The sequence below is a fragment of the Halichoerus grypus genome, chromosome 14 (assembly GCF_964656455.1).
Source record: "Halichoerus grypus chromosome 14, mHalGry1.hap1.1, whole genome shotgun sequence".
Lineage (NCBI taxonomy): Eukaryota > Metazoa > Chordata > Mammalia > Carnivora > Phocidae > Halichoerus > Halichoerus grypus.
This window is the reverse complement of record NC_135725.1, coordinates 26,118,417-26,392,915: the sequence shown is the minus strand read 5'-3', so window position 1 is coordinate 26,392,915 and position 274,499 is coordinate 26,118,417. Positions and strand designations below refer to the sequence as shown.

The window sequence follows — 274,499 nt, the reverse complement described above, 5'->3', positions numbered from 1 at the left end:
AGTGATTCTATGTGAGTAAGAATTTTGTGCAAGAAGCCAAAAAAGAAATAGCAAATTAGAAGCATAATTCAAAAAGACAAGAAAAGGGGCGCCTGGGTGGCTCAGTCGGTGGAGTGTCAGACTCTTGGTTTCAGCTCAGGTCGTGAGATCTCAGGGTCGTGAGATTGAGTCCCACTTTGGGGTCCATGCTCAGCACAGAGTCTGCTTGAGATTCTCTCTCTCTCTCTCTCCCCCTTTGCCCCTCCCCCTGCTCTCGCTTGATCTCTCTCTCTCTAAAAATAAACAAATAAAATCTTTTTTAAAAAAAAGTAAAGAAAATGTAATTTTATTGAATTGGGAGCCCATTCAATTAGTTCGTTGTTAGAAAGCTATCTACTGAGCAGCTCCTATGGGACGGGCACTGTCCCATAAGCAGGGATGTAGACAATATCTCTATATTCTGGTGTGTGGACACAGCAATAAACATATAAACATGTACATAGACCCACATGTAAAGATTCCAGATGGTGCGGGGCACGAGTTAAGGGCATAAAGAGCAAGAGATGGGAACTGGGACCTGCTTTTGGTTGGGTGACCAGGGAGGTTCGCCCTGGGAAGACACATTTGAACTGAGCTCTGAATGACAGGATCCAGTTCTGCAAAAACTCAAGGGGAGAGCATTTTGGGCAGAGCAAACGGCCGGTGCAAAAGGCCCAGGGCAGACATGAGACGAGCAGGCTGGAGGAGCCAAGAGACTGTGCGCAGGTGCCGAGGTGAACCACGGTGAAGGGGAGACAGGCAGGCTAAATGAAGTAAGTCAGGAAACAGAGAAAGACAAATACCGTACGATCTCACTTACATGTGGAACTGAGAAATGAACAGAAAACGACAACAAAAACCAAGCTCAGATACAAAGAACAGCTTGGCGGTTGCCAGTGGTGGGGGTGGGGGAAACGGGTGCAGGGAGCCAAAGGGACAAGCTTCCAGTTATAAAATAAGTTCCGGGATGTAACGTACAGCACAGGGACTATGGTTAATAGTACTGTCTTCCAGGGGTGCCTGGTTCGCTCAGTCCATAGAGTATGTGACTCTGTAACTCTCGGTCTCAGGGTCATGAGTTCAAGCCCCACTTTGGCCATGGAGCCTACTTAAAAAAAAAACATAAATATTTGTTACTATAAGCCCTAGAGTTTGGGGGTGGGTTGTTATGCAACATTATTGCTTCTGTGAACCCTTCTAGGCCTCCCACCCATCCACACACATGAACACTCCCCTCTCTAAACCCCTTTCTCACCTCGCACACACGGACGAGCACACACACCAGCCACTGGATGGAGCAACCGTACACACATGCATCTGCTCTGCTAGCCAAGCACCTCTTACAAGCACAGTGCAAACTGTGGCTTAGTACACTTACCTCTTTTTTTTTTTAGAGTTTTACTTTTTTATTTTAGAGAGAGAGACAGAGAGAGAGAGAGCACCCACATGAGTGGGGAGGAGGGGCAAAGGAAGAGGGAGAGAGAATCTCAAGCAGACTAAACTTTTCTTGAACTAAGATGAATCTAAAAATGCTCCTTGAATTTTGCGTTACATTGCAGCATTCTCCTCTGCACTCTCTGCCCTCTCCCTTTCTGCCCAAAAGCAGGGCATAAAATTTCCCTTTGCAACAGGGTCCCGGCCACCCTCTGTTCTTCTGTACCAGCAAGAGGAGATGACTCTTGTCACTGGAGACGGCACTGACTTGAGTCTTCATAACAAATCTTACTAAATAGCCTTTCTCTTCCATTAGTTTTCCCCATATATTTACCCTGACACAATTTACCACTCCTAGAAGCCCAAACCTCTTTCTTTGTCTTGTCACTTCGGCACAATTTATTGACCTTCGTTAAAATGGTATAAAAGCCCCCAGGCCTCACCACCTTTGAGGATTTTCACTTTTTTTCTATGAGGCTCTCCATGTGTATACGAAATAAATCTTTTCTCCTATTAATCGAGTTTTGTCAGTTTATTTTGCAGGGCCCAGTCATTGAATCCAAGGGTAAAAGAAAAGAGTGTTTTTCCTTCCCTACAGAATCCAATACGCCTTTAAGGAAAATCTTCCAAAACTCACTGCTGAATCGTTACCACAATTGATACAATTTGGTGAGGATCACTAATTTCACACTATTGTTTTGTAATTTCTCTCACCAGTAATTCACAAGCACCTGAAATAACTAAATCATATCAGGAGTCATAAAGTGTGTGATAAAGCAAAACTCACAAGTTGATTAGCCGCAAGCGAACTCCGACTGAATAATAACTAAAAGGAAAAAACGTAAGTTCATTGAGGCTTTGTCTTTAGCCTTATATCTAGGTAGCAAGTGCTTTGCTACTTAGAGGAAGAAAAAAAACCTGTATTTGTTGGGGGGAGGGGAGCCTACATAAAATAAGGGCTTAAATTCTTTTCTTTCCCAGGTGTGAGCATCTGAGAAGGGGTAGAGAGAAAGCAGTAGGGCCAGAGAAGGGAGGGCCACCGCCTCCCCCCACGTGCAAGGAAATGCTATTTTTATTCACACCAGTGGTAAATGTAAAGAAGCTGTTCTCAAACTTCAGCATCAGGATCACCTGGAGAGCTTGTTAAAACGCGATTTGCTGGCCCACCCCCAGAGTTCCTGATCCAGTAGGTCCGGAGGGAGGTCTGAGCATTTGCACTTCTAAGTAGGCTCTGGTGCTTGCTGCTGACGCCATCCTGGGACCACACTTGGAGAACTGCTGGTGTAGAAGAAAGGATTCTGTGAGGATAAAGTCACCTCCCCAGGGAGCTCCATGGCCAGGTCACTGACAACCTCTTACGGGTCCTTCTGCTTCTCCCCTCATAGAAGCCTCTGGTCTTTTTAGTCCACCAATGGTTGGCGCCCTGGGCAGGGTGCAGAAAGGAAAACTACAAGCCAAATGCTCAGAAGCAAGGACCACCCCTTGTGCTCGTTCAAGTTCCCCTGAAAGCAAAGCCTGAAGCAAAGACTTGGGAGCAGTGGCTTATCTGGAGGTGATCCCAAGCTGCAGGAGTGAGGGCGCCCGGAGGGAGGACACTCCAACATAAAGGTGTGCTATTCAGGTCCCTCAGTTCTCCTGGGACCTCTAGGAAGCTGAACACCTTCCAGAATTGCCCACCAGAAAGATGGGAGACTGGGCGTTATCCACCTGCTAGACCCATTGGTTGAGGGTTGACTCCGGACCTTAACCCTCCTGCACTTCCAAGCCAAGGCAGCTCCTGTGGCTCATGAGAAGGGCCTGGGGCAGAAGGCAGGTGACTGAGCTCTGAGCACCTGTCCAGCACAGCCTCATAGGAAGTCAGAAGTGGACCTATAGGGCACGAAGCAGACGCCAGAGATATCTGCCCCCTGGCTGCAGGCTCAGGTGTGCATGTCGCTGGGAAGACCCGGATGCAGGCAGGTCCTGCAGGCTCTCCTGGTAAGCCATTAAAAAGAGCTCTAGTTGTGCCCCCACTTCATGGCAGCACTATTTATAATAGCCAAGGGTGGAAGCAAGCCATCCTAATTGCAGAGAACAAGCCAGTGGTTGCCAGAAGGAAAATGGGTGATGGGATGGGTGACATAGTTGAAGGGGATTAAGAGGTACAAACTTCTGGTTGTAAAATAAGTAAGTCATAGAAATGAAAAGTGCAAGATAGGAATATGGTCAATAATATAATAATGTCGCGTGGTGGCTACACTTGGTGTGATGAGCATTGCGTAATGTAAAGAATTAGTGAGTCCCTGTGTTGCACACCTGAAACTAATATAACATTGTATGCCAATTATACTTCAATTAAACACTGAAAATTATGAATTTAGAATATCACATAATTGCTAATTTTTTTTATTCCATATTAGCCACATGGGAAAGTCCCCGGATGGTCATGCCAACTATAATTTCTATAGTTTTAAAATATTTGAGCAGTTTTTCCATAATTTCTTTAATCCACTCTCCTTCATGGTTGACAAGAAACTCTGCCAGATGTATGTGTGATGCACAAATGTGGGAGAAGAATGCCCACAGGGAGAATATTTGAGCAGGGAGTGCAGAGCCGGGGTACCCGTGCTTCTCTCTGGATCTGCTGTCCCAAGCAGCCTTCCTGTGTGTGCATCTCAGGAGCCAGTCTGGTAAAAGGGAGCAACCAGGCACAGTGAACACTCCAGATGGGTCTCCCTCCAGCCCTGCGTACTCTGCTCCACTGTGGTTTCCTGGGATAAACCTGGGGTACATAAACCTTTGCCTTAGGCTTTGCTTTCTGGGAAATCCAAGCTATCATTTTCATCAAAGAAGATGGGCATTCTAAAAAGCAGTTCCATTTTACACTGCCGTTTACCCAGGAGCCTAAGTATGACCAAACCTTATCTCTGTCAATCGAATAAATGTTAAATAATCTCATTAACTTAATTGGCATTTCTTTTGTGATGAAAAAAATTGAGTACATTTTCATGTTTATTAGCTATGTTTGTATCTTTTCTGCTTTTTTTCTTTCAAATTTTTATTTAAATTCTAGTTAGTTAACATATAGTGTCATAATGATTTGGGGAGTAGAATTTAGTGATTCATCACTTACATATAACACCCAGTGCTCATCATAACAAGTGCCCTCCTTAATGCCCATCGCACATCTGGCCCATCCCCCACTCCCCTCCTTCCATCAACCCTCAGTTTGTTCTCTATCATTAAGAGTCTCCTGTGGTGGGGCGCCTGGGTGGCTCAGTTGGTTGAGCATCTGCCTTCGGCTCGGGTCATGATCTCAGGGTCCTGGGATCGAGCCCCACGTCGGGCTCCCTGCTCGGCAGGAGGCCTGCTTCTCCCTCTCCTACTCCCCCGCTTGTGTTCCCTCTCTTGCTCTCTTGCTGTCTCTCTCTCTGTCAAATAAATTAAAAAAAAAAAAAAAAAAAAGAGTCTCCTGTGGTTTGCCTCCCCCTCTCCCATTCTCTTTTTCCCTTCCCACGCATGCATCTGTTTTGTTTCCTCAGTTGCACATATGAGTGAAATCATATGGTATTTGCCTTTCTCTGACTGACTTACTTTGCTTAGCTTAATACTCTCTAGCTCCATCCACGTTGTTGCAAATGGCAAGATTTCATTCTTTTTGATGGCTGAGTAATATTCCAGTGTGTGTGTGTGTGTGTGTGTGTGTGTGTCTGTGTGTGTGTGTCTGTCTGTCTGTCTGTCTATATCCCCTCTTCTTTATCCCTTCAGCAATTGATGGACACCTGGGCTCTTTCCATAATTTGGCTATTGTTGATAATGCTGTTATAAACATCGGGGTGCATCTACCCCTTCAAATCTGTATTTTTGTATCCTTTGGATAAATACCTAGTAGTGCAATTGCTGGGTCATAGGGTAGTTCTATTTTTCACTTTTTGAGGAACATCCATACTCTTTTCCAGAGTGGCTACACCAGCTTGCATTCCCACCAACCCTTTTCTTTGCATCCTCACCAACATCTGTGGTTTCCTGTGTTGTTAGATTCAGCCATTCTGACAGGTGTGAAGTGGTATCTCATTGTGGTTTTGATTTGTATTTCCCTGATGAGTGATGTTGAGCATCTTTTCATGTGTCTTTTAGCCATCTGGATGTCTTCTTTGGAAAAATGTCTATTCATGTCTTCTGCCCATTTCTCATTTTTTAAAGATTTTATTTATTTGAGAGAGAGAGAAAGGGTACAAGTGTGGGGAGGGGCAGAGGGAGAGGGACAAGCAGGCTCCCCGCTGAGCAAGGATCCCAATGCGAGGCCCAATCCCAGGACCCTGAGATCATGACCTGAGCCGAAGTCAGATGCTTAACTGACTGAGCCACCCAGGCACCACCTGCCCATTTCTTAACTGGATTATTTGTTTTTTGGGTATTGAGTTTGATAAATTCTTTATATATGTTGGATACTAACCCCTTATCAGATATGTGATTTGCAAATATCTTCTCCCATTCCTTAAGTTGTCTTTTAGTTTTGTTGATTGTTTCCTTTGCTGTGCAGAAGCTTTTCATCTTGATGAAGTTCAATAGTTCATTTTTGCTTTTGTTTTCTTTGTCTCCGGAGATGTGTCTAGCAAGAAGTTGCTATAGCTGAGGACAAAGAGGTTGTTCCCTGTGTTCTCCTCTAGGATTTTGATGGTTTCCTGTCTCATATTTAGGTCTTTCATCCATTTTTGAATTTATTTTTGTGTATGGTGTAAGAAAGTGGTCCAGTTTCATTCTTCTTCGTGTTGTCCAGTTTTCCCAACACCATTTGTTGAAGAGACTGTCTTTTTTCCATTAGATATTCTTTCCGGCTTTGTCAAGGATTAGTTGACCATATAGTTTTAGGGTTCGTGTCTAGGTTCTCTATTCTGTTACCTATTAGTCTGTTTTTACGCCCGTACCATACTGCCTTGATGATTACAGGTTTGTGATATAGCTTGAAAGAATTGTGATGCCTCCAGTTTTGCGTTTCTTTTTCAGGATTGCTTTGGCTATTCAGGGTGTTTTGTGGTTCCATACAAATTTTAGGATTGTTTGTTCCAGTTCTGTGAAAAATGCTGGTGGTGTTTTGGTAGGGATTGCATTAAATATGTAGATTGCTTTGCGTAGTATAGACATTTTAACACTGTCTGTTCTTCCAATCCATGAGCGTGGAATTTTTTCCAATTTCCTGTGTCTTTTCTTCAATTTCATAAGTATTCTATAGTTTTCAGAGTGCAGATCTTTTAGCTCTTTGGTTAGGTTTATTCCTAGGTATCTTATTGTTTTGGGTGCAACTGTAAATGAGATCAATTCCTCGATTTCTTTTTCTGCTGCTTCATTATTGGTGTATAGAAATGCAACAGATTCTGTACATTGATTTTATATCCTTCAACTTTGCTGAATTCATGTAGTAGTTCTAGCAATTTTTTTGTGGAGTCTTGGGTTTTCTACATAGAGTATCATGTCATCTGCAAATAGTGAGTTTGACTTCTTCCTTGCTGATATGAATGTATTTTATTTCTTTTTGTCATCTGATTGTTGAGGCTAGGACTTCCAGTACTGTGTTAAATAACAGTGGTGAGAGTGGACATCCCTGTCTTGTTCCTGACTGTAGAGGAAAAGCTCTGTTTCTCCCCCATTGAGTATGATATTAACTGTGGGTCTTTTGTATATGGCTTTTATGATGTTGATGTATGTTCCTTCTCTCCCTACTTTGATGAGGGTTTTTATCAAGAATGGATGCTGTATTTTGTCAAATGCTTTTTCTGCATCTATTGGGAGGATCATATGGTTCTTATCCTTTCTTGTATTAATGTGGTTGATTTGAGGATACTGAACAACCCCTGCTTTTCTGGTCTTTTTGATGTGGGGTGGGCCAGGAGCAAATGGTCAAGAAACAATTCTTGAGATGTTTTCGGTGCAAAAAGATGTTTTTATTAAGGCATGGGAACAGGGCCTGTGGGCAGAAAATTCTACACTGGGATTTCGAGGAGCAATTGATCATATACTTTTAAGTTGGGGGAGTAGAGATAAAAGAATTTTCCAAAAGGATTTTCCTATGTTAAAGAACAGGAGGTCTGGCTATTGAGTGTCAAGCTAAGCTTGCTTTTTGCCTCTAGCAAAGCACTGACGTTAAGGCGGTTGTGAACTCCTTGAGGATTGTCAGTCTGCCTGTCTCAAGTATTTGTCAATGGGCTGCAAGTTGTAACGAGATTTAATTTTATCTGCATTTCTTTTGCCGTTGTTCTCCTCGTTTTGCCCATTTTCCTATGGGACTATTCAGCCTTTCTAATGATTTATGAGTACTCTGTACTAAGCACGTTAGGCTACCAACTGTTGCAAATATATTTTCTCAGCTTGCATTTGTCCTCAGCTCTGCAGAGGATTTTAGTTTTCATTTGTTAAACTTATCAGTTGGCTTATTTATTTGCCTCAGGCTTAATAACATCTTCCTGTTCAAGACTATAACCGTCTTTTTCTGTTTACTTTTATTCCTTTTTCTGGTTTTAGTTTTTACACTTGAATCATTGCTATATCTAGGTATTATTTAGATATGAGGCACTCTACAATTTCATCTAATGAGAGACATGAAGTCCAAAATCTGCCTCAAGATAACACGTAGTTCTGGGTATAAATGAATTTCTGGCCTATAGTAGCAGCAAAATTTAAAAGATCAGGGATCCTTTACCCAGAAATTTATTCTGTTTTTTTTTTTAAGATTTTATTTATTTATTTGACAGAGAGAGACACAGCAAGAGAGGGAACACAAGCAGGGGGAGAGGGAGAGGGAGAAGCAGGCTTCCCGCCGAGCAGGGAGCCCGATGCCGGGCTCGATCCCAGGACCTGGGATCATGACCTGAGCTGAAGGCAGAGGCTTAATGACTGAGCCACCCAGGCGCCCCCCAGAAATTTATTCTAAAGTAATATCTTTTTTAAAAAGTGAAAAACTACATGCATGCACACTTATATACATTTTGTTTATAAAATTTTTAAAAATGTATAATAATTGTGTTGGGGCACCTGGATGGCTCAGTCGGTTAAGTGTCCAACTCTTGATTTCAGCTTAAATCATGGTCTCAAGGTCGTGAGGCTCTGTGCTAGGAGACTGCTTAAGATTCTCTCTCCCTCTCCCTCCCCCGCTCGGTGCATGCATGCTTGCTCTCTAAAAAAGTAAATAAAAAATAAGTAATAATTGTGTTATTTTAATTGAAATATATTTCCTCTAAAATTATAACTGTTGGGGCACCTGGGTGGCTCAGTCCTTAAGCGTCTGCCTTCTGCTCAGGTCATGATCCCAGGGTCCTGGGATTGAGCGCTGTGTTCCTTGGGCTCCCTGCAGTGGGAAGTCTGCTTCTCCCTCTCCCACTCCCATGCTTGTGTTCCCTCTCTCGTTGTGTCTCTCTCTGTCAAATAAATAAATAAAATCTTTAAAAAATAAAATAAAATTATAACTGTCAAAACTACATAAACATGAAAATACATATAAATTATTGTAAGGAAGACATAGTGTTGTATTTCTGCAATGATTACAATATATAAAAAGTAAGATGGAAAAATGAAAATGGGCAGTTTTTTTCCCTGAGAGTCTGAGTTTTTTCTGGTTTTGATCTGCATTACTGTTACAATATTTGATACTTTTTTAAAAGTCCCATCATATGTACATTTACAATATTATAAATATCTGTAAACCATAATGGATAAACGGGGAAAAAATGGAGAAAAAATACGAAGCAGCCATAATGAGATCTTGGCTTAGAAAAAAAAAAAATGACAAATAAGATAGTAAGGCTATTTAAAGGCAAATGAAGACATGTTGATTTTTTTTAAAAAAAGGAAAAATACAAAATATTTTAAATCTCATGTAGCATCAAACAACAAATTAAGTTGTTGTCTTTAATATTCATTTTGAAAAAAGAATGGACCATAGAGATGGAGGAAGAATATTATGGAGTTTGTGTTGTCCTTAACTGGGAAACTTAGTAGCCAAGGCTTCTGATCATGTTAAAAGATCAAAAAAAAAAAGAAGAAGAAGAAGAAGAAGAAGATAGTAGGAAGGGAAAAATGAAGGGGGGGAATCGGAGGGGGAGACGAACCATGAGAGAGTATGGACTCTGAGAAACAAACTGAGGGTTCTAGAGGGGAGGAGGGTGGGGGGATGGGTTAGCCTAGTCATGGGTATTAAAGAGGGCATGTATTGAATGGAGCACTGAGTGTTACACGCAAATAATGAATCATGGATCACTACATCAAAAACTAATGATGTAATGTATGGTGATTAACATAACATAATAAAAAATAAAAAAAAATCATAGCTCTCAGGGCGCCTGGGTGGCTCAGTCAGTTAAGCATTGACTCTTGATTTCAGCTGAGATCATGATCTCAGGGTCCTGGGATTGAGCGCTTTGTGGGGCTCTGTGCTGGGCGTGGGGTCTGCTTGGGATTTTCTCTCTCCTACTCCCTCTACCTCTCCCCCCCCCTCCCGCCCCCGCTCGCATGCGCACACACACACACACACACACACACTCTCTTTCTCTCTTAAGAAGAAAATGTCATAGCTCTCTTTTTGCCCGATTCAAGCCAACACATTCCCTTACACTTTCTAAAAGAAGCTAAATGAGTGTTTGGTTTGATTTTTAATAGACTTTATTTTTTAAAGCAGTTTTTTTTGTTTATGGAAAAATTGAGTGGGAAGTACAGAGCATTCCCATAATCCTCCCCTCTCCCAGTCCCCTATTATTAGCATCTTGTACAGTGTGCTACATTTGTTACAACTGATGAACCACTACTGCTACCTTATTAACTAAAATCCATAGTTTAGATTTGGGTTCACTTGGTGGTGTATATTCTGTGGGTTTTATGTGATGACATCAATCCACCATTAAAGTATCATACAGAATATTTTCACTGCTCAAAAATCCTCCCTTCCTCCCTCCCTCCCTCCCTCCCAGCCCCTAGCAACCACTAATCCTTTACTGTCTCCATAGTTTCTTCTTTTCCAGAATGTCATATAGTTAGAATCACACAGTACGTAGCCCTTTCTGACTGGCTTCTTTCACTTAGCAACATGCATCTAAATTTCCTCCATGTCATTTCATGGCATGATAGCTCATTTCTTTTTATCTTTGAATAATATTCTATTCCATATATCTGGCTGTAACACAGCTTGTTTATCCATCCCCCTTACCGAAGGAAGGTTTTGGTTTTTAATTACAATTTCAGTTTTAATTGGCTTTTTAAAAAAGATTTATTTATTTTAAAGAGACAGAGGGAGAGCAGTGAGGAAGGGCAAGAGGGAGAGGAAGAGGGAGAATCTCAAGCACACTCCCTGCTGAGCACGGAGCCCGACTTGGGGCTCCATCTCACACCCCTGAGATCATGACCTGAGCCAAAAATCAAGAGTTGGTTGCTCAACTGACTGAGCCTTCCAGGTGTCCCAATTTTAATTAGCTTTAAGTGGCTAATGAAAAACTTCCAGATATGCTCATTCAATGAAAATCTGGATTGAGGGTAAAGGCAAGCAGCATCAAGATGGATTAAAGGTTGAATGTAGCCTACTAACCTTGAAATTCATACTTTGGCTTAAAAAAAAAAACCCTTCTCATTCCCTTATTTTTTCATGCTTTATTATATTTTGAAAATGATCAGGGGCACCTGGGTCGCTCATTCATTAAGAGTCTGCCTTTGGCTCAAGTCATGATCCCAGGGTCCTGGGATCAAGCCCCACATCAGGCTCCCTGTTCAGCTGGGAGTCTGCTTCTCCCTCTCCTCTCTCCCTGCTTGTGTGCTTGCTCTCTCTCCACTCTCTCTCTCAAATAAATAAAATCTTTAAAAAAAGAAAAGAAAATGATCAAAAACTTGAAGACGTTGAATATATTTTCTTTGTGAAGAAGCGCCAAATCCATTTTAATATTTATATTTCAAGTAATACATGATGAAAAAAATTAGAAAATGCAGGTTGGCAAAAATAAGAAAATGGCAATGACTGTAATTCTATTCATTATCCCGAGATAATCACCGTTTATGTCTGCATGATCTTTCAGATTTTTCTACACACTTATATATATTTCTATGTATCACATAAAATTCATTTAAATGGATATACAGTTGACTCTCCTTATTCACTGGAGTTATGTTCGTTAAAGTCCCCACAAACACCGCATTAGAGAATATTTAACCATTGCTCCTGGAAGCAATACAGGGTTAGATTCCTATGAACCTCTGATTGCAACATTTTCATCAACTGATCGATACATGATCTTGTTTTATATATGTTTGTGTGTAAAGACCACTTATTTAATATATATTGTTGATTTACTAACATTGAACTCATGGCCAACAGCCTACAGCTTTGCCGGAACAAAGCTTATCTAATACACATATTTTCTCCATAAGACACACCAGAGCCTTCTTGCACTTAGGAGCAACACTACTTCAACACTACATGCAGGGGCCGTTTAATCAGTGAAATCACCAACAAAGAACACAAATGTGAGACACATGGTACCAAATAGACTACAAAAAGGACTTGTTTACAGTATGAGCTGAAACAAGAAGGCAGAGTAATGCCTTGTCTGACCTCAGCTGGGGATGTGCACCATCAGGCACCTCCCATTTTTGGCCTCTCTGGGTGTGTCTGAAAATGCCTGAAATCACCATGAGGATTGACTTGGGGATTACAAGTAAATTTTAGCAAGTAGGCAGATTCACAATATGGAATCTGCAAGTAAGGAGGATTGACTGTACATATGTCAAGTCGATCATGCTGTTTTATAGCCGGCACTTTCTTCTTCTTTTTGAAGATTTAATTTATTTTAGAGAGAGAGCGAGAGCACACATGTGTGAGCAGGAACAGGGGGGTGAGGGAAAAAATCTCAAGCAGACTCCCCACTGAGCACAAAGCCCAATGTGGGGCTCGATCCTACAACCCTGAGATCATGACCTGAGCCAAAATCAAGAAGGGACACTTAACCGACTGAGCCACCCATGCGCCCCATAGCTGTCACTTTCTTCTTAATATATGAGTAACAGTCTTCCACATCACCAAGTGTACCTTTACACGATCATTTGTAATGGGTTAATAAATATTTTGCTGTATGAATACAAAACATTGATTTATACAATCTGATTCATTCCCTGCAGCTGCTGTAACAAATTACCATAAGCTCCGTAGCTTAAAACCACAGAAATTTATTGTCTCGTAGTTCTGGGGGCCAGAAGTCCAAAATCAGTATCACTGGGTTGGAATCACAGTGTTGGCAGGGCCATGCTCCCTCCTGGGACTCTAGGGGAAAATCCACTCCTTGTTTCTTCCAGCTTCTGGGGGTTACTGGCATTCCTTGACTTGTGGCCACATCCATCAAAGCTGCGATCTTCAAATCTCTCCCTGCTCCATCTTGACATGCCCTCCTTCTCTGTGTGTCTGATCTCCCTCTTCCCTTCCTCTGAGAGGGATACCAGTGATTGCCTGTAGGGCGCACCCTGATAATGCAGGACCCCAGCAGAACAGAGATAATATGCAAATCACATTTGCCTACATCAAGCCTAAAAACAGCTTTTAGCAAGAAGAGAGCTGTGGGCAAGGGTGGCTTCCAGGGTCTCCTCCTTGGAGGTAAGCTCAAGGTGGTGGTTGCAAGGGTCAGAAGATCTAGGGTAAGCTACCCCAAATCAAAAGAAGCCCCGGACCAGAGTGTTTTAAACCTCTTATATTTCCAGCAAACTTTGAAACTTAACACAATTAGTTTATATGGTTGCAAATATTCTCTTAAGGGAGCTATGCCACCTAGTTGTAACATCTACTTCTGGGTTCATATTCTTGCTATGCCAACAGGGCCATATTCCAGTATCAGTCATAGATTATATAATATACTACAACCACATAATGAGCTTATTGTCATTTTGTGCAAGCATTTATTTCTGTATACAAGGCCTGGGGTGGGGACCAGAGGGCAGCAAGCCTGGCCAAGGCCATGCACACTCCTGGCATTTCAGGGCTGGGGCTGGGGCTACAAAGACAAGGTCCTGCAATAGTAGGAATGGAATGTAGAAGAGGAGTAGCTGTGGGGCGGGATTAGAGATTATATTATATTATGCATATTATATAATCTATCAAATATATAATAAAATGTAACAAATATTATATAATTAATATTATAAAGATATAATTCATACACTGATGGGGTTCAGGATATGCTTCCCAAAAATATGACAAATATTCAAAGTGAAGGAATCTGAGAAACAGCAGGTACAGGAAGGGTTTTGTGATCTTCCCCTGAAGCAGATCATAAGACCCTTACGTGAGAAGTTCCTTCTCTATACCTGGAGGAAAGGAGCATCCTTCTCTCCAAGGACGAGGGAGAAGGAGAGGAATCTGAACAAGCATTTTTCCAAAGAAGACATATGAATGGCCAGGAGACACATGAAAAGATCCTCAACATCACTCATCATCAGGGAAATGCAAACCAAAATCATGGCGAGATATCATCTCACGCCAGTCAGAGTGGGGAGTATCAAAAAGAGAAGAAATAACAAGTGTTGGTAAAGACGTGGAAAAAAGAGAACCCTTGTGCGCTGTTGGTAGGAATGTAAATTGGTGCAATCATTGTGGAAAACAGTATGGAGCTTCCTCAAAAAATGAAAAATAGAAATGCCATATGTTCCAGTAATTCCACTACTGGGTATTTATCTGAAGAAAAGGAAAACGCTAATTCGAAAAGATATACGCACCCCTAAGTTTATTGTAGCATTATTAAAATGATTTTTTAAGAGTTTATTTTTTATTTTTTTATTGAGAGAGAGAATGCAAGCAGGGGAAGGGAGAGGGACAAGCAGATTGCTGAGCGCAGAGCCCGACGTGGGGCTTGATCTCACAACCTGAGCTGAAATTAAGAGTTGGATACTTAACTGACTGAGCCACCTGGGTGCCCCCGCAGCAGTATTTACAATAGCCAAGATACAGAAGCAGCTCAAGTGTCCATCAGTAGATGAATGAATAAAGAAGAGGTGATTCAAATATAGAATGGACTATTACTTAGCCATAAAAAAGAATGAAATCTTGCCACTTGGTACAACATGAATAGATCTAGAGGGTATTATGCTAAGTGAAGTAAGTCAGAGAAAGACAAATACCATATGATTTCACTTATATGTGCAATCTAAAAAAGCAAATGAACAAACAAACAGAAACAGACTCATAAATACAGAGAACAAACTAGTGGTTGTCAGAGGGGAGGTGAGTGGGAGGACAGGCAAAATAGTTGAAGGGGATTAAGAGGAACAAACTCCCAGTTCTAAAATAAGTAAATCATGGAAATGAAAAGTGCAGCATAGGGAATATATACTCAATAATATTGTAATAACATTGTGTGGTGATAGATGGTAACTACACATACAGAGGTGAGCACTGCATAATGTATAGAATTGTTTATGTTGTATACCTGGAACTAATATAATATTATCAACTATACTTCAACAATACATTTTTTTTAATTTACCTAATCTCTTCTTTTTCCATAAAACCCTGAGTCACTCCCTGTAATTGGGACACTATTTAGGTTTCTAACTAAATCTGTATGCCCCAAATTGCAATTCTTTGATCCCAAATTAACACTTTGCCTTTTGGACAGGTTTCTCATTTTTTTTATTAAGATTTTTTTTATTTTTATTTTGAGAGAGAGAGGGAGAGTGTGCATGAGTAGGGTGGAGGGGCAAAGGGAGGGAGAGAATCTTTTTTTTTTTTTTGAAAGATTTTTATTTATTTATTTGACAGAGAGAGAGACAGCGAGAGAGGGAACACAAGCAAGGGGAATGTGAGAGGGAGAAGCAGGCTTCCTGTGGAGCGAGGAGCCCGATGCGGGGCTCGATCCCAGGACCCTGGGATCATGACCTGAGCCGAAGGCAGACGCTTAACGACTGAGCCACCCAGGCGCCCAGGGAGGGAGAGAATCTTAACGAGGCTCCACGCTCAGTGTAGAGCCTGATGCAGAGCTTGATCTCATGACCCTGAGATCATGACCTGAGCTGAAATCAAGAGTTAGACGCTTAACTGACTGAGCCACCCAGGTGCTCCAAGATTTCATTTTTGTGTAATCTCTACACCCAATGTGGGGCTCCAACTTAACAACGAGATCAAGAGTCACATGCTTTACCAACTGAGCCAGCCAGGTGCTCCACATTTCTTGTTTTTAGAATGACGATATACGTATAAATATTAGATGAATATGTAGTATATGTCCTGTACTGGTATATAGATCTCACCCATAGCGCGTGTATACATGTGGGTCTCACCTTCTAGTTTCTTCACCAGTTCATAAAAGAATAACCTTTTAATACCAAAAAGTAGGAGGAGAATTATCTCAGAAAAAAAGAAGTGTCAGTTTAGCTCCATGAAAACCCAGCCCACATCCTTATTTGTCCCATTTTGCAGCTGACTGGTAACTGATCTGTCACGGATGGGCTCAGAACCTGCATGGTTCTTTGGGAATCTCTGCTTTTCATTATGGAGAACATAGGATCTGATTTCACCATAGGTGTGGGCCACATAACAAATAACAGAAAGGTCTATAATAAAACCTTTTTGGGAATTGGTGGAGAGAAAATCTTCCTGAAGGTAAGTCATTCATTCATCCATTTACTGAGCAACCATGAATGGAAGACCTACCTGGGTCAGCATCTACCTTCCTTGGTGGGATCACAGAGAAGAAAAAGGGAGACTTTTTTTACCCTCAAGGAGCTCACATTCTCCTGATATACAACACAGTATGATACATGGACACAGGTTTTAGTGTAGGATTTCAGTGGGGTCTGACTCAGCTTGGGGGACAGGGAGCTCTAAGAGGAGGTGACATTTGAATTCTAAAGATAGGTAGGCAACGTGGAAGTGGGGGTGAGGGGTAGGGGAACCATGAACGGCACAGGCAGCCAGAAGGAAGAGCACATGTCTTACAGGCAACAATACTGATCGCTACCGGCGACTCAGAAATGTCCTCTAACAGCTACACATGTTCATACTAAGAACATTTTGAACAATTTGTTCATGCCATAAAAGAAAAATGAAAGGGAGCTGTGGATGTTTTCCTTGCTGCTCTACCTTCCTATTTTTTATTAAATTGCAAACATCTGAATAAAATAAGCTTTCCAAAAACTAAGCATTGTCTCCCACAATCAAGGCATAATGTGCAAAATGATTTGTCTTTAGCATAAAACCAATTTTCTCCCAAACACAAGACATGCTAAACTGAATAAGCTCACACAAAAGGGTCTCAAGGAAATGGGGAATGTTTCTCAGTGTTTGTTTTACAGGTGGTGAAGGTTACTTCTGCAAGCCAAACACTTTAAATTAGCTTTTAGAAAAATCTTCTCCCAAGTCACGTAGTACATCTTCAAATAAAGGTTTCTTCTGGAAGAAACCACGTGCAACAAAATTGCATATTCATACTCCAGTGAGTCTTGCTGCACAGCCGGAAATCAGACAAATGTTCATCTAAATAATTCAGTGTGGACCTCTTACCAAGACAGAAGACGTCAGGGTTTCAAGGCAAACCTGATCAGCAATTTGTTTTTTAGTACCAATTTGTTTTTTACCCAATAAATGCAGGAAAGTCCTCAAGTGAGCATTTGTTTTTTTGAAAGCTCTTAGAGGCACCTGGGTGGCTCAGTTGGTTAAGCACCTGACTCTTGATTTTGGCTCAGGTCATGATCTCAGGATGGTGAGACTGAGCCCCAAATCGGGCTCCATGCTCAGCAGGGAGTCGGCTAGGGATTGTCTCTCTCCCTCCCTCTGTCCCTCCCCCTGCTGCTGTGCTCTCTCTCTCTCTAAAATCTTAAAAAAAATTTTTTGGAAACTTTATTTTCGGTAAAGGTTTGAGAATACCTGTTTGGACTCAGTCACGTCTCTCCTGTGTGAATATGTTTACCACATTCACAAGCCCACTCCAGATCTGGGAAGATGCATGCACTTGGTGCGTTTTTACCATGCCAAAGCCTGACCCATAGCCTTGACCACCCCAGGGGTGACATGCCCAACATGAGCCCAGGTGGTCTAGAACCGAGGCAGAATCAATGTGTTAATCAGAGATTGTTTGGGGATGAGTGATAGAAACCCATTTGAACTAGCTCAGATACAGAGAGGATTTATGGAAAGAATTCGTCACCAGTCTCTCGGACATCTGAGTGGAGGGACCTGATAGGGCTGGCGGCCCACGAATACAGCCTCTTCACAGGGACCACGTGCCCATTTACTTCTTTCCCCGAGGATCTGCTGCTTTCTCCTGCCGACTTTTTTAATGGCAGCTTTATTACATTTAATTCACATAGCATAGAATCCATCATCTTAAAAGAGACAGTAGGGGCGCCTGGGTGGCTCAGTTGTTAAGCGTCTGCCTTCAGCTCAGGTCATGGTCCCAGGGTCCTGGGATCGAGCCCCGCATCGGGCTCCCTGCTCAGTGGGAAGCCTGCTTCTCCCTTTCCCAGTCCCCCTGCTTGTGTTCCCTCTCTCACTGTGTCTCTCTCTGTCAAATAAATAAAATCTTTAAAAAATATAAAATAAAATAAAATAAAAGAGACAATACATTTGTTTTTAGTATGTTGGCAGAATCATGCAGCCACGACCACTGTCTGCTTTTAGAACATTTCATCACTCCAAAAATAATCCATATCCATTATCAATGACTCCTCATCACTCCTTGTCCCCTTGGCCCCTGGCAACCGTGAATTTAATTTCTGAATGTCTCTATAGATTTGCCTATTTTGGATACTTCATTTAAACGAAATCATACACGATGTGGTTTTTCTTATGGATGGTTTATTTCACTCAGCATGTTTTCTTTTCTTTTTTTAAGATTTCATTTTTTTTAAGTGATCTCTTCGCCCAGCATGGGGCTCAAACTCACAATACTGAGATCAAGAGTCACATGCTCTACCCACTGAGCCAGCCAGGTGCCCCTCACTTAGCATGTTTTCAAGGTTCATCCATGTTGTAGCATGTATCAGTACTTTGTTTCTTTTTGTGGCTGAATAATATTGCATTGTATGGATATGCCATATTTTGTTTATCCATTCATCAGTGATGGGCATTTGACTTGTTTCCACTTTTTGGCTATGACGAATAATGCTGCTATGAACATTTGTGTACAAGGTTCTGTGTAAACATGTCTTAATTTCTCTTGTATATATACCTAGGATATATTGCAGGATCATATGGTAACTCTATGTTTAACTTTTTGAGAAACTTCTAGACTGTTTTCCAAAATGGCTGCACCATGCGATATTCTCACCAACAGTGTATGAGGGTTTTTATTTCTCCATATCCTTGTTAATACTTGTTATTGTCTATCCTTTTTATTTTAGCCATTCATCCCATTGTAGTTTTGATTTGCATTTCCCTAAAGATTAGAGATTTTGGTCATCTTTTCATGTGCTTGTTAGCTATCTATACATGTTTCTTGGAGAAATATCTATTCAGATCTTTTGTCCAATTTTGTGTTATTTGACTTTTTATTATTGAGTTGCAAAATTTCTTTATATATCCTAGAGACAAGTCCATTACCATATGTGTATGATTTGTAAATATTTTCTTCTATTCCATAGTTTGTCTTTTTATTTTCTTGATGATATCCTTTGAAGCACAAAAAGATTTTTCAAATTTTTAGGAAATCCAGTCTATTTTTTCATTTACAATGTATTCTTTTGGTGTCATATCTAAGAAACCATTGCCTATTCCAAGGTCATGAAGACTTATTCCTGTTTTCTTCTGTCTGACAGTTTTAGCTCTTCCATGTAATTCTATGTATATAGTGTAAGGTAGGGATCCAACTTCATTCTTTTGCATGTGAAGATCCAGTTGTCTCAGTACCATTTGTTGAAAAAAACTATTCTTTCCCATTGAATTGTCTTGACACTCTTGTAGAAAATTAGCAATAGGCTTCTACTTTTTTTTTTTTCTTTTAAGATGAGCTCTCTCTGTCTCTCTGCCCCTTTATGATTTCAGCCCATGTCGCATACCATGGGACCGCCTGGGCCCTGAGTCTGCCTGACCTTTCAGTGGAAAGGTCCATTATTCTCTAATTCCCTGTTTCTCTTCAATTGTAGAAAGCAAAAATCTTATTGGCTCAGCCCACTCTAGGGGTTGGCTTCTTTTTGGTCAGGTACCTGCTATTGTCCAATTAGCTGTGGCTAGAGTGGAGGGCTGGGGCATGTAGCCCACATCTAGGGTGACCAACTCATCCAGGTTTGCCTAGAACTTTTCTGGTTTTAGCACCGAAAGTCTCATTTTCCCCAAACCTTCTCAGTCCTGGGCAAACCAAAATGGTTTTGGCCTCCTCCTCAGCAGCACTGTGTGTATGTAGGGTTGGGTGGGTTATTCATAAGAGGGACAATGTGCACATTCAGCACAATGTTTTGACTCTCAGAGTGAATCAAATTGGTAAGTGCATTCAAAAAATGCAGTCCTAGAAGCATTATCAATCCTTGTTGGGCACTGTGTGCTTAGGGCCTTGATATGAGACAACTTTTAGACATGGCCCTTGGGAAGACCCAACAAACAAAACAGAAAGAAAAGCTGTGTACAAAAGATCTAAATCTAGGGATGGAAATCTGGTGGCCCACAGGCCAAACTCAGTTGTCTTACTCAGCCAACAAGGCTGTTTAATAAAATTTGTGTTTGAATGCTTCTCAGGCTGCCAGGCTCCCTCCTCCCTGTTACTGTCCACGTGTCTCTCTACACGCAAACATCATCTGCCTGATCCTGGTGTTTGAGTTTATAAGCCCCGGCCTAAAGAACCCCATTTATACTATCCCTTGTCTGGTGGTGAGAGAAAGAAAAAGGTTAAGTGTTCAGGAGTTGAGAAATACTATTGCCCACTGCAGAAATGATCACTCGGGCATTGATCATTGGGATTGGGATAATTTAAGTGCATCACATGATTCATTAGTTAATAATACTTCATGGACATCACCAGTACTCCAAGAGGAGGGGCGCCTGGGTGGCTCGGTCGTTGGGCATCTGCCTTCAGCTCAGGTCATGATCCCAGGGTCCTGGGATGGAGCCCCGCATCGGGCTCCCTGCTCTGTGGGGAGCCTGCTTCTCCCTCTCCCACTCCCCCTGCTTGTGTTCCCTCTCTCGCTGTGTCTCTCTCTGTTAAATAAATAAATAAAATCTTTAAAAAAAAAAAAAGTACTCCAAGAGGAATCCTTAGGAAAGGTTCAAATTGGCATAGGGGAAGCAACCAGAAAATTCACAAGTCTGTGAAGATTTGGGCATCCCCAGAAGCAAACCCTGAGGTGAGGATCTGAGTGGGAACAGTTCACCGGGAGAAGATCCCAGGGAACCCTATAGAGAATGGGAACCTGACTGGGGGGCAGAAAGCCAATAAAAGGCACATCAGTGAGAAATCTGTGAAAGATAGAAGACCAGAGCCTCAGAGCTGTCCCTCAGGAGAAGCGAGGGGAGTAAGCTGGGGTATTTTTTCACCAATGTGTGTCAGCCATTGCTTGAGGGCTGCTCCCTGGGGGCATGAAATCCCTGACACTCCCAGCCTGCACCATAGAAAGCCCTGAAGTGAACAGGATAGACAAGGCCCCCGGCAGTTGAAATTCAGGCTACATCCACTGTCCTGGCACCTGCTGAGGGCATGGGAGCGGCAGCCTGTCTCTCTCTCTCTCTCTCTCTCACACACACACACACACACACACACACACACACACACACACACACTCTGTCACTGTAGTACCCATGTCTCACAGGAACATCATACGTCTGTCCTGAAAGGCAGGTGATTTGGAACATTAGATTTTGTCGGTCAGCATTCTCGGCTGTGAGCCCCAGAGTTGCCCCAGCTGAGAGAAGCAGACAAGAAACATATTACTGAGTATTGTATGGCTCATGGAATCTCTGGGAGGGCCAGGGAGTCGGCCATGATGCGGGATGTCCCACTGAGCACTCCACTGGTCTGCACAGAGCTGCCACAGGGCACTGTCCCTCACCTGTGTCCTGCGTAGAAATAAATGAAGACCACCGAAAGGAGAACGAGCGGAGGCCATTTTTTTCAGACTGCTGTGGCAAGGGTGTCCGCCATTTGCATTTGGCAGAGGCTCTAGGGTAGGTAGGGGAGCAGGGATGCTGTAAGGTGGGAAAAAGGAAAGGCTTCAGGTGCAGCGTATCCGATGCACCTGGGTATGTGGCTTTATCGGGTTGGTCTTGAGTTGGAAGCAGAGGCAAAAAAGTAGGGAAACTGGCAGTCATTGATCAAGTCCTGGCTGTGTGGGGCTGGGTTATGGCAATTTGGCTGCCCGGGCTCATGGCTGCAGAGATTTGGGTCAGCGTGCTTTTTTCACACGTGGTCTGACTGACCGTTGTCCAGTTGTATCTTCAGTCTGTCACCCCCCAAAGTCACAAGCCTCTGCTACAGTCCTCTGCAGTCAGAACCCATGTGGTACCTGCTTCCTAGGCTTGCTGTCTTCTGAATGGGGTAGAGTCCAGATCAGGGGCCTGAGCTGCAGAGGGGCACCTAGCTCTTCCCTGGGGTGGGCACCTGTGGGAGACATTCATCCACAAAAGGAAGGGGCTCAAAGACGCTGAGAAGACACACAACATGACCAGTGTCCACCATGTAAGTACAGCTAGTGACCAAAGAGTCACAAAACTTCGGAGGTTGGATCCAGAATATTTCGTGAATCAATGGATAAAAAGAGAAAGGATTTCTATGTACATGTTCCTCTAGGGGATGCAACTTAAACCTATTTTTCCAGAGAAAGTACAGAAAGTTCAAAAAAACACCAGGAAATCCTCATGTTCTCTCCACCAAAAAAATGACCACAGTTAACATTTAGACATAGTGTGTTTCTTTGGTCCTTTTTTTAAAAATAAGTGTTGAGATCACACTGTATACACAATCTCATATTATGCTTTTTGGTAACACGAGCATTTCACCACTTCACTAAAACTCTGTAAACATCATTTTATAACTTCATGGTGTTCCATTGTGTGGCTGTGTATGCATAGTTTGTGTAGCTATGCCCAGGATGGGCTATTCAGATTGTCTCTCATTTTCATTGCTCTCATGAGCATAAATCCTTGTCTTTGTTTCTAAGTGTGATGGAGTTTTAGAAGGCAATTACTAAGCAAGAAAAGCTTTTGCTTTTCTTGACCCATGGTCTACAGGACTATTTGCAAAGACAGGAGGGGGGGACTAGCTTTAATAATCTTTGTACTATCTGTTCTCTCTTTCTGAATGAAAGACTCTCACCAGCAGAGAGGGACAGGGTAAGTGAGGACAGTATATAGAAATAAACCTTCAGGAAGGAGAGGTTTTCTGAAAAACTGTCCTGAGATGCCTCCTGGCTTGGATTTCTTATGGAATGGTTTATCATCTGCGGAGACACCCTGCAAGTGTATGCGAGAGATTTTTTACTAGCTTGTGGTTTGTAAAGAGAGCAGGGAAGCTCATGCTGATTCTGCATAAATGATGACACATTTTGTGGTAAATACAGTGGCAGGCAACACGTGATACTCCATTTTTTGATTGGGGTGTAGAAATTGACTATCTTTTAAAAAATGCGTATCCTGGGGCACCTGGCTGGCTCAGTTGGGGGAGCATGTGACTCTTGATCTCGGGGTTGTGGGTTTGAGCCCCTCATCGGGTATAGAGATTACTTAAAAAAAATGCATATCCTAAATATCAACACATAGGGCGGAGCGTCACAAGTGTTAGTGGCCCATCAGAGGCCCATGAAGGGCTATGGAAGCACAGGATTTTGATTTATATTTCTAATTATTCGCTGATGCAGTTGGTTCTGGGAACACTTTGGGGTTTTGTTAAATCTGGTATGAACTATAAAGAGAGGAATCATACACACCTTCAAATAATATAATTTGAGAAAAGGAAATCTCTAGGCTCACTTCATGTTTGACCATGACCAATGGTTACTTGTGAGGCAAATGCTATGGCAAAGGGCCAGGGCTCCCCCAGGTCTCCTTTGACAAAATAAGATGGATAAAGCCAGGGGGCTAAGGAGGAGCAAGCCTGTGTTTGGGAGCTCTGGGCTCCACCAGGCTCCTTGCATGAGAAAACTCTTTTTTATTTTTCATTTTCTTTTTTAGTTATTTTTTATTGTGGTAAGAAATGCATAACATAAAACTTACCATCTTAACTATTTATCTTTTTTAAAAGATTTTATTTATCGGAGAGAGTGAGCACAAAAGCAGAGGGGAGAGGGCCAGGACAGAGGCAGAGAGAGAAGCAGACTCCCTGCTGAGCAGGGAACCCAAGTCGGGACTCTATCCCTGGACCCTGAGATCATTACCCAAGCCAAAGGCAGACCCTTAAACAACTGAGCCACCCAGGCAACCCCCATCCTAATCATTTCTAAGTGTACAGTCCAGTAAGTATTAAATATATTCACATTGTTGTATAACCAATCTCCTCATCTTGCAAAATGGAAACTCTGTACCCATTGAAAAACGGCTCCCTCCAGCCCCTGACAACCACCATTCCACTTTCTGTCTCTATGAATTTGCTTACTCTAATACCTCGTATAAGTGAAATCAGACACTATTTGTCTTCTGGTACCTTATTTCACTTAGCATTACGTCCTCAGGTTTCATCTGTATTGTAATATGTGACGTAACTTCCTTCCTTTTTAAGGATGAGGAATATTCCATTGTCTGTGTATGCTATATTTTGTTTATCCATCCATCAGTTGAGGGACACTTGGGTTGTTTCCTTTTTTTTTTTTTTTGTTATTGAAGTATAGTTGACATACAGTGTCATATTAGTTTCAAATGTACAACATAGTGATTCAACAATTCTATCCGTTTCTCAATGCTCACCACGATAAATATAGTCACCATCTGTCACCATATAATGTTATTACAATATTATTGGCTATATTCCCTATGCTGTACTTTTCAACGCTGTGATTTATTTATATTATAACTGGAAGTTTGTACCTCTTAACCCCCTTTCCCTATTTCATCCAACCCCTCTGCTGTCTCCCCTCTGGCAACCACCAGTTTGTTCTCTGTATTTATGAGTCTATTTCTGTTTTGTTTGTTCATTTGTTGTGTATTTTAGAGTCCACATATAAGTGAAATCATATGGTAGTTGTCTTTGTCCAACTTATTTCACTTAACAACCTCTAGGTCTATTTATTTTGTCACAAATAGCAAGATTTCATTCTTTTTTATGGTTAAGGAATATTCCATTATGTATTTATACCACCTCTTGTCTATCCATTCATCTATTGATGGACACTTGGGTTGCTTCCATATCTTGGCTATTTTTTTTTTTAAAGATTTTATTTATTTGAGAGAGAGAGGGCACGAGCAGAGGGGAGAGGCAGAGGGAGAGGGAGAAGCAGACTCTCTCTGAGCAGGGAGCCCAATGCGGGACTCGATCCCAGCACCCTGGACCTGAGCCGAAGGCAGCCGCTTAACCAACTGAGTCACCCAGGCACCCGTATCTTGGCTATTGTAAATAATGCTGCAATAAGCAGGAATGCATGTGTCTTTTCAAATTAGTGTTTTTGTTTTCTTTGGGTAAATAGCCAATGATGGAATTACTGGATCATATGGTATTTCATTTTTAATGTTTTGAGAACCCTCCATACTGTTTTCCACAGTGGCTGCACCGATTTACATTCCTACCAAGGGGGCAGGAGGGCTCCTTTTTCTCCACATCTTCACCAACAGTTGTCATTTCTTGTCTTTTTGATAAAAACCATTCTGTGGTTATAACCAGATGTGAAGTTAGTTCCCATTGTCATTTTGATTTGCATTCCCCTGATGATTAATGATGTTGTGAATTTTTTCATATGTCTCTTGGCCATTTGTATGTCTTCTTGGAAAAATGTCTATTCAGATCCTCTGCCCATTTTTAAACAGATTTTTGTTGTTGTTGTTGAGTTTTACAAGTTTATTACTAATTCAATTTCATTACTAGTAATCAGTCTGTTCAAATTTTCTATTTCTTCCTGATTCAGTTTTTTTTTTTTTTTCCCTGATTCAGTTTTGGAAGATTGTATGCTCCTAGGAAATTATCCATTGCTTCTAGGTTGTCCAGTTTAGTTTTTCATGGCATTCTCCTATAATTCTTTTTATTTCTGTGGTGTTGGTTTTTATTTCTCCACTGTCATTTCTGATTTTATTTATTTGGGTGCTCTCTCTTTTTTTCTCAATGAGTTTGGCTGAAAGTTTATCAATTTTATCTTTTTATAAAAACAAGATCTTAGTTTCATTGATCTTATGAGATTTTGTTTTGTTTTGTTTTGTCTCTATTTCACTTATTTCTGCTCTAATCTTTTTTTTTTTTTTAAGATTTTATTTATTTATTTGACACAGAGAGAGAAAGCACAAGTAGGCACAGAGGCAGGCAGAGAGAGAGGGAGAAGCAGGCTCTCCCCTGAGCAGGGACCCAGATGTGGGGCTCGATCCCAGGACCCTGGGATCATGACCTGAGCCGAAGGCAGCCGCTTAACCAACTGAGCCACCCAGGCGCCCCTAATCTTTACTATTTCTTTTGTTCTACTAACTTTGGGTTTTGTTTGTTCTTCTATTTCCTTTAGATGTAAGGTTAGATTGTTTATTTAGGATTTTTTTATTTCTTAGGTATCACCATAAACTTCCCTGTTATAACTGCTTTTGCTGCATCCCAAAGACTTAGGACTGTTTTATTTTGATTTGTCTCCATGTATTTGTTAATGTCCTCTTTGATTTCTTCATTGATCCATTGGTTGTCTAGTAGCATATTGTTCAGCACCCACGTGTTTGTAGGTATTTTTCAGGTTTTTTTCTTGTAATTGATCTATAGTTTCATATCATTGTGGTAAGAAAAGATGCTTGATATGATTTCAATCTTTTTAAAATTTATTGAGACTTGTTTTGTAGCCTAACCTGTTCTATTCTGGAGAATGTTTCATGTGCACTTGAAAAGCATGTGTATTCTGCTGTTTGGGGATGGAATGTTCTCTGTATCTCTTAGGTTCATCTGGTTTAATGTGTTGTTCAAAGGCGCTGTTTCCTTATTGATTTTCTTTCTGGATAATTATCTGTTTATGTAAGTGGGGTATTAAAGTCCCTTTTATTATTGTATTGCTATCCATTTCTCCCTTTGTGTCTGTTAATATTTGTTTTATTTATTTAGGTGCTCCTATGTTGGGTGCATAGATTTTACAATAGCTATATAGCCTTGTTGGATTTATTCCTTTATTGTTATTAGTGTCCTTCTTTGTCTCTTGCTATAGTCTTTGTTTTAAAGTCTATTTTGTCTGATATAAGTATTGCTACCCTGGCTCTTTTCTTCTTCTTCCCTTTGCATGGAATGTCTTTTGGCATCCCTTCACTCTCAGTCTTATGTGTCTTTAGGTCTGAAGTGAGTCTCTTGTAGGCAGCATATATATGGGTCTTGTTTTGTTATGAATGCAGTCATCCTATGTCTTTTGATTGGAGCATTTAGACCATTTATATTTAAAATAATTATTCATAGGTATATACTTATTGCCATTTTGTTAATCATTTTCTGGTTGTTTTTGTAGTTCTTCTCTGTTTCTTTCTTCTCTTGCTCTCTTCCTTTGTGGTTTGATGGCCTTCTTTAGTATTGTGCTTAAATTTCTCTTTATTTTTTTGTGTATCTATTATAGGATTTTGATGTGTGGTTACCTTTGAGTTAATATATAACATTCTATGTGTATAGCAGTTTCTATTGTTAATGGTCACTTAAGTTTGAACACATTCTAAAAGCACTACATTTTTACCTTCCCACTCCACGTTTATGTATATGATGTCATCTTTTACATTTTTAAAATGTGTATCCTTTGACTAATTTTTGTAGATAAAATTGATTTTACTACTTTTGTGTTTTAACCTCTACACTGGCTTTATAAGGGAGTAATTTACTACCTTTATTGTATGTTTGCTTTTACCTGTAAAAATTTTTTCCTTTCATAATTCTTACTTCTAGTTATGGTCTTTTTTTCCACTGAAAGTAATTCCCTTTAGGGGCATCTGGGTGGCTCAGTTGGTTAAGCATCTGCCTTCTGTTCAGGTCATGATCCCAGGGTCCCGGTATCGAGTTCTGCATTGGGCTCCTTGCTCAGTGGGGAGTCTGCTTCTCCCTCTCCCTCTGCCTCTCCCCACCTCTTGTGTGCTCTCTCTCTCTGTTCTCAAATAAATAAAATCTTTGTAAAAAGCATTATTTTAAAAAAATATTCCCTTTAACATTTCTTGTAAGGCCAGTTTAGTCACGATGAACTCCTTAACTTTTGTTTGTCTGGGAAACTCTATCTCTCCTTCAATTCTGGATGATAGCCTTGCTGAGTAGAGTATTCCTGATGGCAGGTTTTTCTCTTTCAACACTTTGAGTATATCATGCCACTCTCTTCTTGTCTGCAAAGTTTCTGCTGAAAAATAAGCTGGTAGTCTTATTGGGTTTTTCCTGTATATAACTGTTTTCTCTTCCCTTGCTGTTTTTAAATTTTCTTTTTAGCATTATTTGGCCATTTTAATTATTATGTGTCTTGATATGGACCTCCTTGGGTTGATCTTGTTAGGGGCTGTCTGTGCTTCCTTGACCTTAATGTCTATCTCCTTCCCAAGATTAGGGAAGTTTTCAGCTATTATTTCTTCAAATAAGTCTTATGCCCCCTTCCCTCTATCTTCTCCTTCTGGGATCCCTGTAATGCGATTATTATTATACTTGATGATGTTTCAGGTTTCCCTTAACTTATTCTCTTTTTTTTATTATTCTTATTTCTTTTTGCTATTCAGCTTGGTTGCTTTCCATTACCCTGCTTCCAGATCACTGATTTGTTCTTCCATATCCTCTAGTCTGCTCTTGATTCCCTCTAGCTTATTCTTTATTTCAGATATTATATTCCTTAGCTCTGAATGGTTCTTTTTTAAATTTTCTCTTTGTTGAAGTTGTCACTGAGTTCATCCACTCTTTTCTCAAATCCAGTGAGTATCTTTATGACCATGACTTTGAACTCTTCTTTATCCATTCCTATGTCTTTTGATTGGAGCATTTAGGCCATTTATATTTAAAGTAATTATTGATAGGTATGTACTTATTGACATTTGTTATTTGTTTTCTGGATGTTTTTGTAGTTCTTCTGTTCCTTTCTTCTTCTCTTGCTCTCTTTCTTTGTGATTGATGAGTTTCCACAGTGTTATGTTTGGCTTTCTTTCTCTTTATTTTTTTGTTTATCTATCATAGGTTTGGGGTTTGTGTTTACCATGAGGTACATATATAACATCCTAAGTAAATAACAGTTGACATTAATTTGATGATCATTTAAGTTCAAACACATTCTTTTTTAAAAAGCCAAGAAAACAAAAAGAAAAAAAAAACTTTCTTTTTTTTCCCCCTTCTATTCTTTTCTCTTTTACTCCCTTCTCCATGTTTCATGTATTAGTTCTCATATTTTACATCTTTTGTTAGTCTGGGAAACTCTTTATCTCTCCTTTAATTCTGAACAACTACAACTAGCTGTGGGAGGTCTGTTCTGTCAGTCTTCAGGTCATTTCTAGAGTTGGTTGCATAGATAGAGTTATTGTTCTGTGTGTCCATGGGACAAGGTGAGCTGAGGACCCTCACTCTACCATCTTCCCCTGTTTATATATTTCTTCTTCAGCATTCTTTAGAATGGTGATTCTCAGGGTGGAAGGAAAGAGATACAGTTGTAAAATAGAAGAGGTTAAGTAAAACTCTGTAGTCTTAAATTTGAATTGGAAACATCAGTTGAAACTATGATATAGTCTTTATAAAATAAAGTGAACCGCTTTTTTTTTTCTATGTCTTTCCACTGGAAAAGCTTTGGGAAAAAAAAACCCGACAATCTCAGTTTCAGTGAACACCCCTAGCATGTGAACTATTCTCCAAATCACTTGCCATTAAAAGGAACCAGAACTCCTTGGAAAAATCACTTATTCCAGGTTTGAGACTGGAAATGTACAAGGTAAGCCTGGATTTCCTATCATGTTAGAAAGCAAGGAAGTTATCAAAGCTACTGGAGTCCTAACAAAAGGGTGAGAAGTCAACTTGAAGGGCTCCCATTGACCAAAGATAGCTTAATTTGACCTCTAAGACAGGATCTTCTTTAGTCACAAACAGACCTTGAAAACTGAATTGTCTCTTAATCCCACTTCAGTAAAAACCTCCTATCACTCCTGCACTGTGTTGAATATGGTACTATCTGGAATACCAAGTTTGAATCTTCTTAAGGCTATATCTGGGGAAGGAGTAGCCAAAAAGATTTCAGATTTCCCCAAACCTATTTGATTTTTCTATTCCCCACCTTCTCAACCTCACCCTATTTTCTCCCACTCACACCTCTACACACAGACATACCATCCCCTCGCCCCTTCCCTCATCAAAAAGGCCTTCTTATTCTTGTGAGAACAGCTTTCACATGATATCCTCTCTGTACCCTTTCAATGGCTACAAACTCAGTGATCTGAATCAACCAATTTTTGGCTCTTGCTATGTCAACAGATGGTTTTTGAAGTTTAGAAAGACATTTTATGGGGTGCCTGGGTGGCTCAGTCAGTTAAGCCTCTGACTCTTGATCTCAGCTCAGGTCTCATAAAGATGTACTTTATGTCTTCAAACCTGATACCCTTCCCTGCCCTGGCCCTGGTGGTCAATCTCAGTATCACTAAAAGTGGACCAGCTAGACATTGTGTGTCCCTGAGGAATGCAATATAAAGTGTACAGCACCACCTAGGAAACAATTTTACCTAAAATGTTCAACCTGAATCTAATTGAGATTTTAAATATAACTACCAATTGAGATAAAATAAAAGGGTGGAGTAAAAGTTAGATAACACCATGAGAAAACAAACAGATAAATTATGGAACATTCTATAAGATAAAGCATGTGCAAAATAGGGAGGGGTAGGTGCTGTAGAAATAAAACCGAATATAACACGTGGACCTTATCTGAATCTTGACTCAGGCAAACTTATTATAGAATACATTTTTTATACATCCCTGATTTTTTTATGCAATCAGAAAATTTTGACTATAGAATAATCTGATTTTTTAAAAGATTTTTTAGAAAGATTTTATTTATTCATTTGAGAGAGAGAGAAAGTGTGAGTGAGAGAGAGAGAGCACAAGCAGGGGGGAGGGGTAGAGGGAGAAGCAGACTCCCCGCCAAGCAAGGAGCCCAATGCGGGACTCAATCCCAGGACCCTGAGATCATGACCTGAGCCGAAGGCAGCCGCTTAACCAACTGAGCCACCCAAGCACCCTTTTTAAAGATTTTTTTTAAAGTAGTCTCTACACCCAATGTGGGGCTCAAACTCACAACCCCAAGATCGAGTCACACATTTCACCAACTGAGCCAGCCAGGCACCCCTAGAATAGGGTTTCTTAAGAAATCAAGGATTCATCATTTCTTTTGTTAGAAGTAATAATGACATTGTGCTTTTAATAGAAAAATGTTCTTGTGTTTTAGAACTACATATTGAAGTACGTAGGAGTAAAATGACATGCTATCATGGACTTGCTTTAAAAGAGTTTTTCAAATTCAATCTAGAATAACCAACCTGACAAAATGTCCAGGATATATTAAGTTGCAAAATGCAAGTTGCAAATCAAAATGCGTAACATAATTGTATTTCATCAATATAAAGACTTGTGATCAGATGATTTGGAAATAGGTATAGACAGGACAATGTAGGGGGCGCCTGGCTGGCTCAGTCTATAGAGTATGCAACTCTTGATCTTAGGGTTGTGAGTTTGAGCCCCACGTTGGATGTAGAAATTATTTTTTAAAAAGTCTTTATTAAAAAAATGAAATGACAATGAACATGTGGGTAAAATTCAGGAATAAAATGCACAAAATGTAAATAACGGTTACCTTGGGGAAGATGTTACTTTGGAAAGAAATGGAACTTTGAAGTATATCTTTTTTTAATTGTTTTAAGTTTTGCTGTAATGAGAGATATTTACTTTTTTGTTGTTTTGGGGTTTTGTCAAATAAAAAATTAAAAAGCTTAAAATCACAAACTTCAAATTTAAACCTGTCATGCTAATTGCATACATAGAAAAATGCAGAGAGAATATCTGGAAGGGTCCAAATCAAGAGTTAGTGGTGATTACCTCTGAGAACTGACATTTGGGGGAGTGGACGAGACAACTAGAATTTCAACCTACAGACCTCAGTACTGATTGAAACTTTTATTTATTTTTTATTTTTTTAAGATCTTATTTATTTATTTGACAGAGAGAGAGCACAAGCAGGGGGAGTGGCAGGCAGAGGGAGAAGCAGACGCACTGCTGAGCAGGGAGCCCGATATGGGGCTCGATCCCAGGACCCTAGGACCATGACCTGAGCTGAAGGCACACTTAACCGACTGAGCCACCCAGGTGCCGTGATTGAACCTTTTTTAATAAGCATCAAGTGAATTCACCATTGAAATAAAAGGGATAAATTTGGGGCACCTGGGTGTCTCAGTCTGTTAAATGTCAGGTCATGATGCCACAGGGTCCTGGGATCGAGCCCCACAACGGGCTCCCCCTTCAGGGGGGAGTCTGTTTGTCTCTCTCCCTCTGCCCCTCTGCTCGTTCTCTCTCTCTCTTTCAAATAAATAAAATCTTTAAAAAGAAAAAAGGGAATAAAGTTAATGCAGAAACTCAGAGCCTGGAAAAAAACAACTAACCCCAAAATCTTTTTATATACAACTGATCAGCTTCTTAAGAAAGTATATTTCATCAAGTATCTGCTTTTAAAAAAAAAAAAAAGGAGAAGAAACACTACAATGCCAACAACTGAATAACACAAACACAAATATGATCATGATCAGCTTCAGGCTTAAAATCCTGAATTGAATCCCAGCTTTGTTACTACAGATCAAAGTGTTCATATATCTCAAAGAGAACTTGTGTGTGGCCAGATGCACTCTGCTGTGATATTTAATAAAGCTAGCAATTAAAGTGATAAGACCCTGATTGTGGTTTATTACAGCACAGATGGCACGCACCTTTGAGACAAATGTCCCCAGGACCTCTGCTTGCCTTTCTGCCTCAGTCACAATACTAGCCAGTGACTGTCTCCCTACATCTGAAGCCAGGCGCAGGGACCACGTGGCCATCTTGACAAACCATCTTGTGCACCTGCAGTGAGAGTGCTTGAAAAGGTGTCCTGGAGGCTTCAGCAGGAGCTGCATCAGGTGCCTCTCTCACAGCCGCTCGGTGTGGCCTCTTCCTCATCCCCCTTGTCCCCTCCATCCAACCGAGGGAGAGGTTTTCTGCTCAAGCCCTCCTTGCTGCAGGCGGGAAGCACTTGTGGCCATTGCAGTTTGCCCCCATCTCTGAGATTGCAGTCCTTTTGCCCAGATGTTCCTTCCGCAGTGCTCATGCACCTCCCCATCTTATTGTGATGGGTCTCACCAGTCATTGCTCTTAGCCGCTTTCTTCTGAATCCAAACACAAAACTGTTCGCTTTGTCTCTTGGTTCTCTCAGGGTGTTCAGCTTTCTGCCAGTCTTCTTTTTGGAGAGCCCCCACTGTCCCCAGTAACTGTAGAAGTGTGCTCTCACAGTGGACATCCATATATTTGAGGCTAGAAATTGTAACATACTATATTTGTAAACACTGATTGATGGAGGCTGGCATTTATTTTGAGGGGAAAATTTCCAATCATTCATGGATGGATCACATTCATGAGCCCCCCCCTTTTTTTTGTCATGCCCATATAAATAAGCTAAGTTCCTACCCAAAAGCAGATGCTTCAGACTGAGATATTAACCATTTAATGTAATTGATACTGCCTTTTTTTTTTTTTTTTTTTGAGAGAGAGAGAAAGAGAGCAAGTGGTAGGGGGGAGGGGAGAGGGAGAATCCCAAGCAAGTTCCTCATTCAGCATGGAGCCCCACACTGGGCTCCATCCCACAACCCTGAGATCATGACCTGAGCCAAAATCAAGAGTGTGGCATTTAAGCAACTGAGCCACCCAGGTGCCACCTGCCCCCCACTATTTAAGTAGGCTCCATGCCCACTGTGGAGCCCAACACAGGGCTTGAACCCATAACCCTGAGATCAAGACCTGAGCTGAGGGGCACCTGGGTGGCTCAGTCAATTAAACATCTGCCTTTGGCTCAGGTCATGATCTCAGATCCTGGGATGGAGCCCCACATCAGGCTCTCTGCTCAGTGGGGAGTCTGCTTCTCCCTCTTCTTCTGCCACTCCCCCTGCTTGTGCTCTCTCCCTCTCTCTCTGTCAGATAAATAAATAAAAATATTTTTTAAAAAAGACCTGAGCTGAGATCAAGAGTAGGGCACTAGCCGACTGAGCTGCCCAGGCACCCCTATATAGCTTTTTAAAGGCAGTCCTTGTTATGGGCAGAGTATGGCTCTGCAGAAGTTCTAAGAATGTTAAGTAATGTGGAGGGTGGCCCTGGAGGTAGGAGAAAGGAGAGGGCTTCCTTGGAGGAAGGCAAGAAGCCTACCCAACACGGCAGCAGCAGGAAGGGGTGGGGGTGGGGGTGAGAAGGGCTGACCCTTGTAAAGAGATGTGCCCAGTGGCTTTCCAGAGCTGAAATAGCTTCTGTCAAGTGTGAAGTTTTAATTTTCTGTATTTTTAGTTTGTGACTGGACAGTCTTGTATTCTCGGTGCCTTTTGGAAAAAAGAGAAATCAAGGCCTGTGCCCATACTTTGGGATGAAGTGAACTCACAGGATAAATAAGGATTAAATTCACTGGCAAGTGATAGAAATCTGAAAGTGAGAAAATTCAAGCAAGATAGACATTGTTTTCTCTCTCAAGTAAACCAAATCCAAAGATAACTAGTTCAGGACTGGGAAGTGGGGGTTCGATGACCAGCAGGAATTTGGGGTCCTCTTACTCTGTTGCTCCACCAACTTGTGGCATTGACCTATGATCTGAAGTGACTGCCTGAGTGCCACCAGGATCCCATGCCAGCTCACAGGGAGGGGGAAGGAGGGGAAGAAAGGCCCCCTCCATCCTCTAAAGACAACCCATCAAGTTCCACATGACGCTGCTACTCGTCTAATTGACCAGAACATACTCACGTGACCACATCGAAAGGGAGGCTGGGAGACGTAACTTTTGTTTTAGGTGCTCATGGATTCAGTTAGAAATCAGAAGTTCTGTTAGTGCGGAAGGAGGGCAGAGTGACATCAGCATGTGGTCGGCAGGACAGTTGGCCCCCCCAAAGATGTTCATGTCCTAATCCCCCGAACCTGGGAATGTCACCTTATATGGCAAGAAGGACTTCACAGATGTCCTGAAGGATCTTGAGACAAGGAGATTATCCTGGATTATCTGGGCGTCCCCAGTATCACCACTTGAATCCTTAAAAGAAGAGACTCTTCCTGGCTTTTGTCAGAGGTCGCTGTGACTACAGAAGCAGGACCAGAGAGACCAACACTGCTGGCTCTGAAGATAGAAGGGGCCACGAGCCAAGGAATGTGGGGGGGGGGGGGCTCTAGAAGCTGGAAAAGGCAAAGGAACAGATTTCCTAAAGAGCTTCCAGAAGGAATACAACCCTGCTGACACCTTGATTTTAGCCCAGTGAAACTCACATCACACTTCTGAAACCTCCAGAACTATAAGAAAAGAAATTCATCTTGTTTTAAGCTGCTGAATTCGTACTGATTTGTTACAGCACAATAGGAAACAAAAGGTATACAACCAAAAGTCTATGCTGCAACCATGCTGACATCAAAGTGGTCCAGACATGGACTAGAAGTGAGGAACACCCAGCAGGATATGGCAAGGGATTCATACATACTCACCCAGGATCCTTAGCCATAATCCCTGGAGACCGGGCTGGACTTCCTGCAGACATGCAGGATGAGGCCAACGCTGTTATTAAATATTAATGGAGAGGATGACTTCCCCTTCTTGGATGTTGCAAAGCAAGTTATATTATCCAATCTTGCCCCTCACAAATCTGTGTTCCTGGGAAGAGAACCATGACAGGGACTAGACTGCACTATCTAGAGACAGTAGTGTCGTGGAAAGTCAGGATCAAAAGGCCCAGATTTCATTCCTCCATTCATGCCGCATGCATTTGTTGAGTACCTACAGGTTGTCATGAAGTCTGGACACATAAATCATCGTTTGTGTTTTACAAATTGAAGATGTCCTCGGGGACATTGTGCGTGTTTGCCTGTATTCCCAGACTCTGGGGACACCTGCCTTGTGCTCTAGAAAGCAGTGAACCAGACGGACATGGGCGTGTTCCTGTGGAGGTTATGGTGGACAAGGAAAGCAAAGGACTCCACAGGGATGACTCTTGGGAGGGAGGGGCGCTGGGATGGGTCTGCACTCACTAGTTCACATTGTGGTCTGATCACTTACCTATCTGCCCCTGGGCAACTTCCCCTCCGTGTGTCTGGTTGCAGAAAACAACGTCTAGGGGGGTTGCTAGGATTAAATGAGTTCACACATATTCAAAGCACTTAGAACAATGCCGAGCACATAGTAAACGCCCAGTGCTTATTAGCTACTCCTGGAATTGTTGCTAGCCTTGTGACCTGGAGCCTGGACCTCATTTCCCTATTTAATAACCTTGTACACCTCACAGGGTCCATAGATTCAGACGAGAGAACAAATGCAAAAGACACTCATATGCTATTAAAACATATTACAAAATATATAGTGCTTTATGGGTTTAGTTACTTTTTTTAAGATTTTACTTATTTATTTGAGAGAGAGAGTGAGCATGAGTGAGGGGGCAGATGGAGAGGGAGAAGCTGACTCCCCGCTGAGCAGGGAGCCCAGCGCAGGGCTCAATCTGACAACCCTGAGATCATGACCTGAGCCGAAATCAAGAGTCGGACACTTGACTGAGCCACCCAGATGCTCCGGCATTTTGTTAAATCTTATGCGCCTACTGATCACCAGTGTGCAAATATGTCGGTTTTAGGTGAAGGGCAAATGCTGTGCGTAATTCACAATTCTCAGGGCCCTTCTCTCTCAAGTGGCCCTGTGCCTGGAGATATCAAGTAAAACAAGACTCCAGATACTAAGTAAGTCGTCCTTGTTCTTGCGACAGCTACTCAATGGGTAACAAAACAAATACACATAAAAGCTAGACAACATATAAATCTTACCACCAAGAAAATAAGTCCCAAACCAGACACAGCATGTTGCTCCCAGGCTAGATCTTACAGACACGCAGAGCATCAGTTTCAAAATAATTCCAGAAGAGACTTGGACAACCACCCTGCCTCACTCATCGGTTCGATTAGCTTCAGGGTCCCAATTCCAGCGGGAGCTGACCCAGGTAGGACACAGTGCTGCAGGGACTTGCGGGGCCACCGGCATGGTGGCAGCCAGACCAGGAGACCAAGGGCCACTCTGGTATCTCAGCAGAGTCAGGTTAACAGTGGTTGTTATGGAGACAGCTAGTGTTCTTCATGAATGAACAGCTGTCCCTTTGCTCTGCCTATAGTGTCTGGGGGACCCAGCTGGCTCCTTACAAAGACGCTCACTGCCAGAGAGGGGGCTCAGAGGCAGAAGTGACCTCGCCTTCTTTGTAGATGTCGATTGAGCTGTGCTATAGAAAACGCTTGACACAAGCCTGTCTTCTCCCCTCCCCACCCCTGGCCCAAACATGGCTCGATTGTGAAAACAACCATGAATGACCCCGACTGGCTTTTTGCCCTGTGGGTGACTGCACACACTGATTTTTCCCCAACTTTCAAAACCCTTTCTAAAGGGAGTGGTGAGAAAATTCCAGAAAAACACTCTGCCAGTGAATCCAAATACAGAGGGGGGTTACCCCAGACCTTAGAGCAGCCTTTCAAGCATGGAGAGATTTTCCCGAAGATGCCACCTTCTCTCTAGTTGCCAGTCTGCTTATGCTTGCTGAGCTCCTCCGGCTTACTCTGCAAAGTTGAAGCTGGCTGGGTGCAAACTTTGTGCTGTGCTCTCTCTTTGTATCTGCTGTCTGTAGAGCTGAACACCACTTCGCGGTAGGGGATGGAGCCTTGGAGACCAGAGTCCTTATCCTCAGTAAACTCCATAAATCTCTTGGGCTCACCAATGACAAATCAGATAAAGTGGAATGGAAGTGGATACACCCAGCTGATAGCGGGGCCGCCAGGGGTAAGCCAGTGTGATAAAAACCTTCAGAGCTGAGTCAACGGAGCATGAATTGTTTAAATGCATGGCTTTAAAGCGTGGAGGACAGGGCTACGCAGCTGTCAAAAGAAAAAGGCAGAGCCCCATGTGCTGAGAGGGGACCGTCTCGGGACCCTCTGGACACTGACCAAAGTCTGGAGCAGAACAGTATGTATGATGTGCTTCCACTGATGGAGACGGAAAGTGGCAAGGGGAGGAAGAGGATGTGAATTGCAGAGAATAAACCCAGAAGCATTTCCAAGAATCTGGCAACAGAGATTTCCCTCTAAGGACAGAAACTTTGAGACTGGGAGTTGGGGTGGGGTGGGACTTACTTTTCACTACATGTTGAATTTGTTACAGTATGAATATAATAGCTTTTGATAGCTTTTGAATTTAATTTAAAATAACTTCTAGGGTGCCTGGGTTGCTCCATTGGTTAAGCTACTGACTCTTGATTTCAGCTCATGTCGTGATCTCAGGGTCGTAAGATCAAGCCCCATGTCGAGCTCCATGCTTAGCATAGCTTCTGCTTGAGGATCCTCTCTCTCCCTCTTCCTCTGCCCCTCCCCCCCCACTCACTCTCTATAAATAGCATTCTTTATTTGAGGTAAAGAGAAGCAACACTGTGTGTGTGTATTCAATGCAATCCTGATCCAAATCTCAGCATGCTCTTTTGTAGAAATGGACAAACTGATTCTAAAATTCAAATGGAAATGCAAAAGACCTAGAAGATCCAAAACAAGTCTGGAAAAGAGCAAAGTTGAAAAGCTAACACCACTTGATTTCAAGAATTATTATAAAGCTATGCTGTTTAAAACACCGTGGTATTGGCATAATAGTAGACAAGAGTTCAATGAACAGAATAGAGGGCATGTACATAGAAAATCTGGAAGGATATACAAGAAACTAATGACAGTGACTATCTTCTTTCAGGTTGGGAGCTGGTTGGAGGAAGATCAGGAGGGGGCACTTTTTACTGTCCATATTTAATACGTGAATCATGTGAATGTATTATCTACTTAAAAAATGAAATTCTATAGCATTTATGCCACTTCTTAAAGTGCAGTTTATGCTAAATTTCCAGTTGGGAGAAAAATTATCAGGAAGTATTGCATACCTTCCATTTGGTAAGCCAAAAAAAAAAAAAGAGAGAGAGAAATCAAATTGTCCATCAGATCAATTCAAAACAACGTTTGGATCCTGGGACTCTTGGACTTTCCAAAGACAGTAAGTTATGTCTGAGAAGATCAGGAAATTTTGCACCTGGGAAAGACATTCAGCCTTTGCCTTGGTCACATCCAGTCCCAAAGTCAAGAAATTTTATCAAGAAAGAGGCTGGATTTCTGGTTCCCTCCCCCATATGAGGGCATAGTCAATAAGATTTTTTTTTGTCTTCCTTTCTTTTTTAAAGATTTTTTTCTTTTTCTTTTTCTTTTTCTTTTTTTTAAAGTAATCTCTATGTCCAACATGGGGCTTGAACTCATGACCCCTGATATGGAGTCATTTGCTCTACCCACTGAGCCAGCCAGGTGCTCCTGTCTTTTCTTTTCTTTTATTTCTTTTCTTTTCTTTTCAAAAGCAGCTTTATTGAGGATAAAACAGATTCATTGCAGATAATAAACTGTACAAATTTAAAGTGTATGGTTTGATCTTTGACATATGTATCGAGAACTGTGAAAGTCTTGGCACCAAATACTGTGCGTAATTCTCCTCCCCACACTAAGAGACTAGCATGGAGCCCAGCAGCCTAAGCATGTCCCTGGAATGACTGAGCCCCTGTGTGGGAAAGCTCAGACTGTCAGAAGAATTTACTGTTTGTTCCAGCCAAGACCTGATAAGCCCCTGACCTCCTTTCCTTAGAGCATTTATTTTAGAAAACTTGCAATTTTAAATCCTTTCTCCTGTCCTTTTGAAATATATATATGTTTTTACAACTCAAGAATGTCTTTTTCAAGAACCTGGGAGCCTTTCCTTTGAAATGTGACCACCAGGAAGGATGTGGCCCCCCATCTCCCAGTCTCTGTGGGAGGGAAGGAGCCTAACTTGGATAAGCACCAGTTAGCAGACACAGATGGTCTTCATCACACCCCCTGAACGTCCTTCAGTGCTTTCCTTTAGCTCACCCCACTGATTAAAAGGCCTCCTGCCTTTTGCTTCTGGGGAGTTGAGCTTAGGTGATACTGAGGTCTTTCCCCCATCGCAATAGCACTGAATAACATCAGTCCTATGGCCTTTAACTAGTGTTTGGCTTTGTTTCTCTTTGACAGTATACATCAATGAAATGATCCTCCAAATCAAGGTAGAGAACATATCCAACCCCTACAGAAGTGTCCTTGGACCCCAAGGAAAGCCTCCCTCCTGACCTTCCCTACCCACTTCCCATCCCAGGCAACCACTGCTATGCTTTCTGCCCATTTAGATTTGTTTGCATTTTCTAGAATTTTATATATATGAAATCATACAATATTTATTCTTTTTTTGTCTGGCTTCCCCACTCAGAATTATTTTGAAATTCACCCATATTGTGTGTGTCAATAGTTCGTTCCTTTTTATTGCTGAGTAATATTCTGTATATACATATATCACATTTTTAAAATCCATTTACCCATTGATGGAGGGAGTTTCCAATTTCGGTTATTACAAACGAAGCTGCTATGAACATATGTGTACAAGTCTTTGTATGGATGAATATCTCCTTTTGGTTAAATGTCTAGGAGTAGAGGGGCGCCTGGCTGGCTCAGCTGGGGGAGCATGTGACTCTTGGTCTCAGGGTCATGAGTTCAAGCCCCACATTGGATGTGGAGATTACTTAAATAAATACACATTAAAAAAATAATAAATAAATATTTAGGAGTGGAATGGCTGGAGCACATAACAGATGTATGTTTAACCTTCGAAGAAATTGCCAAAATCTTGGTTCTAGCAGTTTTCATGTTATTGGTTGGTTTTTTGCAGATTCCCTCAGAGTATCTGGTAAAATGATCTGATAGATGCTCATGTGTGCAAAAAAAGATAGTTTGCTTGTTCTTTTCCAGTCTGTTAGGGCTTTTATTTATTTTTCTTGACCAGTTGTACCCCTAGTACAGTGTTAAATAAAAGCGGTGAGAGCAAGCACTCCTGACTTGTTCCTGATCTGAGGGGGAAAGTATTCAGTCTTTCACCATGAAGTGTGATATCAGACATAGGTTTTTTGTAGATGTCCTTTATCCAAATTGATGATGTCCCCTTTTATCATTAGTTTGTGGAAAGTTTTTATCAGGAATAAATGTCAGATTTTGTCAAATCCTTTTCTCCATCTATGAAGATGAGCATATGATTTGTTTGTTTGTTTTTGGTCTTTGAGTTAATACAGTGAATTAACAATAATTGATTTTCAAACGTTAAACCAACTCTGCATTCCTGGGATAAACCCCTTTGGTCATGTTGTATTATCTTTTTAATATATTGTTGGATTCAATTTGCTAAAATTTTGTTAGAATTTTTGTATCCAGGGGTGCCTGGGTGGCTCAGTCGGTTAAGCGTCTGCCTTTGGCTCAGGTTATGATCCCAGGGTCCTGGAATAGAGCCCTGTGTTCCTTGGGCTCCCTGCAGTGGGAAGTCTGCTTCTCCTTCTCCCTCTGTCACCCTGTTTAAAAGTGTCTTATTTAGTTGCTAACTATTTGGGAATTTTCAATAGCTTTTTCCGTTACAGATTTTCTTTTTTTTTTTTTTAAGATTTATTTATTGGGTACCTGGGTGGCTCAGTTGGTTAAGCATCTGCCTTCAGCTCAGGTCATGATCCCAGGGTCCTGGGATTGAGCCCCACATCAGGCTCCCTGCCCAGCGGGGAATCTGCTTCTCCCTCTCCTTCTGCCCTTGCTCGTGCTCTCTCTCTCTCTCAAATAAATAAATAAAATATTTTTTAAAAATAAATAAATAAAATCTTTTTAAAAAGATTTTTTAAAAAGAGAAAGAGCATGGCGGGGAGGGGTAGAGGGAGAGAATCTCAAGCAGACTCCCCGCTAAGCATGAAGCCCAACTCAGGGCTCCATCTCACGACCTCAAGATCATGCCTTGAGCCAAAATCAACTGACTGGACACTCAACTGACTAAGCCACCCAGGCCCCCCTCTGTTATAGATTTCTAATGTGATTCCTTTGTGGTCAGAGAACATATTTTGTATGACTTGAATCTTTTTAAATTTGTTGAGACTTGTTTCATGGCACAGGATGTGGTCTATTTTGGTAAATGTTCTGGGTGCACTTGAGAAAGTGTGTCTGCTTTTTTGTTGTTCTTTCAGACAAGAGAGTAAATCTGTTTCCTGTTTCCCCTTCTTGCCTTAAAGCAGAATCTGGGGCAGAGATACCCACTGGAGGCAAAGTCTTGCAAGAGATGAGCAGCTCAGTTTGGTGCTTAGTTCCAGTGGTAACACCAAGAACCAAGGATCTAAAATTGAACGGGCAGCTGATGGGCTCCTTCAGGACCTGTGCTCTGATCAGTGACACAAGGGGCAGTACCCAATCAACCACCCCAAATAAACACAAATAAACAGCTAAGAGGAAAACAGCAGGCTTGTTGTGCAAACACAGGTCAAGACAAATCCCCAGTTGGGGAACTGTGAATAAGGACAGTACAGATGATATTAGGGAAATTGTTATTAATTTTGTTAGGTATCTGAGTAATGGCTATGCAGAACAATGTGGATTTTTTTACTAAAATTTTACTAAAGTTTCTAGAGTGAATTTGGAACTGTAATATATTTTGTTTTTATTTTAGTTTTTCTTTTTTTTTTTTTTTTTTTTTAAATAGACTCCATACCCTACATGGGTCTTGAATTCCAAACCCGAAGATCAAGAGAGCATGTGACTGACTGAACCAGCCAGGGGCCCCTGTCACTTATTTTTAAATACTTGAGCAAAAAACAAAAGGTTCTATTTCCTTTTTTCTTATTGGAACTAAGTCATAGTCTGCGTCCACAGAGCTCAGGAAGACTCAGCATCACAGGAGCCTTGCAGCTGGATGGAGGATGGAGCAAAGAAAGCTCACACCCCTCCTTGTGGTGACATGCCCCAGTGAAACCACTTAAAAACAAAATTGAACAAAAATCAAAATGGCTCAATTTTTTAAGATTTTATTTATTTGGGCGCCTGGGTGGCTCAGTCGGTTAAGTGTCTGCTTTTGGCTCAGGTCATGATCCCAGGGTCCTGGGATCGAGTCCCATGTCTGGCTCCCTGCTCAGCGGGGAGGCTGCTTCTCCCTCTCCCTCTGCTGCTCCCCCTGCTTGTTCTCTTTCTGTGTCAAATAAATAAATAAAATCTTTTTTTTTTTTTTTTTTTTTTTTTTTTTTTTTTAAAGATTTTGTTTATTTATTTGACAGAGAGAGATACACAGCGAGAGAGAGAACACAAGCAGGGGGAGTGCGAGAGGGAGAAGCAGGCTTCCCACAGAGCAGGGAGCCCGATGCGGGGCTCGATCCCAGGACTCCGGGATCATGACCTGAGCCGAAGGCAGACGCTTAACGACTGAGCCACCCAGGAGCCACCTAAATAAATAAAATCTTAAAAAAAAAAAAAGATTTTATTTATTTGAGAGAGAGACAGAAACAGCAGACGCTTAACCGACTGAGCCACCCAGGTGCCCCACAAATCTTGCTTTTAAAGCAACCTTTTTCTTCTCTTCCTCAAACCTCCCCTCCTCCCTGCTTAGCCTTTTGTTTCAGGAACGCAGTACCCCCCTAAAGACAGGAGAATGAGGCTAGCAGCATACACAATTCCTGTAGAAACCAGCCAGATCCTGTATTTCCCTATAACTGCCCCCACCCCACCGCCCCTTCCTCCAGAAGGGCTCACAGATTTTTGAAGGCCAGAGACTGCTGCAGCCTCTTTTGCCCGCAAAGCAATAAAGCTATTGTTCTTCTTCATCCCAGACGGTCTATTTTGGCTTTCAGAATCCCTTACGCACTTCCCCCTTCCGTCCCAGGGGCCAGAACTTAGCCCCAGGGGCAGACTGTCCTGCCAGGGCGGGTGGGGAAAGGGAGAATGGATTCAGGCTGGTCACATGCCCCTCGGAAACTCAAGGTTCCTGCTACTGCAAAGAAGGGGCCAAGATAACAGGGGACAATGATCAGTCCCTGGTAATGCAGGAAAGACGTGAGGGTCCGAGGCCAGCAGCCAAGAAAGAATTCGTGAGACGTCTTTGGTACAAAAAGGTGGTCTTATGAAAGCACGGGGACAGGACCCATGGGCCGGCACTGGGATCATGAGGATTGGCCCATGATATACTTTCAAGGTGGGATGGGAGTTAGGGATAGTGTAAGCCTCCCAGGTATTTTGGAAACAAGGTTTCCAGGATCCTGAGGGGGTTAGCTATTGTTAGGAAAGGTCATTTATTACAGTTTAGTAGAAACTCAGTCATGAGACCCTTCAGATGTATATCGGTGGGCCCTATGCTTAGGGGGTGATTGCCAACATGTATCTTGTATCTTGGGGGGTTTAGAGATAAAGGAAGTTTCCAAAGGAATTTTTAAATGTTAAGGTAGGCTTACAAGATCCTGGGTGGGGGGGTGGGGTCTGCCTAGGATTGTCTTTTGCCCTTAGCAAAGTGTCAACATCGAAGCAGTTGAGTCCCTTAGAAGAATGTCACTCGGCCTGTCTCAAGGACTTGTCGGTGGGCTGTAGGTAGTAAGGACATTTAATGATTTTTCTTCTGCCTTTGTTTCCCACATCACTTGGCACCTGTAAAACTAACTACTGGCTCAAATCCTTGAAAGAATGTATTGCTGTGGGGTTAAAGAGTTGATTCCAATAAGATATTGGCCTCTAGCTGGGAATTCCAGGGAAAATAAGCCCTTATTTCCCGGTTACGTGTGAAAAGAACATGTGCCCTTTTGTATTCAGAACTATTCAGACCTGTAAACAGCTGCTGCTCAGACTTTAATGTGCAGACGAATCACCAGGGCATCTTTCTGAAATGCAGATTGCAATTCCTAATCCGGGCAGACCGCAAAATTTCTACCAAGCTCCTAAGTGAGACCAGTGCTGCGGGCCTGAGGATCGTACTTTGTGTAGCAAGGTACAGTACCCCGTAAGAGGTTGAATTGTGTTCACCAAAAAGATATGTCCAAGCCCCAACCCCCAGTGCTTGTCTATGCAACCTTATTAGGAAATAAGTTCTCTGCAGATAAAATTAAGACATAAATGAGGTCTAACCGGATTCGTGTGGGCCGTAATAGAAGAGAGGTGTCCTTATAGAAGAGAGGACACACAGATCTGCACAGGGAAGGAGGCTATGCAGACACGGAGGCAGAGTGGGCTGGCGCTGTTACAAGCCAAGGAGTGCCAAGCTTGCCAGCATCCACCGGAAGCTGCAAGAGGCAAGAAAGCATCCTCCCCTGGAGCCTTCAGAGGGGAGCATGGCCCTGCCTACACCTTGAATTCAGACTGCTAGCCTCCAGAACTGGGACAGAATATATTTCTGTTTTTTTTTTTTTTAAAGATTTTATTTATTTATTTGACAGAGAGAGACACAGCGAGAGAGGGAACACAAGCAGGGGGAGCTGCAGAGGGAGAAGCAGGCTCCCCGCTGAGCAGGGAGCCCGATGCGGGGCTCGATCCCAGGACCCTGAGATCATGACCTGAGCCGAAGGCAGATGCTTAACGACTGAGCCACCCAGGCGCCCCTATTTCTGTTTTTTTAAGCTCTCCAGTTTGTGGCAATTTGTGATGGCAGCCCTAGGAAACCAACACCCAGCCTTGACCTGGTCTGTGTATGGGTTGGAAGATGCTCTCAGGGTTCTGCCTGATCAGTATTGTGTTACCTTTCGTTTCCTTCATTCCCAAGGCAGCATTCTCAAAGTATAGAGCAATGGCTTAGGATCTTGATTGAAAACCCAGGATATGGGCACCCCTCTACCCATGGAATCAATATTCCTCAACAGTGGGCCCAACATTAGCTTGATTGGGGTGACAGGCTCTGTACTTCATGTTCTGCAGGGGAGGCAGGCTCACCGTGTGCTGTGGATTCAAGGCCAACACGCCTGAAAGCTGCCTCTCCACTTGAGGTCTGCCCTAAAATCCCAGTGTCAAGACCTCAATCCTTTAGCTAAAGGGATAAAGGATTAAAAAGCAGATGCCTTGGGGCACGTGGCTGGCTCAGTCAGTAGAACATGTGACTCTTGACATCAGGGTAGTGAATATGAGCCCCACATTGGGTGTAGAGATTACTTAAAAAAAAAAAAAGTAGATGCCACTGCAATTGAGCCATATGCTTTTTTTTTTTGAGACCTCTTGATTTATTCAGATTATTTAATATACAGTGACACAACTGTGACCCAAAGTGTGCAAAGTTAAAGCCTTCGACTGCAGCTGAGAGGAGAGGGCAGGAATGGTACACCTGGGGATGATGGTGAGTCAGGAATGATGGGCAGCCTCCTCCCCAGGGCCAGGGATGGGGGGAGTGGCCTGAGGAGGCGGGTCTGGGTAGCCTAGGGCCAGGGGAAGGGGGCAGAGATCTCCCTCTGGCCTAGGCCAGGAGTCCGGAAGTGCGGTTTCTTGCATTCATCCAAATTCCTACATCTCTATCTTGGATCACTTCATGCAAATACAATTTAACAGGTCTCCATCCTACGAGGTAAACAGCGGTACTTTGCTTAGACACTGGTCAATGCTGGGACCTCGTTGGAGAGAATGTCCGGTGGGAGCTATTAGCAGTCATTCAGACTTGAGTCTGCGAAGGGCAGCTGTGGGTAGGGGAAGAGACCTGCCATGCTGCCCACTGGCTGAGTGTCCTTAAGCCATCTGGACCTGTTTCCTCTTCTGTTCAATGGGGACGGTGACACCTGACCCTCCTACCGGGCAGGGGCTGTTGTGTCCCCCACAGAGCTACAGGGAGTAGAATCTAGTCCCTGAGAGGGAAGCAGCCCGGAAGACAGGACGGGAGCTCACTCGCCGTGCTGGGCCAGGTGAAATAGCCTGCTTCTCGGTTTGCTCACAGCCTGCACTGGAGTGGTGTTTTGGAAACTGGATTAATTAACTGTGACTGACTTGGATGGCTATTCTTTTTTTTTTTTTTTAAGTTTATTTACTTATTTAAGTAATCTCGGCACCCATCGTGGGGCTCAAACTCACAACCCTGAGATCAAGAGTCACACGCTCTTCCGACTGAGCCAGTCAGGCGCCCTGGTTACCTCTTCTTTTTTATTATTTGCTTGGGGGTGACTCTTTTGTTCTGAGTAAAATTACTTTAAGAATTCAGAATAATCAGCCTCTATAGATCTTTCAGAACACATTTAAAAATGCAGTTTTCCTCTCCTGTCGTTCTCCCTTAACTCCCAGCATCCACTGAATTTTGAGGGAGTTTGAGAACAATGTAGCAGATGTCAGTCCGGCCCCTGGGAAACTTAAGTGCAAATAAGTCTTTAAAAAACCAGGGGCACAACATACGTATCCTTTGGGTAAATACCTAGTAGTACAATTGCTGGGTCCTAAGGTAGCTCTATTTTTAACTTCTTGAGGAACTTCAGTACTGTTTTCCGGAGTGGCTGCACCAGCTTACATTCCCACCAACAGTGTAAGAGGGTGATCCGAAGGGGCACCTCATCCCAGTGTTTATAGCAGCAATGTCCACAATAGCCAAACTATGGAAAGAGCCCTGATGTCCATCAACAGATGAGTGGATAAAGAAGATGTGGTGTATGTATACAATAGAATATTACACAGCCATCAGAAAGGATGAAATCTTACCATTTATACTGACGTAGATGGGACTGGAGGGTATCATGCTGAGTGAAATAAGTCAATCAGAGAAAGACAATTATATGGTTTCACTCATATGTGGAATTTAAGAAACAAAACAGAGGATCATAAGGGAAGGGAGGGAAAAATAAAATAAGATGAAATCAGAGAGAGAGACAAACCATAAGAGACTGTTAACCATAGGAAACAAACTGAGGGTTGCTGGAAGGGGGGGTGGCTGGAGTAACTGGGTGATGGGCATTAAGGAGGGCATGAGATGTAATGAGCACTGGGTGTTATATCGATCCCATGACCATGAGATCATGTCCTGAGCTGAAATCAAGAGTCAGTGGCTTAACTGAGCCACCAAGATGCCCCTGTAAGACCAACACAGACTCACTTGTAGGGACACATTGTTTATAGCAAGGAGGTTCTGCAGAGGAGTGAGAGAGGTTCAGGGTCCACGTAAGTGGTTCAGGGTCAACTGGTTACCATATGGGAAATAAATTCATCTTTACTCTTACCTCACACTATAAACATAAATCAATACCAGGCAGATTTTAAAATAAATGTGGACGTTTCAGACAATAATCTTTCTAAAAGATACCTTAGAAAATAATTTCAAGATCTTGGGGCCAGCAAAGATTTATTACAACGTGGAATGTACTAACCATAAAGAAAAAATGGATTAATTGAGAGTTATTGAAATGAATGACTATTATTTCTTTTAAGATTTCATTTATTTGACAGAGAGAGAGAGAGAGCATGAGCGGGAGAGGGATGGAGGGAGAGGGAGAAGCAGACTCCGCGCTGAGCAGGGAGCCCAACGTGGGGCTCGATCCCGGGACCCCAGAATCACAACATGAGCCGAAGGTGGACTATCAACTGACTGAGCCACCCAGGTGCCCCGAAATGGATGACTATTATTATCAAAAGACACCTTCAGGAGAGTAAAAAAAGCAGGCACAGAGCGGGATAAACATTTGCCATCTATTCATTGGACAGAGGACTCATATCTGGGATACGTACCTACCATAAATTTATCAAAATAGAGACAATCCACCAGAACACATGGGCATAAGATCTGATGAGGCATTTCCCAAGAAAGATAACCAAGTGGGACTAAGTGTATGAAAAGGTGTTCCACATCATTCCTTCTCAAGAAAATGCAAATGGAATCCCCAGGGAGATACCGCCACACAGAGACCACATTGGTGAACTATCCACCCCGGGCACACCTCGTGTTGGTGAGGAACTCGCACAGCACAGATGTGTACCTGTGTGTGGACAGGGCTCCAAGCAGCGTTCTTCTGCCTGGCCGCACAATGGAAACAACCCAGCAGCAGCCTGGGTAAATAGAGTGACATGTCTTACGGTGGAATAGTATACGGAAATAAAAATCACCTAGAGCCACATTGAAGAAGACACTGCAAGTATGAGTCCCAGACCGTTGGTGTGTGTGCTTTGCTCCAACCTGCAAACCCAATCACACGATGATAAAGTGCTTTTCTGGTTAGTCCCAAGGCCCAAGGTGCACAGCGGTGGTCACCAGACTCTGGCATCATGGGGCACAGATTCATATCCTGGATCTAACCTCTTCCTTTCTGGAGACTCTGGCCAACTGATGAACTTTGGGATTCAGTTTTTTCATGGGTCAGATTTGATACCTCTGTCTTCCTTAGTGAGAGGATTAAGTCCTCGCTGGTGCCCAGCGGGAACTCCATAGACATGTTCTTATGTTTGTTCTTGCTCTTCCTCCCTCCCTCTCGGGCTGGGGAGGTGGTAGATGGTGGCTTGTGACAGAGAGAGGAGCAGGATGGGGATGGAGTCCACCTGTCTTCCAGGGGAGGGGCAGGGAGAAGAGCCTGGGGCCTGTGGCCTAACACCCTCCCCGTCTCAGCCTGGGTGGCCAGAGAAGGGCCAGCCTTGGGCTCTGTGGGCATTCCCAGGCCCTGGTCCAGCCTGTCCGCCCCCCGGCAGGATGAGGTTTATGTGGGCACCAAGACCAAAGGTTCCCAGGACGCAGCTTCAAGGTGCAGCCTCCGGGTCAGGTGGGCCGCGCGGGGTCCTGCAGGCCCTGGGTTCAATTCCTGGCTCTGCCCTCTGTTGGGTGCAATTGGGCAAGTCTCCTGAAGCCTCAGTGTTCCCATCAGCGACATGGAACAACGATCCCTCTTTCCCCATGGAATTGTCAGGGGGACTCAGTGAGGTAACACACGTGGAGAAGAGTGGACAAGGAGACCGGGGATGTGCTAGACTGAAGACAGTACCTCACCTCAGTTTTCCATGAGAGGGAGACTCTTCACTGCTGGAGGCCTGTCCTAAATAAATAAGGACCAAGGTCGTAGATGGTCCCTGCAGCTCCATGATGCAAGCAAAACAGCGGAAATGGCCCCTGTTCCAGAGCCGGGGCTCTTGGGACATTCTTTTGCAGAGACACAGAAACAGCAAGGGAGGAGGGGGATGGAGGGGCCAGCATCCACCCCTGGGGAAAGCAGTTTCCAGAAAGAGCCACACTCCGGCACCCGCCCCGCCACACACGCACAGCTGCACACGCAGATGCCCCCGACATACACACGCGTGCTCTTCTGGGAAGGGGGTGCATGCAAAGCGACCCCCACAGGCTGAGGGAGCCGGGAGACTGAAGAAAAGGAGACAAGTCCTGGTGACAAGAAATGGTTTCTTCTGGCGACTTAAGGACAGAAGGACGTCTTGGGCACCACCAGACCCCAGTCCATCTCCACAACCCCGCCTCTGATAGGACCTGTTCTCACAGCCCCAGAGGCTGGGAGCACCTGCGGCAGGACACCCAGGGGGAGCATGTGGGAGAACAGGTTGTGTCCCCGTTCTATCTCCAGGGCGGATGGAGGACCTCGTCGCCAGAGGATGGCCTTAAGGGTGTGGCTAAACGGAAAGAAAGAATGTGGGGGGGGGGGAGGCGGGGGGGGGGGAGGGCCGTGCTCCCGAGGCTGAGGGCACAGAGCGGTGTCAGGGCGCGTTTGTCCAGATGGCGTGAGTCTGCTTCCCATGGGGACACACAGGGACCCGCAGGCAATTGTGGGACGGGACACAGGGACAGGCACACTTAGACATGGGGACAGAAGGGGAAGGCCTGGAAAGGTGACCACCCCCTGTTAGGACTCCCCTGGGTGGGAGGCTTTGCTACTTTCATTCTAGACTGCTTTTCTTCATTTTACTATAGTAAACATCGTCCTTGTAATAGATTCTTGAAAATGAAAACTGAATAATGTACTCGGCTCGTGGATGACTGAGACATGGAGAACATTTAACCTATGACTTGACTCTTTTTGGAATTACACAATTACATTTTACATAAAACCTGGAAACACCACCTAAGGGAGAAGAAGAGGCATTTGCAAGTCCCACCCCGAGTTGACCATCAGGACGGCTTTTGTGCACATCTCGTCTCTGGCTCTCTCTTTCACATTTGCACACCTCTTTCCATCCAGGTGTGTCTCCCTGTTGGTATCACATCTGTGTTGACATCACATCTGTGTCTCCCTGTTGATATCGCATCATGTCTTACAGGTGGGGTCCTGGATGCAGATGGTGGGTCCACGTGTCTTGGGCGAGAGGACCCCGAGGTGTCCCTCTGGGCGCAGAGACCTCGCACCTGCGTTAGCGCTGCCCAGTTCTCTCCACCATGTGCACCAGGACGGTGGGTCCCATCCATCTCTGTGGGCTTTCGTGTTCCGATTCCCTGCTCTCTCCACCACCGCTGTGCTGAATACTCCTCGAAATACCCCTTTGAAAAACCGGGCCAGAGTTTCCGTGGGTGAGTCCGAGACCGAGCACTGCTAGGTGATGGGCGCACCTGCGGACTGGGATGGGTGCTGCTCACTATTCTCCCGGACAGGGGTGCCCGTTACCCTTCTCTCCGGGGGACCTGCAGGGGACCTCTGTGTCCTCAGGCACCTGAGGGCGACCCGGCCCAGGAGCTCACCTTCTCCAGCAGAAGACAAAAGGGGCATCTTTCTCTGGCCCTGAATATGAACCCTGATCCCAGGATAGGAGAGCTCTCTGGGACTCCTTGCCCAGCCAGAGAGCCGCGGCCACCGTGTATGTGATGGAGCCAGAGCGACTGGGCCCTGGAGGGACTGTGTGCCACCAGCCGTGCGCGGGGCAGTGAGGGAGCGGCAGCTCCTGCTTCTTGGGGGGCAGTGATGTGTGCGGAAGGAAGGGGGCTGGGGTGGAGTCTTCAAAGCCACACCACAGTCTCTCCCTTGGTCCAGAAAGCTGCAGGAAGGGAACTCCGAGGGCGGAGACCAGGCTCCAGGAGGATTCCCATCCAGGGAAAGGGGGCCCACTGGAGGGCACTGAAGCCGCCAGCCCCACCGGCCCACAGGCCATTTGCACAGGATCACCTCCTGCTCTTCCTCTGCACGTTGTCCGTGTTCGTGTGCGGACAGTGATCGCCCCACTCAGTGCTGGTGCACTTCCAGAGGTGGGCTAGAAACCTTCCAGTGCCTGCTCGTGGGTCAGAGGACCCTGGCCCAGAGAAGCAGAGGATGTCCCTCCTCCTCCGGAGCTGGGGAAGACAGCCACCGTCCTGGGACAGGACCAGGTCAGGTGTGTGTTCTTTCTGAAGCCTCCGCCTTCAGTGGGCGTTGCTGTGCCTGAGAAAGGCCCCCTCAGCCCGAGTCGGGAGCAGTGAGGGGCTGTCTCTGGCCCTGGCCCAGGATCACGACCCGAAACAATCCTGTCTTTGGGAGGACGGGTCTCCTTCAGGAGCCAGGGAGGGGACCGGCCCCTCTCCCCTCCCCAGGTCCAGGAGGCCAGGGACCCTGCAAGAGCTCTTCATTTGAGGAGGAGTTGTGGAGAGTGTGTGTGTCATCAGCCCAGTAAGCGAAGGAACCAAACCCCAACACTCAGGTTCTAACAGAAGCAGGATTTCAATGTACTATTCAAGTCTAGATTTACTGTGTGCAGCAAGGCTTCCTGGGCCTCCCCACTAGGTAAGTAGGCGCTGGGAAGGGCTGTCTGGGCATGGGGACAGCCTCCTCTTCTCTTACTTGAGAGACCCCAGGGAAAGTCTTCCCTGTTCTCCTTCCGTCAGAGGGAGGAGTTGGCCCTGTGCTCCCGGGGGCCCCCACTGCATCCCCACTGCTGAGGAAAAGCCACAGTGACCTGGTGTCAGGAGTGTGGTCTGCCACTGCTCCTGGGCTCTGAGCCAGGGACCTGGAGGCCGCAGGGAAGGGCTGGATTGCTTTGGGGGTGGTGGGGGTGGGGCTCACTGGCAACACCACTCACCATCCCCCACTGCGCTCCGCAATCCAGGCTCTGTGCCCAGCTTAGGTCAATCACCAGCACCCCACATGTTCCTGCCATGGGAGCGATCCCTCAGCATCACCCCATTGCACAGAGGAGGAGAGCGAGGCCCAGAGAGGGGAGGCAAATGGCTCCAGTCCCAGGGCTGCTCAGCAGAGGAGCTGGAAGGCCAGCGCTCCCGAGTCCCCGCTAGCCCAGCCAGAGACTCCCTGAGCCAAGAGCGAGCCCTCCCCTGCCTGCCCAGCCATGCTTGGGCCCCTGAGCTTCATGATGGCCTGTTCTCCTTGGCCCTGAAGGTGTTGCTGGCCGACTAGGAGAGGAAGTCCTGCTGGTGGGACAGGCTGGAGCTACAGGACAGAGTGACACGGCTGAGCTAGCAGGAGCCACACCCTGGTCTCCCTCCCGGAGCCTGCCCGGGAGCTGGAGTCTGGGTGCCCTAGGGGCCAGCACGCAACAGGGTCTGCGCTGACCAGGGAGCCAGGGCCCCCAGGGAGAGTCCACTCTGCCCTCTCCCGCTCCTTCCCGGCCTCACCTCTCCTCACTGTGGGGCTGCAGGACCTGGAACCAGGCCCCATAGGGCTGCTGGGGCTCCAGCATGGAATGATTGTGCAGCCCCCGGAGCACCTGGATTTCCTGGGGCTGGAGGGAGGACTGGCTGCAGACAAGGACTGGGCTGGGAAGGATGTGGGGCCTTGTGGGGGTGTGGGGCCTTGTGGGGGGTGCAGGATGGGGCAGGGCCCAGTCCTAGGGTCACTGCTCATATCTAAAAAGGGGTAAAACCCCTGAATGCCCACAAGGTCCCTAATTACAGTAACAACCCCCTCACATGCGGGCATCCTGGTGGTGGGCCTCTCCGCCCTGGCCTCCTTCCCGCCCTCTGACTCCAGCCAGGGACAGGCTGGACCTCCGTCCCAGGGTCCTGCCAGGAGGACAAGGCAGAATGAGTAGAGGAGAACGGGAAGGAGTGGACTGATCTTCCCCCTGCCCAGAGTCAGCCTCCACTGTTGCCTCCAGGTCCCCTGGCCCAGCACGCACTTAGCTGGACCCTGGGTTGGAGTCTGGGTGGGGGCGCCTTTCGTCCCCAGATGTCCAACCTGCCTGGCCTTGCACCCTGAGGCTTGCCGCCCGGGGGCAGGGGGGGGCATGGCTCCAGAGCTCAGGAGACTTTGGGGCCACAGAGCACTTGGCAGCGGTGAGGGAACATGGGGACCAGTCAGGCGTGCGGCCGCTGGCTTTGGGCACGTCAGCCACGGGGCTGGGCCACGGTACAGGTGCTGTGCGCAGGTCCCCCGTGCACACCTGGCCGGCCCTGTCGGTGGGGAGGTCTGTGTGCCTGGTGCCCCTGTCCCCCACCTACCCCTGGAGAAGTGGCCACGTTCATGCATTTCCATGTCCAACCCTCGGGGACAGTTGAGAACCTGAGGTCAAGAGAGGCAGGGACTGGCCCAGGACAAATGAGGGGTGCAGAGTCCAAGGAGCAGGGCTGCTCTCCAGTCCTAGGCCAGCCTCAACCCTCCCATGAGGTTCGCTTTGGGGGTGAGAGCCCCTCAGATCCTCAGGGATAGCTACCCAGCCCATCCCATGTGAGGACATGACCTTGGGCATCCCCAGGCAGGTAGATGCATGCTCACCTACACACACACACACACACACACACACACACGCATCCCCAGGCAGGTAGATGCATGCTCACCTACACACACACACACACACACACACACACACGCATCCCCAGGCAGGTAGATGCATGCTCACCTACACACACACACACACACACACACGCATCCCCAGGCAGGTAGATGCATGCTCACCTACACACACACACACACACACACACACACGCATCCCCAGGCAGGTAGATGCATGCTCACCTACACACACACACACACACACCACTCTGACTGCCCAGCTGGGGGTCGGAAGGGGAGTACACCCTGGGAGGGGACTTGGTAACAAGGGGGAAAGAAAAAAGAGGTCAGAGACAGCTGGGCCATGGGGCAGGGGCATCAGGACTCCTGGCAATAACCCAAATTCATAGCATGGGGAGGGGACACATGCCAGGCTGATGGTCAGGGGGTCCCCAAGTTGCCCAGGGGGGTTGCCAGGGCACTAGGAGAGGACGGGGTCTGGCGTCCGGTGTCCACCACCACCTTGGGCACCTGGAATTAGGAAGAGACACCCCCCTAGCGTGAAGGGGGCTCCAGCACAAAAGGCCTCAGCTTACTCTTCTGTCAATTGGGCTATATAGACGGGGTATCCATAGGGTCCCACAGGCTTATAGAAGAGTCTGTTGGCTTTGCATCTCCATCCTTGACCCACTGTGCTCCCAGTCCTGGGAAAATGCTTTGTACTCCCTCGAGGTCCTTCTTCTTTCTTTTTTTTTAAAAAGATTTTATTTATTTATTTGACAGAGAGAGAGAGAGAGTGAGAGAGCACAAGCAGGGGAAGAAGCAGGCAGAGGGAGAGGGAGAAGCAGGCTTCCCGCTAAACAGGGAGCCCGATGAGGGGCTCGATCCCAGGACCTGGGATCATGACCTGAGCCAAAGGCAGATGCTTAACCAACTGAGCCACACAGGCGCCCCTCTCGAGGTCCTTCTGAGCAGAGGACAGCCTGAGGGCTTGGGGGTACTGAGGACCTGGGTATGCATAACGTGGCAGAGCACTGGACCGCTGGTCTGGGGACCAAGGTCAAGGCCCTCCTTGTTGCAGCCTCAGGGTCCCCATTTGGAAGAGGTTCCAGAGTCAGTGCTCTGGCCAGGGTGAGGAGGCCTTTATGAAGGAACCACGCACTAGGACAAGAGAAGGAAATGGGGACAAGGGAGGCTTCTGAGATGTCTCACATCACCCCTGGAGCCTAAGGTCCTGTTCCTGTGAGAGACACAGAGACAGAGATAGAGAATGAACACAGGAGAGAGGAAACCAGAAGTCACAGACTTTCCTCAATCAGCTTGGAAATGACATCCCAGCATTTTGCCCCATTCTATTCCTGAGAGCGCCGTCACACAGGCCACCCACCCTGGAAGGGAGGGGATTCCACAGGGATGTGTGGTCAGGACTCGGGAATGCCGGAACCACTGTGGAGACTGCCCAGCACATGGGTGCAGATGAGGCCCTGGGACCTGAGCCTAAACCTATCGGGAGCCCCTGGAAGTCTGTGTCACAAGGGGACAAGGTCTGAATCAGTTCATCCAACCTTCTCACGGGGGCTGGGAGACAGGCAGGAGGGCGGTGGCTTCGCCTGGACCCCAGAGCAGACCCAGGCCCCTCTGAGCTGTGCTCCATGCCCCGTCCAGCCCGTCGCTCATCCTTGCATTGTCAAGTATGTGCACCAGCCTCCTGTGATAGCGGGTACAGAACGTACCCATAGGTCCTACCCCTGATGGCATCCCTAGAAGTAGAAGCCGGAACCCCCCACTGTGCAGATGGGGCACGTGGGGAGGCCCTGAGAGGCACAGGGTCTGTCCAGGGTCACAGCCCTGGGCACAAGCAGGAGCCCAGTCTGAATCCAGCTCTGTGTCCTCACAGCGGGGACACCGGCTGCACCCAGGACTCCCGGGGGCTGTGGGTGGGCTGTGTGGGTGTCACTGTATGGACAGGGCCATGGGGTGGAGGGTATTGGAGAGGGGGGCCCTTGGGGGACTGTTGTGTGAGGAGGAAGTCAGGTAAGGGGACCCCAGGCAGTGGTGACCTCACTTCCCTGACAACAACGCCCAACGGAATTTGGAACCCGGGTAACCAGGCTCCCGCATTCCAGAGACAGTCCCTTACCCAGCTCATTTCATTGGAGATACTCGAACCATCAACATGTTTGCGTGTTGCATCCCAAAGTCCAGAAGCTGCAGGCTGAGGAAAACACGCCCTGCAAACAGTTTCCCCTCCTATGGATGTCTTGTCAGAGCTCCCCGACGCCTCTGGCCGTTTGGCTGGAAGGACCGAAAGGTGACACCAGGAGACGCAGAGCCAGCCAGCCCAGCCCCACACGGCTCTGATCCCACCTGTGCAGCCCCAGGTCGCCTCCCCGAGTGTGCGTGCGTGCGTGCGTGCATGTGTGTGTGTGTGTATGTGTGTGTGGAAAGAGGGGTCATGTGGGGCCCACTCCGAGTGTGTGTGCGTGCGTGTGTGTGGAAAGAGGGGTCATGTGGGGCCCACACCGAGCGGGAGCAGGCTGATGAGGGGTCAGATGCCCGGTGGGCGGGTCATGTTCACACCCTAGGTCAAGGCTGGCTGGGTAGGACGCGGTGTGTGGGGGCTGCGCCCTTCTGCCCAGGGTTTATCGCCAGCCCTGCAGGGATGGGTCACTGCATCCCGGGTGCAGGGCTGTGCCCGCACAGGTCTGTGTCTGATCTGGGAGCGGCAGGGGGAGTGGGCAGGAGGACAGTGAGGATGGCCGGGCAGGGCTGGGATGCCTCCAACTGGGTACTGGTCCCTGTCTTTGCAGAACACCGCTGAAGACAGAGGTAAGAGACTGGCGGACACCCACTCCGTCTCCCTTATTGGGGTCAATTGTGCCCCGCCGCCCCGGAGGGCCACCATGGACGTGGGACAGAGTGGCCACACAGGGCTTTCCAGGAGCAGGGACTGGGGATTGCCTGGGAAGGCCTCCGACACCACCGAGGCCACGGTCCCTGCTGGTCCTTCACTGGACTGTGGTCCAGGAGCTGGAGCCCACGGAGACCGAGGCCGAGGGTGAGAAGGCTGGGGCTGGGTGCTTGTGGGTGTCTGGACAGGGATTGGTGCTGAGCCCCACAGGGAGGAGCCCCCGGACACTGGTGTGGGGCCAGGAGCAAAGACGGGGCTCAGAGCCCCCAGCTGGTGGACTGCAATGGGGAAGATGTCCCCATGAGGGCTCCTTCCTGGCTGCAGCTTCTCTGGGAGGCCCGGGGCTGGGCTCTGTCTCTGCCAAGGCACACGGAGAGCAGGCGTGTGGGTGAGCTTTTCTCCTCTCACAATTGTGAGTCCATCTGACCCGCCAGAGCCACCTCCCACTGCCCCTTTCACAGATTTGGAGGAGACAGGTGTGGGAGCCAGCGCCCCTCCGGAGCCCGAGGATGGTCCCCCTACCTCTGGAGAGCCACCTGCATCCGCAGCTCCGGAGGGAGAGGTGGTGTCCGGAGCGCCTCCTGCTGGAGACCGGGAGCCAGCAGGTGACCCCACACCTGTGCAGGGAGAGCTGCAACCTGAGGCAGGAGAGCCTGAACCTATGCAGGGAGCCCTGGGGAGGACGTGAGGACACGGAGGTCCCCTGCAGGTCCCCCGGAGAGAAGGGTGACGGGCAGCCCTGTCCGGGAGAACAGTGAGCAGCACCCACCCCAGTCCGCGGGTGCGCCCATCACCTAGCGGTGCTCGGCCTCGGACTCACCCCAGGAAACTCTGGCCTGGTTTTTCACAGATGTATTTTGAGGAGTGTTCGGCACAGCGGTGGTGGAGAGAGCAGCGAATCGGAACAGCGCTAATGCCCAAGGAGATGGTTGGCATCCACAGTCCCAGTCCTCATGATAGAATGCCCTGTAGCTGCTGTCACAGCATCCTCTGGGGCACAGGATCCGGGCAGCCCCTCCTGAGACCCTCCTCCTGCCACCCTGCTCCTGGGAACATTCAGAATTGTTTGAGGAGGAGGTGGAGAGGATCCAGGATGACAGTAGGTTCAAGGAGAAGGAAGGTCAGCACCAGGAGGACAGGTGGACGTGCCCCAAGCCACCATCCAGGGCCCCGGCTACGATGCCCTCAGGCCTCACCCCAAATAATGGCTCCTGATGTATGGACCCGGCTTCTGTGGTTTCCCTCCCTCCCTCCCTACGTCATTTATTCACTCCCTCATTCATCCCTCCCTCTCCCCTCCCCCCGCACCCTTCCCTCCCTCTTTCCCTTCCTCTCCCCCTCCCTCCCTCATGCCCTCCTTCATTCAGCAGAGGATCTGGGGTCCCTGGTGTGTAGTGAGCACTGGGGTTTCATCAGTGAGCACCCCCAACCCACGTGGTCCCTGCCCACCTGGCACTCACGTCCACTGCGGGAGGTGACAGGGGGCAGTCCTCAGGGTTAGCAGCGGTGATGAGCACCGGGAATCTGCTCCTGAAAAGAGAGGCCAGTTGCACAAAGAAAAGAATGGAGAGGCCCATGCTCAGTACTTCCTCTAGAAAAATCTAGTCCTGAAAAGTACATATATCCTAGACTTCATGCAACGTAAGTTCTAATGGCACGAACACACTGATTCCTAGAACAAACAAAGAGTAAATCATCCAGTGTTGACTGGGGGTTTGTGATAGAACTTTTCTGACTAAACGACAGTGTTTCAGCCAACAACTCCAGGGCCTCCGAGTTTTCCCAAGGACCCCTGTGATCCTCTGACCCTTACATCGACCTCCTTGGGAAGCTCTGTCCTGTCGTCTTCCTTGTCTCCTGCCCCTCTGGGACCCTTCAGGGGCCTCTCCCACTAGGGCCGCCCTCGCCAGGATGCTCCGGGCCCCGTGGCCTAGCGCCCACATCCCGCACTGGGCCCCGCGAGCCCCGTGCTTTGTGCAAGGCCTGTGTGCTCCCTCTGGGGTCACATGGCATCTCCCCTTGCAGCAGCCTGCATCTTCCTGTGCTGGGTCTCCTCTGACGAGTCTGTGAGGCCGGCCTCTGCCCATGTCACGGGCACAGAAGCTCAAGTCTGGAAGGTCTGGACGACCTGCTCCCAGTCCTGGTGTGTGGAGCTTGGGCTGAGGGTGGTCCCCAAGCAGAGGAGGACTTGGGCCCAGGGAGGCTGAGGGAGGACGTGGCACAGTGAGCCCTCAGGAGGAGAGATATTGGATTTTGTGACCCGTGCTGTCACATTGCCAGCATTTTAAAGATCTCAGGGCTCTGATTCAATAACAATAGGATGCCAAGGACCCCCAGACAGCTTTCCGGAAACCTGCCTCTGTTCTTTGCAGCCCTCCCATCTCACCAGCTCTGCTCAGAATCTCTCCAGGCCACAGACCCACAGTCTTGGGTCCTCAGATGGCCCAGATGATGTGCCTTCAAAAGGCAATCCAGGTGGGGCAGCAGGTCACACTGAGGATTACAGCCAATCCCCCTCCCAGAAAGTGAGGGTACCACCGGACGAGCCTGTCGGAAAACAGCCAGGTCAGGGTTCCGGGAAGACATCAGAGGCACTCAAATAACAGGACCATCTGAAGTTCAGGTAGGGACCGTGAGAATCTCTGATGCTTTTGCCTAGGGGCACTCCCGTCCCCCTAAACCCTGTGTGATGGCTGTACTGGAGGGCAGGGGCTGGGTGCACACTGGAGGACCAGCAGCTCCACTGTCGGAGGGCACCAACTTGACCTGTGCACAGGTGGGGAAACCCCGGCCACACCCCGAAGGATTTCTGGAAACAGTGATCCATTTCAGGGTCAGCTGACAGTGGGAGGGTGGGATGGAGCCCCAGACCAGCACACTAGCCAGAAATGGAAGAAGGAGAACCAGCTCTTCATTTCAGTAGTTTCTAAGTTACCAGTTTGTTCCCATGGTTAGTATACTTTGCATTCTGGGAAATCAATGCCTAAGGTCTTTTTTTTTTTTTTTAAAGATTTTATTTATTTATTTGACAGAGAGAGAGACAGCGAGAGAGGGAACAGAAGCAGGGGGAGTGGGAGAGGGAGAAGCAGGCTTCCCGCTGAACAGGGAGCCCAATGTGGGGTTAGATCCCAGGACCCTGGGACCATGACCTGAGCTGAAGGCAGATGCTTAACAACTGAGCCACCCGGGCACCCCAATGCCTGTCTAAGGCCTTGAAAGTGTTCTCTTCATGTTCTCTGCTGGAGAGGTTCTTGAAAAATTTCTTGTTTATATGTAAAAATTATCCAGAGTTGACTTTTATTGGTATAGCCACTCGGGGAAAAGTATGGAGCTTCCCAAAAACACTAAAAATAGAACTCCTGTATGATCCCACCACCAGTAGACATTTACAGTTTGAGGTCAGTTTCTCAAAGTAAGATCTGCACTTTCCCTCCCACCCTCTCTGAGGAGGGGCGGCCGCCCTTAGCCACGCGGCTCCTGCGTGGGAAGTCGTAGGCAACCCTCTCCTTGAGGCAGGTGACTCCATGGACAAGAGGCTGCTCCAGGACTGGGAGGTCTCCACAGAGCACATTCAATGTCCTGGATACTAGGAGGAGACGGAGTACAGCACCAGGTCAGTGAGGGTCAGGATACACTACCCCAAATATGGCACATTGGCAAATTAAATATATAAGCTGAAAGAACTTTTGCATAGAGCAGAAGCAACCCCCAGCCATTAGCCCTTCTTCCCTGAAGTAGGTCAGAATACTCCCATGTGGAATTTTCTCTCCCTGGACCACAGGGAGGACATTCTTATCACCAGAGTCAAGGATTTTAGGCCCACCAAGCCTGTACGAACAAACCTGGTTAAACTAACCCTTATCTTCCTAGTTACTTCTTTGCTGTTTACCAGCCCTAGCCCAAACCCCTGTGTCTGTCAGTTCTTCACACGTTTATTGCTCCTTTGTCTAAAAGGTAGAAGAGCTATCTGTCCCAGTCACCTCTGCTGGTCTCCATGGTCTTGTGAGGCTCCCACAAAAAAGAAAAAAAAAAATCAATACATTTTGCCTGCTTTTCTCCTGTTCATCTGTCTGTCAATTTCCAGACCCAGCCAAGGACTTTAAGAGGTCGAGGAAAACCTTCTCCTCTCCTGCAGCACTGGGAGGGGGCAGGGGGAGTCAGGAAAACCCATCTCTTCTTCCTGGCCTTGGTTAAAACCAACCTCTGCTGGGAAGCAGCACAGGGCTATGCACGGCTGGGGGAGCCACATGTAGGAGCTACCTGACCCCAGCCAGAGGACTTGGCCCCAGTGACAAGTCCAGGGTGTGATGATGAATACTATAATGTTAGCATCCGGAATATCAGACTTTCCCCACGCCAGGCTTCATGATTGCTGCTCGTTGGAGTTGCAGCTGTTGGCTTAGTGACTTTTCTGAACTAACTTTTTCAAGTCTGTGTTCTTTGTTGTGTGTGCCCACTGAGGTCCCTGTGCTGTTAACTCAGTGGTCAGCCAGCGGCTGGGCAGAGAGGTCACCCGTGTTTCTGAGCTATGGGCTACAGATTGGAGGTCCCCACAACCTCCTCCTCAGGTTCGAATAATCTGCCAGAGCGGCTCAGAGAACTCAGAGAAACATGTTACTTACTAGATCACCAGTTCATTATAGGACAGAACTCAGGACCAGGCAGATGGAAGAGACGAGCAGGGCAAGATGTGTAGCTCCTCATCACTCAACTTTTCTTCATTATTCTGCTTGGATTATATTTGCCCCAACTGTTCTCCATTGCCCTAGGCAGCAGAGACTCACATATGCCTTTAAATGTTCTGGACATGTAACGCCCTCCAGTAGCCACGTCACTACTGGGACAGTTGGTGACAAGCAAGAAGTCACAGAGGACTCCAAGGGTCTGGACTTGGTGTTTCCCTCTCCTGAGATGGGGACACCTGTGGGAGGAGCAGGGGGCCAGCTGGTCGGTGGGGGGTGGGGGGCAGGCACCTGACGTGTACAGATGGGGTAGGTGAGGCCCGAGGCCCCCGGGGTGTGTGTCTGGCATCTGGACTGAACAGGTCTTCACTGTGCTATGTGAGCTAAGCCAGTGCCTAAAGGACTGATACGGGAGGACCCCACTCACGAGGGACGGAGAGCGCTCTGATGCATAGAGGTGGAAGGAGCTGGTAGGTGCTGGGGCTGGGTGGGGGAATGCGGGGTTAGGGTCTCATGGGTAGAGGTTCAGTTTAGGATGATGAAAAAGTTGTGGCAATGGATGGAGGTGGCAGGTGCAGAACACTGAATGTACTGATTGCCACTGAATTGTACACTTAAATGTGCTTAACGGTATAAGCTTGTGTGTCTATTACACCACAATACAAAAGAAGTGAGTCAGGAGGCAGGGCCATCGCGAGTCCCAGGAGGGCCCAGGAGCAGGGAGCCTGTATCTTAGTTCTCGCTCTCACGCTGTGCCCCTTGTTGGGTGACTGAGCTCACAGTAAGCATCAGCAAATGCTTGCTAAGATGAGTGCAAGCAGATGTGCCAGAGAGAATGCGCAAGTACAAACCCACCTTCATTGAGGGACTGAGGGATCCCAACGGGATGTGCATCCGGACTGAGCGAGTGCCCACATTTCACAAACACCAGCACAGAAATATCCATTTAAAACCAAGGCAGGAACCGCAAATACCCCAGAGGGCTCCACGGTCCTTGAGGCTGTGCTAGCGGCCATGGCCAAGGCGTCTGGCGGCCAGGGGACCGGGGGTCTGAGAGGTGGCTCAGCGCACCCATGACTCTGAAGCCCCATGGCCACGGCGTGGCGCGGGGACTGGGAGGGAAGACCCAGCCAGGGCCCGTTCTGGCTCCATGGCCTCTGCAGGGTCTCCCCCAGCCCCACCAGGCGGTGTCTGTTTAGAACCAGGGAGAAAAACCTTTTCCCTCTGTTGTTCTTTCTAAAAACGGTTGTTCAGCATTGACACAGAAAAACGTCCAACAAAACTGGAGCCGTTTACAGCTGTAAATGTCCCAGAGAGCTGCTTTTGCTGGATCATTCCCTCTCCTTGAAGACACCACCTTTTGGCATATCTGAAGAGAACACCAGGCTACCAAGCTGGTCCAGCCTTGTGTTAGAAAGTCGAGCCTGACCTGAACTCATGTTTTCTGACCATCGAGAGGACTTGGTCAGAAAGACTCCCGTGAGCGTCCCCAAACTTGGAACACGGTCAGAATAGGAGCTACGTCCTGTTGAGCAAAATGGTTACTGGTTGGGCCTCTGCAGCCTGACCCACCTGGTTTTCAACTCCCACCACCTCCACCCGTGCTTGCTCTGATTGGAGCAAGTCACTCAACTTCCATGCCTAGACTCACCTGTGAAATGAGAACAAAAATTGTATCTATTTCATATATTGTAGGGAGTTCTTGCAAGGAGTAAGAATTTAACACAGGGTATGATAGATGGTGATCACGAGATGGTTGGCTATTGTCGTGGGTGTTTGTGTTAGTATTTAATCAGACTTCAAGGTCTGCGTTCTTTTTGAACTTAGCTCTTTTGTTTGTTTTGGTTTCTATTTTTTTATTTTATTATTTTTTTAAGATTTTAATTTTTTAAGTAATCTCTACACCCAACGTGGGGCTTGACCTCACGTCCCCAGATCCAGTGTCACATGATGTGTAGACTGAGCCAGCCAGGCACCACTGTTTGGTTTTTATAAGAGCGGAGGTAGAGACTCCGTGTTTTAGCGTATAGTGAAGGAGTATGTCTATTTAATTCTACATGGCCACAGCCATTTTTGGAAAGGTGTTTACAAGTAACAAAACAGCTTTTATTTTACAAACATGTTATGAGCCCCTATCATTGTTTTTTAAGAGCAGTTTTAGGTTTACAGCAAAATTGAGAGGAAAGTACAGAGATTTCTTATATTCTTCCTCCACACCCCCACCCCTGAACATGCAAAGCCTCCCCGCATTAGTATTCCTCATCGGTGTGACACATTTGTTAAACTGATGAACTTACCCTGATACATCACCAAAAGTCCACAGTTTACCCTAAGGTTCGCTCTAGCTGTTGTGTATTGTGCAGGTTTGAAAGAAATGTATAATGAAATGGATCTATCATTACAGAGTATTTTCACTGCCCTAGAAATCCTCTGTGAGCCACCCATTCATCCCACTCCCACCTTAACCCCTGGTAACCACTGGTATTTTTAAACCACTGTGTCCATAGTCCTGCCTTTTCCAGAATGTCATATAGTTGGAATCAGACAGTATGCAGCCTTTTAAAAATTTTTTTATTGTTATGTTAATCACCATACGTTACATCATTAGTTTTTGATGTAGTGTTCCATGATTCACTGTTTGCGTATAACACCCAGTGCTCCATGCAGAACATGCCCTCTTTAATATCCATCACCAGGCTAACCTATCCCCCCATCCCCCTCCCCTCTAGAAAACTCAGTTTGTTTCTCAGAGTCCAGAGTCTCTCATGGTTCATCTCCCCCTCCGATTCCCCCCCATTCTTCCCCTCCTGCTATCTTCTTCTTCTTCTTTTTTTTAACATGTATTATTTGTTTCAGAGGTACCGAACTGTGATTCAACAGTCTTGCACAATTCACAGCACTCACCATAGCACATACCCTCCCCAATGTCTATCACCCAGCCACCCCACGCCTCCCACCCCCCACCACTCCAGCAACCCTCAGTTTGTTTCCTGAGATTAAGAATTCCTCATATCAGTGAGGTCATATGATACATGTTCTTTCTCTGATTGACTTATTTCAGTATGCAGCCTTTTTAGACTGGCTTCTTTCACTTACTAAGCAATATGCATTTAAAGCTCCTCCACGTCTTTTCATGGCTTGATAGCTCATTACTTTTTAGTCTTGAATAAAATTCCATTGTCTGGATGGACCAGAGTTTAATTACCCGTGCACCCCCTGAAGGACATCTTGGTTGCTTCCAAGTTTGGGCAGTTACGAATATAGCTCCTATCAACACCTGTGTGCAAGTGTTTGTGTGAACCTAGGTTTTCAATGTCCCTCAGTAAATACCGAGGAACCCAACTGCTGGATCATATGGGAAGGGTGTATTTAGTTTTGTCAGAAACTGCTAAACTGTCTTCCAGAGTGACCAGACGATTCTGCATTCCCAGCTTCAATGAATGGGAGTTCTTACTGCTCGACAGCCCTTGGTGTTGTCAGTGTTCTGAATGATTTTTCTTTAACTCTAGTCCTGGGAACCTTAGGCAATTCAAAGCCCACCTTCAGCAAACCCCTCTCCATTTTTCTCTCCTCTCCCTTCTTTGCTATATATGTGCCTCCTTCTGTCCCCTTTAGCTGCTCCCTCCATATGTGAACTGTTCTCTATTCTGGTACAGGAAAAGAAAAAATATACATATTTTTAAATTATCAAATGTTTTAGTGCCTTGATATGTATTCCTATGTCCAGAGGGTTTACTTCAGAATGCACATGTGTGTGAGGGAGAAGGCCATGTAAGCACAGAGTACTGCTGGTCCCTGCCAGGCATCTGGAATGGTCAGACTGCTGCAGAGACCCCGGGGGTGGGACAAGCTACCCCCAAGCCTCCCGACGTGTGCACCTCGGCCACCCCCGTCCTTCCCCTGGGTTTAAGCTGGCTTCGCTGCTGTATCTCTTCCATCATTAACTCAAATTCTCACGCCTCTCTTCTCTGATTCTTTCCAGATTTCACACTACGGCCCTGATTCGTCCTTTCTTTTATGAAGGTTGCTCTTCCTGGCTGGCTGGAAAAGCTTCCGTGGCTCATTACCATAGCAATCGGAGCGAGGTGCTGAGATCAGCCCCAGAGAATGGGGGCAGGGAGCAGGGGTGCCCACACGCCGGATCTGGGGCCACAGCCACTCCAGGCCTGCAGGGGGAACAACTCTACGTTTCCCAGCTCAGAGACATTAAAAATAGGGAAATATTACTGCCGGAGCAAAGGACTATGGCCTCCAGAACTCCTCCCTGCCCCATGTGTGATAGGAGTGAGTTTTTCTCTAACCCAATACAGAGAAAAATCTCCAGATGATTCTGTCCAATCCCACCTGACATTGGAGTGATCCAATATCGAGGTGGGGGGGCCTCTTGTTCCACAGTGCACCACCCCTCTAAGGGCCTAGGTCCACTTTATATCTCACGAGGTTCACATCCTGGGCTATGGAAAGAGGCAGAAGGGAGTTGTTTGGGACGGAGCACAGCTGGGCGGCTGACAGGCACAGTCCTCCTGGGCAGTGCGTGGGGGCTTCTGGCTGCAGAGGAAGGTGACCCTCACCTGTCTCCAAGAAGAAAACTGGGTTAAGACAGGTCTGTGGCTGAGGCAAGTAGAGCACTCACTCAGGTGGAGAGTGGATAGGCTGGAGGCCTGGAAAAGCCTCCACCCCCCCAACCCCCCCCTCCGCCCCAGGCCTCCTGGGTGTCAAATTCAAAGACCAGCTGAACCTCTTTTTTGTTTTTCTGGTTTTCCTGTGCTAGTCCCAGCCTTAGGCCATGAACACAGAATGCCTAGATCAAGAGTCTGTGGACTTCTTCTCAGAATAAAAAGCTTAAATGCAGAAAAATAAAGAAACCAATCATATTGAAATACAGTTGTCAATATATTAAAAAACAAATGTGTGATATATATGTAATACGTGTGCTTGCTTACTATATTAATCAGATCAAGCAACCTTGATTCCAAAGTATTGATGTGCATACATGTTATTTGATGCAAATATGTGTTATGAAAATATCTGTGTGTTCTATTGGTTACGAAGTCATGGGTACTGTGAGTACTGTGAATGTTTTTAAGATTTCTCAATTTTAATTTCTAAAACATTGATAGTGACACCCACATGATCAAAAACTCTTTGGGGTCATCAATCATTTTTAAATGTGTTTGCTTAAACATTTGCCACCTGAAAACTAAAAATTTGATAATCAAAGATCAGGGATGGCTGAGTAGGCAGGAGGCAGAAGAAAATCCTGGAAATAGAAAAAACATAGATAAGAATCAAAAACGTTTATTTCTTTTTAATTTTTTTTTAAAGACTTTACTTATTCATTTGACAGGAGAGAGAGAGAGCATGAGCAGGGGGAGCAACAGAGGGAGAAACAGACGCCCTGCTGAGCAGGGAGCCCGATCTCAGGACCCTGAGATCATGACCTGAGCTGAAGGCAGATGCTTAACCGACTGAGCCACCCTAGTCAAAAACATTTAAAAAGAGGATGTTGGACTTGACACCTAAGGTCCCAACATTAGGACTCTCTGACTTGAGGGGTAAGACTCTCCTCAAGCTCCAGTCAATTCTTCCTCCTTCCCCTACTGTGTCAAAGCTGGACCATTGAAACCCAACTTGAGCAAAATCCTAGGGCTTCACTTGCCATTGATGTAGGTAATCCCAGGCCTTCCCAGGAAGGACAAAGGCTGCTAGCTGTCACTAAAGATCTCTCTTCTTCCTGTCCTTTTTTCGGAACAGGACCCACGGTTTTTAGCTGAGCACATGGCAACCCAGAGTATGAGCCTCTGTTTCCCAGCTACCTGGGTGGGTGTGGACGTGTGTCTAAGTTCTGGCCAAGGAATGTAATCAGAAATGTCATATGCAACTTCTAAGAGATGTCCTTAAAGCGAGGGAGCAAGCTCTTCTTTTTGTCCTGTCATCTGGGTGGAATGTGGAAGTGACAGCTTCAGCGGAAACACCCATCTTGGACCCTATGAACGAGGGTCACATCTGGGAGCAGTGAAGCCTGAACCTCTGCTGATTCTGCTGACCTGCCACGTAAGCCTAAGACTGTCCATTCGAAGACTTATTATGTGAGAGATCAGACCTCTGTGAGGTTAAGCCACTATCATTTAGGTTTCTTGTCACTGGAAGCTGAACCTCATTCTAAAGTGAGGTATAACGCGAATCTCCCTTTCTGGGTCTGAGGTTCGTGTCCCACAGAGTGGAATCCTACAGGGAAAAAAGATCTTTCCAGGTCCTTCCACCTGGTGAACTTCCTTGTACTTCCCCCTGGATCATTAGAGTTCGTTGTTGAGACCAAAAATTGCAGAGGGGGCTGGGGGCCACTGTTGGTATTGGGGGCAGGAGGATTTTTTGTTTTGCAGGATACTTAAATAAAGGTCAACAGTAGACCGCTCCCCCACCCCCATGAGTCATTGTTAAAAATCCGAAGTCTCTTATAAACAACAATAGCGTATTATATTCCTCAAACTTGCCAAGAGACTGGAACTGGATTATTTCAACCACTAAAAAGAAATGATAATCATGTAACGTGGTAGAGGTGCTGATTATTGCTACAATGGCAACCATATTACAATATGTAAATGTATTGAATTAACATGTTGTACACTTTTAACTTATACAATGTTGTATGTCAAATATATTTCAGTTTAAAAGAAGTCTCCTCACATTTCCAAATGCTCCCTGGGGTCACCGTACCCTCAGCTGAGAATCATTGCTCCGGACTCAGGAGACTGACCCTCTTGCCTGCTCACTTTAGAAGTTCTTTCTCCAGGCACCTGCCTGGCTCAGTCAATAGAGCATGCAACTCCTGATCTCAGGTTTGTGAGTTCAAGCCCCACATTGGGTGTAGTGATTATTTAAAAATTAAAAAGTCTTGTGGGGCACCTGGGTGGCTCAGTTGGTTGAGCGTCTGACTCTTGATTTTGGCTCAGGTCGTGATCTCAGGGTTGTGAGATTGAGCCCCGTGTAGGGCTCCACATCAGTGGGGAGTCTGCTTGAGATTCTCTCCCTCTGCCCCTCCCCCTGACTGACACATGAGAGCACGCACACACACTCTCTCTCAAATAAATAAATAAATCTTTAAAAATAAAAAATAAAATCTTAAAAAAAAAAGTCCGTTCTCATGATTAACACCGGGCAAGACCCATCCACTACCCACAAGGGTGTGACCTCACTGTGTCCTCTAGGTGGACACAGTGGTTCTTCACTCAGGTTGGTGGAAGATCTTGCTGGGTGTGGGGATCTTGCCAGACTTGGCAAGATAGTAAGTCAGTGGGAACATAAACTAGGAGAGGGAGCCTCTCTCCCACAGTGCTTAAGTACATCCTTGTATGAAAAAAAGAAGACACATCACAACAAAGAACAAAAGCTACCGAAATGAAATTGACATTTCAAACTATGTTTTCAAGAAAGAGCCTCTTTTTTCCCAACGTCATTGGAAAATCAGCTCTAGTGGAAAAGTCATGAGCCAGGGAACTTAGGTTTGTAAGTGTTTAAGTATTCTTAATATCACTGCCAAGTTAAACTGTGGATCTGTCATTCTACAGTCCTAAGTGTCAAGGTCAAAGCACTAACCCACTTCAGAAGCCTTCTCCGAGGAGGCTGAGGGAACATATTTTGAGAACAAAAGAGATGCAAACGTCTGCAAAAGCAGACGAACCACCTTTTCTAGAACAACGTCATTTTAGCACAAAACAGACACACACCACCCCCACTCATCCCAGGCTGGGGTATGATGGTGTATGTACAGAACCTCATATCATCAGGTTGGTCCCCAGATTCAGGAGACCCTCGGCTTGGCCTTTTTCCTCCATCTGCTCAAGGAAGCTGCCAGGCGTCACACGGCCCTTTCCCCTGCCTCTCCAGCTGGCTCCTTCCTGATCTATTGCTGTTGGACTGTTCCTTAACACGTATGTCACACCAACCAGAGACAACTGTGAATGAAGCTCAGTAAGTGCATCAGTTTTAAAGGCACTTGTAGGTCTCGCAACACACAAAGGCACCTTTTTTTTTACTGGTTTGCTCACTGGTAAGAGGCCTTTAAAATCTGGACAGTATTTCTTTCTCAACCTCAGAGCACGTTAAGGTTCATAACACCATGAGGGTATAACCGCACTGTTTTAAAACCCCAGTTAATACAGGACATTGAAGATAGTTATTTGAATGTCTAAAATTAGAAGCATCTACTTTAGAAAGATTATTCTTACTGTCTTTTGTACTATAACAACCTGGCTTTTCAAAGGTTTCAGATGATCAGTAAAAAAACTTCTCCCAACATAGGATTGCCCTTAACAAAAGACAAAAACCAAACCACTAGGATGCCCAGTTAAATTTGAATTTCAGATGAATAACAATTTTTTTTTAAAGATTTTATTTTATTTTATTTTGACAGAGAGAGACCCAGCGAGAGAGGGAGCACAAGCAGGGGGAGTGGGAGAGGGAGAAGCAGGCTTCCCGCGGAGCAGGGAGCCCGATGCGGGGCTCGATCCCAGGACCCTGGGATCATGACCTGAGCCGAAGGCAGACGCTTAACGATTGAGCCACCCAGGCGCCCCACAATTTTTTTTTAAGTATCTGACCCATGTAATATTTGGAACATACTTATACTAAAAACTTATTTATTTTTTATCTGAAGCTCACATGTAACTAACAACCCTATACCAATAACAAAAGGACTATGAATCAGAATCCTTTGGGCTGCTTGTGACAGAAATCCAGTGCCAACTGGCTTGAGTAAAATGGGAAACTAATTGGCCAACATCACTGAAAATCCAGGATAAATCTGGTTTCAGATCCAGCTGGATCCAGAAGATCAAATGATATCATCAACATTGGTGTTTGTCTTTCTTTCTCAGCATATCAGGCTGTTGTCTCCACATTGTGACCCTAAGAAGCTCTAGAGTTATATTCTCCCAGAATGGGCTGCCTTAGTGGAAAAAAAGAGCTGCTGTTTCCCAGTAGCTGAGGAGAATGTGTCATATGGAGTCTCGTTGCACACATTGGGTCACGTGCCTATCTGTGACCCAATCACTATAGACTCCAGGATTGTATTCGTCTCCTGCGGCTGCCATAATGAATCACCAAAACTGGGTGGCTTACAGCAGCAGAAGTTTTATTCTTTCATGGGAGTGGGGCTAGGGCTGGGCTCTCTCCAAAGGCTCTAGGAGACAATCTATTTCTTGCCCCTTCCAGCTTCTGGTGACTCCCAGCCTTTCTCCAGGCCTTCCTTGGCTTGTGGTCCCATCACTCCGGGCTCTGTTTCTGTGATCACATGGCTTCTTCCCCTCTCTGTCTAAACCCTCTCTGCCTTTCTCTTAGAAGGACACTTATAATTGTGTTTCTGATCCACCTGGATCATCCAGGATAAGTGCCTCAAGATCTTTAGTTTAATCACATCTTTTGCCCTCTAAGGGTAATGTTCACAGGTTCAGGGATTAGGACATGGAAATACCTTTTGGGGAGGTCACCATTCAGCTCGCTACAGACATTGAGGATTGAAAAGTCAGTGAGGGATGACTTGAAAACATGATGGTGCCGGTAACTGAAGAAGGGAAAAAGGCATTCTGGAAAGCAAACATAGCAAGATGTCTGAGACGAGGACTGTCTATTCTATTCCCTTCCATTGATGAGAGGTATTTAGTATTTGGAGAGTGTCTCCACTGTGCTGGGCTCTGGGCCACCCACAGGAGCTCCAGTCCAGGCTGAACTATTTATCCATGCAAGTGTTGGGGAGGATCCTGAGCTTCCCCTTCCTTTGGGAACTTTGCACTCATTACTTTGTGGGGCAGAATGTGGTGGGTTCTAGGGTTGGCTTCAATGACTGGGGCTTTTGAGCTTATTGTGAAAAAGGGGAGGGAAAGGGGAGCTTTCAGGCAGAATAGCAGAGCAAAGCCAGGCTCTGGGGAGCACAGAGTAGTGGCCTGACATGGTTTGAGGAAACTTGGACAGATAGCCTAGAATGGTAAGCTAAGATTCCGTATCGGCAAGGAAAGACCACTGAAAGTTTTTGGAGAGAGGGGTAATGTGACCTGAATTGTGTTTGGGGAAGATTATGATGCTGTATGGAATTTTGTTTAGTCTGAGGTTGACTCATGAACCCTTGGCAACAGGGCTGCATTTCTGTCTTACCCTCCCATCTACAATGGTTGCCCAATCCCAACTAGTCCCCTTGTTCTGTGTCATGCTTTTCTCCTTCTATGTCTGTCATCATGCTGGAGTATCTCGCCTTCATGTTTCTGTCTTTACAGAAATATCCATGCTTCTGGCTCCCGCAGCACACACGGCTTCCTTGGGGCTGAGGTTCTGCAGTGCAGGACAGCCAATGGCGACCAACAGCAGAAGGTGATTTCTGGAAAGTTCTAGAGGGCAGATTTCCACCAAATTCTACTGGCACCACAATTTCTCTGCCATCCAGGGAACCATAGCCATGCTCTCTCCAGTGAGATCTTGGTCTCCTTCCTCTCAGGTAGATGGGTAGATGGGGAGCTCTTACTTGGATGATCTATGTCAGCCCTAAGGGGTACTGGCTGCCCCATATATTTGCCATTCCCACATTTTTTACGGTTCTCTTTGCATCTTACCAGCCAAGCCCTTGTTAGTCCAATACCCTGCTATAATTAATGATTTTTTTATATTAAACTTGCCCTGTTCAAATTACTGTGTTTTCTCTCTCCTGCTTGGGCCCACACTGATACACCATCCTTCTAGATCTAGGCTGTCCAATATGGTAGACACTAGCCACATGTGGCTACTGAGCCCCTGAAATGTGACAGATACCAAGGAAGAACTGAATTTTTTTTTTAAGATTTTATTTATTTTAGAGAGAGAGAGAGAGTGTGTGTGAATAGGGGGATGGGGCAGAGGGAGAGAATCTCAAGCAGACACCATGCTGAGCACAAGCTCCATGTACAGGTCGATCTCATGACCCTGAGATCATGCCCTGAGCAAAAACCAAGAGTCGGCTGCTTAACCGGCTGAGCTACCAGGCACCCCAAGAACTGGACTTTTAATTTAATTTAAATTTTAAAAAAACTGGAGCAGTGTAAATACTTAATTACCTGAAAAACGTCTCATTAACATTTTATGAATTATGTGTTTAAATGATAATACATTGGATATAGTGGGTTAGAAAAAATACTTTAAAATTATTTTCACTTGTTTTCTTCTTACTTTTTTTAATGCAGCTACTAGAAAATTTAAAATTATATATGTGGTGGGGTGCCTGATTGGTTCAGTCAGAAGGGCATGCAACTCTTGATCTTGGGGTCATGAGTTCGAACCCCACATTGGGTGTGGAGATTACTTAAATAAAAAAATATAAAAATAATAAAATTATACATGTGGCTTAATTCCATTTCTATAGGATAGCCCCTGTTCTACATCCACTTTCAATATACTCTCTCCTGATTTTCCTAAATAGGTATGATTTCTGCCTCCCTTTTGCCCTTTGAATTTCTTTGGATATTTGTGGGGGACATTTGCTAGTTTTTTTTGCCTGCCAGCATTCTATCTCCTCTTTTTATAGGCATCTCAATCTCCTTTTTTGGGGAAAATGTCCCATGGCGGGTAGCCTTGATGAGAATTAGTGGCCCCATCCCGCTGCAGAAACCAGAGGAGTTGTCCCTGTTAGCCTGGGGGGCTGGGCTCAGAATCAACTAGAAGCCTCCTCTGGACACTGTGTATCTTGAGCAAGCATTACAAAGACATGGGGTCAGTTGGGGGGTCCTATTTCTTAAAGATGCCGCAGTGTGGCACATAGAATACACACTCCTGCTGTGTCACTTTTGCTCTGATTTCTGCTGCCTAGCCTTCTGCAGCATCCAGGTTTTCCAAACTGATTGGAAACCAATCAGTATGATTTCACTGGTTCTCACCATTGATTCTGTGAGACCCTGACATTTATCCAGTTAATTCCCCTTTTCCTTAAGATTGATAGAGGCTGTTCCTGTTGTTTGCCACCAAGAACTCTAATTGATACTGCACTGATGTTGTCCTACTATGTATTACATTTAGCTCCAGCAAATTCTAGGCTATGGGGAAAGTCTAATAATTAAAGGGTAAACTTAAGAGTTGGGCTTTGGGAAGCACAGAAACCAGCCCTCCAGAACTATGTGCCGAGGAAGATGAGTACTGTCATTGAGGTAAGTGCATATCAATATTTTTCAGTCCTCGAATCATCACTTTGTTCATTCCAGGAACAGAGTGTAACAGACCAGCTAAGTTGAGGACCCTGTGGTAGGCAGAATAATGGTCCCCCCAAAGATGTCCATGTCTTCATCCCTGGAGTCTGTTAATGTGACCTTACATCACAAAAGGGACTTTACAGATGTGATTAAGTTAAGGGCCTTGAGGGGGAAAGATTATCTTGCATTATTTGGGTGAGACCAGTTAATCACAAGGATCCTAAGAAGTGAGGAAACTTTCCCAACTGGATCCGAGAGATGTGACTATGGAAGCAGGATTAGAAAGATGTTACTAATCATGAGATTGCTGGTTTTGAAGAGGGAGGCAGGAGGTCACAAGCCCAGGAATGCAGACAGCCTTTAGGAGCTAGAAAGGGCAAAAAAGGGGTCTTCTCTAGAGCCTCCAGAAAGGAATGCAGCCTTGCTGACACCTTGATGAAAGTTTTGACCTACAGAGCTGTAAGATAGTAAATTTGTGTTGCTTTAAGTTGAATGATTTGTTAGGGCAGCAAATAGGAAACTTATATAAGGTTCATCCCTTGAGCTGGAGAGGACATTGCTTTGATTGACAATCTACCAAGGCTGTATCCCTTGGAGATGGGGGGACATTCCTGTATGAAGACAGTGTGCTACTAGCGAGTGAGGGAAAGGATCTTAGCCAAAAGGCTGAGAAGCAATGGAAAAGGATGTTGAATAAACAAAACATGGATGCCCACTGCAACCAACCACCACAGCCCCTTGCACATCCGTTAATCAAAATCTTCCCAATTGAATTTTTAGGGCTGGAGATTGATTAGTTTAAGTATTTTGGGTGAGAAGCCATGAAGAAATTGAAGAGTACTTTATAAAGAATGCAAATCTAGTATATATATATTATATGTGAAATATATATATACATATACCTGCATCTTTACAATGCCAAATTTCGGGGCATCTGGGTGGCTCAGTTGGTTGAGTGACTGACTGTTGGCGTCGGCTCAGATCATGATCTCAGGGTCCTGGGATCCAGCCCCGCATTGGGCTCCACGCTCAGCAGGGAGTCTGCTTGAGATTCTTCTTTCCCTCTTCCTCTGCCCCTCCCTCTAGCTCATGCACTCTTTCTCTATCTAAAATAAATAAAATAAATAAATAAATAAATAAATAAATAAATAAATAATTTTTTTATTTCTTTAAAATGCCAAATTTTTTTTAAATGTCAAATTTCATAAGGAATCTCATGAAACTTGAAAAGGACTGCTTCCTCCTCAGCAAAGATGTATTGATTCAAACTGCCCTAACACCTAGACATGTAGACCTGTTTCATAAAGTGTTTAAGAATCATGGGCTGGGCAATTGCACTACTAGGTATTTACCCCAAAGACACAAATGTAGTGATCTGAAGGGGCACCTGTACCCCAATGTTTGTAGCAGCAATGTCCACAATAGCCAAACTGTGGAAAGAGCCAAGATGTCCATCAACAGATGAATGGGTAAAGAAGATGTGGTACATATATACAATGGAATATTACTCAGCCATCAGAAAGGTTGAATACTGCCATTTACATTGACATGGTTGGAACTGGAGGGTGTTATGCTAAGTGAAATAAGTCAATCAGAGAAAGACAATTAGCATATGATTTCACTCATATGTGGAATATAAGAAACAGCACAGAGGATCATAAGGGAAGGGAGGGAAAACTGAATAGGAAGTCATCAGAGAAGGAGAAAAACCATGAGACACTCTTTAACTATAGGAAACAGAGAGCTGATGGAAGGGAGGTGGGTGGGGGGATAGGATAACTGGATGATGGGTATTAAGGAGGGTACATGATGTGATGAGCACTGGGTGTTATAGGCAACTGATGAATTATTGAACACTACATCTGAAACTAAGTATGTACTTTATGTTGGCTAATTGAACTTAAATAAAAAAAAAAAGGGCAGCTGGGTGGCTCAGTCAGTTAAGCGTCCGGCTCTTGATATCCGCTCAGGTCTTGAGCTTCAAGCCCCACTGTGGGCTGTATGCTGGGTGTGGAGCCTACTTAAAAAAAAAAAAAAGAATCATGGGTTTAAGTATGGCAAACAGTATGGAGAAGCCTCAAAAATTAAAAATAAAACTACCATATGATCCAGCAATTCCACTTCTGGGTACTTATTCAAAGGAAACAAAAACATTAACTCAAAAAGATATATGCACCCCCATATTCACAGCAGCATTATTTATAATAGCCCAGATATGGAAACAACTTAAGTGTCCATCAGTGGATGAATGGATAAAGATGTGGTATGTGTGCATATATATGCATACACACACACATAGTGGAATATTATTCAGCCATAAAAAGACAGGAAATCCTACCATTTATGACAACAGGGATGGGCCTTGAGGGCATTACGCTAAGTGAAGTCAGAAAGACAAATGCTGTATGATTTCACTTATATATGGAATCTTAAAAAAAAATTCATAGAGAAAAAAGATCAGACTTGCGGTCACCAGAGGCGGTGGGGCGAGGAGTGGGGAATTGGAGAAAGGTCAAAAGGTACAAACTTGCAATTGTAAGATAAATAAGTACCAAGGGATGTGATGTACAATGTGATGACTAGCGTTAACACTGCTGTATTATATATAGGAAAGTGGTTAGCAGAGTAAATCATAAGTGTTCTCATCACAAGGAGAAATTTTTTCTTCCTTTTTTCTTCTTTCTTCTAACAGTCGTATCTATATGGGAAGATGGATGTTAGCTGAACCAACTGTGGTAATCATTTTACAATATATATAAATCAAACCCAATGCTGGACACCTTATACAGTGAGATATGTCAATTATTTCTCAATAAAGCTGGAAAAATATCACTGGCTTAGTCACTAATTAGTTGTTGATACATGAGGAACACAGTGCAAACTTACTTAGAGGCAAACGAGGTAGAAGTTATGGCCCACCAGCCTAAGAAGGCAAAATATAACTTAGGGGAGCCAGAAGGAGCAATTTATTGTACCTGTCCAAAAATCCTGATTGTGGTCACCTAAAGTCAGTAGAAGATTAGAAAGAAGTGATACAAGTCATTGGAAAAGCCAGGGCTGATGTCCAACACATCCCCGACTTTTTGCAGTCTTAGTCCAGCAGGGCAAGAGTCTAACAGCAGGTCACGAAAGTATCATTTCCGGCTATAGAATATTACTCTAAATTCAGTTAAGAGGTTTTGGCTCAACTGGGTGTTATATGCAAACAATGAATCATGGAACACTACATCAAAAACTAATGATGTAATGTATGATGACTAACATAACATAATAAAATAAAATAAAACAAATAAATAAATAAATAAAGAGGTTTTGGCCCATAAAGGATCCTTTTCCTGAATTTAAGGAGACCATGCTCAGGTGGCAGTAAGGAATCTTGGTCACCTTTCTCAAGGTGAGTCTTTGTTCTGGTTGAAAACCATTTTGGCTGTGAGCATTCCCTTAGGAGTTTGTGTATTTACTTGTGTTGTGTTTTGCTGTTGTTGTTTTGTGTGTGTGATTGGGATTTGGGAAGGGTGAGAGGAAGAGGTTCCTTTCCCAGAAACCGGAGCTAGGTAGGCTTGAAAAGAGATAAACCTAGAATTATTCTTAGTGCTGACCATGTTGGAATTATCTGGCAAGCTTTATAACCAACAAAAGTTCCCGCGTTTGGGTTCAGAACTCTGGAGGTGGGACCCTGGCATCCAAATACTGCAGAAGCGCCTAGCTTATTTTCGCATCTGGCCGGCGCTGTCAGGGTTAAGAACCATTGTTTTAAAATTTTCTAGTACGAACACCCTGTAGATCTTTCGTTTTTGGCACCCTCTCAGGGAGGTGTGGCCTAACGGTGCTTCTCAAACAAATGTGCGCGCTGGGCGCTGTTTAAAATTCAGACTCCCAGGCTTCATCCTTAGAGAATACTAGAAGATCACACTTGGCGCAGGGTCCAAGAAGCTTCATTTTATCCACAAGTAGTCCGGAGGGTCACAGTCACGGAAAATTAAAGCTTGAGGGATAACAGTCGTGGGGAGATTAGGAACTGGGAAGGACTGGTGGAAGAAATAACCCAAACTTGTGAGGACAGACTCCCCCTAAATTCCTGTTATCCGTTGGCCCCTTTTCCTCTGGGCAGTTTGGGCCGGGACCAGTGAGGGAGACGTGAGTGTGGCAAGGTGGGTGGCGCTGGATATAGTTGGCCCTACAGTCCGGAAAATTCCCTCCGGACCGGGGTGGGGGTGAGGTGAGGGGTTTCTCTGCTCTAGGTCCCTTTGCTCCGCGCCGCCCCTTCCCACCCTTGCGCCTCGTTAGGGAGCGTCGGGCCCGCTCCCCTGCTACCTCGAAGCCGCGTCCCGCAGGGGCGCCCGGGGGGGGTTGGGGGGCGCCGCGGCCGAGGAGGGGGCGCGACCCCGGCGCCCGGGCTAGGGCGGAGGAGCGGCCGCGGGTCAGGGCGCGCGCACCGTGGAGCCGGCGTCCGGGCGAGGCCCCGGCCTTGCCTCCCCGCGCTCGCGGCGCCGCCTCCTCCCCACGCCGCCGGCGCGGTCCGGGGGCGGGGACTCGCCGCTGCGGAGGCCGGAGACGCGGCGGCGCTGGGCGCGGCGCGGGGCGCACGGCGCGGAGCCGGCGAGAGCGCGAGGCCGGCGGCGGGAGAGCGGCGGGCGGTCCGGGAGCCGGGCCCGCAGCGCTGAGCGGCCGCCGGAGCCGCGGCAGGAGGTGAGTGCGCGGCGCGGGTGCCCCAGCTCCCGGGCCGCCCTGGCCGCCTTCCCTCTCCCTGGTTCTTCCCCGGCCCGGGGCCCCGCGCCCCGGCCGCAGCCTGTCACCGGAGCCCCCGAGGGGCCCAGGCCTTCGCCCCGGGGCCGCCTCCGCCCCCAGGTCCCCGGCCGCCGCGAGGGGCTGTGCGAGGGCTCTCTGCCCCGGCGGAGACCGGTCTGGGGCGTGCGGGGCCTTTCTTTTTTGTTCTCCGCTTTGTCACGCGCGTCGGCATCCGAAGTCGAAAGCGTGCAGCCCCGAAGTCGCACTAGTGCGGGTCCCGCGGGGGTGACTGGCGCCAGGGGAGGGCGGGTGGCCGCCGCGCGCCGCTCACCGCTCACCTCCGCGTCCTGGCGCTCGGGCGCCGCGGGTGCCCACGTTGGCAGCGGTCGCGTCCGGGCAGGTGACCGGAGCCCGTCTTGGGGATGCTCCAGGTTCCTTCCTGGGTGTGTATTTCCCACCTATGACTGTGTGGAGCATCCATAGAACTTTTGCTCCGCTGTAAAAATAGCCTCCTGGGTTTATATATAGTTTCTGTTTCACACCCTGTTTGATGTTTGTAATGATTTTTTTTTAAGGTAAAATAAGAAAATACCTGCTTTGATGAGTGTTCTTTTTAGCGGAATTTAAGGACCATTGTATTGGGAATGCCATGATGTTGCTGGTCATTTTCAGATACCCCTTTTCCAAATTTGCATAACCAAACTTGTGTGGCTTTCATGGGTCGGAGATTTTCTTTGTCTGGTTTGGGGTCTCCGAGGCCCTACAGCTCGAAATTCCGCAAATGTTGAGGGACATTCCTAGGGGTGGATTGTTAAGATGTCCCACAGTCTGATGAGATATTTAACAGCTTTCGAGTGACTCTGTTTGGCTTATAGCCATCAGATTGACTCAAATATCGGCAGTTTTAGTATTTTTGAAATTTTTGGAGCATGAAACCAGAAGAGCAGTGGAGTCTCTTGGCGGTGTGGTCCTTCCTGTTTATGTTATAGAAGATTAAGGTAAGCTCATGCATGGGAAGAATAATTTTATTTTATTTGTAAATAAAAAGCAGTAATTTGGTAAGACTTGCTGTCCCTAGGCCAGAACTCAATTTTTAAGGTATCAGTGGTCAAAAAGACATTGAATTCTGAGGATGTTTAAGAAAACAATCAGCTCTTCCAGATGTATTTTGTTCTCCTTTGGAGAAGTTATCACATTTTTCCCCCATTGGTTTTGTTCAAAAATGAAGCACCAAGAATGAGAGGAAGGAATGGTTGGGGGGCTGGGGGGTATCAGATATGGACGATATTGCTCTTGGGAGCTAAGGAAGCCATCTTTCTAATTGCTGGCCATGGGCCTAGTTATTGATGAGGGTTGAAAAGATTTTGTATTATATTATTTTTTGAGGGGTGGGGCAGAAGCAGAAGTGAGGATGGTTGACTGTGTCAGGCCTGGGGGTTTTTGTGGCCACCCAGCAGGGAGGAAATTGCTGACCCCATTGAAAATCCTATGAATGTGCAGACAGGCTTTCTGCATCAGAAACACAAAGGGTAGAAGGGCAGAGCCTGGGGAAACTGCCTCTCCAGGAAGGAGATGGAAGGTTGGGGTATCACTTCTAGCAGGCTGTGCTAAGCAGAGTTCCCTGGCTGGTTCTTTAGTGAAAGGAAGCTTGAAGGTGGCCTGGCCCCCAGAGAAGGCCAGCCCCAGGAAGGGAGGGTGGGAGGCCAAGATGAGGGATGAGAGGCCCCATGCCCTGGCTTTAATGTAGTTGTATTCTTTCATTACCTTTTTTTTTTTTTTTAATGACCTAAGGTGAGAAATAACATCCATTTTTGGATAAGGGAAAAAGAAACACTTCTTTTTTTGTTGTTGTAAAAAAAAAAAAAAAGACTTAGTTTTTTTTTTTTTTTGCACAAAAGTAGGAATGGTCTTGATAAGCTTTTGTCTCACTTTATAAAAGTGTGAGTGTTATTTCATTTGCCTGCTCCCCGCTTCCTCTAGCAAAAAAACATTCTTAGGTTGTGGTCATTTTCTTTTTTAGACTTTTCCAGTTACTGATGACATTACATGAAAAGACTTGGCTTGAAGTTTCAGAAGTGCTTACCAAGTTCCCAGGGAGTCCACTTTGTTTCACACAGTGAATTTCCTACACTTTCAGAAGAAAAAAAAATCATGCCTTCTCTGATTGTTACAATATTTTGATCTTATTTTTATTTAAAACCTTTCAGGGTTGTGTTAATAGAACTTCCCCTAGCTAAGATTTTGAAGATTGATTAGTGCCTGACAGGAGGAAGAGATACGTAAGAGTACTACATGACATGATCATGGGGACACAGACGGTGGTTTGCTCTGATTTCCAAACTTTCTTGATCGTTCTCATTAGTTTAAAAAACAACTTAAAATTAAGTCAATGTTATATATCAATTTACTCAATTAAACAAATGTTTAGCACTCGTCTGTATGTTACTAATTTATAAATTAGGTGCATGTGCTATTGTTACTGTCTTGTATCTCAAGGCCCAGGATACTCTTAGGGCTGGATTCATGCTTAGTGACAGTGGCGGTAAAGCCCTCTTTCATATACTCCTTGAACTGTGAGTATTTTTGGCCTGTTTCTTGTCAGATCTGATTATATCATCATAGGTTTTACTTTGTGACATGGCTCATGCAGAACTGAGGATAAGAAGCCTGGGCCTTCCCAGCGGTGGACTCGTGTTTGCCCGTGCTTACGTTTATTAGCATAACTTCAATTTGTGCTTTTCATATGAATCTTAAAGCTTCATAGTCTCTGTAAGGTTTAGCGTAGTTATAATTTGTCAGTCCACCTCACTGTGCTCAGTGCCGAACGAAGTCAGAGGGGTTTCTCAGGCACCTCAGGGGTGGTGACTTGTGACCTTCAACAGAGGGACTTAGCATGCAGAGTCAGTTTCTACTTTTCTTAGCACTGTTAGTATTTATTTTATGGTAGTATAATAGAATTAGCATAATGTTACATAATATGAGATAATATAATTAGTATACATATATACTTGCAAGTTATTTTTATGTGATAATTACATTACTGAAATATAGTTGATATCACACTTTTTGGATACAAATTAATGTAACTGCTAGGATTTTCTTCCCTAGCCCCGCTGAGCATCTTCTATACCCTCTGGGATTCATGTGCCCTGCTGGTAGACTCAGTTCTTGTAGCCTGACAGCCTTAGACGGGGCATAAATGAATGGGAGTGGTTGTGTCCCAATAAAACTTTATTTAGGGACACCCATATTTTAATTGCATGTGCTGTTCACATGTGAACTTTTGATTTTTTTTTTTTTGCAACCATTAAAAACTGTGAAGACTAGGCTTATGGGCAGTGCACAGAAACAGGTGCCTGGCAGGATTCAGCCTTTGGGCTGCAGTTTGCCAACTCTTGAACTGGAGGAAAATTCGGGAGTTCCTGCCAAGATGAAGTCTTGGCATCTGTGTGGGAGGCGGCCTTTCTTCAGAAAATTGCAAGTGCTGGAAGAAAACACAATGGAATTTGGTTCCTCTCATTCATTTTCACTTGTCCATCTTGCTCTTTGGTATTTCCACTACATAGTACTAAACATGCACGTGAATTTTTTAAAAATATTTTATTTGAGAGGTGGGGGGATGGGTTAGGGAGAGAGAGCAAGCCCGAGCAGGGGTGGAAGAGTAGGGGAGGGGCAGAGAGAGGGAGAAGCAGGCTCCCCGCTGAGCAGGGAACCTGATGCGGGGCTTGATCCCAGGACCCTGGGATCATGACCTGAGCCGAAGGCAGATGCTTAACCATCTGAGCCATCCAGGCGCCCTGTCCTGCACATGAATTTTAAGTTTCTTCTTCAAAAAAAATTTGTGGTATAACTGACATATGCTAGTCTTAGGTGTACAACGTCATGATTCAGTATTTGTGTGTATTGCAAAATGTTCACCACAATAAATCTAGTTAACGGCTGTCACCACAGTTACATTTTTTTCCTTGTGGTGAGAACTTTTAAGATGTACTCTTTTAGCAACTTTCAGATACGCAATACAGTGTTATGAACTGCGGTCCCCATGACGTTGAAGTTTTTTTCTTTTATAAACTGTCAGCTTCCGGAGTTGGGGAAACATGATGTTTATAATTGGGGATTGGGGGAGTGAGAGGAGGAGATTTTCTGCACTTCCTGGTAAGTTTTGAGAGCAATTTAAGGAGAATGCTGTGGACCTGGTCATTCAATCCTAATGGTTTAGAGCAGGAGATGACAAACTTCTCTAAGGGGCCAGATAATAAGTACTTTGACCAGTTGAGTCCTCATAATAACCCTATGAGCAGATTTGATCAACTCTGCCTTGTAGCCATAAAACAGCTGTGGGCAATAAAGGAGCTGACCGGGGCTGTGTTTACAAAACAGGCCTATGAGGGCCTGTCGGCCTGGTATGCTGACCCCTGGCTTGGGGACATTCTCGGGGCATGGTAGAATATTTTTAACCCTCGGAAAAATGTTGGTGACCGAATCGTTCACCTGTGCTGAACAGGGCATTCTCAGGTCTGTTTGCTTACTGCAGAGGGCCTTCTAGACTTCCTGCCGAGCACCTCCTGCTCTGACTCTCCAAGATCCAGGTGAGGCCATTTCCTCTGAGAAGGAAGAAAGGTGGGGCTCTCCCGCTGGAGAAGCTGTATTGTTTCTGCAGTGGCCACGTTGGTCTAACAAGCTATTCTGATTTGATTGCTCTTACCTGCACTATTTGCCTGTATGACTAAAACCCCCTATGGGGAGGGGCCCCCAGGCGGTAGAGCTTGTGACTCTTGATCTCAGGGTTGTGAGTTCGAGCCCCACATTGGTTGTAGAGATTACTTAAAAATAAATTCTTGGGGCGCCTGGGTGGCTCAGTTGGTTGTGCTCTTGATTTCAGCTCAGGTCGTGATCTCAGGGTCATGAGATCGAGCCCCATGTCAGGTTCTGTGCTGAGTGTAGAATCTCCTTAAGAATCTCTCTGTCCAGGGCGCCTGGGTGGCTCAGTCGGTTAAGCAGCTGCCTTTGGCTCAGGTCATAATCCCAGGGTCCTGGGATAGAGCTCCGAGTCGAGCTCCCTGCTCAGTGGGGGAACCTGCTTCTCCCTCTCCCTCTCCTCCCCCCCCCGCTTGTGTTCTCTCTGTCAAATAAATAAATAAATAAAATCTTAAAAAAAATTCTCTCTCTCCCTTTGCCTATCCTGCCCCTGCTTGAATGCTCTCTCTGGCTCTCTCGTAAAAAAAAAAAAAAACCCTATGTGGGAATAAGGAAATGAGAAAAAATAAAAGTAGTAGGTTCAGTGTATTTGGCAGGTTACTCATTTTCAGGTGCTTTTTCTTTTTTTTTTTCTTTTATAAGTAATTAGAAGTTTCTCTTCTTTTACAAAAAAAATTTTTGTCTTACGGGCAAATAATAATTTTAACCAGTAGGTTGAATTTTTTAAATTAAGCCAGTAGGAAAGAATGTGCAGTTTTTTTCACATTTCCCATTTACCAAGACACTTTTAATGCAGAAACACACCACTTTCTTTTTCTCCAGGGAAGCCTGGGGTTTCACAGAGTTTAGCAGATTAAGGTTAATCATTTTTCAGTAAGTCAGATACTTCCAATCAAATATGAGACAAAACACATTCTGAAGCCCCAGTTATAATGATTATTAATATATCTGATGCAGGACGTCTCCTGCATCACCCCCTAGGTCCACAGGACTAAGGTGGGGGAAGGAGAGCCTCCGAGGTATCGGACACCTGTAAACTATGGCTCTGAGTCACCGCCTCAGTCTTCACTTCCCACCTGTGTCTGGCCTTTGGTTTTTTTTTTCAGCAGCAGGGGTTTCCACAGCCCTGGAAGTCAGCGCCCAAGCACCTTGCTGCCCGGAGGCTCAGTGCTGGCCTCCCTTCCTCCTGCTCACCTTCTTCACTGGGCGGCCCTGTGTCCAGTGGGAGCCCCGGGCTCTCCTCACTGTGCCCTCTGGGCCGCTGCATACCTCCCTGGGCAGCCAAGCGCAGGGACCTGGTGAGGGGCTTCCTCAAACCTCTCTTGGCCATCCTGAGGTCCTGGTCTGGGGCGTCCAGTGCCGCGGCGGTGGGGAGTCAGCCCCAGGTGACGGCAGATACCACTGCTTCATTGGCAGCAGAGTTAATAGGACGAACGCACAAGGCTCATTCCTCTAAAATAGAATCAAGGTGGAAGGGAGACATTCATCACCTTTTCTTTATAAAATGGGGCAAAGACTAGATCTAGAAATGATTTCTTTTTCATCTTTCCATCTCTAAAGTAATAATAGTTAAAATTTATTGAGCAATTACTATATGCCAGATGTGGTTCTAAGCACTTCTGATATCTTAACTCATTTAATCCTCAAATATCCTTATGAGGAGGACAGCGATGCTCAGACAGGTCCTGTGGCTCCTAAGAGGTGGAACCAGAGTCCGACACTGGCAGTAGGTTCCAGAGTTTGTTCTCCTGACCCTGCCCCGAGCTGCCTGGCGGCTGTACAGCATCTGTCTCCGAGCAGCTGCTCAGTGCATTTTAACGGGCTCAAGAAAGGAGCATTTTGAAAGATCATCCGAATACTTCCCTTGAAATGAGAATTGAGTTTTTATTGTTTTCAGACTTGTAGTATATCCATCCATTGACTTATATCTGCTGGAATAAAATAAAAGGTCAGACAAGGACCCCAATCTAGAAGTATATGGTTAGGGAATTAAGTATAGACAAAGACAGGCTTTCAAAGCCCTAGATAAAAATAGATTTTTCTGTAAAGGGTGCTGACAACAGGCTAGCCGTTCCACACATGCACACACATAAAACCCAAACCTCATATTTTTGTATTTTTTACTCCTTACATCAAAAGTGAATTCCAAGTGGATGGAAGATTTAAATAAACATATGAGGCCGTAGGTATGTTGAGAGGAAATATGGGTAAATGTATTTCTAAACTTAGAGTAGAAACGTCTAAGTACCAACAAAATCCAGACAATAAAAGATTGACAAGATTAGATTATTTTATTTTATTTTTTTAAAGATTGTATTTATTTATTTGAGAGAGGATGAGAGGAGAGAGAGAGCACATGAGAGGGGGGAGGGTCAGAGGGAGAAGCAGACTCCTTGCTGAGCAGGGAGCCCGATGCGGGACTCGATCCCGGGACTCCAGGATCATGACCTGAGCCGAAGGCAGTCGCTTAACCAACTGAGCCACCCAGGCGCCCGACAAGATTAGATTATTTTAAAAACACCACCAATAACCAAAAACTATGGGCAAAAAATTCAAAGAGAAAGTCCAAGAACAAATGAAAAATTGAGAATAAAAGATATTCCCATGAAAGACGAAAGATTTGTTTATCTTTAGCATACAAAGAGCTCTTACAAATCAACAAGTTTAAGAATGGGCAGAAAATATGAAAAGACATTTCACCAAAATGAACAAATGGCCAGTAAATGAAAAGATGCTCATTTATGTTCATAACTAAAGAAATGTATTTTTTTAAAGTAGGCTCTATGCCCAACATGGGGCTCAAACTCACGACCCCAAGATCAAGAGTTGCGTGCTGTATGGACTAAGCCAGCCATGTACCCCAAGAAATGTGTTTTAAAATATCATTACTGATGAGATTGCCAAATATTAAAAAGTTTTATTTTGGTGTTATTGTGTGAGAAAGCAGACATTTCTCATACTAGTAGTGAGAGTAAATTATTGGAACTGCTTTGAAAGCCAATAGAGTAAGAGCTATCAAAAATTTTTTAGTTGATTTGGATCTATGAACGAGTTGCAAACATAGTACAGAAGGTTCCCGTATATCCCTCACCCATAGTTCCCTTGTTTAGTTGTCACATCTCTGTGACAGTTCCTCAGTCTTCTCCTTGTTTTTCATGATTTTATCGCTTTTTGAACATAGAATATCCCTCAATTTAAGATCCTGAGAACTTTTCTCCCCAGTGCATCCTATTAGGCGGTCTGTGATGCGGTATGTCTCATTAGTAGTGACATTCACTTTGATCACCTGGCTCCTTAAGGTGGTGTCTGCCAGGGTTCTCCACTTTTTGCCCTTTGTAATTTGCTAAATATTTTGGAGGCAGTAAGATTTATCAGTTTTAAAGGCCTATGACCCAGCAGGACCACTTACTGAAATTTACCTACAGCTGTCTGTGATGTATTCCATCACTTGCCAAATGGGGGTGATCAGTGCCCCCTCAGAGCCTCTCAAGGCTTCAGGGAGTGCCGTATTTGAAACACTTGATCAATGCCTCACACCCAGCAAGCTTCTTGCTGGTTCCTCCTGCCTTCCCCAAACCCCTGGAAGCCAGATGTGTTTGGAATTCAGAAATTTTTCAGAATTCAGAAGATAATAAGATGCACTTATTATATATTATGTGACAGCCCCAGCAGGATCTGCGGCAGCACCCCATAATCAAACACTAATCTTTCTGCAGCAAAACATATGCATATTCACACGAAGGGAGAAAGAGACTATATAAGTAGCTTTGGGTGAGTTCCGATCAGACCTTGATCTGAGTTCAGGTCAGGTTTTGTTGCCGTGGATAAGTTTTTAAAAATCCCTTTGGGCTTTTAGAGCATTTTGGGTTTCAGAATTGTGTGTAAGGGCTCGCACACCAGGATAGAAGTTTGCAAACACAGATGTGGACGTCAAGGGTGTTCATGGCAGAGTTGTTGGAAATAAGCCGGATGGCCCTCTGTAGGAGATTGGTTAAATAAATCCTGGAACACAGTGGAGCCCCATCCAGAACTTTAGAAAGAAAAGAGCAAACCGTAATGGGCTGCAAGGAAAAGTGCGATAAGATGTATGACTAAGTGACTCACGACACTTACAGAACAGTGGGAATGATCTTGTTTGGATTTAAAAACATGTATGGCGATGCTTGTATAAGCATCAAGAAACATCTAGAATGACACCTACAAGAGTGGCTGCATATTAGAATCACCTGGGGACACTGAAAACTACAAATACCTGGCACTTCTCTACAGCCATTGAATTGGAAGTGGAGGAGTGGGTCCCACGCCCCAATCCCAGGTGACGCTGGGGTCCCAGGTGGTCTCAGGTGATGCTGGGGTCCTGTGAGGGCTGAGAGCTGCTGGAATGGGAGGATGCCGCCATTTGGAGGGAGACTTCAAATTTCATACTTTACTGTGTGGCTTTTCTCCCCAGTTGTATTTGTAGTAGTTTTATATATACTTCTTGAAGTTTAAAAATAGTAAAAAAGACTGTTTAGTGAACAAAATCAGATATAAGGCAGTGGAGACACATTTTCAGCAGATCTATAGAATTTTCTAGACGTTTAGTATTTCTGAGCATTACTCCTTTAATATGAGCGGTGCTTGCTGATTTCAACTGATAATTGATCCTTAAAGTTTTTTTTTTTTTCTCTTTCATCCTGAGAGACCAGAGGCTGGTGAGGGAGGCACCAGCAGAGGCTAAGGTCAGTTCTGTGCTTCGGAATTCTGGTGGTACTTTATTTCAGGTGATTCCAGAGATTGCTCATTTACCCCATTTAGACGCCCACACTAGTACCTGATTATTAAGAAGGAAGAGGTCTCCCAGTGACACACCTGGCTAGGAACACCTTAGGGGGAGAGCTGGTCGTGACGGCTCTGCTCTGTTCTTGCTCGAATGAACTTAACCCAGAAGTTGAGTCCCTGGCGGGGGGGGGGGCATCTTTCCTTTCCTCTGCCCCCTCCCCTTTCCGTCCCCCCTCCTTCCTCCATTGTGGGCCACACCTGGCATAAAAGCATGCTTGTTCTCACAGATGCCCTTTATTGTGCATGCTGCCCTTCCTCTGATAAGGCCTGTTTTATCTGCCTCAGCCAAGGCACTTGGGAAAGTCGGCTTTCCTTGGGCTTTGTGCCGCGTGCTGGTATCCGGGCAGACCTGGTCTTGGGTTGAAGTCCATGAACGAACCTGATCACTTCCTTCTTGTAAGCTGTATCTGGCTTTCTCTGGAGAAGGGGATACTCTGCAGCTCTCTTGCTAATGTGGATGCGCTGCGCGGGGAGAGGAGCAGGCATTCCGAGGAAGCCCGGGCCCACACCTCACTCCTGCCGCCAGCACCGTGTGTGTGTGGGGGGTCCACACTCCTCCGGGGTGCTTTCTGGCTTTGCTCAACAAATGCTTTAATTGGGTGTCATTAGTAATTCTGTCCAAGGTGAAAAACCCTCCCGTGTTAGGACTCAAATTAAAAAGGCCTCTTTGGGGGAATAATGAGAAATGGGTTTTTTTCCCTAAGGTGATGTGGAAGCATTTAATATTAGCTGTCACTGTGTACAGAGATGATTCATTCTCAACCTGTCCTGGAGTGGGGGGCGGGGAAGGGACTGCACTTAACCCCATTTTACAGAAGAGGAAGCTGAAGTGCACGAGAAATTACCTGCAGGTGGTGGGTTTCCAGGATGGCGCTCCCTCCAACCAGCCTGTCCTGGGGGGCTGGCCCGCCGCCTGGGCCACACACCCGTGCGGACTCTGGGTGTGCCACTTACATGGTCTCCTTCCCACAGGTTCGTGTTCGAGGCACAGACGCCTTCCTGCTGGTGCGGCGGCACTGCGAGTACAAGGGTTTCTTCGCTTGTTTTGTTTGGCAGATTCTCTCCCAGCCTTTGAGATGATGGGACTGGGAAACGGGCGCCGGAGCATGAAGTCGCCGCCCCTCGTGCTGGCCGCCCTGGTGGCCTGCATCATTGTCCTGGGCTTCAACTACTGGATCGCCAGCTCCCGGAGCGTGGATCTCCAGGTGCTTGGTTTGTCTGTGTGCATGGGTGTCTGCAAGTATTTAAGGTCGCCGGGTGGTGGGGTCTGAGGGCTCTGCTGTTTACCGCCCCCTAAGGCATCATGCTCAGTGGCTTGTGCACTCTGTATCTCGAGTCTTGGGCTCCGCATATCCCCACAGCCCGCCCAGGGCCGGACTCTCCACATCCGCTCTGCCCTTGAGTGGTAGGATTGCCCCCAGAAGAGCCCTCTCGGCTTGGCCTGTGAGTGAACGATTTTTTTCGTCGAGCCATGGGCGCTGGTTCTGGGAAGACTGCCTGCTTTGTCACCCTGACAGCCCGCCGGGTCCTCCGGTCCACACCGGATCTCAGAGTGGTGTTGGAAATGTATTTGGGTAACAGGTGTGGGAAAGGTGTTTTTTTTTTTTTTTTAGAGGTGCGGTTGTTAAAATCCTCACTCAGGGATAATGATTTTAGCTTTCCGATTTATTGTTGGGCATCGTGGGTCAGGCAGTGCTGAGCTAGGACAGAGACTCTCCTTGACCGGACTTCAGTCAGGCACCTCTGACCCCTCTTCTCCTCTAGGCCTCCGTCTTGGCTTCCCCCCGCCATCCCGTCTTCAGCCTGCCCAGCCCACTTAGCAAAGAATCCTGCTAAGTCCTCCCCAGCCCCCAGTACCTGATCAGGCCCCAGCTCCCTCTTGCTGATGGCTGAGCCCTTTGCCTGCCTTTAGCAAGAAATCCCCCTGCCCTTGACGTCTCCTCTTGACACTTTTCCTCCACTGACCCCTCCCTCCACCGTTGGCCCTTAGCTGTCTCAGCTGGGTTCAGGGTGCAGCCGGTTCTCTCTCCTACTGCATAGACACGACCCCTCTTGCAGGAGTCTTGAAGGAAGTTTTCCTTCCCATTTTCACAAGTGCCCGGATGGTTTTTCTCCAACAGTGCAGTGGATACACTGTATTGTTTTGTAGGGAAACTGTCCGTTCGGGACTTCACCGTCCCCCTTCCCAGGCGGGCAGACGGAGACGCAGAGCGGTGCGGTGCACGAGGAGCGGGGATTCCAGCCCGGTCTCCGATGGCAGAGCTCGGGCTCTTAGCCGTGAAGCCCCGTCGCCGCCGAGTGTCCTGTCGGCCCGGCCGCCCCCGTGCGCTTCCACGGGAGCCCGCTGTCTGGGCAGACGTGGACTTGGTGAATCTGTTTTGAGAGGTTTTGTCTGCCACGAGTTAAGGGCTCTGTCAGCGGCAGGAGGGAAACTAAGTATTTGCGCGCCTGGGAAAGCCTGAGGCACCGCGTGGACTTGCCTCCTTCAGGCCTCAGGACGCCCTGGGAGGGTTGTGCTGGTATTTCCTGGGACATAAGCCTGTGACAGCGAAGCCCGGAGAAGCGACTTCCTCGACTTGTAACACTTTCTCTGGAAAAAAATAGTCGCTTCTACACAATTGACTTCCAGGATTGTTCTTAACGGAACCCCTTCAAGCCCATTTTTGGGAGAAAGTAGAGTTTATTCTCCAGGAGCAGAGTTGACAGGATTCCCATCGCGACTTTGCAGGACACGCAGAGGACGTGTCTGGCCGCCCGCCACCGCCCGGTTAGGAAGGAGGAGGGGGATGGGAGCCGGGGAGTGTAGGGCTGCGGAGGGGGACGCAGGGGGGCCCAGCAGGACTGCCCGCGGGGCCTGGGAGCACACCTCCGACTGTAGGGCGAGCTGCTGGCTCGGCCCGAGCCGGCTTCTCCCAGGGAGCGCCCTCCAGCGGCCGGGTGCGCGGGGACAGCTTGGGGTTCGCCCTCACGTGCCGCGCTGTGCTTGTAGACCCGGATCCTGGAGCTGGAGGGCAGGGTCCGCAGGGCGGCGGCGGAGAGAGGCGCGGTGGAGCTGAAGAAGAACGAGTTCCAGGGAGAGCTGGAAAAGCAGCGGGAGCAGCTCGACCGCATCCAGTCCAGCCACGACTCGCAGCTGGAGAGCGTCAACAGGATCTACCAGGACGAAAAGGCAAGACCTGCTCTGCTCCCCCCGCCCCCTCTTAATTCTGTTCCAGATGCCAGTTGAGACGCCCCTGAATTCTTCTGGACGGAGGAGGAGTGGCCATGAGGGTGTTTATGGGATGAGGTGGAACGGGCCTCCCGATCAAGTGGTCACGTAGTAACCATTCCCTGCCTGGTACCCGGCGTCCCTGTCCTATTTGTGCCTGCACGTTTGTACCTCTTCATCCCCTTCCCCTCTTTGACCCATCCCCCAGCCCTTCCCCTCGGGCGACCCCCGGATTGCTCTCCATCTGTGAGCCGTTCTGTTTTTTTAGATTTCACATGTATGTGAAATCATATGGCGTATTTGCCTTCCTCGGATTTATTTTACCTAGTGTAATACCCTCCAAGTCCATCTGTGTTGTCCCAAATGGCAAGATTTTGTTCTTTTTTATGACTAATATTCCTGCGTGTGTGTGTGTGTGTACACACCCCACATCTGCATCCTTTCCTCTGTGGATGGACATTGGGCTGCTTCCGTATCTTGGCTCTTGTGAGCAATGCCGCGCTGCGCATGGGGCACATATTATACCTGTTCAGATTAGTGTTGCTGTTCAGATAAATACGCAGAAGTAGAACTGCTGGATCCAACAGTAGTTCTTTTACTTTGTCGAGGAAGCTCCACACTGCTTTCCACAGCAGCTGCCCCAGCGTCCGTTCCCACCTGCAGTGCACGAGGGCGCCCTTCTGTCCACGTCCTCGGCAACGCCTGTTAGTTCCTGTCTCTCTGATCTTAGCCATTCTGACACGTGGAAGGTGGTATCTCACGTGATTTCATTTGCCATATTCACACATGTGTATTATCTCTCTGAAAATTGTTCCAATCTTAATGTTATAGTAGAGTGCTTCCTAATTTTTCTTCACTTTGTGGGTGGCACTATGTATACTCCTTAAATCCCCGTAACTAGGCATTGCTCACAGTGTGTACACAGAACCGCTTCAAGTCCATTTCTGGGAAAAAGTAGAGTTTATTCTCCAGGAGCAGAGTTGACAGGATTTCCATTGGGGCTTTGCAGGACGTGCAGAGGACCAGAGGACGTGTCTGGCCGCCGGCCATTGCCCGGTTAGGAAGGAGGAAAAGGATGGGAACTGGGGAGTATGGGGCTGTGGAGGGGGACCCCGGAGGGAGGGCCCAGCAGCACTGCCCGCGGGGCCTGGGCTGAGATGCGTTCCCATGCTGGGCCGGGTGGTGGGGGGGTGGGGGGGCGTCCGGCCTGGTTGAGTGCTTCCTCAGGGCCCAGCTGTGGTCTAGAACCAGTTGTCCCATCTGCAGGGAGGGAGGGAAAACGAGGAGGGTGTTTGCAGTGACACTCCGCCTGCCTCTGCACCTCTGTGCATACGTGTGTCCGTGCCTGAAAGTTCTACTCTCTTCCTGAGGAAGGGTTGTCTTTTACTCTGAGCCTCTGGCTTTTTTTTCCTATGTTTTTACTTTTAAATTTGTCCTTTTTGAAATGGTAGCGATAGAAGATAGTATGGGTTTGTGGCCGTGAGTGGTGTTGGCTCTTAAGTATCTGTTTTCTTAACTCCATCAGTCTACCAAATGCTTCCGAAATTGCACTGCACTATGAAATCCCAAATTCTGGGAGTGATAGTCTCTGTTCATTCTCCTCCAAGCTTCGGAGATTTCTGTGTGTTGCGTGAAAGTGTGGGTGCACGTTTTGGGTGGGGAGAAGGAAAAGAGGTTGCAGGTGAATTTCAGCTCGTGGGCATTCTGCTATGGTATGGGTTTGCACTAGTTTGGCTCCAGACCCCTGTGAAATGCACTGCAGACAACAGGTTTTCCCGTACAGGGTGGGCAGACTCCTCAGAGAACATGCTGTGCACAGAACTGTTTGTTCTAGATAATTCCTGGTCATGCAGTCCGTGAAGCATCATCCCACAGGTGCGTCCTTGAGTTAGAGATGCTGGTTCATTTGAGGATAATCTCATGTGGAGATAAGAGCACAAACTTGGAATTCTTTGAACTATGATTGAGTAGCTGTTTGCTGAACAGCTCTCCCTATATAGGAAGGAATGAGAGGGAACATCTTCCAGCCAGAAACGAGGTGACTGTTTCACTTTGGTTCTTAATGCTTCAGCCTTAGGGCTTCTTTTTAAAAGGGGGCTTAGCTCTCCTGCCCCATCCACTCAAGAACTGTTTGGGGATCCAGGGGATCCTCTTGTAGTTGCAATGAACAACTTAGATATTGAAAATCGAGGAGTCCCAGTAAAGAGGGTGAAATACGCATTTGAAAGCGGGACAGACAGCCACTGGGGAAGAATGAGAGTCCCTTCTCATTTGGAGTTTTAATCTTTAGAATATGTGATAGAAAGTTCTTCTAGCTTGGGGGTGGGGGGCTAGTTTCTTGGCTCCAGGAGGATTTTAGCTGTGCTTGCTGTAGTGGTAAAAGGCATGGGGTGTCCGCTCAGGCAGACCTGGCTTCTGATCCTGTTTTCCTCAGCTCCATGATTTTAGGCAAGCCACTTAAATTCTCTGGGTCTGTTTTCTCAGCTCTCGAGTGAGAATAACAACAGAATCCCCCTTACAGTGTAGCTTGTGAGGATTCAGTGAGATAATATTTATGGAGGGCTTGGCACAATGCTTGACATGGACTAGAAGCTCAAAAACTGGTAGCTGGTGTTATTACAACTAGTCCTAGTAATCGTAGTAACAGCAAAGGCCTAGAAGTAAACCACAGCTTCGGTAGTGATAATACTATTTTTTTCTTTTTTTTGGTATAGACTTTTTTTTTAATTCCAAATTGAAAGCATGAAACAAAATTGCCCTACCTTTAGGAAAGCATTAAGAAAATGCTGGGGTGGCCACCAGAACAAGACTGAACAGTGCCGCTCAGCCACGGGAAGAGTGACAGTGACAGCCTCCACAGCAGTGAGGAGACCTCCCGCCCGCGAGCCCCTGCTCAGCCCTACGCCAGCCTAAGCATTCCATGGGGATTGTTTCCTGCATTTGTCTCAACAGCCTCAGGAGACTGGTGCTTCGGCTCAGAGAGTTTGTAGCCATCACCCAGGATGAGGCCTAGACCCCCGACAGCCCGCACAAGAGGGCCTCCCTCTGCTTTGTGCAGACACAGGGCCGCGGTGTTGCGGGGGAGGGGTTCTCCAGAACCTTCCATTCCTAAAGAACACAGGGGGTGTGAGTGGGGCCGCAGGAAACCAGGCTGGCCCGAGTCCATAGTTGTTGAAGCTAGGTGATGGGATCCTGTATTTATCTCCATGACTCAAAAGGGCATGGTATTCCAGCTAGCTCTCTTTTGGCCCCAATTCCAAATTCTCAGGCAGTAAAACACCTGATTTTTATGGCCGGGCAGTTCCCAGAGAAGTAGGGCTGGCCTGTCACACCAGTACGTTCTCTCTCTCTTTCTCTCTTTTTTTTTTTCTTTTAGGAGGTTAGCACTTGTGGTTTGAATTGGAATGAGGCTCTTTTTCAGAATGTTACAGAATCCTCTGGTGGCCTAATAGAGCCTCTCAGCCGTGGGAGGACTTAGGGGTGCCGGCATCTGTGGGTGGGGGTGATTTGCAAATGTCCCGTGCCCTAGAGGCTTCTGACCTGGAACCTTCCCCCCGCCCTGGGTGGGCACTGTTGCTCTGGAGGGTATTGTAGCCGTCAGATAGGGGCGTGGATAGAAGCTTGAAGGCCAAGCCACCGGGGATGATGTGGTCATGAAATGAATGCTTCGGGTGAGCACTGTGAAACAGAATTCCCCGGATGAGGGAAATGTGCTGTTTGAGCTCTGCTATACGGTATCCCCTGGCTTCGTACGGCTGTTGAACACCGGAGATATGGCTGGTGGGTCCGAGGAACTGAATTGTGAGTTTTATTTAGTCTTAACTACACTTAAGTGGCCAAATACCGAACAGCACGGGTTTGAATGATAGAGGCGGAACTCTGGTAGGAAGGCTGAGTGCCCTGTTCTGCGGGAGAGCAGGTGGGCCACGGCTGGGTCTCCTTAGCTGCTCGGCTGTCTTTTCCCTTTTGCTGTTTGGTCCAGAATCGGGCCGTGGATGATGAGGTCACCTTGTGATCGGGCAGCTGTCCTCCCTGTTGCTCGGTAGGGGTCCGTGGTGCGGAATTACCAGTTCAACTTATCAAGTTGGCGTTTATGAACTTAGTCCTTACGGAAGTTGTTTTAGAGAAATCAGGCCTTGCCAGGCAGCACATCACGATCGCCTGGGAGCTTATGCAAACAGGTACAGACTTAAAAAATACACCGGATCAGACTCTCCAGGTGTTGGGCCTTGGAGAATATTGAATTTTTCAAAAAGATGATACACATACACGTGCGGGTGCACGATTTTCTCTAAGGGCTCACTAAGATCCTTGCGATGCGTGTGGCTCATCCAGAGACTGATGAGGAGATACTGGGTGTTTTTGCAGTATTGCACTTTTAAAAATAAAATTGCCATATCAGGGTTTTCATTTTCATTTTTTTGACCCTTTCTCAATGATTTTAAAGTGGAGGGCATTATGATTAAGAGATATAATTCTTTAAAAATAATCTGATGGTGCGGTTACAAAGTAATTGACGTTGATACTGTTTTTTCTATTTCCTACATCTTTACCCACGTTTACTGGAATCCCTGACAATTTTTAGATGTGCCAAGTTGCAAACTTCCCGCTCACCCCTTTTTTTTTTCCATAAGATTGCCAACTCCCCCAGACTTGGGATATGGGTGTGTCTGCAGGTCCTCAGTTCTGAGACCAGCCTCTCAGGCGCCCCTTCAGATGTCACCTGGAATGGGTGGGCAAGTGTGAAACATCCAGTGAGCTCTCGACAGCCTCGCTATGGTGCTGGAATGAGCCCTAGAGCAGTTTCAGTAGAAAGAGCAGGGCATGTAGAGAGGTCAGAGGAATAATAAGCTAATACCTGTGTGCCCCTCCCCCAGAAATTATTTAAAACAAAAACCATTATCAAGATGAGGTCCTCTGTATTCCCCTTTGTCCTTTCCTTCTTTCCCTCCTGCCCAGAATCACCATTATGATGAATTTTTTTTTTATTGTAATTCCAGTGTAGTTAACCCAGTGTTAATGTTAGTTTCAGGCGTACAATATAGTGATTCAGCACTTCCACGCAACACCTGGTGCTCATCATGACAGGTGCCCTCCTTAGTCCCTATCGCCTGTTTCACCCCCATTATGAGATTTAGTGGTTATAGTTTATATTTCTCAACTTCTATAGATGTCCATTGGCCAGAGCATTGACCAGTCAATCAGATTCTGTCTTGATAATAGGAACCAAATCCCACTGATTTTTTTTTTTAATCTGAACCAAAGCCTCTGATTTTTTGATCAGAAACACTTCAGATGAGACTTCAGCTGATTCTTGAAGATAAACCTGTCGTTTTCAGTTCCCTTTAAAAAAAAAAAAAAAAAGATTTTATTTATTAGAGAGACCGTGAGAGAGAACGAGAACACAAGCAGGGGCAGAGGCAGAGGGAGAGTTCGAGAAGCAGACTCCCTGCTGAGGACCCTGGGATCGTGACCTGAGCTGAAGGCAGACGCTTAATGGACTGAGCCACCCAGACGCCCTTTCATTTCCCTTTTCTGCCTCCCTGTGTGTTGCAAAAAGAGGTGTGGTGAAGATGATTTACATGAATATGGGTCTGCAGGTTCATGCGTACTTTTAGAACTTCTAGTACTCGGTGGGAGCACTGGTGTGGTCGCTTCCTGAGCTTTAGATGATATTCAGTTTTCTGAAGCAAATAAAAGTGATTGTGTATGGCAGCCTTAAGTAACTTTCAAAAAAGTTGCCTTATACATTATCGAAATACTGTTGTTAGTTTTGAAAATACAAAAAAGATTAAAACCCCCTGTAATTCCATCACTCTGAGATTAACCACTGAGAACCCCTCATGCCTTTTTTAAAACCTACAGATTACACCTAAGCTTTTATAAATGATTGTTACACTCAAGCTTTAATAAATGTATGTATGTTATGAAGATGGTAGAACATAAGGGAGGTTCTTTAAATGAGAAACACTTTTGAACACGTCTGGTATTTGCACATCATTTAAAAGCCCAGAAATTCTCAGCTTAGGGGCATGGAGGTGACCACTTCCAGAAAGAATATTCTTCATAAATGTTTGCTGCAGGGAGCTTTGTAGACCACCTTGATCCCTAACAGGCACGGGCGACTGTGTTTTGAATCTGAAGATACACATGTCGTTCAGGTGAACAGGATTATATAGACGTGGGTTCTGCTTCTCTATTGTTGTATCACAAATTACCCCAAAACGTAGGGGTTTAAAACCATGATGGCATTTATTTTGCTCACACACATCTGCAGTTGGGACGGCTCAGGGGAAACTTGTCTCTGTTCCACGTTTCGCTGTCTGGGCGCCCGAAGGCTCAGAATTGCCTGACACTTCCTCACTCGTGTGTCTGGTGTCTGTGACCTGAGACCTCGGTGGGGTCAAGGCCACAACACTTCTGTGTGGCTTTCGCGGGGCTGCTAGGCCTCCTTGAAGCTTGGAGGCTGGGTTCCTAGGGCGCCGTCCCGGCGGGGAGGGAAGGAGAGAGCCTGCAGGACGCTGTCCGCTCTTGTATTCCCAGGGCTACCATGTAACAGAGTACCACAAACCGGGTGGCTTAAAACAACAAAAGTGTGTTCCTTCCAGGTTCTGGAGGCTAGAAGTTCAAAATCAAGGTGTCGGCCGTGCTGTGCTGCCTTGAAGGCTCCAGGGGAGGATCCTTCCTTAACGAGTTCTGGCCCCTGGTGTCTGCCTGCGGTCTCTGATCATAGAGGTGTCCCTTCAGCCTCTGCTCCTGCCCTCACCTGGCCATCTCCCCCAGGGCCTCTGTACCTTCGCCTCTTCTCTTTAGTCCTGCTGACTCTGGCCCACACTCATGACTTCATTTTACCTTGATTATATCTGCATAGACCCTGTCTCTAAATAGGGTGATTCTTAGGTTCTGGGTAGACATGAATTTTGGGGGTACACAGTCCAACCCACGAGGCCTTTTACTGACTGCTTCAGAAATCAGCAGGGTCGCTTCTCCGGCATCCATAGGAGCAGGTCACTAAGACCAGCCCAGATTGGAGAGGGCGGGACTTAGGCCCCACCTGTGGGGGCAGTGTCCGGGGCCTTGGAGTCACATTCTCAAGCCACCACATTTGTGGTGAAATCCTTTTTTTTTTTTAAGATTTATTTGTGAGAGAGCATGTGAGCACAAGAACAGGGGGCGGGACAGAAGGAGAGGGAGAAGCAGACCCCACTGAGCAAGGAGCCTGACAAGGGGCTCAATCCCAGGACCCCAGGATCATGACCTGAGCCGAAAGCAGATGCTTGACGGACTGAGCCACCCAGGCACCTCCCCCCCATTTTTTTTTTTTTTTTTTACAGGTAAATACGTGTTTACATATCAAACAAGTTTTTAAAGGGCATAAGTAAAAACAGATCCTCAGGGGCACCTGGGTGACTCAATCGGTTAAGCATCTGCCTTTGCCTCAGGTCATGATTCCAGGGTCCTGGGATCAGTAGGGCTCCCTGCTCAGCGAGAGGTCTGCCCCTCCCTCCTGTGTGCGCACTTTCTCTCTCTCTCTCTCTCTCTCTCTCTCTCGCTCGCTCGCTCGCTCTCAAAATCTTTAAAAAAAAAAAAAAAACCTCAGATTTTAGTTTTTGCCATGTAAATATCTGCTTCTCTCCTGAAGTTGGCACAGGGTGCTTTAATTCAGTCTTTTGTTGTCAGAAGGCTGATTATTATTTTCGGGTCTGAAGACTTACCAAGATCTCCGGTGCCCCCCAAGCCCCCCGCTAGTTGCCCCAGAGCCACGAGGTGGCCCTAAAGGCCTGTGAAGGGCAGGTTCCGCTTCATCTCTGAAGTGCTAGGAGGAGCCTGAGAGCCCCGGGAACTGAGTGGCCCTTCAGCCAGGGAACACCCAGCTTCCTGCTATTGTGTTCGCCTTTTTGCTCTCCAGAGTTAGAGTCCCAGATAGTGTCGTTTTCCTCGTCTGTGTTTGTGATCTTCTTCCCGGCTCGTTTCTTGCAGCCATTTTTCCACCTAGACCTTTGGACTTTTCACTTACGTGTTAAATACGTAAATTAACGCACTAGTGCGAAGAATCGCATCTGAGTAACGTTTCATTTATGATGGAAATACGGTGCCTGTATCATTCCGGGAGGGAAGCAGCTGACCTGGAGAAAAGCCGGAGCGCCAGGCTGCAGAGCAGGAGGGGATGGTGGCCACGCGTTAACGGTTTGGTGTCCGGAAAGAGGAAAGCTTGTAGAGGCGGAGGGAGGAGCGGCCTGCGTCACCTCTGTCACCCACCTGTGTGACCCGTGCCTCAGTCCCGGGCAGACCTGTGCGTCTGCGCGGGTCGCGTGTGGCCTGAGAACCCCCTGCTGTAAGGGATGGCTCAGCAGGCCTTTCCCTCCGGCGGGCAGGGCGGGTGGCGGGCAGGGCGGGTGGCGAGCCAGCCTGCTTTGGCTCATGGGTTCCTGGGCCGGGTCTGGACTTGGGGCGGGGGCCGCTCCCCGTGACTGTAGCTGCATTTGGTTCCGAGAGTGACTTTTTTTTTTTTTTAAAGATTTTATTTATTTGAGAGAGAGAATGAGAGAGCACATGAAAGGGGGGTGGGTCAGAGGGAGAAGCAGACACCCTGCTGAGCAGGGAGCCCGATGCGGGACTCGATGCGGGACTCGATCCAGGGACTCCAGGATCATGACCTGAGCCGAAGGCAGTCGCATAACCAACTGAGCCACCCAGGCGCCCCCCGAGAGTGACTTTCTAAAGAGGAAGTGGTAACGTTAAGTCCGGTCATTTGTCCTACCCGAGAGCTTCCCGAGAGCTTTCCCACACTCCTGGAGGTGCCTGGCTGGCAGGCCGGCAGGGTGAGCTCTGAGCCCGAGGTGCAGACACGCTGGGGTGGCCGGCCTGCCGGGCCCTTCTGTCCCCCTGTATGAATTCTACCGCATTCGGAGTGTTCTGGCTGCTTCTCTCTGGGCGGCTTCTCTTGCTGGGAGGGTGCTCATTTTCTTCTGGGGAGGCGGTTTTCTCAGGGGGGACCAGAGCAGACTTGTGCGGATAGAAACAGTTTCTCTGATTTTTATCATCTTTGATCGCCGTGATTGATTGAAGACTGAAAGGTTCTAGAAGAGCTTTTCTGTTTTTAATCCGCACTGATTTTCCATATCTTACTTCTGTGCGTTCGCTATTTACTCTGCGGGGTGCTGGGCTGTGCCCGGTGTCCGGGCTGTGCCCGTTGAGTGGCGGACAGACGAGTCAGTGGGTCTGTCAGGGCCACTTTCAGGCAGAGACACCACTGCAGCTCTTTGAAGCAGAGAGGGCTTAGGGCAGGGAAGCCGGTGCCCACAGAAGGGTGGGAAGGGTCTGGAAGAGCATGCCGTGCCGGGGCGGCTCCCGGATGGCGGGACCAGGAGGCTGCCGCTGCAGCCTTAGCCCGGAGCCAGGGGCACCCTGCTTCTGGCTCCGTTCTGTACCTCCGTCCGCCTGACTGCTCCACCTCTCAGGCTCCCGGGGATGCGTCTGATTGGAATCTGAAGCCCATAGGGAAGAAAGAGGCGGGCAGCCGGAGGAGGCGGCCACAGGCCGGTGGCAGGTGGGCTGCGCAGTGGCAGACGGGAACGCACGGGAGGGGCGTCCGCCCGAAATCCGTGTCCCTGGGAGCAAGGGGGTCTGTTCAGATTGCAGATTCTCTAGTTTGCTGACGAGACGTGGCCTTCAGACAGCTTTGTGATTCAACGCCAGTCATTTACCGCCCACGCAAAGGAGTGTGTGTTAGGAGAAACGCAGACTCCCTTTCCGGCACTGTCCCCGCACTGCAGTGGCTGACCTCCGTCCCCTCGGTCCCCTCCATCCCCCCCACCCCCACGGGACGGGGCCTCGGGTTAATTCCTTCCTTTTAATTTATTTTCTCTGTGGCTGGACCAGTGGGAGTCTGGGATTATTCGCGTTGAAGAACAATAAATGGGCTCTGTAACCCGATACCCTTGAGTTCTGTTTTCTCTTTAGTCCCTGAGTATCTGTGGACCCCCTGTTTGCAGAAAGTCAGAATTTGCACAGCTGTGGCCTTTCCCACAGGTGAGGGTGGGGGACATTGTTCAGATCCCCATTTGGAAACAGAAGAACTAAGGCCCACAGAAGGGGTTCAGCCCAGGGCTTCTGCCCCCGCCCCCCAAGTGAGGTCGGCATCAGCAGCCCCTTGCGCCAGCCCCCGCAGGGAGAGTGGGGCAGTGCCTCGGTTGGTTAAATTTAGGACAAGGAGAGGGGCGCCTGGGTGGCTCAGTTGGTTGGGCGTCTGCCTTCGGCTCGGGTCATGGTCTCAGGGTCCTGGGATCGAGTCCCGCATCGGGCTCCCTGCTCAGCGGGGAGTCTGCTCCTCCCTCTCCCTCTGTGCTTTCTCTCTCTCTCAAATGAATAAATAAAATCTTTAAAAAAAAAAAAATTTAGGACAAGGGGAATGTTCCTCATCGCTGGTGCTGTCTCTGCTGCCATGAGGGGTTTTCTTCCTCTGAACACAGAGAAGATGTTCAGCTCCCCCCTCACCCCCCCCAACCCCGGTCCAGGTCCAGCCAAGCCCGTGTAGTGTGCCCTTCTATCTGAGCAACACTTCACAGCTGCGCTGTCTTTCCTGGGAAGCTGGGAAGTGTCAGGAAGGGAGACTGGGAAGAGCTGAGGGGTGGGGTGGTGCGAAGAGTGCCAGGTGAATGTGAGCTGCTCCAGGGGAAGGGACCCAAGGTCTCTGGCAGCTGGCAGTTGGTGACAGAAAGATCCAGGGTTTGTGGACGGAGAAGGAGGTCCCTCGTTCTGCCTTAGTCAACTGCTGGAGAAGCATCAAGGAACCTTCTGGAGTTCCCACTGCGTGTCCTGTTCAGGTCCTCCTGGGAGTTCTCTTTGACCCAGATTATTGAAGGCACGTGGTGTGATCCAAGAGGCAGTCTCCTCAATTTGCCCCTCCCCTCCCCCTGCCCTCCCCCTTCTCCCTGCCCTCCCACCCTTCTCCCTCTCTTCCCTTCTCCCTCCCTCCCTCCCTCCCCCTTCTCCCTTCCTTCCTCTTCTCCCCCTTCTCCCTCCCCTCCCCATCTTCCTCTCCTCGCCCTTCTCCCTCCCCTCGCCCTTCTCCCTCCCCTCGCCTTCTCCCTTCCCTCCCCCCTCTCCCTCCCCTCCCCACCTTCCATCTCCCCCCTTCCTCTTCCATCCCCCCCTTCCCTCCTTCCCTCCTTCCCTCTCTCCAGCCTTGTGCCGCTTCCCTGAGTGTGGACCATTCTGGGTCCAGAGCTCCCTCCCCTTGGGCCTCATGCTTGTCCCCACCATGGAAAGCACCCCACGGACCTTGCTCCGCAGAGCTGTGGGCACTGTGACCTGCCCCGGGGAATCCCAGCCTCAGCCCCGGGCCCTTCCAGCCAGTCGCAGGTGGTGCTTTCCCAGCCAGCTGGGGCCTGGCATGTTCCTTCTCCCAACACCACGACAGCCCGGGACCTTCTGGCAGGAGCCGTTCTGGGCGTGTAGGGCAGCTGTGCCCCATGCATAACTGCGTGTTTTCCTGAGTGGGGTTCTTTTTCCTCAGCTTCACACAGAGTTTGGCTTAATCCCCCACGACCTTCTCCGACAGCTCTGTGGCTTGAGTCCATTGTCCTGTGGCCACGGCCCAGACCCGCCGTCCTGCCCGCCCGTGAGCCCCTGTTTGCCCGGTGCCTCGGCCCCCCCTCTGACGCGCTCTCAGCCCACTCCTGCCCTCCCCACATCCTCACACACCCCTTCACCGACCCACCGACCTCCTGCTCTTTGTGGGGTTTTGCTCTCGTTTTTATTGTGGTAAAATGTGCATAATACAAAATGAGCATTTTAACCATGTTGAAATGCACGAATTACACTCACCTTGCGATGCACCTGTCGCACCGTCCACCTCCAGAGCTTTCCCATCTCCTCCAGTGAAGCTGTCCCCATCAAGCACGAACAGCCCATGCCCTCACCCCCCAGCGCCTGGCAACCATAGTTTATCCTCCTGTCTCTGAATCAGACTACCCTGCGTTTCTTGCATAAGTGGGATCGTGCAGTGTTTGTCCTTTTGTGTCGGCTTTATTTCACGCAGCAGAATGTCTTCCATACGTTAGCGTTCTTTGTTTTTTTTAAGATTTTATTTATTTGAGAGCGAGCGAGCATGCATGTGCATGAGAGGGGGGAGGGTCAGAGGCAGGAGGAAAAGCAGACTAGGGGCTTGATCCCAGGACCCCAGGATCATGACCTGAGCGGAAGGCAGACGCTTAACCGACTGAGCCCCCCAGGCGCGCCCTCACGCTGGTGTCCTTGCATTGATTTTCTCTGTCTGTCCCTCTTCTCCTCATGCACGTACAGACACTCGTTCCTGTGCCCCTGCCATTTGCTGGACCTTGAATCACCCAGGCTGCAAGTTCCTATACTTTCTGGTGTCCTGGGTCTCTCACTCCCCAGAGTGGGTCTGGCACTTAGCACTTAGGCCTAGCCTCTCTGAGGACCTTCTCTGGGGGTTGGGACTCCGCCCCTCTCTGCTGTGGCCAGAGCCTGGGGGGACTTGGTGTCGTCTGTCCCCACACACCCCTCCCTCTGCCTTCTGTAGAGGGCCTGTCTGGTCAGCGGGGGGCAGCTGTGTGGATGGCCCACCTTTGTGCCTCCAGGCCGAGGCTCGTGCTGGACACCTGATGCCCATGCTGGGCAGGTTTGCTGAGTTCTGGAGTTCTTCCTGTGGCCCCTTGGCCGGAGGACAGGCATACATCTCAGTGGCCTGCCTCCCCCAGTCTTTGGCCCACCAGGGCTGTCGGTGTAAAGAGTTTGGGCTGGCAGGGCTTATTTTGGTGGTGTGAGTGGTGATGGTGTGAGTGTGTAATCTTAGCGGGACACCATAAATAGTTAATTGGCACTTCTTTGCCATCGGTCTTGCTCTCTGCCCTCCCTTCCCATTCCTCAAGGTCTGTGCTGTCCCTACGGGCAAGTGGCTGGTGAGCACTGAAAATGTCACATTTGAGATATGCTGTAAAAGTGTAAAAATATGCTAGATTTCAAAGGTTTGGTATGGAAAAAAAAATCGCATTAATACTGTTCTATGTTGATGACATCCTGAAATGGTAATTTGGTTATGCCAGATTAAATACAGTATTTAATTTCACCTGTTTCTTTTTGTTTATTGGGACAGAATTCACATAAGCTCAACATTACCATGTTAACCACTTTACGGTGTATCATTCAGCAGGCTACAGTATGCTCATGATGCGGTGCAGCTTTCAGCACCATCTCATTCCAGAACATTTTCATCACCCCCTAGAGAAATCCTGCACTCATGAAGCAGGCGCTCCCACTTCCCCTTTCTCCTGCCCCTGGCTCCCACTAATTTACCTTCTGTCTCTCCAGATTTCCCTGCTTTGGGCATTTCTTATCTGCAGAATCCTACATTTTGTGGCCTTTGTGCCTGGCTTCTTGCACTCGGCATAGTGTTTTCAGGGCTCACGGCATGTGTCAGGACCTCGTTCCTTTTCATGGCTGCGTAATACTCCACTCTGGCTGCGCCATGTTTATCCATTCTTCACTTGATGGACATTTGAGTTGTTTCCACCTTTTGGCAGTTATGAATAATACTGCTGCGAACGTCTGGGGACAAGTGTCGGACGAACATATATTTGTGATTCTCTTGGGTATAAACCCAGGAAGAGGAGTACTGGGTCATGTGACTACTGTTTAACTTTTGGGGAAATTGCCGAGCCGCTTTCCACAGCGAGTGAGCTCCATTTCCCATTCTCCTCAGCTGCGTCTCAGGGTTCCAGTTTCTCTGCACTTTCTCCACATCCTTGTCCATACTTATTTTCCTTTTTGCTTTTTATTTATTTTTAACTTGCAGCCCCATCAGCGTGTGTGACATGGTATCTTCTTGTTTGGATTTGTGTTTCTGGGGATGGTGGGCATTTCTCTGGTGCTTATTGGCCATTTGTGTATCATCTTTGGGGCAATGTCTGTGCCAATCCTTTACCCAGTCTGTTTCTCTTCACTTTAATGTGACTACTAGAAATGGTGAGCTTTCCATACGGGACGGACATTTCCTTTCTCTTGGATAGGGCTGCTCTGGGAGGTTTTGAAATTGGTGAGGGGGACGGGGAAGAGGAAGGAATATTTCATATTCTTCCTTCATTTTCCGTGTCCTTCACAGGTCACCAAGATTGCTTTCCACTTTGAGGTCCTCTCCCCGAGGCACTAACAGGAGGGTCATTACATAGAGCTTCTCCAGGCACCGTGGGGTCAAGGGTTAGATGGTCTGAGGGGCCTGTGAGTCTGGCTTAAGTGAAAGGGGCCTCTGGCCTTCAAAGCAGATTATTTCAATGAGCAAAACAGAGCAGTGGAGGGGGCCTTTTCTCCTTTATCACGTGATCTGCGTCCCCCTGGCAGTGAGCTTTCCAAAAGTTAGGATTTTAAAAAGTTAGTCATTTACATTTTATGGAGATTTTAGAGTGGTAGAATTTATTGTCAAATTACTGCTTTGAAAATTTACGAAATGTTAAGCTTCTTTTTCTTGGAATCTAACGCGGAAATAGCTTGATCAAATATACTCGTTTCTCAGAACAGTTGTAATATGTTTGTGCATGGGTGATTCATCCTGCAGTCTTCTGAGTTCAGTTTCCAGTTACGTTCTGGTGGCATTAGTGATGTTGAGCGTCCCCGGGGACGGTCCACACACCCTGGGAAGTGCAGCTTCTCCCAGAGTCACTCTGACCAAAATGTGAGAAATTAGCTCAACAGATGACTGGATAAAGAGAATGTGGCAGCTACATAAGGGTTGTTTAGAGTAGAATATAAAATTCATTTTAAAATAATACTGTTTAATGCAGATTTTTTTTATTGAATCTCCAAAAAGCTAGAAGCATTTTCATTGTTCCCTGAAAATGATTTAACAAGATTTTCAATAAATATAAAACTGCATATAAAAGATCTTGATGGCGTCTTATGATCCTTTTCTCATTTACTTCCGTGCCGACTGTACTTTTTCATGCATAAGTAAGCAGATGGGGGAAGATAACTAAAATATCTTTTCTTTGGAAGATTAGAGTCACATGGGAGACAGACATTTCCTCAAATAGTTAGCAGACTCCAGTGTGGGGTTTTTGGAGTGAGGCCAAGGGGAATGAGTGGAGAAGGAATGATTGAGAATGTCCTGGGGGCGCCTGGGTGGCTCAGTTGGCGAAGCCTCCAGCTCCTGGTTATGGCTCAGGTCCTGATCTGAGGCTCATGAGATCGAGCCCCGTGTTGGGCTCCATGCTGGACGTGGAGCCTGCTTCAGTTTCCCTCTCCCTGTGCCCCCTCCCCTCATTCCCCTGCCCCTGCTCTTGTGCGCTTTCTCTCTGAATACATATATATATATGGATGGATATATGAATGGAATCAGACAGTATTTGTCCTTCCGTGACTGGCTTATGTGACATCGCACAGTGTGCTTGAGGTTCATCCACGGTGTAACAGCGTATGGCAGACATTTTTATTTTATTTTATTTATTTATTTATTTATTAAGATTTTGTTTATTTGGGAGAGAGAGCATGAGAGGGAGGAGGGCCAGAGGGAGGAGCAGACTCCTTGCTGAGCAGGGAGCCCGATGTGGGACTCAATCCCGGGACTCCAGGATCATGACGTGAGCCGAAGGCAGTCACTTAACCAACTGAACCACCCAGGCACCCAGACATTTTTTTTTTTAAGGCTGCATGATATTCCGTTGAATGTAGCTGCCACATTCTCTTTCTCCAGTCATCTGTTGAGGATGGGTTGCTTCTAGCTCTTGGCTGTCATAAGTAGCGCTGCTATGAACACGGAGGTGCGAACATCTCTTCAAGATTCTGCTTTGAGTTCTTTTGGCTCCAGACTTAGAAGTGGGAGCACGGGATGCTGTGGTCTTTTGTGTCTGTGTTGAGCTTGTGCAAGTCTCTCCTGAGTGCAGCAGGCCTCCCCTGCGCTCTGCCCATCCGACTCCCTGCTGCGTGCGCCCCTGCGGGGTCTCTGCTCTCCCCCGCCCGCTAGGGTATCTGCGGACACTCCTCTTGATAATCTTTCCCTGAGATACCATCGCTGTGACTTCCTTCCTTCTGTACCAGGAAATGTTCCGAGTCCTCAGATCTCCCAAAATAAACATGATTTGTTTGGCCACATTTCATTTCTGGGTGCACCCCTGTACTCCAGAAAGCTCTGTCCAAGCCACAGAAAAACTAAGGGCTGGACAGAGGTCCAGGAGGAAGCCAGAGGCGCAGACGTAGGAGATGGCGCGGTTGTCCTTGTCCCCCGTTAGGCAGGACCCAGGCAGAAATGTGTCCCCAAGTTGCGGGCCGCGTGTCCTGGGTGTGGTATCTTGCAAGCTTTGTGGCTCATGACACGGTATGAAATGTGCACATTTCACGGTGTGCACAGCTCTGTGTGTGTACAAAACAGTGGCCCTGTGATGTGCTCTAATAGTGAAGATTCCAGTCCCCTCTTTGTCAGGTTTTTGTTTGCTTTAGGCCCAGGGTACAGCCCTCTAGCCTGGTATCCTGCTGGGGGGGGGGCGGTTAGATTCCAGTTCGGCAAGTAGCAAGCAGCAGCTTGCTTTCTGGATCAGGCTTTGCCTGTTGGCTGTGAAGAAAGCCCTGTGGCCTTGAGTCTCTTAAGCAATCTGTGCCTCAGTTTCCTGCCCTCTAAAATGGGATAATGTGCTGCCCGCCTCTTAGAACCTGGGGTGAGGAGTAAGCGAGTGAGTGGAGTGCAGAGCTCAGAAGGGCACCTGGTGACCGTGGCCACTCGCTCACGGGCTGCTTGTGACATACGCTCCACACTCCCTTTCCTCACCTTCCCCTCGGTTTTCACTGTTCCCCTGAGTCCTGTGTTGTTCCTTCCTCCTCCTCTGTTTTCAGCCTCCCCGGCTTGCTGTCACTTCGTGTGAGCCCCTCTGTCCTCCCCACCCCCACTGGCGGTAAGGAGCCCTTCCTCTGCTCTGCTCCCCACCATGGGGTGCAGTCGGACCAGTGGCTCAGGACGTGGCTGCGCCCGCCCCCCAGAGAAAGTCCAGCTTTCGTGGAGGGGAGCGCGTCTGGGGCGAAACAGCCAGAGGATCCATTTAGCCCTTGCTCGGGTTACAGGCTGTTGTTGGGACAGCAGACCTCTCCCCGTGTGAGCGCCTTTTCTGGCTGCAGTGGCATCTGGGAGCTCAGCGGGAGAGCTGTGCCCAGTCCTCCAGCCGCTGCTGGGGTGTGGCGGGGGGGTTTGCTGCTCCCTTTTCCCAACGGGATCGTCTTATCAAGGCTCTTCTAAGTTGTTAGGTTGCGGGCACGTTTCATTCTGTGTTTATCTTCCTTGCAGGCTGTTTTGGTGAATAATATCACCACAGGTGAGAGGCTCATCAGAACCCTGCAAGGTGAGTTCTGATCCCCTCCTTTACACCAGATGTTAGGGCTTTTAGGAAAAGCCCGCCTTTCCTCTTGTCCCTCTCTAGCGGCTCTCATTCTAATCTAATGATGGGTAAGATCACGAGTAATTGAGTAATCTTTACTGTATTCTTCTTGCCAAATTACAGTTCCTTAAAGAGCTTTTTCCTTTTAAAAATGTTGCTGAACACATTGTAAGGTGTTAGGTACAGAATTCAGATTCTCAGTTTTTGGTAGGTTAAGAAGTATACCGAACAGATCACCTATCACATATATATAAAATATGTGTGGTATATATAGGATTTGTTTTAAATGGGCCACCCTGAATTCAGATTTCCTTTATGAAAATTATAAAAATTATCTAGCCCAATTTAATTCCATTTCTTTGCTGCCCTGATTCAGTTTGGCAGCCAGGGCTGGTTTCTGTCAGGCCCTGGGAAGCAGTGGTTGAGGGCAGTCACGGGGTGAGCCCCTCTGTGGTTGGCTCCCCCTTCGGCTGTGACTGAGGGGCTCAGCAGGCCCTGGGTGGTCCTGGGGCCTGGTGAAAGGGGGTCCCATGAGGCCGACCTTTGCCGGGGGTAGGAAGCTCCCACGGGCCCTGCATCCTCACTTCTGCCTCTGGGACGGGAAGGTCTGTCTAGAGCCGCACCATCCAGAGTGGTGGCCATGAGCCATGTGGCCAGTGAACCCCTGAAACGTGGCTAGTGGGATGGAACTGGATTTTAAATTTTTGTGTAATTTTTCAGTGATTTAAGTTAGAGACTGAAACTCAGCTCTGTTATTGGGAGCACTAAGCATTTACAACTTACATATTAGTCTATTTTTTAACTGTACATTTGATGAAAACCTAAATTCAGATCAAGCATTCCCAGTGCAGATTTAACGTCTGGATTGAGATGTGCTCTAATTGTACACACCAGATTTCAAAGACATAGTATGAAAGAATATAAAATACCTCATTCATGATTTTTTTATATTCATTATGTGTTAGCATGATAATGTTGCATAGCTGTTGGGTTCAATCAAATGTATTATTAAAAGTAATAATACACCTGGTTTAGATCTTAGAAATGTGGTTGCTAGAAAAATTACGTGTCTTGCCTTGTAGTTCCGCTGGACGGTGCTGGCCTAGGATTCTCGTTCCACATCTGGTTCTAAGACTATGAGTAGGGGAGATTCAGGGTTCTACGAAGTTACGTGGGTCACTGGACTGCCGGGGGCTTTGTAGAGCTCCCCTTTCTTGTCTGGCCTTTTGAGATTCATCCACGTTGTGGATGTCAGTAGATTATTCCTTCTGTTGCCGAGCAGTATTCCCTCACCCCATACTTGGTTTGATTATGGGAGTTTTTTTAAATGTGCGGTTTATTGAGGTGTAACTTACACCCAGTAAAGTGTACCCTTTGTGGTATAGAGTTCTGTGTTTGGACAAATGCACAGTCCCCTGGACCACCACAGCCACAACCAGACCCTGTCCCTCCAGGAAGTGCCCCCCTAACCTTTTGTAGTCGGTCCCCTGCCTCAGCCTCCAGCGCCCTGGGTGGTTCTACGACCCTAGAGTTTAACTCTTCGAGCATCTCCTAGAACTGCTTGTGAGATGGAGCCTTGTTGCTGTGTGTTTGGCATTTCATTGAGTCCTTCACTTTCATTTCATTTTCCCCCCAGAGAGCCCTGTAGGTGTAGAGTTACGGGGACGAACCTTGGGGATGCGGGTGTGTGTCCGGGGCTGAGTCCCGGGCCCTGGTGGCGGCCTTGTGTCCACTCTGCTGTCACCTCTGTGGCAGCCTTGGTCTGGCCCTTGGTCAGCAGCTGCTATTTCTGCAAGGCTTTTAGGAGCCGAGAGGTCAGGGCAGCAGGACTGGCTGATGAATCTCCTCAGGGAGGCTGCCGTTTCCCAGATGGGGGCAGGGGAGGTGGGGTGATTGGATGAGCACGGGCCTCCGGGAATGGCCGGTGTGGACGAGTGGGAGGAGGGGGCGGCCGGCAGGTAACCTGGAGGCCCAGGACGGGGGTCCGCCATGAGTGGCTGCTTACCTGAGCAGATGTTGAAATCCATGTTTCACAGGCTGAAGGGTAAATCTGCTGGGGACCAGGGGACATGGTGGGACAGCTTAGGGTTTAGGATGTCTAAGAAACACCTGAACAGAACCTCCTAACGCATTTTAAAGGTCAGAGGTCAAAACGATTTAAGAGAGAGGTTTGGAAAAGAGGGTGCAGATTCCAGTTGGGTTGCCGATTCCCAAGGCTCCTCCACGGTTCTGGACTGTTCTCATCCTTCTCTCCTCCCCACCCTTACCCTCCTGTGTGCCATTACCCACTGTGTTCTGACGCGTCTGCTGTTGTCATGACGGCCGTGCCCGCGACCCGCCGGATTCTGGGCCGTCCTCTTGCCTCAGACCAGTTGAAGGCCCTGCAGAAGAACTACGGCAGGCTGCAGCAGGATGTGCTCCAGTTCCAGAGGAACCAGACCAACCTGGAGCGGAAGTTCTCCTACGACCTGTAAGCGTGCCTCCGTGTGCGGGGCGCACCCCCGGGGGGGCTGCCATGGGGGTGAGCGGGGGGGGGGGCTGTGCGCTGTACCCGCCCTTCCCGTCCTGGCACGTTGGCGCTCTGCAGGAGGCCCAGTGCACCTTACTGTGTACACGTGAGCCGTGCCTCAGAAAGCTGGGTGAGAGGGTTAGCCGGTGGCTCACGGTACAGGATGCACAGGAGGGCGGTGCTCCTGGGCGGGAAATGACTTACCAACATGCTCGGTAAAGTCACGTTAAGTTTTAAAGTGCAGGTGTACCAGGTAAGTCAATAATGGAGAGCCTTTAAAAATGTCTGAGCACAGAAGTGCTCAGACGCGCCCCGTGTCCACCGCCTAGACTGAGAGGCGTCTTGGCATCCTATCAGTGATTTATCTCTGGGTGTCGGCATGTGGACATTCTGTTTCCGTGAGACTTCTAGTGTCTTTCCATATTTCTGCAGTGAGAATGGAGCACTTTTATTTTTCAGCTTTATTGAAGTATGAGTGACAGATACTTATTGTATATATTTAAGGTATAAAACATGAAATTTTGATATGCCTCTACATTGTGAAATCATGTCCCCGATGAAGCTAATTAACCATAATCTTCGTGCATGTGTGGTGAGAACACTTAGGATCTACGCTTTCAGCACATTCCAGGTGTATGTTATTAGCAACTGTAGTCCCCATGCTGCCCATTCTCTCCCCAGCTTACAGTTAGGACCGTCCATTTTAAAAGGATGATAACTTCAGTTGCATACAAAAACCCTACACATTTACTTCTCAGAGAATTTTTTTGACCAAAAAAAACAAGAAACTTTCAAAAGGTTAGCTAAACCCTATAGTAAGATAGTAAAAATCAATTTAGAGAGCAGAGAATAAGTTCTAGTCTGTGTGTTTTTCCCCCCCCATAAAAGCAGCATGACTCAGGCACAGGGGTTCTGGGATTCAGAAGCAACCAGCCACCTGTGAGCCCAATCCTCTTTTCCATTTGCTGACTTCTCCATAGTCCATGTCCAAGGTCATATGGATTTTTCACATTATTGCGGTCACCGGTAACATTTTTAAATCATTGTTTTCCACTAACTTGTGTTATGTATAAATAAAAGTCCATAGTGCTCCAAAATGTAGTATCATTAAAAATGGCTGGTTAATATTGTGGAGGCATGGAATTTAATTCATGATTTCCCTGTTTTGGATATTTAGGTTATTTCTGAGTTTTGATTATTATAACTAGCCTGATATCAATGTGTGTAACTTTTCAAGATTATTATTTTGGATTATTTCCTTCTAAAATAGGACTCGGCTGTAGGTTCAGTGTCATAAATTGCCTAATTGCCTTCTGAATAAGTTTCCTCACCCCACTGCCCTCATTGGGATTCTGAGGTCCTTCCAAAAGATTGTCCACTCACTGTGATATCTTCCTGATCACTTTAAAACCAAATACTACTAAAACCAAGAAGCCCCAAATATATAAATATGCAGAGGACATGCACCAACAGTCAATACAAAGGGAAAAGTAATTAGAAAATATGCATTTGGAACCTTCTTCAGCTAGGCCAGTGGTTCTCAATTTTGGGTGGCGATTTTGCTCCCAGGAGACCTTTGGCAATGTCCAGAGACCTGCGGCCAGCATCCTGCAATGCACAGGCAGGCCCCATAACAGAGTTTTCTCTGGCCTCAAACACGGTAGTGTTCAGTTGAGAACCCCTGAGCTAGGCTAGTAATCAACAAGGTACATTCAGACGAAAATGAAGACGGCCCCAGTCTAATTATCATTCATCCTTAGAAGATACCTTCACACAACTTTCCCTTCCATTCATTGAAATAGGATAAGCCATTAATGGCCTCACTTGATAAATATTGACCCAGAAGATGTTGACCTAACTGGAAATGAGCAGTCCGCCAGGCCCAGTGACAGGGAGGGCGGTTCTGTACCCCATGTCGGGGCAGACAGCAGAATGGCTAGGCATGCTGGACTCGCCCTTTTTCTCTTAGGAGGTTGATGGCTAGATTGAAACTCTTTCTGACTGATGTCAGTATTGAGGTAGTTGTGCCCAAAGTGTTATACCGGATACAGTGTGTTTCCTGGGGATGATGTTCGTGGAATGTTGGAAGCTTGAAAAAGTTATTCTTACTGCCTTTGGATTATAGACCCTTTTTGAGAATCTGATAAAAGGTACGGACCCCTTGTTAGCAGTATCTGCAAAGTTGTGCATTCAGTTTGTGGGACATCAGAAGCTTCCCTGCACACCCTCTGTGAAAGCATCCTGTTGGGTCTAAACCCTTTATAGAAGGCAGTGCTGGGAGTCAGAGAGCTGACAGCAAGGCCAGGTTTCCTGAAGCGGAAGTTAGTTCTTCCATATCAGCGTCCCCGCTTCTCACTCCTACACCTGCGGCAGACATCGCTAAGTGATCACTGTTCTTGGTCATTCTTGGTCCACACGCTGCCTTGCAGGCTTTCTGCCCAAAGCACTTAGGGTTGGTTTCTCACGTGAACTGCTTGTCATCTCCTTTCCACGCCATGAGGAAATAGTTTGCAAAAGCTGTTACTGGAGTAGAACAGCACTGCTCTGATGCTTGGCGTCCTGGATGATCGGGTCGCCCACCTTCATAGATTCCCGTATGGCGTACATTCCATTTTCAGTACTCCACCCATCGATCGCACCGGTTAGAATAACCCTGGCGGCAGGTCCTGTGTGTCTCTGCGGTGTAGCTCTAGTTGATGACTGAACGGTTACCATGTGCATGTAAGCAGAAGCTCACCTGAGGCCTTCGGGAAGTCACACCATCACCGTCCACATGAACTGAGTCGCAGGATTTGAGCTTCGTTCTGAGGTTGTTCCCTTCCTGCTGTGGAGCTGGAATGTGGAAAGCTGGCCTTCACCCGCAGGGCTGGGAGAGAGAGGCTCTTTGTACTTGATTTTGGCAGGGCTGAGAGCAGGTGAAAACAGTACAGATTTCCCATTTGTAGGTTTTTAAAGGTTCAGGAATGGCTCTGCCCCTGTTCATGGGCTGGTCCTGAGCTTCCGGGGTACCGTCTGCTAACAGTGAACTGGCATGTTTAGTACATTCAGGATATAGATGTCTCTGTGTTTAAGCTACTGTGGACTAGTCTACCACCTGTGACTTGTGTGTGTGTGAGAATTTTATTTGAATGAACTTTTCAGCAAGTCTTCTCTTGATCTGTATGCTGTCCAAGGTCCAGAAGTCTGTCTTTCACTCTTTCTGCAATACCTGATGCCCTTCTCTGCGTGTGGTTCACGGAGACCCACAGAGTCCTTTGAACTGCAGGTCACGTTACAAACTTAGGGGCTGAGTGCCGCACAGCTGGCTCTGAAGGGCCTGTGACCCAGAAGAGAGCGGCGCAGAGCCAGGAAACCCCACGTCGGGCTTCTGCTTTCAGCCTTATCATTCTGTCTCTCTCTGACCCTGGTCACCTCCCAGCTTCCTTATGTGTACAAGTGGGTAATTCTCTCAATTACTTTACAACCCTGACACCCAAGATACTCTTAAATTCTAGGCTGAAATGTGCAGTGATGCCTCAGAGTATCTTATCTTAGCTAAATGGGGGCTCAGTCTGACTTTGCAATGAGCTCCATCAACAACTCTCTGATACTGGCTGGGCGTCCTCCAGTTCAGTTCCTTTTTATTTTTATTTTTAAAAAATGAATCTTAAATTTTGGAACAGTTTCAGATTTACAGAATTATCATAAGAGTTCCTGTATACTGCAGACCCAGTTTCCTACTGTTAACACTTGACATTGAGTGTTATTTGGCTCAGTTAATGAACCAGTATGGATACATCATTATTAACTAAAGTTCCTACTTTATCTGTGTTTCCTCAATTTTCCCCTAATGTCCTTTTTCTTTTCCAGGACCCCACATTCCGTCTGTTCACGTTTTCTTAGAGTCCTCTTGGCTATGACCGTTTCTCAGACTTATTTTTTATGATCTTGATAGTTTTAAGGAGTGCTGGTTAGGTGTTTTGTAGAATGTTTTCTGGTTGGGATTTATGTGGTGTTTTTTTCATGGTTAAACTGGGGCAGCACATTTCTGGGAGGAAGGCCACGGAGGTAAAGTGCCACTTTCATTACTTTGTATTAGGGGTACATACCACCCATATGACCTGTCGCTGTTGATGTTAATCTTGATTATCTTGCTGAGGTAAGGTTTGTCTGGTTTCTTCACCATAAAGTTACTCTGGTATTTCTCCCTCTGCACTGTAGTCTTAGGAAGGAAGTCAGCATGTGCAGCCCACACCTAAAGACTGGGGAGTCATGCTCCATTTCCCAAGGGCCGAGTGTCTGTATCAGCTGTTTGGAATTTTCCTGCACAGTAGAGCTGGCTCTTCGTAACTAATAAGTTATTTATATCAACATGGACTTACGAATATTTCTTTTAGACTTCGGGTTGTAATCCAGTACTATTCTAATTTTTGCTCCCATTGTTCCAGCTTTGGTCATATCCCCAGCACTGTGCCCCTGGCCCCCTTTTTGGGCACTTTGTTTGTTGTACAATCTGGCACCAAAAGATGCTGCAGGCTCATCCCTTGTATATCCTGTTCCAATCCTAGAATCACCCCATCAACCACTTCTTTCTTTTTTTTTTTTTTAATTGGAGAGAGATATTAGGCCAAGATCTGGGTAGTAGGTGTGTTTGTTGCTGCTGGGGTGTGATTGTTTCTGGGCCCTATCAGCTGCAGAGTAAAGAGACCTGTGTGTGTACTAACCTGTGTTATATACAGACATTGATGAATATTTCTGTAGGTTTCCAGCTGTAGTCATACTAAACCAAGCATAAGTTCATACTGGTGTCTCCAATTCTAATCTAATTAACTACTGATCTAGTTAACAGAATAGTACATAATAATAGTATATATGGTCTCAACTTGGGACAATATGCAATTATTAATATTTTGTGGCTCAAAATATTTTTAAAACTGCCTATGGCAAAGACTGGCCATTGCTTATCCAGATCCATTATTTTCTCCCCCAGTGTAATTCCTGCGTTTCCAAACCCTCCTTGCAGTTAAGTATGGCCCCGTGACTAAGCTCTGGCCAGTGGGGAAAGGAAATGGTAGCACAGCACTGTAGGAAGGCTTCTGAAAGTGAGGACAGTCCACTGTAACCCCTCTCCTTTACCTTTCCCCCTCATTCCTTCCTGCTGCCTGGGACTCATGCAAGATGGCTGGGCCACTGTGGCCATCTTGGATCATGAGGCTGGAAAGCAGTGCCAGGATCATGAAACAGAAAGAGAAGCCTGTATCCCTGATGACTCAGAGCTGCCATCCTGGCGCTGGGCGACCTATATCAGACTTTGATTTGAGGGAGAAGCAGATGGCTATCACTTGCCCTTTCTGTTTCACCCAGCCAAACCTGATACGCTAACTTACCCACTTTTTGAAAGTGCCTTTAGATACTGTTCTTAAACAGTCATTTTCATGAATCTTTATCTGTTACCCAAAAAAAGACTTCTTAGGGAAGGTCATTTAGAATGGAATCCTACCAAGTGGAGAGTAGAGAAGGGAGGCTAGGACTTGTGCTGGAAAGGAGGAGGACATGAGCTCGGAGTGGTCTGGGCGAGGCAGACTGTATCCTGTGGTCCCCGAGATGAGTGAAGAGTAATATTTTGGGCATGGTTGTAAAGGTGACTAGTTATGTGGGCCCTGCTGGGAAAGTCTTCTTCTCTTTCCTGGATTCTGAGGACAGGGATGTTAGATCTCTGTCATAGTCATGCAGATCCCCCAAGCAGGTTTGTTTGTTTTTTTCTTTTTTTCCCCCAGTCTGTTTTCTCTCTGTTACTTTGATTGGGTAATGTCTGTTGTTCTGTCTTCCAGTTCAAAGATCTTGCCTCCATTCTGCTATTTGCACTCATTCCTTAAGTTCTTTAATTTTGGTCATTGCATTTTTCAGTCCCACAGACTCTCCCCTCTTCAGATGATACCCACAAGTTCCGGGTGTCCCCAAGGCATCTGTACTCTGCCTCCTCGCTGCAAGTTCAGTGCCTCCTGAACCCCTCAGGGATGGTAATTCTGTTAGGATGACTCACAGAACTCTGCCAAGTGCTGTACTCACGACTGCAGTTTTATTATAAGGACTGTATCTCAGGAACAGCTATATGGTAATCTTGGTTGTAGGGCAATTGTAGGGGAGACAGCTCCTTTTCTGGTGGAGTTGGGTCCCACAAGACTCTCCCCTCTTCAGATGATACCCACAAGTTCCAGGTGTCCCCAAGGCATCTGTATTCTGCCTCCTCGCTACAAGTTCAGTGCCTCCTGAACCCCTCAGGGTTGGTAATTCTGTTAGGATGACTCACAGAACTCTGCCAAGAGTTCATGTGAGTTACAGTCATGCTGTACTCATGACTACAGTTTTATTATAAGGGCTATATCTCAGGAAGAGCTATATGGTAGAGTCTTGGTTGTAGGGCAGTTGTAGGGGAGACAGCTCCTTTCCTGGTGGAATTGGGGTGCCACCTTTCTAGTACATTGATGTTAACCAACTGAGAAGCTTGCCAAGCCTCATCACCCAGAGATTTTATCTGAGGTTTTACTATATAAATTCCATCACTACTGTCCCCATTCCCTGGAGGTTAGGTGGTGGTGGGGCTGAGAGTTCCAGCCCTGTAATCATGGGGGTGGTTCCTCTGGCCACCAGCCCCATCCTAAGGCTGTGTAAGCCAGCACAGCATAAACTCAGCTGTGGTCCAGAGGCGCTCCTTTGACTGACAGAAGACCCACCCATTACTCCGGAAATTCCAAGGGCTTTAGGAGCTCTGTGCTAATAGCTGGGGACAAGACCATATATATATTTCTTATTTTGCCAGATTGTATTTTTAAAAAAATTTTTAAAGGTTTTATTTATTTGAGAGGGGGAGAGAGAGAGAGAGAGCACAGAGGGAAAGTGAGAGGGAGAAGCAGACTCCCCGATGAGCAGAGAGCCTGACGTGGGGGCTCGATCGCAACCTGAGCCGAAGGCAGATGCTTAACCAACTGAGACACCCAGGCGTCCCTAAAAATTATTTTTCCTAACCAGTGAAGTTCACCTGTTTTAGAACAGTGTGACAAATTTGTAGTAAGTTTCAGCAAACTCCAGTTTTCTTGCCATTTAGTAACTAAAACCCACATGCCTTATGTGCCCTCTTGATATCAAGAGCCAGAACCAGGAACAAGATGAGCTCTGTCTTACTGACATGGCGGACGCCACAGTCATGGCAGGAAATACTTGCTGTATAGACACATCCCTAAATATTTGTCTTTCCTTTTGCTTTCTTTCACCAAAGGAGCCAGTGCATCAGTCAGATGAAAGAGCTGAAGGAGCAGTGTGAGGAGCGAATAGAAGAAGTCACTAAAAAGGGAAATGAAGCTATTGCTTCCAGAGACCTGAGTGAAAAGAAGGACCAAAGCCAGCAGGTAATTCTGGGTTTTTTCCTGCCTCGGCTTGCAGAAGGCGTTCTGTTCCCTTGTCTGCTGTCTGATTTGCTCTTATCTCTGCTCTCCCTTGCGGGTTTGGCTCCGGAGCTGAGACACGCCGGCCAGTCCCAGGACGCCGCGACTCTGACAGGGCATGCTGGGCTCTGGCCTTGTCCTTGGGCTCAGAGCTTTACCAGGGTTTCTTCATTTAAAGTCCACAGCCACCGTGGGAGAGAGTTGCTATTGTTCTGTTTTGGAAGCCCTGAGCCCCATGGGGAGGGCTGGTCAGTGGCGGGGCTGATGAGCGCCCACGTAGGCCGGGTTCATGTTCGGCCCGTGAAGCCGCTGCTCGAAGCCTTCAGGAAATCTGTTGGTTGGTTTTAAATATAGCAGCTTTATTGAGAGATAATTCACAGACCATACAATTCACCCATATAATAGTTGTAATTTGTTGGTTTTTAGTATAGTCACAAAATTGTGCAGCCATCCTCACAGTCAATTTTAGAACACTTTCATTCCCCCAAATAAACCCCATAACCATTAGCTCTCCCCATTCAGTCCTAGAAAACCATTAATCTACTCTGTCTCTATTTTGCTTTATCTGGACATACTCATATCAGTAGAATCATATGCTGTGTGACTTCTTGTGTCTGTATCCTTTCACTTAGTGTAATGCTTTCAAGGTTCATCCACGTGTCTGCATGTATGAATACTTCATTCCTATTTATGGCTGGATAGTATTGTGTGGATAGGCCACATTTTGTTGATTCATTTGTCAGTTGATAGGTATTTGGGTTATTTCTAGTTTTAGGCTTATTATGAATAATGCTGCTATGAATATTCATGTAGACATTTTTTTTAAAACAAAGATTTTATTTGACAGAGAGAGACAGAGAGGGAACACAAGCAGGGGGAGTGGGAGAGGGAGAAGCAAGCTGTTCAGGGAGCCCGATGTGGGGCTCCATCCCAGGACCCTGGGATCATGACCTGAGCCGAAGGCAGGCGCTTAACTGACTGAACTACCCAGGTGCCACCTTTTTTTAAATTTTAATTTTTTAAAAAGATTTATTTATTTATCTTGGGGGGGTGGGGGGGCAGAGAGAGAGAGAGAATCTCAAGCAGACTCCCCACTGAGCACAGAGCCTGATGCGAGGCTGGATCTCACGACCATGAGATCATGACCTGAGCCAAAACCAAGAGTCAGATGCTTAACTGACTGAGCCACCCAGGAGCCCCTCCAACGTTGTTCTTTTTAAAGACTATTTTGGCTATTCTGTGCCAGTTGACTTTCCATATGAATTTTAGGGTCTGCTTATCAATTTCTTCAAAGCCAGGTGGGATATAATTTGAAATTATATAATCTGTTGATCAGTTTGGAAGTACTGCCATCTTAACATTAAGTCTACTGTTCTATGAATGTGGGATGTCCTTCCATTTATTTAAGTCCTTTAAAAATCTCTCAAACAATGTTTTGTAGTTTACAGAAGTCTTGTATTTTTTTTGTTCAATGTATTTGTATTTTTTATGCTATAAGTGGAATTGTTTTATTTTCATATTCATTGCTAGTGTGTAGAAATACAGTTCATTTTTTTATATTTATCTGCTATATAGCAACCTTGCTGAACTTTATTTTAATAGTATTTTTTGGTACGTGATTCCTTTGAATTTTCTATATATGGTGTAGGAGAGAGAGTTTTACATTTTCCTTCCCAATCTGGATACCTTTTGTTTCTTTTTATTGCCTAATTGCCCTGGCTAGAACCTCCATTCAGTGTTAAACAGAAGTGGAAGAACAGATGTTCTTGTTCTTGATCATGGAGGGAAAACATTCAGTTTTTACCATTAAGTTTGATGTTAGCTGTGTGTTTTCATAGATGGACTTTATCAAATTGAGGAAGTTCCCTTCTGTTCTTTTGTGGTTTTTTTTTTTTAAAGATTTATTTATTTTAGAGAGAGAGCACGTGTGAGAGGTGGGAGGGGCAGAGGGAGAGGGAGAGACAGAATCTCAAGCAGACTCCCCACTGAGCGCAGAGTCTGAGGTGGGGCGCCCATCTCATGACCCTGAGATCATGACTGGAGCCTGGAGCTGAAACCAAAAGTCAGACGCTTCATCGACTGAGCCACCCACCTTCCCTTCTGTTCTTAATTGTTGAGTGTCTTATATCAAGAGGTGTTGGATTTTGTCAAATTCTTTTTCTCCATCTGTTGAGATGATCATGTGTTTTTTGTCTTTTGTGCTATTGATATGGTATTACACTAACTGATTTTTAGATGTTTCACCTTGCATTCATGGGATTTATCCCACTTGGTCATGGTATATAATCCTTTTATATGTTGTTAGATTTGATTTGCTAGTATTTTGTTAAGGATTTTGGTGTCTATATTCGTTAGAGATATTGGCCTGTAGTTTTCTTGTAATGTTTTTGGTTTTGATATCCAGTAATATTGGGCTCATAGAATGAGTTGGCATATTCCTTTCTCTCATTTTTTTTTTTTTTTTGGAAGTTTGTGAAGATCTGGTATTGATTCTTTTTTTTTTTTTTTTTAATTTTTTTTTTTTTTTTAAGATTTTATTTATTTGCGAGAGAGACAATGAGAGACAGAGAACATGAGAGGGAGGAGGGTCAGAGGGAGAAGCAGACTCCCTGCTGAGCAGGGAGCCTGATGTGGGACTCGATCCCGGGACTCCAGGATCATGACCTGAGCCGAAGGCAGTCGCTTAACCAACTGAGCCACCCAGGCGCCCTGGTATTGATTCTTTAATAAATTCTTTAAATGCTTTGTGAAATTCACTAGTGAAGTCATCTGGGCTTGGGCTTTTCTTTGGGGGAGGTTTTTAAGTTACTAATTCAATCTCTTGTTATAAGTCTATTCACATTTTCTATTTTTAAAAAAAATTTATTTGAGACCGAGGGAGCTGGTGCAGGGGCAGAGGGAGAGAATCTTCAAGTACACTCCTGGCTGAGTGCGGAGGCCAACGTGGGGCTTGATCTCACGGCCCATGAGATCATGATCTGAGTCGAAACCAAGAGTCAGACACAACCGATTGAGCCACCCAGGCGCCTCTCACATTTTCTATTTCTTGAGGCCGTTTTGGTAGCTTGTATTGTTCTAGGAACTTGCCTAATGTCCTCTAAGTCATCACAGTTGACATACAGTTATGCATGGTGTTCCTTTTTAATATTCTTATTTGTGTAAGTTCAGTAGTGTTATCCCATCTTATTTTTTATTTTAGTAATTTTTCTCTTTTTCTTGGTTAATCTAGCTAAAGGTTTGTCAATTTTGTTCAAATTTTCAAAGAACTAACTTTGATTTCATTGATGTTCTCTATTGTTTTTCTATTCTGTATTTCATTAATTCCTGCTCCAACCTTTATTATGTCCTTCTTAGGTTCTGTTTGCTCTTCTTTTTCCAGTATCTGAAGGTGAAAGATTAGGTTACTGATACGAGATCTTTCTTTTTTCTTAATAAAGACCTGCAAATTTCCCCCTAAGCACTGCTTTAACAGCCTCCCATAAGTTTGGTATGTCATGTATTTGTTTTTTCTCAAGCTACTCTCTCATTTGCCTTGTGATTTCTTTGACCCATTGGTTTAATTTAGGAGTATGTTGTCTAATTTCCACGTTTGTGAATTTCTCAAATTTTATTGTCACTGATAATCTCATTCCATTGTGATTGACATCATACAAAGTATGTTCTCCAATTATTTCAAATTTGTTAAGGCTTGTTTCCTTGCCTAACATCTGTCCTGGGGAATGTTCCATGTGCACTTGAAGAATGTGTTTTGCTCTTGTTGGGTCAGTGTTCTATAGAAGTCAGCCTGGTCTGGTTTATCATTCAGGTCATCCTTGTCCTTGTTAATCAGACCGTTAGAAACCTACTTGTTAATCCATTACTGAAAGTACTTTCTGGGAGATCGTAACATCGGAGCTTTGGATTTATGCCAGATGGCATGGTACAATTGGGGTAGATCGTGGCATTTCTCAGGGTTTTGGTGTTTTGTCAGAAGGATGTCCATTGCATTGCTTGGGTTTGTTGTGAGGTGTAAAGTCATAGAGCCCTGGCTGTTGTGTGATCCTGTTTCAGCTCCGAGCCCCCAGTGAGCCTCAGCCCAGGCCACAGGAAGCGGACCTGCCCCAGGCAGAGGTGCCTCAAGTGAAAGGAAACGTGCCCAGCAATGGTGAGCCCCAGACACCAGTCCCCAGTTCTGAGGCGGCTTTGGATTTGAAGAGACAAGGTGAGAAAAGTAAGTGAAGCTTAGTGATTAAGCATTTAAGCTTTCTCTAAAATAACCATCGTGGCGGTTTGTGTCCAACATCTTTGCACATGGCCTCATGACAGAGTATCCTTGTGGGAGGCAATTGGTGAGCTGGGTTTGGGCTGCCGGAGGCAGGTGAAGTTCTCTCTGGGCACCTGGAATTGGGGCCCTAGGGCTTTCCTTGTCTTACTGTCATCCTTGTAAAGCGAGTGCCTTGTTCTTTGGCAGCTGTGTAAAGGTCCGGGCTGTGCCTTACTGAGGACATCACTGGGACTGTGTGATAGGGGAGATGGTTGAGACCTGGGCAGCTGTCCTGGGAACGGGGGCTGCTGTGTCTCTGGGGAGTGAGTCCTTGGTAGACTGGCAGGCCCTGCACCCAAGTACTTGTCCAGACACACAGGAGGGTCAGATCACTTCAGCTGATAGGTTGTCACTGAAATCAGGAGAACTTGTCCAGACTTTTTTCCTAAACCACTTCTCTCTTATGGTTCTGAAGATGAGCTGCAGGTATAGAGAAGCCTGCAGTCTTTGCAGTCACCAAATAAGTTACCCAGTTGCTCCCCATCCAGCCCTTGGGAAGACTCTGGGAATTGAGTGCTATGAGGGGTTTTGTTTTTATTTTTTTAAATTTTTTTTTCAAAAGATTTTATTTATCTGACAGAGAGAGAGAGCACAAGCAGGGGGAGTGGCAGGCAGAGGGAGAGGGAGAAGCAGACCCCACAGAGCAGGGGAAGCCCGATGCAGGACCGGATCCCAGGACCCCGGGATCATGACCTGAGCCGAAGGCAGTCGCTTAACCAACTGAGCCACCCAGGCGCCCCTGTTTTTGTTTTAATTAAACTAAATGCTAGTGAAGTCACAGCTAACTGTGTTCTCTGTACAGAGGAAATCAACGAGATTCAGGTCGCCAGTGAGGAGCTTCCAAGGGACAGCCTGGGGCTGCCCCGGGAGCCAGGCCAAGAGCAGGCTGTGGAGGAAGGCCGACCAGTGGGTGGAAGAGGCATTGGAGAAGCTGAAGCAGTTGGCCGAACGCCACAGGTGCCAGGAGTGATGCCGGCGAGCCAAGAAAATCAGGACACAGAGGACCTGGAGCGGGACCAGCTTGTCATCCCCGATGGGCAGGAGGAGGAGCAGGATGCTGATGAGGAAGGTGGGTGAGCTGCTCCAATGGGCTGTCTGCTGACTCCTTTCCACTGCTCTTCGTGTGATGCTGGAAGGGCCCCTGTGAAAGCCCGTTTGCGATTTGGTAGTTCTTCTGGTTTGTTGGGTCTCTGTTACCATGTAGGAGGAGGGAGGGAAGAGCAGTGCGCTCACCAGCAGTTGGATTTGTCAGAATTAATATTCACAGGGAGTCCGCAGCGTTTGGGGGGGCTTTCAGGTGGAAGGCCTTGAGGTGGGTGCTTAGCATCAAGTGAACGTAGCCCCCGCACTGGACCCTGTGCCCTGCCTGTGTGTCCGCATCTCCACCCGCACGTGGTGTCACCACCAGTGCCCAGTGAATGGGATTGGGTAGATGGGGTTTCATGCATATTTGAGCATGGCAGCCAAGTGACCTGTGAATCCTATCTGGTTTGGTGGACTTTTTTTTTTAAGATACATAAAAGTGTGGGGAAACTGAGATCAACACAATATTCTGGGATGTATTTGGGTCCCTAAAAGCTGTGGAAGATGTCACTCCCAGCCGAGCCAGGAACACTTGTGAAGGGAAGATACCTGTGCTCTGGGACGAACCACTAACAAGAGTGGGGGAATGTGCCTATTTGTGGAAATCACCGTTTCCAGATCTCGTTTGCACTTGAGTTTCTCCTTCTGAAGACTGTGCTCTCACAAGGTTTCGGTTAAAGAATTAAAAAGAAGAGGAAACTCTGGTGGCCAATCCAGTGGCACTCAGGTTTCAGACTGGCCACAGAGGGTAGTATCTGAGGATTGGCTTGAGGTCCTGCAGGATACACGTCATCCTGGTGCAGCTGTCAAATAAAGCGGCAGGGCCCAAAGGTGTGGGCTTTGCCTCCACTTCAGGCAGTGAGTGCAGGGGGATGTAACTAGAGCCAACTCTCCCAGACCCGCGTTTTAAAAAAAGATTTTGTTTACCTACCTATATGTGTATAAAAGACATTCACAGGAAAGCCTATGAATATGTCTCTTGAACGCCTTTTGTCCTGATCTTTTCTGGTGGTGGTTCTCTGCAGGGCTGAATGTGGTGATGCATGATCTAATTCTGTAGGGATGGTGGAAGATCCTTTGGCACCCAGTAGCCTCTCCATTTGCTTCTGTCAGAGCCACAAGCCATTCTGAGGAGGTGCCGTCATTAACTAGAAACCTGTTGTTTCCAGCAACAGCAGCGCCTTCCTTTAACCTCGAGTTGATGGTCTTTTAAAAAAAAAAAAAAACCACCACCCAGGATTTGGGGTTAATTAGCTCATTTCCCTAGCTCCAGCCCAGAATACAGCCCTGTGTCGAGGGCCACGGTTTCTATGGACTCCGTTGAAGCGGGGGTGCCAGGGAAGTGGAGAACTCGCACCAGCTGTTTGTACCGGCAGCAGGCACACAAGTGTCCACCGTTCTCTGAGAGGTCGCAAGACGACCTGATTGTTGGGAAAAACCCCAGTTCCTGGGCTCTGGGCCCCTGCGGCCTCGAGAGAGTCATGTGGGTTGTGTTCTCTGTGCCTGTGCTCATTTTACAGGGAGACACCAGCAAAAGCTAGGAGGAGAGGAGGACTACAACATGGATGAAAATGAGGCAGAATCGGAAACAGATAAGCAGGCAGCCCTCGCAGGGAACGACAGAAACCTGAACGGTAAGAGGTGTGCCGAGGCGGTGGGCCTGCCTTGAATTTCACATTGTGGTCCTTCGTTCACTTTCGCAGTGACTAAACACTGAATCCCAGCACTAATGTTGTAAGTAATCCATCCAATCCAGAAGCCTTTGAACATGGGGCCGTGGAGGGAGGGGAGGGTTGAGAAGTCCAAGGTGAAGACCTTTCAGAAGGTCTGTGTGTTTAGGGGGCTCCAGCCCTCAGGTGTTGGCTGGAGGATTTGTCTTCGTGACATCTAGGGATTTCCCAACAGATGGCTAGGTCACCACTTGATCACTCTGTTATCAGCAATCAAGAAGCCCTAACATCTGCACGGTACTTCTAGGCAGCTTTTTATAGTAGCACTTTGTATCAGTTTGAATTTTAAAGGGTCTGGGCCAGTGGGATGTATCAGATTCTGGATTTTCCATTGGCTTGTGATTGGATTCAGGTTGGATGATATTTGCAGCTGCAGTGTGCTCTTCTTGCTTCCCACCAGGAGGCAGGCCTGGGCAGGTTGACGGCCTGGTTAAGGCACTGCCATTTTCCCTTTGTAACTGAGAAGTCATGTGGAAGGGGATGCTTTGAAATGGTGTGGCTTTAGCGTCCATTGAAAACCCTTGTCTGATGGTGACTTTTCTAATGCTGTCACCCTGCCACATATCCTCTTGTAGTATCATGTGGTTTCATGGTTCTCTTTAAGAATTTTTTTTTTTTTGAGCGAGCGAGCGAGAGAGAGAGAGAGAGAGAGAGATCACAAAGGGGGTGGGGCAGAGGGAGAGGGAGAAGCAGGCTCCCCGCCGAGCAGGAAGCCCGACGTGGGGCTCGATCCCAGGACCCCGGGACCATGACCCGAGCTGAAGGCAGACCCTCAACCAACTGAGCTACCCAGGCGCCCCCCATGGTTCCCTTTTTTAAAATTCATTTTTCTATCAGATTCTTTTTTTTTTTTTTTAAAGATTTTATTTATTTATTTGAGAGAGAGAGAATGAGAGAGAGCATGAGAGGGAGGAGGGTCAGAGGGAGAAGCAGACTCCCTGCCGAGCAGGGAGCCTGATGCGGGACTCGATCCAGGGACTCCAGGATCATGACCTGAGCCGAAGGCAGTTGCTTAACCAACTGAGCCACCCAGGCGCCCGCATTTTTCTATCAGATTCTTAATGTTTCCTTTCCTAGTTGTTAAGAGCTCTTTATATGCTAGGGAGATTGCCCTTTATCTGTGGTATAAGTTGTAAATACTTCTTCCCAGTTTGTGTTTTGGTTTTATGTATGGTGTTTTTTGCCATGTGAATGTTTCAAAACTTTTATGTCTTTTCTTTTCTTGCCTCTGGGTATTGAATCATAGCAAGTTTTCCCATCTAGTGTTGGAAGGAATTCATCTGTGTGTTTAAGTATGCTTTCACATTTTTCTTTTAGTTCTATTAAAAAGTAAAACACAAATTCAGAAAACCACACAAAGCAAATGTCTTTAGAAGGTAAATACCATGTAACTGTGTCCCCACTCACCTCAAGGACTAGAACCTGACCAGCCCTCCAGAGGCCAGTCTCTCCCCATAATAGCACCCTATCCTGACCTTTCTAATAGGCATTTTCTTGCATTTCTTTATGGGCTTATCACTCAAGTGGGCATCCCTGGACACCAGTTTAGTTTTGCCCGTTTTCTTAAAATTGATAGCTCTTTAAATGTCTCTTAGTCTACAGGTTCCCCCTCCATTCCTTTCCTCCATTTGCCCTGGAGTTTTCCACAGTCCGTATAGTGCTGATTGTACATTCATAGTGCCGTTTAGTATGTTCTTTTTTCCTTTCTATTTCCCAAATATTGGCAGCTGATATCCAGAGGCTTGGTTCAGGTTTGGGCTCAAGCCCTTGGTAAAGTGGGAGGCAGTGGTGTGTTCTTTCATCAGGAGGCAAGGAACACCTTTCTTTTTGTGATATAAGTAGCAGTTGTTCAGTACCTTCATTAATTCATTCATGGTATTCTAATTCAGCTTTTTCTATTCCATTGGTTAACTAGGATATTTTTATAAATAGGCAAGTCAGTGGTTTTAGTTCTATAACATAGGCCGGATAAAAATGCTTGATTCTTTTTATTTACCCATTTTCAAAATAATTACTTCCCTGTCATCCTCTGAGGGTGATACTTAAAATGCAAACTCAGTGGACTTAAACCTATTTGATGGGTTTCGTTCAATTGTATTTATTACCCTTTTTGAAGTTCAGGTTGTCCCATCTTTTCTGGCCAGTGGGACCTTCCCCACTTTAATCTGAACCTTCAGGTCCTTTGTCTCTTGTTCCTGTCCTGCTCAGCCACGGCTCTCCTCCACACTCAGCTGTTCTCCTCCCCCCTACCCCCGTGGGGCTCTACCTGGGAAGGAGCCCCAGAAAGGAGTCCTGGCAAATGAGTTTCAGAAGTTCATGGGGCTCAGCCTCCCCTGGCCCCTCAGTCCTTACCATAGCAAAGTACTTTGTGGCCACCTGCTGCGGGAGTAGCAGAAAGTCTCCTGCTTTCCAGTTGCAGTTTGTCCATTGGCCCAGGTACTTTCGGGTGTAAATCTTTCGGTTGTTTGGGGTTATCCTGTTCTGTTCTCAGGTCTATCAGGTGCTCCATTGCTCCTGTTTTCTTCCTAGACAGTGTTAGCGTACAGGCACTGGCCATTGTCTTTGTCTCTGCTTGTATTTTGGGGTCTGCAGGATTCCTTGCCATCTACTCTTGTAAATGTCTGATTTGAGTTTTTCAGTGTAGTTACTTTATGTAGGGACCCTGAAATTCAAAAACTATGCCACTGTTATCACCATTTTCCCAGGATCATCATCATGTTTTTATATTTTACATTTAGATCTCTAATTTCAAATGTATTCAGGTATTGTGGCGCAAGGTTGGGTCCAATTTTCTTGTTCCTAAGGGCTGTCCAATTGGCCAAACACCAGCTCAAAGCCACTGATTTGAGGTGCCACCTTTACCAAATAGATTTCTGTATGTACTCAGGTCTACTTTTCAGACTTTCTGTTCCATTGATTTCCCTGCTGACTCACACTATACCACACTGTTCTAACAGCTCCGTCCCCCGTTCCCCCCCCTTTTTTTTATCTGACAAGGCTACTTCTGGGAGATTACGGCCAAGATATCTTTGAATAATGCTTCTTCCCATTTTGATTCCTTCTTAAACTCAGATCAGAAATGTTAGATCTTACCATTCTATTCATGTCTCTTACCCTTTTTTTTCATATTACCCATTTCTGCCTCCCTGATCTACATTCAGAATGACTTCCTCAGACAGCTTCGAGTTCACCAATTTTTCCTTCAGCTATGCCTTATCTGTTCTTTAATTCATGCTTTTTAAATTTTTTCATTTCTAAACTTTCTTATTCTTTGCTCATGTTTACAAACATCTTTTATTTCTTTAAATGTATCAGACTTTTATCTTCCAGTTGCAGTATCTGAAAACCTTGTATTTCTTTTATCAGACTGTCCTTAGGATACCTTCTTTCCTTGTGTTTTGTGCAGGAAGCCTCTGGGGCCTGAGTTAGAGCAGTACTGCACTAGGGGTTGTTTGCCTCTATCAGTCTCAAGGGCACTACAAAATCACCACCTCTTTAATAACGTAAATTCTCTTCAGATATTTTTTGGATCACACAGGGAATGTGAGTTCTAACTGTATCCTTGCACGGTCGTCTCATATAGTTAAGAAGTCCTCCTCCCTGGTCTAACCACTAGGCTTTCTTGCTGTCCCATCTTCACTGCAGACTTCCTCTCCATTACCTTTAATCCAAGGACACAAGCCTTTGGGAGTTTCAGCTCTATCTAGGAGTCCCCTTCTGGACTTACCATCCAGAGTGGAGCCCTCGTCTTTAGTTTTTGTCCCTCTGCATCTTTGGAAGCTGTAAAGGGAGAAGCCCGGTGTCTTCAGGCTTCAGAAGTCCTCAGGGCAGAGCTAGCTTTGATGTTTATTACCTTCAGGAGTTGGAACTTTTCACTCCACGTTTGGCCTCACAGATTCCTTCTTCTATTGCCATTATAGACAGTGCATTTTACGGTCTTTAAAATTTTTAACTTTTCAATTTGAAAACAGATTTTAATTTAAAATAGAATTTCCATATACCTTTCACCCAGGTTCCCCAAATATTAACATCTTATATAACCATAGTACAGTTATTGAAATGACATTAATATTGATACAATGCTATTATTCAAATTTAGTGAACTGTCCAACTTAATATCCCTTTTCTGGTCCAAGATATAATAATCCAGGATTATATACTACATTTATTGTCACACCTCCCTAGGGTCCTTTAACCCAAAACCATCTGTTTTTATCTTATGATGTTGATAGTTTTTGAAGTGTTCTGGCCAGTTATTTGGTAGAAAGTCTCTCAGCTTGGGTTTGATTCAACAGTGCGTTCTTTAAAATATCTTTTCATATTTCATTTAGCATGTCAGTTATTAGAGTTGGCAGAGTTGTTTGAGGTTTTCTAGAAATAGGAGTTCTAACTTGATTTTTAAATTTTCTTAGACTATACTTAAAACATGAACATATTATCAAGTCAGAATTTTAAACAAAGTTTCTTTTTCTGTTCCTGTCATCGAGTCCACTCATTTGTGTACCTCAGTCCTTGACTATTTGCTGGTGTGGTTACTGTCTTAACATCCCTTTTACTGTCCTTTCAAATCAGTCTAGTGTCCTATATGTTTGGCTTTGCAGTAGAGCCCTGGGATCTTTCATCCCCTACACACAGGTGTCCCATGAATTTGACCTTGTACAAGGCTTCAAACAAAGGACACAGGCAAAGAAAAATGTTCTCTAAGCTTTAACAGTTCCAAGAATTGTCATCACCATCATTTTAAGATTCTATCATTAAAATAGTTTAAGACCCTCCCTGCTTGCTCCAGGGAAATTAGAAGAAAAAGGCATTAGTTCCAACTTTATTAGAGAACTTTAAAAGACAATATTAAGGCAGTCATTTAATTCATTTAATAAAATCATTAACCATTTAATGTGTCGTAGTTGTAAATCAGCATGGTGGTTTTAGGTTTTGTGAGGTTTTTGTATGTCCTTTGTGTGTTGAAGGAGAGTAAGGATGATGGGCGCCACATACAGACTTCAGCTCTGTAAAGGAGAAGCTTTGTAGTAGTAAGAACTGACTGAAGATGCAGGTAGCTCTTAGGGCATTGTGTTTCCTGTTGGGAGGGATACCAGCAGGGATGCATGGAGCACGGAAGGGTTGTGGTTGTATCACAAATCTTATATTTTATATTGTCTACTTTAGAGGACATGGGGCATTATTTCAGTATTTTAAATAGGAAGTTTTTAGATGTTTTAGCTTTATTTCATGGCACCATGTTGGCCATACATGTAGTCTCTTCACTGTCTTGTCCTTGATTAGGAATGCAATCCCCCATTATGTTGCTTGAGGGAGATATTGTCCTCTTGATGAGGCAGTCTCTCGATAGTTAGGTCAAATAGAACCTGCCTGGCTGGTTTCCCCTAAATGTTTTAATGTTAGATTATGGTTTTTATTTTTTTTCTTTTTTAGTTCTTAATGCTGGAAATCAGAAAGGAGACGTAAATTTACTTGATCAGCGTGAAAAGAGGAATCACACACTCTGAATCAACTGGAATCATATACTTCATGTCAGGATTGAACAGAGATCACTACAAAATATTTATGAGGGGTTGAATACTGTGAAATGTACTAAAATATACATCTAAAGATGATTATTGTGGAGTTTTAATATGTACTTTATGTAGGAAAATGATTGTGTTGTAGATGGTTTTCTCGAAGTATTTATACTAAGGTGTCAGAATTTGTCAGCTAATAGGTATGAGAAGATCAGCACCAAAAACAGAACCCAAGTTCTCCAAGTATGGTGACAGTGGCACTTAAAAATTCTGGAATGTAACTTTGTTTAAAAAAAGTCAAAGCCTGTAGAAGAGTCTGTCTTCTGACACCAAGAGACCCACCGCACCTGAGAATTCTTCTCTGGTCCCTCTGGTGTCCCGCTTCACATGCTGTGCTGAGTGGCCGGTACCAGCCCGTTATTTGTTCTCACAGGTCAGTGCCGAACGATTCCTGGCTTATACTCTCATGCGCTCACTTCTGGTTCCGACAGTCAGTGGCCTGGAGTACAAAACTGTTAACACAAACATCACTAGCGACAGTTTTAAACAAGTCTACATACAAAGACATTTTATGTGAGAATTTTTTTAAAAACTTATATAACCTTTGTCATTAATGTACAAAAATGCTTCTAAGTGACTTGTAATTTGAATATTTGTGATCTATTTTTACTTTGCTTAGTATGTGTGGGCAAAGTAAATCTTCTGTATTAAGTCCCTATTACCAAGAGCCATGAGTGGATTAGACTTTTGACACAACAGGGGCCAAACCAGAGCTGACCCTGGGGCCTGTAGCAGAGCGCGGGGGGGGGGGGGGGGGGGGCCAGCACTGCACTGCGGGGGGCACGTTTGCTGTGGACTGCCCACTGCACCATTACAGGAAAAGGAGAGGAAGTTGATGTTAAGACTATATACAGTGTGACACGGGGAAAGTTTAGAAAGGCAAGAGAAATGTAACAGTTGTTTTTGCCATAGTCTATACGTTTGGCTTGTGGTAAATGACTATCAAAAGTGATTTAAAAGTCAATGTTAATTTGAAAAGGACTAATCATAATTCACATTGAGTTGCTTCTCCGTATTTCCAGTAAATAGGCTCTTTCCACTTACGAATGACTGGCAGAGTCACACTAATGACTCTCAGGTCTTAAGAGTAAGTGGGTAGTGATACTTATTAAATACAAGTCAGAGGATTTGAGGTGCAGGAGCCTCAGATCACCTGGTATAACCCCTCAACTTCAGACAGGAACCCCGGGGGTCCAGAGAAGTTAAAGAACTACGCAGGCCAGACAGCTGGTGAGCTGGATGCCTGGCCCCTCACCTGGTCTGGACTCATGGTGCCCCTGGCTGGCACTGAAGGCAGGACCTGGTTTGCATTCAGGTTAAGATCTCCAATGTGAATGTTACTCATGTAGATACCTTTTTACTTAATTACGAAGATTAAACTTTTCTACCCGGAAAAGGCAACTAAAGAAGAGTGTTAAAAATAGCTTTGCAAGGTTTTATCTAAGCCCTTGTCCAACTTCTCTTTGTGTCTTAGCCTTAGGATAATCTCTCTTGCCTTTTCAATAAAACGTCTATTCATTCCATGTTTAATCAGTGTGCATAGAGTTCTAAGAAACAAGACTGTTAGTTCAGCTGCTTTGTTTTCCTTTACTGCCCTATTGGATTCCTGAAGAATCAGCTTGCAAATTATAGATTAAGAATGGTGGTTTGCCTTAAACCTTTTGTGGACTGAGATGGGATGTCAATATAAATAAAAAAATAACCACGCTGTTTCCATCTTCATGTACAGAGGCACCAAAGGCCGTTTGTTCAGGTGGTGTGTACTGTGAGTAATCTCTCCAGTCAGTCATGATTTCTTACCACCGGCTTACCTTGACATCACATAGGCAACCTATTCCGAGGCAACAATTTATAGAGGTGTCATGGCTGGTTTTTTTTTTTTTAAAAAAGCAAAACAAAAATCTGTGTAATACGTAAGTAGATGGCAAACCCCCCACTTTGGTCTTCTGGTTTCATCCAAAATTAATCAGCTATTCCAATTTTTAATAGGTGTGAACTATTTAATTTACACCTTCCTTTGTATTCTCAAATGGTATGTAGACAGGAATGTGATGACTCATCTTTTCTTCTCCAGATGGGACTGTAGATTCCCTGCGCAATACTCAGACTTCTTGAGTAATGAAAGCACTGCACATACTTAATGTACTTTTGTGTGATGCAATTTGACAAACCAATACCTGTTAAGTCAGTGTGCGGTCATTAAATAACTAGATCGGTAACTGGCATGATTGTTTTAATTGATAGAAGTTGGTCAGCTATTCTTAGCAGAACCTAGAGTGTGACAAGTGTGAATTCAGGAGCCTTTAAGGTCCAAGGGCTCGGTCTACTCCCACTAAGAGATTACTATAAATAATTATAGAACACTCAACTTCTAATCCTTGTCTCTGAATTTTACGAAAAATACAAAAGGATTCCATGAATTGTAGGGGTTTTTTTCCCCACATTGTTAGCTTAGACTTTGAAAATGTTCATTAGTGTCAAAGTTGGGGAAATAGTTTGTGTATTTAAATGTTTGTGTATGAAGCCACCGTCCCTTAAAAACTGGCTTATAAAATTGGGATAATTTATAGATTGAAGGATTACTCAAAGTTGGTATCATCACATGCACTTTTGAAAAAGCTCAAGTAAAATGCTTCCATCCTTGTTGGTGTGCCTGTGAAACACATCTCTGGGAAAGTTAAAGGACTTGAAATATTTTAAATTTATGCATAAACTTCACATAATGAGTTTTATAAACCAAGGCCCTAGCCAGTTGAAACAAATGCTTGTTTTCCTATCTTTACTGCTTAGAATAAAATGATACCATCTAATGTAGAATAAAAATCCACGGCAGCATGAGCGAGGAAGAGGAATGGGCAGCAAAGGAAGGGTAGGGCCTCTGGCGCTGGGCACTTACAAGGTACAGGTGGATTTAAGTCTGTTTTCGAAGGCAGCAGATACTGGAAAGATCCCCACTTGAAAATGCTGCATGGGTTAAACTGAATATTTAGTAGTGAACAAAAAGTATGCCACACTGAAACTTAACCCTAAAAATTAACAATCTACACATTCCTACCTCTTGAATAATGTCACTAGCAAACATTTTGCATGTTTTAAAGGTGCCAAAAGGAACAGTTAAAGGATGATTTTAAAAAAAAAACTCTATATTCTTATAGGTATATAATTTAAGACATCATGACACACAAAATCACAATCCCCATGTAATTTAGTCTCCCTAGATAGAGGTTCCCCCCACCCTGCATATTCCCTTTTAAATGTATTTTACGAAAACCCCATTCAAGTGTTTGATCAATCGTTTTGAAACTTTTGAATCTGTTTGAACTATTCAAGTAAAACACCTTCAGTCCTTAACATGCATCAACAAAGTGCTGTGGTTTTTCATTTCCAGTAGTGCATTTTTTGTCAAGAAATTTATTAACTTTACAAACACTATTTTCACTCATTCATAAAAAAATGATTTATGATTAAATCTGTAATAAAACCATATAACATTCATCACTGCATTCAGTAAGCCCAGTTTCATCCATGGAACATAACAAACCACTTTAAAACAGCAGTTTTCATTCACATCGTATAAGGCTGTCAAATTAAAAGTATTTCTTATAATAGGCTGTTATCCAAGAAATCCATTTCACTTCATGTTATGTGCTGAGACTGACGGATGGATCCCCTTAGAATCTGAAAGTAGATTCTGCCCCTTGATGTCCCCCCTTTCAGTGTCTCTCAAACAAGTTTCACAACAGGAAAGTATTTGTGAGCAGAGAAATCAAATTCAGGAGGAACCTGTAAAGAAAGGCAGAAAATAAACAAATGTATCTACAAATATTCAGACAGTACAGTATTTTAGTTTCTCCCAATTTTAGAGGTAAGGCAGCACGAGAGAGGAAAAAAACCTGGTTTAATGACAAAGAAGATAGGAACTAACCTGGAGGGAAAACAATGAGCTTATCTCTGGGTTTATGAAAGAGAACAGTTAACAAAGGCAAATGGACTTAAATCACAGGGAAGGGTGGTGGGTCAGCACACTTTTTAGTTCCTGGGTCATGGACAGTACTAAGCAACGAAACCGTGTCTCGTACAGCACAGCAGAAGATGAGGAAGGCAGACAGCAGGCTGCGATGGGAGTCGACAGACGGAGGCACAGGTAGTGTGCCAATGCTCAGCAGGCACATGTTGACAGAACATCAGCAAGGGAAGCTGACAGAATTTACCATCTCTCGAGCCATTAAACAGACTTCATTACTGAAGCATTCACTTTTCTAAAGGCAGATGACTTTTTAAATCTCTCTCCCATAATAAATTTGTTTTCACACATTTTCTGTTTTACTCTTTTACTCATTCACAGTAATTTAGACAAAGGAGGGAGGGGAATGGAAGGGCAGACTTTAGAAATTTTAAGTCAATAAAATCTCTAAGTTTCAAAGCAAAATGGCAAGCTCTAGTTATTTTCTGCCACTGAACCTATTTTTTATTTTCGTTTTTTTTAAAGATTTTATTTGACAGAGAGAGGTAGAGCGAGAAAGAAAGGGCACAAGCAGCAGGAGCGGCAGGGGGAGAGAGAGAGGGAGAAGCAGGCTTCCCGCCGAGCAGGGAGCCTGATGCAGGGCTCAATCCCAGGATCATGACCTGAGCTGAAGGCAGCCGCTTAACTGACTGAGCCACCCAGGTGCCCCTGAACTCTTTTAAAGGGATGATTTTTGAATGTTTTACCTTTTTGTAGTATTTGTGCATCGTATTTTTTAAAAAGTTCTACAATAATTTAACACCCATTTACTTTCCCCACAATGCGCTTACCTTAGATTCCTTTTTGTGTCCTCCTGCCAGTAACTTCATGACCACAAAGTTGGGTTTGGCAACCTTTAAAATTCTATTGACCTAAACAATGAGCAACATTAAGCTATCAAAACATAAAATTCAGAGTCAAAATGTCTTTATAAGATAGGAACTGCACACAGGGTAAATGTTGATTTTTTTTTTTTTAAGATTTTATTTATTTGACAGCGAGAGACGGAACACAAGCAGGGGGAGAGGGAGAAGCAGGCTTCCCGCGGAGCAGGGAGTCCGATGTGGGGCTCGATCCCAGGACCCTGGGATCATGACCTGAGCCGAAGGCAGACGCTTAACGGCTGAGGCACCCAGGCACCCGGTATTTTATTAAATAAAGGCAACTTAACACGAACAGACATACTTCTCCGTGACCACAGAGCTCTACTTCGGTCAGCCGGGCCGCCCTGGAGGGGCCCTGGGTCTTGCTCTCACTAAGCCTGAAGAGTGTCCGGCTGCAAAGGCAGCAGCAGAGCACTTGGGGTGCAGACTACGCAGCTGGAGTGCTTGCACTTCACGTACTAGTCATGAAACCTCTGGCAAGTTCTCTAGGCTCTCTGTTCCCCAGCTTCTTCATCTATAAGCGTGGGGACAATAACTTGACTCCCACGCCCGCACAGACCTGCTGAGAGGATTACTAAGTGAGCTAATCCATACTAGAGCTGAGAACCACGCCTGGCAGGTAGGAGGTGTCCTGTGTTTACTATCACTCCTGACTACGCTTGCCCGAAAAGTTTGACCTGAACAAATGAACAGCAGAGGGCTGGAATGCTGCATTCCTCCTAAGAGGGAGTAATGTGCAACCTGAAGAAAAAAGCTCCCACTACTCGTTGCTGACTGACCTCTCTCCAGAAACACACCTCACCACAGGTTTGGAACAGCTTCTCCTCAGCCCCAGATAACACATCCGCCTGTCCAGATGACAGCTCCCTCTAGGCCTCCAATAGGCACGTCCCAACCTGAGCTCCTGACTTCTCGGCCCAGTCTCCCACCTGCCCCTGCTCCATCCGCAGCCCTCTCCACTGGTTCTATCCACCCAGGGGCTCAGGCCCAAACCCTGAAAGTCCTCCTTAACTCCTCTTTTCCTCACCCACATCCAGTCCATCTTGCTTCAGATCACCACGGTCCACACCATCTCTCACCAGATTACTGCTGTGGGTCCCTGCTCCTACCTGTACCCCTACCACAGTCTATTTTCAGCACCGGGGCCAGAGAACCTTTAGAACAAAAATCCAATCTGGTCACTCCTCTGCTCAAAAACCTCCAACGGCTCACCTTGTTCATCGTACTCCAGCCACACCAGTCCGTGCCCTTGGGGCCTTTACATGTGCAGATCCCTCTGCCCATAGGGCTCCATCCCCAGTGGCCATGCGACTTGCTTTTTCACCTTCTTCAGAGATTTGCTCACAGGCCACCTTAACTTAAAAATGCCTAATCCTCTGCTACCTCCCTACTCATAGTATTCACTATCCCCATTCCCAGCTTGATTTTTCATAGTCCTTACGGACCTTCTAATATACTATGTAATTTATTTACTGTCTGCAACCTCCACCACCCTCAGGAGGGCTGAGATTTGTCTAGTTTTCTTCGCCAGTTTTTACCACAGGGCTGGGGACATATTAGGCACTCAACAAGTATTTGCTGAGTAAACAAATTTTCACTGAAAGAAATATACCATCTGTTATAGGTACCTTCCTCTAATTTTTACATTCCCCCTTGTATTTTCTTTTATTACATGATTATATGGAACAAAAAGTCATCTCTCTCCTATCCCTGTTTCCTAAGGCACTAGGCTCCCCTCCCAGGAAGCAAACACTGTTATCAATTCTTACGTAATTCTTACATCTCTTTCTGGAGATACACTCCTATAATATTTGCACACAGAGTTCCTGGGCCCCTTCTGATTGAAATGGCAGCACACTCATCACAGCTTAGTACTTTGCTCTTTAAACTTCTTATACCCTGAAGAACATTCCATTACAGTATTTAACAACCGTCCTTTTCAAGACTGCACAGTATTATATGATGTATCATCACTCATTTGACAGTCTCTGTTGAGGGACAGTGAAGTTTCCTTACTTCTTTGCTATGAGAATCCTGCTGCAAGGAGGACTCCTGCGTAAACCACTTGCTTCCCTCACTGCCCACGTGTGCACGTGTGTTAGATAAATCCCAAGCAGCAGAACTGCTTGGCCTAAGCATCTGTGCTTTTTTACCAGTAACTGCTATTAACTTCCCTTTCATGGAGGTTGTACCAAGATATACTCCCCAAAACAGTCTGAGTGTTAGAGGCAAAGCACTCTCACTTGTGCAATCCATGCATGTCAATATGATCAGGCATACAGCCAACTGTGAGAGCAACAAGAGGCCGCAACTCAGTATTCTCAAGTCCCAAGGTCTGTAGAATAAGATCTCAAAATAGTCTTCGAACAGTAGGCCCGATTTTAAATGGTCAAGTAGAATAAGGTTTTTACTTCCTGTGATAATCGGCCAGAGCATTTTTCATATTTTAAAGATTTATATAATTAGATTTTAATATAGTAAACTATACATTAAAATAAATTTTAAATGTCACCATTTCTGAACTGTGGATCACTTTTGGATCCTATTTCTGTTCTGCCTACACACTTTATGGTTCTATGTCTTAATTTCTCTTTGCATTGATCTCTAAATTTACACAAAGGAGCTATTTGCTTTCTTTCATCAGATAATTTTAAGTCTTGCAAGGTTAGCTTAGCAAAGCCATTTAAAATCCTTGCCAGAAACACGAGAGGCTTCACTATTAATTCTGTAAGATTCATTTTTATAAACTGTCATCCAGTAGTAAGATACCTATTTCCTGCCAAGCTTTTCCTCCAGAATTACTGTGACTGCAGTCTTACCTCATGGTCTGGGTTTGGGATATTTTCCAAGATCATTTTCGCCTGCTGAAAGTGCTTACTAGCTGCCACATACAGTTCTGGAGACTGAGGAGGAGGGCTGTATTTATTGAGGTCAGACATTTCCTAAAAAGGGGGGGGAAATACTATATTATTCAAAACATGTTTAATATGAAAAACTCTAAAATAGCTTTTGTAATTAAAAAATTCTACCTGATTCACGATTCATATATAGACACTAAAGCAAACACTCGGCATATGTCCCTATTTTTCCCTACGTAATATTCAATTCCCAACCTTCGTATGTTACCTCATATTATCCTCATACTTAATTTTCACACTAATTAAAGCTGCTGTTTTATCGCCTTGTCACTGGCCCAATAATGGTCTGATTGGACTGTTTTAATGCAATGGCTGGGTACAAACAGCGTATCTCTAAGAAGGCCCAAGACTACTTCCTTCACAGTCGCTTTAACGAGCAGAGTCACCTTGAACTGCAGGTAGTGCACCGGTGGTGGTGTCATTACACTGTTGAACGGAGCAAATCGGTGCTCATATCGAACTTGTTCACTATCAAGCTCAAACTTGGGTTTTCGTACTTTGCCATCCATGTCAAATGCTACCATGGTCTAAAAGAAAATCAAAGAAAAGACTGTATCACTTTGAAAAAGTGAACTCCTCATTAGTACAGAATAGAAACAGCTATTTTCACAGAGTTAAAACAATTTTAAGGTTCAGAAATCAGGAATAGGAAGAGAAAAACTGGCTTTAGTATTCATTTTTATGTCATGTGCCATATTTACATAAAAAATTTTCAAGTTCCAGTGTTCAATCCATTACTATATTTCCCAGTGAAATTGTACCACATGCACATTATTCTGCTATGACACATGCTTTTACAGTTGCTTTGAAACCTTCCAAATAAAAGCTTCTAAAGAAAAAAAGTCATATACAATAAGAAAAGCATAGGTCCTGTTTCTCAAACGTAAGTCCATGTTCTGTTTTATATATTTTAATATAAGTTGTCTCAAATAATTTCTTGAATTGCCAAGTACAGCTTAACAGCACTTGCTACCTCGTGAAAATGCTTGCTTTTGCTTAAGCCACTCATTGTGGAGCCTACCCCCTTCCTAATATGCTCCTCATACAAACCTCATCTCTTCTAAGAAATCTTTTCTGATCATGAATCAGAAATAAACTGCCTTATTACTTGTGTCACACATGTCACCTGACCTGTCATTACCTAGACGCTCAGACTTGGTATCCTTAAATGTACTCCGCAGAAGATACCTGACCCATGGCAAGGGTGTTAAATTAATACTTGTCTACAAATACTTGCTAAACAAATTAATGAAAACTAGACTTGGAAAAAAGGTAATTTAAGCAGATGGTTAGTAAACACAAAGGTGAAATTAGAATCTGGAAAGAATCACAGAAAAGAGTCCATTTTAATTAAACTATGTAACAGCAATGTAGTTAAAAAGCAAAAAAGAACTTCATTTGTGACAACTTACTTTAAACATTCCAGCACACATGTTCTGATATGCCTGGCTCATTGTGATCTCTCGGCTCAAGGGGCGAACTGTAATTAAAAAGAAAATTACCCACACTCTTTTCCCCCTCCTCTTGCATTACTGCAGGAGAAAATCTAATTTAAAAAAAACTTCCACCTTGTTTACTAAAATTAAAAATTCAAAGTTTGTTCCTACAGGTTAAATTTTATTTTATGGCCCAAATCTACAAATAATAAAACTGAAAGGCTTTTTAAAAAGCCATATACCCTAAATAAGTAATACCATAAAATTCTAGTATGAAGTAATTTTAACTTCTTTTGAATTCACCATGCAGACTTAATTTCTGAATTAGGAAACCCATGCATATAGTCATTTAAAAACCCACCCAAACTGTTGAAATCCTAATGATATACACAGTAATATTTTATAACATTTGTAGCAATATCTGTCCCCGTCCACTAGTGATCAAGAGAGCAGTGCCTCTGAAACCTTTCTTTCTCCTCCTGGGCTTTGGGTGTTACACCAAGGCCCTCTGTGATCATCTTCCTGTGCCACTGTAAGAGCACAGCTCCAGATCGACTCCCCTCTAAGTGGTCAGCCTTCTGTCAAAAGATCAAGGGTCTTCTGCTGCCTTGTTCCTTGACTTACCCTGCTTGCACACTCCATGTGGCTACTTCTTCTTGTCCTAAGATCCTCTAACACACAGAACAGCAAAGAAGTAAAAGAAAAGCAAGGGAAGGCACCAAAGAGGCTTGTGTCACTAACACTGGGACTCAGTTTATACCTTATACTTTCTGAAGAGAAGATGGGCAAGAACTGAGATGTAAGGACTAATTCACCCATAACAAGGCATAGGCAGCTCTCCACCTACTTGCAGAAATTAAAGTGCACTCCAATGTTAGTTACTTCTTAAATTTAAAAAGAATCCACGGTACCTTTCTTCTTTTTTTTTGTTTTTTTACTACTCCGGCCTTTCTGCTGCTCTTCCATGATCCTTTCCTCTGCCATCTGAGAGCCATCAGCACGACTTAATGTAGACATTAACCATGCATAAAGGAATTCGGAGAGATACCTTCAAGGGTACCAAATGTTAGTTAATGGAAGAGGTCTACATGAGATAGCTTCATCACCACAGGTACTGGTATTAATAAAGAGATACTTTTAATACTGCTTTAAAAGTTAAAAAAAAAACAAACAAACCCAGATTATCCAATTAGATAACTGATACATTAGATTTTAAGAGAAATTAGCACTACAAATGATTAACTTTTCCTTTCTTGTAGCCTTATATTGCTGGACAATGCTGAAAAATGCTTAATTCCTACAATGATAAGCATTTTACAATTTTTCAAAAGACTTCTTGATAATTATATTTATGTATGTAAATCAAATGAATGCACATTAAACTCTTTTTTATTATATAAGGACACATTTCACCTTAGCCTATTAAGAAAATATTTTATTTTCCCATTAACTGCAAGAGAATGCAAATACAGAAAAAAAATGTAAAACTGTAGGCATTATACCAAAGCATTCTAAAAAATTAAGAACATTCAGGCTTATAATTTACTTGAGTTTATTCAATAAATGAAACGTGAAACAGATTATTCCACCCAATACTAACTTTTCAGAAGCTTAACCAACATTACATTCTCCTATGCCCAGAAAAAGTGGTTCAAATCTAGGATATGAATATATATAGTTTATAATATAACCTATAATAAATAAAATTAAGGACCACTATTACATTAAGCTAAAATCAAAGATTAGAAATTTTATTATGGGGATGCCTGGGTGGCTCAGTTGTTAAGCATCTGCCTTCAGCTCAGGTCATGATCCCAGGGTCCTGGGATCTAGCCCCACATTGGGCTCCCTGCTCAGTGGAGAGTCTGCTTCTCCCTCTCTCACTCCCCCTGCTTGTGTTCCTGCTCTCACTGTGTCTCTCTCTGTCAAATAAATAAAATGAGCATATAATGCCTATTTCCAAAATTCTCCAAAAAGTTGTAAGGCAGGTTTACAGTATTAAAACACTGACCTTCCCACCAAAAAAAAAAAAAGAAAAACAGAGAGAAAGAAAATTTAAAGCAAAACAGTAACTAGTCAAAAGATACACCTGAGGATAAACATCGTTCCTTTTTGTTGTAGCAAAACAAAAGCCCCACAGTCAATAAATCAAAACTGTACTGGCAAAATACATAAAAAACCCCTCCAAAACCGCCTGGAATGGCTTAGGTGATGTGTTTTAAAGCTAAACTGAGCACTATGCAGAATTCCTGGCAACTACGGCAAACTGGGAAATATATTTTTAGTTCATTAAAAAAAAAAAAAAGGCAAATAGTTCACAGGAAGAGAAAATAATTTCTGACAATGAATTTAAGAAAAGCATTTAGAATATCCTTTTACAGGGTACAAATGAATTTTTCCCTCCTATTACACTACAAAATCTGACGGTCTATATCTTAACTCAATAAGAGGATTTCTACAGGGAATTAATGCTGCCTTCTATCTTCCAAATATCAAACACAAGGATAGATGAGTGAAGGATATAGTTGGCACAAGTCAGGCTTTTCTTGTCCAATATCAGATATCTCAGTGAGCTTTTATTAAATGCATTATCAAAATTAATACACAATTATATCTAAGGAGAATTAGAGTACAGTATTCTAGACCAGTGGTTCTCAAACTGTGATCTCTGAAACAGCAGCAGTATCACCAGAACTAGTTAGAAATGGAAATGACTGGGTCCTATCCCAGACCTACTATACCAGGAACTCAAGGGACCATGCCTAGCAAGTCACCATGATGCACTCTAAAGTTTAAGAATGTTTTCTACTGTTCATTTTTAAAGGGCCCACATGCTTTAGGAATGATTATATTCATGAACAGTAACAACAACAAGCTTGTGAAAATGCTGGAGGCCAATCTATAATTTTGAAATTGAAAAGCAGTTAAAACTAACATGAAAGTAGACCACAAGGATATTTATAGGCAAAAACTAAAATTTCTTTCGTTAAAATGTAATGAATCTGCTCAAATATGCAGATACATTTCTAATGGAGTGTTTAGGTGATTATCATTCATTTGCTGAATTAAGAGCCTAATTCTTTGTGCCAAAAAGCATATAAAAATTTTATTTTGAGGAATCAAGAGCACAAAGGCTTCCCATTAGTTGCCTCAAACCTCAGAGACAGAACTTGAGCATGTTCCCCTACAAAATGTCTGGTTTGAATACTGTGTCTACTATGAGTTAATAACAAAACGTATGCCAAATAGCTATATCAACGCCTGTTGGTAAGACTTGTTACCTACATAAATATTGGAGAGTATACCAAATATTATTCTCATATTACTTTAGTTCACGCTCAAATTCAAGTTTCATAGTCAAAAGAGTTATGTTAGGAGCCCTAGCAGCCATGATAACCAAACCATGTCAGTGTGGAAGAGAATTACTTTCCTTCCTTCATAGTGGCGACTCCAAGGAATATACAGTATCTTAATTTACTATGTTAAATAATTCAAATATGAGTTAAAAAGATGAACCATATTAAGATCTTATATACTAAACTTAGCTGTTTGTCATGAGCAACACTGGTTATTCTTATTTTAATAAATTACTACCATCCTTGGCCAGACCAAGAAAAAGATATATTGGCTCTTAATTTTGTTTCTGTGGCAGCTTTCCCATGCGTAAAGTATTTCTAAGCATCCTCTTACTAGGTTTCTTCATCTCATCTTCAAGTGTAAGTGAAGAACTACTGGCTGAGGATGGTGATCTCTTATCAGCTCCTTCCAAGCTCCTGAGATAAATCCCCAGGGCGGCAGTTTGCAACAGTTATGTTCCCAATGATAATTTTAGCCACGATTTCTTCTCTGAACAAAGATCTGGTTCAGATTTTGAACTTTAATTAAGTACATTCCACAGCTAGCACCTAGCGCCACTGAAGTCAGGACTAAATGTGTGTTAATTTTTCTCTCTAGAAACAGACAAAAGCTCTTCAATTAATCCATTTACTTTGGAGCCACTTTTATTAATTTTTAAATAAATATTCAATGGCTGGAAAAAACATTTGTATGATGTTATAGCACTTAAAGATGTTCAAAACGATCTGGCTCTAATTTTTAATAGATATTTTTCAATTGTCCCACAACTAAAGTTAAAATACATTAAATGAAAAAGTACCCTGAAATTATATTCTCTTCTACAGATGCTCTCTCAGATCTTATCTACTCTACCCACCACCAATTTTAACTCATGTTATTCTCTTACCAATATATGTAGTAGTACTCGTGCATGCTGTAGAGCTCCAATTCAAAGCCACTCAGAAGATACTGGATCATAATTCGAAGGTTATGATAAAGGACCCAGGTACCTAAACAGGCCAAATGTTGCCTTTGGGGTTCCTGTTTCAACAGCATAGTGTGAAGGGCTGCATCAACCTTCTCTGCCTATCAGAATAAAATGTCATAACATTGACTTTCTTTTCAAGGTAATGAGAGAATTAAAAAAAAAAAAAAAAAAAACAGCTAAAATAGCATTTAATCAGAAAATGTAAAACTTGTCACGTAAAGAACTCATACTTTCAAAACATTTTTGGTTAGATTTAAACTTCTCATTTCACAGCGGGTAACGTTTACATAAACAAAAATACAAAATACTGACTTTAGGTCTTTAGTTATGTTATCAATTAATATTGCTGCTTACAAATTAAAATTTTTATTAGAATGTGAATTTGTTATAAAACTATAGTTCTACATATATTTTATAATTCATTCTGATTATCAATTATATATATATATATATATCTCAGTTTGGATTATTCTTTTTGTAAACTGTTTGATACATGAAACTGTTACACTGAAGTTAAAAATAAATTCATCACATTGAAAAATTAAATAGTCAAAATACCATTCCAAAGAATTGTTTTTTAAAAATCAGATCAAGGTATATGAGTATCTTAATTTTAGAAGGGAGGGTAACTTGTTGGCTCTTACCTCATCCTGCAAGGTAGCAAATTCCTCAAGAATATGACCGAGCTTATCTCTCTGTCGAGCCCTATTATGTCCATGGATCTGAATAAGACTACAGAAGGGCTGTAATACACATACAGTTTGTTAACTGTCAGTGTAAAACTACTTGACACTAAATAAAATTAACATTCCAAGTCTTCAAAATTGAGTTTAAGGGGGAAAAAAAAACTGGATGTAAGAATCAGGACTGTGCATATTTCTTACATAGGCATTTCTTTTTAAGGAAACTCAACATGAGAATTTATTAAAAGCCAGAAGAAAGTGGCTGTTAATGAAACTTGTTTTCATACGGCAAAAAAATCTTACTTTGATCTTTAGTTATCTTCCCACAGTTTCAAGAGAACGGTTTCTTTTCTGCTTATTTCACGCTATAAGCCAATGTTCAAGGGTGACATTTCTGTGCTGCTTTAAACACACCAGAACAATTACAAGGCTTGAATAATGGCTAATACAGTTGAACCCTGAATAACACAAGGGTTAGGGGCCCTTATACCCCAGACAGTCAAAAATCCATGTACAACTTTTGTCTCTCCAAAAACTTAACTACTAATAGCCTACTGTTGACTGGAAGCCTTACTGAGAACATACACAGTCGGTTAACTCCTATTTTGTATATGTATTATATACTGTATTCTTACAATAAAGTAAGCTAGAGGAAAGAAAATGTTACTAAGAAAATCTTAAGAAAGACAAAATGCATTTATAGTACTGTTACTATATTGAAAATCTGTGTATAAGTGGACGGGTACAGTTCAAACCCATGTCGTTCAAGGGTCAGTTGTTATCTAGAAACCGTAAGGTTCTTCTATTCCTATTCTACATCATAAAATACTATAATACTTCACTAATCAGACAGTACTACTGAATGACAGTATGCTCTGATTTAAGAAATATGAATTAGAAGGTATAATTTTAAATTTGTACAGTTTGACAGATATTATCTTACTTGATCAACAGCTAGCCTCTAAGAAGTACAGGGGCAGTATTAACACCTCACTTTTTAAAGACTGGGAAGTGTATAGAAAAGTAAAGTGATCTGCATGATAATGATAAAATGTTAATGATAAAAATAAAATCTGTCCTTTTAGTTCTGCTCCTTTCACCATCCCACGCTGGCTTCCTATATATATGTATATATATATATATTTTAGTAACTGGAATTAGGTCCCCCAAAACTGACTGCTTCAGTTCTCCAAGAGAAATGTTTATATAATTAAATAAGAATGATTTATGATTAATTTAATCCACTATAAGATTTGTATTTTTTCCTAATTACCTGAGATTTGAAAAAAATTTGTGATCTTATCTACATTAATAATTTTAATTTTACTATAATCCTGTTCATTCAAATAGTACAAAGAGAAGGTATCTGGGGCTGTTACAAACATTCCTTGTTTATAAGGTCAAAAGTAGTTTTTGTGCCCATTTACAAAAAATGTGTCCAATTTATCCTGTTTCTGTGGTCCCTGGGGGTTACAGTGAAGACATCAAAGGTGCCTCAGTAGCTAACTACCTGCCACGAAGACTTGAGGTTAGAAAGCTATCTACTTGAGTGTAAGAGGAGACAGAAATTTTTTATTTATTCAATGAAAATGAATAAGAAATGTTAGATGAAAAAAATAACACAAATTAATGCTACTGAAAGAATTACACCCCACAATTTTTAAAATATCCATCACAACGATCCAAATTGTAGTTCTTACCCGAACACAGTGAGTAACAAAGGAGTCAATACAGTCCTTAGCCTGGTGGTTATTATAGAGGCAGCACCTGTAAGATAATACTCATTAAAATCAAACTATTTGGCCTACAAAAAGCAGCAGTGATTACTATAGGTGCTGCCACAAAGAAGGTGGGAAAAAGAGAAAATGGAATCAAATACATTACTAAATTAAAAACTAGTATTAGATTAAGAAATATTACTGTGTTATTCACATAAATGTACACTATTTCCAATTCTTTCAGTTCTGTAATTGGAGAGAGTTGGATCTAACAAGACCAAATTAACATGAGAAGAAAAATTCCAAAATGCCACCTTTTCATGACCCTACTGCAATGTTATTTATTTTTCTACAACTGACACTCTCATGGACTGTGTAATCGTAATTACAAAGAAAATACTGTACAGAATCCTAATTTTTAAGATGTACCCACATTTCTAACCACTGGCCAAAATCATCACCTATACATTTCTGCTACCTCATCGTCTATCCTCATGAAGTGGTTTCCTTGTGGTGTTTCTTATCTCAGTTAATAGCATCACTTCTTGACTAAAGCCCTCCTGAGCACAGTCTGGGAGGATCTGCTACCTGCCTAGCCCTGGAGGAACTACAGGGGCTGGATAGATGGGAAGATTGTTTTTTTCTATCCCTGAGGTGGGAGGTCAGTAGTCCTTTGCACCTAAGAAGATGGGAAAAAGCAAAGACTTTCCCCTGGCACATGGCAGGAGCAGACAATGTACTACTCCTCAGTGTTTGCCATAACTGAACAATCTGACCAGAGCCTCAAAGATAAACAGAGCCATAATCATGCAATGGAAAATGATAGTGCCTGCAGCAGCCAAGTGAAAAGAAAAGGTGGAATGCCTGGAATAGGTGGTGACAAGAGAAAAGGCGATTAAAATAAAACTCTTAAAAAAAAAAAAAAAAGACTTTCTGGATCCAAAAATTAGGCTTTTCAAATTTAAAAATTCAATAGAAGACAGACACTCACTAAAGCCTTGAAGGTCAAGAGGAAGAACTTTCTCACATCATGGCAAAAAATAACAAAAGAGAGAAATATATGTAAATATAAATAAAAGAGATAAATATGAAGAATATGGAGAAGAGATGTAAAGACAGTATATGAGGGGCTCTAAGAAAAAAACATGAACGTGAAGCAATAATTACATAAAAAATAATAAAGGATAATTATTGATTGGAAGACTTGAGGCTTTAATGACTGAGTTTCTGACATGATTAGCTGAAAATCACACATGTACATTCTGGTAAAACCCTTAAACTCAGAAAAGAAAAGAAACTTTACAATCTTCCAGAAGAAAGTGTCAAATCACCTACGAAGGAAAAAAAATAATCAGATCAGGATCACATTTCTTATCTGTAACACTGGAATTTTAAAAACAGTGGAGTAACAGGTGTGCCTGGGTGGCTCAGTCGGCTAAGCATCCGACTCTAGGTTTCAGCTCAGGTCATGATCTCAGGGTTGTGGGATCAAGCCCAGCAGGCTCCATGCTCAGAAGTCTACTTGAAATTCTTTCCCTCTTCCTTTGCCCCTCCCCACGCTCTCCCTCTCTAAAATAAATAAAATCTTTAAAAAAACCAGTGGAATAACATTTACAGATTATCATGCAATGACCTTTGTTATATATACAGTCAATTCTTGATACTCATGATAGTTCTGTTCTTTAAAGTTGTGGTGGACACTGAATGAGACAATACAAACACTGCTGCTAGGGTAAAATACAGGGTTAGGTTCCTGCCAGCCTCTGGTGATGCCATTTTCATCAACTGATCACTATATAACTTGTATTTTAAGATGCCTTATGTAATGCACATTGCTGATTCATTAGCAAACTCAGGCCTGAGTGAAGCTTATCTAACACACATATTCTCTCTGAAAGGCACGCTACAGCCTTCTTGTGCTGAGGAATACTAGACAGCACATCATTACACATGGAGGCTATTTGAAACTATGAAATCACCATAAAAAGGACAGAAATGTGAAGACCATTGGTATCTAATGGAGCTGTTTACAGAGTTGCCTTGTTCAACAATGGGTGACTCATTATTTTGCTGCTCTGCATATGTCCGCAAATCCAGCGAGAGTGGAGCAAATACCAATTTGAGGGTTACAAATACATTTTAGCAAGTAAGCAAGATTTGCAAATATGGAATCCTCAAACAATGTAGGCTGAACTGTAATTAAACCTAAATGGCTAATAATAAAAGTGCTAAAGGACGACTGTTAAATAGAAAAGGAAAAAAAGCAAATTAGACATAGACACTATTTCACATACATCAGATTGTCAAAAATTCTGAAGTCTGATAATGACGAAGTCCAAACAAAGTCTGGGAAAACTAGAATTCTTATACACTGTTTTCTGGCATACAAATTGGTTTAATTATTTCAGAAAGCCACTCGGCAAAACTAGTAAAGTTGAAGAGGCACATATTCTATGATCAGCAATTAATTTCAATTTTTGTGTTTTTTTTTAAAGATTTTATTTATTTATTTGAGAGAGAGATAGCGAGAGAGAGAGCACTAGCAGGGAGGAGAGGCAGATGCAGTCTCCCTGCTTAGCAGGGAGCCCCATGTGGGGCTTGATCCCAGGACTCTGAGATCATGACCTGAGCTGAAGGCAGCTGCTTAACCGACTGAGCCACCCAGGCACCCCCTAATTTCAGTTCTAAGTATATACAGCCTATGTGCATAAGGAGACATATTCAAAAAAGTTCACCCCAGTATTTTTTTTTTTTTTTTTTGAGAGAGAGAGCTCACAAGCTGGGGGTTGGGGAAGAGGGGGGGAGAGAGAGAGAGAATCCCAAGCAGGCTCCACACTCAGCGAGGAGTCTGACACAGGACTCAATCCCATGACCCCGAGATCACGACCTGAGCCAAAATCAAGAGTCAGACACCCAATCAACTGAGCCATCCAGGTGCCCCCAGCACTGTTTTTCAACAGCAATAAATTAGAAACAACTTAAATGTCCGATTGTAGAGAAACAACAAAAACAAACTATGTTCAAAGGGTGGATTTTAATGAATGAAGTAAGTCTGCATGGATCAAACTGGATGATTTCAAAACCCTAAGGCTGAATGAAAAAATCATGTTGCAAAAGGATGTATACAGTGTGACATTTATGTGAAGTCTTAAAATATATAAAATAAATGGATGTATCATTTCCAGATACACATATTTGGGTGAAGCATACAAGTATTCATAAGAGTGAGACACAAACGGTAGTGCAACGGTCACTCTAGGACCAGAGTGGGAGTAAAGGATGGAGTTGGGGAGGATTTGAAATTGCAAGCAGTAGTTCTCAAAATGTGGCCCAGCTTCCCCTGGTCGGGGTGGTGACCCTGGGATGCTTTCCAGGGAAATACAAGGTCAAAACTATTCTTACAATAATATTAAAATGTTATTTGCCTTTTGCACTCATTCTCTCACAAGTGCATAGCGGTTGTTCCCAGAATACGTGGCATGCAATATTACAACAAACTGAAAGCAGAAGTAGGTCAAAATAATCCAGTTATCTTCTATTTAGACAGAAAAGAGATTTGAAAAATGTAAAACTGCCACTTTGATCACTAATTTTTCTTAAAAAGTTATTTTCCATAAAAATGTTATTTAATGTAATGGGTCTCTTATTTTTAAAAAATAAACATTTTTAAAGTATTGCTTTAATTTCTAAAACAGTAGGTAGCAATATATATGACCTATATAAACAAAAGCTATTTGAGTCTTTAATAACTTTTAAGAATGTAAAGCTGTCCCAAGACAAAAAATAGCTTGAGAACTGCTGATTTAGAGGTTATCTCTCCTAAATTAATTCATTTAAATCAGCTGCTCCTTGATACTCAAGCTCAGCCCTACTCTGGGACCTTACAGATGTTGCTGTCAGGAAATTCTGCACAGCTCACTCCCTCAGTTCACTCGCATGTATCACCACTTGCAACAGGCCTTCCACAACTACCACGCCTAAGAGAACCATCTATCCCTTTATCTTTCTACAAAGCACTTATCATGACCTCACATTATGTATTTATCTACTGTTCAGTCTCTCCCAGTGGACTGGAAGTTGAAGATGCACATATTCTATGATCAGCAATTAATTTCAATTTTTGTTTTTTTGTTTTTTAAGATTTTATTTATTTATTTGAGAAAGAGATAGCGAGAGAGAGAGCACTAGCAGGGAGGAGAGGCAAAAGGTATGTTCTTCTTTTCCCTAGAACCCAGAAAGGTGCCTGGCAATAGCAGGTACTAACTTACTATATTTATTACAAAAGGGAACTGATAAAATTTATTAATTCATATAAATATACATTAAGTATTTATCAAGTTTTATCAATTCTCCAAAAGGGGAATTTATAAAAACCAAGTAAAAATGTTGCTTAAAATGGATGGTAGTATAGGCAGCTGTCACAGTTTATACATGAGTCTTTGATATATTTAATTATAAATTTTAAAATAACTTTTGTCTCCATTTGCAGGTAATATATGTAGAAAACCTAAAGATTCCATAAAAAAAAAACTGTTAGAACTAATAAATTTAGTAAAGTTGCAGGGTACAAAAATCAATATACAAAAATCTGTTGCATTTCTATACACTAACAATAAACTATCAGAGAAATTAAGAAAACAATACCATTTATAATAGCACCAAAAAGAATAAAATATTTAGGAATAAATTTAACCAAGGAGGTGAAAGATCTATACATTAAAAACTGTAAGATACTGATTAGAGAAACTGAAGACACCAATAAATGGAAAGATATTCTGTGCTTATGGGTTGGAAGAATATTGTTAAAATGTCCGTATTACCCAAACTGATCTAGAGAATCAATGCAATCCTCATCGAAATTCACAGATACAGAGAAAACAATCCTAAAATTTATATGGAACCACAAACACTCTGAATACCCAAAGAACAAAAAAGCTAGAGGTATCACAGTCCCTGATTTCAAACTATACTACAAAAGCTACAGTAATCAAAACAGAATGATACTGGCATAAAAACAGACACATAGATCAATAAAACAGAACAGAGAGCCAAGGGAAAAAAAGCACGCATATATGGTCAATTAATTTTTGACAAAGAAGCCAAGAATACACAATGGGGAAAAGACAGTTTCTTCAATAAATAATATTGGGAATGCTGGACAGCCACATGTAAAACAATGATACTGGACCCTTATCTTACACCATATACAAAAACTAACTCAAATGCATTGAAGAACATAAAAACACTTTTGTATGTAAGACCTGAAACTGTGTATTAGAAGAAAGCATAGGGGATAAGCTCCTTCATATTGATGCTGGCAATGATTTTTTGGTTTTGCACCAAAAGCAAAGGCAATAAAAGCAAAAATAAACAGTGGGATTACATCAGAGGGAAAAGCTCCTGCTCAGCAAACAATCAACAAAATGAAAAGGCAACCTACAGAATGGGAAAAAATATTTGCAAACCACACATCCAATAAAGGGTTAACCAGGGAAGAGCCAAGAAAATCCTGAAAAAGAATACCACCAGATGACATGTCTTAATGGATATCACTACTAAAGACAAAGCTACAATAATAAGTATCATCACTGGAACTGAAATAACTCCTAATACATAAAGGATTTTCAAGTAAAATAAAGACAGTCTTTTAATCCAGGGGGATTATACTGTAGGTGATGCTCACCCAACCAGCTATGTACCTAGAAGGAAATCAAGTTGAACTTCTATCTTCATACCATTTAGAGGAAAAGAATTCATATTTAAAATCTTAAATGTACAAGAATAAAATAAAAATCTTTGGGAAAAGATTTAAGTGCCTAACAGTACAACCTGTGTACTGGGGAGATTCACCTCAAACAAGAAACCTACAAGTTATATAGGACAAAATAAGTAGAAAAAGCTACCTTATAGAAAGCAAAATTTTGATGCAAAAGAAAGCTTAAGGAAAAAAAGCTGCAATGCCTATCACAGATTAAGGAACTGAAAGACAATTTGTAAAGTACCTGCGTATTATGAGAAGCTATATATACTGTAGGATAGATACTGTATAACAATGTGTATTATATACTCATAATGTACAAGGAGTTCATATACATTCTCCAAAAAAGTAAACCACTTAGTAAAAGTCAAGGGCAAAGGATATAAACAATTCATAGAAAAGTATTTCCAAATGTCCAATAAATATTGCATTAAATGCTCACATTAAAGTAACAATGAGATATTGCTTCCTGCTAATCACATTGGAAAAAATTAAAAAGATAACACCTACTGCCTGCTAGTCAGGATGTAGGTAATGTGCACTCTCATATATTGCTAAGAGGAATATAAATTGCTACAATCTTTCTGAATGCAATCCAATAATATCTATTAAAAGTACACATGCCCCCACCCAGTAACCCCAATCCATAGAATACATTTGTATTATATTTGGTAGCCATTAAAAAGAATTAATTAGATCTACATCAGGTAATGTGAGACATAAATTCACGATGTATCTTCGAGTGGGAAAAAAATTATTTCTAAAGGTTTGATTTATTTGAGACAGAGACAGTGAGAGAGAACACAAGCATGGGGGAGGGGCAGAGGGAGAGGGAGAAGCAGGCTCCCCACTAAGCAGGGAGCACGACCTGGGATCATGACCTGAGCCAAAGGCAGATGCTTAACCAACTGAACCACCCAGGCACCCCAAAATTTTGATTTTTTAAGAATTTATTTATTTATTTGACAGAGAGAGACACAGCGAGAGAGGGAACACAAGCAGGGGTAGTGGGAGAGGGAGAAGCAGGCTTCCTGCCGAGCAAGGAGCCCAATGTGGGGCTCGATCCCAGGACTCTGGGATCATGACCTGAGCCGAAGGCAGACGCTTAACGACTGAGCCACCCAGGTGCCCTCAAAATTTTGATTTTAAACAAGGAATCCACAAAAAATAATTCAAAGTTCATGATAAAAACATATATATAAAGTTATATGTGTATCATGTATCTGTGTATCACAAAGATATCTACAGTGATGGTCACCAAAATGCAGTTATCTCAGAGGTAAAATTTCAGGAGATTTTTACTATTTTTCATATTTTATGCACTAAATTTTCAGATATGACCATATATCATTTATAGAACCACATTCTGCATTTATTTTTAAAACAACTTAGTTACCTTCTTATTCCTTTCCTTCCCCTGCTGAATCAGTTGTCACGTCCTATTAATTTTACCTCTGAAATGTTTCTCGGATCTGTCCTCTCTTTTATATTCTCAGAGTTTAATCCTTCATCATTTCTCGCTTGTAGTACTGAATTAGCCTAGCTCACCACTTTGACCCCATTATCACTACCAGTTTTTTCCTATGAAAAAATATATACTATACTATGCCAATTCCCTCCTAAAAGCCTGAGCACCTCCTCAATGACCCTAAAATAAAGACCATATTTTACCAAACCATTCAAAATTCTCGAGTCTAACCCCAAACTATCTTAACCATCCAACTCACATTTGTTTATTCATTCCCTCATTCAACAAAGATTTATCATGTGCTGACTATTCATACCGTAGACACTGTTCTAGCACCTATCATACATTAGTGAACAAAGAGCCAAAACTACCTGCCCTGACCTTGTGGAGTTTATATATATATATATTTTAAGATTTGATTTATTTATTTGACAGAGACAGCGAGAGAGGGAACACAAACGGGGAATGGGAGAGGGAGAAGCAGGCTTCATGTGGAGCAGGGAGCCCGATGCGGGGCTCAATCCCAGAACCCTGGGATCAGGACCTGAGCCAAAGGCAGACGCTTAACAACTGAGACACCTAGGCACCCCCCTTGTGGAGTTTATATTCTAACAGGAGTGGGAGGGAGAAGGCAAAGAGGGAAATAAGAAACATAATGAAGAATTGTATGGTACATATAGAATAACCACAGCGAAAAAGTAAATTATATAGTATGTAAGGAAATAGTTGTTATGGGAGAAAGGCAGTGATGGGCTGAGGCAGCATGGAGGATGCACTTTTTAAATAGTCTAATCAAAGCAGACATTACTGAGGTGAAGTTAAACAGACTTGAAGGTGGTGAAGGAGTCAGTCTTGGGCATTTCTTTAAAATACCTTCCACCCCAGACTCTGTGTAAAGGCTGTAGAGTGAGAGCCAGCCTCTATGTTCCCAGAATAACAAGGAGGGCAAAGTGGCTGAAGCAAAGGAGATGAGGAGAGAGGGGTAAGAAATGATGAAGCCAGAGCGGCATCAGGACAAGAGTCTAGACCAGAGAATATGGGACCTCCTAGGCTCAATCATAAGGACTTTGGCTTTTACTGTGAATGAAACAGGAAATATAACCAACATTGAATGCCTGGGAATTTACCTCTTCCCAGGGGCAGTCCTTAACTGATTCCTATGTGGGTAAATTCTCAGGCTCCCTTGTTTTTTTGTCCCTGACAAGGACAACTCTGAGCTGCAACCCACACTGTGTCTCCACAGTTCCCCAACAGGACCCAACCAGAGTTACTTTCCATGAAGTATACCTCTGCGTGGTTTTCTTCCTTTTCATTTCCCACTTGTCCACAACCCTGCTGGTTTTTCCTGGAAACACTTTCTAAGGTTATATGAACTGTCTCAGGATCTGCTTCTGGGAAACCCAAGTTAAGCAAGGAAAAGGTTTTATGTGAGATGTGGCATGATTTATTCAACAAATTAAGTGCTGAACCACTAACTGTTCTTAAAATATGTAATTCATATGCCCATGTCTTCAGACATGCTGGTTTTTTTGCTGAGAAATAACAGCACCTTTCTTCCCTCCCCCTTGGAAAAGCTCTACTCATTTTCCAAAATGCCAACACAAGTGATGATTTCTTGTTGCATGTAATCCTTTCCAGCTTCTTATGGCAACATGTTTCTGGTAGAGCCACTGCTCTAATGCTAACTCAAGGATCAATTATTTGCATTTTCTACTTTTATCTAGACTCAGATCATTGAGAAGAGACCTTATCTTGTTTTCTTATAATTATTCCCAAAGTGCTTCCCTGACACAGTGCTTTGCACACAGTAAGAATCAATGCAACTTACTGAATCTGGTAATTCTTTGTAAGGTTTTCTTCTCGTATTGGGCCTAATGTCAACCTCACAAAAACCTCAGTTTAAATCTAAATAATATGCAGCAGAAATCAATTAATTTTAATATGACTGAGTTTTTTGGTTTTTACATGAAGATTTGATTACAACAGTTTTTATGCCTTGGCTATAAAGGAGCACAGAGAATTGGGGCTTTTAAGAAATACATACACTATAAAAAGTCTTAGGGTACTTACTTCGGGGAGAGCACCGGAGGACTGACAAAAGACCGAAGGGCATCCTTCACCATGTCTTGCATGAGATGGGTTCCAAAGACCTTTTTGTTATCCACCAAGAAAGTGGTCTTAAAACAAACATTATATATTAGTAATGCTATCACAATTTTAATATACTGTACATATAACTGTCTTTACTGTGACATGAACATACTTCTTAAAAATACTACAGAATACGGAAGAGATGAAAGTATAAAAACCTGGTGGAAATCAATCAATAAATAAATGACTATTTCAAAAATGGGAATTAATTATTAATCCCTATTAAGATGCATTCTGATGAAGGAAAATAAAAAAATGTGCAAGAAAATATATTTCCCACATCCAGGGTAGTAACAGTACACTAGTCAAAATGAACTGACTAGTCTGAATATATCATACAAGCTAATATGTAAGAAAGAGGGCTTCATAAATCATGAAACAGCAAATGGTTATCAATATTAGTTGATAATCTTTGTCTCTAATAAACATTTTGGAATACATACACACTTTCTGAAATTGGAAAAACAGATTTCATGATTTAAAGTAATAAATTATTTAATAATAATTTGCATTTAATTTTCTCCCCTTAATGACCTCAGTGTGTTTTAATATTTGCTATACTATCCCTTCCTTGATTTCCTAATACATTTGGGTGGTTTCCACTTTTGGGTGATCATGAACCAAACAGCTATAAACATTCGCAGACAAGTTTCCAGGAGAACACAGGATTTCACTTTTCGTAGGCAAATATTAAGCAGGACTGGGATTTGTATATTTAATTTTATAAGAACCTGACAAATTGTTTTACAAAGTGGCTGTAGCACTTCACATTCTTGTCAGTAAATGCATCCTCACCAGCACTTGGTATTGTCATTTTTCTTTTTTTTTTTTTTTTAAGATATTATAAAAGGTGGATAGTGGTATTTCACTGTGGTTTTAATTTGCATATCCCTAATACCAATTATGTTCAGTATGTTTTCATACTGAAGTTTAAATTTATTGCTCATTTTAAAAACTGGGCTGTCTGTTCTTACTGTTGTGTTTATAGAGTTCTTTGTATGATATAAGTCCTTTGCCACACATGGATTTGCAAATATTTTCTCACTCTGTAGAGTCTCTTTTCATTTTCTTAACAATGTCTTCCACAGAATTAAAGTTCTAAATTGATCATTTTTTATGAATTGTTTCTGATGCCATACCTAAGAATTCTGTCTTCTAAAGTCACAAAGATTTTCTCCTATCCCTTCTTATAAAAGTTTTATAGTTTTACCTTTTAGATTTATGATGCATTTTGAGTCAATCTTTTTGCGTATGTCTGTCCAACTGTTCTTGTACCATTGTTGAAAAGACTACCATTTCTCCACTGATTTGCCTTTGTATTTTGTCAAAAATTACTGACCATATTAATAAATGATCAGTTGACCATGTTAACTAATAAAGGACTATGAAATATTATATATAAATGACTATAGAATACTATATAATTGTATATAGTACTATATAATAAAAGACTAATTAAAGAATAGGACTTTTCTAGACTCCCCTCTTGGTTCCACTGATCCATTTTGCCAATACCACACCTGTCCTGCAGTCAGATAGCATGAGTTCCCCAACTCTGCTTTTTTGCACCGTTGGTTTGGCTATTCTAGTTCCTTTGCCTTTCCATATAAATTTTAGAATCAACTTGTTGACATCTACAAAAATACTATGATTTTGATTGAGATTGCTCTGAATCTGCAGATCAATTCTGGGAAGAACTAACATCTTAGAAATATTAATTCTTCCAATCCACAAACAAGGTATATTTCTCCATTTATTTAGGTCTTTGATTTCTTTCACCAGTATTTTGTAGTTTTTCAGCATAAAGGTCCTATAAACAGGTGTTAGATTTATACCTAATTATTTCATTTTCTGTGTTATTGTAAATAGTACTGTTTTTAAATGTTTTACTTCCCATTGCTCATTGCAAATATATAGAAATACAACTGCTTTTTGTATATTGACCTCATATCCTGTATTCTTCTTAAACTCACCCATCTGGTCTAGGAACTTCTTTGTAGATTCCTTGACATTCTATATAGAAAATAATGTTGTCTATAAAAATGTATTTTTTCCTTTTTCAACTGTATGCCTTTTATTTCTTTTTCCTTCCTTTTTTCACTGGCTAAAATTTCCAGTACAGCTCTCCCTCAACTTACGATGATTGGCTTATGTCCCAATAAGCCCACTGTGAGTTGAAAATACTCTTAAGTTGCAATGCATTTAATACATCTAACATACTGAACATCATAGCTTAGCCTAGCCTACCTTAAACATGCTCAGAACACTTACATTAGCCTACTGTTGGGCAAAATCATCTAACACAAAGCTTATTTGATAATAAAGTGTTGAATATCTCCTGTAATTTATTGAATGCTATACTGAAGGTGAAAAACAGAATGGTTAAATCAGTTGTTTACCCTTGTGATCGTGTGGCTGAGTGGGAGCTGTGGCTCGCTGGTCATGCCCAGCATCATGAGAGAGTATTATACTGCATATTGAAAAGATCAAAATTCAAAATAATGAAGTATGGTTTCTACTGAATGCACATCACTTTCACACCATCGTAAAGTTTATAAATCATAAGCCAAACCCTCTTAAGTTGTGGACCATCTGTATGTAGTATGTTGAAAAAGAGTGGAGAGAGAGAGTAGACATCCTCGTTTTACTCTCAATCTTAGGAGGAAAGGATTTAATCTTCCATCATTAAGTACGATGTTAGCTGCAGATTTTCTTGTACATACCCTTTATCAGGTTAAGGAAATTCTTTTCTATTCCTAGTTTTGCTGAGAGTTTTTATCAATTTGAATGGAGATTGAATTATGTCAAATGCTTTTCCTGAATCTACTGAGACTTTACATTGTATGGTGGATTACACTGACTGATTTTTGAATGCTGAACCAGGCTTGAATTCTTGGAAAAAAACCAACTTGGTCAAGATGTATTATTTTTTTATATATTGTTGAATTTGATATGATAATACTTTAAGGTTGTTCTGTCTATGTTCATAATATGTCTATAATTTTCCATGCTTTTAATGTCTTTGGTTTTGCTACTGAGATCTTGCTGGCTTTATATCATGAGTATTGTCGGCTTTTCTATTTTCTGGAACAGACTGTACAGAACTGACCTGGAATTTTCTTTGTTGGAAGGTTTTAAACCATGAATTCAATTTCTTTAATAGATACAGGATCATTCAAGTTATCTCTTTCTTTGTGAGTTTGGGTAATGTCCTTCAAGAAATTAGTCCATTTCATCTATGTTTTTGAATTTATGGACATGAGTTGTTTATAATATTTCCCATATAACCTTTTACAGACCCTTACAGGTCTGTAGTATTACTCTTTTTCATTCCTGCTATTATTCATCTTACCTTCTTTTTTTCTTGTTCTGTCTAGTTAGAGGTTCTTCAATGTTATTGATATCTTTTTTCCTTTTTTTTAAAGGCTCAGTTAATTTTTTTAAAGTATTGTTTATTTAAGTAATCTCTACACCCAATGGGGCTCGAACTCACAACCCTGAGATCAAGAGTCACACATTCTTCCAACTGGGCCATTCAGGCACCCCTTTATTGATATTTTCAAAAGAACCAAGTTTTTGGTTACATCAATTTTCTTCACTGTTTATCTGTTTTTTATTTTACTGATTTCTTCTGCTTGCTTTGAGTTTCATTTGTCTTTTTTTTTTTTGTAGAAGCTCAAATTATTCAGACCTTTCTTTTAAAAAATTTTTAACTGAAGTATAGTTAACATATAATATTATATTAGCTTCAGGTGTACAACACAGTGATTGTGTACTACTCACCATGGTAGGTGTAGTTATCATCTGTCACCAAGGTTATTACAATATTATTAACTATATTCCACATGCTGTACTTTTCATCCCTGTGACTTATTTATTTGAGAGAGAAAGAGCACAAGAGGGAGCAGGGTCAGAGGGAGAAGCAGACTCCCTGCTGAGGAGGGAGCCAGACGCGGAACTCGATCCTGGGACTCCGGGATCATGACCTAAGCCGAAGGCAGTCGCTTAACCAACTGAGCCATCCAGGCGCCCCTGTGACTTATTTATTTTATAACTGGAAGTTTGTATCTCTTAATCCCCTTCACCTATTTCACCCATTCCCTACCCCCCCATCCCTCTGGCAACCACTTTCTTCTTTTTCTCATATAAACATTTAATCTTATAAATTTTCCTCTAAGCACTGCTTCAATTATATCCCACAGATTCTGTAGGTTATATTTTCATTTTCATTCAGTTCAAAATATTTTCTAATTATCCTCAGGACTTCCTCTTTAGAAGTGTGTTAATTTTCAAATATCTGGAAAATTTCCAAATATCTTTGTTACTGGTTACTAGTTTAATTCCAAAATAGTCAAAGAGCATACTTTGTATAATTTCAATTGTTTTTAAATTATTAAGGTTTTATAGCCAAGGATATGATCTTGATGAATGTCTAATATTCTAATACTTCTATCACAAAAATATTACACTAACTGTTGATATCCTTTAAAAGCATCTACTTTTGTTCCAGCAATAAGTAAAACAATGTCAACACACATAAAATTTGATGTTTAAAGAAGTACTGCAATATTCTTAGAACTTACTTGTAATAGAGATCTTGAAAGAACACAAGGTGATTGTTCACTAAATTCACAGAAAAAATCCTGATACACAGAGAAAAAATAATGTCATTAATAGATTAAATAAAAGCTGGAAATGTTTATATATAGCATATAATTTTTTACCAGACCTTCTGGAAATTATATACTACCAGAGTTAAAATATGACAAAGAGCTAAGGATCATTTCTATAGGAACTGTCTTAATTGTATCAATGGGACAACAGATGATTTTGGAGACTAACCTTTTTTTTAACTGACCGATAGAATTGTGTGGATACCAATATTAAATTTGCACACCATGAAAAAAATAGCATCAGTAATAATTTGCTAACTAATGGCAGAAGTTTATTTTCTACTTCACAGAAATAAATACCAAGTAACCAGTCCAAGTGGATTCACATAACTGACTATTCCTGATTCTTCTGACATCCAAAAGATATGCTTAGAGAAACTATATAGGGTTTATACAGAGATAAAAGAAAAAAGGTAAGAAAATACACTACAATGTTAGCTTCTGTATATTATAGGATAGTAGCTATTTATCATTTTCATATTTTTTGTGTGTTTTCCAGACTCGTGATCCCCAATTTAAATGGGTGCTCTGCCAAAACCTACCAAGTTTCTCTAGTCAATTCACTTTTTTCACAATTAACTTTTATACCTTGCTCACACTTCTCAATGTTCTCTACTACAGATGTCCTCCCATTTAACATTACAAAGAAAATTAAGTCACCTATCAACAGGAAATCCCTCCACTTCAGCCTCTAAACTTTATCAAACTGAACCCACATTTGTAGCCAGATCCTTTCCTTGCCCACTTTAACAATGGAAACCTTCCATTTGTACTATGACTCCATTCCTTCCGGTCTTTTCAGGAACATTACACATTGTCAAGCATCCATCCTTGTCTGTCCTAGGTATTTAACTTCTCCCTCTCTTCCAGATCCTCCCCATTTATATTTAAGTAGTCAATTTTCCCCCATCTTAAAAAAGAAACTGTCACATGCTCCACATTTCTCCCTCAACCGCTGCCTTCTCAGCTAAACTTTCTGAAAGAGTTGACTGAACGGTCTCTACTTAATCAATGGCCCCTCCTCATCAACACCCACTAGCCTAGCTTTTCACTCTAGTCACAACTGTCCTCTGACACCAAATCCAGTTGACATTTGTTTTAGACCTTATTCACTTCTTTCATCTGACCCCTCAGCAGTATTTGACAGGACTTCCTTCTGGTAAAATAAAACCTTTTTAAATGACTTTCATGAGTTTTTTCCTTTGTGGCCACTTCTTGGTCTGCTCTGTAGGTTCAAAGTTTAGTTCCAGACTATTTTCTTTTCTCAAGCCATATACTTTTTCCCTCACCATCTTCATCATACTCATGCTTCAATAACTACCTGTAATAGTTCTAAAATTACATATCTAGCACTGACTTCTAAATTCTATCCATATAGTCAATATCTATTCAATATCTCTACGTAAATATCTCAAAGGCACCTCAAATTCAGCTTCAGTAAGACCCTAAGCTGACTAAAGGTCTTTGAGAATTTCCCCATTTTGGTGAACAGCAGAGTGTATCAAGATCTCCAAGTCAGAAACCCAGAGACCTTCCTGAGAGCTCTCTCATGCCCCATATTTAATTCAACACCAACATGCTATCAATTTTAGTTCATGCACAGCTCTAACTCTGACAACCCACATCATCTCCCTGCCATCCTTCTAAATGAAGTTACCATCCTCCCTCCCTTGGACTGTAATGATGGTTTCTTAATTTATCTCCCTGTGTTTACTCTGGTTCCTTACTCTGTGTTTTCTCTACAGTGCAGCACACATGGCTGCAAACTGTTAATTCAGTTACTTAACTACCCCACCCATGTTGATCTTGCATAAAACTCGAATGTGAAAATGCAGAAATATGCAGAGTATAAACTATAAAGAGTTGTAACTGACATTTCGGTATTTGTTATTCCAATCTTTTTTAAACTGAATTTACCTGTCTCTGATGATCCCTTCTGTGTGTGACAATGTATAAAATGAATAATCTATTTTGAAACATAACTTGGCATTCACAAACATTTCCCTATGTCAATATTTTCCTATAACATGCTTTTTTTAATTATGTTCAGTTAGCCACTGTAAACATCATTAGTTTTTGATGCAGTGTTCAATGATTCATTAGTTGCGTATAACACCCAGTGCTCATCACAACACATGCCCTCCTCAATACCCATCACCCTGTTACCCCATCCCCCACCCACCTCCCCTCTGAAACCCTCAGTTTGTTTCCCGGGGTCCACAGTCTCTCATGGTTCATCTCCCTCCATGATTTCTCCCCCTTCAGATTTCCCTCCCTTCCCCTATGGTCATGCTTTTTAATGTCAGTATGGCATATATTCTACACATACTATACAGAATGGGTAGTGTCACCAGCGGGCATTTAAACTGTTTCTAGTTTTTCAAGATTACAAATGATGATGAGCCAAATACTCTTTAGTTCATCTTTGCATATATCTTAGATGATTTTCTTATGCTAAATCTCTAGAAGGGGAGTTGTTAGGTCAGGATATACACATTTTTAAGACTTTTGAGAGCAATAGCCACAGAAGTATAGGAGAGCAACTATTTCCCTCCACCAACATTAAATATTACTATACTTTCCAATCAAGTTGTTTAAAAATGCATTTCTTCAATCTTCAATTACTAGTAAGGGTATGCATTTTTCATGTTTACTTCTTTTTCAGTGTGTGTGCTCATGTCCATTCCCAATCTTCCAGAGATGATTTATTTTGTATGTAAGCACACCTTACAATCTGGCACTTTATCCTAATAGTAACAGGTTTCTTATGCAGATCCACCAGATATTTGGGCCCCCCTTTTCTCTAACTTCAATCTTCTCGATTCTTGGCCTTAGCCACACTCCCCTACTATCACCACTGACTCCTGTCCCAAGTGTTCCAGGGATCCAGACTCTTCTCTTTCTATGCCCTCTTCACGTCCAGGGCTGGCAGTTCAGGCCTGGCTCTCCCAGCTCCCCACTACTATGGTATGTCATACAGCATTCACCTCCCTGACAAGGCAATCCATAACCCTCTGCCAGAATATCAAATTCCAACTGCTGCATTATTTTTTCTTATTCCAATTCACACTGATCGCCTTCTAAAATCCTACATTTAATCTGAACACAAATATTCATGTAACGATTAAGAATCAGAAAAAGCAGATGCAGCAGAATAAGAAAAGTCTCTATTCTAATTCCAGATATGCCACTAACCAATCATCTAATTTGGTTACAAGCCCTCTAAACCTTACTTTGTTTAGCTATACAATGAATTGCAAAATGAACTGGGTTATGTCTATGATCTTTTCTACCTTTAAGATTCTATGATTCTTAAGATAGAATAAGGACAAAACTACTAAAAAGAAAGCAAACAGAAAGGAGGTAACAAACACAGAATCAGTGAAAGTTTCACTAAGGAATGAAGACTTAAGCTGGGCGTTAATGACAAAGAATTAGAGGGGAAAATAAAGTTATTACAAGAAAGAGCATAAACAGAAGCACAAATCTTTGTTGACCATCAACTATATCCCAGTGGCTGCTGTTCAAATTCTAGGAATGTAAGCAAGGTATTTCATCATCTCAAGGCATCCAGGTACAGAAGCAACCTGGAACCAACAAGGAAGACCTCACAGAGAAAATGACATGCGCTGGGAATTATGTACCTCTCTGCAGAGTTGTGTAAAATAGTGTACTTATGTCTAAATAATGACAGTATTATATTGCATATTTTCTACCTTCCTAACCTTATAGAAATATTGCCTTTCTACATTTTAACCCATATAGAAGATTAATCCAAAATACGTAAAATGTATATCCTCTTTCACCCAGCAACTTAATGGTTTAGGAATTTATCTTAAGGAAGACAGAAGCAGATGATATGAAGGTTCCTACAGACAAGCTCATTTTAGTACTGTTTATAACAGTAGAACACTGAAAATGACCTAAATACAATTCAATTATGAATGGACTGGAAAAAACTGTGATATATTCTTATTCTTACATGAAATACCATGTAACTATTTAAATAATGTAAAAAAATGTGTATTTGTTGACATGGAAAGAAAGATGTTCATGATACAGAGATTAGTGATGAAAGCAGGCTACAAACACCATGATCTAATTTTTTGTATAAAAATATACATGTATGTATATATGCATACTCACATAGATGTGTACACGCACACACATATTTACATATAAGAAGTTTTGAAGACAGAATCCAGGGTTTAAATCCTCATTCTTAAAACCTGGGTGAATTATCTAAACTTTAGTTTTTTAATCTCTAAGATGGATAGTATATAATCCTTGTGAAGATTAAATAGAAACAAATACACACACAACATACACACACACACAACACTTAATTCTCCAGTTATCAAGGAAAATAAGCAATTTTATTTACCCTTGGGACAGTCAGCCTCTAAAAAGTGATAAACTATTCTGTTGTTCAATCAAAACCATACTCCAGAACAGAGATTTGTACTTACCAGGATACAATGTAAATTTGTTAAATTGACCACCTCACAAACAGTTTTTATTCTATCTATTAATCTTGCAAAATAGTTGACCATTTCTTCCCTTTTAATTATTTTTGCATATCGAGGGAAGGTAGGTGGAAGTAGCCTCTGGTTAACAAGGGGCTCAAAACCCATCATAATTGGATGATCTAAAAAGGAAAAAAAAGTAAGATTTTCAGTGTTTCGCTGAATCTTAAACCTCAAATACTAGTAAATATAAAAAGAGAAAGGCCAATTTCAAAAGCATCTCCAGATTCCTGTCACAATATTCTCTAAATGAATTTTATAATTTACAAACGTCTATATGTATGCATTTTTTAAATGAGATAAACAGATTTAATAACCTAAAAAATTGTACTTCCTACCTCCATGGAATTGGTAGTAGTGACAGAAAGGGGTTGCTACCTCACAATTAACCGTAAGCCAAGAATGGGATAAAATAGGGAGAAAGCAATGCTGTATTAACCATGAGATTGTGAAAAAAAAGGTAAATAAAATGGGAACACAAATTGAGGCTGTTGTCCCTTCAATTACTGAACAGTAGAATCAACTCAAACTTAGTTACAATAATAATGCAAAACAGAGAACAGTCCCCGCCCCACTCCCATGAGTCTGGAATACATTTGGTACTGACATTAATTACAGAAATTCAGAGTGCTTTAAAGCATAAATAACCTTTTACAAGGGACCTAAGGGTGATTTCCTTTTTCCCATTCTCTGCCCACTGTGACCTCACTTTTCACACTAGTGCAAGTTTCTCTCAACTTGAAATCTAAAATGAGGAAATATATGAAATGAGAAGTGATTAAGAATTTGGGAATCAGGTTCTCTTGCTGTACTACAAACAGGCTATAAACCAAGAATAAATAAAATACCTTTGGATGTTAATGAAAGATAAAATTAAGCTAAGTATGGAAAGCTGGGACCCTGGGCGGCTTAGTCTGTTAAGCGTTCGACTCTTGATTTCAGCTCAGGTCATGGTCTTAGGGTTGTGAGAATGAGCCCGGTCTTGGGCTCCATGCCGGGCACGGAGCCTGCTTAAGATCCTCTCCCTCTGCCCCTCCCCCCCAAATTAAGATAAGCAGGCATCACTAAGAATTAAAAGACTGATATTTAACCAAATTATAATAATGCTCCTGTGACATATGTAATTATTCCTGAAGATCAAGCAAATAAAGATGCCCCCCAAGGTTCCTGGTCTTCTTCCTCTTCTCCACACTTAAGTCCTCCCTGGTTGAAGTTATTTATTCTTATAAAAATTCCAATTTAACTAATGTTTTCCAGGCTAAAATCATTAGCCCACAATCTTTCTTCTGAGTGCCAAACCTGATTTCTAACTGCATAATGGACATTTCTACCTTGGTACCCGACATCATTTCAAAAGGCACATATCCAAAAACTGCCATTATCTTGCCCCAAACACTGCTTCTCCTTATATTCCCTTTTTCAATAAAATGACCCACTGCCCTTACAACTGCTTAGGCCAGAAATCTTCTTGTCTGCTTTAATCAGTGCATAAGTCTTAAAGTATTCCACATCCTAACATCCACTGACTGTCCCCCTCCCCCTTCACTCTTACTGCCACTGCAAAAGCCTAACTCATTCCTCTACACTGAATACTCCCTCATTAATTAATCCTGTACACTGACACCTCAATTTTTTTATCTAAATGACAACCTGATTTCACTCCCCTAATCCAAAAATTTTGTTGGCTCCCTATTGCATACAGTACAAAGTCTGTGGTAGGGCACAGGAAGGTACTTTAAATTTCCTGCCACTCCTGTAGAAAAAATCTGTACTCCAATGGAAAGCTATGCATTGTCAGATTGATTCAAGGCAGCTCTACTACAAATCTATAAATAGTAAGTAACTGATAGAAGACATGCAAATTCTGTCCTGGCAGATTCACCTGACTTCCTCCCAGATCTATAGAACAGTTTTGCCTCCATTTATAATTTATTTCAACATTCCAATGCTCCATATAAATTTGAATTTTTTTAAAGATTTTATTTATTTGAGAGAGAGAAAGAGAGAGAGAGAAAGCATGAGCGAGGGGTAGGGGCAGAGCAAGAAGAAGGCTCCCCAATGACCAGAGAGCCCAATGCGGGGCTCGGAGCCAAAGGCAGACACTTAACTGACTGAGCCACCCAGGCACCCCTAAATTTGAATGTTTTAAAACTTTTCGTGCCTAGTTATTTCACTGAATGAGTTTAACAAAATCCTTAACACATGCTCATTTTTATATCTGTATGTGAATCACAGTTTTTACTTTTTTCTGAAAGTCATCTTTTAACATGCTCTATTCTCTAAGCACCATAAGCTATAAGCAACCACACTGCCTTACAAGTATCATGTTCTTTTATGCTTCTTTACTTATACACGAACTATTCTTTCTGCCTATAAAGTCTACCTCTTATTCTTAGCCTAAGAGACCTGCTATAGCTTGGATTCCCTCTCATGCTTGGCCCTCCCTCCAAGAACTGTGTATATTCACTGCTACACTGTCCATGTGGGATTACATCATCTCTCCCTCAGTTCTTTTGAAAGAGCAGGAACTGGCTTGTGTCCCAAACACCTAAATGCCTGGTTCATTCAGGCACTGCCTACATGTTTTATGAATGACAAGATGTGCATACTCAAAATGAAAGACTGTTACCAGTATAATAAAACAGTTTAAATTTCTGATCTATAACATGTCATTTAAGGTAAATGTAGTAGTGAGGATGCTTTACCATACCAACATAAATACATTCTGGGGCTTTAATGATAAATGCACAGAATATAACTACGTAACTGGAAATTATCCTTATATTCCCTGAAAGCATTCTAATTTTCATCTAAAAGTATTACCCAGAAATATTCTCTTATTTTTAATACACATATTTTAAGGCTTTAAACCACAAGTAGAAGATATAGCGACTCATGAAAATCTGTATTACCATGAAAAGAAGTAAGTATTAATGGGAAATGAGTATCAAATACAATATATTCTACTTACATTTTTTTAAAGATTTTATTTATTCACATGAGAGAGAGAGACAGAGATAGCACAAGCAGAGGGAGAGGGAGAAGCAGATTCCCCGCTGAGTTGGGAGCCCGACGCAGGGCTTGATCCCAGAACGCGAACGCGGAGATCGTGAACTGAGCCTAAGGCAGATGCTTAACCATCTGAGCCACCCAGGAACCCCATCTACATTACATTTTTATACAAATTTTAAAATGCAACATAAAAGGTTAAGCCTCCGACTCAATTTGGCTCTGGTCATTATCTTAGCATGGAGTCTACTTGAGATTCTCTCTCTCCCTCTCCCTCCCCCTGCTCTCACACGCTCTCTCTCTGAAATAAATAAATCTTTAAAAGAGGTGCGACATAAAACAGTATTACCTTCTGAAACTAATTCAGCTGTCCTGCAGACCACAGGGGTTTATAGCAGCATCCCTGACCTCTACCCACTAGATGCCAGTAGCATCCCCTTAATTGTGAAAAACAAAACTGGGTCCAGACATTGCCGAATGTCCCTGGGAGGCCCCAGTTGAGAAACACTGGTCTAGACAAATACAATATGCAACTTTAATTCAGTGTGGATAAGCTCAGGATGTAACAAGAGAATCTAAACCATGGAAAAATTAGAAAGACTAACAAGAAGTGAAATCTAAGGAAAGACTCATATGATAAGAAGTTAGTAAAATGTTGGTCAGGAAAAAGTATTCCAAGCAATGGAACTGGAGGGTGTTATGCTGAGTGAAATAAGTCAATCAGAGAAAGACATGTATCATATGACCTCACTGATATGAGGAATTCTTAATCTCAGGAAACAAACTGAGGGTTGCTGGAGTGGGGGTGGGGTGGGAGGGATGGGGTGGCTGGGTGATAGACACTGGGGAGGGTATGTGCTATGGTGAGCGCTGTGAATTGTGCAAGACTGTTGAATCACAGTTCTGTACCTCTGAAACAAATAATGCAATATATGTTAAGAAAAAAAAAGAAGAAGAAGAATGTAGCAGGAGGGGAAGAATGAAGGGGGGGAAATCGGAGGGGGAGATGAACCATGAGAGACGATGGACTCTGAAAAACAAACTGAGGGTTCTAGAGGGGAGGGGGGTGGGAGGATGGGTTAGCCTGGTGATGGGTATTAAAGAGGGCACGTTCTGCATGGAGCACTGGGTGTTATGCACAAACAATGAATCATGGAACACTACATCAAAAACTAATGATGTAATGTATGGTGATTAACATAACAAAAAAGTAAAAAAAAAAAAAAGTATTCCAAGCATATCAATGGCCTAGAGGATAGAGAATATGGTTCCTTTTCTTTTTTTCATAAGGAGCTCCAATTTTCCAAATCATACTTTCTCCAAACTCAGGAAGAATATATGCATATAAATAGAATGGGGACAAAGTTCCTATGCATAAAGTTAGAAAGTTATCTGTATGCTTCTCTCCATTCCCCAGATATACTTAAATCGCAACCCCCCCAACATTTCTTTGGACCTAATCCTTGTTTTTTTTTTTTTTTAATTTATTTATTTGACAGAGAGAGAGTGAGAGAGGGAACACAAGCCGGGGGAGTGGGAGAGGGAGAAGCAGGCTTCCCGCGGAGCAGGGAGCCCGATGCGGGCCTCGATCCCAGGACCTCGGGATCATGACCTGAGCCGAAGGCAGACGCTTAACGACTGAGCCACCCAGGCGCCCTGGACCTAATCCTTGTTAATGGCTAAAGTTATTCCTAGTAACTATTTTTAAGTCTCAGCTGTTGCTGAATCTCATACATAAGAACTCTAACTGTCCTATACAAGACATAATAACCCACCTGAGCACAGATGAGTGGAAGAGCTGAGATAAGAGAGATTGAAGCAGCTGTTCAGAATAGAGAGTAATTGAGCAGGAGAGGGGCTAAAAGCAAGGCAGGAGTTTGCATCTGGTTTCATGGTAACATAAAGTATGAAACCTTACAAGAAGTTTTACCACACTCAAACCCCTCCTGGAATAAACTGCTCTAACAGTTTTTCTCCACTATACTTCATGTATCTTTTTCCCACTATACTTCATGTATCTTCTCTACCACACAATTTACCACAGACTGTCTTCTATTAAAATAACTTGAAGAGCCCTTATGAAATGAGTCTGAAAAGTCGAGAATTCATATTACTTTCTACCCAGTGTGGGCTGTGCTTAATCGAGTTTTCCTGAATTGGACACACAGCTCAAACAAGATAACTTCTAGACTGTCTTCCATTGTTCCAAGTCTGTAGATGCATTATCTTGGTTTTCCAGTTAAAATACTTCAAATATACTTCTTAGTAAAAGAATGCCAAATAAGAGGATTTCCCCCTCCTACTAGCATTCTTTTAAAAATAAAACAATTGGGGTGCCTGGGTGGCTCAGTCGGTAAAGTACCTGCCTTCAGCTCAGGTCATGATCCCAGGGAATCTGCTTCTCCTTCTGCCCTTCACCCTGCTTGTGCGCTCTCTCTCTCTCTAAAATCTTTAAAAAAATACATAAAAATAAACAATAATTACTAGTTTCTAAAACATTTTATACAGCACACTGGTTTAGAGTGTTTTGGTTACTAAAATTCTTGTTAGACAACCGGTCATTATTAACAGCAGAAAAGTGCTACAAATAGTACAAGGTTCTTGGATATAAGATTCATAGTAACAACGTACTTTAACTTAGCAAACTAAGTTATTAAAATTGACTGGATGCCAAAATTAAAGATCCAAAAATCTATGTCAAGAGATAGAGATGACATCTTTTTCAGACAACATCTCTCCCCAAGGTTACATAGGCAATTTACCGTTATATTTATTGAAATAACAAGTTCTGGATGCTCTGAAGTTGGAAGGAATTCTGAAAAACAATGCAGAAGTTGCTAAGGATTTGTTAAGTGATTCCACACTTCTTGGCTACATCATTTCCTTTTATAAAATGTTTAACAGGGGTGCCTGGGTGGCTCAGTCGGTTAAACATCTGCCTTCGGCTCGGGTCATGATCCTGGGGTCCTGGGATCAAGCCCCGCGTCGGGCTCCCTGCTCAGCGGGGAATCTGCTTCTCCCTCTCCCTCTGCCTGCCACTCCCACTGCTTGTGCTCTCTATCAAACAAATAAATAAAATCTTTAAAAAAGATAAGATGTTTAACATTATGCTATGTGAAATAAGATAAAGAAAAAGGACAAATATTATATGATCCCTCTTATATGATGTACCAGGAAAAGCCCAATTCATAGGTAAAAGTACAACAGTGGTTACTGGGGATTAAAGGGAAATGGGGAGTTATTGTTTAATTAGTATGAAGTTTCAGTAATATGATAATGTGAATGTATTTGATGCCACTGAATTGTACACTTAAAAATGGTTAATATAGCAAATTTTATGTCACGTATATTTCACCACAATAAAAAAACTTACAAAAAGGCATTAAACCAAAAGTGTTCAATTAAAAAGGCATGGCCTCAATGAATATTCTATCACAATCACCGATCAGAATAATTTACTGTGCAATATTATGTGCACGTCTACATATTTTGAATTTTTTGGTGTGTATTTCTGAATAGGTATACATGCAAATGATAAAAAAAAGTTTCAAATGAAACAAAAGGGTATACAATGAAAAGCAAGTCTTCTGCCTACATATGACTCTCAATTAATCTCCTGAGAACTAACCACAAGTTCCTTTAATATGTGGGTATTCATATACATATCCTTTTTAAAAAACTTTATTGAGGTATAATTTACATATAATAGAATGTAAATATTAACCTATAATATACTTTGAAAAATATATACAACCATGAAATTACTACCACAATCAATGTGTATACAACATTTCCATCTCCCCCAAATATTCCCAGTGCCCATTCCTAGCCAATCCCTGCCTCCCATGCCCAGAAATTATGGAACTGCCTTCTCTCCATAAAGATTAGTCTTTCCTACTTTTATGCAAAGAGAATCATGTGATTTGTGCACTTTTATACATGGCTTCTTTTAGCATGTTTCTAAGATTTATCACTATGTTCAGTATATCAGTACTTCATTCCTTTCTATTACTAAGAAGTATTTCATTGTATGGATATACCATTATTTGTCCATTCACATATATTCCTTTCCTTAACAAAAACACCAAAATATTACACATGCTGATATTCTTTTTTCAACTTTTTTTTTTTTAAAGATTTATTTATTTGAGAGAGAGCAAGAGCAGAAGTGGGGGGGGGAGCAGAGGCAAAGGGAGAAGCAGACCCCCCACTGAGCAGGGAGCCCGACATGGGACTCAATCCCAGGACCCTGGGATCATGACCTGAGCTGAAGGCAGCCGCTTAACCAACTGAGCCACCTAGGTGCCCTTTTTTCAACTTTTTCACGTGAATTTTTTTTTTGAAACTCTCAAAGTTGCAAATACAATCAATAGTGAATCACCCTCAAGTATGTTGAGAGTGTTATTCTTATTCACAATACAATAACCAGAATTAGTAAAATAGCACTGACCAATTACTATCATCTAATCCTTAGACTTCATTCAAGTTTCGCAAACTGTTCCAAAATGGTTTTCACATCTATGTCAGAACCAAAAGACGCATTTCATTTCATTGATTCTTAGTCTCCTTCCAAGCTGGAAGGACCAGGAACCTGGCACTCCTGTGTCTCTTTCCTGAAGTCAAATATTCAAACTCAAAGATAAAATTTAAGCCAAAAGACAAGAGCAAAGAAGCAATTACAATTCTTCTAAACTCAGAAAAAGCTCTGTAAGTTGAGAAGTGGCCTTCTGTAGGTTCTGGGGCTTGTAGTAGTTCAGGGGCAGACACGCAAGCCCTCACAGCCAGCCTGGAGGTGAGGCTGGTCGGTGGCTACTGGGTAAGACCAGGGACAATAACATGGTAGTAATTTTGTGTACTGCCCTTCAACGTGGGTTTCTCTTGTTTCCTCATTAGATTTAAATTATGAATCTCTGGACTATGACAAAAGTGATGTCATATTTTTTCACTGCACTCTATCAGCAAAGTGGTGATTTGACTCACCACTGGCAATGTTAATTTTGATCAGTTGATTAAGTTGGTGTCTGACAGGCTTCTTCACTATAGTTACTCCTCCATTTGTGGTTAGTAAATATTGGGGGTATGGGGGAAAGACACCTAAATATGCTCATCATAATCAAACTGTCCATGCATTAATTCATTTACTTACAACAGTATGGAAACACGGCTTCCTCTTTTATTCAATAGGTTATGATCTATTAGAATTATCTGCTTTGATGCTCAAATTGTCCCATCTTGTATGAACAAACAGTATGAATGCCCTTTCAAATTGTTTTCTGTGTCTGACATGTCCCTATCACTCTGAACACTTACACACTTTTAGCACAATTAGATACTCCAGGCTCATCGTCTTCTTTCCCTATCCTAACCCTGAAATCACCCATTCTCCAAGATGTGCTAGTTCCTTTTATTTTTGTATTTTGTATTTTGTTTCCTGCTTTACTGAGGTAATACAATGTGAAACTTTGATATATGTATACATTGTGAAAGGATACCCCCCCATCAAGTTAATTAATACATTTATCACCTCACATATTTACTATTCTTTTCCTTCGGTGAGAACATTTAAGTTCTATTTTCTAGCAAATTTCAAATTACACAATGCAGTGAGTTTGGGGTTTTTTTTTTTTTTTTCTTCTTTTGTTTTTAAAAACAAAATTATTTATTTGAGAGAGCACGCAAGCATAAGCAGGGGGGAGGGACAGAAGGAGAAGAAGCAGCAGGCTCCCCGCTGAGCAGGGAGCCCGATGTGGGGCTCAATCCCAGGACCCTGAGATCATGACCTGAGCTGAAGGCAGATACTTAACCACCTGAGCCACAATGCAGTGTTATAACCTATAGTTACCATGTTCATGCATTGTAAGGTTCAAACCTTGCAGCTGAAGGTTTATACCCTTTTACCAACCTCTTCATATTTCCCCAAGCCTCCAGCAACCATCTTTTTACTGTTCCTATGAATTCAAGTTTGTTTTTGTTTTGATTGCACATATAAGTTATACCACACAGCATTTGTCTTTCTTTGGCTTATTTAACTTTGTATAATGCTCTCCAGATTTATTCACATTGTCACAAATTACAATATCTCCTTTTTTTTGGCTGAACTCCACTGTGTATATGTATATATACACACCATATTTTCTGTATCCATTCACTATGAACAGACACTTAGGTCGTTCCTATACACTGGCTGTTGTAAATAATGCTGAAACAAGGTTTAATGGAAACCAAAAGAAAGCAGGGGTAGCTATACTTGTATCACACAAAATAGACTTTAAGCCAAAGACTATAATAAAAAACAAAGATGATCAATATATAATAAAGGGATCAATTCATCAAGAAAATAATTATAATTATTTATGCACCTAACAGAGGAACACCTAAATATATAAAATATTAACAAATCTAAACAGAGAACCAGACAACACATTAATAGCAGGGGACTTCAATATCCACCTTCAATAATGGATAGATCATCCAGACCAAAAAAAAAAAGAAAAAAAAAAAAATCAATAAGGAAACTGAGTACTTGAGCTATACTTTAGACCAAATAGACCTTAATAAGAAATATATAGAACATTCCATCCAACAGCAGCAGAATACACATTCTTCTCAAGTGAACATGGAACGTTCTCCATGACAGATCAAACAATAGGTCACAGAACAAATCTTTTAGCAAATTTAAAAAGACAAATAATGCCAAACATTTTTTCTGACCACAACAGTATGAACTAAAAATCAACAGGAGGAAAGCTGGAAAATTTACAAATATGTGGAAACTAAACCACCAATGGGTCAAAGAAATCAAAAGGGAAATAAAAAAAATACCCGGAAACAAATGAAAATGGAAACACAACATACCAAAACCTACAGGATGCTGCTAAAGCATTTCTGAGAGGGAAGTTTATAAGGATAAATGAATGAAGAAGTAAGAAAGATCTCAGATACACAACCTAACTTTACACCTCAGGGAATTAGAAAGAGAAGAACAAATTAAGCCCAAAGTTAGCAGAAGGAAGGAAATAATAAAGATCAGAGTGGAAATAAATGGAGACCCTCCTCCCCCCAATATAGGAAAGATCAATGAAATTAAGAGCTGGTTTTAGAAAAGATAAATAAAATGGACAAATCTTTAATTACAATGTATTTTTTATTGAAGATTTTAATCCATTTACATTTAAAGTAATAATTGACAGGTATGGGTTTACCATTTATTTTGGTTTTTCTTTTTTGTTTTTTTGTTTTAAGAGGGGGGGAGGGGCAGAGGGAGAGGGAGAGAATCTTAACAGGCTCTATGGCCAGTACGGAGCCCCATGCAGGGCTTGATCTCATGACCCTGAGATCACGAACTGAGCCAAAACCATAATGGACTGAGCCACCCAGGCGCCCCCTCCCATTTGTTATTTTGTTAATTGTGTTCTGGTGGTTTTCTAATTCCTGTGTTCCTTTTTTCCTTCTCTTGTTCTCTTTCATTGGTATTTGGCGATTTTCTACAGCAGTATGCTTTGAATTCCTTTCTCTTTACATTTTGTATTTCTATTATAGGTTTTTGTTTTGTGGTTATCACAAGGCTTGCATTAGAACATATTAATAAGTCTATTTTAAGCTGATAATAACTTCAAACACATACAAAAGCTTCCTCTCCCCGTATTTTGTTCTGGATGTCACAATCTGCATCTTTTAATATTGTGTATCCATTAAATTACTGTAGTTACAGGTATTTTTTAATTCTTTTGTCTTTTAACCTTCATAATAGAGTTATAAGTGATTTACTCACCACCATTACAACATTAGAGTATTCTGAATATAACTGTATTTACTTTTACCAGTATTATACTTTCATACATTTTCCTGATACTAACTAGTAACCTTCCATTTCATCTTGAAGAACTCCCTTTAACATTTCTTGTGAGGGTGGGTCTGGTGATGATGAACTCCCTCAGCTTTTGCTTATCTGGAAAACTCTCATTCAATCCTGAATGATAACCTTGCTGGGTAAGGTACACTTGGTTGGAAGGTTTTTTGCTCATCACTTTGAATATAGGATTCTTCCCCCTTTTGGTAGAGGTTTCTGCTCAAAAATCTGACAGTCTTAATGGTGGTTGCCTTTTACTTAACAAGCTGCTTTTCTTTTGCTACTTTCAAGATTTGTTACTTGTCTTTAACTTTTGACAGTTTAATCATAATGTGTCTTGGTGTGGGTCTCCTTGGATTTATCTTGTTGGTACTTCCTAGGCTTCCTGGATCTGGATGTCTGTTTCTTTCCCCAGTTTAGGAGTTTTCAACTATTATTTCTGTGAATAAGCTTTCTGCTCCTTTCTCTCTTCTCCTTCTGGAATCCCTATAATGTATAAACTGGTCTGCTTTGATGGTGGTCTCCCATATCCTATAAGCTACCTTTACTTTTTGAATTTCTTCTTTTCTTTCTGCTCCTCTGGATGAATTCCACTGACCTATCAAGTGTGCTGATTTTTTCTTCCACTTGACTTAGTCTGTTTAGAATGCCTCTACTGAATTTTTTATTTCAGTTATTGTATCCTTCAGCTCTGTGATTTCTTTTTGGTCCTTTATATATTTTCTATGTCCCTATTGAAATTTTTACTTTAGTCATGCACTGCTTCCTGACTTTGGTGAGAATCTTTATGACTGTAATTTTGAACTCTCAATTAGGCAAATCACCTATTTCTGCTTCATTAAGATCTATTTCTGGATATTTATCTTGGTCTTTTGTTTAGAACATATTCCTCTGTTTCTTCATTTTCTTTGACTGGTTTCAGAGCATTAGATAAAATGTCACCTCTCCCCATCTTGACACAGTGGTATCATGTAGGAAATGAACCTTGTGAATCAGCCCTGCCCAAGCTCCTAGTTGTCTCTCAAACTTTTGATTTTCTAAGCCTCCTCCTCTGCTCTTAGCAAGTTCCAGTAGTTGAGGGTGTACCAAGACCCATCAGTGTCCCAAAGAGAAGAATCACAGTCAGTACCTAGATGCAGACTGATTAGAAGCTGGATCCTCAGGCAGCAGATGGGAAAGTGTGTAGTTAGGCGCCTTTAGAGAAAAAACTGGAAGATAGGCATATCTGCCTACTCCCTCTATGCTAAGCCTGAGTGTATAGCTCCTACACCCATTAATAACTGTATCTTTGATACATTATTGTGGGACCTGTGGATACAGCCCCATTGACTATTAGAGCCAGGTGATACGGGGGCCTGTCCTTCAAGTGGCAGCTGAAAAAGCTTGGACACCAGATGTGTGTACGAGCTCCATCCCGGGAGATACTGGTAACTGGATTTTATTACTGGAGCAGGCTAGAGGATAAGAAGGCAGAAAAGGTGCCTGCTGGCTTCCCTGGTCTCTGGGGAAGATCTCAGCCATCCTCTGGATGCCTGCTAAATTATAAGCCTAGCACTCAGCAGCTTTAAGGTATGAAGACAAACCTATTTCAGGGATAGACTAGGAGACAGGCAATTTTGCCTAATTCTTCTGTGCTGAGCCCCAGAGGGATAGCCAGTTAAGAACTGCTTCTTTGTTTGCTAGTCTCATGAATGGAAACTCCTTTGACTATCAGACCTAGGCAATCTGGGTCCTGTTCCTCAGGTGCATCTGCAAAACCTAGGGTGCAGATATGCACACAATCTCCTTCTAGGAAGATACTGGTGACTTGGGAGTGGGGTAGAGGGAGAGGGTGGGCAAGGTGTCCTCTAGCTTCCATGGTCTCTGGGGAGGATCCCAGCCAGCCCCTAGTGCCTACTAAATTAGAAGCTTGGCCCTCAGTTAGCAACTTTTATTTTTAATTTTTATTACCTTTTATTGAAAACTGCGCTGAATGCTAAACACCCACCTTTACAATAAACAGACACAGTAGTGGTAACTCACATTAAAACATAACACTTCCAATAGTCATTTTTCTGTTTGGGGCAGTTTTAAAAGTTTTTTTTAGGTAGCAAATTTTAAAGAGTACAAATAAATCTCACACACCCATTAAGAACTGCTTCTCTGTTCACTATAGTCTTGTGGGTCTCATGGATACAAGCCTTGCTGGCTTTCAGAGCTGGGCATTTTAGGTGGTTGTCCCTCTAGAGGGAGTCTTAAAAATTGTGGTGCTAGATGTGAGGGCCAAATCTTTTATTCCTCAGGTAGAGGCTGGGAGTTGGGGTTCTCTCCCAATTGTATTATGCTGTTTGGGGGATGTGAGTTATGATGAAACTGTGTCTCAGTCTTTCTTTTTTTTTTTTTTTAAGATTTATTTATTTACTTGAGAGAGAAAGAGCACACATGCATGCGCTTGGGGGAGAGGGCTAGAGGGAAAGAATCTTCAAGCAGACTCCCCACTGAGCGCAGAGGCCCACACAGGGCTCAATCTCACGACCCACGAGATCATGACCTGAGCCAAGACCAAGAGTCCACACTCAACCGACTGAGCCACCCAGATGCCCCCTTTCCTATCTCAGTGTATTTTCTCATCTATCTGATGTGTAGTACTTGCTTAGCTAGTTTTCAGATCTTATTCAGAGAGAAGTGTTCCCTGTATAGATGCACATTTATTTAGTAGTGTGTCCACGGGAGGAAGGGAGCCTCCTATATCACCATCTTGGTCAACTCCCACCCCCCGCTTCATTTTAGTGGACAATGGTCTTAGGAAGCAAGATCTGGATGTTAGGTGTTTTCACTGCTATTAGGGTCACTGCTCCAACGTCTCTAGATGATAAAGCCAGAAAATGTATGTATGTATGTATAAGGACATATATGTATCTGTGTTTACCTACATATGCACACATATTCATGCATATCCACACTTATATCTACATTTCTGTATCAATCTATATATATTAAAAATTTTGAATTTATTCCCATACCTTTAATGTCAATTCAATACTACAGACTTTAATCTACTTTTCTCCCTTTCTAGAAATTAGCATAACTCCCTAACGCTGAGAAATGTGGCACACCACAATTCTCAATACATTTTTAAATATGATCAATTCCACTCTATGTAATCAATCTTTGTATTAGTTTCTAAGGCTGTTGTAACAAATTATCATAAATTGGATGAAAACAACACTATCTCACAGTTTTGAAAGCCCTAAGTTCAGTATCACTTTCATGGGCTGAAATCAAGGTGTTGGCAGGGCAGCACTCCACCCAAAGGCTCTAAGGGAAAGCCTGTTCGTTGCTTCTTCCAGTTTCTGGGGCTACTGGAATTCCTTGGCCTGCTCATGCCAATCTCTATCTTGGTCTTCACATCATCTTCTCCTCTTGTGTGTGTCCTCTTTTAAGGACACTTAACAGCACTTAGGGCCCAACCAGATAATCCAAGATTATCTCATCAAAAGATCCTTACCTGCTCACATACAAGGTTCTGAGAATTAGGACCTCAATGCTTGTGGCTATCACTCAGCCCATTACAATCTCCTATCAGTGACACCCAGCTCCCCTACATAGATGGGCTCTCATATTATTTAGGTTCTGACACGCCAAGCCATCATAATGCCCACCCTGTTTGGGCTCCTATACCTCATGCCAGGCCACTCTTCCAGAGATGCCTCCTTACACCATTTGAGCTCTGAAACTCCATGCCAGGCCACCTTTATGTACAGATACCTTTCCTCAACCTGCTTCGGCTGCAGCACTCTTCACAGAGCCATCTTTCCATTCTGACACCCTCATCTTGCTGCTTAGGCTGATATTCAATGCTGGGCTATCCTCCTGTGCAGATGGCTCTCTTCACCCCACTTCTGACCTGACATCCTGCACTTGGGCACCTTTCAACAGAAACACCTTCTTCGGGCGCCTGGGTGGCTCAGTTGGTTAAGCGACTGCCTTCAGCTCAGGTCATAATCCCAGGGTCCTGGGATCGAGCCCCACATCGGGCTCCCTGCTCAGCGGGAAGCCTGCTTCTCCCTCTCCCTCTGCCTGCTGCTCTGCCTACTTGTGCTCCCTCTCTGTGTGTCAAATAAATAAAAATAAAATCTTAAAAAAAAAAAAAAAGAAACACCTTCTTCAATATGCATAGGCTCTGAAACCCCACACTAGGCCACCTCCATACACAGATGCCCTTTTTCCCCTGCATGGTCTCCAACAGTCAGGCACACAGGTACCTCTATAGGTACATACCTCTATCTGCCTCAGGTTCTAGCACCCCAGGCCAGGTGACACTCACGTGCCCTCCTCACCCTATCTGGGCTCCCACATGCCTTTTAGGCTATAAAACCCTGCACTTGGCTGCTCTCCCATAGACACACTCTCTCATCCTATTTGGCCTTTTGACAAATAGCACCAAACTGCTCCCAGGTGGTCACCCTCCTAATGTTGCTTAGGCTCAGGCATTCAAGGTGAGTTGCCCTCCTGTGCAGATACCCTTCTCACCTCACTTGAGAAGCAGTGAATCTTGCCAGGCAGCCCATTCATGATGATGCCCTCCTCAAGCCACTTTACCTTCAAAATCTTGTTCTAGGCCCACCTCTTTGCAGATGCCCTCCCCACTCCACTACCATTCTAACACGGACATATGCTCACCCCACATAGGCTTTGATGGCCCTGAGAAATGTCCTGCTACGACAACATCCTTCCTACCCACATGGCTGCAACACATTGTGTCAAGCTACCCCCATTCCCTTTGTGGACACCATTCTAATACTGGGTCAGGTTCCAACATCCTGCTCTAGTACAGATACCCAGCTTGCTCAGACCAACTTCATGACTTCAGGACAGAATTTCTTAAGAGCAGAAGGAAAGAACAGCAAGAAGCAGATCTTACTTTTGTTCTCACTTCACAGGAAATAGATGCTTTCCTTTGCAATGCTTTTGACTTTTTCTTTCACTACAGTTTACTTTGGTACATTTTCTTTCTGATAACTGGTAAGTTTTCTTAATTTTATAGATGTAAGTTTCTGAATATCTCTAAGGTTCTATTATCTTCAGACAGGTATCTGTTAATCTCACCCATAAAAATCAATGACTTTCAACGGCCTTTACCCACAAGATTTAAATTACCTCCATCATTATCAGTTACCTTTGTATGTTTAAATATATTTATATTTCTATGATAGATTTATTGACTCTCAAACTAGTATCTTTAGACACAAGCAATATGAAAAGTCTTCTTTCTCCCCTTTACCTCTTGACTTTTATTAAATGATTACTTCTACATTGTCAAGGTTCACGACACTTGTTATATTTAGTAAAATCAATTTCCATAGCTGTTTTTACTGCAGTTCTACAATAAAATGGATTTAATGCTTACTGCCCATCCTTTATGCCATAGCTTTTCCACTTATGACTCAGTAAGCTGAATTTCATGCATTATTCCAATCTTTCTCCCCCAGGAAAGTCACAGGAAAAATATGTCCAGAGTCCTTGTGAGTTTAAAAACATCTGAGTGTCACTTAAGAGATAAAATTCTTAGGGGCGCCTGGGTGGCTCAGTCGTTAAGTGTCTGCCTTCGGCTCAGGTCATGATCCCAGGGTCTTGGGATCGAGCCCCGCATCAGGCTCCCTGCTCAGCGGGAAGCCTGCTTCTCCCTCTCCCACTCCGCCTGCTTGTGTTCCCTCTCTCACTGAGTCTCTCTCTGTCAAATGAATAAAATCTTTAAAAAAAAAAAAAGAAAATTCTTAGACCACAGTTCTTTACCCAAGAACTTTTAGGTACCGTTATAGTTTCTGTGTTCAACGCTGATGTGAAGGACTCTGAAGTCAGGCTGCACACATAATTGTGGCTTTATATCTAATGTAATTTACGAGGACATATCTAACAATACTTCTTCATCAATTTTTGCCTAGGATACATTCTCGCCTTCCAATTAAACCTGTAGACTTAATTCTATTTGCTTCTTTCTAAAAATGTTTACCATTTTCTTGTTCCATTATTTGGTTATCCTCTTAAGGGACACCAATTATAAGTACGTTGAGTCCTCTTTAGCTACTATTTTCTAATACTTCAAATATTTTTATCCACTTCCATTTTGCTTAGTTTTTAACTCAGTCCTGATCTCCATGTCCTTTACGACTTTTCAGCAATGCATAGCATACTTTTTACTATTTTCAGTGAGGTCTTCTCTTTCAGAATTTTTCTCTTCTCCTTAACTTGAATTCTGCCTGCTCACGTGTACTTTGTTATTATTTCTTACTTTACTCCTACTATTTCTGCTTTATGATCTTATTTTATATAAGTTCCTTAACTTTTTAATAAACTCTTTGAAATTGTGCAGAAAAAATGCTGTGGTCTGTTTTTTTTCATCTGCCTTTTGTTTTTCTTGTTTGCTCATTAATTTTCTGGAATATTTGTGTATAAATACTGTGCAGTTGCTTTTTTAATATTACATCATTGAGTGAGTGCTTCCTGAGTCAATTATTTGGCTGCAGTGTTAGAATAGTATTCTAGACTAACAGGAAGTCTCACTGACTTGCAGTTAAGCCTCATATGATGTGCGTGTGTGAGCAAGAAATTACCTATTTACTAAACAAAGATGACCAGTTGCTAGACTGCTAATTAAAATCCTATCTTGCAGGAGTAACATCTTTAGTGCATTTGCATGGCCTCTGTTGGGGCCCTTACCTCCTTTGTGTCTCCAGAATATTAAATAGACAGGTTCCCACAGCCAACTTGAATACCCCACTCTTACTTATTATTCCAAAAGAATCCCTGGTTTTGTCCTTCAGATTACACCAACTACTTTGAAAACTATGTGCTTTGCTGGTCCACTAATGTTTACACCAAGAAATCTTAGAATCCATTCTTAATGACTCCTACTGTATTTAACAGCTCTTCTGTTTCTTTTTTATTGTATTGTAAGGGTTTCCTATTTTTTTAAAAGTTGGAAGGATTCTGTTTCTCATGTTCTTTATAGTTTTCAGTTGGTTGTATAGAGAAGCAGCAAAGACATCTTTACCATCTAAAGACATCTTTACCATCTAAAAAAGACAAGTCTTCTGGATTATACACACACACCCACATGTGTGGATTTTTTTAAGAAAAAAAAAAGTTTTAATTAAAAGAGTAATATAAATATTGAATCATTATGATATACCACTGGAACTAATGTTATACAACAACTGTATCTCAATTAAAAGAAAGTAAACAACTCAAGTCTCTGGCACAAGTACATCACAGCATAGGCCTCTCTAATGGGTTGTGATTTTAAAATCAAGTCAGCTCCCACTCTCTCATATACTGCCAGCTGGTAAAGAAAATCAGCCGGATTGAGGAAGCAAAATTTCTGTTTCAGCAGCAAGGAGCAAGGAGGTCCTCAGGAGGTTAAAGCTACCATATTACCAAATGAGGTAATCTCTTCCACTTCCTCTTAACTATTTCTTTTGGAATTTGCCACCATATCACCAAATAACAAGCTTACAGTACTACTTCACACTTTTTCAGTTTTACACATTATCTCTGATTTACTCCTGTCTTCAAGAAGAAGCCAGAGATATGTATATATACATATAAGCATGTAAAAATTATATGCACATATACACTTCTGTCCCCTTGTCTCTAATACAGCTAAATCACAATTTTATTATGATCAATATTCAGGCATGTGCACCGTTACGTAAATGATATTCATATCTGGGCCATGGAAAACTTTGCAAACATGGAAATAACTTTTAGATTTATTCTGAAGTTAATCACTGTCTTACAATTCAACCCCAAATCCTTTGCCAATCCTCTAAACCTTTTACTACATTAAACACAATAGCTATTGTATTAATTTTATTGGTGACAACAGGTCTTATATCTAATCTACTTCAAGACTCTCCCCTTAGAGCTTTGTGACTTTCTCTAAGCTGGACTTGTCCTTCATGTACAGTGCTGAGTTACTATCTGGTGATCTCACTGCAGGGTGGTGAGATCAAGCCCCATGTCAGGCTCTGTGTTCAGCACAGAGTCTGCTTATCCCTCTCCCTCTGCTCCTCCCATTGCTCGCTCGCTCTCTTTCAAATAAATAAAGTCTAAAAAAAATTCCACATTTGAGTGAAATCATATGGTATTTGTCTATCCTGACCGAATGACTTCACTTAGCATTATACCCTCTAGATCCTTCCATGCTTGTTGCAAATGGCAAGGGCCCATTCCTTTTTATTGCTAAGTAATATTCCAGTGTGTGTCTCTGGGTGTGTATAAAACCGCATCTTCTTTATCCATTTCATCTATCAATGGGCACGGGCTGCTTCCCTAGTTTGGCTCTTGTAAATAATGCTGCAATAAACACAGGGGTGAACATACCTTTTTGAATTAGTGTTTTCCTTTTCTTTAGGTAAATACCCAGTAGTGGAATTACTACATCATATAACTCTATTTTTAATTTTTTGAAGAACTGCCATACTGCTTTCCACAGTGCCTGCACCAGTTTGCATTCCAACCAGTAGTGTACAAGAGTTCCTTTTTCTCCACATCCTCACCAACACCTGTCTCATGTGTTTTTGATTTCAGCCATTCAGACAGATGTGAGGAGACATCTCATTGTGGTTTTGATATGCATTTCCCTAATGATGAGTGATACTGAGCATCTTTTCAAGTGTCTGTTGGCCATCTGGATGTCTTCTTTGGAGAAATGTCTGTTCACGTTTTCTGCCCATTTTTAACTGAATTATTATTTTTTTAGATGTTGAACTGTATACGTTCTTTACATATTTTGGATACTAACTCCTTATCAGATACGTCATTTGCAAATATCTTCTCCCATTCAGTAAGTTGTCTTGTTTTGTTGTTTCCTTGCAGTGCAGAATCTTTTAATTTTGATGTAGTCCCAATAGTTCATTTTTGCTTTTGTTTCCCTTGCCTCAGAGGACCTATTCACAAAAATGTTGCTACAGTTGATGTCAGAGAAATTACTGCCTGTACTCTCTTCTAGGATTTTTATGGTTTCAGGTCTCACAGTTAATTCTTTAATCCATTTTGAATTTATTTTTGTGTATAACCTAACAAAGTGGTCCAGTATCATTCTTTTACATGTAGCTATCCACTTTTCCCAACACCGTTTGTTGAAGAGACTGTCTTTTTCCCATTGCATATTATTGCCTCCTTTGTCAAAGATTAATTCACCATATAATTGTGAGTTTATATCTGGGCTCTCTATTCTGTTCCACTAATCTATGTGTCTATTTTTGTGTTAGTACCATAGTGCTTTGATTGCTACAGGTTTTTAGTATACCTTGAAATCTGGGATTCTGATACCTCCAGTTTTGTTCTTTTTCAAGACTGTTTTGGCTATTCAGGGTCTTCTGTAGTTCCAACCAAATTTTAGGATTTTAAAGAAGAGTTAATACCTATTAATTAATTTAACGATTTCTTTTCTTGCTCTGTGAAAAATGCTGTTAGTATTTTGATAGGGATTGTGTTAAGTCAATAGATTGCTCTGGGTATTATGGCCATTTTAATATTTGTTCTCCTCATCCATGACCATGTAATATCTTCTCATTTGTTTGTGTCATCTTCAATTTCTTTCATCAATGTTTTATATAGTTTTCAGAACATATGCCTGTCCCCTCCTTGATTAAGTTTATCCCTAGGTATTATTTTTGGTGCAACTGTAAATGGAATAGTTTTCTTAATTTTTCTGCTACTTCATTATTAGTGTATAGAAATGCAGCAGATTTCCGTGTATCGATTTTGTACCCTTCAACCTTACTGAATTCATGTATCATTTCTAGTAGTTTTCTGGTAGAGTCTTCAGTTTTCTATATATAGTATCATGTCATCTGCAAATAGTGAAAGCTTTATTTCTTCCTTATCAATGTGGATGCTTTCTCTCTTTCTTGTCTGATTGCTTGTGCCTATGACTTCCAGTACTATGTTGATATGACTTCCAGTACTATGTTGAATAAAAGTGGTGAGAGTGGACAACATTGTCTTGTTCTTGATCTTAAGGGAAAGCTCTTAATTTTTCAGCATTGAGTATGTTGGCTGTGCATTTTTCAGACCTGGCCTTCATTCTCAACATATTGAGGTATGTTCCCTCTACACCTTTTTTGAGGGATTTATCATGAATGGATGTTGTACTTGGTCAAATGCTTTTTCTGCATCTACCGAAATGATCCTATAGTTTTTTTTTTTCCATTCCCTTGTTGATGTGATACATCATACTGACTGATTTGGGAATCCTGAACCACCCTTTCATCATAGGAATAAATTCCATTCGATCATGGTGAATTTTTTTTTAATGTATTCTTGAATGCAGTTTGCTAATACTTTGTTGAGGATTTCTGCATCTATGTTCATCAGGGATATTGGCCTCTAATTCTCTCTTTTTTGTAGTGTGTTTATCTGGTTTTGGTATCAGGGTAATGCTGACCTCATAGAATGAATTCAGAAGTTTTCCTTCCTCTTCTGTTTTTCAGAATAGTTTGAGAAGAACAGGTATTAGCTCTTCTTTAAATATTTGGTAGAATTTACCAGTGAAGCCATCTGGTCCTGGACTTTTCTTTGTTGGGAACTTTTTGATTACTGATTCAGTTTCATTGCTGGTAATTGATCTGTTCAAATATTCTATTTCTTCCTGCTTCAGTTTTGGTAGTTTCTATGTTTCTAGGAATGTATCCATTTCTTCTAGATTGTCCCAATCTTTTGGCATATAATTTTACATAACATTCTCATAATCCTTTCTATTTCTGTGGTGTTATTTCTCCTCTTTCATTTCTGATTGTTTGAGTCCCTTTTCTCTCTTTTTTTGATGAGTCTGGCTAATGGTGTATCAATTTTGTTATCTTTTCTAAGACCCAGCTCCTGGATTCATTAATCTCTTCTATCATTTTTTTTTAGTTTCTATTTCATGTATTTCTGCTTTAATCTTTATTATTTCCTTTCTTCTACTATTTTGGGGTTTTGTTTGTTCTAACTCCTTTAGGTGTAAGGTTAGGTTGTTTGAGATTTTTCTTGCTTCTTGAGGTAGGCCTGTATTGCTATAAACTTCTCTCTTAAAACCACTTTTGTAGCATCCAAAAGATTCTGGACTGTTGTTTTCATTTTCGTTTTCATTTTTCTCCATGTATTATTTCCTCTTTGATTTCTTGGTTGATCCACTCATTGTTTAATAGCATGTTATTTAACCTCCATGTATTTGTGTTCTTTCCAGATCTTTTTCTTGTGGTTGATTTCCAGTTTCATAGCACTGTGGTTGGAAAAGATGCATGGTGTGACTTTGATCTTTCTGAATTTGTTGAGATTTGTATCGTGGCCTACCTTGATCTATTCTGGAGAATGTTCCATGTGCACCTGAAAAGAATGTGCATTCTGGGGTGCCTGGGTGGCTCAGTAGGTTAAGCATCTGCCTTCGGCTCAGGTCATGATCTCAGGGTCTTGGGATCAAGCCCCGTGTCAGGCTGCCTGCTCATCCGGGAGCCTGCTTCTCCCTCTCCTCTCCTCCCTGCTCACTCACTCTCTCTCTCTCAAATAAATAAAATCTTTAGAGGGAAAAAAAAAGGAAAACGAAAAGGATGTGCATTCTGCCGATTTAGGAATGTTCCAACTAAGTGTCATTCAAAGCCACTGTTTTCTTGTTGACTTTCTGTTTGGATGATCTATCCATTGATGTGAGGTGTTAAAGTCCCCTACTATTATTATAGTACTATTGATTACTTCCTTTATGTTTGTTAAAAGCTGCTTTATGTTTTTGGTGCATAAATATTTACAATTGTTGTCTCTTCTTGTTGGATTGTTCCTTTTATGATTGTGTAGTATCCTTCTTTGGCTCTTGTTACAGTATTTTTTTAAAAAGTCTACTTTGTTTCATTTAAGTACTGCTATACACTGGCTTTCTTTTCACTTCCATTTGCATTGTAAGTGTTTTTCTATCTCTTTACTTTTAATTTGCATGTGTCCCCCTTTAGGTCTGAAACAAGTCTCTTGTAGACAGCATATAGATGGATCTTGTTTTTTTTATCCATTCCACCATCCTATGTCTTTTGATTGGTGCATTTAGTCCATTTACATTCAAAGTAACAATTGATAGGCATGTACTTACTGCCATTTTGTTACTTGCTTTCTGGCTGGTTTTCTAATTCTCTGTTCTCTTGCTTTCTTCTCTCATAGTTTGTTGGCTTTCTTTGGTGAAGCTTTCTTTCCTCTATTATTTCTTGGAATAGTTTGATATATTTGGATTCCCTTCTCTTTATTTTTTGTATATCTATCACTGGTTTTTGATTTGTGGTTACCATCAGGTTTACATATAACAACATATGTATACAGCAGTCCATATTAATTTGATGGTTGCTTAAGTTTGAAGCCATTCTGAAAGCACTAAATTTTTACTCCTCTCCCCCACATTTTAGGTATGTAGTGTCCTACTTTACATCTTTTTATTTTGTGAAACCCTTGACTAATTTCTAAAGATATACGTATTTTATAGCTTTTGTGCTTCCCACTTTTCTTACTCCTGCTTATGGTCTTTCCTTCCCATTCAGACTCCCCTTTAACATTTCTTATAGAACTGGCTTAGCAGTGATGAATTCCTTTAACTTTTGTTTGTCTGGGAAACTATCTCTCCTTCTATTCTGAATGACAGCCTTGCTGGATAGATTTGGTTGCAGGTTTTTTTCTGTTAGCACTCTGAATATATCATGCCACGCCTTCTGGCCTGCAAAGTTCCTGCTGAAATATCAGCTGATAGCCTTATCAGATTTCCCTTGTATATAACTGTCTTCTTTTGTTTTCCTGCTTTATAAATCCTCTTTAGCCCTACTTTTTGCCATTTTAATTACTATGTGTTTTGGTGTGGATCTCCTTGGGTTGATTTTGTTGGGGAATCTTTGTGCTTCCTGGATCTGGATTTGTTTCCTTCCCTAGATTCAAGAAGTTTTCCACTATTCTTTCTTCAAATAAATTTTCTGCCCCCTTTTTGCTCTCTTCTCCTTCTGGGATCCCTATAATGTGAATGCTGTTACACTTGACAGTATTGCTAAGTTCCCTTAGTCTATTCTTTTTTATTGTTCTTTTTTTCTTTCTCCTGTTTGGCTTAATTGCTTTCCATTATTCTGTTCTCCAGGTCACTGCATCTGTTCTTCTGCTTCCTCTAGCCTACTATTCATTCCCTTTAGTGTATTTTTAATTTTAGTTATTGAGTTCTTCAACTCCAATAGGTTCTTTTCTGTATTACATCTCTTTTTTGAGGATCTCGCTGAGATTTATCACTCTTTTCTCAAGTTCAGTGAGTATCTTTATGACCATTACTTTGAATTCCCTATCAGGCATATTACTTACACCTCAGTTTCACTTAGGTCTCTTGCTGTGATTTTGTCCTCTTCTTTCCTTTGGGACATATTTCTGTCTCCTCATTTTGTCTAACTCTCTGTGTCTGTTTCTTTGTGTTAGGAAAGTCAGCTTTGTCTCCTGCTCTTGAAAGTAGTGGCCTTATAAGGGGCGCCTGAGCGGCAGTCAGTTGGGTGTCTGACTCTTGATTTTGTCTCAAGTCGTGATCTCAGGGACGTGAGATTGAGCCGTGCATTGGGCTCCACCTCAGTGCAGAGTCTGCTTAAGGTTCTCTCCCGCCCTGCTTATCCCCCACAATAAATAAATAAATCTAAAAAAAAAAAAAAAGTAGTGGCCTCATGAAGAAGAGGCTCTGTGGTGGCCTGCAGTACAATGTCTCCTGTTCACCAGAAACTGGTGCTTCAGAGTATCTCCTATGTGTGTTGTGTGCACCCTACTGTTGTGACTGAGCCATGTTTGCCTTCAGTCCAGTCATCTGCAATGGCTCTCTTTGCCTGCTGTGGGCAAAGTTTGGTCCCTGTGTTATTTGTGGGCTAGTCTGGTGCTGCCTTGGGCTTGAGTTGGGTCAGACTAGGCATTTGCCAGAGCCGTGGTCACACAGTACTACAGGCTACTTTCCCTGTGTCATCAACTGAGCATTTTGTTGGTGGGCGGGGCCTGTAGTCAGACCCTGTGTGTGCCCCCAATGCATTGTGGGGCTGCAGTTGGATCAGGGTGTGTGGTTTCCTGCCCTCTCCCCAGGGTAAGAGTCACTTTGAGGGGCACTGATCCCTGCTGGGGATGCTTGCACACTGCCATGCTTGCAGTGCCACTCTGGATGGACTCCAGTTGAGGATGTGTCAGAGGGGGCGGGTCTGCAAGGGAATGCAAGGAGGGGCATCCAGTGTTAGCAAAGTTTGTGCCAGTCTGCTGTGGCAGGGTAATGTAGAGGCTTTGTGAAAACTCCTGCAGTGGTTGTGTTGGAGGGGGCAGGTCTGAATAGCATGGGGATGGGATGTGCTGTTGGTAAGCTAGGTGAAGAGTGTGCAGCACTGGTTCCACAGGCATCTGTTTCTAACTGGGTAGGCAGGGAGGGAAATGGCACCCACCAGCTCTTTTGTTTTTAGAGAAGTCTCCTACAGATCCCTGCCCCTGCAGCACACTTCTGAGTCCAGCAAATAAATTCTGTTCTGCTTCTAATTCAAGATCAGAAACCATCCCCCCAACCAAATAAATTTTCAAACTGCTGTTTCTATGCTATATCTCAGCAGGGTTGTTATGCTGTCTCTTGAAGGGCAGGGACTCAGTTTCCTATTGCCCTCTAGCTCAGAGCTGAGCCTGATGACTTTTAAAGTTCTGGGCATTAAGCCCCACTGGTTTTAAGAACCCAAGAAGCTAAACCCCTCTGGTTTTCAAAGCCGAATGTTATGGGGATTCGTCTTCCCAGAGTAGGTCCTTCATGCCTCCATGTGGGGTCTGCTCCTCTCCCCTCTCTGTATCCTCGGTGTTCCTCACTCCCGCAGACAGCCCCAAGGGTCCATTTAGCTTCTGACCATGGCTCTGCCCTTCCTACCCTCTTCCAGTGTGGCCTCTTCTCTATATTTAGCTGTGGAGAGTCTGGTCTGCCAGTCTTCACATCATTTTCTGGGTTATTTACACTGATGTGGGTGTTATAAAGTGCATCTGTGAAATGAGGTGAGCCTCGGATCCTCCTACTCTGCCATCTTCCCCAGAATCCCCTTAGTCCCTTGTTTTAATGGAGCATATATACCAGTAGTATCTTTGAAAGCTTTTGGGAGATTAATTTTGAGACTTTAAATACTTAACAATTTCTTTCTTCACAATTAAATGATAGTTTGAAACTAGGATTCAAGATTAGAAACCATCCCCCCACCCAAATTCTGAAAACATTGCTCATCTTCTTTTAATCACAACTCTGAGATATAATTAACATACCATATAATTCATCTATTAAAAGTGTACAATTTAGAGAATATAAATATTTCATTATAATGAGTTTTAAGAATCACAGTTGCTACTTATTAGCTAAAATGTTAACTCAGGGAGTACCTGGGTGGCTTAGTGGGTTAAGTGTCTGCCTCTGGCTCAGGTCATGATCCCAGAGTTCTGGGATCAAGCCCTGCGTCAGGTGCCCTGCTCAGTGGAAAGCCTGCTTCTCCTTCTCCCTCTGCCCCTCCCCCCCATTCATGCTATCGCAAATAAAATCTTTAAAAAAGAAATAAAAATAGGGGCGCCTGGGTGGCTCAGTCATCAAGCGTCTGCCTTTGGCTCAGGTCGTGATCACAGGGTCCTGGGATCGAGCTCCGCATCGGGCTCCCTGCTCAGCGGGAAGCCTGCTTCTCCCTCTCCCACTCCCCCTGCTTGTGTTCCCTCTCTCGCTCTTGCTGTCTCTCTTTCAAATAAATAAATAAAATATTAAAAAAATAAAAATAAAATGTTAACTCAGCTGCAACTTTTACAACAAAGGCATATTATTCCTTTCATTTTAAGAAATATTTCATAAATAAAATCTACTGTCAATAATGTGCCAAGCACCACAGAGATACACAAACAAGACTGTTCCTGACCTAAAACACTGTTACGGAAAAACAAACAGGTAAACAACTGCAATGAGACCACAGAGGGTATAGGCCCAGTATTCAGGGAATACTATGTAATCAAGGTGATGATCTCTCAAAGGAGTAAAGGGGAGAGGTGATTAAAAAAGAGTGTACTGCTGACATCACAGAATGATCACTTGACAGTAAATATTCAGAGCCCAAACAGTAAGATACAGGAGACGGTCAAATTCTATAGTACAATTTTTGGTCTATAATATATTTAAAAGAAAGCATAGATACTATATAAGTTTATGGAGTAAAACATTCCAAGGTCCAAACAGATGGACTGACACATGAATTTTAGAACAAACCAAACTTTATATAATCTGGATGGGTAAGAAAAAAAAAGAGTAGGAGTAAAAACAGACAATTACCTCCTTTTGTAGTATCATTCTGAGCCTGGATGCCATGATGCAATGAATTATGAATGGCAGAAAGAAGATCTGCTGCTTGAACCATCAATTTTTGAGCTTCTGCAACAGCACTGGTCTAGCAAATAAATCACCAAAAACATTCTTACATATTCTTTCACTGAAAGATATACATTAAATAGGAAAATCCTATAAACAATAATGAAATTAAATGTTGTAATGACGTCGGTTTTCACAAGCTATTCACTTAATACAGGATGCTCAGATCCTGTTAGGATAGAAATTATTATTATTATTTTTAAAGATTTTATTTATTGACAGAAAGAGACAGCGAGAGAGGGAACACAAGCAGAGGGAATGGGAGGGGGGAGAAGCAGGCTTCCCGCTGAGCAGGGAGCCCGATGCGGGGTTTGATCCCAGGACCCTGGGATCATGACCTGAGCCGAAGATAGACGCCCAACGACTGAGCCAGCCAGGCGCCCCTAGAAATTATTTTTTTTACCCATTTCTATTCTTGTAGGAGCCATTAAAAAATAATACGAAACATTTCTGGCTTGTTCTGTTTGTCTTATATTTTAAAAAAACAAAGGAAAAAATTGAGTTGCAGTCAACTGGAAAATTTCAACATTTCTACTATGCCATTCATTAAGGTGAAATTAAAAAAAAACAAAACAGAAAAAAAGAGACTTAGGAGTTAGATCAATGGCAAAGGTTGGATCTCTATTCACCACTTCCTAATTATCCACAAATTAGTCTGTAATTGACTTGAATTAATGCAAATACACACGAAGAAAAAATATTCACCATCCAGGGCTTTTTTGGTTCTACACCAACAGTTAATTACTGAACTGAATGAAAGAAGAGGTCTACCTGAAATTCCCATTTTTGCTTTCTCCTTTTCAATTCACAAGATAGGACTACACACAAGAAATTTCAATTTCTATTATTGTACCAGTAGTAAGTCTTATAAGATATTATTTTTATATATCAACAACAGACACAGATATGTTATGGAACAGAATGTAAATTCATGTGACTTTTTGAGAAAATTATCTAATATCTCTAATATCATATATATATAATACATAAAATATACCAAATGCTGAATGCTGTATATGTGTGACTGGAGGCGTTCCAATGGAAAAGTCTCAGAACTACTTCCAATAACACACTATGTCCTGCCCCCCCAAAAAGCCCACTGAAATAGATTAAATGCTCTTACCTCTTTCTTAGTAAAGGCTATAAGCACTGTCAGTAACACTCGAGTGAATTTCACTCTGCTGAATACTGCTAAACACTGTTGGTGCTAAAAAATAAGAAACCACTAAAAGTTAAAAGATGCAAAGTCTGTCAAAGGAATTTCATTTTAAAATATAGTATTTTAAGTCCTAACTTTCAATGCTAATAACTTACTATATTACAAACACCTTCACTTATAGTCTTTTAAATGCCTGAAAATGAGCTGCAGAAAATAAAACAAAGCCTGTTCTACTGAAATAGAAATATAAAGTAAAGTTTCTGTATCAATGGGATGGACTTTTCCTTAAGTAAAAAGTTAAGACTATTATCTCAGAAACTGATTTAATTAGCATTTTAAACAGAATTGATGAAAAGATGTTTTAAGCAGAGTCAGAAAATTAAGGATCCAGACAAAGGTTTAGTACTTTTCACACTGTTCAGGTTCTTGAGTTTTGCCAAATTTTGATGTATCATCTGTAAAAAATAATTTTTCTTCCTACCTCACAGGAATATTGAAGAGCTTTGAAATCATGTATTTGAAAGAGCTGTATTATTATTCTATCAAAACAAATACAAGGGAAATAAAATCCCTTGCAATGTCCAACTTTTAAAGAAATACCTTAAAAAGGGCTTCCATAAATTATAACGCAGTTCATAAAACTACAACATTAAGAGGTAGACTTCTCTGATATTATCTACCAGAAAATAAGTTCAATTACTTCTAGTTCAACTTCTGGATCTCTTTCTTCTCCTTGTCGACTTCGAGTACTCTAAAATTTTAAAAAACGTGAATTAAAATAAACATAAACTTGTAGAAATATTAGCTTATAAATATACAAGGTAAAGTGCTAAATTAATTTTTTGAGTATACGTAAGAATCTATTTTTAAGAAAAATATTCAGAAGAAAAAAGATCTAGTATTTATTTTCCTATTAATACTTATACAGAAAGTCCATTTTGATATAAATTATTAAAATCATACAGAAGAATAAGGTATTAAAAACAGCAAAAGCCAACAATGAAATAAGGTAAGTACATGGCACACGGTACTTCTTTCTTTTTTAAAAGGACGTACTAATTGAAACTCTTGATGCTCTCAAAACTAACCCTGTTAGAAAAAAATAGTAACCTTTATACAAATCACATCATAAAGTCACACTGTAAATACTGATTGTTCTACACTAAAATGCAAAACCTCTTGCATGAGTAACAATATGACTGACTATTTTGACAACTATAGGGCAGTAACTACAGGAAGATCTGGCAGAAGATCTGGGTTCTAGCCCTGTGCTAGCTGCCCTTCCGAGTGGCATGCCCTTCAGTAGACTCAGACAGTTTACTTAACTCTTTTAAGCTGGATTTCCTCACCTAAAACTAGGGCACTATGTGCATTTTATTGCCTAATTCACTACTTAATTATAAATATCAACTAAGGCAATAATATAAAATTGCTTTGACAACCATGTTGTGTTATACAAGTATAGAAGAACAGCAGAAATATAACTTTTTTCCTTTTTTTAAATCTCTATGAGAACCAAACTGTTAGGGTCATCTGGCTGAAGGGTATCATTCATAGAAGTCGTTCACCAGATCTAGGATACTGAGATCGTCCACTGTGTTGCAGACTTTGTAATAGCTGTGGAAGAAGATCGTCCTTACCTTTGAGGAGCTTAAAATTCTAGATTATGCTATTCTTAAAAAAGCATATTTGTAATTCTAAAACACTGGCAAAAAATTGAATAATCTTCAAGGTTAAATTTTCAGTACTTGAAAAGGACATTAATTCACCAGAAACAACTGCTCTAGCTGTTTTCAAATGAATTGCAAAGAAGGCACAGCATATATTAAGGAAGCTGGTGGCCCTCCCTACAGTAGCTGTTTGTAATTAGCTAAAGGTAACTTGACATTTAGAAGAATGCAAAAATCCTGTACCAAAGCAAATAGAAAAGAAATATACCTTTACTCTTCTTTGCATGTCATCCTCCACATCTTTTAGCATGCCTAGAAAGAGAGACAATGCTGAGTGAAATAAGTCAATCAGAGAACGACATGTATCATATGACCTCACTGATATGAGGAATTCTTAATCTCAGGAAACAAACGGAGGGTTGCTGAAGTGGTAGGGGGTGGGAGGGAGGGTGGCTGGGTGATAGACACTGGGGAGGGTATGTGCTATGGTGAGCGCTGTAAATTGTGCAAGACTGTTGAATCACAGATCTGTACCTCTGACACAAATAATGAATATATGTTAAGAAAAAAAAAAGAAGAAGATAGCAGGAGGGGAAGAATGAAGGGGGTGAAATCGGAGGGGGAGACGAACCATGAGAGACGATGGACTCTGAAAAACAAACTGAGGGTTCTAGAGGGGAGGGGGGGTGGGAGGATGGGTTAGCTGGTGATGGGTATTAAAGAGGGCACGTTCTGCATGGAGCACTGGGTGTTATGCACAAACAATGAATCATGGAACACTACATCAAAAACTAATGATGTAATGTATGGTGATTAACATAACAATAAAAAATTAAAAAAAAAAAGACAATGAGTTTAAACAGGAAACAAATCCAAATACAAAACTTGTGTGTCATCTTATAAATTGTTTTACCTGTAACTCGAAGGTCTGTCACACTGTTAGCCATTTTAAATCCATAAGTCATTGATTGAAAATCTTCCTGTACAGGAAAGGAATAATTAGGCCCTTGAATAGTAGCAAAACCTTTCATTATATTCCTCTTACAAAATCACTATTTACTAATATGAACACAGTAATGAAATGTCATTCTGCTTGTCTAAATATTACTATCATACATCCACACTCCCTACAGTGTATCCTTAAAACACCATATTCTAATGCTATCTCCACCTTTAATCATTTGCCTTTAGGCAATTTAAATACACTTGCATTTAGTATGTTCATTTGCAAAATACGGTTAATGCTAATAGTATCAGAAAGTAGTAATTCCCACTTACAAAGTATTCTCACGTTCACAAGTGAACAGTAAATACACAGTAATTACCGCTTGATAAGTCTGCAAGATTTATATAAGACTTTTACTTCAAAAATTATCAAAAGCTTGTTTACACACTGTTAGGCCACAAAAGTTAAGCCTTCTCAAACAAAATTACTCAAAGTGATAGCAAAACATATTTCCACTTCAGCCCCACGTAAAGAAAAAACTATTCATACATACATGGATTCCCACCCACAAAATCATTTAAAATACTGCTGAGACATTAACAAATTAAGTAGTTTGCTAGACTCACTTTGAAAACTGAATTTAATATCATTTGGCTGATTCAATTAAGTTACAAGCTCTATTAAAAGAATGTTTCTGTTGTATTATAATTCTTATAAAAATGTACACAGAATCCTAATATATTGGAATAATAGGCATTTATAGCAGTAGCCAGAGCTATGGCAACATTTCTGTGGATTCTTAACAAAAACATAAGTGAGTACACAATCCATATCATGTACTATATGTTATGAACTGACAGAGAAAAAAAAACAATGTCCCTGGGTTCAAAGAACTATTGTTAGTGGTGTTACAGGATTCAGAGGATTGGGTCTTTTAAAAATCTCAGGTTGTGTTAGAGCTATAAGCTTATCCTCTAGGCAAAGTTTATACTCTATCCCTACTTGGCCGCCAAATAGGATTCTTATGCTTTACACGTCTAATAAGGAACTCTCCCAGCATTTACCACGTTGCTAAATGGTACCTCCATCCACCCAGTTACTCTGGCTGAAAACTTATACTTCCAATTTCTCTAGTTTTCTTTTCTTTTTTTTGAAAGACAGCAAGCAAGCAGAGAGGAGAAAGAGAATCTCAAGCAGACTCCATGCCTAGTGTGAAGCCTGATGCAGGGCTTGATCTCAACACCCTAAGATCATGACCTCACCCAAAAGCGAGTTGGACACTTAACCGACTGAGCCACCCAGGCACCCCTCCTCTCATTTTCCCACGCCCTGTATCAAACCATCAGAAAACCCAATAGGCTCGACCTTCAATGTCTCATCTAAGCGTAACTTCCACCTTTTAGTTATCTCTAGTGAAGTCACCACCCCTCTCACTTCCACAGCTGCCTCCACACAGGTCGCCCTCCCGCCCATGCTCGTCCCTGCTACAATTTATTCACTGCCAGAAGCCAAAGGGATTGTTTTAAAATAAGTCATTTCACATCACCTCCTACTCAAAACCTTCCAGTTGTTTCCCTGCTCACAGGAAAATCCAAAACCCCACGTGAACAGAGGCCCACCACCAATTACCATGCAGCTCTGGCCTCCCTCTCCAACGTCCTTCTTGTCATCCGTCGGACACATCAAACACCTTCTCTTCTCAGGACCTCTGTACTTGCTGACCCCTCCCCACAAAGTTTCTTCCTAAGATTTCCAGAGCCCCATCCCTCCCTATATTCTAGCTTCTGTTCCAATGTCAATTCCTCATACAGAGGTTTGCTCTGTGCATTCTAGAACAGCACCCTTCACCATTCTATATGCCCTGTCCCTGCTTCACTCTTCTTCACAGAACACCTGACATGATGTGTTTACTGACACACTGACTATCTCTCCCAAGGAATGCAAAATCAATGACATCAAGGCTCTGTTGTATTCACTGCTTCATCTCCAGGTCTTAGAATTGTACCGGGCACAAAGTACTGTTAAAAAAAATATTTGTCCGGGTGCCTGGGTGTTTTGGTAGGTTGGGTGACCGATTCTTAATCTCCAGGTCCTGAGTTCAAGCCCCATGTTAAAAAATAAAAAATAAAATGCTTTAAAAAAATTAAAAAAAATATCTGTCAAGTGAATGATGACCTACTGTAGGGCAGGGCTGTGCCTGGTCATCTTCCTAAGTAGATCAGGCTGACTAAAAGATACCTGGGGGAGTGGTGGAGACTATGGCAAGCTGGAGAACACACACTTCATGTAAAGGAAACCAACCACTACTTATCCTATTGCGTAATGAATGCAAAGCTAGTGTTTTTCAGAACAAAAAAGTCTAATTTAATGTGAAATCCTCCAATTTTTAAAATGTTACTAATTTTTTAAAAATTAAGTAAGCCAATACTGTGAAGACAAAACACTCCAGTAAGTCCTATCTATGCACTGCTTTCCAGGAGGAGCCTAAGGAAAAGCATTTATGTGACAGAATATCACAGGTCTGCATAATAAAAAGTCGCCTCAGTAACAAGAACTTAATCTAAGTCACTGGAGGACTGAAGCAGAGGAGTTATATAAACAGATGCTACCATTAAAAGATCACTCTTAAAAACCTTGTAGATTTAACAAGGACAAAAGTCAAAGTCAAACCAGGGAGACCAAAAATGCAAGCAGGAGCTGATGGTGATTTGGATTAAGATTATAACTGGAAGTGATGAGAAGTTGTTGAAATCAGGATATATTGAAAAAGTAAAACTAACATGATGTGCCAATGAAATGAATGTGGGGTATAAGGTAAGCTGTGCAATCAAGGATCATTTTTAGGTGTTTGGTCTGAGGAACTGGTATATGATGGTACAATTTATTGAGATGGGGCAGACTTTCAGAGAGGTAGGTTTAAAGACAGAAATGGAGTACAATTTTAGTTATGTTAAGTTTAGAATTTCTTTAGTTATCCAAGTGAAGATTTCAGGAAGGCACCTGTGTGAGTCTGAAAGTCAGGGGAGGAATCAGGACTAAAAATATAAATTTGGGCTTCATCAGCACAGAGTTGGTATTAAAAGGTGCAGAACTAGAGGACATCAACTGAAGCAGAAGTTATAGAAGAGCCCAGTAGTCGTCCCAGCCATCTAGAGAAGCAAGCACAAGAAATGGGCTAACCAGTGAGGAAGAAAGAAAACCAAGAGACACCTGTACCAGGAAGATGAAATGAAACTCTTTCAAAGAGAGGTCAACTGTGTTCAATGATACTGGTGGTTGGAGAGGGAGAGGTGAGAACAATGGATTTTAGCAAGATGGATATTATGGACCTTGTTAAGACCAACTTCTGTGCAGTTGTAGAAAAAGAATGTCTAATAGGAGGGTGAGAACAAATAGGAAAAATAAATATTAACAGCTCATTCAAGGAGTTTTTTGCATAGGGTAGCAGAGAAATGACACTGGATATAAGGAGCCATGGGATCAAGGGAACTGGGTTGCTTTAAACTGAATGATATTTAAGTATGTTTATACGCCAAAGGTATAATGTAGTAGGGAAGGAGACACTAATAATGCAATACAAAGAAGGGTTAATGACTGCAGAAGGCAAGAGGGGACAGAATCTAGAACACAAGAGGAGGCTGAACTTAGATTGTCAGGGTACTTGCATTTTCACAAGACAAAGCAGATGATGTGGGTACCAACACAGGTTAGCACGTGTGATTGTGAGAAGATGGGGTACGTCGACCCACATCTGATTCAATCTAATATTTCATTAAGGTACAAGGTAAGCTGACAGAGAGGAGGGTTGGCAATGGAGTTTTTGAGAAGTAAAAGATGTGGAAAAGTCACTGAGAGGCTGTTAAAGAAAGCTTACCACAGAAGGACAGGACTGTCTTTAGTGCTGAGCGCCCATCTGAAATTTGCAGTCCTAAAATTAAAGTGAGAATAGACACACAGATGTGGGTTTTCTCTAGCAGCCTTCTGCTGTTTGGGTGCAAGCAGCAAGCAGGCAGATGGTTGGGGTTTTGCCATACAAGTGACACATTATGATGAGATGAGAGGTGCAAGGGAGTTAAGGGTGTTTGAGAAAGAATGATTTCACCACTGGACCATGGAAATGAGGACACAACAGAAGTAACAGAGAAAACTAAAGGAGCAGCATCTGGGAATTGGAGGTCTCTGTGGAACTGAAGGATACCAGGAGTTGGGGAATCAGAATAAGGAAACCAAAAAGTAAGTTGTAGCGATCAAAGGGTAATAATTTTGAAATCAAGAATTTGGAGGTGTAGACTAGTAAGGAAAATTTTCTCCTCACTTATTCGTATCTGAACCATTTTCATCCAGACCACACAATGAGGGCTGGTATGGGCTAGACACCCAGGAGTACAATGGCAAAATACAATCACAGCCACTAGGGTGATGAAGATATCCTGAGAGGTAAAGCCCCATGTTCTTTATTGTATTTTACAATGTCTTTACAATACTGCCAAGATATAACTGCAGAAAGTTATCTGGATACTCAGGATTCTATAAAACATGCAGCCCCACAAAGAAATTTGGAATAGTAAAACATTTACAATCATAACTGCAGTAGAACACCCAATACCAGTACTAAATGTGATTCCAACCAAACCAGTGATCTTGACTGTACTAATAATGTAATATTCTAATAAAGTAAAATTTTTTTCAACCCCTTCTAAAACAACAATTACAGTATATCGGTTACAACTTACTACTGCTTTAAAAATTCATTTCACAGATAAAGTACTTTGCATAAAGATTTCAGATGCTCCTGAAATGACTTGATTCATTCAACCAAACCTGAGTACCTTCTACAGACTAGATACTGAGTAACACAATAAAGCTACAAGGGTAAAACATGCCCACAGATGATTCAGATTAAGACTTCAATTTAAATGTCTACTAATAAGTGGCTTGTAATTTACTGTATATACAATGGAATACAAATGATAGTAACAGCTAACATTATTAAGTACTTACTATGTGCCAGGCACTGTTGTAAACATTTTACTTGTATTAACTTCATTAACCCTCAAAATAATGCTCTGAGATGGGGACTATTACAAACTATATTTTATAAATGAGGACACTGAGGCATAGAAACTTAAATTCCCAAACACCACAAAGCATATAAGTGACAGAGAAAGAACACAAACTTAGGTGATATCAATCCCCAGAGGCTATACTTTTTAAACTTTTTTATTTTGAAAAAATTTCTGAATACAAAAATAGTACAGAGAAGTTCCATATTCCTCCCCCATATTCTTCAAATAACATTTTACCACATTTGCATTATCATTCTCTATACTTTTTCTTACACATTTGAGACTAAGTTATAGAGTGTGATGCCCCCTTATCTCTAAATACTTCAGTGTGATTTCCCAAAACCATAAATCATTCTCTTACATAACCATGGTACAATGATCAAATTTGGAAATTCGTATCTCTTTAATGTGGGGCATTTCCTTGGTCCTTATCTTTCATGCCCTGACATTTTGGAATAGTACAGGCTGAAGTTATTATTTTTTTTTTTTTCTAAAGATTTTATTTATTTATTTGAGAGAGAGAGAATGAGAGCGAGTACATGAGAGGGGGGAGGGGCAGAGGGAGAAGCAGACTCCCCGCTGAGCAGGGAGCCCGATGCGGGACTCGATCCAGGGACTCCAGGATCATGACCTGAGCCGAAGGCAGTCGCCCAACCAACTGAGCCACCCAGGCGCCCTGGGCTGAAGTTATTTTTAACGACTACATCCCTCAGTATGGGGTTGCCTTATGTTTCTCCAAGATTAAATCCAATTTATGTCATATTTAATAGGAATACCACAGAAGTGATGTTGTGTTCTTCTCGTGGAGCATTGTATCTGGAAGCACATGATGCTGAACCGTCCCGTTATTGGTGATATTAAGTCTGGCCATTTAGCTAAGGTGGTATCTGCCATGTTTCTTCACTGTAAACGAATCATTTTCCCTTTGTAATTAGTATCTTGTGGGAAGATACTTGGAGGCTAGGTACAAAACCTGTGCTTGTTATACTTTTGTTTACCAGTTTTAGCATCCTTTAATAATTCTTGCCAGAAATAATTATTCAAAACCTGTACTCTTAACCTAAAGCTATGCAGCCAATAAAAAACAATGAGGTAGCTCTCTACCTACAATATATTGGTACATACAGAAATCTATTCTCTATTGTCTATAGAAAAAAGTTGCAAATAGTTTACATAATTCCATCATGTTAAGTAAAATACACGTGTATACATATTATAGAAAATATCTGGAGAAATACACACCAAATGAGTAACAGTGTTTACTCTTTGCCAGGCAAACCAAAACTTTTATAATTTATCTTTGTATTAAAAAATATATTTGGTTGCAAATAAGAGGAAAATCCAACTACAGTGACTTAAGTGATGCATACTTACTTATATCATGCCAAATAACAGGAATATCAGAAGTAATCTTTCTGCTTCACCATCCTAAGCTCTGAGGCTGTCTTAGATTTACATGTTGACCAAATGAAGCAGGACCTACCTCCAAATATCACATCCATGTTCAAAAAAAAAAAAGACAGGAGAAGGGGTACACCGTAAGGGGTGCACCATACCATTATTACTCAAACTGGCATACTACTGAGAGTAAAAGGGGATGCTATTAATAACTACACCAGGATAAAAGGTGCCAAGTAGGACTGTTCCATGCAAGCCAGTATGTAGGCACCAGCTGTAACAGAAGAATGTGCTAAGAAGGGCAGAGAAGAAAACTGAAGTCTGTATGGGCAAGTCAGGAGACTGGGATCCAAGTCTAAAGATAAGTAGGACTTTTTCTTAAAAAGGAGAAAAGGCATTTGAGCCAGGAGGAGCATTCTTAGTCTCCCTCCCACCCTCACCCTGCACAGCAAAGCAATATATGCCTATCATTACAGGTGCAAATACCCAGCAGTACCTGCCGCAGTGCCTGGCACTAATTAAACAAATAAATAAATTAAACATATAAACAGTATCAGTCAAGGATACTTTTTTTAAAAGAGCCAGATAATATGTATTTTCTGCTTTACAAGCCAAGTGGTAAAATGGAGATATTATATAGGTACTCATATGACTACTTAAATGTAACTATTTAAAACACAAAAAACGGGCATCTGGGTGGCTCAGTTGGTTAAGCGTCTACCTTCGGTTCAGGTCATGATCCCAGGGTCGTGGGATCAAGCCCTGTGTCAGGCTCCCTGCTCAGTGGGGTGTGTGCTTCTCCCTCTCCCTCTGCCCCCATACTCCCTGGCTCGTGCTCGTGCTCTCTCTGAAGTGAGTAAATAATCTTAAAAAAATTTTTTTTAATTTTAAATTTTTTTTAAAAACACGAAAAACATTCTTAGCTCCAGGGCCATAAAAAACATAGGCAACAGGCTGGGTAGGCCTGCAGGCTGCAGACTGCCAACCTTTGGTTCACAGGACTTCCTGAGGATTTAGATGTGAGGTATGAGAGAAAGAGAAGAGTCAAGGATGACTCCAAAGTTTTTGTTCTGTACAACTAAAAGAACGGAGCTCCATTTGCTGAGATTGAGGAGACTACAGAAGGAAGAACTTAGGAGGCAATGGGAAAATCAGCAGCTCCATTTGGAAATGTGATGCCTGAGCTCAACATCCAAGCGGAAAATGTAGAATAGGCAGTAGCATGTGTGAGTCTGAGATTTAGGGAAGTCTATAAAGTCTAAGCTGAGGATACAAACTTAGGCTTCAGTAGCAGAGACAGAATTTAAGTCTATGAACCTGCATGAGATCATCAGGGGAATGAGTACAGAGAAGAGGTGTAAAGATAGGGCCTGAGCCACACCAGTGTTTAGAACTGTGCTGACCAATATGGCCATCACACAGCCAATTAAGTAGTGAACACCTGAAATGTGGATAGTTCAAACTGAGATGTGCTGTAAGTGCAACATACATATCACACTTAGAATACTTGCTACAAAAAAAATTTAATTTTACATCTCATTAATTTTTATTTAAATTCAAGTTAGTTAACATATAGTGTATTATTAGTTTCAGGGTAGAGTTTAGTGATTCATCAGTTGCATATAACACCCAGTGCTCATTACATCAAGTGCCATACTTAATGCCCCTTACCCAATTACGCCATCCCCCCACCCACTTCCCCTCCAGCAACCCTTTGTTCCCTACAGTTAAGAATCTCTTGGGGTGCCTGGGTGGCTCAGTGAGTTAAGCGTCCGACTCTTGATTTCAGCTCAGGTCATGATCTCAGGATCTTATGATCAAGTCCCACATTGGGTTCTGTGCTCAGTGTGGCATCTGCTTCTTGCCCTCTCTCTCTTCCCCTCCCCCTGCTCGAGCGCACACTCTCTCTCTAAATAAATAAATCTTAAAAAAAAAAAAAAAATCTCGGGGCGCCTGGTTGGCTCAGTCGGTTAAGCGTCTGTCTTCAGCTCAGGTCATGATCCCACGGTCCTGGGATCGAGTCCCGCATCGGGCTCCCTGCTCAGCAGGGAGTCTGCTTCTCCCTCTCCCACTCCCCCTGCTTGTGTTTGCTCTCTCTGTGTCAAATAAATAAAATCTTAAAAAAAGTCTCTTACGTTTTCCCTGTTTTTATCTTATTTTTCCTTCCCTTCCCCTATGTTCATCTGTTTTGTTTCTTAAATTCAATGAGTGAAATGAGTGAAATCATATGGTATTTGTCTTTCTCTGACTGATTTACTTCTCTTAGAATACACTCTAGTTCCATCCACATTGTTGCAAACGGCAAGATTTCATTCTTTTTGATGGCTGAGAAATATTCCATTGTATGTATATATATATATATATATATATATATATATACACACACACACACACACACACACACACACACACACACACACTACATCCTCTTTATCCATTCATCCGTCAATGGACATCTGGCTCTTTCCATATTTTGGCAATTCTCATTAATATTTTATAAATGATTATATACTGAAATATTATTTTAGATATACTGGGCTACATAAAATGTTATAAAAATTTCACCCACAGGCTACTAGAACATTTTAAATGATGTATATGGCTTCCATTCTGTATCAGACAGTGTTGGCTTAGAGAATGAGATGACAAACAAGAACTAGTGAGGCAGGAAATCAGGGAAAAAGAGCATCTTAAAAGCCAAGAAAATAACTTGTTTCAAGTATGGACTCCATGTCAAAAATCTGATGACCAATCAAGTTTAAGACCAAATATTAACCAATGGGTTTAGCAACTCTGAGGTCTTAGATGACCATGATGACAAAGTTTTGGTGGATTACTATTCAAAGCCTGACTAGAGTGGATTCAAGAGAGAATGGACACCTCTTAAGGATTCTGGCTGAAAAGAACTGCATAATATGGAGCAGAAGCTAAAGTTATGTTATGCCAAGAAATGGTATTTTTAAGATGGAGGAAGAAAAGCCATGCTAACATGCAGATGGGAATGATCCAGTAGAGGGGCAAATTCATTATGCAAGGGACAGAGGGGAGAATTGCTAGAGGAATATTTTTTAATAAGACAGGGTATGGAATCCAATGCACAAGCAGAAGAGATCACCCTTAGATAAGAGAGAAGGTTCTTCTAGATAGCCAGAAGGGCCAAAGAACACAGAGCACCTGTGCAGGTAGGTGAGATTACTTCCATTTATTTAGTGCAGTAGGAAGGTAGGTTTGCTTCAAGTGAGGATGGTGAAAGTGTTAGAAGTCTGAGAGGGAGAGTGAATGACGTAGGGAAGGAGCCTGCTTGAAGTTAGTGGTGATGAACTGAAAGTAGGACCAATCAGTGTGAATGTTTTTTTCTCTAGTCACACTGAGCTGTGCAAGTAGAAAGACACAGTAGATAGAGGGCTAGACTCAACTAGAATTGAGGTACAATAAGGCAAGAGAGACAGAGAGCTGAAAGTGTAGGCAAGGGAGTAACTGTAATGAAGGAAGATGGATTTAAAGTGAGAAAAGAGAGTCAAAAGGGTAATGACAGTAAAAAAGTGATATAATAAACTGGAGTCCAAGTAGGGGTGAACTGTAGGAGTCAGAACACAAGCAACATAGAAACACGTGGTGGTCTGAGAATAGGATACTCCAAACTGAGATCAGTAAAGGGTTGTAATGACCAAGGCTAAAGTATAGTCATTAGAAAGAAAAATCCTAAAAATTTCCAAAGAAAAAACATGGGTCACATATAAAAGATCAGGATGGCAACACTAAAATTAAGAGTCATTGGAATAATGCCTAAAAGATTCTGAGGAAAATGATTTTCCAACCTAAAAATCTATTACAACCAAACTTTTAATCAAGCGTGAGAGTAGGGAAGACATTTTCAGACATGCAAGTTCTCAAAAAACAATTCCCTCCCTGTCTCTGCCCATGGAACTGGAAATGCTATACCACACAAATAATAAACTAAGAAAAATAAATGAAATCCAGATAACTAGGAAACTAACAACAAAGAAAGGGAAATGGAATTCCCAGGAGAATAGAACCTGGGATCACAGCTGCACAGTGGACCTAGAAGGCAACTGATCCAGTCTGAAGCTAGAGAATAAAGGAGCTAAGAAAAAGAATTTTAAAAAATATATAGACTGATAGACTATCTCATTATGTTTCATAATAATGGGAGGGGAAGAATCAAGGAGAAGTACACAGAAAACTAAGCAAACCAAAAAGAGGCAGTTATCACCTTCAAGAAAAATAAAAATTTGTATGAGAAAGGAAATGTATGCTTACACCACTCTGGCTCCTCTGTCATTAGCATTTATACAATCACAGTAATGTCAACACTGAATAATGACTTAACCAAAACCGAATTACTATTGGGGTACAGGAGGGGGTAATATGTGAATGCCAGTTATAAACTAAAAATGTGCTGACATATCCTAGTTAAAAACTGTTAAAACTGAAAAAAAAAAAATTGTTAAAACTGTATAAAATTGTATAAATTAACTGTATAAAATTGTTTATATCTAGAAATGAAAATATAAGTCTATTATCCAGAAATATGGAAATAAATAGTGGGAAAAAGCTAAACAGAATTTAATATTATTATGGAATGAGTAAGGAAAGAACACAGAACTACAATTTTCCATCTTACATCCTATGGGCTACTTGATTTTGCATAATATATACAGGTATTATTACTTTTTATTAAAACACCCACTCCAGGAAAAATTTTCAAAGAGCAAAACTGAACATGACCAGATTACCTACTTTTAAGATGGTAGCTAAGTGGTAGTCAAGTAGAGAGTGGCCTAGAGGGAAAGACTGGGCCAGAAAGAGAAGTGCAGACACACTCTCAAGAACCTAAATCCGAAGCTGACAAAAGCTCAAACTAAAGCAGGAACAATGAGAGAAGGAAAAGCTTCAAAAGATTGAAGACACTTGCAAGGTAAAAATAAAAGATTTCAATTAGATAACCCTGTAGATACCATTCTGCAAGATGCAGAATGCAAGAGGATCAGTGGTTTGATAGGGGAACACTGGTTCCCATTTTGCACATGTATACAGGATATTAAGAAAGACACATGTCTCTAGTTCAGAAGTAAAAACAAAGCAGACACACATCTGAGGACAAAATATACCAGCACCTAGGAACTGCAGAAGCAGCCATTTCAAAGAAATGATTTGTTTATTACAGTTTATTCTTATTCATTACCAGGTCTCTTAAGGACTTTCAGTAGGCAATCAATTCTTTTTCTAATTATAAAAACAAGACATACTCATCTGGAAAAATCTGAAAAGTTTACAGAAACAAGAAAACACAATTTTTCCAGCCCAGGAGCTTTATACTTCTTTCCAGTCTTATTTTTACATAGTTGGTTATACTGTGTGCTGCTTTCCTAACCCTTTAAAGTATACACTCTCCCATGTTTTAAAGATTTTATTTGAGAGAAAGCACGCACGCACAAGAAGGAGGGAGGGGCAGAGGGAGGAGGGAGAAGCAGGCTCCCCAATGAGCAAGGAGCCCTTCTTGGGGCTCGATCCCAGGCCCCTAAGATCATGAACTGAGGCAAAGGCAGATGCTTAACCCCCTAAGCCACCCAGGCACCACACTCCCCCATGATTTTAAACACTGTTTTCACTATCATAACTCTATATAATAAATTATGTGTAATAAATTATCCATAATTTACTTCAAGCAAACCCTAATGGTGGCATTTTGGTTGTTGCCAACTTTCACTATTAAAAACTGATTAAAGTGTTTTCACATAAAGTATCCACATTTCTAATCATTTAAGGCTGACTTCTAAAGATGAATTAGTTTCAGCTGTGCTAATGCATACTCCCACTAATAAAAACCAAATGACAACTTACTGCATCTTTACCAATACTGAATATTCATTTAAAAATATATTTGATAGATGAAAAATGAATTATTTTAACTGTATTTCTTGGATGAACTGAGACTAAATTTTTAAATGCTATGGCCATTTATTCCCCTCCTCCATGAGTAAGCTGTTTATTTTACTGCCTATTCATCTGGGCTTCAGTATTATGCTTTATTTGAATGAGATTTTAACACAGAAATATAGATTATTTTTGTTACCTAGATTTTTTTGAAAAAAATTTTCTATCAGCTTTTTCCTATTGGTACTTTCCTTTATGATTTCTCCCATTTGTAAGTCCTTCATCCAGAGAATATGCAGAATTTCAATTATAATTACTTACATTACAGAAAAATTTTCATTTACTTTTAAAACAAACTCATTCAGGCACATAATAAAAATTCCAAAAGCACAAACAAGTATATCCCAACCCTCAAGATTCCAGTTACCTTACTATAATGAAGATTTAACTACTTCCCATTTTAAAAAAGAAACCTATACATACTTTCCTATACCTGACTTATTTTACTTTATTTTGGAGGTCTAATCTTACTTGTACACATAAACCTACCTCCTTCTTTGTAAAGGGCGCATAATACTCCACTGTATGAAGGTAGCATCACTTAACAAGTCTCCTATTGATGGACATTAAGGTAGTTTCTAGACTTTCATTACTACAAACAAAACTGTAATTAATGTCCTTGTACATAAATCTTTGTACACAGCACAGATTTGTAGAACAAATTCCTAAAAGTGAACCAGCTGTGGTAAGTCATATACATTTTAACTTATGATATTACCAACTGCTCTTTAAAACAGTTGTGTGAGTTTATAATACCATAAAAATGTTTGAGTCTTGCTTACAGTGAAAACCTGAGCCCTGACGAATAAATGTGGGGGGGAGGTGCTAAGGTGAGAAAATCATCATTTTGCAGCCATCACAGTGAAGATTAGTCCACACAAGCATCAGTGGATGCTAAATCTAGGGGAAAGATTTTAATGAGCAGGATATTTGTATGACCTTAAAGAGTTTCCTTATGGAAGGCTTATTACATGCCAGGAGAGAAAACAGTAACCATATCAGAAAACACCCTGGAACAAAATAACATCACCACTGAGGGGGCAGACGCATACTGTATGCCTCAGCAGTGACACCAGAAGGAGGACACAATATCATTTACATCATATTCCTACCAGGACTGCATATTCTAAATGTAATCAGGAGAAAAAACACACAAACCCCAAGTGAGGAACATTATTAAAAAAGACAAACCAGGAGAGGCCTGTGTTCTCCAAAAACATCAATGACATGGAGACAAAGAAAGGCAGAGGAACTGCTATAGACTAAAGGATACTAAAGAGGCAACTAAATGCAGGACATGATTCTAGACTGGATCCCGAACCGCAGGGAAAAAAAAAACACTAAGAAGGATATTACTGGGTCACCTGACAGGAACAGAATATGGAGAGTGGACTGTTATTACAAATTCACTGAGGTTGATAATTGTGCTGTAGTTGTGTATGAAAGTACCTTTTTTCTTAGGAGACGCACACTGAGAAGTGTTTGTGGGGAGAAGGTCATAATGTATGCAACTTACTCTCCACCGATTCAAGGAAAAAACATACATACCTGAGAGAGAAATTGAGAAAGTAAATGGGACAATGGATTAATAGCAGCTGAATCAAGGTGAGGGATATATACTGTTCTTTGTGCTGTCACTATAACTTGTTAATTTGAATTTAAAGATTAAAAAGAGGGAAGCAATGACTATTCGTCTCTTTCTCACACACACAGCACATGTTGAGTGCCTGTTTCTCACCCTCATCGATAAGTACATTACACAAAATTTCTAATCTTTGCCAATAATGGGTAAAAAATGGTATCTCAGTTTTAATCTGCATGTCTCTTAAGTTACATATCTTATGTTTAAAGGCCATTTCATTTTCTATAAACTACCTTCTGTCTTTTTAACAACTTTTTTTACACTTAAAATATTTCATCTATCTGCAATTTATTTTGATGTTGTCATAGACTGAATGTTTGTGTCTCCCCAAAATTCATATGTAAGTCCTACCACCCACTGTGATGGTATTAGGAGGTGGGGCCTCAGGGAGGTGATTAGGTCATGAGGGCAGAGCCCTCATGGATGGGATGAGCGCCCTTGTAACAGAGACCCAGAGAGCTCCTGTGCACCCTGTGCCAAGTGAGGACTCCGGGCAAGGATAACCGTCTAGGAACCACAAGGCAGGCCCTCACAAGCCACCGAAGCTGCTGGTGCCCTGATCGTGGACTTGTTAGTCTCCGGAACTATGAGAAATAAACTTCAGTTTACAAACCACTCCATCTATGGTATTCTGCTATAATAACCCAACAGATTAAGGGAGACATAAAATGATGATAAGTTAATTTTCAAGGGTGCTAACCAACTACTATAGCCCTGTTTGCTAAATGAATCCTTTCTCTGCCCTAGGATTAGGATTTTTGATGTCCTTTCGGTGTGGTGTGAGAATATAAGTATTTAATAATATATATATCTCTTCTCACTTAACTTGAACTAATCTTTTTAAAATTTTCATGGAAATGGGTAAGATTTTCCATGATACCCACAGCAATTAAAATAAGTAGCTACCTAACCAATGAGTGTGTAAAAAGTAGACAGTATTTCATACACAACTCACAAGCTGTATATTCAAATGTGAAGTCATATTAGCTGTATTATTCTCACATTATTAATATAAATTTAGAAAAGCTATACATATTATAGACTGAACCACTGTAGGAGACTAAGATATTTATTTTGGATCAGTAACAGTGTTAAAAAGAAACATAAGTTTCAACAAAAGGAAGAATTAAAAATACTTATCAATAATTTTAAATGCTATCATAGTTCCCCTTAAAATTATTAGTGCCTGAAACCTTATTTTTTCTCATAAGGAGAAAAACATCTTTCCATGTCTAAAACTCACAATACTTCCTCAGGGCAAAGTACTTTGTACAAACTGGAAGAATATGTTTATACCCTAAAATATTCTTTATACCTTTGTTTTCCTTAGCTCCCTCTTAACCAAAGAAAGTACAGCACTTCTGTGTTATAATTTATAAGAGACTTGAGGGAAGAAGCTGTGTCTTCTATTCTCTTTGTGAATTCCCACAATACCCAGAACAAAATACTCTGCACATAATGGATACTCAATAAATGGTACTGACGGAAAGAACATATACTGAAACTAAAGTTCTTTCTCCAAACTGGTTCACTTCAGCCAATATATTTGTAAACAGCACAGCATCACTTTTAAAAACTGTTTTTAACTATATTTGTTGATAAAAATATATATCATATGATCATTTAAATAGATCACAATTAATAAAGTGGTCAATGAGCTTCAGGAATTCTCATATTACAAAATCTTACCTCTTCGAAAACAGCAGCTTTATTTACTTTTTCCCTTGCAATGTCACAGATTTTCAGGATTCCCAGAGCAAAAGCTTTCATGGCAGGATCTTCTATAAAGTCTGGATTGTGAATGTAAAGGCACGTAAATACTGTCTGTGCCAAGGAATGGCCTTCTAACCATGTTATCTATAAAGAAATAAATGTATGTGTATGTTTAAGACAACACAGAGAGCCTGCAAAGTCTGTATTGACCCAAGAGTCAAGGGCTAGACTACCACAGACCCAAATAAATGTACTATTAATCATGGCATTTCAAAGATGATTAAAGGGAAAGTCAGAAGAGACAAGAGAATTACAATTCACTTTCACTGACTAAAGTTTTTCAAGAATCATTACCATAAATACGATTAGCTATCTAACGGAAGCATTCTCATATAGAATTCAGTTTGCAATATACTTGGAGATTAATGAAATTAGAATGCTGCCTTACATACCATCCAAAAGTAATCAATTCCACAATGGAGTCAATCAAAATCCATAAGGTAGGGAATTCACAGAGTCAATCAAAATCCATAAGGTAGGGAATTCACAATTTTAGAACTAACCAGTCCTTAGCCACTCATTTTTCTTTTTCATACTCACTACTACTAGAGACTACTACTACTACTACTACTGCTAGTCAAGAGCATCACATCCCACCTAGATTACTGCAAGAAACTGCACAAGTTTTCCTGCCTTCTGTCTCTAAGTCAATAATCCCCAACCAGGAAACTTTCTGGGAAGTGACAGTTTTTAGATTAACCAAGTGTTATTTCAACTCTTACCAAACAGCAAAAACAAGTATCCATTATCCCTATCAATTCAGGCAAGGTGAGGTCTTTAATTTTAATGGTGCCATCCTAAAAATGAGGAGAAATAGGACATATGAGAAGTTTTTTTTTTTACAAATTTATGGTTTCTATGTCCAGTAGCATTTTCTCTTCCAAAAATTAAATTTTAAAAATAAAAATTCTAGAACTATATCATCACCTGATAAAAACTAAGATACCAACTCTGTATTCGATCTTCAATAAGAAAAATCAAAGCCTCTTAATTTGAAACAGATTAAAGGCCTTTACAAAGAAACAAAAAGTCAAACCAACAAGTATTTAAAAAACAGTTCAAATTAGTTTTAAGTATTAATAAACATTAATCATTTTAGGATCAAAACTATTTACAAAGAGAAAAGTAAACTTTTTTTTTTTTAATTATTTGAGAGAGAGAAAGAACGTGCATGCGTACAGGGTACAGGGAAGGAGAGGGAGAGAGAGAACCTCAAGCAGACTCCCCAGTGAGTGTGGAGACCAACGCAGGGCTCAATCTCAAGACCCTGAGATCATAACCTGAGCCAAAATCAAGAATCAGATGCTTAACTGGACTGAGCCAGCCAGGTGTCCCAACCAAACATTTTTAAAAACCCTTCCCTTAACTATACTACTTGTAAATTTTTTTTTTTTTTTTTTAAAGATTTTATTTATTTATTTGACAGAGAGAGACACAGCGAGAGAGGGAACACAAGCAGGCGGAGGGAGAGGCAGAAGCAGGCTTCCCGCAGAGCAGGGAGCCCGATGCGGGGCTCGATCCCAGGACCCCGGGATCATGACCTGAGCCGAAGGCAGACGCTTAACGGCTGAGCCACCCAGGCGCCCCTGTAAATTTTGTTTAGCAAATCCTTCCTCATAAAATATGCAAAATTAAACTCTGTGTCAACTATGAATAAATTTGTAAGTCAATCCTCACAGTTAAATTCAAATTCACAACCACAAGCACCTTGCTTAATGTATTAATACATAAAATTTAATCCCTTAACCAACTACCCTGGTATTTGAATATATACTGAAATGCTTTCAAAAATTAATGAACAGGGCACCTGGGTGGCTCAGTCAGTTAAATGTCTGCCTTCAGCTCAGGTCATGACCCTGGGGTCCTGGGATTGAGCCCTTCATCGGGCTCCTTGTTCAGCGAGGAGTCTGCTTCTCCCTCTCCCCCGCCCCTCTCCCCACTCGTGCTCTCTCTTACTCTCTGAAATAAAATCTTTAAAAAAAATTAATAAACAGACACACAAATTTAGAGCAAGCTTGTAATGAAGACTTTGAACAATTTACAGATTTTACAGATTTCAAAAGAGGTAACTAAAGGTTATAACCAATTTTTATTTATATACCTGAGATAATCTTAAAAAATTATACTTTAGTATGCCAAGTTTGATTTTCATTGTTTTAACATATGAAATAACAAATGATAAAACACAAAAAGCACAATGGTAATTACCTTGATAGCTTGTTCAAAATTGAGAACTTTTCGATTAACTTGGTTTCCAATCATGCCAGCATCCATCTTGGGATCCATCATTTCAATGGCAGACATGGCTTCAAAAAGGCCAAATCTGCAAATAAAAAAATTGACCAAATTGTTTTTGAACCAGTTAAGTTTATCCAGATTCCCACAATGATATAAAATTATAGTGCTTTAAATAACTATGGTATTCTATGTATTTAGTCTTCCCAATTTGCTACCACTTCTATTTCAATTAAATAGAAACATAACATAAAAATTATTCCATGTATTTGTCACTCAAATTATTTTACATGCACTGCGGGGGAGAAAAGAAAACAAAAAATGTTTTTTGTGTTTCCTTCAAAATGTTGCACATTAGAAATTTTGGAAAAAAGATCAACTGATCTATAATGGATTTCACTTTGCCTTCTTTAAATAATTTTCTCAATGTTGGAATAATCATCAAACATTTTCTTTAGATCTTGAATAATAGTAATAATGTGGCACATTACTGTCTGTAATGCCCAAAGTTCTGGCAATAACATAATGAAAAATAATCCAGGAATCCTCTTATTTGTGGCTGGTTTTTATGGCTTATTAGCCATAAAAGCAGATAGTTGTGATGCACTGTGGACTAGTTAGTAAGCGTATCGTTAATGGAGAAATGCCTCAAAAAAATGGGACAGGAACAAAAAAAGCTTAAAAGAAAGTCTGACAGGTGATGAAGCTACTGACTTCATATTTTGCTTAGTCTAAGCTACTAGATTACCAGGAAAATCAAGACATCTACCTTGCTACACTAAATCATTTCTCTCAGAAAGGCAGCAAGACATCAAAACCAGCTTTAAGGAGACAGACTCTTCCCTGCAATCCCTCAAATCTCTTAATGCTTCAAGATAATCTGACAAGATCGGGGCACCTGGGTGGCTCAGTCGGTAAGCGTCTGCCTTCGGCTCAGGTCATGATCCCAGAGTCCTGGGATCGAGCCCCGCATCGGGCTCCCTGCTCTGCTGGAAGCCTGCTTCTCCCTCTCCCACTCCCCCTGCTTGTGTTCCCTCTCTCAGTGTCTCTCTCTCTCTGTCAAATAAATAAAATCTTTAAAAAAAAAAAAAAGCTAATCTGACAAGATGAACATATTATTGAAGACAACTCTAGTCTATGCTAATCAAAACCCAAATGGTATTTTTCAAAGAGATTGTCAAGCCAAAACGGAAAACATGCCAAAATGGAAAACATGCAAAAATGGAAGAGAATTTTTCAACAAAAACAATAGAGATTCATCAAATATCAAAGATATTCTAAGATATAATAACTGAAAGCATTCTAGAATACACAGGTCAAGAGCAAACAGCCCCAAACCCATTTCTGTAGGAATTATATTTGGTAAAAGTAGAATTTCGGGGCACCTAGGTGGCTCAGTCATTAAGCGTCTGCCTTCAGCTCAGGTCATGATCCCAGGGTCCTGGGATCAAGCCCCGCATCGGGCTCCCTGCTCAGCAGGAAGCCTGTTCTCCCTCTCCCACTCCCCCTGCTTATGTTCCCTCTCTCGCTGTTTCTCTGTCAAGTAAATAAATAAAATCTTAAAAAAAAAAGAAAGAATTTCAAAGTACTGAAAAATAGTGGGTTAATCAATAAATACCGTTGAGACAAGTGGCTAACCATTTGGAAAAAAGTGAAATCTTTGATTTACACAATTTCAAAAAGTAAACTGCAGGCAGATTTAAGTTCTAAACCTAAAACAAGCAAACAAACAAATGACTCTTCAATAATTTACAAAACTAGTTTATATGTGCCTATAATAAACCATAGCTGGAACTCCGTAATTATCTAGGCTGGATATTTTTAATATAATTTTCAAAAAGTTATCCAGAATACAACTACCTGGTACATATAAATAAGGCAAGCAGTCCAAAAAAAAAAAAAAAGAGGCAAACAACAGGAATGGACAATTTGCAAAAGAAAAAATGTATATTAATAATAACAAGGTGAAAAGCTGCTCAAATTCAAAAGTAATCAGGTAATGCAAAACAAAACAACGAGGAATTTCTCTGGCCATTCAGAAAGTTTTAAAAATATATTTAGTTTACTCTCATATACTGTTGGTGGGAGTGTAAATTGATACACACTTTTGTTAGGAAAGTCTGGCTGAACCCATTAAAATCCAGTCATTTGATTCCTAGGCTTCCATCCTAAAAATTATTTGTACATGTATACAAAAAGGCTTGTAAAAATTGTCTTCAATTTTCCCATGTTACCAAAAATATTGCAATTTAAATGTCCATCAATACAAACCAACAGTTAAAATGAACAAGATAGAGCTTATATACTAACAGAGAATGAGCTCCAAGATACATTGAATTGGGAAGGAATTTTCAAAATACATACTGTAGATTCGTACTTACAATTAACTAATTTTACAGATTTTACTAATGTATGTAAATATATTTATAGGTCTAGAAAGACATGCAACAATCTGGTAATAGTTATCATCTCTGGGCAAAGAACAGGCATGTGGGGGATTGGGGGCAGTGTCATGGGAAGTTTTTGTTTCATCTCTGATGTCTGAATTAGTTTAAAACAAAGTATCCACTTATTACAAGAGAACAACTAAATCAAGTTTTTAATGGCACAACTAAAACCCTAGACTAGTGAGGTATCTGCCTAATTAGTAAAGCTCTATGGAAACTATAGTAGCATTAAGTTAGCTATTCCATTCATTCAACAAATTCCAGGAGCACCTAATATGTTCTAAGCATGGTTCTAGGTACTTAGGATACATGAGTGAGCAGAACAAATTTGCCTGCCTTATTATATCCAGTGGAAGGAAACAGAGAATAAACAATAAAGATAAAAAGTTACATAGCATGTTAGAAGATTGTATGCTAGGGATAAAAGACAAGACAGCTAAGGGAGATATGAATCACAAAAATATAACTTTACTAAATAGATGGTCCGGGGAGGCTGCTGGCAATCATGTTCCCTGGGCTGAACCCAAAAACTTGGGGAAATGAAGAGAGCTTGGTCCCTCCAGCTAACTTCTTTCAAATCTTGTTCCACAGTCAGGAGCCACACTCTTTCCTGCATTAGCTTGTGATACGGTTTCATTATAGCTTTCCTAGAACTGCAGGCAGCACCAGTGTAGTTGGTCCCTGGATCAGCAGCATCAACCTCATCAGGGAACTTGGCGGAAATGCAACTTCTGTGGTCCCACGCCAGACCTAAAGAAGGAACTCTGGGGGTGGGGCCCAGCAACATGTGTTTTCAATGTGTGGGATGATTCCAATTCACACTAGAGTCTGAGAAGAACTAAATTTCAGGGTCTACCCTTGCTTCCCGAATGTCCAATCTCGGCCACTAATTTAACATTTAATATTTCTAACCTTGAAATTGATCTGGCCAGAGCAGTATGGGAACTGAGGCTATCTATGGTAGTATAAACAGAATCAAGCACCTCTCTTTTTTCACCTTTCCAGGGATTCTCGATCTACTTTCATCCAGCCATTATCTCACTTATCTCTGGTAATCAACCAGCCTATTATAGATAACATACAGCCTGTTAACTTTTCTTCAAGAAATTCCACATCCTGGGGCGCCTGGGTGGCTCAGTTGGTTAAGCGACTGCCTTCGGCTCAGGTCATGATCCTGGAGTCCCGGGATCGAGTCCCGCATCGGGCTCCCTGCTCGGCGGGGAGTCTGCTTCTCCCTCTGACCCTCCTCCCTCTCATGCTCTCTGTCTCTCATTCTCTCTCTCTCAAATAAATAAATAAAATCTTTAAAAAAAAAAAAAAAAAAAGAAATTCCACATCCTATATATCTAACTCTCAAGGAAAGGACCATGAGGCACAGTTTCACTAAGTCCAACCATTTCATATCACAACTAGGGTCAGCTGCCCCAAAATAACTCATCAATGTTAAAAATATATTTATAATTCATTTTATTTTTACAGCTTTGAAATGTAATATTACCCAGGTCTCAAGGAATACTATTGCACACGAGAAAAAACATAGAAGTATTAACTACACTATTTCAAATGACACAAATACTTACAGCTTATCATGAAGCAGTTCTCCCAACTTTAATTCTAAAAGAAACAAAGAGAAAAAAAATCCTTTGAATAATACCATCTTAATATTTAAATTTTAATTCTAAGAAAAAAAGTTTTGTTTGAAAAATGGGCTTTCATTAAACTCCATTTTCTAAGAAATTATTATTTGTACTCAATTACTAATATAATGCTTTCTACAGAGTGAATAAACTCTATAAATTGAACTTCTTAGAATTAGCAAGCAACCCACCAGAGGCCAAAAAAATCTAATCAGAATTACCAACCTCATTTTAAGGTATCACTAGTAAATTTCCCCCTAAGTATACTTTTTCACAGAACTGACTGCTATTTCTCAAGTTGTTTTTAAACCACTTGGTGTCATAATCTAACCGCTTTTTGTCCCAGGAACAGTGCCAAAGCTACTTTTTAAAATTACATTTTATTTCAATGTAGAAAACATGAGTAAACAGCTAATCCAAACAGTATTCAACCCCTATAAAACAGGTCCCAACCTTGGCTGCATAATGTTATCAACTCTGGAGCTTGTGAAAATCCCACCATCCAAGCAGCACCCTAAACCAATTAAATTCTAGGGGTGGGACCTCTGCAGTGGTTTTAAAGCACTACAGGTGAGTTCAATGTGCAGGGAAGATGAGAACCATTACCATAACATTTTAAGTAGCTTAAGTATTGATGGTCAAATCTTGTGGAAGGTGCAAAGCACTAGTTTTCAGCAGTTCTCAAAGATGGTCTGGGAACCCAGGTGGTGTCTATGATATTAGAATTACTTTCATAGTAATATCGGGGCACCTGGGTGGCTCAGTCGGTTAAGCATCCAACTCTGGATTTTGGCTCAGGTCATGATCTCAGGGTTGTGAGATTGAGCCCCGTGTTGGGCTCCACGCTGAGTGTGGGGCCTACTTATGATTCTCTCCTCCCTCTGCCCCTCCACCCCCGCTCACTCGTGCACGTATTGGTGAGCTCCTGCTCCCACTCTTTCCCAAATAGATAAAATGTAAAAATTACTTTTATAGTAATACCAAAACATTGTCTTTTTCATCGTGCTGACATTTGCACTGATGATGCAAAAGCAACGCAAAAAGAGGAAAAATAGGGCGCCTGGGTGGCTCAGTTGGTTAAGTGACTTCCTCCGGCTCAGGTCATGATCCTGGAGTCCCGGGATCGAGTCCCACATCGGGCTCCCTCCTCAGCAGGGAGTCTCCTTCTCCCTCTGACCCTCCTCCCTCTCATGCTCTCTGTCTCTCATTCTCTCTCTCCCAAATAAATAAAATCTTTAAAAAAAAAAAAAGAGGAAAAATGAAAAATGGGGGGGCGGGGCTACACTGCTTCAGTTTCAGCACAAATTAAGACAGTGGCCCCAAGCTAAATAGTGTATTCTTTACCTCCATACATTTGCAGTTAAAAAAGACAAACTTTTTTTTTTTAGTTTCACTTAAGAAGTCCTTGATGAAGCAGTAAAATTATTAACCTCAGAGCTGGGACCACGGTGTAGCAAGTGAAGAACCTCCCATGCAAAATTTAAAGAGGCACTCACTTTCAGGTAGCAAATTCTTAAATTTTGCACCCTAGGTGCCTCAATCACTTCATCCTAGTGCTGGCCCTGATTTAGCTGATTAAATCTCAATCTCTGAGTACATCTTTATTTAAATAGTCTATCTGACAAAATGGGAAGTATAAGCAAACACTTTTGCCGCATACCAATGTAAGATGCTGTCTTAAGAAAAAGCACTTGCACAATTATGGAACACCATTTTTACTTGAACAATGGCCAAACTATACTTATTACAGATCTGAGAATATGTCATTTTCTTGAAAATAAATGAGTTTGTTGCTTTAAGAAAAACAGCTGACATTTGTGTTGCCAATGATAAAACTGGAGCTTTTATTCAAAAATTGGAATTTAGAGAAATATCTGACACTGTGAACCTGATAGCTTCTCAACACTTAAAAAAGACGTTTCTGATGATATTGGTGGTGATATTAACAAATGTGCTTTTCCGTATTATATAATTATATCAGCATTTGGAAGATCTGCTTAACTCAATGAACCATTATTTTCCAAATAGCAACACATGTTTCAAAATTAGGCATGGATAAAAGATCCATTCAAAATTCAAGGCCGACCAGGGGATTTTAATGTAACAAAGAATGGAAAGTCCACTGACAGGTCTTCGGATTCCACATCACAACTAATCTTTAAGAAACTACCACCCATCCACTGGGTGTTATGCACAAACAATGAATCATGGAACACTACATCAAAAACTAATGATGTAATGTATGGTGATTAACATAACAATAAAAAAATTTAAAAAAAAAGAAACTACCACCCATCAAGTTTTGTTGTACTGTAATATCAAAGAAGAGTATCCATAATTATCTGAAAAGGTTCCTCCATTTTTCAACTACATGCTGGATGAGGCCAGATTTACCTCATTTACTTCAAATAAACACACAGATAAGGAATTCAGGTATCCTTCGTTATGCTGATATTAAAGAGATTTTCAAAAAACAGAACAACTCCATTCTTGTAAGTCATTCTGTTTTGAAAAATACATTTATTTTTCATTAAAAAACATGTTAACATGCAATGGGTTTATAATTGTTTTTAAATGAATTGGTAAGTATTTTTTAAATTTCTGTTTTAAATTTTAATACAGTAAACATCTATATATATGCTAACACACAAACAATTTTTAAAGAGTTTAAAAGTATAATTTTTAAGAGTATAATGGGGTCCTAAGACCAAAAAATCTGAGAACTGCTGTAATAATTTATCAAATACTTAAGGTAGATTTGGGAACCAAACAGCTTCACCAAACTTAAAAACACTCCACAGACCTAAAAGCAAGTCAATCACTCTGGGTCTTGGTCTCCTATCTGTAAAATGAAGGGCTGAACTAGCTGACTCTCATTAGGTCCCTCAGAACACCAGTAATCAGGGGGGCCTGGGTGGCTCAGTCAATTAAGCAACCAACTCTTGATTTCGGCTCAGGTCATGATCTCAGAATCCTGGGATTTAGCTCCACCTCGGGCTCCGCACTCCATGCACAGTCCACTTGTCCCTCTCCCTCTGCTTTTCCTCATGCGTGCACGTGCGCATGCCCTCTTTCTCTCTCAAATAAATAAATAAATAAAATCTTAAAAGTAAAATAAAGAACATCAGTAATCCGATCACAGTAAACTGTAGGCAGGAAACTTTAAAATTTACTCAACTAAGCAGAGTGCAAGCACTCTCACTGCATGATCAACAACTGGACACAAAATCATGATCTTTTCTATAGCACTATAGACCTGAGTAGTTTGGGTCTTATCCAACTAGGCTGCAAGTCTCAAAAAATTTAGTGAGAAGGATGTTTTACATTTATCTTAGCAGAGCAATGACATCATCACACGTCATGGAGTCCTTGGAAAATTCCACAGTACTAATAAGGAGAGTCAAAAAGGCAAGTTAACATCTCAATATTATATGGAAATAGTTTTACCATGGAAATTATTTTGACCTTGCATACCCTTTGAAATCTTGATGATCCCAGGGATCACAGACACACCAAACTGCTGAACTACGTTAACACAATGATAAAAAATAGTTACTTCTACTTTTAAGTTAAAGCCTTAAGTAGGTGCAGTAGTACATAGCTTAAAACACTCAGAGCAAAGGAAAAAATCAGATACGAGGAAAAGCTGATGATTCAGATTTTTTTGACTACCTTAACAATAAACCGCCTTTTTCTTTTATCCTCACTCTCATATAAGGCATGAATAGATCTGTTGTGAGAGAAAATTTAACTAAATTTTGTGGGTCACAGAATTTCCTAACATCTTACTGGGCATCCTTCCTTTTGCCTTGGAAATGAATAATAAATCAGAACTTGTGGTGGAGTTTGGGTATGCAGCAGTAAGCACTTGAAGCATATGATCATTCTCCTGAGAAAAATTACCTTACAGGACAGAGAAAAACATGTACTTATGTGACAAGGCAAATACATTTTATCATCTTATAAGTGAACAGATCATGTGTAAACTGAAATTACAGATCTTTGAACAGATTTCCACCCATAACATTATAAACGATGGTTAAGTTCCCAGCTAGGGACCCTATGAACACCTACTGAATCAGTAGGTTGAATGATACAGTTGAAATCCAATACCACTGTAACAGTGATATTTAAACAAACCAATTGAGGTTTACCAGGGGGTAAAGATGGCTAACTGAACACATGCAACTACCTCTAATTCCCTCCTGAAATCTCATTAAAACAACCAGAGGAAGTGTGTGTGTGTGTGTGTGTGTGTGTTTTAAGAAAGCTATACACTCCAAAGAAGAAAACAGGTGCAGAAATAGTACAACAAAATTGGGGAAACTTGGAAATAAAAAGACAAATTAAGTAGTTTCTTAGCTAACTCAAGAAAACAAAATACTAAAATCAGGAGTGGAGAAAGCCAAAAACCAACCTGACTTACCACTTGCCTCTAAAAGTGCAGATAAAGGGAGGCTAAAACATGCAGGACTGAGCAGTCAGACAACACAGAACCCTGTCCTATTTACAGAGCAGGGTAACTGCCCCTCCCTAACCTCACATACTGAAGACTTTTTTTGAAGAGGGTAAAAACATCTCCAGAGACATAAGGTTATTGGAAGGCCAGGTACAGTACTGGAAGGAGGGGGCATTAAGTGAATATGTGAAAAACCCAGATCTCTTCCCCCACTTAACTGTTAAATCATAGGCAGTCAAGCCAGAGCTTCAACTTCAAGGCAAAAGACTAGATAAATTTTCTCTACTGAATATAATCTTTCCAAATAGAAAGCACTAAATAACTTATATCAGATGTTCTTCACCACAAAAGCCAAGTCAGATCACTTGACAGTGACAGTCAGTGTCAATAAGTCCCACTCAAAAATTCAGAGCTTCCAATTGGCTTTTTGGTTTCCCACCCTTAGACAGGCAACAAAGAATTCTTAGATATCTGAAGTAATGCCCAAATATGAAAGATATAAACTAAAGGAAACAAACTAAAAAAAGAAAAGGCGAGTTGGAGGAAAGATACTTTGTACAATAACATTCAAAAGAACTATTATCCTTACAGAGATAAAACAGTGCAACCCTGAAATAAAAACAGGACATTTTACTTTTTTATAAAAGGGAGGAGGAATATTCAGAGAAAAGAAATTTTAAAAATTAACATTACAGCAGAAAAGAAAAATACAGTAGGTTTGGAAGATAGTCTATTTAGGCTGCTACAACAAAAAAATACCTATAATATACCTACAAAATATACCTGGGCAGCCTATAAACAACAAACGTTTATTTCTCACAGTTCTAGAATCTGGGAAGTCCAAGATCAAGGCACCAGCAGGTATTTGGTGAGGGCCCACTTGCTAGACAGTCATCTTTCTGCGGTAACCTCAAACAGCAGAAGGGACTAATCCCATCCATGTGGGCTCCACTCTCATGATCTAAGCATCTCCCAAAGGTTCAGTATCCAAAAAACAGACAGTCCATAAGGAGAATACAAAAAAAACAAAAACAAAAACACTAACAAAAAAACCCAAAGAGGAAATAGAATAAAGTTTCCTAGAACTAAAGGATCAGACAAGGTGAAAGGACCTCAGAGTTGTTAATCAGGCAAACCACTGTGAAAGGTGTGTATATAGGGTCAAATAGAAGATCTTAAAAGGTTACATATGAAAGCTCAGTTATCAGAAAGTCATCAAACTTTTTAATAGCAACATCGGTGCAAAACCATCAATGGGTCATGCCCTCAAAATTATCAAAGGTATCCAGATATATTATATTACCAATAAAGTGGGAGGATAGAATAAAGACATTTTCAGACATCCAGATTATATCTCCCATGCACTCTACTCAGGAGGAGAATAAAGATGTCTAATTTTTATTAAAGTAAGAAACCCCAGGCTGATGACCTCAGGATTACATGATGTACAAAGGCAAGAAGTCCAAATTGGAGCAGTAAGTAAGAGGCTTGAGGAGAAGTTTCTTCAAAGAAATGAAAATGACAGGATGTCTGAGGTGTCTGAATATCTTAAGAAGATTTAGAAAAGGGGCAAGGAGTCTAAGGTAGAATTAATGATAACTACATAGATTTTGGGTAAAAATTTTTTGTGTAAGACAGAACTATGCAAGAACGAAAAAGTAATAAAAGCTTTACTCTTTGGCTCAGCTATGGATAATATTTGCATATCCAGAATGTAGCTGTAACTATATGGATAGAAGTCCATAGATGATGCCAAATTGTGAATGCAAGGAATCAAGAAGTGGCAATAAAAGCATGCTATCCAATTATGGATAGTGGAATAACCAGCTAAAAGAGGGAAAGTGGTGACTTCTGAGGACAGCTTTTCTGTTAACCAAAAACTACCAACATAAAGGAGGATACACAACACCTGCCTGATTAAAGAGAAAATCTGATAGGATGCATTCAACAATGCAGAAGAGAACTCAAAGTACAGCAAAGGTCCCATTCTCTTCCCACTGCTTGCTCTATGTTAACGCTAGTTGTTAGAGGCATTAAGACATCCATCCATACGTTCCTTTCCTGAAGAATCCAGGGTCAGAAAGGTTAAATGATAGTTGAATAGTATTGAAAATAATCTAAATAGAGTGAGCTACATAGCACTAATGACACTTTATGCAAAATAATTACTTCTTTGTGGGGGCTATCCTGTGTAGCATCCTTGGTGTGTACCCACTAGACACCAGTAGTAGCCGCCTCCTACTGCGACAACCAAAAATGTTGTAAGACATTGGTAAATGTTCCTTGAGGGGCAAAAATCAACCCTGGTGGAATCACTGATCTAAAGTGACCCACAATTACTAGTGCTGCCCACCCCACCCATGACCTACCACCGAAAACATTCTTGATAGGATATAACAAGGAAAACATAATTTCATTTCCAAAATCAAAATCACTTAAAAAAAAAAAAATGTAGGGGTGCCTGGGTGGCTTAGTCGTTAAGCATCTGCCTTCGGCTCAGGTCATGATCCCAGGGTCCTGGGATCTGGCCCCACATCGGGCTCCCTGCTCGGTGGGAAGCCTGCTTCTCCCTCTCCCACTCCCCCTGCTTGTGTTCCTGCTCTTGCTGTGTCTCTCTGTCAAATAAATAAATAAATCTTAAAAAAAAAATGTATTTTACAGGTTGCCCACATCTTTCACCAAGACAATTTCAATCCATCTTTTTCGTCTTGGAATAAAGTGCTAACAAACAGCAAATTCCTAGAACAATGATTCTCAAATTGGAGTTTATGAATTCAGCGGAGGAGTACATGAAAGTTTTATTAAGAATCTCTATCTTTTCTAAGATAATTGTTAAATGCTATTTAATCAGTTCGATAATTTTTAAAAAAGATTACAGATTACCAAATGGATAATAACATTATAATCAAGTATTGCTATAATTTCAATGCCCAATCTTGTGTTCATAATTATGTTGGTTTCAGGCAATCACCCAAAATGACAGCATTTAATGTAATGCAGTGGTTCTCAAACTTCTGAAGTACAAGATCCAGATACTCTCTAATTTGAAGAAATATGGCCTTAAAATATTCATTCATTCTTTAAACAAATATATATTAGGCACCTACAAATGTTCTAAATGAGAGAAGACAATACAGAAAGGAAAAGAAACAAGAAGCTTAAGAATCCTGGATTTTAAAGGAGGGAAGAGAAATCAATAAAAGTGGTTTTCCAAAAGTACTGGGCAAGAGTTAAAGAAACTGGATAGGTGAGGGGACCTTAAACCATAGGGCCTGTGAGAAAGACAGCTAAGAAGGAATGAGTGAAGCCATCAAAGACAGAAGGACATAGGATGACAGGATGGACCCATGTCCTTCTAGACTAAAGCTCAAAGAGAATGAAGTATTGATGGCCAACCCTGGATTACCTCTGGGTTCTAGACACCTAATGGTGTCATCATCCTAGGAGAGGTTGTTGGCTATCCAGAGAGAGTGTGGAAAAAGGGAATCTGGTAGGTAGAAGAAGGAGCAATGTGTATTTTATGATCATTTGTGTTTAAGTGAAATTTCTAACTTGTGGGTTTGTACTTCAGAAAGCATTTAACTTTAGACAACCAAATGAAATACAATCAAAGGCTTTTTATAGGAGTCAATGAGATGGTTTAATTAGGCAAAGTTTCCTAGAGAAGCAAAGCTCAAGAGGTGTTATTTAGATGAATGACATGTTACGTATCAGGCACAGTAACAGTAATGGCACCATATATTCAAAATAATTTCAGGGGAAAAAAAAAAGCCAAGGGCCTCAATGTCAGATATAATGTGGAGGGAATGTGTGCCATCTGCCTAACAGGAAATAAAAGAAGTGATGAAATTAGAATTTGGTCCAGAAGAATTTGAAGAGTCACTAAAAGAACAAGTAGAAATGTACATGAAAAACACTGTCATCACTATGCATATTTATTTATTATTTGGGTACCGAGAATCACAAAAGTCTAGCCAAATGCCACCATACTGTTACTAAAGAAGAATGACCACTGCAACAGTTCAAGGGTATAGCAATATTTATTTTAAATTTAGTCCTCGGAAAGTTGCTAGAACAGAAGTCTAAAACTAAATTGATGCTATGAATCTGATTATTTCAAGAAGAGAAAACAAATAATTAATACCACAGGCTCAAGAGCGGCCAACAGCCTTTCGTCCTAAATCTGTATGTACAGGAAGATCACTTCTACATTAACTTTTTAGTTTCAAGTATACCTCACATCTGTGCCACTTGAGACAATGCAAGAGCTAATTATGGAAGAGTTAATAGGATGGTTTGAGGTTGGCAACAAAATGACACGCTACCCCCTCTCAATCCCCACTGAAGCAGGGATTAAACCATACTGCCTATTCAAAGTTCGTTCCATGAAGAAGCAAAATTACTCACTCTTCCTCAAACATCAAACTCTCACTGAATTCTGGCTGTAATGGTTCATCTCAGTCTAGAGTAATTCCCTCACATTCACTTATAGAAACTTGACCACTCCTTTAAGGCCCAACTGAAGCCATATGAACTTCATAACACCTTTTCCATTTAGGTTCAGAATGACAGCTCTCTAATACAGATCACTTAAAAATCAGTGCAAGATGATGGGTATAATCCACTAATAGTTTAAGAGCTCTGGGCACAAAAATTACACTGTAACTTATACTTCTTTCTCTCTCCCTTGGATAGATGGATATGGGCAGTCCCCCAATTCCCAGTCTAATGTTCTTTCCACAATTTCACTTAGACATACTTTAACTGGACATGTATTTCAAAACAATAAAAGGGCAGATGCATGATTTATCATTTTGCTTATACTCAGCTGGCTCCCTTTCCACCTGCAGCTACTCCAAGTCTCTACTCCTCCTCTCAAGAGCACTATTTTAAACACTCCATCTCACCAGCACCAAAGACTTAACCCTGTTCAGTAAAAAAATAGAAGCCATCGAGGTGTGCATCCCTCCACCATTCCTCCCCATCCACTTAGAAATATACCTGTTTCAGGGACCTGGGTGGCTCAGTCAGTTGGGCATCTGCCTATGGCTCAGGTCATGATCTCAGGGTCCTGGGATCAAGTCCCACGTCAGGCTCCCTGCTCTGCGGGGAGTCTGCTTCTCCCTCTGCCCCTCCCCCCACTCATTCTCTCTCTCAAATAAATAAAATCTTAAAAATATATATATACCTGTTTCTTCCCCAATCCTAACCTCAGTTCTCCTCTCAGTAATTCCTCATTCTTTTCCCCAAGTTAATTTCTCTACCATGTTCTTGATCCCATCCTCTCTTCAAATTCAAGCTCTCACCCTACCATTTTTTTAAAAGATTTTATTTATTTATTTGAGAGGCAGAATGCGCAACATGCAAGAGAACACAAGTTGGGGGGCGGGGTGCACAGAGGGAGCCTGCAGCGGGGCTAAAGCCCAGGACCCCAGGATCATGACCTGAGCGGAAGGCAGATGCTTAACCAACTAAGCCACCCAGGCACCCCTCTCATTCTACCACTTGTTCCTTTCTCTTTCCAGTCTCTCCCTAAGGCTCATTCCCCTCAGACAACAAACACGCTCATTTCTCTAATCACTTATGCCTATGCAGTTTCTTAAACTATTACTATGTATCAGGCAATATTCTGTGTACTAGAGTTACAGACAAGATCTCTGCACTCACAGAGCTTATGTTCCAGTGGGTAAGGTTGACAATAAACAAGAAGTTAACTGAAAATGACAGTTTCTGACAGTAGATAAGTTTTATGATAAAAATAAAACAGAGTGATTCAACTGAGGTGGAGTTGGACAGAAGAGAACAGGGCTAAATCTACTTAGATTAGTTGTTTTGAGACATCCTCGCTGGGGAGGTAACATTTAACCGGCCAGGAAAGAGACAGCTATGTGAAGACCTGGAGGCAAAGCAGTTTAAAACACAGAAAAAGAAATATGCAGAGGTCCAAGGGGAAACTGCCCTGGTGTGCTTAATGACATAAAAAGGACGTTGTGACTAACATAATGAGCCTAGTGGGGCAGTGGTACAAAAATGAAGTCAGTGGTAGGCAGGCACCAGACCATACAGGCCATAGGGATGGAATATGGATTTTATTCTACATGGAACAGGAAGCTACTGGAGCCTCTTAAGCAGTGAATCATGTGATTTGATTATTTAAAAACCTCATATATACAATACTACTACCATCTTTAGGTCAATACAATTCATGTTTCCACAATGTGAAATTATTGCCATGTACTCTCTAATCTGTTACTTAAAGCTAGAAAAATTGAAGCATTTGCTTCAACATCACTATTTCATGCACTATCAAATACTGACTGGCTTTAAATGAAAGTTAAAATTAGAGGGTGGAGAATGAGTAAGTGTGGTCAACAAACTTGATAAACCACACTTACCTGTTGATTTCTTTTCATTTAGGCTACAAATCGCAATCAAGATTTTATTTTACCTTTTCCCAGATTTTCAATTTCTAGTCCAAAAATTCAAACTCACCTCGACAAGCTTCTTCAAAATCTTGGGTTATGTCCACCCAGCTTGTATTGCTTTTTTCCATCTTTTCTGGTATACTGAGCTCCCATCCTGAATCATCATCTTCTACAGAAGCTTTCATGACCATAATGCCTATAAAATTAACACTGGTGTAAAAGAGATTGTGGCTTTCAGGGCAAGAGTATTTGCAAGCCATGTGTGTTCGCTCAAGTACTGGACGCAAGTCTTACTAAACTGCCAGACCTGAGTTTGAGGATGGCACTGGGGAAAAAAAAAATCTTAATGCAATTAAATCTTACATCAACACTACTGCTGCTTATTTACTAATAGCCCAGCACCTACCAGGGCTTTAAGAGTTTGCCCACCATCGAAGAAAAAAAATCAGAAGCCACCCCACCACTGGTCCAAACAGAATCAACTCGAGCTTCCAACTTTCCACACTGGCCACAAATGACCAAGGCACTCACTCTTCAGAGTCCCCTCTCGCTGCCCGGGAGCCCATGAGGCAACTAAATTCAAGTCAGGGTGGTCCCTCACCTGCCTGGAGCTCTCTGGGCCGACCTCTCCCCGGCCCGACATGACCCCCGCAGAGCCTTGCACAGTGGGCACGAAGTGCGGGAGCGCCTGGCGGGGGACCTACCCGCCCGGCCCAGGGTGGCGGCGCACCTGAGGCGGGGACCCGCCCCACGTCCGCCCTACCCGGGTCAGCCCCGCCGCGGCCCCACAGGGCGCGGAAGCAAGGACAGAGCTGTCGTCGCGCGGGAGGCCGGGCACGCCCGGTGCCGGGTCGTAGCCCGGGCAAGGCCGGGGCCTCGGCGGGCAGCGGACACAGGGGAGCCTGCAGCTCCTACCTGAAGCACGGCGGGAGGGCCGGGGCCGCAGGGTGACCTAGTGTCCCCAGGGTCCGCCACACGCGCGGGGGGCTGCGGCTCTAGGACACGGGAGAGAGGGAGTTTCAATGGCTCTGCACGGGCGGTCCCTACCTACTTCTCCCGTGGCCACCCGCGCCGCCACGCACCGACCAGACCGCGGAAATAACGACGCCGCCTCAGCCGCCGCCGCCGCCCCCTCCCCTCTCAGCCCAGCCCGACCGGCCGCGTGCGCGCATGCGTACGCCCGGTGCGCGCGACCCCGCCCCCTCTCCCTCACTCCTGGGGACTTCGAGCGCCCCGGCCACACCCCCTCTCTCACCACCGCCATCGATGGCAGCCGTCTTCTCTTCTCGCGGGATTAGCGCCAATCGCGAGACCGGAAGCTACCTTCCTTCTCCAGCCTCAAGCAGAGTGCCGGGTAGTGGGCGGGTCCCCGTGAGGGGTGGAGCCAGGGGGGTCGCAGAGCCCGCCCCGCCCCGCGCGGCTCTCTGGGAAATTCTTAGAAAGGTGACGCTAAGGCGGAAAAAAAAAGCAGGGAAAGTACTTGTAGACCTTAGCAGTTGTGGCCATGCAAGAAGAGCCTGGCTGTGAGCTTCGTCGAGCTAGTGCTGCCTGACACAGGATTTATGTTTCCTAGAGAGCCTGGCGGTTTCCTGAGGGAAAATAGAAACAAAATATCTGCAGAGTCAAGCAAGCCATTTTCTTTCAGACTTGTAAATGTTTTAAGTTTTTCTTAAAAATTTATTAATAAAATGATCAATTTTAAAGTGGGATTGTGTAAGTAGACTGACAGGAGTAAGAAACCACCTTTACCACTATATTCCCATTAAAATGGCCAAAATTTAAAAGACGACACCAAATGTTGACAAGGACTTGGAGCAACTGGACCTCTCATATGTTACTGATGAGAATGCAGAACAGTACAATCACTTGAACAGAAAATTAATCAAACACTTACCACTTGATCTAGCAATTCCACTCCCAGGTATTTTCTTAGGAATATTAAAATGTGTCCTCTTGTACTTACTTTTCATAGCTTCATTTTTAATAATCCAAAATTGGAGGGGCGCCTGGGTGGCTCAGTCACTTAACCATCTGCCTTCAGCTCAGGTCATGATATCAGGGTCTTGGATCAAGCCCCAAGCCCCACTCCCTGCTCAGTGGGGAGTCTGCTTCTTGCTACCCCCCCCCCATGCTTATGTTCTGTCTCTGTCTCAAATAAATAAATTTTTAAAAAAATCTTAATAATCCCAAACTGGAAACAACCCAAATGTTCATCAACTGGTGAATGGATAAACAATCTGTGGCATATCCATACAATGTAATAATTACCAACAAACAAGGATGAACTACTTGACCTGCAAAAACATGAATCTCAAAAAACATTATGTTGAGCAAAGGAAATTAAGAGTATATGCAAAAGAATATGATTCCATTTATATGAAACTCTAAAAAAGAAAAATGTAATCATAGTGACAAAACAGAGCAGTGACTGCCTGCCTGCCAAGGAAGGACTAACTAGAATAGGGCTAAATGATCTGAGATGATAGAAATGTTCTGTATCTTGATTATGATAGCAATTATATGGGTGCATACATTTGTAAAAATTCATTGAAATATACACTTATGATGTGTGCATTTTATCACCTGCAAATCAAACCTCAATACAGTTGCTTATTTATTTAGTTATTTGAGAGAAAGAGAAAGAGTGCCCAAGAAAAAGAGCATGAGCTGGGGGGGGCGGAGCGGTGCAGAGGGAGAGGACAAGCAGACTCCCTGCTGAGCAGGGAGCCCGAGGAGGAGGGGGCTTGATCCCAGGGCCCTGGGATCATGACCTGAGCCAAAGGCAGACATTTAACCTACCAAGCCACCCAGGTGCCCCTATAGTTGCTTTTTAAAAAGTAAAAAATATATCTTTATGTCTCTTACAGAATAATAGGTTTTATAAGGGTAGGAGCTTTGCCAATTTTGATCAAATCTGTATCTACTTCACTTAGGGTGGTGGTTGGCATATGGTAGGTTCTCACTAAATGCACTGAGGATAAAAATGTAGGGAAGATTTACAATAAAAGAAATCTATATTGTTTCTCCAAAACCATTTGATGAGCTTTGCAGAAGCCATAAGAAATCTAGAAAAGGATGAACTGACTGCAACTGAGTTATTCAGTATTGTGTGTTGATCGTGACAAAAACTGATACAGTGAGAAAAACAAAACAAAACAATACAAAACAAAAACACCAGAACAAGGCAGCCAAGTGAAACAGGATTTGCTTAATTTCTTTACTAAAATTTTAATTTATCTGAAATTCAATTTATTTTTACAAATTCTAATTACCTCTCCACTTTAAAAACCATTTTCCCTGAAAGAGAGGTTTAAATTTATGATGACATCCCATATGCTTCACAGTGTTAAAAAATGATGGGCATTTTAGATATCAGATAGGCTACATGATGAATAAATAAATGCAAAGGAACTGATTGACAAATTGTTGGTCTACTTAAACATGCCTATAGATATAGAGGAGATGGACATTTTGGCAGCTGGAAAAGAATTCCTATGAGACTAAATCTTGACTCATAAAATCCTAAGTATTCCATGCCTAAACACTAATGTTGAGAGGAAATTTACCTTGATGTCATCATTTTGTACTAATACCAGGAACCAGTGTAACATGGGTTTGATAAAAGCAGAGCTACCAAAGTGAACTTTACGTCTGACTGTATTCAGTTTCACCACTACATAAAAGAAATTGAAAACCTGCAGGCAGTTCAGAGAAATGCTTTCAAAAAAGCAAATAGAGTAAAAGCGTCCTACTGTACCACATGACAGAAAAAAAATGGCATTTTTTACTAAGTATAGGCAATACCAGTTTAGTCAGTTCTATTGTATTTAATTATCCTTTTTCAAAAGTCTTACATTTATGCATCTTAAGAATACACAGAATAGCCAAGATATGAAAGCAACTCAAGTACCCATCTACAAATGAATGGATAAAGAAGATGTGATACACACACAAATATATGCATATACACAATGGAATATTACTCACCCATTAAAAAAGAATGAGACCTTATCATTTGCGACAACATGGATGGATCTAGAGAGTGTTATGCTAAGGGAAATAAGTCAGACAGACAAATACCATGTGATTTCACTTACATGTGGAATCTAAAAAACAAAACAAACCAATAAACCAACAAAAAGCAGAAACAGACCCATAAATATAGAACAAACTGACAATTACCAGAGGGGAGAGGGTGGGGGGATGGGCAAAATGGGAGAAGGGCAGTGGGAGATACAGGCTTCCAGTTATGGAATGAATAAGTCATGGCAATAAAAGGTATAGCATAGGGAATACAGTCAGTGGTACTGTAATAGTCTTGTAGGGGTGCCAGAGGGTAGCATAATATACAGACTTGCCGAATCACTCTGCTACACACCTGAAATTAATGTAACATTGTGTGTCAACTATACCTCAATAAAAAGAGAGGAAAAAAAGTACATAGTAATCCAATAAAAAGATATTTAAAAAAAAGTTAAAATAAACTTCTGTATTAAGGGATAATGTATAATTATCCTCTGTATAATGTTTATAATGTGTGAATATTATAAATATATTTTTCTCATTCATTTTTAATTAGTTGTTCCTATCAATCACTACTAATTACCACTATTAACAAGTTCTATAGTTTTGTTTAAATAACAGCATTTAAGTAACAGAAAATTAGGGGCACCTGAGGGGCTCAGTCGGCTAACCATCTGATTCTTGGTTTCAGCTCAGGTCATGATCTCAGGGTCCTGGGACCGAGCCCCACTTCGGGCTCCTTGATCAGTGGGGAGTCTACTTCTCCCTCTCCCTTTGTCTGCGTGCTCTCTCTTATTCTCCCTCAAATAAATAAATAAATAAATGAATAAAATCTTTTTAAAAAGTAACAGAAAATTAAATACAGAACATTTTCAAATAAACATCCATTTTTCATAATTTCATGTTAAAGTATTAACACATGTGTATATATCGTATATCACTTTTTTCCTGATATGGCTGTGTCCTAGATTGATAGCCCAAAAAGACAGTCCTCGTACTTCACCGAGTGAATGTACCATAATTTATTCGACCAGTTCTCTGTTGATGGACATTTAGGTTGTTTCCAAGGTTTTGCCATTATAAATAGTGCTACCACGAATGGCTCTGTGTCTATGCCCTTTCACAGTTTTGCCAGTGTATCTTTGGGCTAAATTCCTACAAACAGAATTTGGGGTCTAAGGATACATACATATGTAATTCTAACATTGCCAAATTCCCCTCTACTGAGTGTGTTCCTTTTTTTTTTTTTTTTTTAGTTTTTTCCTTTTTTAATGTCCACCAGCAACATGAAAGAGTACTCACTTTCCCATTGCCTCATCAATACAGTATTTGGTCAAACTTTTAGAATTTTGCCAAACTGCGAAGTAATAAAAATGGTATCTCAGTATAGTTTTAATCTGCGTTCTCTTATCATGAGTGAGGTAGAATTTTTTTTATCTTTTTAAGTGAATTTTACATCTTTTTCTGTGATCTGTCTACTCTTATCTCTAACCTATTTTTCTGTAGGATTACTGGTTATTTCTTTTCTACTTTTAAGAAGTTCTCTATATTAACTCTTTATGATTTAAGTTGCAATTTTTTAGCCAGTGCATCATTTGTCTTTTTACTTTGTTTTTGGTTGTTTTTTATACTTGCTACATGAAAGTATTTTTAATCAAATTTGTCAACAAAGATGTCATTTAGTACTGTGGGTATTTTGGAGATCCCATAAGAAGATGGCGTCAGGAGGGAAGCAGGCTCAAAATTGAGTCCTGAGGAAACCAAACATTTAGAGATCAGGTAGAGGAAGGAGACCTAGTGAAGGGCTCTGAGAATAAAGACCAAAGCTAGAAAAAAACCAGGAGAGTGGTTCGCTGAATCTAAGAGAGATGTCAACTCTCAATTATCCCTTTAATAACACATATATAACGTAAATTATAGCATTGTTTTCTTTGTAAAAAATCTTTTCACAATTCCTTTTTATGAGTGATTTTCAAACAATTCCTTCACACTTTATCAAGTGAATTTTTTTACTTAAAAAATATTAACCAAAAAAATTAACTACATATGTAGATTTCTTACATTCCCTTTGAGTTGTCTAATCCATAGATATTGAAACTCTTAAACTCCTATCAAAAGGGACGTGAGAGGGGCGCCTGGGTGGCTCAGTCGTTAAGCATCTACCTTCGGCTCAGCTCATGATCCCAGGGTCCTCAGATCGAGCCCCGCATAGGGCTCCCTGCTCGGCGGGAAGCCTGCTTCTCCCTCTCCCACTCCCCCTGCTTGTGTTCCCTCTCTCGCCGTGTCTCTCTCTGTCAAATAAATAAATAAAATCTTTAAAAAAAAAAAAGGGACATGAGCACAGCAGACATCAATTAATTGCAGTCAAAATATGAAATTAATGAATTGGAAGAGAAATTCAAAGAATCAAGAAATACTAAAAAAAAAAAACCTTATGAATTAGATAAACTTTAGATACTAATAAAATACACTGAAAAGAATCTGAAACTATTGAGCAAACTTGAACACTGACTGGATATTTGATAACCCAGAAATTAATATTTTAAAGTAGTATAATGACATTGTAGTAATCTTTTTAAAAAACAACAATCTTTATTTTTTAAGAGATCCATACTGAAATATTTATAAGCAAAAAGATATGGTGCCTAGTATTTGTTTCAAAATCATCGATGGGTTGGAGGTAAATGGATAGAATAATATGCATCGATAATTGTGGAAGATGGTGATGGATATAGGAGTTCATTGTATTATTCTATTTTTGTATGGTTAGTTTTTCATAATAAAACTTTCCTTTAATAAAGAAATTAAGAGCCAAATGTTTGCCCCTAATGGCTTTCTTTAGCTCATCAAAGAAGAAAATGATCGTTACTCTACTATATTACCATAGTCCCAGTGTGGGAGGGCTGACAGTACTGACTCCATCTTTGGCCCTCCATCTTGTTCATGTTCATGTTCACTTCTCTTGCGGTTACATCCCAGGCCCCTTGGAGATTAATATACATTCCTTAGAAATGCCCACCGAAGTGAGGAATGTGGGGAGGCTTACTTTGGCTTCCTAGGACTCTGTTAGAGAGAACACAGTCTTTCCCCTTCCTGATGCACAGCTAGTGCCACATGATTAAAGGTGAGCTGTCAGGTACTTCTGAACACTTTGATCTCACTCTAAGGCCCTCTGTCTGTCCCCTCCCTCTATAAAATCTGTGGACTAAGGTCTGGACTTCTTGGAGAATAATTATGCCATTGCCATGGATCATCCCCAGCCCTAAACCCCCTGTTAGTAAGTTACCCTGAATAGATCTCCTGTAAACTGAATGGAGTCACCTGCTTCGTTTTCCAATCTCAAAAGCGCCTCCTCGGTTTGGGGAATACTTTACTCTCCCTCCCCCACCTTCTAACACCCAGCCTTTTAAATAACATGAAACACCACAACAAGTAAGTTGCTACAAAATAAAACATGTTGATGTGGAAGGCAAAGTAAAATTGGGAAATTTAAAATTGTCTTCCCTTAAATGTTACACTAAACAATTACTGTTCAGTGACCTAAATTTTTAAAAATGTTCATTAAAATTTTTGTACAATAACCACTAGGTCTATTTCTTACAAAACTAACAAAAAATTCCTGACGCATGTAAGCCAAAACATAAAAATCACCCACAATCCCAGGCTGAGAGATGGCCTTTGCTCATACTGTTTATTCATTTTGTCCATGCATACATATGCTTTTATTTTATTTTGTCTATTAAAAGTGAGTTCTCACTGTACATATTGTTTTGTATTCTATTTTTTTTTAACTTCAAGATGGACTGTGTATATCTTTCACTTTAATAAAAATTATTGTAGAACACTCAGACACACAAGTATTTTTCCACTCAGGAGTCTTTTAACTCTCACTCATATCTGTGGTTACTTCTCCTTTGTGATTTCTGATCTTGTTGATTTTTTTTTCCTCATTATGCTTGGAAAAAATGATATGAGTTAGACATTTGTTTTTTTTTCCAAAAACCAGTTTTTAATTTTTTTCCTTTTTGTACACTTTCTAATTAATTTCTTATTTCATTCTTATTAATGTCTTCTCAGGCTCTTTTGGTAGTCCTTTCCTAATTTTGTGAGTATTTGATTCCTTCAGTTTCCATTGTTTAATAATGAGGACATTTGAGATAATACAATTTCCTCCTACAGGTTTTATTACATATTCCTATTTCCACTGATTTCTCAATTCTATCTCTTTTAAATTCCTTCTTGATCCAGGTTATTCCAGAGTGTTTAAATACATAATGTATTATGTATTTAACTTTATTGGTTAATAATCAGATAGGATCCTAAAGCACTGAAAGTTCATGATGATGTACTAAGGCATAAGTCTATTTCATTTTCATTTATTTTTCCAGGCATTAAGTGGGCCTTTTGAATGTAAAAATACACATCTTTCAGTTCTAGGGAGTTTCCTTAAATTGTGTTTTATTATATCCTGCCCTTTTCCCTCTGACCTCAACTTCTAGAAATATTCTTCAGGTGTCAGATTTCTTGAACTGGTCAATTTTTTTTTTTTTAATTCTATTAGAGGGGTACGGAAAAATTCTACTTAAAATTTGTTTTTACTTTATCTACTAAATTAGCTGAATATTCAATTTTATCTCTCAAATTTTCTATCAAGTTTTCATTTTTGCTATCATTCTTCTAAAGATTTATTTGGGGGGGTGGGGGAGAGGGAGAAAGAATCTCCAGTAGACTCCCCACTGAGTGAGGAGCCCAAGAGGGGGCTCCATCTCACAACCCTGAGATCCTGACCTGAGCCAAACCAAGAGGCAGGTGCTTAACTGACCTAGCCACTCAGGTGCCCTTTTGCTAGCACATTTCTTAATTTCCAAGAGGTCTTTTTGCTCCCTGAATGTTTCTGACTATAATAGAACACTGTTTTCCATATATGCATTATTTTCTCATATCTCTGATAACATTGATGGTAATTCTCTTCTCCCTGCATGTGTTATTTTTTCTAAGTTTTTTTCCTAATTATTTCAGTCTCTGCCTTCCATATTAGAGACTTCTGTAATCTGGTGATTCTTGGCTAGAGGTTCATATTGAAGTATGGGATCTCCAAGAACAGATCAAAGGCTCTGTCCTCCCAGTAGGGGCTTGAAAAGGGTTGCCTTCACTATTAGGAGACCTGGCTGGGCCATTCTGTTAGTGAATCTCTGACATCATTATCTTTTGGGTCTTGTTTCTTGGGCTGGTCCTATTTCTCTGCAAAGGTGCTTCTGATCCAGAGCCTTCATGTGCATCTCCAGGGGTAGCATTCACATAAATGGCGTATGAAAGGCTTCCCCAGAGCTGTGCAACCTAGCAGCTTTTCTTCATTTTTTTTTAAGATTTTATTTATTTATGTCAAATAAATAAAATAAAATAAATAAAAAAGAGAGAGAGACACAGCGAGAGAGGGAACACAAGCAGGGGGAATGGGAGAGGGAGAAGCAGGCTTCCCGCGGGGCAGGGAGGCCGATGCGGGGCTCGATCCCAGGACCCTGGGGATCATGACCTGAGCCAAAGGCAGACGCTTAACGACTGAGCCACCCAGGCACCCCCAGCTTTTCTTTAAAGATCTGCTGACTGAACAGCCATTTGAAGTGGAGGAAGAAAGAGGTAAAGGAGAGAGAATCTCAACATCCATTATGATATTTTCATTTAATCTTTTTCATAAGTTACCCACCCCCCCATCTTTTCCAGGATAGCCCCTCCTTGCCAAAAGTTCTCTCCCTTACCCTCTCTAATCCTCCACAGGGATTGAAGAGAGGTAGTCAGAACCATATGGAATTGAGGAGATGTCAGGTCCTGGTGCTTCTGAAACACGATGCCCTATCTTTAGCTTCACCCTAGCCTCTACCTCTGGAGGCATCTGGGTCTTCTGGGTGTTTCTGTGGTACAAAATGGGTGGCTTCTTGGCTTTCCTTGCCCCTAGCTCATCATGATCCAACTTTCTTGGGTCAGCCAAATCAGTCCCCCTATCCATATGCTTCATATCTTCAAAGATATGGCTTTTTCTTTATCTATCCCTTTTGATCTTGTGAGTGTGTGCCTTTTCACTTTCATTTTATGGAAGTTAATACCTTTGTCCAGTCCTCCATATTTAACAGGAAGTATGGCTAAGGGATGTCAAGCAAGTCTCCCAAACATGCTAAATTCCAGTCTTACAAATGAGACAATGACTTTATATTATTTACAAGGTTGTGAGAATCCGTTCTAGTGAATTGTAGAGTTACATAATGTAAATTTTTCCCACTTTTCTGGTATTTTGGTTATTTGGTACCACTTGACTAGATTTTTCTAGAAGACTATTTCATACTGAAAGTTAAATTCTGGTACTTCACTTTGTCACACTCAGATTCGTGGCTGCTTATCCCATTTTTAAACATCTTTGAGGAAAAGGACCTTTATTTTATACTCCCATCTCTTCAAAAATCCATTTCAGTGACTTGAGTTTATAAAACTATTAAGGCACTCATGCTTCAGCTTTTGTACTTTACAAGTGCTCTGTGTAGCTGAAAAAAAAATCATTTCAGTTGCTTAAAGAACAGCTTTCAGGTGCTCAAAGATTTATAGTAAGCTTCTTATGCCGAAATAAAATATAAAGTTGCCTTTACTCTAAGCTAACTTGAACCAAAATATAGATGCTTGCATGAGACATGATCTTGTAAGTTTCCCTTTATCCTTCAGAGGTGACTTTTAAAAAGCTATAAATGATCAGGTTTACCTTTCCAAAAATATGAAATGCTATTTTAATCTACACAGTCCCTAAGTATTTGAAGCCATTGGAGAACTCTGCCTAAGTTAAAAAAGTTTGGGAACCTCAAATGCAGAAAATCACGAAGAGAATTTTGTTATTTATAGAATGGTATATTTCCATCTTCCTGTGCCAGTTATTCTTAAAATATGCTTGAGGATAAAGGAAAATAACATTTGTTGTATTAAGTGAAAATATATAATGTGAAGTTAAAACTAAGAATAGGATTTATTCAAAACTGAATGCAGTGATTAAGAATTCAAAATGAAATCTACTGTAACAATCTTTCTTACCAAATGATTACCAAAATAATTTTAAAATAATCCAGATAAAATATACTGGCAAGTGTATAGGGGGAAGACAAAGTTTACCCATTACAAACTATGATTAGTAAATTTTCCAGTATAGCTCTAGCCTTTTTCTCTTTAGGGACATTCAAGAAGTAGGATTTCTGTAGATATACCAACATATGAAATGTAGAATTCACATAATATAATGGCAGCATATGAGTATTAAAAAAATCTAGAGTTATACTAAGGAATCTTAGTATAACTTCCAGGTTCTAGGAGACTCTAAGCTATGAGATCCATCCTCCCAGACACACGTAGTTCAGTGAAACAGACTATTTAAGAGAGATCTGCAAGGTATTTGGAACACTATTCTTCTTTTATTATTTGCTCATCTTTTCCGGAAATTAAAGTAGGTGGAGCAAGACACAAAATGCCTATTTTGTAGGTTTTTGTATAGAACTTTCATTTCTGTACACCCTTTTTATTCTGCTAATTGCAGAGTACATTCATTTTGTGGAATCTTTCCACACAACATAGACCTGTGAAAACTGTAGGATTCCTTGAATCTTCACATGGTGATGGCCTCTCTTTATTCCACATGAGAAAAATATAAAAAATTACTTTGTTATCAAGCCCTGCATTCCCAATTCTTACTTTTCAGTTCTGAAACTTTTATTTATCACTTCTATAACTCAACAAGTATTTATTGAGCACCTTTTTGTGCCAAGTACTCTTCTATGCAGTGATGACATCTCAGTATATGAGACCAACAAGATCCTTGTTCTCACAGAAATTACAACTTAGGAAGATAAATTATGCTGGTGTTTTATTATAAAAATAAATCTAATCAGAGGTTATTCAGAAGAAAGAAAAGCAGGAAAAATGAATTCTACCCCAACACAATTATTATTAGCATTTTGGTTTTTTTGCTTCTATTTATTTTTTTTCTGCTCTGCCAGAATTTGTGGTTGATTTCTTTGTTGGGGACCTGTGCATGACAGGGTATTAACATATCATATCCTACATTTTTCTCCTTATAAGCATGTGCCCATGTAAATGTACAATTTTTAAGATCCCCATCATTTTTTTAAAGATTTTATTTGACAGAGAGAGAGCGAGAGAGAGAACGAGTGCACACAAGCAGGGGGGCAGTGGCAGGCAGAGGGACAGGGAGAAACAGATTCCCCACTGAGCAGGGAGCCCAATGTGGGGCTCCATCCCAGGACCCTGGGATCATGACCTGAGTCAAAGGCAGATGCTCAACTGACTGAGCCACCCAGGCACCCCAAGAGATCATCATTTTTATAGTTGATACTATTCAAATATTCACAGTTTCTTGAGACTGGTATTTGGATGGAATCCTGAACTCCAATTCACATATTCCATCCTTGGGAAAAACTAATCTCTACTGGGGTTTGTGAGATATGCTCTTTATATTCCAAATCCTTTTTTAACTTCAGGCTTGCTGATCAGGGGTCTCTGAGTCTATAATGTGTTGACACAGACAGGAGACGTGTTTATGCTGCTGCCCAATGATGCGACATACTTTCCCATAGAAATAACATGATGAACGGTGCTTCAATTCCCAGGCCAGTCCAGATCCTGAAGGGCTTTGTTGGCCTACTATGTACTCGTGTACTCTTAGCATTAAGCTTCTTCAAAAATTTGAATTGCTTTTGATCCCAGAATTGTAAACTGAACCATTGCTACCATGTTGGTGCTAGGATATGTTTGGCATTAAAAGGACTACCATACAAATGAATTTTTAGAATAGGACTCATTTACGAACATTTGTCTGTTGTAGCAATGCTATTTTTCCTTGTTAAAGAGAACAGTTGTCAATGGGTACAATCAGTTGTATTCACCCTTTATTTTATCTAGATATAAAGTGACCTGGGTGCCTTTACTTGGAAAACAAAATCTCTGGCTTTAGTGATGTTATTTGAAATTCTTCAGATGATAGAACCTATAATTCAGACCTCAGTTCCCAAAGATACTTTGTGTATGTGCAGAGAACAATCTAGGTTTCTGGTATACTAAAAGATATGACCACCAATTGGCTTCTAATTTCAAGGAAGAGAGTTACAAGCTAACAACTACATCAGGCGTCACAATGAAGTAAAGTGCCACAGTAATGGTAGAAGCTTTGAAGAAAGTAAAAAGACAACCCAAAGAACGGAAGAAGATTTTTGTAAGTCATTTATCTGACACAGTATTTGTACATAGAGTATATAAAGGACTATTACAACTCAATAAAAAAACAATGTAAAAATTGACAAAAGATCCAAGTTAAATACAGAAATGGCCAATAAGCACACCAAAAGATATTCAACATCTTTAGCCATCAGAAAAATGTAAATCAAATGAGATACTAATGAGATACCACTTCATGCCAATAAAAGAGACTGATAATAACAAATGTTGGCAAGGCTATGGAGAAACTGGAACCCTCATATATTGCTGAAAGGAATGTAAAAATGGTACAGCAGTTTTGGAAACAGTCTAGAAATTCCTCAGAAGGCTAAAAATAAAGAGACTATTCTACTCCTATTCTACTCCATAGAATGGCCTCTATCCAAAGAAATGAAAACTTACATCTACACAAAAACATGGACACAAACATTCATAGCAGCATTATTCACAATAGCCAAAGAGTAGAAACCACCCATATGCCCACCAACTGAAGAATAAATAAAATGTAGTATACTCACACAGTGGAGTATTATAACACGAAATGAGGTCCTAACATGCACTACAAGATGGATGGACCTTGAAAAGATTAGGCTAAGTGAAATAAGCCAGTCACAAAAGATCACATGGGATTCCATTAACACGGAAGATTCAGAGTAGGCAAATCTACAGAGCCGGAAAGTAGATTAGTGGTTGCCTGGGGCTAGGCAAGACAGAGGGTTGCCAGTGATTGCAAAGGGGTACAGGGTTTCTCTGAGGTAATTAAAATGTTTTAAAATTGATTATAGTGTTGATTGTACAACTCTGAATATACTAAAAGCCAGGGACTTGTATACTTTAAATGGATGAATTATACGGTTTGTGGGTTATATCTCAATAAAGCTGCTTTTAAAAAAAATTGGGGGTAACAGGATGGGAACGAAGACTGACTGCAAATGGTCATGAGAGTTCTTTTGGGGGTGGTGAAAATGTTTGATTTCGGTGATGGTTTCACAACTCAAAGTTTATTAACAATCATTGAAGTATACCTTTAAAATGAATAAAATTTATGGTTAAAAAAAATCTGATGTAATTTAAGTAAACTCTCAGAGGACTTAAGATTCCAGCTCAGAGGCAAGAAACATTCTTGGTCAGAACCCAAATTTCTGGAATAGTTGTGCTCCCTGAAGCAGAAGTTCTACAAGGCAGGATAATTTGTGGCCAGCCACAAGGCCCAGAGGCATTGCTCTTAGCAATCGTATTTCACAAATTCCCGGTAACTAGTCATAAGTTGATTTTCAACTGGTTAGATGGTAAAGAAAAGGCAACTTGTACAGCTGAGCACTTCTTCGTGGCCCCGTGTGAACCTCCAGAACACAAGACTATGTATAGTAGGCTTCCCAGTACAGCGTAATCATCCACGGTATCTTCTTACACTGGAGTCCTTCTTGAGACAGCAGTTATCTGAGCTCCCTGGAGTGGATGGTTTCCTGGAAGATGAAATGGCCTAATACCCCCAGAGAATGCCAAGGATCAGAGAGGTGGGGTCACGGGGAGGTGTTCATCTCTACAACACCAGGAGATGTCAAAGTCCAGAGTCTTTATACAGGGAAAAAATGAAGTAGAGATGTACCTAGCTGGTGCGTCCGCTCTCTCCCACGCCAGAACTTGCCCCGTATGGCTAGCCATCAGTGCAGGCAGAACTGGATCTGGGATCCAGAGACAGGCACGTCTGACCTTGAACAGCAGTGAAAGAACTATCTGATTTCTTGGTTTCTCTGCCAGTCAGGCCCATTAGGATTCCACTGAGACCACAGAGCAAGACCATGCAGCAGGTAAAAACAGGTACCTAATTTCTGGTCAAGTATGTAACACTGGTCACTCACTAGAGCTTAACTACCTACTGTGATAATCACAACGACTAACTCCAGAAGGGTCCCATGAAGCCCTTCAAGTAGTACCTGATAAAATGCTGTAGTATGTATCAGCCTTGGTCTTAGGCTAAGAGCTACCAACCACTGGGAACCAAGCTAATGTGGCCCACCACATGGTATCTCATCCAAGATTAATACCATACCTGGCAATAGGGGGGAACAAAACAAAATAAAACATTGACAGAGAAATTAAGTCAAAGGATTATATACTAGTATAGCCCGTCTAATCTGTGGGGGTTGAAGCACTCAGGCTGGGTTAGGGCAAGTCCTTAAGACAGTAGGATCTCCAGAGAAAAATTAGGACAGTTGGAAAGTAGGTTTGGGGGTCATCTCAAAGGGTAAGAGGTAGTGATGGCATGGTCCTTAGGATTGACTACATGAACCTGGACTTGAGTTCTTGCTCTGCCACTTGCTAGCTAAATATCTGAGTAGTAAAGTTACTTTTCCTGGCTAAACCTCAAGTTCATCCTCTGTAAAACTATCTGCTTTTTAGGTTTGTCAAATATAAAATGAGAACTTTTTTTTTATACCCCCGCAGCCACAGTATTAAGTGAGATACTCTCCCCCACTCCCGGGAAAGGCTCAGAATAAGAGGGAAAGAGCAGACAGGGCTAATGATAACAAAGATGGCAAATACGTGGGGACTGATTTCATATTTGCTGATAATCAAGAACCAAGCAGAATGAAAATACAGATTATCAAGGTAGGGAAGGCTATTTCTATTTAAATATAAAATATGATAGGGCACCTAGATGGCTCAGTCACTTAAGCATCTGCCTTCAGCTCAGGTCAGGCTCCGAGGGTCCTGGGATCCAACCCCAAGTCACACTCCCTGCTAAGTGGAGAGTCTGCTTCTCCCTCTCCCTCTGCTGCTCCCCCTACTTGCACATATGCACGCTCTCTCTCTCTCTGTGTCAAATGAATAAAATCTTAAATATATATATATGTGACATCTACATGAAAAATTCTTAAGAAAAAGTCAGCAACAATTGAATGTTTTACAAATGTAGTATTTCAATGAGTATTTTGAACATGTCTATTTTAAGAAATTTCATTTAAGTTACTTTAAATTGAGGTTTAGGTTACTAACTTGCCAATAACCCATTAATTCTGAGAATTGTCATAAATTATATTATCCATTACGTGACTCCCAGTAGGCATCCAGAGTTCACTGCAAAGTGAAAACAATGATTTCTCAGGTCACAGAGGAACATACTATTTTTTTTTTAAATATTTTATTTATTTGACAGAGAGAGACACAGCGAGAGAGGGAACACAAGCAGGGGGAGTGGGAGAGGGAGAAGCAGGCCTCCCGCCGAGCGGGAAGCCCGACGTAGGGCTCAATCCCAGGACCCCGGGACCACGACCCGAGCTGAAGGCAGACGCTCAACGACTGAGCCGCCCAGGCGCCCCACAGAGGAACATACTATTATTCTATATTGATAGGTGGGTCAGTGGGTAGACATGACTGAATTTGGATCCACCAACACCTGAGTTCTAATTCTGGCTTCACCATTTACTAGCTCTATAAACTTCAAGTTACAATATATCCGAGTTTCGGTGTTACCATCTTAGAAGTGGTCATAATACTACCCATCTTTTTGATTCAGGTTAATGAGGCATCATCAGGTATTTATAAACTTTATTCTACAAAATGACATAACATTCTGTCATGAAGAAGAATCAGTTATTAAACATGTATTGTTTTTCTGAACCCAATTTGTCCAGTGTGTATATATGCTACAACCAAAAGAACACTGGGACTCATAACTGTAATTTAGGTAACATTTGGTTTCCAGCAAAATTTGGGATGTTCTGGACTCAGAGGTTCAACCTTGGCTGCACATTGGAATCACCCAGAGGGCTTTAAATATGAATATCCAACCTCCCCATCAAAGACTGTCTTACTTGGTCTGCAGTATCTTTAAGGTAATGAGACTTCTAGAAACCCTCCAGGTGATTCTGTGTGCAGCCAAGCTTGAGACCCACTGCTCTAGAGAAAATTGTCAGTTACAAGTTGGGGGAACCAAACCAAGAATTCTACCATAAATTTAGCTAATCTAGCCTGGGTCTAACCTAAAGTACAGATTAGCCTGGATAAGCATGAATATACAGAAGGCTCAGGTTTTGTTTCAAGACCAGTTCATTCGCAGGAATCACTGAGTTCAAAACACCTTCTTCTTGCTGGCCTCCTCACTAGGTGCTCCGAGAAAATTTGCTTATGGCCAGGCTGTGTTGTGGTTGGGACCATCCGTGGTTGTATTAGTCAGCATTCTCTAGAAAGCAGAACCAAGAGGATGTAAGGTGTGTGTGTGTGTGTGTGTGTGTGTGTGTGTGTGTGTGCATGCGCTCATATCTATATTAATTATAAGAAAATAGCTGGTGCAATTATTGCGGCTAACAGTTCCAACATCTGCAATCGGCAAGCTGGAGATCCAGGAGAGCCAATGGTGTTGTAACATCAGCTTTGAGATGCAGGAAGAGCCAATATTTTAGTTAGTGCCTGAAAGCAGTGAAACAAATGGACATTCCAGCTAGAAGGCATTCGGGCAGGAAGAGTTTCCCCTTGTGTGCAGGAAGGTCAGCTTTTTTGTTCTATTCCTTCAAGTGATTGGATGACACCCACCCACATTTGGGAAGGGAATCTCCTTTATTCAGTTTACGGATTCAAAGGTTAATCTTATCCAGAAATACCCTCACAAACACACCAGCATAATGTTTAACCAAACGTCTGGGCACTCTGTGGCCAAGTTGACACATAAAATTAACCATCAGAGTGGTATTTGGTCCTTAAGCCCCATCTGCTGCTCCTGCAGGAAGCACAAAAAGGCACCCAAGAGCAGGAGTAAGGAGACCTGGAGACAGCTGTCTGGTGGTCTGTAGCAGAGTTTCTTGGAAATTGAGGGGAGAGAATGAGAAATATACAAATCACTATATTATGGACTTCCATATCTATCTGTTTCTAGATTATTTAATAGTAGTGGCTTCAGGAACTGCTATAACCAATTCTCTGTTTCCCTCGCAAGGACTTGGGTCACTGAAAGGAGAAAACAAGTCATAGGCAAGATATGAAAGAGTTCTCTCCCTCGGCCTAAAGAAGTTCAGTCAACATTTTTACTTTAATATTTCTGAGATATGGCAATCTTAAATATTCTATTTTACCAAAAGCATTAGGGCTACTTAAGAATCTTCACCACTAGAGAATTCTATATATAGACATATAGATATACACACACACACAAACACACACTTCGATTGGGTTCTTAAAGTTTTGTATTTGTTTTCCGCCCCCTACATACTCCACCTGTGTCACTGAACTTCCCTCTGACTCTACATGCTAAGCTCTATTTGTGAAGTAGGAGCTTCTCTCTGCACTCTGACTTTTCTCAAATTCCTACCATCTGGAAGTGAGACCGGTCCTTTTAGAAGCTCAATTCTCCTTGGAGCGAGCCAAAGTCAACTGAAGCCTGATTACTTATTAAAGCAGGAACCAGAAATAAGCTTATGGGAGGCAGAGAGTGAGGAAGCTATCCTGAGAGGGGGAAAAAATCCGTGTTGCAAAATAACACCCAAACCCAGAAGAAAAGCAATTGCCCTAAGTATCCATAAGTTCATGCATTTCTCCTCTAGGAGGCGCTCTCCAACCCCTCCAACCCACTCCTGCCTCTGCTATCTAGGTGTATCATCAGTAGTTCTCTAAGTGTGCTTCCCAGAGCAGAGGCCTGAGCCTCACCTGGGAACTTCTTAGAAACACAAATTCTCAGACACCACCCTAGACCTACTCATTTGAAAACTCTGGGAGTGGAGCCCAGCAATCTGTTTTAACAAGCCTTCCAGGTAAGGCTGATGCCTATCTTTGTGAAGTTTCACGCTAATGAAAGCATACTCTGCTTCCTCAGTGCTATACTGACAACCTCTACAAACGAATATTCCTTTCCCTTCCAACTCATTAGGTGGGAAAGACAGTGTCACATCCCCGTCTGTGGGATAACTCTCTCAGTGTTGCACGCAAACGAGCAGAACATCAGTTGGCTCCTACCTGGATTTCTGAACAGCACAGGCATGAAAAGAAGCTTCGGAAGGGATGAAGAGACATGAAGCAAGAGAAGGAGAAAATCAAAGTTGTGAGGTGAACTAGCATCTCTTTTATTCTAATAGGAAGACATTAATATGGCTTTTAGCAGGTTTCCATTCTGAATATTTGTTTTTAAGTGATTTTCACATTAGTCTACCAGATTGAAAGTCACTGAAGTAGAGCTTTTCAAAACTGAAAGTCCCCTGGGGTGAGGGAAAGGGAGAGGAAGCTTGTCAGCATGAGGAGTCCTGTCCTTCTCCCCAAGATCCTGATTCAGTAGGTCTAGGGGGAGGGCCATGACTGCATTTCCAACAAGTTCCCAGGTAATGCCTTGTTACTGCTCTTTCAACCACACCTTGGCACTGCACTAGAGGACAGAATCTGTGCCTCAAGCATTTAACAAGTGCCCAATATGTTCAAAACCCTACATTAGCTACTTAGAAAAGAAAGAACACAATCTGTTTTTAATAGGTTCATAGTCTTGTAGGAGCAAAAAGATATACAATATTTTGTTTCACCAACTTTAAATTTATTGAAGAGAAAGTTCCCCTAACATAGGGATAATAGTATTCCCTTCATAGCATAATTGAGAAGATTACAAAAGATCATACATGGAAAGCAGAGACTGTAAAGAATTTTTCAGCAATGGCTGGCGCTCAGTAGAAGCCTAAATCTTGGTCCCTAGAGGTATTTGTATAGGAAAGGGGAAATGAGAAGCCACGGCCAATGGTGGGATTCTGAAGAGTCAGCCAAGCAAAGGAGAGCAGGAGTCACCCATCTGAGATCGTGGGTGCACTCACTGATGGCCACAGCAGGCAGCTGATGAGAAACCAAAGCACCTTTTCAGATAGGGTATAAAAGCTTCTCCAAACCAAGCGGCAGGGAGCACGTCTTGAAAATTCAGCAACAAAATTCAGCAGCCAGAAGGAAACAGAAACAATCCAAAGAAAGCAAAATACGTACTCTGGGAAACTCCCAGAAACACCACTGACTGCAGCCCACCATTTTGTACCAACTGCAACATGGAATGGCACTGGATTGCCAGGTTTTAGAAGGCATGCACCAGATGAACCAAATAAATCCTTGATTCCTTGATCAATAGGAAGCTGCTGGAAATTATGTTGAATCATGTGAAGCAATTCAAGTAATTCTGTTTCCTCTTTCAAAGCCTTTGTTTCTACAGAAGCAGGGGTTCTCAGCCTTGATTGCACATTGGAATCACCTAGAGAGCTTGAAAAACTACTGATGTTTGGATCTCACCTCCAGAGACTCTGACTTAAATGGTCAGGGTTTAGTTAGGACACAGGGATATTTAAAGTCTTCTCTAATGACTCCAACGTCCAGCCAAGATTGAGAACCATTCTCAAAGTCTTCATGACTCTTCTATGCTCAGTTATGAAGCATAAAATACGCAAGAATTTCTAAGTAAGTGTCAAAACCAATTGAGGCTACAAAAGGTCAAAATAGAATTTGTTAGGAGGGTTTCCTTGGAGAGCATTGTTCTATCATGCCAATCTCCAGGATGGAAGCATAAAGGGTGACTTGCACTTCGCCTTGGCTAAGAGGGCCTTCAGCAAGATTACTCAGAATTTTCTATTCATCCAACATACCAGGGAGACAAAATGGCCTGGTATCTGACCATTGGAAAAATTTCTGATGTTGTCATGAAGTCATCACAAATATGACCTCAAACTTCTGCCTTCTCTCTTTCTCTCCCTAAGTTTTATTTGGACCTTCTTATATTTGCCCTGTATTGGTTTCCTGTTACTGCTATAGTAAATTAACATAAATTTAGTGGCTAAAACCCCAGAAACTTATTCTCTTACAGTTTGGAAACCAGATGACCAAAATTAGTCTTATAAGGCTAAAAATCAAAGTGTCAGCAGGGCGACATGCCCTCTGGAGGCTATAGAAGAGAAACCTCTGCTAACTTACGTAAGGACACCTGTGATTGCTTTAGGGACCACTGGATAATACAGGATAATCTCCCACAACTGCAAAGTTCCTTTTGGCATATAAGGCAACATTCACAGGTTCCTTTCCAGGCATTAGAACCTGAATATCTTTGGGGGTCATTATTCAGCTTATCACATGCCCCTGCTACCCTTTCCTGCTGCACTTGGATTCTATTCTCAGCTGATTTTTTTCAGTGCTGGTGTTTATCTTTGAAAGGAGCTTCATCTTGTCAATTTCAAGAATTAAAGGGTCCAGCCTACTCCAGCAACGGTGACATTACATAGCATTGCCCTTGCGCTCATCCACAAATTAAATCCTGAAGAACACAACCCAGTTCCTGAGGCCTTTTTCAGAGTAGTCCATTTCATTTTGCAATGAGTATCTGCTGGTGATTTGGGGGGTTTTCTGTTCTCAGAGCCCTGGGAAGCCTTACTTTTGCTCTTTGTACCATACAGATGCAGACACCACATTGTTCTTTACTTGCCAGTAAATTGTGCCCACCCACCCATACTTTGGATAGGATATTTTCACTTTGTTATCTTAAGCTGCTTTCCTTACTTTCGGGAAAATATTTGGGGAGATTAAAAATTATACTTATCAGTGTCATTTTCCTCTGAGGGACTGAGAATCCCTCAATTCAGTATTATCTTTTATTTAATTAATTAATTTATTTATTTAGAGTATGCGCGAGTAGGGGTGGGGGGACAGAGAGAGAGGGAGAGAGAGAATCCTAAGCAGGCTCCATGCTCAGTGTGGAGCCCAATTTGGGGCTATATCTCATGAATCCAAGATCATGACCTGAGCCAAAAGCAAGAGTCAGATACCTGTTTTTTTAAATAAAAATTCAGTTCAGAGTAGCTCCAAGGAGATCTGTGAAATGCCACAGTTGTTCACCCCCACGGCCACCACCACCTATGATCAAAGGCATCTCCTCCAAGGGTGTAATCTTTCTTTTTTGCTTTGCTGTAAAGTCTCTTCCTGAGTCTTCATTCTTTCAACAACCCAAACTGTACATTAGAAAATTCCTTTACTAAAATATGAGGCAAGTGTACTGAGATGTGATGGCAATATCATTTGCAATAATGAAAAATTTGAAAAAATCTGAGTATAATCTGCCAATGGATTCTTTTTCCTCTCTCAAAGATGTTTGAGACCCTTTGCTCTCTTGCAAAATTAAACATTGACGGCAGTCTCAATCCCTAGGTCTTACTTGAAGTGCCTTTCTTTCTCACCAACTATTTTTAAAACTTCTTGATATCCATTTCCTCTGAGGGTTCTAGTACTGAATGCAGTGACATAGTGTCCGGTTTCTCTAAGTAGTATTCATTTCCAGGCTTAAGTCATAGTATCTATTTCTTCTATTTTGATGAAGCTGTAAAACCAAGAAATCTTTAAGGTAAGATTTCTCCTTTATATTTAACCTTTTTTATTAAGATTTTATTTATTTATTTGAGAGAGAGAGTGCACAAGCGGGGTGGGGAGGGGGGAGCAGAGGGAGAAGGAGAAGCAGACTCCTCGCTGAGTGCGCAGGGGTTTGATCCCAGGACCCTGAGATCATGACCTGAGTGGAAGGCAGGTACTTAACCGACTGAGCCGCCCAGATGCCCCTCCTTTATATTTGGGACAACCACATGATTTATCATTTAAACCAGGACATGTTTGAGAATAGAAGAGGCTCTAATAGTAACTAATGTAGGACCATAGGTGAAAATTAGGGCTGAGATGAACTGATATAATGGTCAGCCCATATGTGATTAACCAATCAATAGCCAACCAGAAATCATCTAGTGGTGGGATCAACTCTTGAGCCTATTGAGGAACAACGTGAATCCAGTGGTAGATCCTCTGTTTCCTACTTGGTTCTGAAATCACAGTGGAGTTAGGGACATCTGATTTACTCTGAGGACCTCCCTCTCCCCACCTCAAAGACAGAGAATGAAGTGGCTGCTTTGTGATTTTATTTTATTTTATTTTATTTTTTAGCTTTGTGATTAAAAGCAGCAAATATTGTTCTTCCTTCAATGATTAGTTTTTCTAGAAAATGTAAATTTCTAAATTTCGGAAATAAAAATCAAAATATACCAATAACCAATATACCCATTCTAGTTTTTTAAAAGGCAGTGATAGTTTAAAAAAAAAAAGAAGAGGGGTGCCTGGGTGGCTTAGTCGTTAAGCGTCTGCCTTCGGCTCAGGTCACGATCCCGGTGTCCTGGGATCGAGCCCCACATTGGGCTCCCTGCTCTGCAGGAAGCCTGCTTCTCCCTCTCCCACTCCCCCTGCTTGTGTTCCTTCTCTTGCTGTGTCTCTCTGTCAAATAAATACATAAAATCTTAAAAAAAAAAAAAAAGGAAGAAGAAGAAAGAAAAGAAAAACAACCCCCCCCCCCCCAAATCTCTATCCCCTCTGCCTTGACCTAAAAGCAGTGGGCACTGATTTTTTTGAAATTAAATAAAAGGTTCAGCTTTACATAATTATTTTTACTTAAAAACTTGATATGTATTAATTATAATTTATATTTTGCTTGGGTCATGGATGGGGTGACCTCTAATGGAGGCTGCTTCTAATCCTTTGAGGGACTCCTCCCATGGTTGGGAGGGGGAGTTTTTGGCTCTACAATATTTATATGGGAACCATCATGGCAGCATGGGGGTTGGGGCCAAAACCAAAATGCAAATGCATTATAATGAGTCTAGGGTTACCCTAGGGCAGAAGTGGAAGAGGAGAGCACATGTTCTGCACCTGTGGCTCTTGGTCTATTAGCCCCAGGGTCTTGGAAGCCACAAGGCCAGGATATTGGGTCTTGGAAGCCACAAAGTCAGGATGTTGTGACCCTGGGCTTACAACATGTAACTTATTTATCACTTATTTATCACTTATTATCCTTGCCTCCAGCTCATGTCTAACTGCTCTATCATTTGACCAATACATATACACATATAACCTCATGTGCAGCCCACACCATATTGACTCCGAACATTTCCATCATGGCAGGAGGTTCTTTTGTGCCCCTCTCAGTCAATTCCTACTCAGCCCCAGAGATAGATGATTTTTATTTCCATCACAATAGATAACATTTGCTGCTGCTAGAACGTCATATCAAAGAAATCCTATAGTATGTACTTTTTTGTGTTTGTCTTCTTTGAGATGGATCCATGTTGCTACATGTACCGGTAGGTCAATCCTTTCTTACGGCTCAGTGGTATTCCACTCTATGGCCTTGCCACAAGGTCTTTATCCTCCTCCTGCTGGCGAACATCTGGGTTGTTTCCAGTTTTTGCTATTATGAATAAGGTTACTACAAACATTACAGCATATGTTTGTTTGCAGACATACATTTTTCATTTCTCTTAAATAAATACCTAAGAATGGGATTGGTGTGTTTATGAATTTACAGTCTAGTAGCAGTTCTGGTACATTTTTGAAAATCTACTATGTTCATCTTTACCTTTTAATTGGAGTATTTAGGTTTTATATTCAGTGCAAGTAATTACAATGTAATTATTGTGGTTGGTTTTCTATTTGTCCCATGTTTTCTTTGTTCCTCTGGTTTTTTCCTGCCTTTTTTTAAAGTTTATTTATTTATTTACTAAAGCAATTTCTACACCCAATGTGGGGCTCAAATTCATGACCCTGAGACTAAGAGCCACATGCTCTTCCCACTGAGCCAGCCAGGCACCCCTTTCCTGCCTTGCTTTGGGTTAATCCAGTTTGGTTTTGTTGTTTAGAATTCCATTTTATCCCCTCTAATTCCTTTATATAATTCTTTGCGTTATTTCTATAACTGTTATCCTAGAGATTATAATACTTGTCTTTTTTTTTTCTGTGTTCTTTTTTTTATGTTATGTTAATCACCATACATTATATCATTAGTTTTTGATGTAGTGTTCCATGATTCATTGTTTGCATATAACACCCAGTGCTCCATGCAGAACATGCCCTCTTTAATACCCAACACCAGGCTAACCCATTCTTCCACCCCCCTCCCCTCTAGAACCCTCAGTTTGTTTTTCAGAGTCATTCATCTCTCATGGTTCATCTCCCCCTCCAATTTCCCCCCCTTCATTCTTCCCTTCCTGCTATCTTCTTCTTCTTCTTTTTTTTTTAACTTATAATACATTATTTGTTTCAGGGGTACAGATCTGTGATTCAACATCTTGCACAATTTGCAGTGCTCACCGTAGCACATACCCTCCCCAATGTCTATCACCCAGCCACCCCATCCCTCCCACCCCACCCCCCACTCACTCCAGCAACCTTCAGTTTGTTTTCTGAGATTAAGAATTCCTCATATCAGTGAGGTCATATGATACATGTCTTTCTCTGATTGACTTATTTCGCTCAGCATAACACTCTCCAGTTCTATCCACGTCATTGCAAATGGCAAGATTTCATTCCTTTTGATGGCTGCATAATATTCCATTGTATATATATATACCACCTCTTCTTTATCCATTCATCTGTCGATGGACATCTTGGCTCTTTCCACAGTTTGGCTATTGTGGACATTGCTGCTATAAACATCAAGGTGCACATACCCCTTCATATCCCTACATTTGTATCTTTGGGGTAAATACCCAGTAGTGCAATTGCTGGATCATATGGTAGCTCTATTTTCAACTTTTTGAGGAACCTCCATACTGTTTTCCAGAGTGGTTGCACCAGCTTGCATTCCCACCAACAGTGTAGGAGGGTTCCCCTTTCCCCGCATCCCTGCCAACATCTGTCGTTTCCTGATTTGTTAATTTTAGCCATTCTGACTGGTGTGAGGTGATATCTCATTGAGGTTTTGATTTGGATTTCCCTGATGCCGAACGATGTTGAGCACTTTTTCATGTGTCTGTTGGCCATTTGGATGTCTTCTTTGGAAAAATGTCTGTTCATGTCTTCTGCCCATTTCTTGATTGGATCATTTGTTCTTTGGGTGTTGAGTTTAAGAAGTTCTTTATAGATTTTGGATACTAGCCCTTTATCTGATATGTCATTTGCAAATATCTTCTTCCATTCTGTCAGTTGTCTTTTGGTTTTGTTGACTGTTTCTTTTGCTGTGCAAAAGCTTTTTATCTTGATGAAGTCCCAATAGTTCATTTTTGCCCTTGCTTCCCTTGCCTTTGGCGATGTTTCTAGGAAGAAGTTGCTGCAGCTGAGGTCAAAGAGGTTGCTGCCTGTGTTCTCCTTTAGGATTTTGATGGACTCCTGTCTCACACTGAGGTCTTTCAACCATTTGGAGTCTATTTTTGTGTGTGGTGTAAGGAAATGGTCCAGTTTCATTCTTCTGCATGTGGCTGTCCAATTTTCCCAACCCCATTTGTTGAAGAGACTGTCTTTTTTCCATTGGACATTCTTTCCTGCTTTGTCGAAGATTAGTTGACCATAGAGTTGAGGGTCCATTTCTGGGCTCTCTATTCTGTTCCATTGATCTATGTGTCTGTTTTTGTGCCAGTACCATACTGTCTTGATGATGACAGCTTTGTAATAGAGCTGGAAGTCCGGGATTGTGATGCCGCCAGCTTTGCTTTTCTTTTTCAACATTCCTCTGGCTATTCGGGGTCTTTTCTGGTTCCATACAAATTTTAGGATTATTTGTTCCATTTCTTTGAAAAAAGTGGATGGTATTTTGATGGGGATTGCATTGAATGTGTAGATTGCTCTAGGTAGCATTGACATCTTCCCAATATTTGTTCTTCCAATCCATGAGCATGGAACGTTTTTCCATTTCTTTGTGTCTTCCTCAATTTCTTTCATGAGTATTTTATAGTTTTCTGAGTACATATCCTTTGCCCCTTTGGTTAGATTTATTCCTAGGTATCTTATGGTTTTGGGTGCAATTGTAAACGGGATCGACTCCTTAATTTCTCTTTCTTCTGTCTTGTTGTTGTATAGGAATGCCACTGATTTCTGTGCATTGATTTTATATCCTGCTACTTTACTGAATTCCTGTATGGCTTCCCAGGGGAATTCTACCAAACATTTAAAGAAGAATTAATACCTATTCTTCTGAAACTGCTCCAAAAAATAGAAATGGAAGGAAAACTTCCAAACTTGTTTTATGAGGCCACCATTACCTTGATCCCCAAACCAGACAAAGACCCCATCAAAAAGAATTACAGACCAATATCCTTGATGAACATGGATGTAAAAATTCTCACCAAAATACTAGCCAATAGGATACAGCAGTACATTAGAAGGATTATTCACCACGACCAAGTGGGATTTATCCCTGGGCTGCAAGGTTGGTTCAACATCCACAAATCAATAAATGTGATACAATACATTAATAAAAGAACAATAACCATATGATCCTCTCAGTAGATGCAGAAAAAGCATTTGACAAAGTACAGCATCCTTTCTTGATCAAAACTCTTCAGAGTACCGGGATAGAGAGTACATAACTCAATATCATAAAAGCCATCTATGAAAAACCTACAGCGAATATCATTCTCAATGGGGAAAAACTGAGAGCTTTCCCCCTAAGGTCAGGAACACGGCAAGGATATCCACTCTCACCATTGCTATTCGACATAGTATTAGAAGTCCTAGCCACAGCAATCAGACAACAAAAAGAAATAAAAGGCATCTGAATCGGCAAAGAAGAAGTCAAACTCTCACCCTTTGCAGATGATATGATACTTTATGTCGATAACCCAAAAGACCACCCCAAAACTGCTAGAACTCATAATACTTGTCTTTAACCTATGTCTACCTTCACACATCAAACAACTTCACAAACAATGTAAGAATCTATAATAGTATAATTCAATTCAGCTCCCTCCTACAATGTATCCTTTTATCCTCTTATCATGTATTATAATAATGTATATAAATCCCACAATATGATACATTGTTATTATTTTTGCTTTAAAAATCAATAATATTTTCTAGAAATTAACAAATGTGTGACACAGATAAATAGATAAGAGGTTTTTTTACACATTTATATACACTTTTATTCTTTCTTTTTTTAAACTTTTTATTTAAATTACACATTTACTCTTTCTGATTCTCTTAATTCCTTCCTACAGATTTGAGCTTCCCTCTGGTATCATTTCCCTTCACACTTAAAGAACTTCTAGTATTTCTTATAACACTGGCTGGAGATAAGTTCTTTAAGTTTTTTGTAAAGTTGTTTATTTTAACTGTAATTTTTGAAGGATATTTTTACTGATATAGAGTTCTAGGTTCACAGATTGGTTTTTTTCTTTTCTTTTTCTTTTTCTTTTAGCATTTTAATATGTTGTTTCCTTGTCTTCTGGCTTTCATACCTTCTGGTAAGTCAGCAAAAATTCTGGTCATTATCCCCTATTTAAGATTCTGGATCTGTGACTTGCTCCCCAACCCCTGCCAATTTGGGAGAGTCTTGGCCATTATCTGTTCAAGTATTTATTCTGCTCCATTCTTCCTGTCTGCCTCTTGGACTTCAATTGTATGTGTATTAGATGATTTGATTATGACCCGCAGGTCTCAGAGGATTTGTTCAGTTTTCACACTTGTTTTTCTCATTACATTTCAGTTTGGATAATTAGTATTCATATTCACTGATCTTTCCTCTACTCTGTCAAGTCTGCTATGAAGCCCAACTAATGAAATCTTTGTTTCTAATATTGTCTTTTGGTTCTAGCACTTACATTTGCATCTTTTCTATAGTTTCCATTTCCGAGGTGAAATTCCCTGCCCACATCTTATCTGTCTTTTCTACCCAGTCCTTTAACATATATGTCACTGTTATTTTAAATTCCTTGTCTGGGGCGCCTGGGTGGCTCAGTTGGTTGAGCGACTGCCTTCGGCTCGGGTCATGATCTCAGGGTCCTGGGATCAAGCCCCGCATTGGGCTCCCTGCTCGGTGGGAGGCCTGCTTCTCCCTCTCCCACTCCCCCTGCTTGTGTTCCCTCTCTCACTGTCTCTCTCTGTAAAATAAATAAAATCTTTAAAAAAAAAAAAGTTCCTTGTCTGCTTATTCTAACATTATGTCCATCTGTGAGTCTGCTTTTATTGACTGTCACTTTTATTTCCTGCTTTTTTTTCATAAAAAAAATCTTTTATTTTTTATTTAAGATAAAAGTATTTCATTTCTTAAAATGTTTAAATTAAGTTTCTATTTTAGTTCCAGCATAATTAACATACAGTGTTATATTAGTTTCAGGTGTACAATATAGTGATTCAACAATTCCATACAACACCCAGTGCTCATCATGACAAGTGCCCTCCTTAGTCCCCATCACCTATTTTATCCATCCCCTACCCACCTCCTCTTTGGTAACCATCAGTTTGTTCTCTATATTTAAGAGTCTGTTTCTTGGTTTGCTTCTCTCTCTCTTTTCTTTCTTTTGCTTGTTTGTTTCTTAAATTCCACATGTGAATGAAATCATACGGTATTTGTCTTTCTTTGACTGACTTATTTTGCTTAGCATAATACTCTCTAGCTCCATCCATGTTGTTGCAAATGGCAAAGATTTCATTCTTTTTGATGGCTGAGTAATATTCTGTTGCATATCTGTACCACATCTTCTTTATCTAGTCATCTATCGATGGACACTTGGGCTGCTTCCATAATTTGGATATTGTAAAAAGTGCTGCTATAAATATGTCCTACTTCTTTGTGTCTTATAATTATAGCCGCCCTAGCAAACTAGCCTATCTATTTCTCAATTAATTGGAATGCTGGAGTGGGGAAAGTATTTATTAAGTGCCCCAAATTCCCAGATTATATGGCAAATAAAGGCATTCAATAAATATTTATAGAATGAGAACTTTAACATCTTCTTAATAAAAGAAATCTAAAAATACAAATTATCTTTCTGATATTTGTTCTGAATGTGTTTGCTCAATAGCATAATATCTTTAGAGGAATTTAGATCGGCATTAACAATATCTGTACCTACTTCAGTGGTTGACAGTGATGGCTTTGGAAGAGTGGTTTATGTCACCTTGATAAGGGTAAACACAGGTCACAAAGCACTGCAATCTTGATTATTACTTGATGAATGTCTGCCATTTATATAAAGCAGAGACCTGAGTTAGGGTTGGTTCAGCCCTATTGTTCTGTAGGTATACAAATACACCACTATTTATAGAGGAATGTCTTAAACTAGAGGCAGGATAGTCGAAAGAAAGGAGTAGAGATTAGGGGTTAAGAGCGCAGGCTCTGGAATCTGAAACTCTGAGTTCAAATTCCAGCTCTGCCCTTAACTTGGTCTGTAGATGTTTCTATATCTAAAAAATGCAGGTGTGGGGCGCCTGGGTGGCTCAGCTGGTTAAGCATCTGCCTATGGCTCAGGTCATGATCTCAGGGTCCTGGGATCGAGCCCCACATCGGGCTCCCTGCTCAGCGGGCAGTCTGCTTCTCCCTCTCCCTCTGCCCCTCCATCCCACTCATGCTCTCTCTCTTACTTACTCTCTCTGTCTCAAATAAGTAAATAAAATCTTAAAAAAAATAAAAAGTGCATGTAATAACAAGAATACCAACCCTGTATAGCAGTTTTGAGGATTAAATGAGTTAAAGCAAACATGTGGCTAGTGTTATGTAAGTGTTGGTTAAACTAGGAGAAAACAAAAGATAGCAAGGAGATTAAAAATACAGGAAGGAGTTGTGTTTCTCAGCCTCCATATAAATCTATGAAACAGAGATGCTTGCAATAAGAGATGCTTGCAATAAGAGATGCTTGCAAGAAAATGGCACTTTCCTTTAGTCAATGCACAGCTTCCTCTTCTGGGTCTGTGGGGTCCTGGCAGCCCCTGACACCAGGGGAAATCACTGGGAGCCAGTGGCTGTGTTGAGATTTATTAGGATATAAAATAGCATAAAGAATGGCAGCGTTAGCACACTAGCCCCTTCGCCTACCCCTTGATTACTTATGTGACAGATATATTAGTTACTTTCTAATTGTTAAGAGAGAACCAAGGCTGCAGATCCAAATGAGAACTCAGTTATGGAGTGGGAGTCTTTGTAAGAAGCATAGGTACTCAGTAATCAGGGATAACTAGTGCTAGAAAAAGGTCTCCAATGTGAGATAAGCTTGAATGGGGGAAAATTTCATAGAAATTTTGAAAAAAAAAAGCTTAATTGGAAATTTATCCTGAAACACAAAACTAAACAGTGTAAAAAAAATTATCTTTTTTTTTAAAGATTTTATTTATTTATTTGAGAGAGAGAGAATGGGAGACAGAGAGCATGAGAGGGAGGAGGGTCAGAGGGAGAAGCAGACTCCCTGCTGAGCAGGAAGCCCGATGCGGGACTCGATCCGGGGACTCCAGGATCATGACCTGAGACGAAGGCAGATGCTTAACCAACTGAGCCACTCAGGCGCCCCCCAAAAATTATCTTATATTGAACAAAATTTAAATAATGTCGGCTAAGCATTGGATAATGGAATGAAGAAGAAGAAATCTAGCATTGATTTTTATAGGATAGTGGAGATGCCATCCTTCGTAATGGACTTTCACAGCATGAGTATTTGTGCAAAAATATTAAAGGTGTAACCAGATTTTTCATGAGGCCTTTCTTAATCCTTTGATGGTTAACTTATTCTCTTTTGAAACTCCTCCCATGTCCTAATCATCCTCATTAATTTTTTCCTTTCCTTTACTAACTGTCCTAGATATGCCAGGTCATGTGGCATCTCCTCTCTCTCTCTTTTTTTTAGATTTTATTTATTTATTTGAGACAGAGAAAGAGCACAACAGGGGGAGGGGCAGAGGGAGAGAGACAAGCAAACCCCCACTCAGGGCTTGATCCCAAGGCCCTGAGATCATGACTTGAGCCAAAGGCAGATCCTTAACCAACTGAGCCACCCAAGCATCCCGCATCTCCTCTCTTTTATGTGAATTTTGCTTCCCTTTACAATCTTGTAACTGCAGGAGTTAAGTCATGAATTTTCAGAAAACACAATCCTCTTAGAAAAATTCCCATCTTTTGAGATGGTATAAATAACATTGTGTTCAAAATGAGCCACTTCATACTTTTTGAACCATTATAAACATTTATAAAAACATGCTATTTCCTGACATTGCTTTAAGGTTTTGTTTTAAGGTAACATTAGAGAAAGACTTAGAAGCAGGAAGGCATCTTGGTATATCCATATTTTTTTAAGATTTATTTATTTATTTGAGAAAGAGAGAGAGAGCATGAGTGGGGGAAGGGGCAGAGGGAGAGGGAAAGGGAGAGAATCTCAAGCAGACTCCCCACTGAACACAGAACTGGACGCAGGGCTCAATCCCAGGACCCCGAGATCATGACCTGAGCCGAAATCAAGAGCTGGACGCTTAACCGACTGAGCCACCCAGGCGCCCCTTGGTATATACGTTTTTGTGAAAGGTTACCAACTGGCATATTTTGGACAACATCATGTTGCACTTCTGTGTTTGACTGTCTCCACCATTTCACAGTTACAGTGAGAACACATGGACATATTTAAGGAAGATGTGTCTCAGGCCTGCGAAAGCAACTGTCCACTTTTTCGTGTTGTTAAATAACTTATATCCCAACTTAAAATCAAACAACAAGAAAGCAGCCAAGGATACTCACGTTTGCACTAAGAGCATTTCATGAGGCTATCGTAATTGAAACTGACCAGTAAAACTGGAAAAAGAAGTTAGCAAGTTACGCTTCTTCCTTTGGTCCTCAGTGACTCCCCAGTCCAGACATCAGACAGACTATAGCATCTTGAGGCAAGTGCTAAACTCATTCATGTTTTGTTTGACAGATTAACATCTACAATTATAAGCACTTGATTAGAAATGTGACAGTTTTTCAATGAAACAAGTTTTTAAGTACTACCAGTGATAAGGAATAAGCCATTGTGCAAATGCGGCAGTAGTCCTTTCTGTATCTTATTCATATTGGATGAATGAAGATTTTGTGCACATGGATGCCTCTCTTACATCATTTCTGTCTCAGTTCAAAGATCACCTCTGCCAAGGCCATCTTTGACCACCTCATCTTGTATTCCTACATCACTCTCTATCTTATCATCCTGTCCCATTTTCTTATTACTATTTGAAATTATCTTGTTCATTCATCTGCTTAGTTATGTCCTACCTCCCCCCAAGAATGTAATCTCCTCAAGGGCAAGGAGTGTACCCATCTTATTAAACTATATCCCCAATGCCAGGAGCAGTGGTTGTTGGGCACATATCAAATATGTTGAACAAATTAATGAATTATGAAGTTGCAAGGGTTAGTCAGCTAAATTAATACACAGGAGCCTGAGTGAGTCTCAAAGTTTCATTGAAATATTTGCATTAAAATATTAATATGCAAAAAAATAACTTGCCATTATTTATAGAACACAATGCAAGCATCAGATACATGGTCTTTTCAAGCTTTCAAGCTTTTCAGGCTTCCATTATTCAAATATGTTTTGTCAGCTCCTAAGATAGCTTTTCTGCATTGGATATCTAAATTTGTATGCAAATCTGGCACTCTCTCTGTCTACTTCTTAGAAATTTATATGCTACCCAAAGGTAGAACTAGACAGAAAATATGTGGCTTGAATAAAGTTTGCTTTAATTCAAGGCAATTTTTATTCTTAGTCAACAGAAGTTACACCCTTATCTTACTCTAGAAATGAAATTCTTTTCTTTTCAATCCTCTTCTCTTTGAAAGAGCAATCCATATGACTGAGACAAATGTACATGTCTAAGAATGTTGAAATCATTCCATGGTGAAATCAATGTTTCATTTTAAGTATTTCAACTAATAATTTCTTTCTTGCATACATTGTAAATTTTAGTATGTGTGATAAATTGGACTATCAAAAATATTTCCCTGTTTTCAAAAACACCTCAAAAAGCAAGAAATAAATTAAGGAAAATATTGTTGCCCATATTACGTAGTTAGCTCTTATGTATTCATGATCAAATGTGAGGATAGCACACATGAATGAAATCAACACCCATTCCTCAGTTTATTCATTAGTTCTAGCTTCTTCTCACTAAATCCATTACTGAATGAATAATGAAATATAGAATCAAAGGCTTATAGTTTACCATTTGTTAAAATTAGGCTAGGTTGATTAAAATTAGCCTAGGTATCCTTCCCCTCTGGTAGATTCTCCACCACAAGCTTCCAAAAGAAAAGAAAGGCTTCTTCTCAAACATCCTATCTGTGAAACTAATGCTCTCCCACCACACCTTACCTACCTGTTAGAGTTCAAGAACTGTGTCACTGTCGTGTTGGAGGATCTCTGGGGATTGTATATAGGTATGAGCTGAGGGTAAAATTACATCCTGTTAGACGTTCTCAGGTCAGCCAGTTTACACCCTTAATTTCAATTTTATTGCTGTAATTTAAAAGTCAGGAGACTTTGACTTAGAACTAGGAGTTCTATTCTACATTCAGAAGTCAATGGGTGGGAGGTGGGCAAAATGGGTGAAGGGGAATGGGTTCCAATTAAGGAATGAGTAAGTCTCAGGGATGAAAGGTATAGCAGAGAGGTGCCTGGGTGGCTCAGTCGGTTGAGCATTTAACTTGGGTCATGATCTTGGGGTCCTGGGATTGAGCCCAGCATCGGGGTCCCTGCTTGTCTCTCTCCCTCTGCCCCTCCCCCTCACTCGTGCGCTCTCTCTCAAATAAATAAATAAAATCTTTAAAAAAAAAAAGAAAAAGAAAGAAAGAAAGATACAGCATGGGGAATATAGAAAAAAAAAGATTCAAAAACCCTGTGATAGACACTGGCTGATTCACCTATATATATTCAAACCCAGATAAGTAATAGTCTAGTCAATTGTAATAATTCTATTTCTCTTCCAAAGTGGGGTGATGGAAATATTCTTGGGTTACCAATGACAGACTTTCACTAAGGAATCCACCAACTCTGAAGACTGCCATGCCTTTTGGAGTTTGATTTAGTGAAATAATGAATTTCTTTATTGTTTAAGCCAGTTGAGTCAGGATTTTTGTTAAGTACAGCAGAAAACAGATCCCCTAGGAAAGGAGTCCATTGCCGTGATTCCAATTCATTAAGAAGGACCTCAGAGTTTGGGTATCACTATAAATCAAATGCCCCAGAGAGCTTCTTCACCTAGATTCTGAGACCAGTGCCCTCTGAGCCTCAGATGGACCTCTTTTTAACTTTTTGGAGGCTAGGAGAATTTTGTCTAGCTTGACATTTTTTTGTAATGGCCCCTGAGCTCTCTGAAGACTCTCACTAGTTTTACCTATTTATTATGCATGCTTTTGGGACCACTTGAGATTCTCCAGGGATTCAAAGATCCAGTACATTCCAATGTGGCATCTTTTTAGAAAAGTAATGCCCAGTAGTTTCAGTGCCTATAGATAGATGAGGGGCTGGATTATTGCACTAAAATAACCTAAATCTGTAGGCTTGCATTTTATAGTTGCAACTCTGTCCCTATGAACAAATGGAAATGAGATTTACTATTACCACTGAGATTGTTAGGTCTAGTCTGATAAGTAGACCCAGGGTGTCTGAATTTCAGCAAGATGTTCCAACAAAGCCTGGCTATTGATTTATACTCGTTGTTGCTATTATTGATTTATATTTGTCATTAATGTTTAAATGCTCAGACCTTCAGAATGCTGATTAATGAATCAAGTTGACCTTGACTGTAATCCATTAATCAGGTCAACTTAGGTCAACTTAGAGAAAGTTCTCCAGTGCCTTCTTTGAAGCACTGTCATCAAATGTGCTCTATTCAGTATTTTTCTTTTTCTTTTTTTCAATATTTTTCTCAGTGAACAAAATGAAAACAAAATGAACAAAAATCGTGTTTTTGGATCATTTCCCAATGATACAAAATTGAAGAAAGTGTCAGTATGATGGGTAGCTGCAGCAGAATCCAAAAATAATTTGACAAGCTGGATCAATGACTCAAATCTGAAGAAGGCTGTCTTCATAAATAATATAGAAAGATAGTGAAGATCATGTAAAACGTTGGTAAAAAGAACTTGGAGTGCATAAGAGGAAAAAGGAGGTAGCCATCTTCATATATTTGGAGGACTATCAGCTGGAATTAGAGGCAGACGTATTGTCTATAACTCCATAAAGTACAACTAGGATGAACTTTTTGGCTCAATAAGGAAAGGACTCTAATATTGGAGGTAAAGGATCTATATTAGAAAAGAATGATCTAGGGGCGCCTGGGTGGCTCAGTCAGTTAAGCATCTGCCTTTGGCTCAGGTCATGATCTCAGGATCCTGGGATTGAGTCCCGCATCGGGCTCCCTGCTCAGCGGAGAACCTGCTTCTCCCTTTCCCGCTCCTCCCTGCTTGTGTTCCCTCTCTAGGTCTCTCTCTCTCTCTGTCAAACAAATAAATAAAATCTTAAAAAGGAAAAGAAAAGAAAAGAAATGATCTGGAGTAGGACATAGCTATGTAGGGAGATACCTGCTGTTTACAAGTTCAAACCAAAGCTGAGTGTGTCTATGCAGTTAGTTTCATGTTATAGACAACTTGGAGAAGAGGAACTCTAAACTCTCTTCCCTGGGGTTTATTTTTTAAATTAACCTGTCATTTTTAGTGTTTGAGTTGGAGCATTTCATTGCTTTATATTGACTGTAATCATTGATATATTTGATTATGTCATTCTATATTTGTAATTACTACATGATGTATATTTGCCCTGCTCTCTGTTCCTTTTTCTATTTTGACCTCTTTTGGATTGATTGATTTTTTTTAAATTCTACTTTTAATCTCTATTCAATGAGAGGTTACACATTTTCTCCTCTTTTGGGGTTGCCTTAGACATTATAACATGCAGTTTTTAGCTTGCCAAATTGTAATAGTAATGGCACTTTTACTCATTCCCAATACAACAGGAGGTTTCTGGAACAGTGCAAACCCATATACCTCCCTCCCAAATTATGTACCATTGTGGTCTTATATTTAACTCTATAAATATTTTAAACTGCATAAGACATTATTTTTGTTTTATATAATAAATACACATTTAGATTTACTAATACCATTGTTTTTATTATTCCTCATTCCTTCTGTCCCTGACTTTCTACACTGATTCATTTTCTTTTTGCCTGAAGTGTACCCTGTAATACTCATACTATGGCCTTGCTGGTGATGACCTCTTGCTTAATTTTTTTTTTCTTGAAAATGTCTTCATTTCTATTTCCTTTCTGAAGGGCCTTTTCACTCTTGATAGATTTTACCAAGTAGCTATGGCAGTCAATTTCCTCTTTTTTTTAAGTTTTTATTTAAATTCCAGTTGGTTAACACACAGTGTAATATTAGTTTCAGGTGTAGAATTTAGTGATTCAACATTTCCATACAACACCTGGTGCTCATGATGACAAGTGCCCACCTTAATCCCTATCACCTATTTCCCCCATCCCCCCACCCACCTCTCCCCTGGTAACTATCAGTTTGTTCTCTATAGTTAACAGTCTGTTTTTTTCCTTTTTTTTGAAAGATTTTATTTATTTATTTATTTATTTATTTATTTATTTATTTATTTATTTGGCTCATGCAAGCGGGGTGGGGGGTAGAGGGAGAGGGAGAATCTCAAGCAGACTCTGCGCTAAGCACAGAGCCCAAGGCGGGCTCGATCTCACAACCCTGAGATTGCAACCTGAGCCAAAATCAAGAGTCAGACACTTAACCAGTGAGCCACCCAGACGCCCCCACAGTCTGTTTTTCGGTTTGCCTCTCTTTTTCCCTTTGCTCATTCATTTCTTAAATTCCATGAGTGAAATCATATAGTATTTGTCTTTCTCTGACTGACTTATTTCACTTAGCTGTATGATCACTGTAGCTCCATCCGTGTCATTGCAAATGGCAAGATTTCATTCTTTTTGATGGCTGAGTAATATTCCATTGTATGGTATATACCATGTCTTCTTTATCCATTCATCAGTCAATGGACTCTTGGGCTATTTCCATAATTTGGCTATTGTAGGTAATGCTGCTGTTAGCATTGGGGTGCATGTATCCCTTTGAATTAGTATTTTTGTATCCTTTGGGTAAATACCCAGTAGTGCGATTGCTGGGTATGGCAGTTATTTTCTTTCAGCGAATTGAAGGTGCCATTTCATTGCCTTCTGGCTGTCATTATGTCTATTAAAATGTAGACTATCGGGTGCCTGGGTGGCTCAGTTGGTTAAGCGACTGCCTTCGGCTTCGGTCATGATCCCGGAGTCCCGGGATCGAGTCCCACATCGGGCTCCCTGCTCAGCGGGGAGTCTGCTTCTCCCTCTAACCCTACCCCCTCTTGCGCTCTCTCTCTCTCTCTCTCAATCTCTCTCAAATAAATAAAAAAAAAAATTAAAATGAAAAACAAAAAACAAAAAAACGTAGACTATCGTTTTAGTTCTTCATTTTTAAGATGATCTGCCTTCTTTTTCTGATTGCTTTTAAGATTTTCTCTTTTTCTTGAGTTTTGGCAGTTCTACTCCAATGTGCCTAGGTGGTCTTTATTTTTCCAGTCCTGCTTGGGTTTTGCAGAGCTTCTTGAATTGGTTGGCTGATGTCTGTACAAGAGTTATTTTGTGTGTCACTATGATCCATGTACTAACGTTTCCACAGATTCAGGTCACAGCCCTGAGTCCCATCCTCACCCCTGCCCTCTTGGTGACCATTCCCAGTCCCTTGTCACACTTGAGCTCAGTCTGCCAGCATCTCACCACATGCATTCCTATGTACTTTCATCTCCTGCCCTGGGTCTTCCCAGTGTGGCTGAGGCATGACATACCATGGTACTCACTTGGCACTCACGCATACACAACCCTGAAGTTCAGGAGTTAGCACCTGAGTGGGGGACTCTATCCAATGCAAGAGGAGAAGTGATGGATAATTTTCTCTCCCATTTTCCTAAACAGATTGTTGGAATAACAGTTGCATATATACGAAGAGTCCTTGTGAGACTAAATGACGAACTTGGCACAAGTTTATGGCCAGGTTGACAAAACACATTCCCCTTTTATTTGTACCATTTCCTTCTTTGTCTCACTCCACTTTTACCTTCTGCTCCTATGGGATTACACTCCCCAGGAAAGTGTTATGACAAATAAGCATTTGCTTCAAGCTCTGTTTTTTAAATGATCTGGGCTATGCCAAGGTCTTTAATCAGCTTAGAAAATCCTCAGCTATAATCCCTGTATACTTCTTCTGATCTACTTCCTTTTTCCTTTCCTTCTGGAACTTCAGTGAAATGTGTGTTAGATTTTTTTCCACCAAGTCCTCTGGTACTTATCCTCTCTTCTGTACTTTTCATCTACTTGTCTCTCCATGCTTCACTCTGGATATTTTCTTCTATCCTATCTTACAGTAATTCTCTCCTCAGCTGTGTCAAATCTGATGTTAAACCCACCCACTGAATTAACTGAATTGTTAATTTCAGTTCTAAAGTTTCTGGATACTTCTTTAAAAAAAATCTTCTATGTCATTTCTATATAGTTTTCAGTTTTCTGCTGAATTTTTTTAAAGATTTTATTTATTTACTTGAGAGAGAGAGAGAGAGTGTGTGAGGGACAGAGGGAGAGGGAGAAGCAGGCTCTCCGCTGAGCAGGGAGCCCGACATGGGGATTGATCCAAGGACCCTGGGATCATGACCCAAGCTGAAGGCAGATGTTCAACCAGCTGAGCCACCCAGGTGCCCCTCTGCTGAATTTTCTATCTTAAATTTTATTTATTTGCTTATAGTAAATATATCTATATCTGTTAGTTCCAGATATATCCAGAACCTCTACAGATCTAATTTTACTGCTTATGATTTCTAACTGGTCTTCATTCAGGTTGTCTTATCTCTTGATGTGCCTGGTTATCTATGAGTGTGTGCTGGACATTTTATTTGAGCAAGTCCTAGGATGTTATCTTTCCCTAGAAAAGAGTTGCATTTGTTTTGATCAGGTGTCTATAAGCACTACCATCTTGGATCACCTTAACCAATTTCAGAGACTAAGGTTGTCATGGGCCACCTATATAACTAGGAGCTGGGTTGCAGTTTGAGTAAGGGCTGTTATGCTCTGGTTTCCCCTTATTCCTAGGGTACCATCCTTTAATGTACTGTCCCAAAGTGGGGGTTTATCAGGACCTTTCCCTTAGTGGGTCCTGAACTCCAACCTTTGTCCGCCTCTTAAATCAAAGCTGTCAAAAACCACCACTCAGTCTTTCAGCTGACAAATGTCACAAAGGCAAATAACCCCAGATGCCAAGATCCCTGTCTTCTCTTGGATTTTAGTAGTTCTTCTCCAACCTTGTTAGCTTTCTGATGCCTTCAAGTAGATGCTTTCTATATTTTGTCCAGCTTTTCTGATCATCACCAGTGAGGGTATTGGTCAAGCAGAAGAAGAATTCTATGTCTGGCCTAGAGATGCACTGAGCATCTTCACTTCTAGACTAAACTCAATATTTTTATTTAGTTTTTACAACTTGGAGGTATTTTGGTTGATAGAGCAACAGCTTATTGATCTATCTATATAATATATATATGATATGTTTAATACTTCATGAATAATAAAGTGGTAATGTCTGTTTTATGATGATAATAGGGTATTTAGACTTCTTAATTTCTAAGGCCTTAAAAAATTCCATTTTAATTTAAATTTTCAGTGTAGACATAAAGTTGGAAATTTTGATTTTGCCAAGTATATTCAAAATAATAAAAATTGACGTCAACCATCATCATTATTTCACAAAAGAAAGAGAATTTTAATGCCAAAAAAATCAGTCAGGACATAATCTCATAAAAGATCATCCTTCAAAACTAGATAAATTAGTGTTATGTAAAGCTCAGTACCTTGTTATTTTTCTCCTCTCATCATGGATTAGTGAAAATTTGATTATATGGAATGAGAAGTGCAGACTAGTATTTTGGAGCAATTGCTTTATATTATTTTGTTTATTTTCTATAGTGGTATTTAAAAGAGAATATAAAATCTAAATATAAAACTTATTATTGAATAAAATTCATGTAGGTTTCCAATGAAAGTCTCTCTGGATTACCACTCTAATGCTAAATCAAGACAGATTCTCAAATCATGTGCCAGCAGAGTCAAGCTTGCAATGATCCTCTTCTGTGTTGATAAAGAAATCTGACAAGTATTACACTTTAGGAATACAGAGACATTACTAAAAAAAAAGAGGTCACATTGCATCTCCAAGTCAACATTATGCCCAGAATTATGATTTATCAAGTATGAAGAGTAATAAGCTGTCCTTATCTGTAGGTGACATGATTGTCCACATAGAAAATCCTAAAGGATATACAAAAATGCTCCTAAAACTGTTAAGTTCAGCAAGGTCATAGGATACAAGATAAACATACAAAAATCAATTGTATTTCTATATACTAGCAATAGACGTGTAGGCACCAAAATTTAAAATGTGGTGTTATTTACAATTGCTCAAAAAAGGAAGAAAGGTTTAGGTGTCAATCTAACAAAAATGTACAGGACTTGGATGCTGAAAACAATGTAATACTAATGAAAGAAATGAAAGAAGATCTAGACAAATTGAAAGATGTACTTTGGTCATGGCTTGGAAGAGTCAACAAAGTAAATGTGCTAATTCTACCCAAACTGATATATAGGTTTAATATGATTTCTATCAAGAGCCCAGCAAAAATTGTGGATATAGACAAATTATTCTAAAATGTATATGGAAAGGCAAAGGAAGTAGACTAGCTAAAACAATTTTGAAAAAAGAAGAATAAAATGGGAGGAATCAGTCTACTTGGTTTCAAAACTTATTGTATAGGTACAGCAATAAAGACTGCGATATTGGGAACGGATAGACACATAGATCAGTGGAAAAGAGCAGAGAACTCAGTAATAGGCCCACAAAAATATGCTCAAGTGATTTTTGACAAAAGTACAAAAGCAATCCATTGAAGGAACAATAGCCTTTTTTGTAAATGGTTCTAGAGCAGTTGGACCCCCACCTGCAAAAAAATGAACTTTGACTTCAGTCTCACACCTTATATGAACATGTATTTAAATGGATTACAGACTTAAATATGAAATGTAAAATTATAAAGCTTTTAGAAAAAAGCATGGCAGAAGATCTTTGGGATCTATGGCTAGGCCAAGAATTCTTAGACAATGCTAAAAGCATGATGCAAAAAAGGAAAAATCGATAAATTGCCCTTCACCAAAATTAAAAACTTTTGCTCTGTGAAAGAGTCTGATAAGAGGATGTAAAACAAGCTATACACTGGGAGAAAACACTTGTGAACCACATAACTGACAAAAAAATATATATATATATGTTTTATATATATAATATATATTATATAAGCATATAATATATATATTATATATTTTTATAATACATAAAAATATATATGAGTATAAAACAACTCCCAAAACTCAACAGTAAAAAAGCAAACAGTCCAAATAAAATATAGGCAAAAGGTATAAAGAGACATTGTACTGAAGAAGATATGCAGATGGCAAATAAGCACTTGAAGAGAAGTTCAACATCATTACCCATTAGGGAAATGAAAATTAAAACCACAATAAGATATCACCACATATCTATGAGAATGGCTAAAATAAAAAATAGTGACAACACCAAATGCTGTTGAGGATGCAGAGAAACTGGATCATTCATGTATTACTGGTGGGAATGTAAAATGGTACAGGCACTCTGGGAAACTGACAGTTTCTTAAAATGCAACATGCAACTCACCTATAACTTAGCATTTGCACTTCTGGGCATTTGTTCTATAGAAATGAAAACTTATGTTCACACATAAACCTATATGGGAATACTTATTATTCATAAAAGCCCTGAACTAAAAACAACCCAGAGGCCCTTCAACAGGTGAATGGTTAAACAAATTGTGGTACATCTATACCATGGGATACTACTCAGCAATAAAAAGGAATGAAATATTGGTACACATATTAACCTGGATGAACCTCTAGAGAATTGTGCTGAATGAAAAAAGCCAATCCGAAAATGTTACATGCTGTATGGCTCCATTTTTGTAACATCCTTGAAATGACAAAATTATTGGAAGGGAGAACAGAGTAGTGGTTGCTTGGGGCTAAGGACCGAGTGGGGCTGGCAGGAGGTTGAACCGAGTGGGGCTGGCAGGAAGTTGATGTGATTAAAAAGTGCAACATGGTGATGGAACTGTCCCGTATCTTGACTATATCAATGTCAATATCCTGGTCAATATTTTAAAATAATAAAATTTTTATTAACACACACATATAATTTATCTTCTCTGTCCTTCAAAATGTGAACTTCTTTAGAAAATTTCCTGGCAACCTAAGATTCTTCACTAATTACCTCAATTTAGTGTTATTCCAAGGTCTCAAAATCAGTTAGAATGTATAACCTAAGTTGACATTAAATCATTAAATCACTGCTAATATTAAGACGGCATCAGAAAAATAAAACATTCCAGGATGGTGTAATTGGAGGATCTCTGCAGGTCCACATAATCTTCAGTAATGTCATAAATTTATAAGAGCCAATTATATAACAATCATTTCAAAAATTCAGTTTAATGAAATCTGTTTCCTTCTATATTATTATTTTTTTTTAGGGTATGATAAGAACCAATTGCTTTATTTTTTTTAATTTTTAAGAGTCTTTTATTATTTTTTTATTAATTTTTTTATTATGTTATGTTAATCACCGTACATTACATCATTAGTTTTTGATGTAATGTTCCATGATTCATTTTTTGCATATAACACGCAGTGCTCCATGCAGAACGTGCCCTCTTTAATACCCATCACCAGGCTAACCCATTCCCCCACCCCCCTCCCCTCTAGAACCCCAGTTTGTTTTTCAGAGTCCATCGTCTCTCATGGTTCGTCTCCCCCTCCGATTTCCCCTCCTTCATTCTTCCCCTCCTGCTATCTTTGTCTTCTTCTTCTTTTTTTTTTTTTTTTAACATATAATGTATTATTTGTTTCAGAGGTACAGGTCTGTGATTCAACAGTCTTACACAATTCACAGCGCTCACCATAGCACATACCCTCCCCAATATCTAAGAAACTGAGGAAGACACAAAGAAATGGAAAAACGTTCCATGCTCATGGATTGGAAGAACAAATATTGGGAAGATGTCAATGCTACCTAGAGCAATCTACACATTCAATGCAATCCCCATCAAAATACCATCCACTTTTTTCAAAGAAATGGAACAAATAATCCTAAAATTTGTATGGAACCAGAAAAGACCCCGAATAGCCAGAGGAATGTTGAAAAAGAAAAGCAAAGCTGGCGGCATCACAATCCCGGACTTCCAGCTCTATTACAAAGCTGTCATCATCAAGACAGTATGGTACTGGCACAAAAACAGACACATAGATCAATG

At 41.9% G+C, this 274,499-nt stretch overlaps 2 protein-coding genes and 2 long non-coding RNA genes across 9 annotated transcripts; 3 read left to right on the top strand and 1 right to left on the bottom strand.

Moving 5' to 3' along the window:
• Window positions 1–45,820: 45,820 nt before the first annotated feature.
• LOC144380166 (uncharacterized) lies at window positions 45,821–76,772 on the top strand. 2 transcript variants are annotated; one of them, XR_013444000.1, is made up of 7 exons: window positions 45,821–45,909; window positions 65,730–65,832; window positions 67,095–67,302; window positions 67,502–67,801; window positions 68,415–68,586; window positions 72,016–72,233; window positions 76,643–76,772. It is a non-coding gene; the product is annotated as an uncharacterized LOC144380166 (long non-coding RNA). The 2 variants fall into 2 exon arrangements; XR_013443999.1 differs by lacking the exon at window positions 45,821–45,909 and adding an exon at window positions 59,304–59,688.
• On the top strand, window positions 50,444–58,233 carry LOC144379980 (uncharacterized). The gene is made up of 5 exons (XR_013443598.1): window positions 50,444–50,707; window positions 50,787–52,213; window positions 56,965–57,212; window positions 57,527–57,670; window positions 57,916–58,233. It is a non-coding gene; the product is annotated as an uncharacterized LOC144379980 (long non-coding RNA).
• A 1,713-nt stretch (window positions 76,773–78,485) lies between the features above and the next one.
• On the top strand, window positions 78,486–131,444 carry GOLM1 (golgi membrane protein 1). 2 transcript variants are annotated; one of them, XM_036097675.2, is made up of 10 exons: window positions 78,486–78,639; window positions 89,254–89,402; window positions 91,187–91,366; window positions 108,693–108,747; window positions 111,151–111,253; window positions 118,548–118,677; window positions 122,764–122,914; window positions 123,819–124,085; window positions 125,620–125,733; window positions 131,263–131,444. In XM_036097675.2, the coding sequence occupies exons 2-10, from the start codon at window positions 89,274–89,276 to the stop codon at window positions 131,334–131,336; spliced, it is 1,203 nt and encodes a 400-aa protein (XP_035953568.1). In that variant the 5' UTR covers window positions 78,486–78,639; window positions 89,254–89,273; the 3' UTR covers window positions 131,337–131,444. The 2 variants fall into 2 exon arrangements, with proteins under 2 accessions (XP_035953568.1, XP_035953565.1); XM_036097672.2 differs by having other exon boundaries at window positions 122,764–122,923.
• Window positions 131,445–132,347: 903 nt separating this feature from the next.
• NAA35 (N-alpha-acetyltransferase 35, NatC auxiliary subunit) lies at window positions 132,348–231,314 on the bottom strand. 4 transcript variants are annotated; one of them, XM_078061536.1, is made up of 23 exons: window positions 231,293–231,314; window positions 230,105–230,233; window positions 219,097–219,130; window positions 215,043–215,157; window positions 213,557–213,631; window positions 212,751–212,918; window positions 196,965–197,031; window positions 196,320–196,363; window positions 195,082–195,132; window positions 194,346–194,429; window positions 193,127–193,241; window positions 165,894–166,072; window positions 161,335–161,394; window positions 156,671–156,777; window positions 147,357–147,423; window positions 145,618–145,716; window positions 144,893–145,071; window positions 141,561–141,697; window positions 140,626–140,693; window positions 139,600–139,740; window positions 139,115–139,237; window positions 136,203–136,283; window positions 132,348–135,191 (listed from the first exon to the last, which is right to left on the bottom strand). In XM_078061536.1, the coding sequence occupies exons 2-23, from the start codon at window positions 230,226–230,228 to the stop codon at window positions 135,132–135,134; spliced, it is 2,178 nt and encodes a 725-aa protein (XP_077917662.1). In that variant the 5' UTR covers window positions 230,229–230,233; window positions 231,293–231,314; the 3' UTR covers window positions 132,348–135,131. The 4 variants fall into 4 exon arrangements, with proteins under 4 accessions (XP_077917662.1, XP_035953564.1, XP_077917660.1 ...); XM_036097671.2 differs by lacking the exon at window positions 231,293–231,314 and adding an exon at window positions 231,085–231,217; XM_078061534.1 differs by lacking the exon at window positions 231,293–231,314 and adding an exon at window positions 230,953–231,191.
• Between the last annotated feature and the right edge of the window lie 43,185 nt (window positions 231,315–274,499).

Bases quoted from the DNA above. Each gene is read 5' to 3' on its own strand.
- GOLM1 (XM_036097672.2), top strand. From the start codon at position 89,274: ATGATGGGACTGGGAAACGGGCGCCGGAGCATGAAGTCGCCGCCCCTC. The intron at 89,403-91,186 runs GTGCTTGGTTTG...CTGTGCTTGTAG, and splicing joins CCCGGAGCGTGGATCTCCAG to ACCCGGATCCTGGAGCTGGA. The intron at 118,678-122,763 runs GTAATTCTGGGT...ATCCTGTTTCAG, and splicing joins AGAAGGACCAAAGCCAGCAG to CTCCGAGCCCCCAGTGAGCC.
- NAA35 (XM_078061536.1), bottom strand. From the start codon at position 230,228: ATGGTCATGAAAGCTTCTGTAGAAGATGATGATTCAGGATGGGAGCTC. The intron at 195,133-196,319 runs GTATATTTCTTT...TTAAAATTTTAG, and splicing joins ACATGCAAAGAAGAGTAAAG to AGTACTCGAAGTCGACAAGG. The intron at 156,778-161,334 runs GTAAGTTCTAAG...GTTTGTTTTAAG, and splicing joins TTTCAAGATCTCTATTACAA to ACCACTTTCTTGGTGGATAA.